The sequence below is a fragment of the Gossypium hirsutum genome, chromosome D12 (assembly GCF_007990345.1).
Source record: "Gossypium hirsutum isolate 1008001.06 chromosome D12, Gossypium_hirsutum_v2.1, whole genome shotgun sequence".
Lineage (NCBI taxonomy): Eukaryota > Viridiplantae > Streptophyta > Magnoliopsida > Malvales > Malvaceae > Gossypium > Gossypium hirsutum.
Window position 1 is genome coordinate 60,472,619 of NC_053448.1, and position 288,358 is coordinate 60,760,976.

At 31.2% G+C, this 288,358-nt stretch overlaps 25 protein-coding genes, 1 long non-coding RNA gene and 2 pseudogenes across 57 annotated transcripts in view; 14 read left to right on the forward strand and 14 right to left on the reverse strand.

Moving 5' to 3' along the window:
- Window positions 1–17,006: 17,006 nt before the first annotated feature.
- On the forward strand, window positions 17,007–20,204 carry LOC107947678 (outer envelope pore protein 37, chloroplastic). The gene is made up of 6 exons (XM_016882255.2): window positions 17,007–17,629; window positions 18,482–18,571; window positions 19,237–19,407; window positions 19,524–19,618; window positions 19,730–19,850; window positions 19,941–20,204. The coding sequence occupies exons 1-6, from the start codon at window positions 17,207–17,209 to the stop codon at window positions 20,073–20,075; spliced, it is 1,035 nt and encodes a 344-aa protein (XP_016737744.2). The 5' UTR covers window positions 17,007–17,206; the 3' UTR covers window positions 20,076–20,204.
- Window positions 20,205–34,381: 14,177 nt separating this feature from the next.
- Window positions 34,382–36,979, reverse strand: LOC107947224 (pentatricopeptide repeat-containing protein At2g13600). The gene has a single exon (XM_016881800.2). It carries the CDS (start codon window positions 36,892–36,894, stop codon window positions 34,414–34,416), a length of 2,481 nt encoding a protein of 826 aa, XP_016737289.2. The 5' UTR covers window positions 36,895–36,979; the 3' UTR covers window positions 34,382–34,413.
- Window positions 36,980–38,826: 1,847 nt separating this feature from the next.
- LOC107947225 (dof zinc finger protein DOF3.7) lies at window positions 38,827–40,093 on the reverse strand. The gene is made up of 2 exons (XM_016881801.2): window positions 39,885–40,093; window positions 38,827–39,622 (listed from the first exon to the last, which is right to left on the reverse strand). The coding sequence occupies exons 1-2, from the start codon at window positions 39,906–39,908 to the stop codon at window positions 38,993–38,995; spliced, it is 654 nt and encodes a 217-aa protein (XP_016737290.1). The 5' UTR covers window positions 39,909–40,093; the 3' UTR covers window positions 38,827–38,992.
- Window positions 40,094–51,281: 11,188 nt separating this feature from the next.
- Window positions 51,282–55,681, forward strand: LOC107947226 (WD repeat-containing protein YMR102C). 2 transcript variants are annotated; one of them, XR_001697074.2, is made up of 8 exons: window positions 51,282–53,130; window positions 53,222–53,312; window positions 53,404–53,561; window positions 53,651–53,702; window positions 54,007–54,086; window positions 54,183–54,276; window positions 54,370–54,990; window positions 55,126–55,681. XR_001697074.2 is itself a non-coding variant. In XM_016881802.2 (7 exons), the coding sequence occupies exons 1-7, from the start codon at window positions 51,979–51,981 to the stop codon at window positions 54,903–54,905; spliced, it is 2,163 nt and encodes a 720-aa protein (XP_016737291.1). In that variant the 5' UTR covers window positions 51,282–51,978; the 3' UTR covers window positions 54,906–55,681. The 2 variants fall into 2 exon arrangements, 1 of the variants encoding a protein (XP_016737291.1); XM_016881802.2 differs by having other exon boundaries at window positions 54,370–55,681.
- A 3,231-nt stretch (window positions 55,682–58,912) lies between these two features.
- LOC107947679 (uncharacterized) lies at window positions 58,913–60,667 on the reverse strand. The gene is made up of 3 exons (XR_001697216.2): window positions 60,591–60,667; window positions 60,030–60,112; window positions 58,913–58,972 (listed from the first exon to the last, which is right to left on the reverse strand). It is a non-coding gene; the product is annotated as an uncharacterized lncRNA (long non-coding RNA).
- Window positions 60,668–66,339: 5,672 nt separating this feature from the next.
- On the forward strand, window positions 66,340–70,568 carry LOC107944769 (importin subunit beta-1). 4 transcript variants are annotated; one of them, XM_041107569.1, is made up of 4 exons: window positions 66,388–66,584; window positions 66,681–66,782; window positions 66,962–69,388; window positions 69,495–70,568. In XM_041107569.1, exons 3-4 carry the CDS (start codon window positions 66,981–66,983, stop codon window positions 69,691–69,693), a joined length of 2,607 nt encoding a protein of 868 aa, XP_040963503.1. In that variant the 5' UTR covers window positions 66,388–66,584; window positions 66,681–66,782; window positions 66,962–66,980; the 3' UTR covers window positions 69,694–70,568. The 4 variants fall into 4 exon arrangements, with proteins under 4 accessions (XP_040963500.1, XP_040963501.1, XP_040963503.1 ...); XM_041107568.1 differs by having other exon boundaries at window positions 66,969–69,388; XM_041107566.1 differs by lacking the exon at window positions 66,681–66,782 and having other exon boundaries at window positions 66,340–66,584; window positions 66,969–69,388.
- A 1,136-nt stretch (window positions 70,569–71,704) lies between these two features.
- On the forward strand, window positions 71,705–78,179 carry LOC107947228 (importin subunit beta-1). 3 transcript variants are annotated; one of them, XM_041107570.1, is made up of 6 exons: window positions 71,709–72,017; window positions 72,612–75,032; window positions 75,115–75,847; window positions 77,355–77,426; window positions 77,522–77,583; window positions 77,734–78,179. In XM_041107570.1, exons 2-3 carry the CDS (start codon window positions 72,619–72,621, stop codon window positions 75,311–75,313), a joined length of 2,613 nt encoding a protein of 870 aa, XP_040963504.1. In that variant the 5' UTR covers window positions 71,709–72,017; window positions 72,612–72,618; the 3' UTR covers window positions 75,314–75,847; window positions 77,355–77,426; window positions 77,522–77,583; window positions 77,734–78,179. The 3 variants fall into 3 exon arrangements, with proteins under 3 accessions (XP_040963506.1, XP_040963504.1, XP_040963505.1); XM_041107571.1 differs by having other exon boundaries at window positions 77,367–77,426; XM_041107572.1 differs by having other exon boundaries at window positions 71,705–72,017; window positions 75,115–77,426.
- Window positions 78,180–79,824: 1,645 nt separating this feature from the next.
- Window positions 79,825–83,449, reverse strand: LOC107947229 (protein phosphatase 2C 57). Its single transcript, XM_016881805.2, has 11 exons — window positions 82,913–83,449; window positions 82,686–82,814; window positions 82,441–82,546; window positions 81,888–81,998; window positions 81,591–81,670; window positions 81,422–81,475; window positions 81,093–81,209; window positions 80,915–80,969; window positions 80,747–80,779; window positions 80,594–80,640; window positions 79,825–80,100 (listed from the first exon to the last, which is right to left on the reverse strand). Exons 1-11 carry the CDS (start codon window positions 83,239–83,241, stop codon window positions 79,977–79,979), a joined length of 1,185 nt encoding a protein of 394 aa, XP_016737294.1. The 5' UTR covers window positions 83,242–83,449; the 3' UTR covers window positions 79,825–79,976.
- A 3,070-nt stretch (window positions 83,450–86,519) lies between these two features.
- On the reverse strand, window positions 86,520–88,724 carry LOC107929503 (protein PLASTID TRANSCRIPTIONALLY ACTIVE 7-like; annotated as a pseudogene).
- A 717-nt stretch (window positions 88,725–89,441) lies between these two features.
- LOC107947231 (RNA-binding KH domain-containing protein RCF3) lies at window positions 89,442–94,272 on the reverse strand. 2 transcript variants are annotated; one of them, XM_016881807.2, is made up of 8 exons: window positions 93,150–94,272; window positions 91,602–92,075; window positions 91,078–91,326; window positions 90,714–90,947; window positions 90,388–90,473; window positions 90,101–90,209; window positions 89,871–89,997; window positions 89,442–89,788 (listed from the first exon to the last, which is right to left on the reverse strand). In XM_016881807.2, the coding sequence occupies exons 1-8, from the start codon at window positions 93,876–93,878 to the stop codon at window positions 89,769–89,771; spliced, it is 2,028 nt and encodes a 675-aa protein (XP_016737296.1). In that variant the 5' UTR covers window positions 93,879–94,272; the 3' UTR covers window positions 89,442–89,768. The 2 variants fall into 2 exon arrangements, with proteins under 2 accessions (XP_016737296.1, XP_040963508.1); XM_041107574.1 differs by lacking the exons at window positions 89,442–89,788; window positions 89,871–89,997; window positions 90,101–90,209; ... (2 more) ...; window positions 91,078–91,326; window positions 91,602–92,075 and adding an exon at window positions 92,100–92,351.
- Window positions 94,273–98,343: 4,071 nt separating this feature from the next.
- On the forward strand, window positions 98,344–103,876 carry LOC107947232 (putative aminoacrylate hydrolase RutD). Its single transcript, XM_016881808.2, has 11 exons — window positions 98,344–98,606; window positions 98,702–98,900; window positions 99,182–99,264; window positions 99,421–99,521; window positions 100,069–100,164; window positions 100,630–100,683; window positions 101,292–101,440; window positions 102,322–102,439; window positions 102,786–102,873; window positions 103,226–103,409; window positions 103,491–103,876. The coding sequence occupies exons 1-10, from the start codon at window positions 98,489–98,491 to the stop codon at window positions 103,390–103,392; spliced, it is 1,173 nt and encodes a 390-aa protein (XP_016737297.2). The 5' UTR covers window positions 98,344–98,488; the 3' UTR covers window positions 103,393–103,409; window positions 103,491–103,876.
- An 857-nt stretch (window positions 103,877–104,733) lies between these two features.
- Window positions 104,734–108,478, reverse strand: LOC107947233 (protein ABIL2). Of its 2 annotated transcripts, none has more exons than XM_016881809.2 (10): window positions 108,026–108,478; window positions 107,500–107,630; window positions 106,960–107,042; window positions 106,727–106,877; window positions 106,390–106,489; window positions 106,212–106,304; window positions 106,051–106,117; window positions 105,508–105,602; window positions 105,301–105,419; window positions 104,734–105,210 (listed from the first exon to the last, which is right to left on the reverse strand). In XM_016881809.2, the coding sequence occupies exons 2-10, from the start codon at window positions 107,593–107,595 to the stop codon at window positions 105,052–105,054; spliced, it is 963 nt and encodes a 320-aa protein (XP_016737298.1). In that variant the 5' UTR covers window positions 107,596–107,630; window positions 108,026–108,478; the 3' UTR covers window positions 104,734–105,051. The 2 variants fall into 2 exon arrangements, with proteins under 2 accessions (XP_016737298.1, XP_016737299.1); XM_016881810.2 differs by lacking the exon at window positions 108,026–108,478 and adding an exon at window positions 107,941–108,017.
- Window positions 108,479–118,630: 10,152 nt separating this feature from the next.
- LOC107947234 (uncharacterized protein At4g00950) lies at window positions 118,631–120,579 on the reverse strand. The gene is made up of 2 exons (XM_016881811.2): window positions 119,835–120,579; window positions 118,631–118,956 (listed from the first exon to the last, which is right to left on the reverse strand). The coding sequence occupies exons 1-2, from the start codon at window positions 120,417–120,419 to the stop codon at window positions 118,879–118,881; spliced, it is 663 nt and encodes a 220-aa protein (XP_016737300.1). The 5' UTR covers window positions 120,420–120,579; the 3' UTR covers window positions 118,631–118,878.
- A 4,980-nt stretch (window positions 120,580–125,559) lies between these two features.
- Window positions 125,560–129,915, reverse strand: LOC107947235 (interaptin). 12 transcript variants are annotated; one of them, XM_041107576.1, is made up of 6 exons: window positions 129,683–129,915; window positions 128,741–128,849; window positions 128,520–128,617; window positions 127,085–128,327; window positions 126,102–126,970; window positions 125,560–126,016 (listed from the first exon to the last, which is right to left on the reverse strand). In XM_041107576.1, exons 4-6 carry the CDS (start codon window positions 128,322–128,324, stop codon window positions 125,675–125,677), a joined length of 2,451 nt encoding a protein of 816 aa, XP_040963510.1. In that variant the 5' UTR covers window positions 128,325–128,327; window positions 128,520–128,617; window positions 128,741–128,849; window positions 129,683–129,915; the 3' UTR covers window positions 125,560–125,674. The 12 variants fall into 12 exon arrangements, with proteins under 12 accessions (XP_040963510.1, XP_040963514.1, XP_016737306.1 ...); XM_041107580.1 differs by lacking the exon at window positions 129,683–129,915 and having other exon boundaries at window positions 127,085–128,308; window positions 128,741–129,022; XM_016881817.2 differs by lacking the exon at window positions 129,683–129,915 and having other exon boundaries at window positions 126,102–126,973; window positions 127,085–128,308; window positions 128,741–129,022.
- Window positions 129,916–130,445: 530 nt separating this feature from the next.
- LOC107947236 (PP2A regulatory subunit TAP46-like) lies at window positions 130,446–134,458 on the forward strand (annotated as a pseudogene).
- A 5,413-nt stretch (window positions 134,459–139,871) lies between these two features.
- On the reverse strand, window positions 139,872–141,175 carry LOC107947238 (phytolongin Phyl2.2). The gene has a single exon (XM_016881818.2). The coding sequence runs from the start codon at window positions 140,953–140,955 to the stop codon at window positions 140,173–140,175; it is 783 nt and encodes a 260-aa protein (XP_016737307.1). The 5' UTR covers window positions 140,956–141,175; the 3' UTR covers window positions 139,872–140,172.
- Window positions 141,176–144,921: 3,746 nt separating this feature from the next.
- LOC107947239 (protein IQ-DOMAIN 1) lies at window positions 144,922–148,106 on the reverse strand. 5 transcript variants are annotated; one of them, XM_041107584.1, is made up of 5 exons: window positions 147,802–148,106; window positions 147,517–147,620; window positions 146,303–146,596; window positions 145,822–146,190; window positions 144,922–145,727 (listed from the first exon to the last, which is right to left on the reverse strand). In XM_041107584.1, exons 2-5 carry the CDS (start codon window positions 147,595–147,597, stop codon window positions 145,119–145,121), a joined length of 1,353 nt encoding a protein of 450 aa, XP_040963518.1. In that variant the 5' UTR covers window positions 147,598–147,620; window positions 147,802–148,106; the 3' UTR covers window positions 144,922–145,118. The 5 variants fall into 5 exon arrangements, with proteins under 5 accessions (XP_040963518.1, XP_040963517.1, XP_016737309.2 ...); XM_041107583.1 differs by having other exon boundaries at window positions 144,922–145,730; XM_016881820.2 differs by having other exon boundaries at window positions 147,840–148,102.
- An 8,596-nt stretch (window positions 148,107–156,702) lies between these two features.
- On the forward strand, window positions 156,703–161,093 carry LOC107947241 (protein DEFECTIVE IN MERISTEM SILENCING 3). 2 transcript variants are annotated; one of them, XM_016881821.2, is made up of 8 exons: window positions 156,703–157,053; window positions 157,796–157,942; window positions 158,108–158,222; window positions 158,990–159,224; window positions 159,583–159,774; window positions 159,870–160,190; window positions 160,541–160,766; window positions 160,850–161,093. In XM_016881821.2, exons 1-8 carry the CDS (start codon window positions 157,033–157,035, stop codon window positions 160,874–160,876), a joined length of 1,284 nt encoding a protein of 427 aa, XP_016737310.1. In that variant the 5' UTR covers window positions 156,703–157,032; the 3' UTR covers window positions 160,877–161,093. The 2 variants fall into 2 exon arrangements, with proteins under 2 accessions (XP_016737310.1, XP_016737311.1); XM_016881822.2 differs by having other exon boundaries at window positions 156,825–157,053; window positions 160,856–161,093.
- Window positions 161,094–166,356: 5,263 nt separating this feature from the next.
- Window positions 166,357–175,578, forward strand: LOC107947242 (uncharacterized). Of its 5 annotated transcripts, none has more exons than XM_041107587.1 (13): window positions 166,363–168,817; window positions 169,368–169,510; window positions 169,700–169,799; window positions 170,148–170,280; window positions 170,378–170,441; window positions 170,958–171,663; window positions 171,781–172,107; window positions 172,959–173,420; window positions 173,508–173,580; window positions 173,659–173,744; window positions 173,971–174,090; window positions 174,514–174,584; window positions 175,444–175,567. In XM_041107587.1, the coding sequence occupies exons 1-13, from the start codon at window positions 166,814–166,816 to the stop codon at window positions 175,550–175,552; spliced, it is 4,398 nt and encodes a 1,465-aa protein (XP_040963521.1). In that variant the 5' UTR covers window positions 166,363–166,813; the 3' UTR covers window positions 175,553–175,567. The 5 variants fall into 5 exon arrangements, with proteins under 5 accessions (XP_040963524.1, XP_040963521.1, XP_040963522.1 ...); XM_041107586.1 differs by having other exon boundaries at window positions 166,766–168,817; window positions 170,378–170,492; window positions 175,444–175,578; XM_041107588.1 differs by lacking the exon at window positions 175,444–175,567 and having other exon boundaries at window positions 166,365–168,817; window positions 170,378–170,492; window positions 174,514–174,881.
- An 888-nt stretch (window positions 175,579–176,466) lies between these two features.
- Window positions 176,467–182,580, forward strand: LOC107947243 (CLP protease regulatory subunit CLPX1, mitochondrial). The gene is made up of 15 exons (XM_041107593.1): window positions 176,467–177,284; window positions 177,665–177,726; window positions 178,221–178,321; window positions 178,682–178,761; window positions 179,278–179,328; window positions 179,643–179,717; window positions 179,792–179,869; window positions 180,085–180,141; window positions 180,368–180,438; window positions 180,521–180,620; window positions 180,701–180,805; window positions 180,988–181,050; window positions 181,165–181,287; window positions 182,038–182,193; window positions 182,290–182,580. Exons 1-15 carry the CDS (start codon window positions 176,703–176,705, stop codon window positions 182,347–182,349), a joined length of 1,764 nt encoding a protein of 587 aa, XP_040963527.1. The 5' UTR covers window positions 176,467–176,702; the 3' UTR covers window positions 182,350–182,580.
- Window positions 182,581–183,748: 1,168 nt separating this feature from the next.
- On the reverse strand, window positions 183,749–186,795 carry LOC107944787 (probable pectinesterase/pectinesterase inhibitor 34). The gene is made up of 3 exons (XM_041107591.1): window positions 185,493–186,795; window positions 185,132–185,268; window positions 183,749–184,636 (listed from the first exon to the last, which is right to left on the reverse strand). Exons 1-3 carry the CDS (start codon window positions 186,458–186,460, stop codon window positions 183,939–183,941), a joined length of 1,803 nt encoding a protein of 600 aa, XP_040963525.1. The 5' UTR covers window positions 186,461–186,795; the 3' UTR covers window positions 183,749–183,938.
- A 20,379-nt stretch (window positions 186,796–207,174) lies between these two features.
- LOC107944794 (F-box protein CPR1) lies at window positions 207,175–208,682 on the reverse strand. The gene has a single exon (XM_016878621.2). It carries the CDS (start codon window positions 208,557–208,559, stop codon window positions 207,384–207,386), a length of 1,176 nt encoding a protein of 391 aa, XP_016734110.2. The 5' UTR covers window positions 208,560–208,682; the 3' UTR covers window positions 207,175–207,383.
- Window positions 208,683–209,830: 1,148 nt separating this feature from the next.
- Window positions 209,831–212,194, reverse strand: LOC107947244 (GDSL esterase/lipase At4g10955). Its single transcript, XM_016881824.2, has 3 exons — window positions 211,996–212,194; window positions 211,618–211,715; window positions 209,831–210,920 (listed from the first exon to the last, which is right to left on the reverse strand). Exons 2-3 carry the CDS (start codon window positions 211,689–211,691, stop codon window positions 209,927–209,929), a joined length of 1,068 nt encoding a protein of 355 aa, XP_016737313.2. The 5' UTR covers window positions 211,692–211,715; window positions 211,996–212,194; the 3' UTR covers window positions 209,831–209,926.
- A 13,901-nt stretch (window positions 212,195–226,095) lies between these two features.
- On the forward strand, window positions 226,096–230,804 carry LOC107947245 (protein BOBBER 1). Its single transcript, XM_016881826.2, has 6 exons — window positions 226,096–226,681; window positions 228,329–228,501; window positions 228,580–228,628; window positions 228,972–229,138; window positions 230,378–230,461; window positions 230,591–230,804. The coding sequence occupies exons 1-6, from the start codon at window positions 226,318–226,320 to the stop codon at window positions 230,627–230,629; spliced, it is 876 nt and encodes a 291-aa protein (XP_016737315.1). The 5' UTR covers window positions 226,096–226,317; the 3' UTR covers window positions 230,630–230,804.
- Window positions 230,805–240,424: 9,620 nt separating this feature from the next.
- On the forward strand, window positions 240,425–243,405 carry LOC107947246 (zinc finger protein CONSTANS-LIKE 9). The gene is made up of 4 exons (XM_016881827.2): window positions 240,425–240,751; window positions 241,793–242,278; window positions 242,696–242,842; window positions 242,981–243,405. The coding sequence occupies exons 1-4, from the start codon at window positions 240,647–240,649 to the stop codon at window positions 243,086–243,088; spliced, it is 846 nt and encodes a 281-aa protein (XP_016737316.2). The 5' UTR covers window positions 240,425–240,646; the 3' UTR covers window positions 243,089–243,405.
- Window positions 243,406–248,406: 5,001 nt separating this feature from the next.
- LOC107947247 (histone-lysine N-methyltransferase ATX4) lies at window positions 248,407–257,132 on the forward strand. 2 transcript variants are annotated; one of them, XM_016881829.2, is made up of 24 exons: window positions 248,407–248,721; window positions 249,129–250,122; window positions 250,230–250,285; window positions 250,367–250,580; window positions 250,954–251,082; window positions 251,178–251,246; window positions 251,348–251,416; window positions 251,524–251,615; window positions 251,780–251,872; window positions 252,236–252,371; window positions 252,706–252,811; window positions 252,920–253,019; window positions 253,138–253,262; window positions 253,428–253,573; window positions 254,225–254,329; window positions 255,054–255,118; window positions 255,215–255,428; window positions 255,540–255,626; window positions 255,716–255,772; window positions 255,849–255,938; window positions 256,176–256,262; window positions 256,463–256,537; window positions 256,610–256,710; window positions 256,793–257,132. In XM_016881829.2, the coding sequence occupies exons 2-24, from the start codon at window positions 249,154–249,156 to the stop codon at window positions 256,881–256,883; spliced, it is 3,276 nt and encodes a 1,091-aa protein (XP_016737318.2). In that variant the 5' UTR covers window positions 248,407–248,721; window positions 249,129–249,153; the 3' UTR covers window positions 256,884–257,132. The 2 variants fall into 2 exon arrangements, with proteins under 2 accessions (XP_016737318.2, XP_016737319.2); XM_016881830.2 differs by having other exon boundaries at window positions 249,149–250,122.
- Window positions 257,133–258,435: 1,303 nt separating this feature from the next.
- LOC107947248 (probable plastid-lipid-associated protein 14, chloroplastic) lies at window positions 258,436–263,019 on the forward strand. The gene is made up of 14 exons (XM_016881831.2): window positions 258,436–258,646; window positions 258,723–259,067; window positions 259,171–259,214; window positions 259,296–259,374; window positions 259,481–259,597; window positions 259,717–259,899; window positions 260,022–260,108; window positions 260,261–260,367; window positions 260,445–260,532; window positions 261,070–261,150; window positions 261,227–261,303; window positions 261,467–261,602; window positions 261,733–261,795; window positions 262,288–263,019. Exons 2-14 carry the CDS (start codon window positions 258,741–258,743, stop codon window positions 262,930–262,932), a joined length of 2,034 nt encoding a protein of 677 aa, XP_016737320.2. The 5' UTR covers window positions 258,436–258,646; window positions 258,723–258,740; the 3' UTR covers window positions 262,933–263,019.
- Window positions 263,020–285,272: 22,253 nt separating this feature from the next.
- Window positions 285,273–288,358, forward strand: part of LOC107947250 (glutamate synthase [NADH], amyloplastic) — an 11,889-nt gene continuing 8,803 nt past the window's right edge. Inside the window, exons 1-6 of one of the 3 annotated variants that reach the window (XM_016881832.2) lie at window positions 285,273–286,158; window positions 286,271–286,390; window positions 286,691–286,804; window positions 287,397–287,549; window positions 287,756–287,856; window positions 287,952–288,048. In XM_016881832.2, coding sequence (XP_016737321.2) covers window positions 285,769–286,158; window positions 286,271–286,390; window positions 286,691–286,804; window positions 287,397–287,549; window positions 287,756–287,856; window positions 287,952–288,048 — 975 coding nt within the window. In that variant the 5' untranslated portion in view covers window positions 285,273–285,768. Of the gene's footprint in view, window positions 286,159–286,270; window positions 286,391–286,690; window positions 286,805–287,396; window positions 287,550–287,755; window positions 287,857–287,951; window positions 288,049–288,108; window positions 288,251–288,358 lie in introns of those variants that run through there. The other 2 variants (XM_016881833.2, XM_016881834.2) reach the window with 2 other exon arrangements.

The window sequence follows — 288,358 nt, forward strand, 5'->3', positions numbered from 1 at the left end:
ACTAATTTTGTTGAATTTATATATATTATAATTATGAGCTTTTATTTTATTTTTTATTTTTATAATTTTTCAATTATTTATTGATGTGGCCTATATGACAAATAGTATTATGTCAAAATAAAGTACACGTGGACTATTGCGCATACATTGTTAAAAGATTAGTGTTTCAGTCAATATTTTCGTTAAAAAAAAACAATTCGACTCTTTATTAAAGATTAATGGTCAAATTTAACTCAAAAATTAATAAAGATCAAATTGACAAAATATATAAATATTGAGACTTAAATTTATCTTATACCAAAAAAAATTACTTGTACTAAAAATTCCTTATAATTATAAATTTAGTAGTTACACTTGTTTACAACTACTTGATAAAAATATGATTGAAGCCCCGATATTAGGTGTCTAATTATATTTTATTTCCTCTATTTAAAAAATGGACAAATCAATCAATGTACATTAGATAAAAAAGCAAATTGATCTCCTTTTTTAATAAATTTAATCCATTTTTGTTGTTAGAAACTAATATGACTGATAGAATAACAAAACAATGACGTGTGATGTGTTATATGTACCTCATGCTAATATATAGAAACTATTTTTTAATAATAAAAATAAATAAAAATTTTAACAAAAAAAGACTAATTTACTATTTAATCTAATATGAATAGAATATATTCATTTTTTATATAAAAAACAAAATACAATTTATCTATTAATACAAGTATATCGATAATACTTTTACCCAACCACTCCATAATATCCAAATATAATCTAATAATCGTAGTATTGAAACACTTAAAAAATTTAGGGACCACTTCTCATTCACCTTTTTTTTATTTATTTTAACCCAGATTATTTACACGAATTAGCACTAACCTCGCACTGATACAGCCCACTATTAGTTCCCATACATACATGCCTGACTGAACTTTACCTGACTTTTTTTTTATCTATAATCGAATCTATTCTAAGCCCTACGATTTTATGAATCCACCTTTACCAAACAAATCAGCTATACAATCTTTACATTTTCAATTCCGGGTGTGGTTGACGGCCGCAGCCGGCGGCGACCTCAACTTTCCCTATTGACTTCGTAAGGAGCTATATATAATGGTGATATCAGTATTCAAGATTGTATTATATCATATTATGTTTTATTTATATACACATACTGTTAATGGGAAATTTAAAATATGTGTAAAAAAATTACATGATAAATTTATAATAAAATAATTGACATATAAATCAAGTACTATGGAGGTATTTATATTAAGTATTAAATTACATTTTGTCTCTTCTATTAAAAAATAAGCAGATTAATCATTGTACGTTAAATTAAAGTGCATTTTGATCTTTCTATTAAAAATGTCATCCATAGATGCTGTTAAAAATTAGTCTCTATATATTAGCATAAGGTACACGTGACACACCATATATAATTGCCTGGTTATTCTGTCAACCACGTCATTTTTTTTACATGTTTATTACAAGGCTATTCTTTTATTTACCTGGTTACAAAATAAGTATTTTTTTAAATTTCAAAATGTTCCATAAAAAATTTAACAAAAAAAAGTGGCTATGTTAACAACTGGACTTAAATTTTGAAATATAAAAAGTAAAGGGACTAAATTTCTGAAAATAAAAATAGAGGAATTAAATTTTAAATTTATGAATAATAAAATTTAAGTTAACATATGATAAAATTACACTTTAACTCCTCTAAAATGAAAAAATATTACGTTTAGTCCCTTTAGAATAATAAAATTATATTTTGAGTACTTAAAAAAATGTACCTATTTTGGAATGTAACCCTTAGAAACACCTGTAGTCTGAATTGACTGCTATATATTCTTGATATCTCTTCATTTTTCACTGTCTAATAACATGACCGGAAAAGAAATAATAATTTTTTATTAGATCAATGCTTCTTCTTTTATCAAGAACCTCTCGCATGACACACAAATTGTCTTTGTTCTTTCGTTAATGTGACACCTTTGCTCGATTAAGAAAGCCAACTAATCAGAGTAAGAGGAACCTTTGGATTTCTCAAAAAAAGCTGTGGAAGGAGATGAGGATTCTCGTCTGTTAACAAAAGGATTACTTGGTTTAGATTTCCTTCCATTTCTTGTATCGTCTAAAACTGATTTTTCTTCTCCTTTTTTAAAGAAAGGTGCCATCCAATATAAGAAAACTTATACAAATGTTTGCTAACAACGCTTTGACATTAACATTTTAGGTTCGACTTTTATATTGCTTAAATTATGTATGAGTTTTCTTCACTTTTATTATGGTATGATTTAAGTTCTATTCAATTTTTTTTAAAATTCAAACAGATTAAATTATCCAAGAGGTCTTTGTATTATAGAGGCTGAATCAATTAATTTAATCATTATACTATTAAATAGAATTATATAAATTTAAATTGTAATAGAGTTAATATTTATTGTATAAAAAATATATTGAAAGTTATTCTTTTCAATTATAGTTCAGTTCCAAATAAAAGATTTCATTTACAAAACAATAAAAACTTCAAAAATATTAACTCTATAAATGATATTTTTTATGGGTAATTATTTGATATATCGCTAGTCAAGTTTCTTAAACTCCACAAATGGGTTAAGGGTGTGACAAATGTCACATTTATTTATGTAAATACTTTTTTTATTCTTTTACTACATCCTATAATACACTTGTCAAGCCCTTAACCCACTTGTAGAGTGTATAAAATAATTTTCCATTTTTTAAACAATAAATGTTAACTCTATTAACCTTATTTTATTCTCTTTAATAGTATAAAAACTAATTTATTCTATTTAATAATAAAATAAATAATTTGATTAAATTTTTATAATAGCGAGACTCTTCGTATTAATCCTACCTGATTTTGATTTAAATGTATATTCCTTCTACCTATACTTGTAAATCTTAAAAGTTCTTTTATTCTTATTTAGTATTTTTTTTATTAAATAACGATATTGGATTCCATAAATTTGAAATTTAAATTAAATTCTGAATTATTTTAGGTACTTAAAAAGAAAATATACACAAAAGAAAATTCAAGCACGTGAGAGGCTATAGTGGAATGTGTGTTTTAATTATAAACACAGCTGTTCATGAATTTATATCTACCTAATTCTCTTCTCTGTATATATAATATAATACTCGAGGCTCAACCCTAGACAGGGGAAGTACGGTGTTTCCAAGACAAGCAGCTGTTCATAAAAAAAACATTAACATATTTTATCCTATCCATGTAACTTTATGTCTTTTCCGTTCAATGACACCCAATGAACGTTCGAACCAAATTGGAACGCTACAAAGTGGGGGGACCTTCTTCATCTCTTTTTGTATATATAAAATTCTAATTATTCAACCAACTTTCCGACTTTGAGAATCAACCGTGCTATATTATTATGTGCATATATTAGTAGATAATTTAATTTGATTGGATTGGTTCTCGAATAAAAAGAATATACTATTATTATATTAATTGGTAACATTTTAAAAATATTAAATAATTAAATTTTTAATTATTATTACGAGCGGATAAGATTTTTATATTAAAAATTATATTATATTTGAATAAATTAATTTTTATACGTTAGATTAAAATAATAAATTAATTTTTTATTAAAAAATTATTAATTTTTTACTATTAAAAAACTAATCATTGTATGTAAGTAAGAGACCCGTGCATTTTTTCCGATAAAAATAGATAAAAATTTCTGTTATATAATCTAACAAGCAGTAAAAAATCTCAATAATATTTTTAACGATGGATGGCGCATGCTTTTTTCACTGTTGGTGATGATCGGCTCGATGATCGGTAGGTCCGCCATGACACGTGCATTCGTGTTTACACTATTCCTACACATGTACGTGCGAATCAATGACTAAATAATATAAGTGTAGAACCATACTGGAAAATGGAAAGCATCATTTTGCACAAATTTGTTGTTGCCCATTCTTTTTTATAGTCATTTACTTTTTAAACGAATACATGGATTTATTTACGTTAGAAAAATAACTATTTTTATTATAATTGAAAAACTATTATTTTTATAAGATAAAGTTAATTATATAAAATTTTACTTAAACATTATTTTTAAATTGTAAAATGAATGAGAAATGACATGATAATTTTTAAATGACATAAAAAAAGTTCTCATAAAATAAATATACATTTATTTTTTATATTTGTACAAAAATACTATAATATATATTTTGGTACAAAATGACCATTCGATTCCTTTTTTTCTACCTATAAAGATTAAAATTAACTCTGCCTTAGTATATAGTGATGTGTACAATATTAATTACACCTCATTTTACATTCTATTCTATTTTTAAGGAATTAATTATGATGATAAAAAATATGAGTTAATATTTGATTCAATGATAGTATATATTTATTTTAAAAATAATATATTAAAAAAATTATTATGAATTTTTTTTTCATATTTTATTTTATTTATATAGGACACTTGTGAACCTTGAACTAATATTATTTATAGAGTCTAAAAACTCTACTTATAATATACTAAATATTTTTCTAAAGAATATTATCCTAACTTATAAAAAAAATATATAAAGCGTGGATGGTAAGATATGCTAATAATAGGATTCAACAATATTCAACAATATCGAATGGTAATGGGAATACCTAAATCTTAAATCATGATAAAAGTTCCCAAAGGAGGCATGCATCAACAGTGAAGGGACTGAAAAACCCTTCAGCTCTGCTCCTATTTATAGGAGGGGAAGGCGGTTGAGTTCAAGTCGTGGAATTGAAAACTGAAAAACTCTGAATATATATTTGTGGGAGGAGTAGACATGACGTGATATTGTTTCGGCTCATCTTAGTGTGATTAAAAATTTCAAGGCGAGCCGAATCAATATCACTCATGTGTACTTTTTCTTTATTATTATTGATTTTTAAAAATAAAATTTTAGAAAATTTATTGTACCAATATCATACATGTTATTATTTTTATCAGATTAAAAAAAAAGAATTTCAGGAAATTTACTGTATTTGCTGCAAAATCATGGTACGTGATAACCATCCATTTCTTTGATCTGTTTCGTGAATATTATCTTCTAGGTTAGAATCAACTTCTTCATACATCCAGTCCCCATTCAATCTTTGGATCTCTTCCACTTCATCATGCTTCAATTTTTATATATATATACATATACATATATATATCAGCCTCGTCCCAAGAGACCAAAGTCAGTTATTAGTCAAGGACTAGCTTGCCAGCCTAACTCGCCTAGCATAGCTCTTGCTGCTCAACTCCTGCACACTCAAACATGTGGAACTCATCTCTCCAGTCTTGCCGAATCAAAAGGTCATGTCCCTCCTACATGGTCGATACGTGAAGCCCATCAAGTCTTTTCCACATCATGTCTCCAAATCCATCAAGTCCAATTGCTGCCTAGCTAGAAGGTTATCTCTACTCCCCAACCACTTACCAGGACAAACCCCCCTCTTGCAGGAAATGGGTACACACCAAAACTCTACCAAAATTTCTCGCAACACCATTCAACCTCTCCTCTTACGACTCTCTGCACGACCTCAAATGCCGCCATTCTCACCCTTCAACTTTTCATTATATCAATATATATATATGATCACTTTAAACATGTTTGTAGCTTAAATTATATATGTGATGGAATAGAAATTAAATTAGGGTTTGATCTTTAACTCAGCGTATAAAAATTAAGATCGATCATATCTCCTTTTACAAATGAAACTTGTCTTTTAAGCACTGTGTTGTGATTAACTTAATGCACATTAGAAGTGGTGGCAAAAATCTGTGCATAATTTTTACTTCACTGAATAACTAAAATCTTATCCATGCATATCAATCCCTTATAAGACATCCAAAAATATCATGATCTAACTTCAAAATCCTTTGCACTTTTAATGTATGTCTCAAGTCTGACTAGATCAATGACATTTTTTCTCCCTATGAAACTACTGTTACAAGTTAAAAGACAAAACATACCAAGTGTTAAAACATGTCAAAATTAATCAATATGAAACTTTAGCCTGCCATAAACATTTCTTTTTTTGGCATTTTCGTTAGACTAATTTTTGGAGAAAATACATTATATAATGCAATAAAGGTTAGGCTATCGTTATACCAGTTGACAAAACATGTCACAGATGAAGAACATCTGTGACAAAACATCTGGTACAAAATGTAGCTCTTAAGGATTGACAATTTCGCTAAGAAAGACTTGACATAGCCGAGGATGCAGGGCCAACAAAATCATTACCTTACATGCTTGCCTAGTTTGGACAAAAGGGGCAACCAATCATTATGCATTTCCATGCTATGGGTAGCCTGTTAAGCGGTCTAAAATCAGGTATAAATACTCACTCCCACGCTATAGATTTTTTAGTGTTTTATTATCATAAGCTCTTATTTTCCTCTTCACAATAACTCACGCTTCATAAATTTAGAATTTTATCTTCATAAATTTAGTTTTAAGAATTTAGTAAATTAGTTGGTGTAATGTTTAAAAAAAAAACTCACTTCATATCAAATATAATTAACAAAATGACTAGATTAATGAATTTGAATTTACAAAATAATTATAATAGTGTTAACGGTTGGATTTGAATTTTAAAATATAAAAAGTAAATAGACTAAATTACTAAAAATAAAAATAAAAAGACTAAATTTCACATTTATAAATAATATAAAGACTTCTGACATATTTTAACTCCGTAATCCAAAGTTTAGTTCAACCGTTCATAAATCCAACCACTAACCTAATTTATGACGGGGAGTACATAAATAGTTATATTGTCTACTAAACGATTAGTAAAATAACAAAAGATTTATATTAAACTTTTTTACACCAATTCTTGATTGGATCTTTAATAATCTCTATACTTTACCTCTGATTTACATATATTGATGGTACAATTTAAGGTGACACTACACCAAAACAGGTCTTTAGCGGCGTATTTTGTGGCGTTTGGACAACAAACGCCGCTAAAAATTGAACATTAGCGGCGCATTAACGAAAACGCCGCTAATAATAAGCAATAGCGGCGATTCACAAAAAGCGCCGCAAAAAAATAAGGCCAACGACGTCGTTTATTGAGTTTTTGGGCCATTAGCGGCGTTTTTACAAAAGCGCCCTAATGCTCCTGTCTTTAGCGGCGTTTTCTGAGAAGCGCCGCAAAAAACCTAAGGGCAACGACGCCGTTTTCTTTGTTTTTTGGGCCTTTAGCGGCGTTTTCTTAAAAGTGCCGCTAATGATTTGTTTTTTAGCGGCGTTTTTCTGTAAGCGCCGCTAATAGTAATAAAAAACCATTCCAATTATCTCATGATTTGATATATTTTTTATTATAAGATGAATATTTCGTTGTATTTATTATATATTGGTCAAATTTACATTTAAATGATAACAAATAATATTAATGTTTAATACAAAATGTTTTTATTAATTAAAGAGAAGTCCTAATTAATTCCTAACTATTTATTATTATTTTTCAATCACAGTTTATTTAAATTACTTTAGTAGAAATATATATATATAATTATGAGTAAAATAAAATATAATACAACTTAAATTGTTGTGTTGTAAAGAATAAAAAATAGAAAAAAATTTGATATATAGTTCGACTAAATTAATATATAAATCATAGTTCGACTAAATTAATATATAAATCAAACAAAGTAATATAAAACACCAAATTAATATCGTGATTAATAATATTATATATTATTTAATTAGTCGGGTTAGTACGGATAATGATGAATAATTATGATAATATGCATGGGACATGGCATATAGCTTCCTAAAACGATGTGGAGTGGGCACCAAACTCTAATTAATAATATTTTTGTAGTCCATGCCCCAGTAGAATGGGTTGAAACATCGATCTTTTTCTCTGGATAATGATATGCAAATTAAGTGAGATGCTTAGGGGTTAGGGGTGTAGAGGTTAGACGTTAGGCTTTAAGACTTAGGGTTTAGGGGTTTAGGGTTATAGGGGTCGTGTTAGGGTTTAGGGTCTAGATTAATTTTTTTAATTTATATTTTAAATATATGTTCTTTATGTACGTAATTGTAAATGAGATAATAATAAATTTAATAAACTGAAATTATGAGTATATATATAGTTGAAATTATGGCTTAAGAGATATATATTAATATATGTTATATTTAATTACTGAGATTCATACCATTTGATATTATAAGTATCTAAAATATTTATTTTGTACTACAATAATATTACGATTTGGGATTCTTGGTTTTTGAGTTTGGGGTTTAGGATTCGAATGTAAGGGTTTGTGGTTTGGAGTTTGGGGTTTGTGTTTTTGAGTTTAGAGTTTAATGTTTGGGGTTTGGGGTTAGGGGTTTGGAAATTTAAGGGCCAGTTTGGGGTTTAGGGTTTAAAGATAAGTTATGATATAATATTTGATTTTAGGGTTTGTTTATGGTTGTTTCTAGTTTTTGGGTTCAGGTACGGTGTTCCGGCTAACGGGTCACGGGTCATGAGTTTTATGGTTTAAATGTGGATATTTTACAATATAATTCGAATTAAATTAAATTTAAATTATCAATTTAATAAATATATATATGAAAAAGGATTAAATCCCAGAAGCTTACAAAAATTAGATGGTTTTAGGGTTTAAATTGTATTCATTGAAAACGATGCCGTTTCTAGTGGATTTGCATTAGAATTAGCGGCGCTAAACATGAAACGCCGCAATAGATGAAATAATACCAGCGTTTATTATAAAAGCGCCGTAAAATCTTGTAAGTTGTGAAGAAAACGGCGCCGTTTTCTTATTACATTTAGTGGCGTTTTATACAAAACGCCGCAACTATGTTTTCTTTGTTACGGGAACGGCGTCGTTTTCCATTGTTATTAGTGGCGTTACACCCAAAACGCCGCAAATATATTTTAAAGATTACACGAGTTTGCGTTAAACGACTGCGTTTGACCTTATATTTAGTGGCATTTATATATAAACGTCGCAAACTCGAAATGGTGTTACGAAAAATGACGCCGTTTTCTTATTACATTTAGTGGCGTTTTAGATAAAACGCCGCAAGTATGTTTTCTTTGTTACAGAAACGGCATCGTTTTCAAGGATATTTGTGGCGTTACACCCAAAACGCCGCAAATATATTTTAAAGATTACAGGAGTTTGCTTTAAACGACTGCGTTTGACCTTATATTTAGTGGCGCTTATATATAAACGCCGCAAAATCGAAATGGTGTTACGGAAAACGACGCCGTTTACTTAGTTGGTTTTAGTGGCGCTTTTATTAAACGCCGCAAATTTGCATTATAACTTAAGAAAACTGCGTCGTTTTCCATTGTTAGTAGTGGCACTTTGCTTAAAACGCCGCAATGTTGTTTTAATTTTAATAGAAACGATGCCGTTTTCTATATATTATTCGTGGCGTTTTTTCTAAAACGCCAAGAGGTTTAGTTACTTGATGGGGAAACGACTGCGTTTGGCGATATAGTTAGTGGCGTTTGTTTATAAACGCCGCAAAGGGGTTAAATATGTTGACGTAAACGACGTCGTTTGTTTTCCACCATTTTCACCGAAACAAAACTAACATAAGGTCCCCGATTCTCCACCCCCCCAAAACAGACATCTCCCCCAAATCCCTAAAATTTCCCCTAATCCCTAACAGTTCCCCAACGTAGTCCAGAACGGCGCCGATTTCTTTGCTGCATCACAGCCTCCGTGCGTATCCGGTACCGCAACCATCGGTAAGTTCGTCAACTTCCTTTTTCTTTTTCATGCGTGAACATTTTCTGGAGACTGGAATGCCGATTTAAATTCAAACTGCATGCTTCTTATCCGTGCATATCCGTACTTGTTGCTTGTGTTTTGGGGGGATTTGGTTCAGCTTGCAGTCCCCATGTGCTAGTCTTTTGCTTTGACGTCAAACTGCATGCCTCCTTCTGTTATCTCTTTTAGGGTTCAACAACCAGTAGAACCCCTTCAGTGGATATTAGCAGGAAAAAAATTTAACTTATTAAAGCACTTAGCCAAATTTCAATAATTTAGTTACAACCGCCCCTTAGTTTAGATTGCTCGCTAATTACAATAGAATCTTCCAAACTGTTTACGTGACAACCTATTTTTGAAAGAACTAATTTTCTCTTAATAATCTCTTTGGAAGTATCAATTCATCCTTGAGAAATATGATCTCACTCTGTCATGTGGATCTCTCTAACAATCAATTCAATAGCACTTTTCCTTCATTGCTAATTATATAATATTAACGCAGACCAGTCACTTTTTCTATCAAGCAATGAGTTTCAAGGCATGATTTGTTTTCTGTGTTTTTGTCAATTTGTCAAGGCTAAATGAACTTGATATTTCTTTCAATCACTTGGAAGTGGAAGCAGAGATGATGTTACCAAGTTGTCAAAAACAATGATTTGTTGTCATTTTGATTTTTGATATGCTTGATGTGGGGTTATTTAATTGTTAACTTGTTAGCTTGTTCAGTACTGCTAATTTATTTATTCGTTATTACTTTTTCAATGTTAAAAGTTGACAGCACACATATATGCAGTAAAGGTTTAGTGTTTTAATATTTTCTAAGTCTTTGAATTTTTTTAAAATCGTTTGTGCATAGATGGCATTCTTTTTTTTAACATATTTGGTTCTCATATTGATAAAGTTTTACAAACTGAAAAAATATTTGCTGCTAACTGATCATGGTTCATCTACTGTAGGCAGAATTAATATTTGGTGCAATTATTTTCATATCTGACCATTGACATCTGGTTTGCTGCCTGTGTTTTGGCCAAACTATTGTTTGGGCAGGTACAGGATAATTCATATACATTTTCCCTTATTTATATGCATTTTCCCAAATTACTTAACCAAATTCATGTTTCTGACTGCAGTCTGTCTTTGTTGGTGTGAGTGAAGTAGACAAAGTTGAGTGAAATATTAAGGTATGTTTTAGTTCATAACTTAAATCAGATCTAGTTTTATCATGATGATTTTTGAAAAATGTTTCTTTTGCGGCACTGGTTTTGTATACATGCAATTGGTTTTGGTTGTTTTCCTTTAGCTTATGTTTCATTTTACTTATTTTACAACTGCCATGTACTTTTCTGACTTATGTTTTCTTGTATTATCCATCAACGATTGTTATATATGTTGAGCAAAATAGAAGCAATTGTTTAAATTGTACCGGGAATTACATTAAAATATTTTATTTTAAAATTATTCGAAATTTCGGAACTATACGTTACATTCAATAACAAATTAGTCCACTTTCTTTTCACATTTCAGTTTCATTGATATCAAATATGCTTAATTGTTGTATACATATTATTCTATATCGCAAGTAAATTATTTCGAAAATGAAGGTTATTTATTTCTAAATAATATAAACATTTGGTTAAAAGCTTGTATAGTTTTAAAATAATTATATGTTTTCGTCCAAATTTTTTGTTTTTCCTTTAGTTGCTATTTTAATCACGGAAATTTAGTTTGTTTTGTTTTCTTTTATTTAATTTGAATCTTGGAAAAAAAATTTCAAACTTTGACCGATTTTTAAGTTTAATTTTAGATAACTTACAAAAATTTTGTTAAAACTAACATAACATACATAATTTAATTCAAAGTTACTGACTATTTATTTTAAAGTTAAATTTCACATAACATACATAAATTCAAGTTACAATTTCTTAACTTATATAATATTAAGATAACTTATATAATATTACATAACTTATATCATGTTAAGATAAAAAATCGAATTACATAACTTATATAATATTAATATTACTTTTATAATATTAAGATCAAATTTCGAATTACATAACTTATACAATAATAAGGTAAAATTTCTAATTACATAACTTATACAATATTAAGATAAAATTCCGAATTACATAACTTATATAATATTAAGATTACTTTTATAATATTAAGATCAAATTTCGAATTACATAACTTATATAATATTACATAACTTACGTACAATATTAAGATAAAATTTCGAATTACATAAGTTATATAATATTAAGATTACTTTTATAATATTAAGATCAAATTTCGAATTACATAACTTATATAATTTTCCGTAACTTATATAATATTAAGATAAAATTTCGAATTACATAACTTATATAATATTACATAACTTATACAATATTAAGGTAAGATTTCGAATTACATAACTCATACAATATTAAGATTACTTATATAATATTAAGATTACTTTTATAATATTAAGATCAAATTTTGAATTACATAACTTATATAATTTTCCGTAACTTATATAATATTAAGATTACTTATATAATATTAAGATAAAATTTCTAATTACATAACTTACATAAATTACATAACTTATACAATATTAAGGTAAGATTTCAAATTACATAACTCATACAATATTAAGATTACTTATATAATATTAAGATAAAATTTCTAATTACATAACTTACATAAATTACATAACTTATACAATATTAAGGTAAGATTTCGAATTACATAACTCATACAATATTAAGATTACTTATATAATATTAAGATAAAATTTCTAATTACATAACTTACATAAATTACATAACTTACATAAATTAAATAACTTGCATAACTTAAATAACTTACATAACACATAACCTTCCTAGCTTACATTATTTAGATAATACATAGCCTACATAACTTACATAACTTACATAAATTAAATAACTTACATAACTTACATAAATTAAATAACTTACATAACTTACATAACTCACATAATACACAACTTACATAACTTACATAATACATAACATTCCTATCATATCATAACTTACATAACTCATTTATAGTAATATCTGGCGTTTTAACTTTCCCGTGCAAATTATTGTCAACATCAGACTTCAATAATTAAGAAATGGACCGGTCTTGGATGAATTTGTCAAGGGTAAGCAACGGCTATCGAAATGGAGTACAGACGTTTCTAAATTTTGCATTTCAATATGCAAGCCAAGAGAACATGATTCTTTGCCCCTGTAAGAAATGTGTCAACATAAACTGGCATTATCGTGAGGTTGTATATGAGCATCTAATTGTTGATGGGTTTGTTCGGGGTTATAAACAATGGTTATTTCATGGAGAATGCCCGTCTAGTACTTCCTCTTCAAGGATGGATGTAACTTACACTGATACTGCTTACCATCAGTCTGATAGAGGGGATGACATGGAAGGTATATTGCGGGATGCATTTAATATGCACAATCATTGTTCAAAATGATCCAAACTCGACAGAAACAAATAGTACTGAGCAACAGACAGCAATTGGATCTTCGAATGTTCCGATTACAGCTGAGGATCCTACAGAAGTTCAAAGTAATTTTACATTTAATTTACATGCGTGTTGACTTATAATTGATTTATTTTTTAAATTCTTATATTATAATATACCATTTGTAGCTAAAAATGGTGGGACACGCAGAGGTCGAGGACGTACGCTACTTAGAGAGTTATATGAGTTAGATCCAGTCGAGCGTGTCAAAGTTGGACGAAATAGTTTTGGTCAGCCTGTTGGATCAGAAGCTCGACTTTTATCAGGATACATGGGCATTTTAGCACGAAATCCGAACATGTTGCCTATCAACTACGAGTCATGGCATCAAATGCCCGATAGCAACAAAAACCAAGCCATCGATAATATTAAGGTAACAAAATGTTAATGTCATATGTAATGCTTGAGACATAGTTTCATTTATATTTACTTTATTAACTTGTGTTTTTTGTAGGCGAGATTTGCTTTAGAGGTCTCGGATGCTTATGTAAAGAAGGCATTGGGAAAAAGATGGAGAGATAATAAAAGTACTTTGAAGAAAAATTATTATAAGACAAAAACAACCCTCGATGAGAAATTGCAAAATGTCCCGCAGGGTATGTTGAGGTACCAATGGGAAGATGCGGTTAGATTTTGGCATTTGAAGAAATGCGAGGTATGACGTTCTTCCAAACTATTGTAATTATTTCGGTTTATAGTATTTACTATTTACGAACTAAAAATTTCATAACGTAGGATCGTGAACAAGTTGGAAAAAGTAGCAGGCAGAAACAAAAATTCACTCACACAGCCGGATCGAGAAGTTTTGCATGTGTAGCTGAGGCAGAGGTATTTTGAATTTTTTAATATTCTCAAATATGTATAACTTTCCATTAAATAACATTTTTACACATATATTGTAGGAACTGTCGTCCGGTCAAAAAGTTGGACGCCTTCAACTTTTTGAAATTACACATAGGAAGAAAGATGGATCTCCCACGACTCCTGAAGCTGGTGAAATGATGGTACGTTTACTTAATACGATTTGACTTGTTTTAGTTATTTATAGTGTTTATTTTCTAATGGTTTAATTCATAGCTTCTAATGCGACTATTGTTATGTTGCATATGTTTTTTAATATATATTGCGTTCCTAACTATGTGATTTATTTATTAGGAAAAACTAAAAGATAAAAAGGCGGAGTACGAAGCGATTGCTTCTAGTGATAGTTCTGTTCATCTTGAAGACATTGATAACCGGATTATTACTGAAGTTTTGGGTCCTGAAAGGTATGGTCGGGTTCGATTTCAAGGATCTTTTGTTAGCCCAACCCAATATTTTGGATCCAGCTCGCACCAATACATGGCTTCGGGGAGTCAGGCTCAAGCTGAAGTTCAGAGGTTAAAAGACCAGATGGCTCAGATGCAAGCGACCACAGTTGAGGTTCAAAGGAAATATGAAGAACTCCAGCTACAACTTAAAGCAGAGGCGGCGGCGAGGGAAGCAGCGGCTGTAGCGAGGGAAGCAGAGGCTGCAGCGAGAGAAGCAGAGCAGAGCAAAAAGTACGACGAACTCCAGCAGCAGCTTCAGATTATGATGAAGATGTTTCAGTCGCAACTTCCGCCGTCATAGTGTATTACATAAATATTTTAACATTTAACATTTTTGCAAAAATAATATGAATTCACTTTTATTTATTGATATTAATATTATTTTTATTCGTTTAATTTGGAATATTATATAAATTTATTGCCTTTGGCTGGTTTAAATCTGTTTGCTTTTGATTTGTTGCTACAGGTGGGCTGAAAAAATGAAAAATTTAATATTAAAAAAATCATAAAAATAGTGGCGTTTTTGTGAAAAAGCGCCACTAAAGACCAGTTCTTTAGCGGCGCTTAGAAAAAAACGCTGCTAAAGACAATGCTCTTTAGTGGCGTTTCTTTCAAAGCGCCGCTAAAGAACATGGTTTTTAGCGGTGTTTTTTCTAAGCGCCGCTAAAGAACATGGTCTTTAGCGGCATTTTTTTTATAAGCGCCGCTAAAGAACATGGTCTTTAGCGGCGTTTTTTTCTAAGCGCCGCTAAAGAACATGGTCTTTAGTGGCGTTTTTGTTTGTAAACGCCACAAACTTTTGCGTCGTTTTCGTTAGCGGCCTTTTTTGCGGCGTTTTGGAAGCGCCGCAAATACCTTTAGTGGCGTTAAAAAGCGCCGCTAAAGGCCTAAAAAAACGCCGCTAAAGACCTGTTTTGGTGTAGTGTGATCATTAGTTGGGTGTGGATTGTAGAATTTGAGCTTAAAACACCGATAGTTTCTCCCAAGATGAAAGGCAGAGGCTCAACGCTAAGTTCAGTGGAGTTGTCAAACTTTAAACCTTTGACATTTTATCTATTATAGGGATTGAACTAAATTAATTTTACTATTAAATAGGTTAATGTGCAAATTTATCACTATACTTTATTTTGATTAATATTTGCCATTGTACTTTTGAGTTAAAAATTAATATACCACTATGTTTTAACTTTATCTTGAATTTTGCAGTTTTAATTTTTATTGATTTTTGCCGCTTTAATTTTTTTTATTGAATTTTATCACTAAATTTTAATTTTTATTAAAATTTACTATTTAATTTTAATTTAAAATAAATTGACGAAAAAAATTAATAAAAATAATATTTTAATATAATACGTAAATTATTAAATTAATATTATATTGACAATTAATAAAAAATTATTTATATATAAAAAGTAAACTTAATATTTTTAAAATTTTTATTTTCAAGTATTTCTTTTAATAAATAAAATTCTAAATAAAATTTACTATTTTGAATATTTATAAAATGAATTAATATTAATTATTAAAATAAAAACTTTCTTGTTAAAATTTATTTTTAAATCATCAAAATCAATATTAAGAAGTAAAAGCTAATTAAAAATTAAAATTAATGAAAGAAATGAATAAAATTAAAAGTTTAGTGATAAAATTCAATCACATAACCGTTGTGAGAAAAATTTAACCATATTTATAAAATATAATGACAAATATTAATCAAAATAAAATACAATGATAAATTTTAATATTCACCAATAGTATGGTGACAAATTTACATTTTAACTCAAATTTAATTTTTGTATCATCAATTGGAATAGAATTAACATTTATTATTAAAAAAAATTTTAAAATTATTTTTTATATTTATAGTTGAACTTTAAACAAAAAATTTTATTGTAAATTTATAAAAAGCTTTAAAAATATAACTCCGTTAGACATTAAATTACATTTTTTAAACAATAAATATTAGATCTATTGAAATTTAACCCTTTTTCTGTTTCTTTTCAATATTTTATGGGTTAAATTAAATTAATTAATTTAATAATAAAACAATTAATTTAATTCTATCTCTATAATAAAAGACTTATCGAGTACATTTCATATTAATTTTGAAGATTCAATTAAAATGTTTAAAAGTATTAAATAAATTTAAATGATTTTAATATAATAAAAATATATTAATTTTAAGTTTTTATATAAAAGAAAAACATCAGCAAAAAGCTCATAAATGTTAGGTTGACTTTGTATATTAGACACTTAACTATTGCAAGCAACATGCAATGTAAAATTTTCATTTTATTTCGGAGATAGGAATAGGGATGAGCGGAATTCTGTTTAAAATAAAAACCAGTAATTTCCAAAAATTTTCGCATCAAATTTTCCGCCAAATAACAGCAATGGCCCCATTTCCACAAATAACAATGGCTTCCTTTTTTTTTTTCTTTCAAACAAAGCAAAAGCGTATAGCTTCAATGGATAACTCCTCGGGACTCTGTTAGAAGTGCTGTAATCAAAGAGACCAAAGCTTCAAACTTTTAAAGCCCTTTGAAGACACACATTTTGCTTTGATTTATCGACCAGCGATGTTGGAGCCATCTTCTCAAAAACCCAATTTCTTAATCCCACAGGTGTCGCCAACTCCGGCGGCTCCACCGCCACCAATGAAACAACCACCTCCACCACCACCGCCACCTTCTCTAGTACGCACCTACTCCGGCAAGTTACTGTCTCTTCTATCCGAAAGACCTTCCCTTAGGGCGACTTCGGAGTTCGACAGTGACAGCCGTGTGTTCTTTCACAAGGTGTCGTGTAAGCTGTTCGACAACCTGGCCAGTCTCAAATTGTCGTTCATCAACGATAGAAAACGCGAGATCTCGGAACCGCAGTTGATGTTAACGTCAAAGTACTTGTCTATCCATTACGATCCTGATGAACAAAATGCCCTCATTAGGACCTCTTTTGATGTGGGTCCTATGTTGAATTTCAATGTTGCCCATGATCTCAAGGTTTGCCCCCTTTTTTTTCGTTTAAAAACATGTATATATTTACTTAGTGGTGTTGAGTTAGTTGGTTGGCATTGTCAATGAAAATTATATAGTTATTGTTTACTCTTTTATTGAGATGCATGGGAGGTTTGAGAGATTGTTTTTTTTGGTAATATTTAATAAGATGCAGCCCGATTTGTGCATTGGAGGTGCAAGTTTTCATGAAATTGATGAGGGGATTTTACTGAAATTTTCTCTCATATTGATTCTTGAAGACCATTTTGTTCATCCTTTTGCATTTGGATTTTCATCTTAAAAACCTCCATTTTCTTTTAGATGATGTACTTTTTGGAATCTGAAAATTGTTATTGCTTCTGGAGTCAATGCTATCAATAGGGGTGTTAAAAGTGGCATTGGTGCTCTCAAGCTATTTGAGAGTTATTGGCTTGAACTTGAGCTATTAATCAAATCAAATTCGAGCAGTTTATAAGTCTAATCGAACATTTTGTTTTAATATGGTTTTATATTATAAAATTACATTTTTACTCTTGTTATATAGAAAGAGCTTAAGTACAAACGAGCTCCAGCTTGACTACGAATGAGCTTAATTGAGCTTGAGTTCGATCTTAAGTACGAAAATTTATAAGCAAGCTTAATCCAGTTTGATTAAGCCTTGACCCAAGCTCTAGCTTAAAAATTAATGTTTATTCAAGCTCAAGCCGAGTATTGAGCTTTGAGTTTCAAGTTGAACTCGTGCTTGTCACTATTCAGGTTTGGTTCGGCTCAATTACACCCCTAGCTATCTCGGTTGTTATTTTGAATATTTACTTCAAGCGACATATGTTGTCCCGTTAATATTTGTATTTTTCTCAGGCACAACAAGGTGAGGTGTCTATGTATGCAAGCCTTCCCAGTCCCGGCTTTGGTGTCCAAGTATCATCTTCTTTTCCATATTCTGGTTTGGTGAGTACTATTTTTGTCCTAAGTATCTTCCTGTAATAATCAACCATTTATAGCATTAAGTTCTAGACAATTGGAGACTTAAATACCTTAATGTTCTTATACTGATAGCATGACAGCACTTATTCATATTAGTCCCATCAAATATTTATCTGACCATAGAGTTTGAAAAAGTATCCGGTAATTCCCGTTCAGCCGGTTTTCGTGGTTCTGACTATAGTTTTCAAAGGTGCAACCTGTGCTTTAGGCATTAGAATCCTTGTGTTTCTTGAGGCATAAGGCACAAAAGAAAAAAGCTTACTTAAGTGAAGTAAGACACAATATGTAATAATGTGTGATTTGTTACTTTTGTATATGTATTTGTGTGTGTATGTGTTTTGCCTACGGTCTTACAAAAAAAATGAGTCCGAGTCCAACAGACATATGTCCGATCAAATGTATGCTGCTTGAAAGGGTATAAGATGCTTTTGTTGTTTGACACTTAGATACAGTGCTTAGGTGCATGCCTTAACATGTGTCTGATTACTGGTATTGCTGTTGTGTTTTCGTGCCTATGCATTATCACCCGTCCACCGCGCTTCTTTTCCGCTTTAATATATTTAAACAAGGTTATAGCCTCTCTCTTTTTTGCCCTCTAATTACCTTCTGTTACTTTCCTCTCGCTGCAGCCTAGAGCAACGATTAGATTCCCGATGGGTGAAGTTACATTGGAGGAGAGAGAAGAGGCGGATGTACTGAGAACATTGTCGTTAAAGGGAATTCTTAGAGGTCAAATTTTAAACGGGGTCTGTTCCGCTCATTACGTTGATGAAGAACTGAAATTAAGATACATATATAAGGTGGTTATTCCTCATTGTTATAAAAGCTCTGCTTCTGTTCCTGTTTATGTGCAAAATTTTGAGTTTGTGGGTGTTTTCTTTTACTAGATGGTTTCGATGTTTTTGTTGAATTTCAGGATCAAGCAATGTCATTTATCCCTAGCATTTCGATACCGTCGAATGCTGTATCATTTGCATTCAAGCGACGTCTCAGTCCATCTGATAAATTGAGGTTAGAACGCTGCAATTTCTTTTATTTTGCTCAGGACATAACGAGCTCTTTTCGCAGTGGTGTCTGTTCTATCGAAGTGTTTTTATGATCGGTTTTCGAACTTATCCGCAGCTACTGGTACAAGCTTTATTCGAACAATTGGAATGCTGTGTACAAGCACACATACAAGAAAAGCTTCAAGCTCAAAGCTGGATATGATTCAGAAGTCCGTCTCGGTTGGGCTTCTATATGGGTAAGCTCTTTCTATTTGCCGAACTTTGTCATCCTCGAAAGCAAGGCTCTCGTTGTTTACTCGAAATAACTCATAATATCCTCGTTTCAGGTTGGAGACAAAAACGGCAGGGCAAGGACAGCCCCGATGAAGATGAAAGTCCAGTTTATGTTACAGGTACCGCAGGATGACATTAAGTCATCGACGCTAATGTTCCGAGTTAAAAAGAGATGGGATATATTGTAGTGTAGTCCCGTGCCTGCGACATCCTCGTCTCGTTTCTCTCTTTATATTTGCATAGTTTCTTTTTACCTTTTACGACGCTTCGTAATGATGCTAACTGTTATATAATCACATCATTATATATTTTGATCATATCTGCTGTTTTTGAGACAATTTCTAAAAGTATTCATAGCTCCTCTTCAACCTATAAATAGAAGGACAATATGTTTCAAAGCACTCGAATACACAATCTCCTGCATTAGCAGCAATGCTTATGCTAATCAAGTTAAGACTCAATCGACAATTAAATATTAGTTAAATATTCATTATATACTTATTACATGAATGGTTTAAATTTGATGTATTAAAAAAATTCTTATAATTAAATTTGTGATTCATTATATACTTGCAAAAGAATAGTGCAAGTGCACATGACTTAAATATTCATTTAGTCCTTAAATTTGTTATTCACCCTCAAGTTGGTACTTATGATTCTAAGTTGCCATTCGAATTTTTATTTTGTGAAGTCTTTTAGTACTTCATTGTAATGATGTTAAGTTTGGTATATGTGACATTTTTAGACAGTGATACGTGGTAATGTTGACATTATTATGATATCATAATTTATTTTTTGAAAAAAATAAAAATCTATTATTTAAAAAAAATTATAAACTTTTTAAAATCATAATTTTTTAAAATAATTAGAAAAGTTAGAAAACTCTAAAAATATATAAAAATATATACAAATTTAAAATGTTTTGTTAATAACATGAATAAAATTATTAAAATATTATTAAATAATTAGAAAGGGATATAGAAGATTAAGATGCTTTTTTTTTATTTATATTCCATACACTATCCAGAAAAGAAGAAGAAGAAGAATTTGTATTTAATTTATTGGTACCTTTCTTTTTTATATTCCCATTCAAATCTATAGGATAGATTAGGATCTATATCTATTATCATATATAAATCGAATTGATGAAATAAACAAAATGAAAAAAAAATCTTTCTTTTTCTATCTCGCCCAGTTTTTTGTTGTCTTACATTTATAATTTATACATCTCCATTTATACATGAAAACTACATTAAAATAAAAAATGTAAAACCCATTTTATCTACCTATGCAAACTTGAATTTGATTTTTTTTCCATAAATTGGTAATTGGTCAATCTCGAAGAGAGGGTATGCCCAATTTTCATTTTCAACCAAATTCGAATGAGACTCGTAGTTAATCTGTTGAAGGATACATAATTTTGAAAAAAAAAAGAGAATATTTTATTACATTAATAGTCATTTTTCTTTTAATTATATGTAAATATAAAGAAAATATCGGATAGTCTTTCCTACAAGAAAATGTTCATTTATTGTAGTGGAAGAAAATCAATTAGTTCCGTGATGAAAATGAACTAGTTAATAAGTTCAAATAAACAAACTCAAATAATTCGTTTTTCTTTTAAATTCTAGGACATCTTATAATTTATATCATACTTTTTTGGGGAAATTCTTTGTATTTTTTATCGATGTATCTAACTTATTGTAAATAGAAATTACTGTAATATGTATTAATAATAAATAATAATTGATACTTTCAGAAAAATATTACTATAATAAAAAAAAGAATTCTTTTATTTTTCATTATAGTAACTCGGTGAGATCATTTGATTACTTCTAATTTCGAAATTTGAATATTTTTGAAATAGTTGCGAAAGATTAAAAAATTAAGAATAGAAAATTTCAATTAACTTTATAATCTCTCGATTTTTTTATTGCTCCTTTTCAATCAAAAGAGATAAGAGCCGGTGAATCAGAAACGATTAATTAAGAAAGAATAACAAAAATTTTTTTATGGACCATGCATATTAGTATTCATGGATCGTACCTTTTGTTCCACTTACAATTCCTATTTTAATAGGAATGAGACTCTTACTGTAACAACCTCTTTTTTTGTGATATTGAAAATAGTGGTTTCGGGGCTACCAAATTCGACGAGTAAGTTCGTAAATATTATTATTTAATATTTACGAGTCAAATGTGATTTTTAAAAAGGTTTTTGATTTGATAATTTATGCTATATAAGTGATTTATTAAGTTCAAGTGGTTTTAGAAAATAAGGTATCGGGATCTTGTTTTTATAAACTGAGCTGTAAATATTTTTATAAATATTTATGGAGCGTCATTAAGGTGGTATTAAAGTTTCATTAAGAAATTCTAACGTTTCAATGGTTAATTAATTAAAAAAGATCAAATTAAAAAAAAGTACATTCCCGGGACTCCGTTCCTGTAAATCGGACTCGTTTGTGTAGTTAATTAGGTTTCAATTAAATGAATTTGCTTGAATTAAAAGTAATTATATATAAGAACTAAATTGCATATAATATAGAGTGAAAATTGAATTATAGATTAAAGAAAAATTAAAGGGACTAAAGAAGCAATTATGTCATTATTCTTTAACAAGGTGGCATAAGTTAAGATATTTATAAATTTAATATATATTATAATAAAATATGTTTTACTTAATTATTAAGAGTATATATATTATATTATATTAAAACAAAACAAAAAAAATAAAAAATAAATAAAAAGAAAGAAAGAAAAGAAAAGAAAAAGGAAAGAAAGGAAGGAGAAAGCCACGGTTTTAGTGGCTTTAATTGTTCAAAGTTTATTTGGTTAGTCAATTTAGTTCATTTTTCTTTTAATTTTTATGTTTTTGGAATCCCGATATTAAATATTACCCAACCCATGTCAAAATTTTAGAAATTATTGAGTTTTTAAATGTTGTTAATGTTGAATAATTTTAGTATTAGAGATTAAATTAATAGATTTTTAAGTTAGAAGTGAAAAAGGATTGAATTGTAGAAAAAATTGTAAATTTTGAGTAATAGGGACTAAAATGTGAAAAATTTAAAATTTAGAGATTTAAGTGAAATTAGAGAGTTAAATCTAGTTTACAGTGGAAATTGAATGAAAATATAGAATTGCTTGTGAAGAAATAAAATTAGTCTCGTTTAGGGACTAAATTGGAATTTAGACAAATGTTGAGTAAAAATTGAAATATGCAATTGAATTGTATTGTATTGTATTGTATTGTATTGATGAATTTTAATTTCTTAGCTAACGTCATACCGGAATCCTCGACTAAAAAGGGGAAAGATAAAGTCGACGAGGAATAGCTTGGAATTTTTGGTTTGTATTTTTATAATCCGAATTTAATTGTTAATTGTTATAATTCAATTTAATGTATATAGTAAGTGTTGAGGTGAGAATTATTATGTTTTGCAATTGAAATGGATTGATTTAGTAATGTGATGAATTTATTGAATTTATATTGATTGAATTGGTATATATATTGAATATATTGATTATTTGAATTGAAATGAATATTGGTTGTATTTGAAAAGTGAATTGAAACCCTATTAACTGTATCGGGTTGAGTCGGATATAGATGGCATGCCATAAGATTGGAAAAGTTCAAGGATTTCTTCGACTTCGAGTCGATGAGACATTGGGTGTCCATTTACTACTTCGGATTAATTTGATGACGCATTGGGTGCCAATTTACTTCGGTTTAACTGATGAGGCACTAAGTGTCAAATTATTACTTTGAATTATCCGATGAGGCACTGGTGCCAAACTGGTGTGTTTTGGTTGGATCTGTGTATCCGTCCGAGTCCGAGTCGTGTAATAGGGGTAAATGAATAATAAAGTTTTATAATTGATATTGAAATGGTATGGTATGAGAAATGGAAGTGAAATAGTGAATTGAAAATAGAATATGAAAAATGTTGCAAATATATGGAATATATGAGTTAAATACTCATGAAATGACTATGGAATGAATATTGCAATTGTATAATGAAATGTGAAATAAATTGTGAAAATCTATTTATATAGCAAGTATGAGAATTGAGATATTTGTGAAACAAATGAAATATGATATAGTTGTTGTAATAATTAAATATTAATATGTGTTTATATTTCAATTATATATTTGTAATTTCTTATCTTTAAATATTCGGATTATAGAAATACCATTGAGTTTATACTCAGCGTACGGTTTTGTTTCCCCTGCGCAAATTAGGCACTTAACTTTTGATCGCTGATTTAGCATCCAACAACAATCCCGAACTTAAATGTAGTGATGTTTATCCTTTGTGTCGGCATATACCTAGGGTGTCTAAATCATAATTATTTTGTGGTTTGATTGTAAATGAGGTTATAAGTTTAATTTTGGTTGCTTTTATACATATAAATATGTGTTTGTTTTTGAAGTCATATTATGACATGATAAATTGAACTAAATCTAGATAGGTGCATGTGATTTTAATTCTATGTTTAAGTGCTCGTGAACTAGGCAAATTGATTTGGATTTAGTATGTTTATAATTTGGATTAAAATGATGCTTTGATGACTTAGGGTGGGTTTGGATGGGCGATTGGGTACGGTGCGGTGCATTTAGATTACTTTTTGTCTCACGCTACAGTATCGCTACACTATCTAATCTCACCGCCACCGCTGTTTTTACACTAACCACAGGTAAACGCACCGCCCATCCGAACTCACCCTTATTTTGATGATATAAAATGTTTAAAATTTCTGTCTATTTGATCTGTAAACTCCGGTAATGCTCCGTAACCCGGTTCCGACGAGAGATACAGGTTGGAGGTGTTACACTTACTTTTTTCGAATGCAACAAAAACTCTTCGTCGTATGTGGGCTTTTCCCAATATTTTATTGTTAAGTATAGTTATAATTTTTTTCGCTCGATCTGTCTATTCAGTAAATAAATGGAAGTTCTATCTATCAATATGTATGGTCTTGGACCATCAATAATGATTTTTCTTTCGAGTTTGGCTACTTTATTGATTCACTTACCGATCTATTATGTCAATATTAATCACTACTGTTGGATTTTTTGTTCTTATTTATAGTGACAATTACATGTCTCATGATGAAGGATATTTGAAATTTTTTGCTTACATGAGTTTGTTCAATGCTTCAATGTTGGGATTAGTTACTTGTTCAAATTTATTACAAATTTATATTTTTGGGGAATTAGTTGGAATGTGCTCTTATCTATTAATAGGTTTTTGGTTCACACGACCCGCTGCGGCAAATGCTTGTCAAAAAGCGTTTGTAACTAATGGGATAGGCGATTTTGGTTTATTATTAGGAATCTTAGGTTTTTATTGGATAACGGGAAGTTTCGAATTTCAAGATTTGTTCGAAATATTTAATAACTTGATTTATAATAATAAGGTTCATTTTTTATTTGTTACTTTATGTGCCTCTTTATTATTTGCGCCAGCATCATTGAATTGAATTAATAAATATTCAAATAGATAGAATAGATAGAATTTGAATATCGAGCGGGTAGCGGGAATCGAACCCGCATCGTTAGCTTGGAAGGCTAGGGGTTATAGTCGACGTTGATTCATTATTTTTAGCGTCTCTAATTCAAAACCGAATATGAAATTTTGGTTTCATTTGGCTCCTTTATGGAAGATGGATAAAAAATATAATATAAATAAGATAAAGGTAAGGCAGTAACGAAATGAAATAAGAATTCGGCCCATAACATCTATGTTAGCTTTTCTATCTGAATGCATTCAAAACAATTTGATTTTTAGATGATCCTTCTAGAAGAGTGCGACTAGAATAGAACAATTTTTCTAGTTACTTCGTTCTCTATTTCTATTTGAGAAAATCTTTAGGAAAAACATTTTGTTTCCGCCGAGCTAAAACAAGATGTAAATGTCTCTAGTAGACCAAAGTTATCGTTTAATAGCTATTTTGCTTCAATTTATCCCATCAAAAAAAATTGAAGATTTTGTTACAAATAGAAATACACTTGTCTATCTTTATCCATGGATCTTTTCCTCATACTTATTCAATTGGAAGTATTGATCCAATTGAAAAAAAAATATGTTTCGTAATTTCATAATCCAATTTTTCAATTTTTAGTTAGAATATAATTAAAAAATTATATATAATTTAATTGACCCTTGGATCCAAATCACGAGAATATATATTCTTCCTCAAATCTTTCGTTGAGAGGTAAAGGATTAAATCCTTTTAAGAAAAAATTTTTTTGCTCGGAATATGAATCAAACTGAGGGACCCCTTAACTCTTAGGGGGATTAATAGAACGAGTCACACTTTTAGCACTAAACTATACCCACTACAATGCGATTATTGTATTTATTGTATATTTATTGTATATAAAGGGACCCTTTGTCGAATAGGGGAATTGGGCGTAATCAAGATAGGAGCCACCTTTTGTCAGAAGACTTGTGTTAATAGGAGTTTTGATAGACAGATTTAACAGAAGGACTTTGTAACAGCCTGATTTTGGGTCTAGTCGGAACAGTGGTTTCGGGACCACAAATTCGACAAGAAAAAAATTATTTTAAAATTTTGACATGGGTTGCATTATGATAGGAAGGTTGCATGAAAATACTGATATGAAAATTTTATCGATTTAGTGATTAATTAAAGAAAGGACCTATTTGTATAAAATGTAGAAATTGAATTCTAGAAGCTAGAAGGGTTAAATAGCTATGAAATTCAAAACTAGAGGTCCTTATATGGTAAATATACTATCAATCAAAAGATGATAGATTTTTATGGATGAATCATCCATGGAATTTGAGAAAAAGAAAAGGACTAAATTGGAATTTTTGAAAATTAAAAGATGATAATTAATTACATGAACATATCATCTTTTTCTATCATCTTCTTCCTCAAAATTTACATGGAAACCCTAGGAGAGAGAAAAGAGACTTTCTTGGCATAAATTGGTAAGTAATCATGTCCCGTTTTTAATATTTTTTATATTTTTGAGATCGAGATAACATGTTCTCTCTATTTTGAGGATTTATTTGAAAAGTTATCCAGGTATGGAAATTGTGCCATGGATGAACATGCTGAAAATTGAAAATTTGTGGTAGAAAATGAAAGGTTGTTAGTAAATAAACAACTTTTACCAAGTGATTTTGGGTGAAACTGAGATTTAGGGACTAAATGGTAAACTTGTGAAATTTAAAGGAAAATTTTGATTTTTTTGTGAAATCTATGGACTGTTATAGATATACATGAATTTCCTTTAGGCTTGAAAAGGGGATTGAATTGCATGAATTTCATTTTTCGAGCCTAGGGGCGAAATAAGAATTAATGAAAAGTTTAAGGGCAAAAATGTAATCTTTTTCCAAAGAGTGATTTTTGAACTAAATTGAATAATGTGAGTGTTAAATAAGTTAAATGTGTTGTTATAAATCAAGAAAGACGAGAAATTGACCTTGATCGATAAAAAGAAAAGTGAGAAAATGTGAAAAATTATGAAAGAGTACATTTAGCAATAAAACAGTTTAGACAACAACAGTTGTGTGACTTTGAAAAATCACCAAAAATTATGAAAATTGAATTAGATGCTGAATAATATATGAAATTAAATCTGAATGAGTCTATTTTCACATAAAATAAATTTTGTATACGAAAGAATTTTATATTATGAGATATTTGAATTTGGGTGAGAAAGGGGTCAGAATGATTTCAGAATTCCCTGTTCTGACTTGGAAAAATTGTACAAAAATAATTATGGGTTATAATTTATATTTTTAAAATATTTATTGAGTCTATTTTCAAGAGAAATAAACGAGGACATCATTAGAATTTTGTACAATGAGATAATTAATTTTTAGTAAAGAGAGGTCGGAACTGTCGAACAATGATACAGGGAAAACTTTAAAGAATAAACTGTACTTATTAGATGAACCAAAAATTCTTAAAATTTTATGGTAAGAAGATATGTGAGTCTAGTTTCAGGGAAAATTAACAGATCTTAATTTGGAGCTCTTTAACTTGAGATATAAATAAATTAGTGACTCTGACTCAGGCAAACAACTTGAATTTACATACAGGAAAATAGTGATAGTATGGATAATGTTGTTTAAATGTGTTATACACATTAAGGATGTGGAATGGAGAGGAGGAGGAGAAAAATTATATATGAATATTTAGCTAATATGAGTTTATTTTAAAATAGCTAATTTACATGTTATAGGTTCAGGGACTAAATTTAATAAAAGTAAATTTTTAGGGTAATTTTGTAAAAATTTCAAAAATGACCAAATTGCATGAAATGAATTATTTTATTATTTAAGTTAATAAATTGAATGAAATATTAATTTAGATCAAGATCGGGCAGAAAATTGAGGGAAATAAAAAATTTCTAAAATGCCCCTGTATCTTGGTATTTCTGCAAATTAACCTGGTAAGTTCGTATGAACTATATTCTATACAATTTTGATTAAAGTGAATGTTATTTGGTGATGAATAATATATATGTATATGTGTTAGTATTGAACTGAATTTAGAGAACTGAATTGAATAAGAAATATGTGTTTGTATCACTACAATTCAAACTTTATCATTATTATGTGTTTCATTTACTAATTATGCGTGGTAAGTATTTTAAGGTAAGTGTTTAGTAAAATGAAAATTTATGATTGGATATTGAAATTGAGACTGATACTGAACTGAATTATGGAATACTGAATATTGTTTTGAGTACTGAATTGAATTGTGAAGTTACTAAATATTGTTATGTGTACTGCATTGAACTGTGAGATTACTGCAGTAATGAATTACTGCGATACTGTGAAACTGATTGAAATAAGGAATTATAATTGATACTAAACTAAGATGGAAATTGTACTGAACAGTGAATTAAATGCCCTATTAACTAGTCGGGCTAGTCAGATATAGTTGGCATGCCATAGGATTTGAGAGAGTACGGGTTTTGCCGTCTTACTGATTAGGCACTTATGTGCCGACTACTGTTACTGTTACTCTTACCGATTCGGCACATTGTGTGTCGAATAATATTACTATTACTGTTACCGATTCGACACTTTGTGTGTCAAATACTGTTACCGTATTGTTACAGATTCGGCACTTTGTGTGTTGAATATTATTACGGTTACTGTTACTGCTACCTTTACTGATTACTGTTTAGGTACTGTGTACCGTTAAGGTACAATGTGCCATACTGGTGTGTTTGGTTAGAATCCACGTATCCGCCAAAGCCCGAGACTGTTAATAGGGGTAATTAAATGAAAAGTTAAATCGAATGAAATAAAACAGTTGAGCTATTGAAAGAAACATGATTGTGGAATATAATTTGAAAATGTGAATTGAATATGAAAATATGAAATGAAAACATGAACTAAATATTCATTAGATAAATAATGACTCAATGTGATAGTATATGTTATTGACTAATGAAAGCCAAATTGAATTGTTATTGAAAATATATTATCGAATTTAATACTCAATTTAGATTGAACGCGGGATTGAATACAATCGTTCTGTGGCAAAGGATGAATTGTCGGATAAGACCATAGTTGGACTATGGTACAAAAAGAATGATATACTCATATTCGTAAGCCGTTCTTTGATTCAGTAAGAAATGGTAAGAGACTTATGTGTTTGAATTGAAAGAATTATAGGTTATTATTGATATCGATCTGAAGGAAGTGTGTTTGTTAATTATATTGTATTTGACAAAAAAAATTATGAAGTATTAGAGTTATTTAAAATCCTACTCAGAATTCATTGCTTGCGTATTTGTTTTTATTTATCCTACATGATACGAGTCACAAAGGCCTTAAGATGCGTACACGAAAGAAAGAGAAAATCAAGATTCACTTTCTTGTTTTCAAGAAAATCAAGAAACCGTATCTTGGCCCAATCTTGCTGTTTGGAGCGATTTCAAGAAGCAAGAAAATCAAGATTTCAAATCTTGGAAATCTTGGTCCAAGAAACCAAATCTTGCAGCCAAAGCGCATTGGATCTCCGTTACGAGCATCAACGAACCAATTTCGGTAGAAAATGGAATACAAGCCCAAGTTCTTGAAGGTAAGGCCCAATAAGAATTTTCCAAGCCCAAGCAAGAAACCCACCCATATTTAGGTGAAAATCAGGCCAAATGGTCAAAGGGCCCAATTTGTAAACATTTTAATTGTTAATTTAAATTTTAGGCTTTAGGAAGGTTACATGTTAAAATTCGGCCCAAAACAATCCATTTAAGTGCATGGCCGAATTTACCTATTATTTTTATTAATTAGGTTTAATTTTTAAGTTTTCTAATAAGATTAGGATTAGTCTAAGGCCTATTTAAAGGCATGGCCGGCCACCCTTGTATTCACTACTTAGAATTTTATTGAAATTTCAGATTTGTTAAGTGCAGAATTTTCTTTGAGGTTTTTCTCCAAGAATTCTCTCTTGAGTTTTCTTTAGAAGCTGTTTTAACAATCTTTTGATTGTGGGAGCCATCTTCAACCTTCTTCTTGCCATTGATATTCTTTGGAGGGGAGATTAGAGCCGTTTGAAGGGAGTTGTGAAGTCTTTCGGGATTTCAAGGCTTCTTAGGACTTTAATTTAGTTTCTTGCTGTTCAATTTCTTTTCTTAGATTCTGCTTGTGCCGATTCTTTTATCTAACTTATTTAATCTTCTTGTTGAATTTCTAGCCTCTTTAATATTCAAGAAGACTGATCGGCACTCTTTCTTGGCAGCCAAATTCAATTAAATCCATCTTTTCCCAATTAATCTTGCCGAATTCTTCTTGTCAAATCTGATTGAATTCGGTTGCTGGAATTTTGGGGGAATTGAGTTGCTGTTTCAATTTGGGCAAATCGACATCTCCTTGGGTTTCAAGAACCGTTTTAGTCCATCAATTTCTTTCTTTTCTTCTTGTCGCACCAAACCCTAAATTCTATTAAAATTTGATCGTTTTAATTTTGTTTGCTGTTTTGGTGTTCTTGACAGATTCAGTTGATTGGAAATCAATCTTGGAGTTCGAATTCGTGTTCTTGCATTCCGAAAACACCTCATTCATAAGTGTTTTGATTCTTGGCTGTTCTTTATTGTTTTGGGGATTTTTATCTTTAGATCTGATTAGTTTTAATCTTATTCTCTGCTTTGTTTTCAGATCTGTTCGTTAGAGCCTCGTAGGAGTTTTCTCGTGACTTGGCAACTCGATCTTGGTCCGCGCGCTACCTTCTATCACTACAGATTATCGAAAACTCGATTGGGTTGGAAACTTGTCGAAGATATAGCACACTATCCATTGGTTATATTGGTATGTTCGAATGATTGGATTTTGGATATAGTGACATGTATAGGTATTTAGTTTAATAATGACCTATTTCCATTCACACGAGCAGAGGCACGGGCATGTGTCCCCTACTTCTAAGAAAAAAATTTTGAAAAGTTGAGAAATGACCGTATTTAATTTGTAAACTCCGGTAAGCTTTGTAACCCTATTCCGGCGACGGATTCGAGTTAGGGGTATTACAGACTTAGTCATAACATAAATAACATAAAAATGGATTGTGCAAAAATCCATAGTTATTTTTATTATTTATTCAAACAGACGAAAAGTACTTTCCCTCGTATGGAGAACAAATCCTATCTCTTATCTCTCTAGTTCCGGAACTCTTGGTAAGCTAAGTTTTTTTGAATATACCTTTCAAGAAAAGACCTTTCTTTTATGCCTTATTTATTATGAAAGTGGAACCCGCTCGGAAACCAACTAACTTGATCGATTTAGTGCTTGGATTAGGTCCGGGTAGAGAACAGGTAGGGGCGGTAGGCTTTTCGCTTTAGCCGTTGTTATTCAAGGCCTTACTTTACTCGTTTAAATCTTTTTTGATCCCCTCATTCTTTCTAGTTAGGGAGGCCGTAGATGAAATGATACGTTATAAGTCTAGATAATTAGAATGAAACTCTTTTTAGACTCAAAAATTTGAATTATCTTTGAATTTGGAATAGAAATGACTTGATCGATTTAGTGCTTGGATTAGGTCCGGGTAGAGAACAGGTAGGGGCGGTAGGCTTTTCACTTTAGCCGTTGTTATTCAAGGCCTTACTTTACTCGTTTAAATTTTTTTTGATCCCCTTATTCTTTCTAGTTAGGGAGGCCGTAGATGAAATGATACGTTATAAGTCTAGATAATTAGAATGAAACTCTTTTTAGACTCAAAAATTTGAATTATCTTTGAATTCGGAATAGAAATGAATGGAATAATTAGTTCTAATTATTAAATAGAAATAATTAGTTCTAGCTATTATATTATAAAAAAATAATTATTTTCATTTTCATTTTTAATAATGAATAAATTCAATTTTCATTTTTATTTTTTTAGTTATCTTATTCTTATTATGGTTATATAGGATAGTCTAATAAAAGGATAAGAATAAAAATGAAATTAAGGAAAAAAAGATGCAACCATAGAAATGAAATCCAGATCATAATGAGAGACTCCTTTCTTTTGTTTTCATTCATAAAGACAGAAACTAAGACGAAAAAAAGAGTCGACCCTTCGAGTATTTCACTAAATTGCCTGAGAAAACTGAGATTAAGAGGGACATATATATGTTATGGAATACCCATCTATATTGAATTGCGAATATAGAAATGATAAAATATTTTCTAATTGAACCAAATAAAAATTAATATGGGTCTCCGATAGAGACGAAAGACGATAAATAAACAAGAAAATAAGTAAAGACCCTTTGATATAAGAATCTGTATCTATATCTACTAAATTCAACGGTTTTGCATAAAAAGAAAGTAAATAAATAAACTAAAAAAAACAAACAAATGAAAGAAGGGGGAAAGGGGGGGAAATGAGGGACATCTTAATGAGATCTTAATCTTAAGACACAAAAGGGGATATGGTAAAATTGGTAGACGCTATGGACTTAATTAGATTGAGCCTTGGTATGGAAACCTACTAAGGGTGGGTTTGGATGGGCGGTGCATTTACCTGCGGTTAGTGTAAAAACAGCGGTGGCGGTGAGATTAGATACTGTAGCGATACTGTAACGTGAGACAAAAAGTAAGTTAAACACACCGCACCGCACCCAATCGCCCATCCAAACCCACCCTAAGTGATAACTTTCAAATCCTAAGCCAAATCCTATTATTTTATTATTTTACGAAAATAAACATGAATAAAGGTTCAACAAGCGAGAATAATAAAAAAAGAAAAGGATAGGTGGAGAGACTCAATGGAAGTTATTCTAACAAATGGGATTGACTGTTGGTAAAGGAATTCTTAAATCAAATTTCAAAACTCTAGAAAGGATGCAAGATATACCTATTTTTTGTAGGTATACTAATGAAAAACTATCTCAAAAAAGACGAACCGAACCCGTATTTTTTTATTTCTATTATATGCAAAATCAATTTATATTTATATGAAAATATGAAAAATAAAAAGAATTGTTGTGAATCGATTCCAAGTTGAAGAAAGAATCGAATAGAATAGTCATTAATCAAATCATTCACTCCATAGTTTGATAAATCTTTTGAAAAACTGATTAATCGGACAAGAATAAAGATACAGTCCCATTCTACATGTCAATATTAATACCGACAACAATAAAATTTATAGTAAGAGAAAAATCTGTCGACTTTAAAAATCGTGAGGGTTCAAGTCCCTCTATCCCTAACCCTAAAAAACCTGTTTGCTGTCTATTTATTTTATTTTACGCTCTTTGTTAGTGGTTCAAAGTTTCTTATGTTTCTCATTCATCCTAAAAAAATTTGTATTAACATCAATCTGATAAAAAATAGATAAATAGATAAATTCCTATTCTTGGCTAAAGTTAAATTCACAAAGAAACATCCTGAAAATTGGGAAGAAAGCTACAATTAGAGGCAATCCACTAAACGATAACAGGCTAAAGTTTGTTTACCACCATAACTGCTGCTATCAAAACTTTGCTGCAAATGCCTTAGCATATCATACGCCCTAGATGAAACCCATCGCAGATAATTGCCGGAAGTAGATGGAATCGTACTGTCCAAATGAAGCGCCCTTTCAACCTCCTCTTTCTCACCATCATCAACATCATCATCATTACTGCCACAACCATCTTCTTCTTCTCTTCTCTCATCCCCACCGTTGAATTCACATTTACAATCAACAACTCGACTCAATCTCTCTTTAGGCATCACATTGAAGAAAGACGACAAGCGAGAAAGATGCGCATTGGTGGCAATGGAAAACTTTTATGTATTTTTATATATTTAAATTTGTATATATTTTTATAACTTTTTTTAAAAATAATTTGAAATATCAAATTATGACATCAGCATTACCACATGTCACTAATTAAAAAAACATGTACTTAGCTTAACACCGTTACAAAAAAGTATCAAAAGTCTTGACCGAATGAAAATTCGGTACCAATTTGAGACAAAAAAAAAAACTATAAGTACCAACTTAGAGAAAAGTGACAAATCCAGGGGCTAAATGAGTATTTAAGCCAGTGCAAAAAAGTTCCATTAATTTACAATGCCATTGTTTTCATGTGGAGGGTTAGTTTATCCAATGTAGCATAGATTTCCTCTGTTCTCTTATGAGACTTATCGTATGCAAGAAATACGTGAACATCATCCCTGTCTTCTATCCAACTACATCCTGGGATCTTATACATCCCAATGTCTTTAATTTTTTGTCTTGTTCTTGCTAGATCAGACCATTTTCCAGCATAAGCATATAAGTTTGCCAAAAGTACATAGTTCGCGGTATTATTCGTTTCCAACGCTACAAGTCTCTCGGCTGCGACTTCTCCCAACTCGATGTTGTCATGAATAACACAGCCGCTAAGCAAGGCACCCCACATCACTGAATCAACTTCCACCGGAACGCTCTTGATTAGTTCATAAGCTTCATTAAGCTGACCAGCTCGACTAAGCAGATCAATCATGCATGTATAGTGTTTTATAGTGGGTTTGACATCATAGTGCTGCATCAGATTGAATAATTCCCGGCCCATCTCGACTGACCCAACGTGAACACATGAAAGAGCTGAAAGGAAAGTGACATGATCAGGCCTACAGCCATTTGTTATCATTCTTCTAAACAGAGCAATTCCATCCTCCCCGTGTCCATGCATGGCATATGCTGTTAGCATAGCATTGTGGGACACCAAATTTGGGTCTAAGATTCTATTATATGCTAGTACTGCATGATGTATACTCCCACATTTGGCATACATATCCACAAGTGCTGCCCCTATGTAGACGTCAGCATCATAACCACATCGAACTGAATGTGCATGAACCTGCTTTCCCCGCTCGATGGTGGCTGACCTTGAACAAGCAGGTAAAACTATTCCAATAGTGTAAATGTCAGGCTTTATATTTGAAATCTGCATTTCAGAGAACAATTGCATGGCTTTATCATGGTGGTCATTTTCCACATGACCTGCAATGATACCGTTCCACGTATAAACATTGGGCTCGAAACCATCTTCTTTCATTTTTGTAAGCAGATGCTGAAGGTCTTCGATCTGATTGCAGCGGGAATAGCCAGATATCAGAGCATTCCACGTTGATGTATCACGCTCGCTCACTTCATTGAAAGCAATTTGTGCAGCCATTATGTCTTGACATTTACAGTACATTTCTACCAAAGCTCCCCCAACAAAGGTATTATATTGCAGGCCTCTAATAATGGCTTGAGAGTGTATCTCTTTCCCGAGTCTCAAAGAAGACGTATCCGTACAAGCAGTAAGAACACTCCCTAGAGTGAAAGAATTGGGTTCGATCCCATCTTCTGTAAGAACATGTTTAAATAAGTTCAAAGCTTCATCAAACAGGGAATTATTTACATATCCAGATATCATCGAGTTCCACGAAATTATATCTTTCTTGATAGCCATTGTCCTCATCTGATCGAATAGCTCCTTGGCCTTGGAGACATTACCATTTTCACAATACCCAACAATCATTGTATTACAAGAGACCACATTTTTCAGTGAGAACTTCGAAAACAATTGGAAAGCACTCATCATATCACCACACTTCCTATACACATCAATTAACCCATTGACAACAATGGGGTTAGACATTAACCTATGCCTCGTGATATATCCATGAAATTCTTTGCCAAGGTTCAGCTTCTGTAATCTAGCAAAAGCTGGAAGAACACTTGCTAGAGTTTGTGCGTTTGGTTCAATGCCTTCTCTGACCATTCTAAACAACATCTCAATGGCTTCTTCATCATATCCATTTTGCGAGAAACCCCCAATGATTGCACTCCAAGAAACAAGATTTGGTCTAGAATTTTCGCACAAAGACATTGTTTCGAAAAAACCCAATGCTTCGAACACCTTTCCATTGATAGCACAAGCGGTAACAATAGCATTCCATGACACACGATCTTTTTCAGGCATTGTCTCCAACACCTTCTTAGCATCGTCCAAGCTTCCACATTTACCATACATATCAATCAAAGCATTACCTACATAAATATTAGAAACAAACCGATATTTAATCAAAATCCCATGCAATTGTCTTCCTAATTCCACGTTACCAAGGCCACTACAAATTTGTAACACAACGGGAAACACGAAAAAGTCCAATAAAATATCGTCGAACTGTAGTTTATCGAACAGACAAAAAGCTTCTTCAAAAAGCCCGTTGTCAACATACAAGCTAATCACAGCTGTCCAAGAATACAAGTTTCTCTTCGTCATTTTATCGAACAACAAATCCGCATCACCCAAACAACCAAACCTTCCATACATTTGGAGCAACTTGGTGTCCACAAACTCCTGCCCGGAAAACCCAGTTTTAAAAGTATGAGCATGGACCTGTTTCCCAAGTCTGGGGTTATTGCAAGATTCGAGAATTGAAGCATAGGTGCTTGAACTTACTGGTTTATCAAACAAGGAAAGGGTGTTGGGCATGTGAGAGTGAGGTTTGGGAAGGTTTTGGTTCAGTGGTGGTGGGATGGCGATGGGTTCCAACACTTGAGAAATCATAGTATTATTTTGGGTGTGGGCGGCAGGCCAGTAGCCAGCTCAAGTACCAGAAACGGAAAACAAGGGAAATTGCTAACATGTGCAGTAATAGTAACAAATGACAAGGTGCCCCCAATAATAACGCTGTCACTGTCAGGTGTGAATTCATCGGGTAAATTACTAAAAAAAGCTCTCTCTTTTTTAAATTTATTTGAAATGGGCCCTTTATGTAATTCTTTACCGGAATGGTCCGTTTTTCGCGAAATCGCGTCTACGTCAGCGCGATGTCAGGGTACGCGCCAGGAAATCGCGTTCACGTTAGCGCGATTTGCTGACATGGACACAAATCGCGCCCCCTAGGACGCGATTTGCTGACGTGACATGAACAGTTTATGTTTTTTAGCTTGGAAAACTTTGAAAGGCCATAACTTTTCGCTCGGTTTGTCAGCGCGTAGATCTCGAAAATTTATTCGAAATCAAAAAAAAATCGTCTCAATCGGACAATCGAGCGAAAAGTTATGGCATTTCAAAGTTTTCCAAGCTAAAAAACATAAACTGTTCATGCCACGTCAGCAAATCGCGTCCTAGGGGGCGCGATTTGTGTCCATGTCAGCAAATCGCGCTGATGTGGACGCGATTTCCTGGCGCGTACCCTGACATCGCGCTAACGTGGACGCGATTTCGCGGAAAACAGACCATTCCGATAAATAATTACATAAAGGGCCCATTTCAGTAAATTTAAAAAAAAAAAAGGATTTTTTGGTAAATTGCCAGAATTCATCTTAGAAAGGATAATTTCTGGGTCAGTTTGGTTACAGGGACGCCATGCCCTAAATTATGCTTTAATAATTTTAATTTCTATATTTTTTATATTCTTAAATTTTAGTATCACTTTAAATGGTAGCAATTAAATCCGTTTTTATTAATTTTTTTATTAATCACGTATTATATATAAGTTGTAAATTTAATTATTTTTAATTTTTATACTTTTTTTTTTAATTTTAAATTTCAATTCTATTTCAAACCGCAATTATTAAACCCATTAACTAAAGAAAAATATCGGGGATGGTTGAAAATGTTGCCCATCTCTTTCCCAATTACATGACATTGAAACAAAGCCAATCGACCCCAATGAATTAAAAAAAGAAAAGAAACACACTGTATTACACACCATGAGAGAAAAGTTATGTAATAAGTTTATAATATAAAATTAAATATTGTTTTGATTAAATTGGTAATGTTAAAAAATAGTGAATATAAAGATATTTTTGGTTTAAATTTTTTTTTTATTTTCATAGATGTTATATAAAAAATAAAAATATTCTCATAAAAATATTTATTATTTTATATAAATAATAAAATTTGATAAATTCATAATTAAATTGAAATTTAATTCATACATGACATCAATCTATTCGAAATTTTAAAGAATAAAATACATATAAAAGATAAAATATCATAAATATAATTTTATCTTTTAATACCTAAGGTCTACAAATATTCTCAGTGTACACAATATTATTCTATAATATATAGGAATGATAGAATCTTTAGAACAATCTTTGAAAGATATTGCTTGGGTGGAGATTATATTATTATTATTATTATTATTATTATTTATTCAGCACAGTTTCCAAGCAGAATGTTTTTGCAAAGGTCCAATTTCAAATAAAATATTTATATAATGAAATATGAGAATCAAAATTAATAATAATATATATTATAATCATATTTATTTTTTTGACATAATATTTAAAATTACCTATAATTTTTCCTCGTTTCTAACGTATACATAAAAAATTAATCCGTTTTAAAACACTCAAGTGTTATTAAATGTTTTTAAATGAAAAAATATGGACTAACAATGCAACCGCCCAAAAAAATTCAACCAAATACTAATCTGTTCATAAAACACATATGATCGAATAACCAAAAATCAAAATGCAGCAAAAGTGGTTCAAATTTGAGAGTTATTATTGAGAGATTATCTGAATACAAGTCCGGGCCCTAACTCAAACATCAAACTAGGTTGTCATTAGTGTCACTGATCTTGTAAGAAAAAGAAAACCCTACTTCTTCCTCTTTAACCATGTTAATATTAACGTAGGCTGTTTTCATTTCAACAATGTCCAGTAGATTCTCCCTGTTCTTTGTCCTCATCCAATTCGTTCATAGTGTTCATTGGAACCTGCTTCGATTCCTCCTTTACAGGAAACAAAAGCCTTTCACCATTTTCTTCTACCCCTTGATGATTCTCATCATAACCAGTTCCAAATCCATCACTAGAAAATTTTAGACCGGGGTCTAGAACTGGGAACCCACTTGAGTATATTCCGGTGTTGGCACCACCAATCTCCGGCATAAAGGGCAACCTTTGCGAGCTATTGTAAGCCTGAGCTGGTACTACTGGTGGATATGCTAGGTTAATGACTTGATGATGATCACCTTCATGGATCTTAGGGTTTTGATGAGTCAAATGATCATCATCAAGCTTCTTTGATGATGATGTCTTGTTCTTCCTTGAACCACCACCAACGGGAACATTCCTTAAGGAACCACCATGGGTCCAATACCTTCTACAAGTCTTACAGAAGTATCTTGGCTGAGAAAGGCTGTAGTTGTTATAATAACAAAACTTGGTGTTTGTTGAATTGCACCTTGGACAGTTCAAATTAGCTTCACCTTTTTGAACCCTAGCTGAAGATCTTGAGTATTCTCCTATGGCCATGGGCTTAGTTACCCCAATTCCCTGGAAATACATGAGTACTTCATCATCATCATCATCATCATCATCATCATCATAATAATAGTAACTTTTATCATTTCAACTATTAGTGGGACTGAACTGAACTCAAACAAGAATCATCTCAAGGCTAAAAAAAGGTGAAACTTTAAAGCTAGTTATCCATGAGAAAAGGGGAAAAAGAAAAGAACTCAAGACCCAAAGCCATATATATAATGATGAATTCATATGAAAAACAACAAAAATTAAAGAAGACCCTTCACTTTACCTGTTCCCATTGAGTGGCCTCCATGGATTAAGAACTGAGAAATAAAAAGGTGATTAGCCTTTGGCAATCCCCTGCTGATCTTAAAAGCCAAAAGAAAAAACTATATAAATAAAAGGACGAAAAAGACTATATGGCTACTATAAAATGAAAGAAAGGGGGCATTTGAAACAGGGACTATTTCGTCTTTGTGTTGTTATTTCATTATCATAAGAAATAACAATGGCTACAGTCTTAAAGTCTAAAAATATGGAAACTTCGAATATATACCTGATTTTTGAAGGTCTTCTTTTAAATTGTGAAAGAGGAAAAGGACAAGTTTAGGTACAAGTGATGATCGGTTTGTTCCAAATTTTATAGATAAAAAAATCATTGACATTGAACCCAGCAAAAGTTATAGGACCGACTTACCTCATTGAAATCGACATTAATTCAATTCAATCATCTATTAATGAATTATTCTTTCCAAAAAAAAAAAACTTTCAAAAAGTTATTACAATATTTATATGTTTTTAAATATGGATAAATTATATTCGGTGTCACTAAACTATTAGTAAGTTTACGTTTTAGTCACTTAATTTTAAAAAGTTATAAAATGGTCTGAACTACTCGAAAGTTTTCATTTAAGTAATTGGGCTGTGAAAATCGTTGTTGTATCGCTTTCTCTCTTCGCACCGCCTACACCAACCAAAAGTTTTTCCAATTATCTTCTAAAGTTCAAACAACTTTTAACGTCACAAATATGTGAATCAAAATCCAAACAACTTTCTTTTTTGATTTCCTACACTGACAATCGAATCGGCTTGGATCTAATGTATATTCTTTTACTAGTCAATGTGTACTAATCCACCGTACCGGTCATCAAATCGTCAATTGAAGTTCGCTAACGAAACCTTTTTTAAGAAAAGAAAACTTAACACCTGATAACTTTTAAATAGTTTAGTGACTTAAATGAAATTTTTAAAAAAATTTAGTAACCATTTTATAACTTTTTAAAATTAAGAAACTAAAACATAAATTTATTAACAGTTCGGTGATCTTAGATTTAGTTTATTCTATATATATATTAATATTTATTCAAATCCAATTATTAAATTATTATCCAATTAAACTCATATCTTCAATAAATTGCATATATTAAACTTACAGCAGATTTGTTTTCCCAGGAACCGGTGGATTTCACATTCACTTGCATTGAAGCTTTAATCCAGTCCGAGCCCAGATAGTGTGATGAGATTAGCATTGTAAATTGGGTGGGTTAGATTGTTTTAGATTTGAATAAATTTAGATACTATCCATCTGGGTTTTCTCAAATAAATTTTAGGTTTAAATTACTTTCAAGTTTTGATTTTTATAAGTTTGAAATTTTAGAGTTATTATTATTTTAGGGTTGAATCAGTTTGAGTTTGGATCATCGACTTGTTAAATGTATACTAAATGTCAGAGTACATTTTGTCCCCTTAAAAAAGAGTTAGTCTCTGTACATTAGATTGAAGAGAAAATTGATCCTCATGTTGAAATACAGAGATTATTTTTTAACAGTAGAAATGGATGAAATTTTTAATAGAAAGATCAAATTACTCTTTCATCTTTGAGCAAAAGGAACAAAATATTATTCAACTTCTAGTATAAAGGCTTGCCTGAATTTAAACAAATTAAAATTCGATAAATTAAAACGAGACCGCGAGAGAAGTCCAAATTCAAATACCCTCACTAGTCCAAGTTCAAAGCCCATTTTATGTGCCCTCTGTGACTGTCGTGGGCTTAAAGGGAAAGTTGAAGAGTTCATGTAGAAATGGGCCATAATTGATAAGTGTATTATCTCATAATATGTTGATTTCAATGAAACTTGGGTATTAATGGTAGATGTGGAAGTATTTTCATTACGCACAATATTAATCTTTAAATCTCGTCAAATATGAAATTTCTATACATTTCGAGAAAGTTTCAAATGATGACAGTACTGTGTATCTCCCTCTCAACCAACACAGATTTCAAAACATTATGAGTTTTGATTAAACCACTTATGGACCACCCTATTGGTTCAGATTTCAAAAACACAAGGAAAAAAAGGGTTTGTGTTTATTCTAGTAGGGTGGTCCAAAATGTAAGCCTTTTGTAATAAATTGTACAGCGAAAGCACAAAATAAGCATTAGGAGTGTGAGTGGAGAGGTGTCTGTCGTCAGATTAGAATCAGATGAACAGCCACAAGAGAGGTGGTCCGATTTTCATCACCGTTGTTAAGCTGCCATCGGATGAAACCCCACAATAAAAGGCGGTGGTCCCTCCTTCACTGTTTCATTGTTTTAATATGCTGTGAACCGGGAAATTTTTACCTGCTTCTAGGTAACGTCTTAGGTATGTTTTATTGTTTTAATTGCTTGTAATTATTGGGTGTAATTTTGAGTAATAACGTAATTAATTATATTGAAATTTAAATTTTTTATACATAATTTTTTATAAGTTATAAAAATTATATTATAAACATAAATACATATATCATAGAAAAAGATTTCTTATATTCTAAATCCAAAAAATATTATAAAAATATTTTATATATTTTTAAAATTATATTATTTAAATCTTAAAAAAATTAACATTATAGTCAACATATTATAAAAGAGTTATTATCTATTTATTTATAAAAAGCTGCGATCAAGTATGAACATAACTTATTTATGTATCCATACTATATATTATATTCATAAAAAATATTATAATTTTGTTCCATAACTTATTTATAAAAAACAATTTTCTAAAGTTGTAGAAATTTTATACTATCTATATGAAAGTTTTGAAAATTTATAATTTTTTTTAAAGATTATATGTTATGAATTTTATATTATTTTTATAAAAAATGAATTTGACCTAGCATAAGTTTTTCTCCGAATTAAGTTTATATAAGTTTTTATAATTAAAGTTACAAACTATTTGGACTATGAACTTAAATATTATAAGGTTGATGTTAATTATATAAATAGAAAATTTTTTTGCACTATATTGTAGGGTATGATACCATTCTCTCAAATGGTGCCAGACACAAGCACCATAGACAACTCGCGAACTCTTTAATTTCAAACATATGAGGCTTCGAAATGTGGTTGATAAGACAATTGTTGTTTTTAAAAAAAAATTATCATATTAACAATGTCACCTTAGTATATCATAAAAATCAAGGTTGGATCTTATTAACATGATGTATATTTCATAACTTCAATCACAAGGGGAATTCAAGACAACTCATACTTCGTAGAGTACATGAGAGAATGAGATAATAATAATTTTAATGATGTGGATTCAAATTCAGATGATGATGAACTTAGTTAATGATCGACATACAATGATAAGAAGTATATGTTAAATATTAAAAAGGGAATAACCTAACCAATATGCAATAGAAAAAATAGATAAAATTGCATATGATGTTTACTTTTCTTGCTATTCTTATTAGTAAACGTATTATCGACTACTTTTTTAGACTAACATAACATATATGATGATTTGATTTTAATTTTTACTTGGTTAGAAATTATTTTTATCATACTATTTTTTTATAGTAATTAATATTTTAAAAAATATAAATTTTATAAATGTGTAATTATAACTTGTATTACTAAACATGACATAAAGATTTAAGAATTAATTACATTTTGTTAACCTTTATAATTATAATAAAAAATAATTACTATCTTAATAATTAGACTTTCATTCAATTACTCTATTTTGTCCAAAAAAACCTTAGTTTTTCTTTCGGTGTTGTAAGATCTAGACAAAGGCGAGCATATATTCGAAATTCGTACTATTTTTTGTAAAGTACAAAATATAATGTTGTTGCATTACAACTAGGAATCGAAGGAAAAGAAGAGCTTAAATATGAAATTATATATATCACAAGAAGATTTTGTTTTTTAAGAACAAATTTTGTAGCATTTTTTTTATTTCAGAGATAAATATAAAAAATAAAGATAAACTTTAGTTTGATGCAAGTACGTATATTAAGATTTGGTTGTGATTTAAATGTACATATTAAAATTTGATTTTAATTCAATTATACATATTGAAAGAAATAAATATATCTATTTATTTTCATATTGGATTAAAATAGTTGCTTGTGTATGCAATACATTGTTGAGGGGGTCGTCTTTTTGTTAGAAGTTTTAGAAGTGTCGTTCGTCAGGCAATTGACCAATCTCCCAACAACCGAATGGATTGTCCCTTAGGGGTGTCATCCCTCGTACTTTGTCGAGAGCTAGTGTGTCGTATGGCTATCCTAAAGGCCTGGTTCATAGAGTTGAGAGCATTTTAACCATACGTGAGCATCTCATCATTGGTGGGGTTCGACCCCCTAATCTATGGTATATAGGTCACTTGTTGAGGAAGTTGGTACCACTTAATCTACAAGATAAGAGTCAAAATTAACATATTTTAGCCCCATTCTTAGTGCATTTTTGGGTGGTTATGTGGTGCTACTTGTTAATTACATACTCCTAATCCTTTATATTCATGTTTTGATACTTAATAAAGCACTTGAGAGCAATAGAGTGAAAAACGGGTGAAAATTAGAACATTGGAGCAGTCCAGAAGCTAAACAAGTGCAATAGAGATTTACACGTGCAAACCACACGGCCGTGTGACTCAAACAGGTGTGTGGATTTCACAAACCGTGTGCGTTCACAACTAGAAGTGACGATTTTTAGGGTTTTTTTTTGTTTGCACTTGGAGAAGGTATAAAAATGGGAATACAATAGGAGGAAAGTAGCCGTAATAGGATAGCAAAAAGTTACCCAAAGAACACCATTGAAGCCGATTTCCAAGCAATTTGCCATCAATATTCGAGAGTCCAAGCTGATTTTTGAGGGAGTTATCATGAATTTCTTTTATTTTAATGGTTATATTGTATTTTTGGTGTTCATTCTTGCAATTATGGACTAATTCTCTTAATACTTAGGGGAGATGAACCCTAGGATGGATTCTATTTTTTTATTTCTAGTTTTATGCAATAAAATCTTAGTTTATTTGTTTTCAATTTTCAATAGATTCAATTGAATGGAGTTGCATACAATCATAAAAATAGAACGACATAAACTCTCTAGGGGACAATACCTTCAATTATTGAGAGATCAATCGATTACCTGATAAACGATACTTCAAAGATTTCTCTATTAATTAAATGGTATAATTACCATCATTTCTTTTATAGGGATTAACCAAGCGCTTTCACTCCATAAATCATTGAACAAAGGGAAAGGTAAAAAATCCCCTCATGATCAATAGTCGCATACCCTAAACTTAAATTAAAAAAAAAACCCCACCATCCATGCAGAGAGAGAAGTGGATTCAGCGGCCTACCCCACCACCAGCAACTTGTTTGGTGGGAACTGTCTGAAGCCATGACATAACATTCAAATGGACAGCTTTTTCTTCTTTAATTTCTTTCTATGGTATTTGGTGCCATAGATTTTAGTTTTCCAAGATTTATGAATATGCATCCGTAGTACTATACACTGGGTGATGAGCCCCATCATCACATTTATCTAAATTTCTATATCACTATCACAAATCACTCATCCTTACCTGCCCTTCTTCATTTTCTTTTTCCTTTTTTCAGTTTGAATTTTAAGTTTTTTCTGCCCTAAATGGCTCTGTTAGTTAGTTGCAGTAATTTATTTCTTCATTTTATACCAAGCGCTTCTCTCAATATTGATCTTGGATGGACTCTATTTAAACATACATATCAACACTGTAAATTATAATTTCTGGACAAAATAACATTTAGTAATTGAAATTGGTAATATTTTTATTTTAGTCCTTAATTTTTTATCTATTTAATTTTAAAGTTTGACAGGTTTTCTCACTTTGATCATTAAACTTGAGTTCTATTAAGGCATAATGACGTGACACAATATTAAAGTATCACATCATCATTTGAAATTTTTTTTAAAAATCAAGAAAAAAATTATGATCTCTTAATTTTGTCTTTTTAGATTTTATAAAAAAAATTTAAATTTATAAGTGATAACATGGCACAATCTAAAAATGCCATACCATCACTATTTTAATAGAAATTAAGTTCATAAGCTAAATTGAAAACAAAAAAAAGTTGTTAAGCGTCAAGATTAAGTGGACCTCCAAAAAAATCAAGAATCAAATAAAGAAAATTTATCAATTTTTATTGATTAAATGTTATTTTATCCCTTTAAAAAATAAATACTGTAACATATCAACAATTACCATGACAATATATAAAATATTATTTTAAACTTAAACAAATCATTTAAAATATATTACTAAAAAATATTATTAGGATTTGTTAATTCATCTAAACTAGAATTATTCATGGTCAGCCCTGATTTAGGTTAAGCACTAACATAACTTTAGATTCGATCGTTAGGTTTGAGCCTGACTTAAAAAATAAACATAAATTTTATTTAAGTTTGGGTTGAATAAAAATATTAAAATTCAAGTTCGGCTCAGTCTGTCAGTATTATTTAAAAAAATATTTTTAAATATATAATATATAAAATATACTAAAAATATTAAAATAAATATTTCTCAAAAAATTAAAAATAAAATTTTTTAAAAAATATTTATACTTAAATAACACAAGTGCAACTTAACAAACAAATACCTCTAAAATAATAGCAAAATTAACAATAAAATAAAGTGTTATACAATATTTAATATAGCAACAACATAATAATGAAATGGTAACAAAACAGTGAGAAAACAACATCAAAACAACAAAGTTTCTTTTATTGCAAATTCAAGCCGGACTGATTCCGGGCCAAAAAACCTTACCCGATACCTGGCCCATTTTTTAATCTGACCTTATTTTTTTTATCAAAATTCATTTTTCTAGTAATATTTCTACCTAAACTCTCTCATTTTTTGAACAAACCTTCAAACCGAACCACATGGCTTGACCATGGAGAACTCTAATCTTAACTTAAAGGGAATATACGAAATTACAAATAATGAATGGAATTTTTTTTAGAATCATGAATATGAATTATTATAACCTAATCGTGAAATATCTATATTTTAATTATTGAGGTAAGAAAATTTATAATAATTAATACATGCATATATTAAGAAGGGAATATCAAATATCTATAATATACAAATATATATTATTCACCTTTAACCTAAGAGCTTTTTTAATGTCTATAATTATTGTAAGAGGAACTTTCCAGCAGCCCAAAGAAAAAAAAAATATTCGTACGTGGAAAGGAAAAAAGAAAATTATATTCTTATGGAAACAGCATCGAAATTATTGAGAAATTATATTTAGCCAACTCCCTGCTTAATAATATATTCCTTAATAATATTATAAGATGAAACTTCCACAGCCCAATGTTTTTCCATGCTTTCGTATAAATTAAATATGGTTGCAATAATTATTTTACTTAACTTTGATTAATATTAAAAATATATAATTACTTATTTAAAGTTTATTAATAAAAAAATATACATAGGCAATCCTTTCACTTCATCTCCAATCCGTTTTAACGCACTTGAACTTATGTCCTCATATATTGATAATAATGTTTATGCCAATCAAACTAATACTCATTCGACAAAATTAAAACATATTTTAACTTAAGAAAAGTTAATAACAAATTTAACCACAACCCCAAATGGTGCATGCATGGATCACATAGGTGGTTTTCAAATAAATTTCTTGCTTAAGAAGCAAGTAACCTATCAGTTGGTTTTTTTATGCAAAATTTTTTATAAAAACTTGAGAAACATAATTTCTGCTTGGACTTTTTTTTTTCGAGAACACAAGTGTACATATATAATAAATAAGAAATATATACAATTTTATTTTTTTTTTAATAAAAATATTTTAAAAAAAACCTATTTTGATTTTCAAAGTCATGCAATGCATGTATATATGTGGGATGGTGCACCAACTTTTGGAAAAGATTTATGATTTAACAACCACCGCCCCCCCTCCCCATAAATGTGCACAACCCATGCCACCTATGGCAACCATGTGCACCAAAGCAACGATCCCAACTCAATGACTTTGCCTACAAATATTCTAAATTCCAATACTTTTAGCAAAAATCTTGGCTAATTAACCATTTCTTAACAAAAAAAAACAAATATTTCTTAATGAAAGGGGAATTTTGTTCATGCATGACGTTGTTTAAGGAACAAAAGGGGTGAGGACATTGAAATCCTCTTTTTTTAACTAGTATTATTTAAAAAATTCGATGCTTTTAAAATTATGTATTTTTATACCATCATGATATTGGTTTAGTGGAAACTTATACGCGAGTTCAAGTAAAGGCGAAGTTAAGAATTATTTCTGAGGTTGGAATTAAGTTATATATAGTTTTAGAGTTAAAATGTAATTTCATCATTGTATTAGTTTATATCATTATAAATTTTAAAAAAATAAATTAAAAATTAATCATTTTTAAGAGGTCAAAGCTCAATTTAATCATTTATAATTTTATAAAATATGAAGAACCAATGTGATATTTTTTTCATTTTAGGGCACTTTGGAACACTTTAACCCTTTCCTTAAACATAATGCAACTTTTTTGTATAGAAAAAATGCTAGTAAAATTTGGGTTTTATTTAAGCATTTATCAAAATAATATATGTTTTAAATTATTTATTGAAATAATATAAAATAAATAGTAAAAGTTTAAAAATAAAAGTAAAATCATCATGGAGGATGGCTATTTCCTAATATTTTTTCTAGTAAGTTAATATAACAAAAAAATCATTGTCACATTAAAATCCCAAATCATCACCGTGAATAATGATTTTAGTCATTCGCTATGATATTGCTGAAAACATTTTAAATTGATAAATAATTTTCAAGATAAGTTGTTTTAATAATTAAACTTCATTTATATGTAAAAAAAAAATTGATAGGTTTATATTAAATTTTGTTAAGTTAATTCCTAATTATTGACGCTTGAAATAACACATTAATAATATATTGACTTAAATGATTAATCAAATCATTGAAACGAAGAGGTTTTTTCAAGCATTTAAATTTATATTGATACTACAATAAATAAATATATAGACAGTGGCTTAGCTTAGTAGAGACCTAGAGGTTATAGCTCTTCTTAAAATGATAAATTTTTAATTTAAAAATTTTATAATTTATAAAATTTTAAATTAATAATAAAATTACATTTTGTCCTTTTAAAATAATAAAATTTTGATTGAACTCTTTAAAAATTATAAAGATATATATTACTAAAATAATAAAATTACATTTTTACTATTATAAATATATACCATTTAATTTTTATCTCTCAACAAACTTTTCGGACTCCGCGAATGCATATAGAGATTTAGATCTAATTCTTTTAAAAGGATATGTATCAATTTGTTGAGCAAAATAAGTGCTACACATTTTCAACGACTAGATACCGTAGATAATGACTTGTCTGTGGCCCATGGTGATATGGTGAAACAAAAATGTTTTTTTTTTTAAATAAAAGAAAATACAAGTTCTAAACAATAAAGATTTGATACAAGTACCTGAAAGTTGAAACCTGTGACTGAACCATTTATATAGTATCATTGTTTTCTTGTCTTGGAACTGGCTGGCTTGTCCTTTGATTCCCCCAACTTTTTTCATTTTTAAACCACTGATAATCAACTATTTCGAATAGATTAGACTGAGAATTAGTTAGTGTATTCATTCAAAGAAAAGATTTGAGATTGATTAAATATGATTAAAAATTTACTTGAATTTTGAAAACTTTTGAGAAAAGATAATTGTAGAATTATGAGCCAATTTCTCATTAAATATAAAAAGTGTTTTTGGAAAAGTAGTTCTAAAAGGTTTATTTAGACATGAGGTGGTTTTGAAGTATAAAAAAATATTTAAATTTGTTAATAGTATAGTATATGAAATATGTAAATTTACATTATAATAAAAAATATTTATTACATGATTAATAAAAAATATATTTTTTAAGATTCAAATAATAATCTTATATAGAATTTCAACACTAATCGAATCCAACTTGAGTGAAATGTTTTATTGATTAAAAATTAAGTTGTCGATTGATATGGGTTGTTGTCAATGCAGGAAGATATGGAGTCAAATGTGCTGAAACGCATTATCTTCATACTTTCCAGTTTAGCAAACCCTATTAAAATTGCCCTAATATATTTTGCTAATTAAAAAAATAATAGAATAACCAAATTGATTGAATTAACTTCTAATCTTATAATTTAATCAATTTCATTTATATTATATGTCCTGCTAACAACACACAATAATCAGAAAAAATCAATACTTTCAATTGTTATATTATTTTTTTTTCTTGTAAATTCAATTATTGAGAATACAGCACATGATTTTTCAAAATGGGATCCAATAAGAAAATATACAGCACAAGCACAAGCAATGGCTATGCATAATGCATGATTATGTGTTGGGCCACTATACAGATTTTTAGCAAAATTATTTTAACTCAATCTCAATTCTAAAATTGTTTATGTAAACAAATATTATTTTTTAAATAATTTTAATTAATTTTTGATGGCCTCAAATATTAAGAAAATATTTTTAAATTTATTTAATAATACTCAAATTTAAAATATAGAAATTAAAAAAAATAATCAAGAGGTTATTGACAGAAAGATTAAATGTTAAGATTATTATAATATAAAAAATTATGAATATTGCATTAAAAAGATTAATATGAACACGAATTTGTAGTCCAACTAAGCTACATCTCATTCCTTTTCAAACTTTTTAAATGCTTTTGCATGTTCTCCATTAATGTATATGAATTTATCGAAATAATTGATTTAGGAAATATATTTGATTTAAAAATAATTGAAATGAATTTCTATTTTAAGCAATACATTACATATAAAAATTTATATTTTTTTAAACATTACATAAAATATTTAAATGAGAATTTCCGACTTAAAAAAAGTTAAAATATGCAATAAGTCTCTATAATATTTATAAAATTGGAATTTAATCATTATATTTTAATTTTTAAAAATTTATTTTTTTTACATCTTAAAATTTAAAATTCAGTTGCGAATTTTGAAATTAGAAAAAGAAATAACTTAATAATCATGTAACTGAAAAATAATATTATAATAAACCTAAATTTAATAAACTAATTTTAATGTTATCTGATTGAACTTAAATTTTAAAATAAAAAAATAAAATTCTAAATTTATAAAAAATAAAAATTTTATATCATATTTTAACTAAAAATATAATAAGTTTAAATGTCTCATTCAAATTAAGATTTAGTATGTAAAATTTGATTTTTTTTTCCAAAAATTGAATTGATATCGTTTAATTAATGATATTAAGTTCAATCACATACTTTATTATTTAGTTTTTTTTTTTAAAAAAAGTATATATTATTTTATTTTTTTATATCATATACCTTCTTTTCCCCTAGTGTTTCCCTTCGCTTCCCCAGAGAAAGTGAGTTCAAGAAGCTCCAAAAATCGTTGATAATGGATGCTTCCATCTATGCCACCTTCAGTTCCAAAAATATCTCATAGAAAACGAACCCAATCCCCATTGTAGCCCAGTTCTATAAACCAAAATCTCCCCATTGCTTAATTAATCACTTTGTAACTATAGTTTCTTTATATATTTTTTTCTTCACCCGTTTATTAGATTTCTTCAATTTCCTGTTACTGGGTTTCGATCTCTCAGTGCAGAAAAACTGTTTGACCCCTTATTTTTTGTTTTTTTTTTGCAAGAAATTGAGTTAATTTTTGTTACAATAAAAACTTATTTCTATATTAAAAATTTGGGTTACTTTTTGATTCAATGGAAAAGACCAGGTGCAATGGGTATGGATTGGGATCCAGGTTGGATCTCTTGGGTTTCGTTAATTGTTATTAATTGTTTTGTTTGTTTAATTTAGTCTTTGTTTTTGTTAAACTTGTTCTTTGTGTTTTGTGTTTCTTGTTTTCCGAGCTTTATTTTCAGCCTTTTATTTTCATTTTTTGTTTTCTGGGTTTGTTCGTTTGGTAGGAACTTAGAATGAGGTACAATGGTTAAGGGTTTACAACAAATATTTTCATTAGTACCTGAGGGTTTTCATGGGTTGAACTCAACAGAATAATATGGATAGTTTGAGGGAAGACGAGGAATGTTCATTTTTTGATGCTAATGAACACATTGGAGCAATGTCTGGTTTACATTCTGATTCAAATTCTGGTTTTGATAATTGGTCTGAGAGTTGTTTCGATGTATGGATTCGTAGCCCTCAAAGTGTTAACGAACGCCGCATTAAGTTTTTCGATTGGATGGGAGATAGTTTAGACCGAATTTCGTTCAAGAATTCAGTAGATGAACCTAGTTTGGAAGGAGAATTTAGCAGGGTTATGGAAACTAGTGATGCTGTTTTGAGAACACGAGGCTCCGAAGAGTTCTCTTCGAGCCGGTCTTCAATGTCTTGTTGGTCTAATGATAATCTTGATTTGTCTGAGGAGTCGAGTTCGTGTGATAAGTTTGTATGTAGGGAAGGAAATGAGGATTGGGGAGAACAGTGTGGTGTTGATGAAAAGCTTCAAGATGGGGAGGGAATTGAAGGTTGCGAAACAAAGGTGGATCAGTTGGTAAATGGTGAAAACAGCTCCACGTCTGAGATCCCTTGTGTGTCAATGACCTCATTGCAACAAGTTACGGAGAGGGAAATGGAGAAGCAGAATAAAACCGAGAGAATGCCGAAGAAAGCTAAGAACCGGTGGTTAAGTAAATTGATTACACGTTTCCTGGATAAACAGGTTGAAGATGATTCATTGAGTGGTAATAGAGATAATTCAGTTCGGGGGAATAAGGTTCAGAGAGTTAAGGTTCATCAATGCAGGAAAAGAACAAAGGAACTTTCTGCACTTTTAAAGGGACAAGTTATCCAGGCTCATGAAGGTTCAATTTTGACGATGAAATTCAGTCCTGATGGACGGTACCTAGCTAGTGCCGGTGAAGATGGCGTTGTACGAGTATTGCAAGTGGTGGAGGATCAAATGAGCATTGACCTTGATATCCCAGAGATGGATCCTTCCTGTTTATACTTTACGGTGAATCATCTTTCTGAAGTGAAACCCCTCGTTGTAGATAAGGTAAAAGAAGGCAATATAAGAATCCCGAGGAAGACATCTGATTCTGCGTGTGTGATCTTCCCTTCCAAAGCTTTCCGGCTAGTCGAGAAACCATTACACGAGTTCCATGGACACACTGGTGAGATCTTGGATCTCTCATGGTCCGACAAAAATGTGAGTGGGAACAGATTTACGTACATGTTTCTAGAAAGGGAAAACATAAATTTTCATCTTATATGTCTCTGTTTCGTGTTCCGTGTTTCAGGTCCTGTTATCTTCCTCGGTTGATAAAACCGTTCGTATGTGGCAAGTTGGATGTGATGGTTGCCTCAAAGTATTTTCTCATAGTAATTACGGTGAGCTTCTATCATTAAACTTATGTTGTATTTTGGTGCATGATCTTGTTCTGATTTCTGATAAAGAATTACCTCTTATATTATGATGCAGTAACCTGTGTTCAGTTTAACCCTGTGGATGACAATTTCTTCATTAGTGGTTCAATAGACGGAAAAGTGCGCATTTGGTCAATTTCTGGCTGCCAGGTTGTTGACTGGATTGATGTAAGAGATATAGTTACTGCAGTGTGTTATCGCCCGGATGGACAGGTTTGTGTGATTTTCTTCTAGTGGTTTAGAATCACACAGTTGAGCACTTTGAACTTCGAGATAAACAATCTCTTTTTCTATTTATGCAGGGAGGAATTGTTGGCTCAATGACTGGCAGTTGCCGCTTTTACGATATGTTAGGTATGCTTCCTTTGATAGGGATTCATATTTGTTCATGGATTGACCTATATTCATCAGTTTTATGAATCATATACATCAATCTATAGGCATATGCATTTTTGGTCTGTTTCTCAAAATCCTTATGCTTGGGTTTGTTCGTTTGTGCCTACCTGGGGTTGGATATAAATTGCTTCAGTTTAAGTGATCTAGAAGTAGTATCTGAAAGTTTTTCTAGGCATAGGCTTTAGAAATATGTTTCTTTCATTAAGCAGCTTTTACGGTTGGACTGATTCTTAAGAAAACCGATTTTGTGTTGCTTTTTCAGACAATCAATTGCAACTGGGTGCTCAGATATGGGTAAATGGGAAAAAGAAGTCGCCCTGCAGAAGGATAACTGGCTTGCAGGTAGTTCTTCTCATCCTCGGTTTTGAATTTTGATCACCATAGGCTTATCATAAAAACCAAGATGTGCAGTTGTCAATAATGTATTATTCATTCCAGTTTTTGTCTCAAGATCCGAGCAAAGTAATGGTAACTTGTGCGGATTCACAAGTCAGAATTCTTCAAGGACCAAACGTGATTGGCAAATACAAGGGTATGTTCCCACTGTTCTCTAAAATCATGACCGTGCAATTTGATGCCTTACTCGTATTTTTCCCCAACTTAAGCTGTCTCTTTTTTTTTTCAGGTGCACATAACAACGGGAACCAGACATTTACGTCAATAACAGCAGGCGGGAAGCACATTGTTTCAGCTTGTGATGATGCTAATGTATATTTATGGAATTGCGTTCATCAGGATAAGAATAGTATCTCTCAGTCTAAAGATATAAGATCTTATGAACACTTCTCTGCTAATGCATCCATCGCGATCCCTTGGTGTGGCCTGAAATATGGGAACACAGAAAATAGGCAGTTTGAAGTACCACACGAGGATTTACCTCATGACCTTCTTCCATTTTCGTTACCTTCTTATTTCTCTATGGGCCATGAATATTCTTCAGAGTCTTTACCTAAGGGATCTGCAACATGGCCGGAGGAAACACTTCCTCCATCCAGTCCATTGTCAATGCCGTCTTCAATCCATAAATCCCAGTACAAGTTTCTGAAAACTTCCTGCCAGAGTACATTTGATTCTCACGTTTGGGGTCTCGTTATAGTGACAGCAGGATCAGACGGTAGAATCAGATCATTCCTCAATTACGGTTTACCAGTACCCGTGTGAAAATACCAGTAGAATTTGGTCCCAACAAGTGGCTGCTTTTATACGGTTGCAACAAAATCCTTCTTGGAACGAGTGTGTGACTGAGGTTAGCTTATCTGAATATCCAGGTTAACTTCATAATTGATTTGTTACTCGAGAAATCTTTTGTCTGCTCGCCTGGAAAAGATTACGCATGTCATGTGTTGAAAGGCAATTGAGATATATTATATGCATAATGCAGGCATCTGTAGCCTGTAGGACCATGTAAACCAACCTCTTCCTTTTGTTGATCTTAAATTGGATTAGAAATCAGAGCTGGTGGCTGCGGTTCGTTCCGGGGATAAAAAATGGTGGGGGTGCTACTTTGAATGATTGATTTGTTTGTCTGCCATTTTAGGTCTGCCTCATGGTAGGGGCCATTCAAACCTGTTCATGGATTCGGGAATTTGCCAGGCTTTATTTTTCACCGAACCGGCTTCCGTGCTTCCTTGTAATGCTTGAATGCCTACCGGTTTGGTCACTGTTGCGGTTATGGTTAATAATTCTTTGCTAACACATTCATAGTAACATCTTGTAGAGTTACTTCATTTTTTCCCCCTTTTCTCTTTTGTTGAAGACTGGCCTGGATTTAGGCGCACATGTATTTTAATCAACAGTTGTAAATTAATTCAGTATATATGTTGTAGCATTCATTTGACAAAGAATCAAGAAGCTTTACTTTAGTTTTGAATGTCCATGTTATGTTTATTATTTATTTATGATTTTCAGCTAATGCTGAAGATTAAATTTTTCGAAAATTTTTATTTAAGTCATTGAACAGTTATAATCATTATTGTATGGCTGTTTGTACTGCCTACACCAATTGAAAAATTTTTCTTCCCCTTCTCTTCTATGGTTTAGTTTTTTTTCATGAAACAGCTATGAATGTCATGAATATATAAATCTAAATCCAAATAGCTTTCTTTTCCAATCTCTGGCATTGATCATTAGATCGGTTCGGATCTAATGTATGTTCTTACTTGTTGATGGATATTAATCTACCGTACCGATAATTAAATCATCGTTTGGAGCTCGCTAGTTGGACTTAAAAAAAATTCTTTAACAACTCAATGACTTAAATAAAAACTTTCTAATAGTCCAATTACTTAAATAAAAACTTTCAAACAATTCAATTACCATTTCATAATTTTTTGAAATCAATACTCTATACATTCATATGTATATATGTTACAAAGATTGATTACAAAATCAACTGACAAAATTTGAGATGTATGTATGTAAAAGGTGTAGCCTTCTATCACTGAATTGTGGTAGATATGGTTGTTGATGAATGTAAAAAGGAAGAAGCATATGGTCTTATTACAAAAGAACCAAAGTGTGTTATTACAAAAAAACAGCCAAGGATCATATAATAATATCAATTAATTTCAAAGTTGAAGCATATGCCGCTAATGTTAGATCGAAGCCATCACATCATGATGCAAGTGATGTTTTCCTATACCGATTAAATCAAATATTTAATGTAATTTTATCGTCATTTTTAATTAAATATATAGTTTAATAATTTACTCAATTTGTAATTATTGAAATTATTATTTTATATCCATTTTTAATAAACCCCAGCCCAAATGAATGCATTGCATTGGATCAGCCAATCATCTCCCTAATAGCTCATAAGAACAAAGCCCAAAACAGAAAAAGCCCAGAGCTTTTCCTTCAGAGTATGAATTTTGATTGCGTCAATTAATCCACCATATGAACAAAGCCAATATCGATATTAAAACCCAGAATTGCAAAGCTTTCGAATGAATTTCAGTTAAGATTTACCAATCTTAGCGAACAACATACCGGAGATTCACATTCCTCCGATAAAATTATTTAGCGGTGAGAATTTCATAGACATCCAAACTAAGAAAAAAAAGAGTCAAACAACCAGAAAAAAGCTTACATCAAAATTCAAAGTACTAAAAAGAACTAAAGACAAAAAATTCGAAACCCTAGAAACAATACGCGATCCATGACCTAAACAGGGAGATTAACGACGTCGTTTGAAGGAGTGTTGTTGTTGTTGTTAGGGATAGAGGTGACTGATGATGAAGAGATGGAGGAACAATTAGTGAACATGAGAGGGAGATCATGAGCCTCGGAATCATCGGCATCATCGGAGGTGGAAAGGTTAATGCAAGAGCAACGCTCGAGAGACGCGAAGAAAGCTTGGGCCACGCTGCTTCCCAACCACGCCGCCATGTAAGACAAACAGCTGCCTTCACTGTTCTGCATTCTAAGGATTATCTGATTGATTTGGGGGGGGGGAGTGAAGTGAGGATCTGAAAGAAGCTGTTTTGATTTTGAATTGAACTTTGTTGATAATAATCCCCAAAATCAAAATCTGGGGGTATTTTTTGAATTTCAAAACCCTAAACTTGAAGATGAAGCGATCGGTCAATTGACTCTATAAAGGTAAAAGCGACGGACTTTGTCTCCTGCAAGTTACTTCTTTCTTTTCCTGTTTTTAATTATAATTTTTCCCTTAAATTGTAGTGTTCTTTTTTTAAGGGGGTTAATTAGTAATTACGTTAACTAATGGGTCAAGGCTTGTTGGCTTGGTCGGGGTTGTTTGGTCCATAGATTTTTTATATTTTAGATAATTTATTTTTTTCCCACAAGATCATTTAATTTATTGATAACTTTTAGTTTTATCAATTTATTTTACGGTGAGTATCTGTTATATTTTTTTATTTCACTAGCAATTTTAAAAATTTGAAATACATTTTTTAGTTATAAGATGCTAGTCAACCTTTTAACTCTGCCTATAATTTAAAAACTCCACTAATAATATATTAAATAATTTTCATTTATTTTATTAAACTTTTATTATTAACAAATTAAGCCACTTTTTAAAAGTAAAGTAGGCAAATTTTTATTATTGGCAAATTAAGTCACTTTCTGAAGATAAAGTATCTATCTTTTATCTCTATATTGAGAACAAAGATAAAAAAAATTTTGAAGCTCATATAAAAACGGTCATAGATTAGATCGAGGCTTGGTTTCAAAAATGTTTCAAGCCTGGGCTTAAGCAATGACTCATTTTATTGTTTATAAATAATAATGTTTTAAAATGTATGTAACACTCCTTACCCGAGACCGTTGTCAGAGTCGAGCACGAGGCATTACCTAACTTAACTTACTAGTTCGGAGCATAAAAATTTTCTTTTAAAATTAATTCACTCACGTTCATTCAATATGTCCATAAAAAGGAATCTCGAGACCCTAAATCATGCAATAGAAACAGTTCGGGTCTAAACCGGGAACATTAATAATTTTTCGAATACTAAAACAAATCAAAACAATTCATTTTACTATTTATAATAAAATTGTCCACCTGCGCAACAGTCACTAATTTAATTATAACTCAAGTTACGAAACTCGAAATTTAGATCCGTATATTTTTTCTGAAACTAGACTCATATATCTTATTACCATAAAATCTTCATAATTTTTGGTTTAGCCAATTAGTACAGTTTATTCTTTAAAGTCTCCCCTGTTTCATTATTCGACAGCTCTGACCCCTCTTCACTAAAAATTAATTATCTCATTGTACAGAATTTGGATAACATTGTAGTTTGTTTCTATTGAAAATAGACTCACTAAGGAATATGGACATATAAATTATAACTTCCAATTCTTTCTGTAAAATTTTTAATGATTTTCTAAAGTCAGAATAGTGGATTTCAAAAACTATTCTGACCCTGTCTCACTAAAATTCAAATATCTAAAAATATACAACTATTTTTCTTACTCTATTTCTTTCATGTGAAAATAGACTCATTCAGCTTTAATTTCATATCTCACTCAGCTTCTAATTCAATTTCTACCATTTTTGGTGATTTTTCAAAACCATATCAATGCTGCTGTCCAAAAACTGTTTTAGTGAAAAATGTTGATAACTAAGTTTATAACACCTTCACTTTCTTTCAATTAAACCCTATACATGCCATATAAACCTTAAGATGCACAATAAAATTTACCGAAGTAATCTGGATAGTGTGCCTTGATGTGTTGATCCGATCCACCGATTTCACATCAATCTACAAAGAACATTAATCACACAGGAGTAAGCTTATGTAAGCTTAGTAAGTTCATAGGCATAGAAAATAATTCTTACCGAACATCTTATAACAATTATACAATATATAATTTCACTAATTCTTCCTTTTCTTAATCAACTTAGGAAACAGTTATGGAATTGAGTACTTCGTTTTTTAAAATGCCATAGTATAACTATGATCTTGCACATAATCAGTCACATATCACACACCGAAGCCATGGCCCAGCCATGGTCTTACATGGAAGCATATATCACACCGATGTCATATCTCGGATATGGTCTTATACAGAAATCACATATCACATATTGCCATGGTCCAACCATGGTCTTTTCCGTCAATGCGTATGAGTCACTGAACGAAAGTACTCAATCCAATGTTCCACTAAATTAGAACTTTTATTCAAACATTTATATTTTCACAATTATCTCAGTTTAATAACATTCATATAAAATAACATACCATAGCATTCATGAAATTTCAAAGTATAATACAACATTTCCTGCCAACCACAATCTCAAACAATGAATTTACTCAATTGAGCTCAATATCAAATATCAACTTATATTCCAACATTTAGCTTCAATTGCACTTACAAATACTTGTTAAATTAAGGATCGTCTTACGGATTTGAGTACATCGTTTGCCCGGTGCCACAATTTGCTTGAATATTTTACAATGCTATAACTCAGTATGGTTTCCTTCACTGAAATACCATACCTACTTTTCACAACACAGTATGATTTTCTTCACTGAAACACTATACCTACTTTTCACAACTCAGTATGGCTTTCTTCACTGAAACACCATACCTACTTTTCACAAATTTCCATGAATTCACCATGGGCTTATTAGTCAATTCATCACTGATTACAGAACGTATGTACTCAATCCTGCGTATCCCTTAATTTAAACTAACAATCTCATTTTTTTTTCTCATTTTTACCATAATCATAATTCAAGAACAATATACAAATTGATACAATATATCATTCCCACATTAACAATTAATCATAAAAATTTAGCCATATGAACTTACCTGGGCCAATTTGTAGGATTTGTAAAAGTTCAAAGACTATTTTGATACTTTCTCTTTTCCGCATTTATCTTCAGATTCCCGATCTATAATATAAAATTTTTCATTAATTAGCATCTAACTCAATACTAATTCACTTCACAATTTATGCCCTTCAATTTTTGAAATTACACTTTTACCCTAAACTTATAATTTTTACAATCTAGTCCCTACTCAATTAACACTTTAATTGAACTAATTTTTTCCTCAAATAACACTTTATCTAATAATTTTAGGCTATTATACAGCCTTTGATATTCAGAATTTCAGTACAAAACCCCAGTCCCTAGCTTTTTAATAATTAAGTCCTAAAAATCATTTCCTACTAAAATCACTTAATAAAATCATAATATAATAAAATTAAAGCTTCAAATATATGATATTCATCATAAATTCCAGTACTCACTCATGGTAACTTTAAAAATTATTCATAGAATCAAAAACAAATGAATTCAATAGTTGGACTTATTTGTAAAAGTCACAAAATATGAAAAATTACAAAGGAAAAGCAAGAATTGAACTTACATGATGAAAAATATAAAAAAACAGCTTGAAAAATCTCTCCTATGGCGTTTTGGCTGAAGAAAAATGATGATATCTCTAAATTTTTCAATTTTGTCTTTATTTTATATGTTTAATTTGCAAAATTTCCAATTTTGCCCTTATTTCTCCTTATTTCTTGTTGATTTTCTTGCCCAAACCGTCCAGCCCATATACTTTAGGCCTAATTGCCTTTTAAATCCCTTCTTATTAGTCACTTAAACTATTTAATCACAATTTAACAAATTTTGCACTATTTTCAATTTAGTTCTTTTTAATTAATTGACTATCCAAACATTAAAATTTTCTAACGAAACTTTTATTCTAACTCAATGACACTCCATAAATATTTATAAATCGACTTATGAATTCGAGGTCTCTATACCTCGTTTTAGACCCAATTTACCAATTAAATTCTTTTTAAATCACAAAATTCACTAAATCACAGAATTCACTAATTCAAAAATTCTTCTAAATTCACATTTGACCCATAATTATTAACTTATTAAATCTTCAAGCTTACTTGTCGGATTTAGTGATCCCAAATTACTGTTTTCGATACCACTAAAAATTGGGCTGTTACATTGTAATTATACGAATATATAAAATAATAATATTTTTTTATATTTTTTATTATAACGACTTAAACAAGCATCATCAAGTCACATCAAATGTCTACTGATCACATACTCTAGACCTTACGGTCCCATAAGTATTAGACTATCCCATATAAAAACACAAGAAATCAGGAGAGAGAGGAAGAAAGCTTCTTCTCCTCTTCATCTTTCTCTAACCGGGAACTCACTTTTCTCCATACTTTGACAATTAAATCTGTCGGCCCTCTACCCTGTCCTAAATGAAGTGAATCGATCAACTTCTTCACCACTCAAACATAATATTAACACATTCGTTGAGTATTCTCATAAAAAAATTACGTCATATTAATATCTCAAATTTAATTTATTTTAAAAATAATTCGCTAGGATAACATTCGCTTTATAATTATTTACCAAAATTAGCATAAATGCTCTATTTTGTTGATAATAAAAGTTTGGATTATGGCCAATAATAATAAAGTTGATGATAAAGCTTGATTAAATTAAAGAATTATTACTTTTATATTAATTTCAGTAACTTAAAAAGTAAATTACCCAACATTGATTATCATAAATGGAATTCATGATTTGGGTCCATGAACCTAATCTATAAAGGGGACCTATTAATTAGATCCCTAAATCAAACTTATGAATTCGACTGTAAATTGGATCCATGAACCGAACCCACCAAATTTTATACATCTCATTATATCATATATATATATATATACACAATAACCTAAATACATTATAATTGTGACAAGTAGTGCAATCATATTTTATTTATTTATTTTTAATTTTTAGTTATTCATTAATTAAATTAAAACAATTTTAACATGATTTAGAAGCAAATAGAGTAAAAATAAATAAATAATAAAAATTATTAATAAATTTTTAAAATTTAAAACGTATGAAACGAAATGATTATGTTTAAAAAAATTAAAATTGAAACCTACGTGGATGATTATGTTTTAAATATGAAATTTTTTAAACGCAATAATTTTGTATCAACTTCAATTAATTTAATTTAATCATTTTAATTACATTCAATTTGATCACTGTTATTTTGATTCTTTATGCAGATTTAAATTTAAATGTTTATTCTACGTAGTATTAATTTTTAATGTTATTATATGTAAATTTATTTATAATATTATTTATTCGATAAAATTATAAAGTAAATACGTAATACATGTAGATATATTTGTAAATTATATAAAAGATGGCCTTTATACGAGGTTTATAACTACTTATATTAAATATTTTCCAAATTTTAATTATTTTTATTTCCTTCACATATATTTAATAATTAATTTAATTTAGTCTCTCATTTGATTATTTTATTTAGTCCTTTCCTTTAAATTCTAAATTATAGCTCCCATGGTTAATTAATTATTATTTAATTATTTCAACAATTTCAAATTATTTTAAATAAAAATAGACAAATATTGGTTGGTTTTAAAAGGACTTTTATTTAGATCAATTGAAAAACCTCCTTTTGTAAACATATTATATTAAATTTTAATTTGTTTTTTAGTTTTTTAATAGTAGCTTAGTTTATACTATTACAAATAAGCATAAAATAGTATTAAATATTTTTAAAATATTTTAATTTAAGCAAACTTTTAATAAACGTTATTTGATTTATTCTTCCATATTTAATTTTAAAACGAAGTACTTAAAATTTGTAATTATTTTAAAATTACTTTTAATGACCATATATCGAAACTCATCTTTAAAAAGTGTATAAAAAGGAGACTTAAAAAATTGTGGCAATATTAATTAATAATTATTTAAAAATATTTAATTTTAAAATCATTTTTAAAATGACTTAAAAATACAAATGAAAAGTTAAATAAAAAATATTTTTAGAATATTTTATTTTAATTTTATAAAATTTATTCTAATATCAAATATTATGTTTTATATTATTATATTATAATTTTGTAATCATTTTATTAATGGAATGTTATAAAATTAAAAAAATGAAAAAAATAAACATTTATTTTATTTTCATTTTCTCAATCATACAAATTTTGAAACATTACAAATTTTATATCAAAGTTTTTAAAAACATATAATATATTTTAATTAATGCATACAATCAAATTCATGCACACGAGTAAAAAAATTAGTTATCAAAATATATCAAGGTAGATATTTGAATAGTTACACGAATACAACCTCAAAATTTCAGGTTTTTATAAGGTTAAAATATGGTATAAGTCCTTTTACTCTTCACAAATTTAAAAGTTAGCCCTTGTACTTTTATTGCTAGATATTTAGTTATTGTACTTTTCAAATTTTAAAATTCAAGTCATATTTTTTTTGGTTAAATTCGTCTCCGTTGCATTTGAAAAAAAAACTCAATTGGTAGTTATGTAATTAAGAAAATAACGTTATAATGAACTTGAATTTAAAATAATAATTTTAATAACAACATATAAAATTAAATTTTAAAATATAAAAAATAAAAGACTAAAGACGAAATTATAAATATAAAATCCCGAAAAAGTTAAGTAAGTTAGGATGCTGACATTCACAAGTGAATACACTATTTGTTATGGAAAATGATGCACAACACTGCTCTTAACACATTAAAGAACAAGACATGTGAATCTGAGCGTTTTGTTTTTGTTTCCCCTCTTGTATGATGGGGGGCTTGTTTTTGGTTGTTGGGCTTGTACAATAAATAATAATCTTGAGCTGCCATTCTTTCAGCAACTACGGTTCCTTTCTATTTTAGACCCTTTCAAACTGACTGTCAAACCCCCAACCATATTTCCCCAACTGTCCTTTGAACATGCAGCTTAGCAATAAGGACAGCAAAGGCATTTTGGGAATCCAACAAACATTGTTTTCCCTTCATACTGGAATTTTCTATTTATAACGATGGGAATACTAGGTTTCATGGGGGTGTCTTAAGCTTAAAGCAAAGCACTTTATTCCTCTTTGTAATGTTTCTTGCTCAAATGAGTATTCCAATCACATTTGCATTTGCATATACATATATATATTCACACTCATAAAACCAAAAAACAAAACACAACATGGGTCTGTAAATGTCCCATGTTTTACCATATGTTTGGTTTTATGATGCATTTGCTTCTGTTTTTCTGAGATGCTCATTTAAGCAAGCAATGTTAAAAAAGTGGAACTTTCTCTACCTTTATATGATCAGGTGAAATTCTTACAATCTTTAACTGTGTTTATTATGAGCTTTGTTCAGATCTTGTTTGTTAACTTTCACATTGAAGTTCTGCTAACCATTTGTGGGTGTGTGTGTTTTGAGTTATGGAGTGACTTTGGTAATTGAATTGCTTGATGTTGGTGATTGCCCCATTTCTTTAGTTCATCTTCCCTTTGCCTCGACAATTAATCTATGAGAATCCGAAGGGTAGCTTCGGGTTTGGCCGGTAAAATGGAATTCGATTGCGAATGCTATGGTATGGAATAACCTATTGAAAAGGGTCTGTGAAGCGTTAATAATTGGTTCTCAGGTGAAGTGTACACCACTCTGTTACCATGTATGATGTGAATGCATCAGTACCATACAAAGTTTTTTTCGAGGTTGTCGACGAGTCGACGGTATCGGATTCCAATTTCAAGGGCTTCACTGAGTTTTTGATAGACGGAATAGTACTTGCCAACTTTCTTATCTTTGTCGTTGATCTGGTTCTTCATTTTGTAAACATAGTTCTCCAAGTTGTTCATGAACTTCAACATGTATTTATCGCAATTAATTTCAGTATTGTCCATTAAATCAGCCATTGCAATAATTCAATGCCATAAAATTTACTATTTGTTACAACCGACACTAAACTTTTGAAAATTTTAATTAGATTCTCAAAGCATAAATCATTTTGACATTAAGAAAGTCACCTTATTAATTTAGGCTTGTCTAGATATGAGTTGAGTTTTTATTTTTAAACACGTGATTAAAATTTTACCTATTATATAAATAGTTCGAAAATGACATATTAAAAAAATATTTTTTAACACATTAAATTTAAATCGTTCATGCGATAAATACACATATTTATAATTTGATCTATACATTTTAAATATTCTTTACTCTATATTTAAACCGATTTTTAATGTTTATATTAATAATAACCCTAAAAAATTATAATTAATATAATATCGATATTTTAGAAATTCAACCACAACCATTTATAGTTTGATATCATTTTAAATTTTCATCATTGATGCAATTTACTTATATATAACATCAATTCAAATTTTCATTATTATCATTTAAAAATTATAACTATTTACCGGCCTAAATTGATTCATTTGGTTAGCAGCATTTAGAACCTTCACAATGGTTCAATGGAACACCTTCAAAGTTTCATTATCAATACCATTTAGCTCCTAAAAAATATTTTTCATTATCTAATGGGATTATTATTTGACACTAATGAATTTTTTAAATTTTAGTAGTGGGATTAAAAAGTCTATCATATGTATCTACAAGTGATTGAAAGAAATAAAACTAAAATATTATTCTTAAATATTTGGACTAAATTTAATTCCTAAATTAATCATTATTGAAAAGATTTTATTTGAATAAAACCTTCTATTCAAACAAGTCATTTCATATAGTAAAACAAAACGAAAAACTGTCATACATTTCATTTATTTTTCTTTATTTTTTATTAATTAAGAACATGTAACATATTAGTTCTATTTATGAGATAAATTATTTTATGGATCATTCCCACCACATCATTCATAGTCTCTTTCTAATTATTTAATGATATTTTAATATTTTTTTTCATGTCATTGATATATATTTTAGTAATTCTTTTACCATGAACCCCAAGCCTTTCTTGAATCTTGAAGTTGGGTTAATGTGTAGGATTTAGTGTTTTAAATTCTAGGATTCAAAATAATTTTTTTCAAAATTATGTGTCAATGTCATAAAAAAGTTACTAAATATCATTAAATAATTAAAAAAGTCACTAATAATAAAATAAAAAGCGTCCATAAAATAATTTATCCATTTATGGCATTAAAATATATCAAATAATTATCTTTTTTTTTTTAGAAAGCAATCTTAAGGGTTAAGTAGGTTGACTATTTTACTAAAGCAAGTCTTAATAATCAAATTGTCCGGTCCCTATAGAAAACAGTCGTTCAACTTTATAACTGGGCCCAGTTATACAACCAATTGATATTAACACAATGTTAAATCGGATTGGATAAATCTTTTTACGGACTTGAATCAGGATTCAAATCCGCTTCTGCCTCTATTCCTCTTTTTGTTCTTCATTTCCTTTGTTTTCCCTCTCCAAATTACTAGGGTTTTGTTAAGCGCAGCTGCGTTTGACCTGCCTGATCGGTGAAAGTTAAATTCAGCATCAACTTTCGTGATTTTAAGGTGATTTCATTGAACTCCGCTGTGAAGTGTGTGTATGTGCGTTTTTTTTTTGTAATTAGGGTTTTAGATACTGATTTTGCGTATTGGATGTTGAAGGACTTGACGGGTTTCTTTTTTTACGTCATACGGTACTGTTTGATTACCTACTTCAGTATTAGCTTTTCTTTGGAAAGATTTGAATGATCGAACTTCTCGGCGGTATTTTATTTAATTTAAATATGACTTGATTTGTGATCTTGCTTTGATTTTACTTGTCTAAATTCGAAATAAGTTTTTACCGTTGAATTAGCTCAATTGATTAAGTGTTCCCGACTGTTGCTAGGTTTGTAAGTAGACATGATAAAAGGGTTTATTTAATTTTGTGTAAATTGTTAAAGCTTTCAGATATATTAGGGGATGGAAGTTACACAGGTGCTTTTCAATGCACAATCGATTGATGGGACTGTTCGGAAGAATGCTGAAGAAAGCCTGAAACAGTTCCAGGAGCAGAACCTTCCTGGTTTCTTGCTTTCACTTTCTGGAGAGTTGGCAAATGAGGAAAAACCTAGTGAAACACGTAAATTAGCTGGTTTGATACTTAAAAATGCATTGGATGCTAAGGAGCAGCACAGAAAATTTGAGCTTGTTCAAAGATGGTTGTCGTTGGATGCTACTGCAAAGAGCCAGATTAAGGCATGCTTATTACAGACTTTGTCTTCTCCAGTATTCGATGCTCATTCAACTACATCTCAAGTCATTGCAAAGGTTGCTGGCATTGAGCTGCCCCAAAAACAGTGGCCCGAATTGATAGGTTCCCTTTTATCCAATGTTCATCAGATCCCAGCTTATGCTAAGCAAGCCACTTTGGAGACGCTTGGCTATTTGTGCGAGGAGGTCTCCCCTGATGTTATTGATCAAGATCAAGTAAATAAAATACTTACGGCTGTAGTTCAAGGTATGAGTGCATCTGAAGGAAATATTGATGTGAGGCTTGCAGCTACCAGAGCACTTTACAATGCACTCGGATTTGCTCAAGCGAATTTCAGCAATGACATGGAGCGTGATTATATCATGAGAGTTGTCTGTGAAGCAACTTTGTCCCCCGAAGTGAGGATAAGGCAGGCTGCTTTTGAGTGTTTGGTCTCCATTTCTTCAACTTACTATGAGAAATTAACTCCTTACATCCAAGATATTTTTAACATCACATCAAAGGCTGTTAGGGAAGATGAAGAACCTGTTGCCCTTCAAGCCATTGAGTTCTGGAGTTCAATATGTGACGAGGAGATAGATATTTTGGAAGAATATGGAGGTGAATTCACTGGGGATTCTGATGTACCTTGCTTTTACTTTATCAAGAAGGCACTCCCGGCCCTTGTTCCTATGCTGTTGGAGACACTGTTAAAGCAGGAAGAAGATCAAGATCAGGATGAAGGGGCTTGGAATATTGCAATGGCTGGGGGAACATGTCTTGGTTTGGTTGCGCAGACTGTAGGAGATGATATAGTCCCTCTTGTTGTGCCGTTTGTTGAGGAGAATATAACGAAACCAGATTGGAGGCAGCGGGAGGCAGCAACTTATGCTTTTGGTTCAATCTTGGATGGCCCTTCTCCTGAAAATTTAATACCTCTTGTGAATGTAGCTCTTACCTTCATGCTCAGTGCTTTGACAAAGGACCCCAATAGCCACGTCAAAGACACTACTGCCTGGGCCCTTGGACGTATCTTCGAATTCCTTCTTGGTTTGGCTGTAGATTTGCCTATTATCACTCAGGCAAATTGCCAACAGATAGTCACAGTTCTGCTGCAGAGTATGAAGGACACTCCAAATGTTGCTGAGAAGGCCTGTGGTGCTCTCTATTTTCTTGCTCAAGGTTACGAGGGTGAAGGTGAACCATCTCCTCTAACTCCTTTTTTCCAGGAAATTGTCCAGTCCCTCCTCACTGTCACTCACCGAGAAGATGTTGGGGACTCCCGGCTGAGGACTGCTGCCTATGAAACTTTGAATGAGGTGGTGAGATGCTCAACCGTTGAGACAGCTCCATTGGTATTGCAATTGGTGGCTGTCATCATGATGGAACTTCATAACACCCTTGAGAGCCAGAAACTCTCATCTGAAGAAAGAGAAAAGCAGAGTGAACTGCAAGGCCTTCTTTGTGGTTGTTTACAAGTCATTATTCAGAAGCTTGGTTCATCAGAGACAACCAAGTACGCATTCATGCAGTATGCAGATCAGATCATGGGACTTTTCCTTAGGGTTTTTGCTTGTAGGAGTGCTACCGTACATGAGGAAGCCATGCTTGCTATTGGAGCTCTTGCTTATGCAACAGGAGCAGATTTTGCAAAATACATGCCGGAGTTTTATAGGTACTTGGAGATGGGTCTTCAGAATTTTGAGGAGTACCAGGTCTGTGCTGTGACAGTTGGTGTTGTGGGTGATATTTCCAGGGCACTGGAGGAAAAAATTGTGCCTTACTGTGATGGGATTATGACACAACTTCTCAAGAATTTGTCGAGCAACCAGTTGCATCGCTCCGTGAAGCCTCCCATATTTTCATGCTTTGGTGACATTGCATTGGCAGTGGGAGAGTATTTCGAAAAATACCTAATGTGGGCCATGTCTGCACTTCAGAGCGCAGCAGATTTGTCCACCCATATAGCAGGTGATGATGAACTGGTAGAGTACACAAATTCCCTGAGAAACGGAATCCTGGAGGCATATTCTGGGATTTTCCAAGGATTTAAGAACTCTCCCAAAACCCAGCTGTTGATTCCCTATGCACCTCACATCCTCCAGTTCTTGGATGGCATATACATGGAGAAAGACATGTGAGTTCTATTAAATAAAAGTCTACTGTTTTAAGCTTTTTCTCTAACTAATGACTATGTCTTCTAACGAGTGGTTATTAACTTAAATGTTTTTTATTTCCTATAGGGATGATATGGTCATGAAGACTGCCATTGGAGTCCTTGGTGATCTAGCTGATACATTAGGAAATCATGCTAGTTCTATGATACAGCAATCTGTATCAAGCAAAGACTTTTTGAATGAATGCTTGTCTTCAGAAGACCTTCTGGTTAAAGAATCTGCTCAATGGGCCAAGTTGGCCATTAGTCGTGCCATTTCTGTTTGAGGGTGTTGCCATTCGGCATTTTTTATTTTCTTTCGGAAATCCATGCAACCTGGTGTGTTTAAGTCGAGGTCTGAGATTGCATGTGTCAAGTCATCGCCATTGTCAAGGCAACTGAAAGTTTCTAGTCTTCACGTTGTCACTAACTCTTGCATCATCGTCATGGGGTCGGATTCTTATGTCATTCATGAAGTGGATTGGGATGGTTTCAGAGAATCAAACTTTTTATCTCCTTGGTCAAGTCATCCCGATTGTCAAGACAAATAAAGTCACTAGTCTTCACGTTGTCATTAACTCTTGCATCATCATGGAGTCGGGTTCCAATTTCATTCATGAAATAGGGGGAATCTTTCAAACTCGAACGGTTCAAAGGGGGAGGAATCAGCAACCGTAACATGTCTGATTCAATAACTAGTCAGGTACCTCGGCCACTTGCTGTATTACCGCTCTGCTTGTGATTTGTCAATTTAAGGTCCATTGGGATGAATGGCTGAGGATGTGGTTCAAGTGCGGCAATACTTCAAAGACATATCTCATGTACTGTATTTCACCATTGTCTCACCCAGTTTTGGTTCCCTAGTGTTCTGCCACATATTTTGTCAAGTACACATCAGTTGGGTTTCATTTAACCATCGCCGCTTCTTTTTTTATATTAATGGGGTTCGGTCCTTTTGGTACATATAAATGGAGTTTGGTGGTTATCCACATGCTGCATTTTTCTTTGTGGGGGAGGGGGGAGCATTCCATCCTGCATCCCATCATTGTTCTTTTGGTTTGCGTTTCTTTTTGGGTTCTTTGATTTGAATTTTACCAAATTCTGGAGTCAGTTTGTTCAAGTATCATGCATTCATTCATAAATTTCCTTTATTTTCCCTTTATATGCAATATAAATTATATTATATTATTTTTTATAGATTAAGGGATAAATATCAGAATTATAATGAGTTTTAGTCCGAAATGTAATTTGATGCATGGTCTTTAATTTAGTGCAATTTTACGTATAAAATTTTAATTGTGATTCAAATGTATACCTTTAAAAATCTAAATACATTAAATTATTTATATATTGAATTAATATAGTTATATGTATATACAATATGTTAACATAAAATGATGTTATATCGATAATTATGATAGTGATTTCTGAAAATTAAATCATATCAATACTTAATGTAAATTATACAAAATTAAAGTTTATGTATAATATTACACATTGATAGTTTACATGTAATTTTAAATTTTATTCCTGAATTTTGTAGATAAAATTACCAACTGCATTACCTAAATCAAATCTTTGATTCGATTAATATTTTTATAATAATATATATAATTGAGGTTAAATAAGACATTCTATAAAATAACTATTTAAATGGGATAGGATCAATTTGAAGTTTATGAAAATATGTTCTAAGAGGACAAGATTGGATAACTTTGAATAAAATAATCGTACAGATTTTGTAAAGAACTTTTCCTTTTATAGTTATTAAAATCTGTCTTAATAATGGTATTACAACGAATTATTAACCAAAGTTTACGCCAACCACAAAATATAAATGAAAAAAGATAAGAGCTGAACCAGAAAGGGTTATTAACCATCTATTTAAATATATTATATTCTTTATTTTTGCAAATCTTTTCTTGGATATTATCAAGTGGGTCCATGGTAATATATATATATATATCCATGCTTATTCACCTATAGTTTTATTTTTGTTTTTCTATACCATAATTAAAAGATGCCTAATTCTTTTTAGCTGTCAAGTGGAGGATGGTTCAAATGTATGTTTTTCAATTTATTATAATAGTAATGATATCATTTGTACTAAACAAGGTATAATTTTATTTATAAACCCTTCTAACTTTTAAATCCAATAAAAGGGTATACTTATAAACACTCAAATTTTGAATACGAATAATAAAATAAATATGAAGAATATCAAAAAAAATAAATAAATTCTTTATTAAAAAATCTCTTACATTATTTTTAAGAAAATATCGGAGTTACAATTCAAGCCGCTGGTTTTATTAAATGATATTATCTAGATTATTAAATATAAGTTAGAGGTTTGGAAATTAAGATAATCCTAAATTCAAATTATCATTTTAATAAAATAGTTAGGGAAGTAAAATACATTATCGTAATACATTTGAAATAAAATAAATTCAAAAACTAATTCCTTTTCAAAAAGTAATTTAAAAATTATATTGTTTGTATAAATTATTGAGTCCAGCTCCAAATCCGCGTCTCCTTCTCGTTCTTCCTTTTTTGCGTTTTCTCTCTCCAATTATTACGTCTTATTCAGCCGCTCTTCTCCGATCGGTGAAAGGTAAAGCTTGCATCTGAATTTTAAGCTTATTTTGTTAAATTCCCCTCTACAAATTTCATGTTAATTTGAAATTAGGGTTTCTAATTGTGATTTTGGATATTTGATATTGAATGCATTGATTCGCTTTCTGTTTATTTGTAATACTAATTCAAGTGTTATATTCATTTCCTTCCCAAGATTTGAATGATCGAATTTTTAAGTGTTGACTTTATTTAATTTAAATCTACTTCGATCTAGGTTTATCTTTGGTTTTATCTGTTACATTTCAGATTTTAAGTTTTTAATATCCAATTGGCACAATTGATCTTTAATATTCAAGTGTTCATTTCAGCTGCTAGGTAAGTAGAAATGACAATAGGGTTTTCTTGGACCGATTTGATTTTTTCATTTATTTTTTTAACTACATATTGGTTTTATTCTTGTTATTGTCATTTACTCTTTTCGATGAATTGTAAGGTAACAGTATGCGTTTCCTTTTTATTTATTTTATTTTTGGTACCTTTTATGTTTTTCTGGAATGGGGTTTTAGAATATCTACCTTATTTACCTCTGACTTACTGTTTATCTCATTTATTGAATCATTGATGCTTTCAGAAATATTATGGCTATGGAGGTTACGCAGGTGCTTCTGAATGCACAATCAATAGATGGAGCTGTGCGAAAAAATGCAGAAGATAGCTTGAAACAGTTTCAGGAGCAAAACCTTCCTGTTTTTTTGGTCTCGCTTTCTGGGGAGTTGGCAAACGAGGAGAAGCCTGTTGAAACACGTAAATTAGCTGGTTTGGTACTTAAGAATGCATTGGATGCCAAGGAACAACACAGGAAGTTTGAGCTTGTTCAAAGATGGTTGTCATTGGATGGCAATGCAAAAAGCCAGATTAAGGCATGCTTGCTGACGACTTTGACATCTCCGGTATCGGATGCTCGTTCAACTGCATCTCAAGTCATTGCAAAGGTTGCTGGCATTGAGTTGCCACATAAACAGTGGCCTGAGTTAATAGGTTCACTTTTATCAAATGTTCATCAGCTACCAGCTCAAGCTAAGCAAGCCACTCTGGAGACGCTTGGATATTTGTGTGAGGAGGTGTCCCCTGATGTTATCGATCAAGATCAAGTAAATAAAATTCTTACAGCTGTAGTTCAAGGCATGAGTTCATCGGAGGGAAACACTGATGTGAGGCTTGCTGCAACCAGAGCACTTTACAATGCATTGGGCTTTGCGCAAGCAAATTTCAGCAATGACATGGAGCGTGATTATATCATGAGAGTTGTCTGTGAGGCAACGCTGTCCCCAGAAGTGAGGATAAGACAAGCTGCTTTCGAATGTTTGGTATCCATTTCATCAACTTATTATGAAAAATTAGCTCCATATATTCAAGATATTTTCAACATTACAGCAAAGGCTGTGAGGGAAGATGAGGAACCTGTTGCTCTTCAAGCCATTGAGTTTTGGAGCTCAATATGTGATGAGGAGATAGATATTTTGGAAGAATATGGAGGTGATTTCACTGGTGACTCAGATATTCCTTGCTTTTATTTTATCAAGCAGGCGCTCCCTGCCCTCGTTCCTATGCTGTTGGAGACACTATTGAAGCAGGAGGAGGATCAGGATCAGGATGAAGGGGCTTGGAATATTGCAATGGCTGGTGGAACATGTCTTGGTTTGGTTGCACGGACTGTTGGAGATGATATAGTACCTCTTGTTGTGCCATTTATTGAGGAAAATATTTCAAAACCGGATTGGAGGCAGCGGGAGGCAGCAACTTATGCCTTTGGTTCAATCTTGGAGGGCCCTTCTCCAGAAAAGTTAATACCCCTTGTGAATGTTGCCCTTACTTTTATGCTCAGTGCTTTGACAAAGGACCCCAATAGCCATGTCAAAGACACAACAGCCTGGACCCTGGGACGTATCTTTGAATTTCTTCATGGTTCAGTTGTTGATTCTCCCATCATCAGTCAAGCAAATTGCCAACAGATTATTACAGTTCTGCTACAGAGCATGAAGGACACTCCAAATGTTGCTGAGAAGGCCTGTGGTGCTCTCTATTTTCTTGCTCAAGGTTATGAGGAGATGGGTCCATCATCTCCTTTAACTCCCTTTTTCCAGGAAATTGTCCAGTCCCTTCTCACTGTCACTCACAGAGAAGATGCCGGTGAATCTCGGCTGAGGACTGCTGCTTATGAGACACTGAATGAAGTGGTGAGGTGTTCAACTGATGAGACTGCTCCATTGGTGTTGCAATTGGTTCCTGTCATCATGATGGAGCTTCACAACACACTTGAGGGCCAGAAACTCTCATCCGATGAAAAGGAAAAGCAGAGTGAATTGCAAGGCCTTCTTTGTGGGTGTTTGCAAGTCATTATTCAAAAGCTTGGTGCATCAGAACCAACGAAATATGTGTTCATGCAGTATGCAGATCAGATTATGGGACTTTTCCTTCGGGTTTTTGCTTGTAGGAGTGCTACCGTACATGAGGAGGCCATGCTTGCTATTGGAGCTCTTGCTTATGCAACAGGAGCAGATTTTGCAAAATACATGCCGGAGTTTTATAGGTATTTGGAAATGGGTCTTCAGAATTTTGAAGAGTACCAGGTCTGCGCTGTGACAGTCGGTGTTGTGGGTGATATTTCCAGGGCACTGGAGGAAAAAATTGTGCCTTACTGTGATGGTATTATGACACAACTTCTCAAGAATTTGTCGAGCAACCAGTTGCATCGCTCTGTGAAGCCTCCCATATTTTCATGCTTTGGTGACATTGCATTGGCAGTGGGAGAGTATTTTGAAAAGTATCTAATGTGGGCCATGTCTGCACTTCAGAGCGCTGCAGAGTTGTCTACCCATATAGCAGGTGATGATGAATTGGTAGAGTACACAAACTCCCTTAGAAACGGAATCCTGGAGGCATATTCCGGGATTTTTCAAGGGTTTAAGAACTCTCCCAAAACCCAGCTGTTGATTCCTTATGCACCTCACATCCTCCAGTTTTTGGATGGCATATACATGGAGAAAGACATGTGAGTTCTATTCAAATTTACAGTACTATGCCTTTCTAACCTGTGGTTATCAACTTATTTTAATGTATCTTATTTCCTACAGGGATGATGTGGTGATGAAGACTGCCATTGGAGTCCTTGGTGATCTGGCTGATACATTAGGAAGTCATGCTGGTTCTATGATACAGCAATCTGTCTCGAGCAAAGACTTTTTGAATGAATGCTTGTCTTCAGAAGACCTTATGATTAAAGAATCTGCTGAATGGGCCAAGTTGGCCATTAGTCGTGCCATTTCTGTTTGAGGGTGTTGCCATTCAGCATGTTTATTTCTTTTCGAAGTCCATGCATTTGGGAATGTCTAGGGTCTTGGGTTGCATGTGTCGTGTCATCACCATTGTCAGACAACAGAAGTTACCAGTCTTTATGTTGTCACTAACATTTGCATCAGCATCATGGGGTCAGATTCCATTTTTTTTAATCATGAACGAACTGGATACAGACAATTTCAGAGAAGTCAACGAACGCCTGCATAAAGAGAATATCTTTTGGTCTTGAATGAGCGGAGTAGGGGGAGGGAATCATGAATTTGGACATGCATAAGGAGTGGAGTCAGGTAGCTCGATCACACTTACATGTCAACACGAGCATCAGTTTTGCCTTTATCGTGGTTTTCTCCCAGTAAATCTAGTTTGATGGAATGGATGATCAATCATCTGGTTCAAACAACGCTGCAGCACTTTAAAGAAATCTCAACTGCTGCAAATCAACCATTGTCAGTCCTTATTCCATCACCTATCACAACTTATTTTTGAAGCTCAAATCTGCATATTTATGAAGTAAGTACTTCCGGCTGGCTTGTATTTAACTCTCCTCTGCTTCATTTATACATTTTGGTTCGGGGTCGGGTCGAGGATTAACCACATTCAGCATTGCATTCATTAGAATTCATTTCAATCGTTAGTTTTACTTAGTTTGGGAGTCAAAATTGTTCCATCTCATGCATTCATAGAATTTTTCTGTCTTTTGCGTTTCTTTGGGGTATACAACTGTTTTTCCTTTTGCTGTTCTTTTTTTTATAAATGTATTTTTGGTTAGCACTGCTTAGAGAAAAGTGATACTATTATAATCACAATTTGGGCATATGACATTAAACACAGTTTACTGAGGCAACTTATTTCTGTGTTGCCTTATTATTATAATATTATTATTATTGGTTTTAATGAAATTGAGGCTATAATGCATGTAGAAGATAAAATACACCCTGAAGGTGGTGCTCCCGTTAATGGAGAAAAATGAAGTGGCCAAATTTCAACTCTCTCTCTCTCTCTGTCCCAAATTTTTTTTTTTCATTTGATTTCATCTGATCTTTAGGCCACTAATTTCCCCTTTGAATTTAAGCCTTTTTGCATTGAAAGCGATATTGAAAACCTTTTTCTTTTTAAATTGTTTTTTATTTCAAGCATGAGGATCTAAAGCCACTATACTCAATAAAATTGATGTTTGGTACCACGGATATAAAGAAGGGAATTTTCATTTTTAGAGCCACTATTCTCCACTGCTTATTAATGATACACAGGTGGAATGAAATTGGAATTTGCAGGTCTCCACTTTCCAAAATAAAAATTAAATGCAAAATTAACCGTACCGCATTTTTTTTAATTAAATTTGATATTTAAATTATTAGTTTCATCTTATTTGATTTAAAAAATGGAGTAATTATTAATTGGTAGTTTAATTATCATTTTTAATCAAAAGAAGTTTTAAATACCTAAATAGAAAATGCTATATAATTTGAAGGTTATTTTTATGCCTCTAAAAGACGATGAACAATTTTTTAAAAAAATTTATACAATATAATGATTTCTTTACAAGAGATTTAACTATTGTTTTTTTCTAGGGGTTATATAAATACATATCCAAAAAGATTCATTTAACCCTAAAATTGGAAAGGGTAGGGGTACATTGAGCCATGCAAAGGAAAAGGGGGGTAACCAGTGTGCTTGTGGTGTTTTGTATAAAATGATACAAAATGGTTTTGCCATTTTATGATGTAGACAATATATAGAAACAGTGTAGTTGACTTTGAAGGAATTGTGTGGGGGGAATGAATGCACACCATCATTCTTCTGTTGCTATTGGGTGGGGTCTGAGAGGACTGTGGATATGCAGTGCACCCAGCCCACCACCTTCACAACTGCATACAATAACCTTAAGTTTAGCTTGCTGTCCTGTCTAATATTCTCACCATGGACATAGATATATGCATATTGAACCTCAGCTACCAATATAAAAGCACAGCTTCCCTTGCCCATTATTCCACATATTCATTTAATAAAATATCAGCCATGGCAGCAGCTCCTTGGTTCAAGACTTTTCTTCTGGTGTCTCTGCTCCTCCTCATGCCTTTCTCTCAAGGTATTTATTTATTTATTTAATACTCCAAGCTTACAAATATGTACTAACCAAATCAGTGACGAGAGAGTACCACTTGTTTTTGTTGTTGTGGTCAGGCATGGTTGAAGAAGGGCTTCATGGTGGCATGAAGCAAGCTGCAGATTACTCAGTTGAACAGGTATTCCTCATTCCTTCCACAATTAATCTTTGAGCTTTGCTTGTATATATGCATTGCAAATTAACGCAGATAATGTAGGTATAAATTCAATTATATATATACATATATATATTTGGGGAAATGGTGTTGATGATTTTAATTATAATAAAGGGTGGGAAGGAGATGATGATGATCCAAATGAGGACAGTGAGGAAGCTGATGATGCTGGGTGGAATGCAAGATTATGATGATACTGGGGCTAACCAAAAGCACGAGCACGACCCTAGGAAGAAACCTGGCAAGCCTTGATATTTATAACATATATGTATTATTATATGAAATAATCAAATCAACTAATTACTACTCTATATACTTGCGAAATAAGTAGAAATAATTGTATTACTCCTTTTTAAGAGGTTGGGACTATCTTATCTGAGTAATAATTAGAAAGGCATGATATATAAATTATTTATGGTGATATTAAATAGTTGTTTTTTTTAGGGAGTAAATAAAACTACTCATTTGTGGGTAATGGGTAATTGAGATGTAATATAGTTCAGTAATAATTAAATATGTTGTTAAACTCTCTATTAATGTTGAAATTTATGTTTGTATAAGTACTTTTTTGTTGCCTATTTCCTTTTACTTCCTTGGTGTTGAGAATGTATATATAAATCTATAGCTATATATACTGTATTGTTTTTTTTACCACATCTTATTTTCTCCAAGAAAGATGGATTAAGGACAATGGCAGCATGAATATAATAATTTATAGATATGCCAAGGTTTTTTTACAGGTTATAGGTAAAATTATATATAATTATAAATAATACATTTGAATAAATTTAGTTAGTAATAATAATTACAAAATATAATTAAATTGATAATTAAAATATATCCGAACTTAAATTAAAATAAAATTTAACTATACAAAATTAAAAATAAAAAAAATTTAAAAAATCACTTATAATCTACATAAAATACCTCAAACTTATGATCTCAAAATTGCTATAGCTTCAACCTTACCTTTTAAGTTAACGTCCAAAAGGGTTTGTAGCTATTATTTTATAAGTTATAGTACTCAAAGATATAAATTGAAACATCAAATTTTATTGTTCATCCATTGCTATTATTATGAGATAATTTTATGTTGGATTATTTTTAAAATATAAGTATTTCAATTGTTATAAATAAAATATTGTAAATAATCAAAAGTTATAATGTTTAGTGACTGATCAAAGTTTTTACTATTCAAAAGTGATAAGTTGTCGATTGTTACTAAAATTTAGGTTAGTTGATTATTAACAAAAATTTATAATTATTCAAGTAATACCTAATGAATACTTGTGTTCATTGTTAATAAATATGATTATCCAAATAGGCAATTACCGAATAATTATGTTGCTATGAGGATACACGAGAACTCCCATAGATTAAGAAACAAATTCAATTTGCAAGAGATGCCAAAACATATCCAAAAACTCATGATGTTCCTTCTACTCTCCCTTTATCTACTATTCTTTTATTGTTCCATAAAAAATTATTGCAAAAATTCTTTATAAAAATTTATATTCTTGTTATACATGTGGTCACTAAAATTTATTATATTCTTAAGATTCATTTGCCATTAACTCTTTTGCACATGAAAAATATAAATAAAAATAAATAAAACTTTTAAAAGATAACATGATTATATGTCTTAAAATTAATGTTAATTTCTCATAAATTTATTTTAACCAAGCATTTTATCAACTAATCCAATCCTAAAAATATTATTATACAAAGTACAAACAAATCAAGGTATTGATCACGCAAGAACAATGGCCAATTATGATTATTATATGGGGAAAAAATGCTAAATCATCAATATCCTTACGACAGCACCGTATCTACAGTTTCTTTCCAGTATATCTAAACTTTATTTTAAGTAATTTATATCAAGAACTGGATTTAGGATCTTGCAAGTCGACCATCAAATAATCAAGTTTGAATTTTCTTTTAAAAAGAACACTTTTGAAATTTGGATCTTGTTACATGCTTGCTGGAAAAATCTATTGGTAACAAATGCAAAAGATGTCGATAGCTTTATCTAATGTAGCATGTGGTTTCATTACTCGGGTTTGAAGTGAGTGGTACTGGTAGATATGTATACTAAATTTAAAAAAAAAATAATAATTCATGAAGGATCATATTTTCTCATACGAATACGTTACGCTATGTGCTATTTTCAATAGTAAATTTCAAAAACAAATGCAGAGAAAAGAAAAGAAAACAATAACACTCTGAATCATTAAAAGTTGCCAACATCAAGTTATCCAAAAGTGCTAGCTAATCATATACAGTTTCCATTATGCATACTACTGTGAAATCTACGTGTTCATATATATATATATACACAACTGATTAAGTAAAATTCAAAAAGAAACCTGAGATGACAACCATATTCCAAGTGACACAACCCCTACTGTAGCTATAGCTTGGCCAAATTCAAACAGAAAATTTTGTTGCTCAACTGGCAATTTCTGCCATTCAGTATGCCTGTGCAAAGGTCAAATCAAGGGAACACAAAACTTAACAGGGGCAGTATGATCTCATATACATATACATATATACACGAGAATATTATGTAAATCCCAAACTAGCAAGACCAACAGCATTTTTCACTTAATAGTAATTTCTTTGTAGTTCCTATTTTGCTTTCCCTCAAGCTACCATCTAATGTTGCAATAAAGGACCAGACTGTTCTTTCTAGTTTTGAAGATTATATAGGATTTTGATTCATAGTAACTGCTCATGTAATTTAGCTGGTGGCTGACTGGCTGCAATAAAGACTTTAAGGAGGGAAAGTATTGGTAATGGTTAGTTTAAAGACTAATATCATAACTACGCATTAATTATTCAATAAGGAGGGAAAAAAGAAAACTAATCGTTGGTTTTCTAGTAGAGGTTGATCCAAATATTATCCTGTCAGCTCAGCTTAAACTCTACAAAAGCATAGCAGCAATTATTACTGGTAGGGAAAGCTGCATACCCGAAATCAGCTATGATAATGCTGACATTGTCTTCTGAGCCTTTATCCTGCATGGTAAGATACGATTTCTATGGTTACTGAAACTGGTGCAGCACAAACGTATGTATAAGTAAAATGAATTCAAAGATACAGATAACTCTTGCAATTGATTACCAGAGCGGCTTGTGCAAGTGCATCACATGCTACCTGAATCAGGAATAAGGAGAAAATTAGAACTAAACCGAGGTAAGAATATCATCTGCAAGCTTATAAACATCTGATAAGAACTAGAGGATATGATATAGTTAGTAGTGGTGATGTTCGGTATAATGTAAAAGTCACCTGAACATCTCCATGTTCTCGTAATTGATTTCGAACAAAAGCAACTGCGTCCGAACTGAAAGAAGAAAATCATAGGTTTCTCAGAGTCGCATCCTTTCCAAACTGAATTTACAGCATACTAATAATACAACTTCATACGCAAGAGCAAGAGTTAAAAAGCAAATATAGATAAGAAAACCTGTTTATGTAATCCCATAAACCATCAGATGCCAACAGGACAAATTCTGCATCTGATCCAAGAGCTACTTTAAAAGTGTCTGGAGATGCTATGACCAAGTCATCATTGAACACTACACTGAAATAAAATAAACATTGATAAACAAACAATCTTGTAAGTTTCAAACACGTTTGAAATAAATCAAATGGTCATCTCACTTATGCTAATTAAGAAAAACCACTTCAGCTAGATGTTACTGTAATAAATCTGACTTGTAAAGCATAAACAAAGGCTAAATGAACCTATATCAAAAGAGGGAAGAGGAAACAAAGGATCCGTCGAAGACATACCGTGAAATAAATTTTTCAGACCATCTCTTTTCTTCAACTCCCTTCTTCAGCATTCTGAGCAAATGATCCCAAACCATTGGCATTATTATATATGCTTGAAATGTACAGAAAATATACAGAAACTACTATGAAAGAAGACTTTAAATTGAGAGAAAGGAAAGAACCGAACTCATTCTTCTTCGTTTTAAATCGAGTGTCGCCAAAAGCACGGGATACAGCTATGTCACCACAAATCCTACCATTGCTAATCTATATATGGACATTACAGAAGAAAATAGTTTATGATCAGAGCAGTGTGAGTAAGACAAATTTGTTTGAGGCACTAGAGTTTCTGATAAAGTTTTAATATAACTTAAGATGTGATAATTCTCATTTGAGCTAGAAGGATCAATGATATAACTACTTCAGAAAAGAAAATCATCAAGAACAGAAAAAGAAAAAAAAACATAATTTAAAAAAAACACACCCATCCACCTGCTTCTCTGATTCTTCTAATTTCTTGCAAAGAGGCCTTGTTGCTGCCATAGGGTCGATGAGAATCAGTCAAGACTTGTACTTTTCCAGCACAAGACAAAACCTGCATCAATGTATCAGCTGAAAAAAGAATGAAAAAGTGATATAATCCCCTTAAAGAGTAAAGGGTTTATTGAAGAAGAGTCGGAGCAGTTTATTGAAGGTTATCCTCAGCACAGTAGCAAAAGTAAGGGAAAAACAAAAAGTTTCTGAAAACAAGGCAAAAGCCTTAGCTGGTTCTCAAAATGGTTTCAAAATCTTGAGTTGAGTTGTACAGGAGCACGGACAGAGTAGTACTGATGCGCAAAGTGATGTCGAGCGAAAGGCGAAACAAGAAATAATTCCTATTTCATACTTATCCAAAAATAAATAAAAATAAAGGATTTTTCTGTCTAATTCCCAAAGTGCTACTATTTTTTTGGAAACTCAGAAGTATTAGCGTTAAGGATTCTAATGTGAAAAAACAGCTTTAATTCAAACACTGAAATAGGAATAGGCATCCATACCACACAAGAATCACCAACATGAGAAATGAAGAGCACTTCATTTCCAATTAACATGACTGTGGCGGTTGAACCGGATTCATCGTCGCCGTCTCCAATCTTTTCAAGCCTTCAACAAAATGAAACACCAGCTAATCCTTCAACCAATAATATACAAAAATCTAAAATCATATTAAGACTACAAAATTAAACTAAAATCCATTTTCAATATCTGTAAGTTCCAAAGCATATTTCAATCTTTTACTCACCAGTTGAGCAACTTTTTATCAGCATTTTGAAAAGCTTCCGCTAACCCCTTCTTAATAGCGTTGAAATCTCCTTCGTTCAACAAAATTCCACCTTGTAAAGCTGTAACACACTCTTTGTACAGTTCATCCCTGTTTTAATCAAAACCATCTCAAATCAATCAGTATTTCCTAATAAAATCACAATAGAAACCAATAATACTAATAATTCGCATATGTAATTACCATACCTGAGATACTTGACGGAAGCTACGCCGCCATGGCCATCAAAGACGGCAGCGAACGAGAATCCATCAAGACCATCCGATCGTATAACTAAATCATCCTCCATCTCTTCGCGCCTGCCCTGCACACTCGTCGACCCCCAACGGATCCCGGAAACATCCGTTAGCGAAGAAGGAGCGTTGATTGCAATCGCGGAGCAACGGCAGGGGCTTCTTGGACTAGATCTTATCGCCGTTGTTGCGGTTAGTTGGTTCCTGTAAGCGATTTTGGGATTGGAGATGAAATTGAACTCGATTGCAAGGAATCTCTGTAACTGATGAGTCGGTAACGCCATAACTTTTAGTTGACTCAGTGAGGTGAACCGCTGAGTCAAAGTGGATGATGAGTTGAAATTCCCGAGTTTCGGTTTTGAGAGGATGATGAGAGAAACTCTCTCCTCTGTCAACTGTTTGGCGAAGATAAGAGAGTGAAATTAAGCCTCTAACTGATTTTACGGATTGTATTCCACGTGGGCTGAAATCTTCTACGGATTTTCTCACTGCACTTTAAGATAGTATTCTATATTCTATATTCTATATTCTATATTAAGCCACGTCAGATAATAAAATAATTTTTCATTTTCTTCGGCCTTTTCATTGGCTGGATTACTTCCTTTAATGCATAGAGAAAAATGCCCGACTCCTTGCTTTCCAAACCCATTTCCAGTCAGTAGACGTTTTGATCCGGATTTGGAGGATCCAATCCCATCACATGGTAACAGACCCAACTCCAAGTATCAACCGCATAGGGATACTAGCAAACTATCCCTATTATGGTAAAAGCCACCTGGAATCAGTGGAACATTTGTTCCATCACCGTCTTGTGAGTAATAGGCTCTGGGAAGCTTTGGCTAGTGACAGTCAACATGAACCCGGCCCGGCCCGGCCCGGCCCGGCCCAGAATAACTCTACCTCTTCCTATATTCCTTCAAGTCTCCTGGAAACCGCCTGCTGTCAGAACCATCAAAATCAACACCGATAGCTCCTCAATCAGAAATTTGGGCAAAGGAGGAGAAAGGGTTATTTTAAGGAATCATAAGGGAGAATGAATCAGTGGGTCATGTAAACATATTCCTTGAATCACAAGCATTGAAGCGGAGCTATGGGCAATTAAGGATGGATTGCAATCAGCATTAAAAATATTAATGTTGAGAGTGATTCTGAAATTTCTATTAAACTGATTGAGATTGATAATGCAAATATTATTGCGCTTTCCATTCTTGTTAATGATTGCAGGTCTTTCTTGCTTAAGTTTACCAAAGGTTAACTCAAGTAGAGAGGAATCAATGTGCGGATAAGTTGGCTCGATTAGGGAGCGGCTTTCGACAGGATTATTCAAACACCTTTTGTGTATTTGTCGGGTTTCCCTTATTTATATTAAGGCATTGTTGAAATCTGATGCCTATTGTTGTTATTTGTATCGATCCTTTTTTTTTTATTTTTAAAATGAGGATGTTGGAAGAATATTGGAGAGAAGAGGCGAGAGTTTGGAAATTTAAGGTGGGTTTGGATGGGCGATTGGGTGCGGTGCGGTGCGTTTAGCTTACTTTTTGTCTCACGCTACAGTATCGCTACAGTATCTAATCTCACCGCCACCGCTGTTTTTAAACTAACCGCAGGTAAACTCACCGTCCATCCAAACTCACCCTTAGCTAGGCAAGAGGGTATCTTGACCCCTTTTAGGCACGCCCAAAGTTTTTATGGGGATTTTCTTTTATAATTCCTAACATATTATATATTGCTCACATATTAGTTTCAAACTCTTTCTAGGTTGATTTGGATTTGGAGAATATATATACATGATATGTAAATGGTAAACAATTTTAATGATTTGATCTAGTCAGATCTTGGACTCGCAAGTGTCTCAACTCACAAATTGCTCATTCTTAATCAAAAGCTTAGATACATGAAAGCACATAAAGTGGGCTCGCTAATATATAACACTTCTATTTTTCTAATTAACAAATAGAAGTTTAACCCTCTCAAAAAATGACGTGTATATCATATTTAAATTTTGACTTAATTGAATAATAAACTTTTAAATTTTACTCTTTTTTTTGTATTATTCATGTTTATTTTATAGTGTATGTTCAGGTTCGTGGTTGTCTCTCCTAATAATGTCATCTCCACGATTAAAATTTGCTTTCTTCTTTAGAAATACAATGTATCTTACAACTACACCCAACACTTGTTGATAACTACGCCTTTTTTTCTAATTAAGTACTAAACATTTTTATTGGTTAAACCAAGTACCTAAATTATAATTTCATAACTATTATGACCTCAACTGTTATCTCTGTATTAGAAAAATTCCCTTCAACCAATCAGAAATTGACATGATATTTTTAATTATATACAAAATCTAATTTCGATTGACTTTGATTTTCTTTAATGGAGGATAATAGTTTAACCTATAATTTAATACGTGACCAAAAAACTTTAGATATTTAAATAAATTAAAAAGGTATAGTTTAAGCGCTTATTATATAATTAAAGCTTACACCTTTTATTTTGGACTGCACAAAAGTGAAATGTCAACAAAAGATATATTTAAAATAAGTCATATAAATATGAAAATAATAAATTTATCCAGTCCAGATCGAATTATTTAATTCATCAGACCATAACTTATTTCATATTACTTTCTTATTTTATTTTAAATTATTTAATCATACCATAACTTTAGTCACAAAATCTAATATTCTTTTAATTTATTTACCTTAAATTACAAATTATCTTAAAACAAGATAAATTTCACACCATGTACAATACTCTGTCTAGTATCAATATTATATCAATCAAATTATTCATTTGATGTGAAATATATTAATAATATTTACGTCAAATTTTAAACACGTACGTAGAATAATTCGAATTTCAAGTTGGTCCCCAAACTTCGAAACGTTCTAATTAATTTATCAAAATATCAATATAATATCAATCAAGTCATTCTATCAACCAAATCGATGTAAAATATATTAAAAACACTTGTATTAAATTTTAAACACGCCAGCACGTTCTAACCAATTCATCAAAATACTAGATATCATATCAATCATGTCTTTCTATCAACTTAACTAATGTGGAACATATTAAAAACATTTGCATCTAATTTTAAACACACGTGCACTGAATAATTCGAATTTTAAATTGATCCCAAACTTCACTCATTCCTCAAAATACCAATAACATATCAATCAAGTCCTTCTATCAACCTAATTAATGTGGAATATATTAAAAATACTTGCATCAAATTTTAAACACGAATTTTAAATTATACCAAACTTCAAAACATTTTAACTCATTCCTCAAAATATCAATAATATATCAATCTACTACTATCAAACCTAGCTGATGTAGAATATATTCAAATTTCATCACATGCGCACCGAATAATTCAAATTTTATATTGATCCAAACTTCAAAATATTCTAATTAAATCCCCAAAACATCAACATCATATCAATCAAATCCTTCTATCAAACTAACTAGAGTGGAACATTCTGAAAACACATGAATCAACAGGTGCACTGTATGAACAGCTTAAATTTGACATATTAGAAAACAGACAATATCGTTAAAACTTGGGAGTTAATTCTTTTAAAAAATATGTTAAATCTGAACTGTCCATGTGATGATTTCAAGTTTAAAATTTGATACATAGCCAATTAAACCATTTAGACTTGAAATGTTTCAAAGGAAGAAAATCTTGATCATCATGTACACTAGCATTCAACCTATTACAGTCTTAAAACACATATGTTACCTTTAAAACCTTTTATGTAAATTCTTCCTTCAAATAAGTAGGTCCAGGCTTGAAAGGGTCAGATTCGGCATAAGCATCCGGCCGGTAAAACCCGGAATCATTGACACGGTTACTGAGCACATGAAGTATAGCTTTCTTCGAACCTCCGTATTCATCCCGGTTATTCTCAACATATTCTTTGGCCTCAGCCGCTACATCATTCACAAAATCAAAACGATTGTCCTCAGATAGCAACAGTCTCAATGTCCATCGTCAACAGTTTCCCTCCTTCTCTTATCTTCCGAACTTGCTCCTCTAAGAACGGCATCCTCTCCAACTTGTACTGCAACATTTCATCCTTCTTCGCCTGCATAAAAACACAAAGGTAGATCAAAAACGTCAAAAACATTGCAACAAAAATGCCCTCAAGCATAATATTTTTCATCACAATGGCAAAAGACCAAAGACAAAGCTTGAAATTCATTTCGATGTGATCAAGATCCTTAATGCAGGAAGATTTCCACCGAATATGAGAATGTGAAACTTGAACTAACACTTATTACATAACAGCATTCATCCCAATTTCACTGAAATGCAATCATTATGGATTTAATAGATGAAAATGAAATAAAATAACCCTTCATCCCACAGATACAATACCGAAAATTTCCTGGAAATCAGGAACCAAAAGGAAAACAATAAGAAAAACGACGGTAAATATACCTAGCAGGTCCCTTTATTATTAAATGGATCAATTTAGTCCCTATACTATTAAAAAAATCAAATAAGCCCAAATTTCAACTAAGTTAACATTTACTATTTAAAAATCTCCATTTATTGTTAACAGAATTAATATTTTGAAAGCTTTTTATGGTTTTGCAAATGAAATCTTTTTGTTTGGTGTTGAACTGCAAATGAAAAAAATGATTTTCATGTCATTTTTTAACAGTAAATGTTAACTATGTTACAATTTGACTTTATTTAGTTCTTTTTAATAGTACAGGGATTAAATTGATAAATTTAATAGTTGAGGGACTAGTTTGATCCTGTCCCTATAATAGAGGGACTTAGCAGTTAGCAGGTACTTTGACAAAAAAAAATTCATTCATATATTTGCTACTGAAAAAAAAGGACGAATGCTCAAACAGTATCAGTCTCCAGCATAAAAAATTGATAAGATTGAATTTTATCTTATAAATTCACATAAAAAAAAACAGTATCCTCACTCAGCTAATCCAAATTTTAAGCCAATTAGACATTTCTTTAAATAATCTTCAACTGTTCATTTATTTATTTATTTTGAAAAAGAAATCAATTTACCGACAAATTGGTACTAGAAATTATCAAATTTATCATATATACAAGAAAAGAAAGAAGTTGGAAATAAAAAAATATATACCAATTTTCTCCGGCGCCAAACCCGACGACCACCGCCCTCACTTTTTAACCGGGAAACAACCTGAAAAAATATATATTTATCATAAAATAAAATAAAAATATTTTTCGGGTAATTTAACAGTACAAGTAAAATACGGGTTTGGAAATACAAAACCTGTGAGTTTAAATGGTGGGTGTTGAGACGAAATGAATTAGTCCCTGCTCTCGCTTGGGTCTGCTAAAAAATCCCCAAAAAAAATTAATTTAAATTTACAAAGAAAATGATGAGACCAAATTCGGAAAAGAAAAAATGGGTGAACCTGTTACCGATTTAAGTAGCGATGGTGACACTGAAGAAGCAATGGAAGTTGGATTGGAAATAGCAAAGGCCATGGCCTTACACTGCACTCTCTGGAACGCTTGAAGCTCGAGCTATGATGGTTTAGGATTAGGACAGCTCAATTCTTTGTTTAGACTACAGTTGTGGATAAATAGGTGAGAGCCTAGTGTTCTAAACGGCAAATATACATGCCGTTTCATTTGGTACTCCAATGATATCTCAAAAAAAAAAAACGCAGACTCCAGAGTTTAGCTCTAGCATTTTGTATGAGTTCTCCTTTGGATCAATTATTTAATTCGATATTTCCAATAAATTAAAATTTATAACTTAAAAAAAACAACTACTTTTAATGTCAACAAATTTTAAATTTTAAATTTTAAAATATTAGAATTCAGATTTTGTCCTTATCATTTCTTCTCAATCCTGTATAAAAGAAAAAATATTGTAGTAATATTCATTATTTTTAAAGATTTTTTCTAACTGAAACATATTATCTATCCAATTAGAGATTTTATAGTAGTATAGGTAAATATAAATATAGATGATTAACCCTTATTCTTGAGGATTTTAACTGTACCCTCTTTATTAATTTAACCATTCTCTCATTCTACTCGCTCACATTCTTTAAGAGGTTGAAAATTGAACTAGTCAAAAGCAATTAGCCATAATGACTTTAAAAAAATTGTTTTCTGTTAAATTATATAATTTGATAATTACAATTTATAATATTAAAGAAATTTAAAAAACGAAAGAATTAAAAGGAAAATTCAGACTTTTACATTAATATAAGAAGCTATTGGTAAATAGAGACTTTCAGACATTGCCAAAGGTTTTTTTCAGCTTCTACATGTGATGAAGTCAAAACAATGTCAATACATCGATTGCCTTGTCTGCCACGTCAAACTTCATACGACAGTCTAAACAGTGTTCATTTAATAACCGAACTAAACTACTATTAATCGAGTTAACCGAAATTATATGTATATAAGAGAAACTTACTGGTAGATGATGCAGTGGGCAAGTTCCTGTAAAAGTTTTGAGCAACGAAAATAACTGCAGTCTTTCTTCTTCATTCAGGAAAAAATTGAAGCATTGCAGGGAAAAGACCAAGACAGAGAGAATCCCTCATGTTCTAATTTACAATGGAGCACTCTCACCCTTCTCACAGTTCTTAATCTAAAACACCGATTTTAAAGACAAGACATATTCGTTCGTTTTTTATGCCCTACATGACACTGAACAAATCCTCATTATAACTCCAGAACCATACATCTGGAGATAATCGGATAATGTACGAGAAAACTTTTTTAACATGCCATCCCCCATACAGACAAGACAGCTCCGAGTTCCAGCATTTATCTTTACGGTCCATCTTCTTGTGCTGAATCAAATATGGAAAGAGCCAAATGAGACATCAGTTTACAAGGAGGAAATGGGAGACATTGATATGAAGAGAGACTTACAGCTTAAAATGAAGCCTTGAAGCAGGCTTTTGGCTCTCTCAGACTGTTCCATAGTACCTGATATTTGAATGATCTTTTGTGTCTCGTTTGGTCTGTCTTCGACCAGAGTCACATTGGCACCAGACAACTATACCGCAAAGTCATAAACCGAGAGATAAATATTACTTGAGAACTAGATTGAACCAAAGAGAACATAAATGAAATAGGTAGTAGACAGCTGTGTTGGTTACCTCACTGATCTGGACCAGTTTGGTTTTCGATTTTGCTATGAGCTTGGGAACGGCGTAGTCCGGTATGGCAACTTCAAGTGTACTCCTAGTAACAAGTGGTACGGCGATTCTAATAGAAAATTACAAGCAAGAGAGGTATTATTCATTAGAAAGAAGAGCCTTCATTCTTTATATGGAAATATTACTTAACAGCAAAAAGATAGAGAGATTGTGATGCAACCTTCCTTTTATACATAAATATATTAAAAAGGACCAAATAAGAGTAAGATTACACAAAACTTAGTCACCTGCTAATTGCAATTGCACTTGGTACATCTTCTCGGCGTTCAGATTCAGTCTGCTTCACTGTTTCAGCACCAGATTTCACAACTTCCTATAAAAAATAATTCACTTTTATTATAATCATATTCTTAGAATGCAGTAGAGGACCGCATATATCACATTCAAGATGTTCACCCTGTGCAGTACATATAACAGTTAAAGAAGAAAATTTTGATGTTTTGGAGAACCATTTTCTCTTACAACTACATACGCAACACAGAAGAAAACAAATGCCCACAAAGAAGCAGTGAAAGGAAAGTCAAAATTAAAAGAAAAGCAGCATAAGTACAACCTTTGATGATGATGGTGTTGCTGGCGTTGGCATATTTTGATAGGTTCCGGGACTGGCAGTTTGACCATCACGAGATGGAGTTAAGTTTGGAGAAACATTCCCCATGGACGCTGTTGCAGTGATAGATGGTGCTGAAGGTGGAGGGTCCAGAGAGAAGTCCCTATACAAGTAACTGCGTAATCGTGATGTGATCTCAACAAGAGCATCTCGAGCTGCCTTTATCTCCCCCACAATCTGCAGAGTAAATCAATGTACTATTCAGAATATACAAGGTAAATCCATCCTATCATCTCACCCCTCATTCAGAATATACAAGAAGCTAAGCTCTCAATGCTTGGTAAGAATAGGAATCTAAGTAGCAAACCTGCACAATCTCATTGGGCCGTGATACACAAGACGGAAGTTCTTCCCCTGACAATATCTGTATGTTTGCACCAGTTAATCTTTTCAGTTCAGATAACGATCCATCTCTTCCCTCTAAACATCCAATTTCGGTAGATGGAACAAGTAGCCTAGTAGTTACTATGTTATCTTTATCAGGAACAAGGTCGACAATCTGAGTTTGGATATGCAACAAAGCCTCTTGAGCTGGAAACAACTCATCATCAGGACCCTAAGGACAAATGAAAACCAAAGATATGTTAGAAACCTCTGAATATGTAGAAATGAAAATTCAAAAGGAGGAGCGATTTTTATTTTTATTTTTTAAATGTCTTTCAAGTTTTAAATATAGTTAATGAAAATATCTCATCCGAAAAGCTGAAGTCAGATGGAATTTATCACCCGAAAAAAGCTGACAAACAAGATAAAAAAAGAGTGTAGGCTAAAGAAACAACTATACACCCAAGTGATGGGATATCATTAAATAAACGGAGAGATGGTAAGTACCTCCTCGGAAGAAATGGTAATTATCTGCTCATCTGACCCGGCCATGGGATCAGCAACCTTGACATCCACACCAATTTCATTTTGAAGTAAATCTACTATGCCATCTGGCTCTCCAAAAACACTATCCACCTTGTCAATAGGGCAAAGTATTCTAAACACAAGCTCCTCACCATAAAGAGGCTGTCCACTGTCAGACATAGGAGCAGCCCCAGCTTCAATGAAGCCAGATGGACGTGAGGAATAATTGTTGCCTCTGTAATTCATAGTAGACATCCGAGAACCAAAAGAACCTTCCATAGATGATCTACGTGAAGCATTGTTTATGTTTGGAACATAATCATCATCAGGGAAAAACCGCTCTGGTGAATGCATTCGTCCGTGGAAATGACCACTGCGGTCACGATGCTGGCTCTCCCTTAAGCGTGATGAAATAATTGCTATAGCATTTTTTACAGCATTTACATCACCTACAACCTGCACGATAAACAACATTAGACAAATATCATAAAACCATTTCAACATTAGACAAATATCATAAAACCAGTTCAAACTTAATATGCATAAATAGATGTAAACCAATAAAGCTTTCCAGAATAGCCATGTATGGTAGGCAAACCACCCCTAATAGATAGCACCATGGAAGCATTATTCTTTGCACTGCAGTATTGACAGTGGGACACTATTCAAGATGCATGGATCTGAACTATCCAACTATTTTGACCCACTTGCAGCCTCAGCTGCATAGAATACCTAGATTCAGACTGCTTTGTCAGCAACCATTAAAATATGGTTGATACTCAAAAATATTCAAATAACAGAGAAGCATGATGTTGAGAAGGTCAAGATGGAGCATTATAGCATTCGAATACATATCACTGAGCTATTTTAGAGAAAAAAAACTACATTGCACACATTTTCAATGCCCAAGAATCCAAGTATCAACAAAAACAGAAAGAAGATAAAATTGAACCATGAATGAAGCAACAACTTGAAGACAATTGAAAGCACAACAGATGACCAAAATAACAGGAATGCGATTGAAGCAGGGCAAAGAGTCTGAAATTTTGAAAAAATATACCAGCAAAAAACTCCATAATAAAACCTTCTGAAACCTTAAGCCTCTTTAGTTTAACAGCAGAGGATAAGCTATTAGTTTCAGCAAAGAGTAAATTGTTTAAAATGATCGAAAAATCAGAGCAGCAGTCCGGCAATGCCAATGGCATCTACTAGTATTAGATTCTTAATAGAGGTTTCACTAAGGGGAAAAGCAATGAAAGGAAACCACATTAGTAACTCCTATAATCCAGGGGTAGCATTCATTCAGATCAAGATTTTGGGCTCCATAATCCCAAATCCAAGACCTAAAAATCCTTTAATCAGTACATAAACATTCAACCGCCCAAATCATTCCATTAAGCCATTGCGTTTAAACATATTATCATCAATCAAATATTGAAAACCCCAAGCATTAGTATTAGTATTTTGTAACTAATCCCCTTTTTAGTGTGTGTGCATTAAATGCAAATCCAAATGCAATCGGTCGCAGACCTGAACAATCTCCTCAGACATGGAAACGCAACGGGGCAAAGTATGGTCTCTAGGCAGAATCCTAATCTGGGTCTTTGTTTCGATTCTCATTTGCTCAATAATCTTTCCTCCTTTCCCCAATAAAGAACCCACATGCATCCTCGAAACAACCAACCTCGTCGCTACCCTGTTCCCTCCTCCTCTCGCCACCGCTCCGTATTCCTCCTCCTCCTCTCCTCCGCCACCACCAAACCCAAACTGTGAATCACTCTCCAGAATCCTCTCATGTACAAGTAACAACGCCTCCTGAGCAGGCGAGAACGACGGCATTCTCCCTTCAGGGTCACGGCGACGCGTGTCAGATATCTCGATGATGCGTTCTTCATCACCGGGAATCAGCTCGTGTACGTTGATCCACGCGCCGGTATGTTGTCTTATAGACTTGATAATACTACCCGACTTACCGATTACACCCCCAGCTTTCATATCGTGACAAAGAATGCGGTAGCTAGTAGTGACCATAAGGGAAGAGTCTTGTCCCCCTCCGCCGGCGCCGCTACCACCACCGCTCTTATTCGGAGGTCGACCGTTGTTGCCTCCGTTGTTGTTGTTGTTCGGATTGTTTCCACGGTGACGATGACTATTAGGTAGGTAGTGATGGTTGTTGTACCGAGGTTTTGTCCTACCCATGGTCTCCCCATCATAGTCTTGGTCATAGTAATAGTTCCTCTTGGATCTAGATCTGTCCATCTAAAACACACACACACTACTAAACTTTTCTTTTTTCCCCTTTTTTTTAAGGTTCTCAAACTTTCGAATCAAAAAGATTTCAGTTCTTTCCTTTCGTCAATGTTTTCTCTTGGGACGATTGATGGCTCAGCTCCTTGTCAAGGATCGGGTCTAGGGTTTTCAAAAGAAGCAAAGCTTTGCTCTTTACGCTGATGTCTTCGTCCCTCTGACTGTGCCTTCTTCAGTTACCTTCCGTTTGCTTCTCGAGAAAATGCAAGTCTTGGTGAGAAACCTGGCAAGAGACAGAATCTGAAAATGAGCACAGAGAGCTTCTTATGTTAGCAGTCATACGGAATTTGAGCTGCAAAGGTTTTTATGCACTTCGTCCAGTTAAGATACTTTACTTATGGACAAATCACTAATTTGGCTTCAACGGCACCGTTTTCTTAATTTTCACTTATTTTATATTTTGGGAAGGCTTAATTTCACAAAACATCTCTAAACTATCGCCTAGATTCTAAATTAGTCCCTATATTGCTGCATATTATAATCGAGTCCTCAAGGCAGTATTGCATCAAACACGTTTTTCGATTAACCCAACCATCAATCTAGGTGTTAATTAAATATAATATAAAACATATTTACAAACATGCAAGGGCGAAAGCAAAAAAAAGAAGAAGAGGGCACAAAATTAAATTATAAATTCTTGAAAGGTCAAAAGATAATTTTACCATTGTACTAATTTATAATTTTATAGATTTTCAGGAGACCTGAAAAACAATTTTAGCATTTAGGGCTAAGGCCATATCCATATTCCATCCCTTTCGATGTGAATAATATTAATAAATTTTAAGAAAAACCATTTCTATTTTTAGTACGTAAAATTAATGTTGTTGGAAATAAATAAAATCAATCGATAAAATCGATTAAATTGAAAATCAAATAATATATTAATGTGGATAAAAATATTTAACTTCCATTCAACCAACAGACCAAAAATCTGCAAACGACAATTGAATCATTTAAACTGAATTATAATTTTCTAATAAATAAATAAATGTTATTTGATAGGCAGTCAAATCACGTCCCGATTTAATTAAAATACTGATTGGACCATTTGTCTGAATTCTAAAAATATTACTGAAGATCTAAATTGTTATACAATAATTTACCATTTTTGAGGTAATGAATGACTAACCAATGTAAAGTAATGATGGAAGTCCATAGCGGAATTAATTTACTACAGTCATAACGTCAGTCTCTCAGGTCACTTGGTTGGAAACTAGGGCCACCCGTTAATTAAAAACTTGACTACATTTTCTTTTTTATGTTTTGTGGTCCCTTATAAATATTATTTTTTTTAAAACTATAAAATTAAATGTTTAATCTGGTTATTACTTTTTTTAAATTTTAATCTCATAAAAACTATTTTTTAATAATTTAAAATATTAATTAATAAAAGGGGAACGAGTCTTAAAAGAAATAGTTATTGACGTCATCAACATTTCACGTAAGTTTACATGTTTGTTTTTTTAATTAATCAATTAATACTAATTTTATTTCATGAAGTTAATATAAAATAATACTATTCAAGTATAAAAAATATTTTGATAATTAAAATATTGTCAGTTTTAAAAACAAATCATAACTAAAGTATAAATGAAAACAGTAAGCGTTGCATGTTGCTTATTGAGTTTTAGTTTAATTGGTATAGGTATTATTATCAATGTAAGATAAGGTAGGTTCAAGTGCAGTGAAGTGCATTATCCTCTCGTTTATAAGTTAGGGAGGAATTACGGATAGTTGATATGACGATGTGAGTAGCATTAGAGTGTAGAGACGAGTGTCAAGTGTGACACATGACAAGTTAAAAAAATACACTATCAATATATCAAATACTAACTTTACTATAAATTTTGATAAATTTAACTTTTAATATTTACATATTTTGTAAATTGTCTTTGTTTTATATTTTGACCAAATTTGACTAATAACATTTCAACAAAAGGTTAAATAATGTTAACTAAAATATTAAATTTTCAACAATGTTGATATGACCACGTGTGTGCTAAAGTGTACTTCATGCTAACTTTACACCATTTATCTTATATGCCACATAATAAATAAATTAAAAATTATAAAAATATTTAGAAAAATAAAAAAGAAGCATGAAATTCACATGGATTGTCATGTTTAAATTCTAGTGTTTTAGTCAATAATTTCCTTAAAATATAATAATTAAACTATTTTTGAAAGGTCAATGATCAAATTCGATTCTTTTTAAAAGTGTTAATGGTCAAATTTAGCTCTGAAAGAGAATAACAGCCCAATTGGCAAAAAATATAAACTTTAAAGACTAAATTTATCAATATGCCTCTATTAATTATAGAAAACATAAAATGCATTGTTTTATTTATGGGTAACCTACACCATTAATCACTAAACTATGAGTAAGTTTTCGTTTTGGTTATTTAACTAAAAAAATTACAATTTGGTTTTTGAACTATTCGAATGTTTTCATTTAAGTAATTGAACTATTCAAATTTTTTTATTTAAGTCACTAGGCTGTTAAGTTTCTTTTTAAAGTTCAGCCAACGAGCTCCAAGTGACAATTCGATAATCGGTACAGTGGATCAATTCCCATCAACAAGTAGAAGAATATACTTTAGATCCAAGTCGATCTGAAGATTAGTGTTAGAGATCGAAGAAAAAAGCTGTTTGAATTTTGGTTCACAGATTCGTGACATACAAAGTTGTTTCATGAAAAAGAAAATCGAACTGCAAAAGAGAATGGGAAAGAGAACTTTCAATTGATGCAAGCAATGAGAACAGAGAAAGCCATATAATATCGAATTTAACAGCCCAATGATTGGGCTTAAATGAAAACATTTGAATAATTCAATGACCAAATTATAATTCTTTTAGTTAAATAACCAAAATGAAAACTTACCTATAGTTTAGTGACTAATGATGTAGTTTACCTTTTTTTTTTAACATAAATTTCATTTCATGAAGAAAACAATACAGAAAGAAAAACAGCTCCGATACATCAAAGAGACAAAGACCATAATGGATTAAACCAAATATACAGAATACACATAACCGATCCAACAAAAGACACCCATTTTCATCATCTCCATTATCGTTAAGATAAGGGAAGAGATCTATTCCAAAGAGTGCAAACAACCATAAGGAAACCTATGCATAGCTTCTGTTTTCTCGAAAGACCCCAACCTTCACCGACGAAAATCTGGTTCATTACTTAAAAAGAAAAAGAAAATCTGGTTCGACATCCTTGATCAAGTCAAACAAAACATCCAAGGCAGCAACCGAGTCCCAAACAACGAACTATACATGGTTGGTTCAAGCTTGATTGTTACTTACTAATTCTACTATGAATATAATTTTTTTTTCTTGAGTTTTTGCTGCATTCATTAAATTTGGACTCGAATTTAGGTTATATTTTAAACCGAATTAGATTGTTTATGTTTGAATCTAGCAGGTAGAGATGATAATAAAAGCTACGCAATTCACTTTATTGATACAAGACAGAGAGCCAGCATAAAAGTTAGAGAGAGAGAAAGAGAACCTTTTTATTGAAGTCGAAGATTTTTATACCTTTCACTACAATCTTGAAATGCCCTACGTTTAGTCTGTATTAGTGGATTAGGGACAAGTGGCTAAGTGGTCTGCCACCGTAGATTTGAGTAGGATAACGACTAAACATGCTTTTAATCACTTCAAATGGAACGCGATAATTAAGATCAGAAGTGATGATTAATAAGTTGAATATACATGAACATTAAGTGAAAAAATATTTCTCAAAAGAAAAAAAAATTCTGGCAATGAGTAAATCTAAAGAGTTTACTCAAAAACTTATCTCCAAAAACAAGTATTAATGTTGTATCTAAACTCAACCAATTTAAAAGATTAAACATAGTATGAATTGAACTTTAATAGTTCGAAACATTATTCAATCACATTATTCAAACGTATAGATTTTAAAATCATCAATAGGCCAAAACAGAAAGGGTTGTAGAGGTATAATTTGAATATTATTATCAACAACTTAAAATAATAAATGATTAAAAATTTTGTGTTAACGTATCAAGACCCAAATATTGAGCCATAGTATTAAGATCCCAATAAAAATTCTTATCCTGCAGTGTTGGATAAAAATATATATATTGCCCCAAAGCATGTGTAATTCGTGGACAAATTCATACATACTGATTTGATGAAACTGCGCAATAAAAAAATCCCTATTCAAAAGCCTCCCACGTGTACGGCTCGATGAGCTTTAGCTCATGATGCCCGCGGTCGGTTCGTTGCAATTGTAATTAGGAAGGGATCTAAAATATGACCTTTGACCGATTTCGCGCCAATCAACTATCCAACGTGGCAACAACCAATAGACACTAACCACGTGGTGCAATCCAACCGCCAATACCCGTATAAGTATTCATCGTCCTTTTGCTCGTCTTCCCTCTTTATCTTCTTTTCATATTCTGGAACAGCAGAAATCTGAATAATCTCAGATTATACTTAAAAAAAAAAACTGAAAATTATAATCTTTATCAATTATTTTTTTAATCCTCAGAGCATAAATTGTGAATCCAATCTACGAAACGATGCCGTATTGCGAGGTGGGAAAAACGCAGAACGCTGTCGACGCTGCTCTAAACAATGGGATCCAGATTTATTATCGGACTTACGGTCACGGCCCTATCAAAGTGCTCTTAATCACAGGTGATTTTTAATTTTTTTTATTTTACTTTCAAATGTTTGTTGAATGTATCCTTCTTTTTGGGCGGTAGCTGATAATTTGGTGAATGAATGGTCAGGATTGGCGGGTACACACGACTCGTGGGGCCCACAAATCAGGGGACTGGCCGGAACCGATAGGGCCAACGACGATGAAACTATGGCGGTTGATCGGGAATCCGACGGAGCTAACAATGAGGTCGGCGGCATCGAGGTTTGTTCCCTCGATAATCGTGGGATGGGCCGGAGTTCCGTTCCCAACAAAAAATCAGACTATTCGTGAGTCTCTTTTGTTTTTAGCGGTTTATTAGCATTCAATTTTTATTATGCTTTGACTTTCTTTTTCCTGTTTTCGATGTTAATAGTTATTTAATAAAGGCGCTTTTTCCTGCTTTTTACAGTGAACTGTAGCTTGTTATTTGTTAAAAATAAATAAATTCAATCAAATTTTTGTAATGTGTTTAATACTGTAAGTGACTTAAAAATTACTAACACCGCCGGTTGAAGAAGAAGAGCGAGGAAAGTGATTTTTCTTTCTTATTTCTGGATGTTAAGTGCAGGACGAGAATTATGGCAAAAGATGCAATTGCCTTATTGGATCATCTGGGCTGGAAGAAAGCCCATGTTTTTGGGCATTCAATGGGTGAGTGAATTCATTGGAATTTTCATTGCAAGAATGAAATAAATCCAGAAAAAAAACTTTAAAAAAAAAAACTTTAACCTTCTTAGTTTGTATTAATGAGGAAATGGTAATCTTGTTTTTAATATAAAGTTTGCTTGAATTTGTTATCCGAAACAGGGGCTATGATTGCTTGTAAGATGGCGGCATTGGTGCCTGATAGAATTCTTTCTTTAGCATTACTTAATGTAACAGGTGGAGGTTTTGAATGTTGCCCGAAGGTAATTCTTTATCTTCTATTTGTGTTTCTGGGCATTTGGTTGCCTTGAATTGAGTTCTCTTCATTTTTTCATAAATTTGATGAGTTTTATGCATATCCATTATTACCGCAGCTTAAGAAACTTTAATGATAACTGTAGAGATTATGTCACAATTTGGAATCATTAGCTAAACTGTAGAACACAGAGGACAGATTTTACTAATTTACAGTGGATTTCAGTTTCCGAAAAGTTAAAGTTTATCATAGCCTGCCATTCTGCCAAGCACTTTATCTCTCAGTTTAGAAAGACTCCTTGATCTGCTAAGTCTCCCCAGATATCACTTCTCACTGTTGTATCTTTGTTGCTGAGAAAGAAGAATGACAGTTAATTTCCTGGTCATCATCCAATATGATGTCAGTAGTAGTACTGTTTATAGTTATGAAGTTCTCATATTGATATAAAGTTAATTCGTTCTCATCAGCTGAAAACCAGATTCACTTTCATACTTTTGGAACTTATATTAGGATTTAGGAGCAGCTAGTAAGTAACTTGTTTTACTATGTTGCAGCTTGACCGGAAAACATTATCCATTGCAATTCGATTTTTAAAGGCAAAGACTCCTGAGCAAAGAGCAGCGGTTGACTTAGACACGCACTACTCAGAGGTAATGTTGTTCTTTGTTAACAAAATCCTTTTCCTTTTTATTTGGTGATTGTGAACTATGTTGTTTCAACTTTTTATTTTTTCATGAAATACCAATGTCTTATATTCAGATATGGTTATGACAATATGACTTTTCAGAAAAAAAGAAACCCTACTAATATAGCAGTATCCAGTAATCACCCCATTATTTATATAGCTTAGAATGTGGAACTGAGGAAAGAGGATGATTAAATTGGCTTATGACAATGAGGTTTAATTTAGCATATATTTCATAACCCTCAAAACTAATGGCCTGCCATTCTGAATTAAGAGTTTCCTGAGTTCAACAAGGTCAAATTCAGCATCCAATTGAAGTAATATCAAAGATACACCTTGGTTCTTTTTCTAAAACAAATGAGTAAATATAACCCTTCTTTTTCCATGCACAAAGGCAACTCATAGAGTTTCATGTTACATATGATTGCAGGAATACCTTGAGGAGTTTGTCGGTTCCAACACTAGAAGAGTAATTTTGTATCAAGTAAGTTACACTGAATCTGATCGTTACTGGATTTGAATGACAACCATATTAATCACTTAGGCCCTGATAAAAGTTACTCCTTGTTCACTATTAGTCCATAACCTAACAATAAGAAGTTCCTAATACTTGTTCGAGTGGATGTTCTGATTTTCTTGGTGATGGATACATCATTCTGCACCATACCATTAGATGGGCAGCGTATTGAAGAGTAGCAAATTTTTTCGGCACACTGAAGCTGCAATTATCTGTTTGCTTTTGATTGATTTTGTTTTTTGAGCAAGTTTGCTTTTGATTGAATACTCTTTGAAATATACTTCATTTAAATTATATAGTTCCTGGAAACCATAATGGTTTTTCCAATAGGAAATGCCTCTGGTGAAATGTACTCATCCGGTTTATCTCAAGGATGATACCATGCCTCTGAAAATCGTTGTCAAATGTTTACATAGTTGACGATCTGTCATCATTGTTTGTCAGAAGCATTGATGTGAGCTTTTCGGCTCATAAGAAGATAACCCTATGAAGTTTTTGCAACAATATTACTGTTTATATAAACCGTAGATTAACTCTAAGATGCTAACTGCGAGATGCTTGCTTGTCCTTGGCAGGAATATGTAAAAGGCATAACAGCAAGTGGCATGCAATCCAATCATGGGTTTGAAGGGCAAATCAATGCATGCTGGAGACATAAAATGACCCGAGCAGAACTTGATTTAATCCGTTCAGGTGGATTTCTTGTATCAGTCATTCATGGCAGGTACTACATTTCATGACCCTGAAAATAGTTTTTATTATGCAAATACTTTCAAACTCCCATAGGATGTATCTATGGTTTTAGCCAAATATAATAATTTCTAGTTAATTGAGTTTTTAGATTTAGTTACACTTAACATATTCTAGAATGTTCTCTTTTTCTTTTCCCAATGTAAGCATGTGGTGAGAGAGAAACTAGAGCCATCTTCTTGATAACCTTTTTATCCTCTATCAATATGGCAGATTATTTGTGGTTATGTTAATACATTGCCAGTGCTGCTTGTTCATGCAGAAATCAACTTCTTGGCGTTTCAACTGGTTGCTACTGATATGAGAATTAGATAATGTAATTACTAGGCCTAGTAACGATTCTCTTTTTTTAAAATGGGGTATAAACCAAGCTAGTTAATCTCTAGGCATTCCCCTTTTTTGGATTTTCATGTAATGGGCTTGTTTAGATTTTTCATAACAAAAAGTCATTGGAACTTCCTCTTAAAATTTTATTCTCAGTGTGCTGTATGGTTGTTCTGCTGTGCATGCTAGTGCAAGTTAAATAAACGAGCTTAAATATAATGTGCTATTTAGAAAGCTCACTTCTGATCTTAACAGCTCCAACTTCCAAGTTGAAGTTTGAAATAATTTCTCTCTTTTTCAGTTTTTATTTAAATAATAATACATAAAAGAAGAACAAGAAGCTACAAGAAGTTAGCAGATTTGGTATTTGTTGCATACTACTAGTATAAGAATATCTAGTTGCTATAGTTTGATAAGGATTATAGTGTGTTTTATGTATCATAAACAGCAACATACTAATGTCTTTTATGTATCATAATAATTATCTCTTGAGATGAAACTCAACTAATTTAACATTTTTGCAATGTGTAGGCAAGATGTCATTGCTCAAATAAATCATGCAAGGAGGCTAGCAGAGAAGCTACAACCTGTTGCAAGAATGGTAGAGTTTCATGGGGGGCATCTAGTAACTCATGAGAGAACAGAAGAGGTAATTTTTCTTCATCCATTTGGGATAGGCATCGGGGGTTTTCACCCCGAGAATCTTTCTATGATGCAAGGGCACTAAAATGGCACTTACGAAGGTTGAAAATGTTTGTAAGAATGAATTTTATTGGAAAAACGGTAACAAAACATGTCAAGCTTGTAGAATTGTGTAGAGAAGAATATTCTGCCTTGTGAAGTAATGGTTACTTGATGCATAAGAATCGAATACAAACTTGACAAAGTTGGTGCTCTTCCATCATTAGTAGATATTTAAAAGTGAATAGGTTTTATTTTATTGTATTTGCCTGTGGAAAGAACCTTACAAGATTGAATTATTCACTAATTTTCAGGTTAATCAAGCTCTTCTTGAGTTGATAAAGGCTTCCGAAATGAAGATGAGCCCACATGACTGGAACAATTTCCCCAAGAAAAGATCAGGTGTGTACTTATCTATAGTTAAAAGCCTTTTCTCCTGCATTGTATCATCAAAATGACTCTTTTTTTTGGTACAATGATTATTCAAACCCAGACTCCACAACTTGGGGTTCATCATCAAAATGACTTTAATGCAGTAAATATTTATTATTTCTATCTAATCTATCAACTAAATGCTTGGATATAAGAATGGTGCATATTCACTACGACTAGAGATAAATCTTCTAGGTGTCATTACAGATAAATAGATTATCTGATCAAACAGATATAGAACTGCTAGAATTCACTTGAAACCTGTAGAATTCTACTTCTGTTTTTAATGTATAATTTTGCTCACTTCATTGAGGTGTAACAGAAGCGTCAAACAGAACAACCGTAGAAAGAGAAACCAACATAATCATCGCAAAGATCCACGTGTTCCTAGTATATCTAATCAGTCTATTTATGACGGCATTTAAGTATGGAAGAAGTTCTCTACAGAGACTAAAACCAGTTAGAGTTGGAGCCTCTTCCCCAAAATAGTCTCCATTTTTAAACTGGTAAATACTGCGTATATATTTCCTTGTATTTAAACCAGGTCCGGTTAATTTGCTCAAATCATCTTCTTTTTTTCTTTGCAGGTTTTATAAATTTGTCACCATTGTGACACGACCCCATTTGGCTTTTTAACTGATTTTCATGTTATATCATGCAAAACCTACTGTAAGTGGAAGGACATCAATATAGCCAAAACCAACAGGCCAGATAACACAGTGGAGCTGGAAGAGAAAGCTAAAAACTTTCCTTTGATTTTGTATACCAAGATAAAGCTAAGGAGATACATTTTTATCAAACAACACGAAGTATAAATAAATAAATATGGCCATAAAAATATTAAAGTTGTCTCATGCATGCAAATATGCTTCCATGATTTCCATTGATAATTTTTCCTGTTTTCTCTAGATTTAGTGCTCTTGTTTTTTGTTTTTTTTTTACAGTAATACGCAACTAGAAAGGTTTTAATACAGTAATACTGACTATACAAAGAAATTATGAATATAACATAAAAAGAGAGAGAGAACATGCCTGGCTGTTGTTTTCAGGTTGCCATGCAAAAGAACCTGAAGCATTTTAATTAGCTTTTGTTCTTAAATTGCTATTTGCGTTCGCAGTTCTTCTTTTCTTCTCTTATCTTCAAATAGTGATTTCTTTTACAAAAAAAAGGTTATGTATAAATATCATTACAATCACAAAGCCAATATGGGGGGATGCAAAATGAAGGAAAGATGGGATCATAATATTATGCCAAAAAAATATACCTTATACCCCTGGAATATCCTTATAATATATGCTTGGAACGCTTTATTATTTTATTTATTTTATAAAAGTTCTCGGTCTGCGTTGAGGGTCAAACTAAAAATTGTGCCAAAAGATGTGGGCCTATGTAGTTCTCTCACCACTCGTAGCAGCCCAAAACCAATGTATTCTGTTTTTGGTTAAAATTTGCTTCAGTTCCCTGTACTTTTTGCACATTTGAAATTTAGTCTCTTTATTTTTTATTTTAAGAAATTCAGATTTGTTGATACACTTAAATTCAGGTTTATTTATTTTCTTTTTCAACTTATTACACTAATAATTTGAACTTTAATTATAAAATTTAAAAAGTAAAAAATCATCCTTTGTTTTTCTTTCCTTTGCTTCTTTGCAAACTTCACGGCTTAACTAACATTTGTTGATTGATATATCATTTTACTTTATTATAATCTTTTTATATATAAAAAAAAAAAAAGTGTTTCACTTACGGCCCTTGGGGAACATCGGATAAAATTAGAACAATACACATAAACTACGATAGAAACTGTAAATTTATAACGCACGATGAAATAATTGTAAAAAAGTTACATCATCCCTTTCATACAAACTTCAAATAGATGCTCCACCAATGTCAACAAACAACATACATCATTGCATTTTGCAGGAAAACTGTGAAATAAAAAAAATTATACATAGCTCGTAGGCTGAAATATGATAGTAACATCGATACATTGTGGAATACATTTATAGGAAAAAAAAACCCAAAAATAAAAATGAAAAATAGAAAAACGTAAATGAAAACTGAAAGAAAAAAGAAAAACCTCTTATCATTTGGCCATTTTTTTGGCGACCTATCATCCATATGTGGTTTGTTTGTTCGTTTGTTTCTCAGTATTCATCTAAATAAGTATATAACATCTCATCTTTCTTCGATTTCCGACGACTAAGCAATGCTTTCAGCAGTCTTTTACTTTTGCTCGGAACTTGTTCGATGTCTTTCTCTGTTTGAAGTCTCATCGAAGCTGATTTCCGGGGCTCCGAGGGATACTGCCAATGATAAAACAACAGCAAATTATATCAGCATCATTAACATCATATGAATCATTTCCGGCATTAACAAAACTATTTTATGCTCACCCGCCGCCTTGCACCAGCTGAATTTGGAGTAGTCGGGCGGCTCTTATTTGGGGTCGTAGGCCTGCTCATTGATCCCGTACGTAAAAGTGGGAATCGATGCGGTGATACCGTTCGCTTCTCTGATTATGTATATAAACATCATTAGTGATTATAAACATGCATAGGATTGCAGTTCAAAAATATAATTTAATAAAACATGCATCTGACCTAGTTCTTTTTTCGGGACTGTGGAAGTAAAAGAAAAGGTTGAAGATCGTTGCGGAGGCCATGGAGAAGGTGGCAGAGATCGCCCTTTTCTGAAACTGTCATTACAAGGATAAATATCAGTGTCTTCTAATTACACAATTAATTACACAATTAAGTACATATGGTTTATTTATGGTTAAAATATGCCTATAGTCCCTATACTTTTCAAAAGCTAGGAATTTTGTCCTATTACTTTTCAAATTTCAAAATTCACGTCCAAATGTTAATACTGTTGAAGTTTTTTTTGGTTAACTTCAAGTTATTACATCATCTTTTTTAAATTACATAGCTACTAAGTAAGTTTTTTTTTTCAAAATACCACAAAAATAAATTTAAACAAAAAAAAATGCAGTGTTAATAGCTGGACTTGAATTTGAAATCTGAAAATTAGAGGACTAAACTCCTAGAAATACAAGTTCAGGAACTAAATTCCTAATTTTCGAAAAGTACAAGGACTATAGGCACATTTTAACCTTTATTTGTTAACGCAAATTTAAGCCTTACCTGGCCGATGATGTCGGAGTTTCCCGGACTGAAGATGTTGGTGTTTCTCGAATCGTAGCTTGAACGGCTTAGAGGAGTCATTACAAGTACGATCAAGTTAGATTATGATCTTCTCCAACATATTAAAAAAATCGATAAACAAGGATCGATAGAGCAAGTACCATTCTTGAACTGATGCCAGTCATCTTCGTCGTCTAGGCTACATCCTACGTATTTCGACTTTGTAAGGTTTGCACCATGCATGGTCTCCCCGACTGAAAATTAATCAAAGACGTTGAAAACATTACCGCATATCATTGTCTCCGTAATTGCTAAAAGGAACAGAGAAGGGTACATTACCTGGCAAGATGTATCGTTTATTGTACTTTGGCGTATTAATCACCGATGACTGTTGTGAAATCCCTTCATGATCAATATACTCGTGGCATGTTCGTAGTCTCTACAATACGGTACGTAAAATTTCAGTACTTCATGAACCATCGCTTGATGAAGCAAAGCAAAGGTTGGTGTTTTTTACTCAATTTTGGGATCATACATGCATGATACCCCATGCTTCAGGGATAATTTCCCTCTACAAGCAAACTTTCAACAGCAACCAACAAGAAAGGGTCGTAAAATAGACTTGTAGTTATCGTAGTTATCTCACTATTCAATGAAAATAATCCGAGCTGCTAACCTGTTCAATACAAGAGACTCGGAGCTCAGTTCCTGAAACCTCTTCGACTTTTTCATCTAAAAGATCGTTAACCTTGTATGTCACAGAACCCAAATGGTCTATAGTATTCACAAGTGCTTTGATGGTATAATCTTTCAATGTTTCTACCACTCTGCATATACATGAGGATCTTATACTTTTTAGACAACAATGGCAACAATTTAAGGTATAAAAGAGGAATTAAAGCAACTCACATCTGTTTTTGGTCATCATTGGTGTAGGAAAGTTCAAAATACTCAGCTGCTGTGTAGAGCTGTGATCTCAGATTTTTCAAATCCTGAAACAAAGAAAGTGTCATGAAAACCACGGCATACAAAGCTAACAGTAATCGGACTCGCGCATGAATGTTGGAAACCAGTATATATTCCCACCAGTATGTTCATTTTTTTTCTAATGTTTTCCATAAATTTCGAGGCCCTTGTCTGAAAGTGTCAGACACGAGTACTTTCACACTTGACTGACACAGATAGGGACTTAGCAACCTTGAGAAACAAGAAACATCCACCACTTGAAATATTAAAGACAAAAAAGAAATCACCCAAATTAGGCAATGTTTCAGCAATTTTACAGTAAAGGAGTAAAATTTCAAACATGATTATATGTAATCATGAGATAATTAAAGCTTGAAAGAATTGTAATCAGCTTATAGCACAAAGCTAGTGAACCTTTAAGATGCTAAACTTTGGCTAAGGGCTAAACACATAAACAAAAATACAAGCACTGTAACTAGGTACCTTAAGACTATCAGAGAACAACAAGCTCTGCTGCATAGAAATCTCATCATAATTCGATGGTTGTCGAGACATGGGAATCGCAGCAGCTGCAGCCATTAAACCGAGATCGGACCGACCGAGTACGCCTTAACCTGCATCATTTGAAATAATCAGAACATTAAAATCTCTTGAGCATTTTAAGCTCAAGACACTTATTCCAACCAAACATTACTAAGTTGGGGAAATTAAAAGACAAAAATAACAAAACCAGACAGAACTTCAGGTACTAAAACAAGAAAACCCCATTTTTGTCTGAATCTTCAACAATACTAGAACACTATATTAAACATTTTAAGAACCCCCCAAAAAACTTGAAATTTTCCATAACCTTTAGCTTAATTAACTAAGCCAAATAGACAAATGGGTCTAGATCAAAACTCAGATGATTAAAACAAGCAATACCCTTGTTTTTTTGGTACAAAAACTTGAAGCTAAACCGGAAAAAGAAAAAGAGTGGGTTTTATGAGTAGAAATTGCAGAGACTAACCTCGTCTACAAACAAGCTTGTTCTTTTGCTTTCCCACTTGTAGTACAACTGAACTTAAAAGAAGCAAATAGCTTTAGACCCACTTCGCTTTTAACCTTAAAAATCACCAGAAATTAAAAAAACCAAAGGCATAATGGGGACACAAACAGGGACTAAATGATTGAAGGAGACTAATAATATATGTAAAATAAAAAATAAAATTTACTAAACATTAGAAAACGACAACGTCAACAGGCGTCTACAGGCTTAAAAAGAGAGAGAATGAACGGGGTTTGTTCTTTTTTCTTTTTTTGCTTTTTGGTCCTTGTTTGAACTTTGAGGGACTATAGAGGGAAACAAACAGGCAGGAAACAGAGTTAGCACGCCTTTATATATAGTTAATTTTTATAGAGTAAAACCTGGGAAATTTTAAAGTGTTCAAACCCCATTTTAGTGGGGACAAGACTTGCTTTTTTGCAGCAGTAATCAAGTTCTTATCTGGTCTTAAGTATTTTCTGAACCATCACTACAATGACCGAACATGGTTTCATTACTTGTTTAAGAAAGGTCAAATTCTGCTATTGATCCCTGTACTGTGTATAAATTATAGATTTAATCTCTGTACTTTACTTTGGTCAAGTTTAGTCATTGCAATTTTCAAATATGTCAATTTTAGTCATTAGACTTCTCAAATTTTGAAATCTGAGTCTTGACCCAACAGTAGCAGTTAAATCTATTAGGTTAAATTTTACTATTAATTTTGTACTATGCCTAAAGTTATAGATTTAGTCTCCATATTCTCCAATTAGATCATTATTAGTCCCTACAATTTTCAAATTTCAAAAATTCAATTTTGACGCAAAAAAAAAACAATATTTAAATCCATAACTGACTTTTGTGTAATACGCGGAAATAGCAAGTTATCAAGTCATTTTATATGTGTTACCACATTAGAATTTAGAAATAACAGAACTTAATAAATTTAACAATTATTGTTTAGTTATGTCTGAAATTTTAAAATTCATAAAATATAGGGACTAAATTCATAACTTACATATAGTACAAGTAGTAATGTCAAATTTTAACCTTTAATAAAAAAATCTTTAAACCAGCCTTTTATATTTGGTTATGCTTGGACTTTTTTGAGTGTTATGACAGCTTCAAGCAGTAGGAAACACATGCATTTATTTGCAACAGGTCCCTGCCTGATATATATATATATAAAAATTATTATTTACTGACCTAAAATTCCATTGTTGACGTCCTTTGGTTGTGGAGATTATTTTAAATAATCAAATTTGTATGCTAATATTTGATTTGAAAGGGCGCTTCCAAGGACTTAAAAACAAAGTTTGCAGCTTTCAAAGGAGCTGGTAAACCACGTTGACTTGCTCCAATCATATCAGGGATTGCACTCCTAGTCTAGCTAGTCCTACATGTATGATGATTTTGGTTTGGGTTATTTTAGTTTTTGGTACTGAATTTAGTAATTATATTCATTTTGGTCCATGTATGTTTTTAAGCCACTTTGATATTTGAATTTGATAACTAAATCCAATTTGAATCTTGAACTTGGATTTTGTCAATGTGTGATGATGCGGTACAACTGAAAAATAAAAAAGGTTAAAACATAACATAAGTCTTTGTACTCTTTGAAAGTTTAGAATTTAGTCATTGTACTTTTATTTCAAGGAATTTAGTTCCTATGCTTTTCAAATTTCAAAATTATATTGTTAAATTCAGATTCATTATAATGCTATTTTTTTTTAATTACATGACTACTAAATGAGTAATTTTTTCATTTCAAAATTTCAAATCAACAGTTTTTTTTTTAAAGTGTTAGCTGTTGAATCTAAATTTTGAAATCTAAAAATAGAGAGACAAAATTCCTAAATAAAAGTATAGGAACTCAATTCTAAAATTTGTAAAGAGTACAGGAACTTATAGCATGTTTTAACCAAATATATATATGGTTTTTTAAAATTTCAAGCGATAATTTTTATGAAATCCAAAATCAAGTACCAATATGAACCTAGTTAGCAAGTTAAAGTACCAAATTAAACTTAATTAAAAAAATTGGGGGCCAAATTTTACATTTGCCCTTTTGAGTTTTACCCCGCCCCCTTAATTTCCTTTGTTTAGTTGTTGAAATTGAAACAGAATGTGTTTGGTTTGGGCCATTAATTGGGGGACCCCATCTCACCTTCTTCTTTTCATTTTTTCCAAAGATATCAGTCTTTTTCTCCCCTTGTTGCGCAGGAACTGATGGTTTAATTTCCATTGCCCTGATCTAAACATATTATCACCTACCAATATTTATCTCATTTTAAAGGTCTATTTCTCTGCCCTTAGACCTTCAAAAAAAATTATGCACTGGCCTCTATACTTTTATTTATCTAATTTAAAAATTAAAGTCTAATTGACTTTTTTTTATTAAATATGAATATAGGTTATCAATTAAACTTAAAATTTTAAATCAAAGCTTTTAGGTTAATAAATCATATTTCAAATTTAATTTTTTTAGACCAGTACAATGTTGAATCAAATCAGTACAAAGCACAATCGATAAAAAAATTAGTCAAAACTCACACATGGTGAGACAAAAACCCATAAATCGCAATTGTGCATAATAGAACTCGAATCTAAGTATAAAAAAGACCTAAGGCCCCTGCTTTTATATATATATATATAAATCAAATTTACCCTTAAATTATAATAATCAGTATGTTTTAATAACAAAATATTTTTTTATCACTCTCATCAAAAGAAAAGTCATAAGTAACTTGTTGTTCTAAAAATAAAATTAATTTACTAAAAAACTACATTATTTTATGAATATAATAAAATATTATAAAATTAAACTATTGCCTAATGCGTGATAAAATATATTTTCAAATAATCTTATATTACATCAACCAAAACTTTATATTTTAACCGTATCAACCAAACCAGATAATATAACATAGCATTCCAATAACCCTTAAAAAACAAATCTCAGAATGGGTATTCATACTGCACCTCTCAATGAATCATGAAAATGGATTCCATCTCAGCCTATTCTAAATTCCAACGAACAATCATTTGGTTCCCCATATGAATAATGGAAGCTGCAGTCTAAAACCAAAGAGAGAGAGAGAAAAAAAGAAATTACAACTTCAAACTTATTGTGATGTTTAAATGGTGGATTCAAAAATAAATTAAAATTTGGAACTTTATGATTTGCAAAAGATAGTGATGTTTATTTTTTAAATAGAAATTAGTGACATTCATGGTTTGGTCGTGCATTTCAGCAACAGCTAAACCAAGCTTATCATGACGATGCCATTTTTTATATTAATTTTGGGTATCTTATATTATAATTTTATTGTCATTATTTTATTAATATTACGAACTTGAAAAGTAAGTTAAAAATCATCTATTCGAAATATTTTTTTTATAATTATGTGTATTTTCATGTAAAAGTTTAAATTTATCCGTAACCCTTCCTAATTTATAAATAGTAATAATATGTTTCAACACACTTGAACTCGTATCCTCCTGTATTGACAATAATGTTTATATCAATTGATCGTGGTATTATGATACTGTTATAGGCAGTTTAACAAAGTTTATTCTAAAACTTTTTGGTTTTGCAATATTAACAAATTGTCTTTTTATTTTATTGGATTATTTGTAAAGATAAAGATATTTTTTTGAACATTAATTTCATTATACGTTCTTATCATATCGACTATTTTTTATGTAATATTTAGAACAACTCATAATCTCTCTCCAACATTTAAATAAGAAGATAATGTATTTCAACATACTCAAATTTACGTGTGTGATTTTGACTGTGTGGTAGGTATGTATCTTTTATTAAAGGAATATTTCCTTCTTATAATGTGGAAATAGACTTGGTATTTTATAGTGGCCATAAGAATACATAATACTTTTAAAGTGTATTTATCGAGTCGTGCATTAGTGAACCCATCGGTGGCGTGATTGGTGGGAAAGGGAAATTGTATGTGTCCCCCCTCCCACTATGGCTGGAAAATGATTGTTTATTTATTTATTTCTTTTAATTTTCCCGCTTCTCAATTTCTTTATCTTATCTTCTTTCCAGAAAAGTCATTTTCCAGCCCCTAAGCCTAGCTTCAGTTTTATATATTTATCTATTTTCACTAGTTTAAAATTTAAATAATTTTATATTTTTCTGTAATTTTTTATATTATTAATATTTTAATAATTCAACTGTTATATTTCATGCTCAATTAATGTAGACCGTCTATATCAAGTTTGACATAAATTTAAAACTTCTGACTATTTAAAAATATTTCAAACGTTAAGTATATATTAATATAGACAATATTTTAGATTAATATGATATTATATTAACTAAAAATTTTGCATGCATGATTAATACTAATATATTAATAAGTTCAACGGTTAAATTATTGAAATATTTATTATATAAAAAATTATTAAAATTATATAAAACAACTTAAATTTTGGACCATATATTATATTATTCATCGTGTATTTATATTCGAAGAACAAGTCTAGTTCATCATTGTACAATATTTAGTGGGCTGAACCGAATTGTTAGTCCCAAATCTCTTATGGACTTCCTTCAGCGGCCCGGTGAATTTTCACATTTAAGCTTTACACTATGATAGAAAAAAAAATTATATATTAATTTCAACTGATTTAAGCCTTGTTATTTTTCTCTCTTCTCAATATTGCAATGAATAATCACTTAAAAAAACAAAAAAGTTATAAGTTGCGGTTGCAAAAGAATATTTTGTCCACGTTTAATTGAATCGAGTGAATTATTTAAATTGGTCTAGTTGGTAAGTTTTATTTTAGCATATTAACTCATACATGATAGCAGGAGAATATCAGTATGGGATGTTAGAGGTGATTGTTCGTTTGAATTGAGTGGTTGATGAGATTTATTTTATAATCTTAACTTAATTTGAAAGTTTTACAAAATAAGTTGAGTCGAGACAAGTAAATTTGTTCAAGTTAAATTTAAAATATTAAATAAGTTAAAATTAAAATCTTGCCGACATGACTAATTTTCAAGTCAGAGCAAATGAATTTGGTATTTGTACATATTTGAAAACTCTTTCAAGCAAATACAAGAGAAAATTAAGTTAATTTAGTATGGTAAACTTGATTTCATGATTTACTCATTTTAAGGACTCAAATTAATCTTTTTAAAAATAATTATATATTATTTTTTATAAAATTCATTTTGAATTTTTTTGAATTATTTCGAGTTGTTTATAAATTTTTAATAAAAATTTGGATTTTGAATTTTTATTTTATTTTTTGAAGGTTGTTTTAATTTTTTTGAGTTAAATCACTATTTGGGTCCTGAACTTGACAACTATCCTACGTTGAGAGTTGTGCTTTTTTTTTGTCCAAGTTAAATCTTGAACTTGGCAATTGTTCACACATTATGACTTGAACTTGACAATTTTTCTCAGGTTGAAGCCTGAACTTTTTTTTTATTGACATTAGGTCTTGAATTTGGCAATTGCTCCGACACTGGGGCTCAAACTTAGCAATTGTTCCCAAATTGGAGTCTAAACTTTAGGGTTTTTTAGGACTAACTTAGACAACAAAAAAATTCAAGTCCTAATGTTGGAACGTTTGCCAAGTTCAGGGCCTAACTTGGACTCAAAAAAAGTTCAAGCCCTAATATGAGAACAATTGTCAAGTTCAAGACCTAATTTAAACAAAAAAAAAAGTTCAAGTCCTAATGTGAGAAAAGTTACCAAATTTAAGCCAAAATATGATTTAATCCATTCTTTTTAGATGAATCAATTTTTTTTTATTTTCAAAATTGATAGGAATGCAATGGATATTTATACTAATTTGTTTTTCGATCTATTTAAAATTTTCATATTGTAAAAATTATACTCCATTTAAACTTGAAAATCTATTTAAATAAATTTAGAAAACTGACTCGGAATTATGGATTGAGATGATATTTGTTTTATCTTTCTTATCTTCTTTGGACCCAATGTGTCTTGAGTTATTACAAGTGGCCTTAAGGCCTTACTTACAATTGGCCCATTTATCTGAAATTAAAAAATAAAAATAAAAAAAGGCAATAGAATTGGTAAAAGATTTTAATCTTTTTCGTTAAGATTAAAGTAATTCACGTGTGAATCCTTAAAAAAATGGAGCATAATGCAGATAAAATAAGATGGACAAGCAAAATCATTGGTATAATGCACAACCAATGAATGCTTCATTATATGTAATAATTCTTAATCAAGGAAGAGAATGAGGAGAATTCACCATACAGTCGAAAAATATTTTGATTATTATATAGGATTGGATTGTATCTATTACTAATTATTTAATATTATTTTGATATCCTTTTTCATGTTATTAACACATCATTTAAGTAATTTTTTTAACCTGAATCTTGGGTCATAGGTTCAGAGTCTAATATTCAATATTTCAAGGTCCCGGCCCAGGTTGAAAAAAAGTATCAAAATGATGTACTAATGACATGGAAAAAGATGTTGAAATGATATTAAATAATTGATAACGATTCTCTTACATGTGTAGTAATTAAATCACACCAAAATCCACGTGGTGACTTCATATCAGGACTAAATCTTTTAATGATACATATATTGTCCTTAAACTGATTGGAGAAAAAAAACTTATTATCGATTGAGTCTTAACTCGGTTTGCATTGACATCATTAACAGAGTAAGAGGATGTAGGTTTAAGCATGTTGAAACGAGTTTATTCTCCTACTTAAGGGTTGAAATGAGTTATGGGTAGTTCTAAATATTGTGTCAATTTAGAAACTTTCAAAAATTTCATTATTATATTTATTTATTGTTCTAATTACATCCCAATATACCATAAATTATTTCTATTTTATCTCTCACTTTCATGATAAATATAATAATTTATTTCAATTATTATAACCATTTATATTATCTGAATTCAAGCTACTTCTTTTGCACATAACATTTTAAACCAAAATCTAAAATTTATAAAGTCTATGTTTGGAATATCAAATCAATAAAGTTAAATAAAAAAATATACCATCTTTTCAAATTCCCATATCCTTACGACCTTATCATGGATGATAATGAATATCCTACGCATCTTTATTTTTTCCTAAAGTTAGGAGAAAAGGCAGCTGAATTTGACTGCTTTTTACGTTGAACAAAACCCCAATATTGCAAAGTTCTTAAGATGCTTCAATTTATGTTATCTTCATAAAATTCCGGCTATATAATACTATTATTATACTTTATACAATATATACTGCTATTTCTTTTGAACATTCAGGTTTCCATTCAATTCTTTTAACTTTGCAGTGCTTTTAAAAAGAATGGATAAAAGCCGATTGAGTTTTAGCGTTGTTATCAGTATAAGAGGATGTGGATTTATGTGTATTGAAATGCATTATCCTCTTATTTAAGGGTTGAGGATGGATTATGGGTAGTTTTATACATTATATAAAAAACAAAAATTAAAAATTGTTGATGCGACTTTGCAGATCAGATTTTTGAGGAAGAAATATTGGCTAATGAAAAGTAGCAAAAGTTGATTTGGAGGGGTGAAATTGAAAATAAGGTTTAATATATCATTTGGTATTTGAGTTTGACATTTTTTTAATGTGTTACTTGTGTTATTTTTTATTCAATCTGTCACTTATGTTTGACAAAAATTATATATTTTGATACTAAAATGTAACAATATTAACTTTTTAGCGTTTAATTTGATTTTAGGGTTAATCAGGTGAAAGTTAATTATTAATATTATTAGGCTTGATTTTTTTCATTATTTGTTAATAGAATAAAATTAGTCTCAATTGTGAATTTGTTTAAATTTACATTTAATTTGTCAAATACGATTAATTAACGTGATTTAATTCGAGTTTTAGAGTTTATTTAATAACTAATTATGAATTTTCATCAAACTGACTCTAAAATCTGAATTAAACACTACAAAATTAATATTATTACCTTCAAGTACTAAAATATGTATAACTTTTGTTAAATCCAAGGACCACATTGAAAAAAAAATAAAAGTACCATATTAAAATTATGTGCATTAAGAAGCTTAAAATTAACAATAGGGTGAAATAAACTATTGTATCAGTTAAATTTAATATGGAAAAACGAGACTAATAATTTATGTATATATATAATTCCATTGGAGCAGTGTGAATTTTATTATCATATAATTTATCATTATATAATTTTATATATGATTGATAACATAATCAATCAAGTGTTGTCATTATTGGTTTGTTCCTTCTTTTTTTCACATTAATCTAATTATAAATTTTTATCATATTTGTTTTTTCAATACAATGCATAGAATTATCCATAATCCCTCCTCAACCTTTAAATAGGAAGATAATGTGTTTTAGCGTATTCAAACCCATGTTCTCCAGCACAAATAATAATACTGATATCCATTAAATTAAAACTTAATCGGCTTCATTTATTTTTTTAACATTAATATCAAATGATTTTTTGCATATTGCGACGTTCAAGGGTTTCCATTATTGCATGAAGAAATAGACAATATATATAAGTATAAGAAGACTGCTCCAATGTAATAAATATGCATGGGATAATTAAGAAAATAAAGAGATTAGTCAAAATTCAAGGGGATAAAGAGACAATGGTTGGTTCGTTGTGCATGCTCCAATATACGCACATGGCATGAAGTATTGGTAGCCATTATATGTATAGGTATATATGTTTTTGCGTGTATACTTCATGAAATTATTCATGTCTTTGTACTTTATCATAGAGCTTGCTTTTAACTAATAAAAGATAGTGATGAAGGTGGAAGAGAAGGAGAGGAGTTGAACTGCTTCTACTTCCGGATTTGACTGAGATGTCCACCAAAGCTAAAGGCTGCCTTTGAGTGTCAAAGTCGATTACTAAGAAATTTTATTTTTGTGTCATTATTCTACTCACCATAGCTACCTTTCCCTCTATGTATACGTCGAGTCCCAACCATTGTTGAAAAATTGTTTTCCTTGAAAGTGTTCTGTAAGAGTGACGATAATAAAAATGCGAGTTTTTAACTTTAAGGGTGTGCTTGTTTGGATAAAAAAGTGGAGGGATGAGAGGAGGAAGTGAAGACGTACAAAGAAAATAAATTTCGAGTGCCATTGGTTAGAAAGAAAAGTGAGAAGAAAGAAAATATGAGAGAAAATCATTTTCCATCCTAACGCATAAAATTCAATCCTTCCAAATTGAAATGATGAGAGGTGAGGAATGTGAGTGAAGTGTATGTTAGTTCAAAATTATGTAATTTTCAAATGTTTTATTTTCTTTCATTTCATTTTTCATCTCTACAAAGCAATTAATGGAAAGAAAATTTATGTTTTCATCCTTCTAATTTTTTTTTCTTCTATTTTTCCATCTTTACTTCCAAACATACCTATAAAAAGAAAATTTATGTTTTTCATTCTTCTAATTTTCTACCCTTCAATTTTGTATCATTCCAATTTTTTTTATTCTGCCAAACAAAACTTAAATGAATTGATTTTGATTCAAATCCATATAAATGTATAATTATTTTATTTTATTTTATTTTATTTCTCATGTTTTTATTATATAAAAAATTAACCAAACATGTTTTCATTATTAAAAATAAAATTTTATTGCTATTTGACAAATGTATTCTTCAATTTTAAAAAAATAGTAAAAAATGAAATAAAATATTTTCAAAAATCAAACGAAGTAATTCTTGGACTTTGGGAATAGTCAAGGTGCTAAGTTCAAAGTCTCATATTAATTACGAGTTTAGATTATTCTTTTATATAGATTATTTTCTAAAATTATTTCTCAATTAAGTTAATTTCTGATTAAGTCGTGACATCCACTAAATCAGATTACTAGCCTAAATCATCAATGCTCTCAAACGAAGGCAGGGGCAGGGGCTTGACCTTGCTTAGCCTTAATGGATAAATTTGTTTTTTAGCTCCTCTCAAATATTAAAATATTTAATTTATTTATTTTCAACTTTGATTAAATGAAAAGAAATGTATTTTTAATCCCTTTAAAAAATTAATATAATTTAATTTAGAAATAATGTTAAATTTAACTTTTTGATATTTACATTTTTTTGTTAATTTGTTCATTATTCTTTTATGAGTTAAATTTGGCTTTCAACTTTTTAAAAAGGACTAAAATCGCTTTTTTAAACTAAAATACGAACTAAAATACGCATGATAGTCCACGTGTACTTTATATTGACATGATATTTATCTTATATACCACGCCAACCAAAAACTTAAAATTTTTAAAAATAAAAAAAATTAGCTTGAAATATATGTCATTTGCTATGCGGATTGTCATATTAATGATTCAACTTTTTGAAAAGTTGAGGTCAAATATGACTTTTTCTTAAAGGTTGAAGGTCAAATTTAGTTAAAAAAAGAATTAAATTGACAAAAAAATAAATATTAATGGCTAACTTTGAAAATTATGCCTTTAATTTTAAATTTTTTAACACATTTTTATCTTTACCCTTAAAATTTTTATAATTTTTATGTTGATACCTAAACAAAATTCTCAACTAGTACCGGCTCTCAAAATTTCATATATATATATACGCACACCAAAACCTTAAATATTTGTCGTAACAAATTGTTTCCATTAATGCTTTATATCAAATGGTTTAATGAACCTCACACTGTACTGTGTGAAGAAGGCTTAGGGTTCTAAACTATTCATTATTACATGAAATTTGGCCAAACAGAAAATATTGTAAAATACCCTGAAATATAATATAATATAATATAACGTATATGTTGTTTTTTTTTTCCCTATACAAGAGTTAGACTGATCTAATCTCACAAGATCAAACGGTGGGTAATGAGTTCAGGAGCCCTTCTTCTTCATTTTCCCTTCTCCACGTCTCCATGGGACCACTTGCTTAAAGCTTTCATAAATGCTTGCCTGCAGTTATTACATAACAGTGTCTTGCACAATTAGAGAACGTGTAATAATAAACATCATGTATGTAGTATGGAAGATAAGAAGTCAATATATAATAAAAAGTATACCTATTAGCATAATTTTCTACTTGCATATTTTCAAAACTCATGTGGGAATATTGTTTTTAATAGTTTTTTTTTTTTGCTAGACAGATTTTAGCCACTAATTTTTTAGAGGTAATCGATGAAGGATTTTATTACGGGTTTGATAATAATATTAAAAATTTTAAATTTAACTCATGCATCCAAATTGATATATCAGTCGATTCTCGATTCAACTACTAATCTGGTTCAATAATATTAAAATTTTAATTTTTAAACAATTTTTATTACTAATTATTACCCCAAATCTTTAAATTGAAAATAATTTTATCGAGAAAAGTTTTAACCCTAATATAAGAGTAATAACTAATCTTGTCGGAAGGACATTCCTTTGAATTACCTTGGGGTTGAAAATGGCTTCTTAAATAATTAATTTGGTAGGTAATGGCAATAAGTAGTACTATTGTGAATAGCATGATCAAATTATCAGTTTCAACAGTAACAGGTAATTATCTAAATGCATTATATGATAAGTTTATCTATGGATTTCTTAGGTTTTTTTTAGACAATATTTAATGTATTTAAATATTCACAATCATTGCAATTTCAATTTCTCACTTTTTAAACGTGAATATAAAATATGAAATGATCTAAAATTATATAAAAAATCGATTTGGTTTAGTTATATTTTATGTTTAATTTAATGTCAATTTTTTAAATATTAAAATATTGCATAAAACGTAATTTTATTTCAAGGATCATCAATCAGTGAATGAAGTACTGGTTTCGGGTACTTACCAATACGTGTGACCTAGCTTGAGTAAGGCTCAACAGGCGCCCTTTCCGCCTAACTCTCGTGATCTTCACCTGCGTACCGCCGCCACTTCCGCCACCATCTCGGCCGTCAACCACCGGAGGATCTGAAGACCCAAAACTACTTCCCTGAACAACTCGTCCAGCTTTTCTAAAACTCCCCCACCGACTCGACCCGAACAGAACTTTCTCCTTACTCAACCTCTTGTTATCAGGGCTCCTAAAAGACCCGCCTTTCCGAAACGACAAGGTACGAGACACAACCCGACCCGAATCAGGCCCGTCCAAGACAGTCGTTGGAGACGGCATGTTAGCAACCTTAGCCTCGGCTAACAACCTCGGAGGCAGTTCCAAGCATCTTGCAGTATGTGGCTTTGGTTGACTTTCAGCGGCGGGACAAGACCTAGGCTTGCCTGGCGCTTCCTCCCACTGGAATGGAATCGAAGCTGAGGTATGGATCGGCGGCGTCGCGATACCTGGCGGCTCTTCCGCCGCCTTACTTGGAAACAAATATAGTGAAAGCTTTGGTGTATGGGTTGTTTCACTTTCGAACTCTACCACTGACCCCATTTTTTTCTCTAAAAACTGATCAAATCAAAAAACGTTTTCAAACACAGTAAAATAATAACAAGTTCTTTAGATTTATAAAATGGGTTTCAAAGTTTATAGAGAGAAAAAAAAAAAGAGTGGGTAAAGTAGGTGCCGATGAATGTGAGCTAACGCTCCTGGCGCTTCATATACACGAGAAAATGCCAAGGTTTTATTTTTACCGGTTTGGATGTTGTGAAAATAGGTTTAATTCTGCCCTTAGCCTCTGTAGTTTTTGGACATTTGAAATTTAGTCCCTACTTTTTCTTCCTCGAATTTAGTAACATGTTTGATTTAAAAATTAATATTCAATTTAATGACAGGATGTGTCACTAAGTTTTGGGGCACCTCGTTAAATTTTCGAAAAAAATTAGAGAGTCTAACAAAAATTATTTGACTTATTGAAATATTAAAAACAAATTGTGGGTTTTAATTATTATTTTTTAATTTGAGAGGATTAAAGAGGATTTTTAATTTTCTTGGATGATCTAATTAAAAATTCTAAAAATTTTGAAAGACTTAATTAAAATATTCAAAATATTGAAGAGCACAATGAAAATTTTCCATAATGTTCTGGCTTCAATGAGGCTGATAATAATGATAATCTATTTTCATTAAATTTTAATAATTCTATCAATCTTTAGTTTTTAAATAACACCTTTAAATATTAAATAGATGTTATTAATTCAACTTTGATTAAATAAAAGAAAAGGAAAAAAATTGAAATTAGAAAAGATTGATTAAATTTCAAAATTTTGAAAAGTAAAGAAATCAAAAGTATAATTTAACCAAGAAAATATAACGAAAATCCCTTTGGTTCCACAAATAGAAAAATCATGGGGGGCTTTGATTGATGGAAAGGGTAAAATCATTAGTCATTGATTAGTTTAAGGAATTGAGATCGATATCTTTGGAAAAGTCACCTTAGCTTAAGCTAGTTGTTAAAGTAAGTTTAAGGCATAAGGTCAAGTTATAATACACGTCATTCAAATCACAAAACGGTCCAAAAACTCCCCCTTTATTGCTTTATATAAATATAATAAATATAAGTAATAATGTCATTAAAAGAATAAATATAAATTAATAAAATAAATTAAAAGCAAAATGTTTGGGGGGGGTCAAAAGGTGTGTAAAAACTATAAAGAGCCGGATATTTTGAATATTCCGAATTATTTTCATTCCTAAAGAAGAAGACAAAAAAGATTTAAAAAATAATAATTTAAGGCATGTAGTTGATACGATGGCGACTTTACTGCGTCAGAGAATAAATTTTCACGACTCATCTTTACCTAACCACGACAGTATTTTGTTCATAAAAAAAACACTATTATGCGAAGATGTGTCAGGTCGTGTCTCGATATAATTTTAAGTTTGGATTCGGTTTGGGTTTAATTGGGATAGAAGTGTTGAAATTTGTGTTTGGTTTGATCTGTTTGAATTAATTTTTTATATAAAAATAAATTTTAAAAAATATAATAGATTAAATATACTAAAAATATTAAAATAAATATTTTTCTATAAATTAATAAAATTATTTATACTTGAATAACACTAAGATAGATGCAACTTAATAAGTAAATATCTCTAAAATAGTAACAAAATTAACAATAAAACAATAGTTATATAATATCCAAAATAACTACAACAAAATAGTATCAATATAATAGTGAAACAAAACAACAGCAAAACAGGGAAAACAATAGGAAAAAGCAATAGTTTTTTTGTAAATTCGGGTCGGGCTGTGGCTGGGCCAAAAAAAACTTACATGAGACCCGACTCGTTTAGAAAACGAGTTTCATTTTTTAGCTAAGTCCATTTTCTAAGCCTCTATTTTTGCTCAAACCCTCTCACTTTTCAGATGGGCTGGGATACCCGATCGGAATGTAAATTATTTTTCATTTAAAAAAAAGTGATTATTAAATTACTAACGTGATCTTTACCCTACATGAAAGCAATTTTTTTGGGGGGTGGGGGGTTTATTGTGAGTCAGCAGACTTTAGGGCCTTCTTTTAGAATTTTGCAAATTGGTAGTTCAAGGTGGCTTGGCAAATTTAGACTTTTGATAATCATGTACTTAATGGATACAATATCTTAAGAAATAATTAAAAATTTGATATGAAAAATGACATTACATGAAAAACAAATATGAATATTGGTAGAAATATTCGAATGTCTAATGACATAAATAAAATAATGGTTAAGCTCGTTGTAAGCATCTAAAAAATCAAGGTATGATATATCTTTTTTCACATTAGTACTTGATCTTGATAACCTTTAGCGGTTTTGACTCATGTAATAATATCGTCATCTAAAAAATATTAAATTTATATAACAAAAAAAAAATGGTTGATGATGTGATATGATCTTAGAGTGTCACGTTATCGTATGAATTAAAATTTGAAAAAGTTGTCAAATGCTCGAACTAATATGGATAAAAAATACTTTAGGGACCCAAGTTAGGAAATGTTGCCAAGTTCAGGTGCCAAAAACTTGAACGTTTAAAAACTATTAGGTCTTATTATTTTTCAAGTCCCTAAACTTTTCAAATATTTAAAATCTAGTAATTTTATTTTTCAATCCTAGTAATTTAATTCCTTTACTCTTTTAATTTAATAATTGAAATCCAATGGATAATATTGTAAAAGAGATCCATTAAATTCCTGAAATTATTTAAAATACAAACACTAAATTTCAGAAGTGCGATGAGTGAAGGGACTGAGAGAACAAATAGACCAAATTTCTATTAACACCAATACGTACGTGGTACTGGTATTTATCTTGAAATGCGAATGAGACGCATGCAAAAGCGTTTTTCCAACGATGACATTGATCTCACCATGAGAGGCTCAAACAGCTACAGTTATGATCTTTTTGGTATATCACATCTTATAGTATCTGCCTTTTAGTCCATGCCAATCATGCATGGGTTTATAATTTTTGGGGTCCAATATTTATATATATTTCTTTTTCGCCCATACCTTTCTACAGATGACCATATTTATTCTTATTCTCTTATAAATATATCCCTCTCATATCAACATTGAATTAGGTTGGCATGTTGGTCCCCCCTACATTAACCTCTAGCGGTGCTATCACCCATCAAATCTAATTTGATTTTTAGGGAGTTTACAAGTATAAATATAAATATAAATATTAATATATGTATTAAGAATCAGAACAATTCAAATTAATCTCATACATGACATGACAACGATACATAGGGGATTGACGACCCACACAAGGCAACAATTGCAGAATGTGCCATTAAATTTTGAGAGGGCTTATCTAAAATTTTCAAAAAAAATTAGGAGTCTAATTTAAAATTCCAAAAATTTTAGGGTCACTTTTCAAAATATTTGGAAGGTTTAATTAAATTTTTTGAAAGTTGTAAGAGGATTAATGAGAATATTTGAAAATTTTGGAAGGAATAGTTTAAAATTTTTAATTAAAAATCTTAAATAATAAGATAGGCATAATTAAAATTTTCCAAAATTTTGCCAATCACATACCGTCCATGCGTGGCAATCATGCATATTAAAATTTAAATTTGAATACTCGAAGACTCAAAATATGAAAATTTGTCAATAATGTTGAGATTTTATTAACAAATTTAATTTAAATTCAAATACTTGAATAATTAATTAAATTAAACTCAACTTAATTTGATTTTATCGATTAAATTTTAACTCGATTAATTTTAAAGGAAACCATCGGTGATGGAACATAATTAACAAGTAACGACTTTTTAAGTGGGAATTAGTTAAAGCCTTGTGGTTGAAGCATTGGGAGATTTAGTGAAATTAATGTGAGCTTGATGGAATAACTAAAAATGAGATTTTATTTGATTTTATGTTAAAAGTCTGGATTGGAACTCAAAACTTGTGATATTGGCAATAATCAAATATGGCAAAGATTTATTTTATTTTATGAAGATGGTCCAAATGTTAACTATCTAATCGTACCAGTTAATTGAATTTTAGTTCAATTGGTATAGACATTGTTACCAATGTAAGAAGACGTGAGTTTGAGTATGCTGAAACACATTATTCGCATTTTTATGGGTTAGGGAGGAGCCATGGATAGTTGCAAGCATTGTGTCAAAAAAAACAAATATGACCAAAACTTATAATTAGATTGTTTATATATATATATATATGGAATCACACTATAATTTTTTTTATTCCCTTTTCCAGTTATAAATTTATTTTGGGATTCAAATTTTAATGTCACTGAATGATATTTCAATACTTATTAGATTAAGATATATATATTTTTCAACCGTTTCAATAAAATTAATCATTATAAGCAAATTTTGGAAGAGAATTTATGTATATAGGAGGTTTAAAAACATAAATTTGATAATAAAAACATGTATTAGATTTTATTATTCAATACAAATCTATAAATCTATAAAATTTTGTAATATTATGGTCAAAATCTTAAACTTTCTAACAACAAAGTAAATTTTATTAAGTATCCTTAAATCGTTTTAAAACGTTTAACAAAGTAATTTTAATTTTAAATATTTTATTTAATTAAAAATGACACATGTCATAATTTGATAAATTCGGAGGTTTTTAGAAAAAAAAAACCTAAATAGAAAAAATTGCATAATTTGAATACCTATTTTTCATATAAGCACTTTTAAATTATTAAAAATGATTTATTTAATATAATAACCTTAAAATTTTTAAGTTTCCTTTTATATGCATGTGTTGAGGGCTGAGCCCATATTTGTTGTTTTATGATTGTCCAACAGTTGAGTGGGCTTTTTGCATATTTCTTTGTGAAGAGCTTTTAGCTTTACAAAGATTTTGTTAACTTAATAATTAAATTTATAAAGTAAAATTATATATTTTAATCATTAAATTAATAATGTTTTTCTTCTTTAAAATTTTCCATCATTCTATCAAACCAAGCCTAAAACTTTAACTCCAACACAAGCAAAGAAAATGGACACAAGAGATTCATTTATCTGATTTCTTCAGAAAAACAACTACATATATTATACAGCGTTTTCTTTTGGTAAAATCATAAACTTCTAGAATTGAACTATTAAACTAATGCCATTTTGAAGGATACTAACATATTTTTTATCATTTGGGAGGTCGAGAAAATTAAGTAAAATTCAAAATTATTCATGTTGCAGTAAATTGTATTGACTAACTTGTATATGTTGGAATACAGAGTTCAAGGAAGAACTTGGTATTATAGCTCCTACATGATATGATATGATATTACCTTCTAAAACGTATCATTCCGTCACAAGCCAATGTCCCTTCAAGATCTCCGATGATTCGAGCTATACGAACCTCGAGACCTCTTTGAACTTCCTGAAACAAAGATCTTACATTATCGGAGAACCGTTTCATGTCAATGGTATGTACCTTATCTAGCTCCACCCCGAGGAACCCAGAGACTATTTTGGGTTGAATTTCCATTAACTTTTGGCCTGTTGCAACCATGTATCTCTGCAGTTGGAATGTCTCCTCAAGGTAATGTTCTAGTTTTCTAGTATCTCCTTTGCTTTTTTTAGTAGTACTACAATCTCCTTGGTTCATGTCTATGTCATTGTCGTGCTGAAAATTGAAATCGATAAAAATGATAAGAAAACAGGAATTACCATTGTATTGGATATAAGCAGAAAAGTATAAGCTTGCTTACCATCCGTTTACAGAGATCGTCGGTCTTCCCTTGAAGGCACTGATAGCGGCTGACTTGTTTGTTTAGTAAAGATAGAGACAGTAGAAAGCCTTTCATCCCGTTGTCGCTGCTTCCTTCCGTGTCCTCTCCAGTTTCTTGCTTTCCGGTTAACCTCTCGAGCAAGAGAAGTTGTTGCTTCAGCCTTTTGATCTTGTAGGAAACTCCAAGAGCTTGAAGATCCATCCTCCATAGGGTACTTTTGGTTTTACTCAATGACTGCCTAGGTAATTCAACTGAACCTGCTAGTGCCGAACTATTCGTTTCTTTCTCGACTGGATCTGGTTTGGGATTTTCTTTCTGTTCTTCGAATTCCTTTTCGGGTACTTGGACTATCAATCTGATGTTTTTGGTCTCCTTGTTTGATGGGATTTCTTGAGACTCATCAAGCAATGTTGTGTTTGTTTCTTGCTCCTTGTCCGTTGATTTTTTCTTTATAATCTTCACATTGGGCCAAACTGTATCATGTGTTAATAATGCTGGATCATGCAGAGTTAAGTTTATTAGGTTGTTCTTGTGACAACTCAAAGGCTGTTCCTTCAAGGAATCCAATTCTTCTTCTTTTTCCAGTAGCAAGGCTTCTAATTTCATATTGTCCTGTCTGAGCTGTGACATGTCCTGGTTCAATCCTTCGGCATGGGACTGCAGCCGCTTCGATTCTAGTTCCATGCTCAGTAGCCGCCAACGAAAAGCCTCTAACTTCTCATCTTTCAGTCTCATTTGTTCTGCAAAGGCATCCAGTTCCAAATGATGCCTCTTCTCAATGACAGCTGCATACTTTTCCGCTTCGGTTTGAACCCAATGTTCCAACCTTTTGACATCAGTTGTCATCACTGCTTCAATGCAAGAACAGAAAAACAAAAAAGGGGAATAAAAACACAGAACAAACAAAGAAAATTATTTTAAGTTCATGACAAGGTAAGCATTTGACTGGATCTTGTTCTTACCCCAATCCTCACTCATTTCTGGGGAGTTACAATCTGTAAGAGGAGAACAGATCGCTGGGTCTGTTTTTAACTCTGAAAGGTCATATTCGAAACCAGCATCAGTCGGCAGTGATCTGGTTTTGGCAGAGTTAGAAACCTCTTTGGCACCAAAGGAAGCATCTAATTTTGCACTGGCTTGGTTAGCAAACATGGCCTTCAATGAATGTCTCTCATGTTTAGACTCAGATACTGCCCTCCACCTTTCTGTTTCTAGTTCAGCTTGTTTCTTCTTTGTCTTTGATACTTTAACCTCCTTCAAAAGCAATTGCTTCTCTGCGGTATCCAACTTAGTTTTCCTCAGCATTGCAGACAAGACCTTATCTTTCTGTTCCAAGTCCTTCCGCATTTTCGCGATTTCCATGGACAAATTTTGAGCCAACAAAACTGACTCCTCTTTTTGCTCTAGGACTGCATCAAGCTCCAGCTTTGTAGCTTCAACTTCTCTAAAGGCTCGGCCCATCTCTGCTTCAAGTCGCCTTTGGTTTGAAACGATCTCGATAAAGGCAGTTTTGTGCTTCCAAAGCTCATTAGAATGCTCTTGAGCTTCCCATTTTGCAGCTTCCTTCAACTCTTCCGCAATACTTTCAAATTCCATTACCTTTTCTTCTAATTCCTTCCCCTTTTGCTCCATTTCTTCAATTACCTTATCCTTAGACTCCACCACCATCTCCATTTCATTCAACTTTTTGTTCAAGTCATCGATGTCTTGGTCTTTCTTTTTCTCAAGGACTCTTAATCCATTTAAAAGAGCTCCGATTTGCTGCCTAAGTGACTTTCTTTCCATTAACCATCCTTGCTCTTGAGATGCAAAGATGCTCACAACCTTCTCATTTGCCTTTGCATCTTCATGTCTCCTTTTCTTTAACTCCTTGATCTCTATCTTAGCAATCTCGAGCTTTCGGAGAAGCTCGCACTGTGCTTCATTGGCTTCTTCTCTCTGGATTCTCCATATAAGCAATCCCAAGAGTTGAGCACTTCCATGAAGCATTTTATCTCGGGATTCAGACCATTTCTCGTCTTCCTTTTCGGGTCCTGCAAGGAGTCTGAGAGCAAAAAAGGCACAAGAAACACCAAAATACATTGGGTACAAGCTATCCCTTTTGTCTTCGGAGAAAATTGGATATGAACTAGAGATTCCCTTCTCATCCATAGCTGAGGAACTTGTTTCTTTCTTTACCTCTGGAACTGAAATTCCAGGCATTCACTGTTTTGATTCAGACCCATAAAAGAAAACATATGATATATTCATGGCAATATAGTCACTCAAAAAGGACAAATAATTGAGCACAAAAAGGCATAACAATAATGGAGCAACAATAATATCCTAAACAGTAAGCAGCACAAGGACACCTTATAAAAACAGGACAATCCATGACAAGAATAATGTAAAACTTACAAGAACAAAAGGTGGAAAGATGTCTTCAATTCAAAACTAGACAAAATGCTAGAAAGTAGAGCCCCCAATGCTGGTTTTCCATGGAAATCATGTAAGGGCTAGCCAAAGAAAAAAATCCAAAGTCGCAATTTATCCTTTTTATAAAATGATCAGGGAATACCAAAAGCATGAGCTTTTACATGTGAAAAACTCTGCGAAATCTGTTAAACAAAAGGGCAAACCTTTTACAGAATGGAAGGGCTTGTTCCCTGGTTTTCAGTGACCTGATAACCCCACATGCTATCCCATCAACTTTTTTTCAATAATTCTTCTGATGGTTTGTCACCAATACTAACAAGGAAAAAAGTTTGAAGACTTTAAATAAATTTTTCCTTGAACAATGCTGGAAATATTTTATTGTTTCCAAAGTGTCTTTCAGTTTTAAATGCATGAACTTATTAGTTGAAAATTAAAACTGTAATAATAATCTGGAAAATGAAAAAATTGAAAATTTATTATGAAAGTACTTTTCAGTTAACTTATAAATGTGTAATTTAATTCCATTTATAATGATTTAGGACCATATGGAAATTTATTTTGTAGACTTTTAGAGTACAACTCTTACCAAACCTACAAATCAAGCCAATACCCAAAGATTATATTGAAAATATCAACCACATAAGTATTAAGCTTGGACCACATTATTCACAACTACTGTTATTGGAATTGGACTAGATAGATAAGTTGGAATGAGAATCATTGGTTCGAACAAAAAAATTGAATTAATTTATAAGCAAATTATTCAAAACCGGATAAAAAATCAGCAGTTAAACCGGTTTATAATTTTTTAAAATTTAATTATTATTGAATCGACGAATAAACCAACTAAACCGAAAAATGACCGGATTGAACCCAAGTTTAGTTTTTAAAACATTAACTATAACCGTTAAGCAAAAAAAAAAAAACTTCACCAATGCATTTATCATTTATCGGATAATCAAAACTCATGAAAAGTTAAAGTAAAAAAAACAAAACCAATTCTACGTGGTTCAATTGCATCCCTAAAAACCTAACAAATATCCCAATTCCCAACAATTAATACTCAAATCGAACCCTAATGCTTGACAATGTTAATGAAGACTCAATTTACTTAACCAGGATGGCAATTTGATAGAATTTATTACCTGCGAAAGCTCCTTGGTTGACCAAAAATGGTGGCGAAGAGCATTATCTGTAAACAAAGAGAGGAAATCTTCAATGGGTCCAGAACTATTAGGGTGTTTCGATTTGCTTCTTTGGTTGAGGAAATGATATGCAAATCAATGGTATTAAGTCAGTTTTGTTTTGTTTACAAATGGAAAAGAGAAGAGCACTCACAGTTCCATGATTGTAATTTATATATGTATATTCCGAGATCTGCTCTTGGAATTTGGATTAACCCAGCACTTGATTATACTCAAAGCAATCAATAAAAAATAAATTATTTTTAAAAAATGTGAAGAATATGAGCTAAGGGTGACCCTACTGTGGATGTTGCATTGAATAATAATTAAAAGGCTTCCATTTCCATCAAAAGATTCTTCCTCTTGCATTTCTTATATGTATTCTTTTGTATATTCTTCGATCTAAATGATAATAAAGAAAATGTGAATTGACTTTTAAAATATCCATCAAACATGGCGAAATGTTTTTGAATGATTATAATATTTGGTGGAGTGACGTGGCATTCCGGTGAAGTCGCGGGGATTCCAGAAATTTTTTTCCATGAAAGGTTTGAGAACAAGGAACACTAGTGCAGAGAAAAATGATAGGTAAAATTACTCTAAAGCCCTTGTATTAATAGTTGGATTACATTTTATCCATTTACTTAAACAATTAGTTTGATTAATCTTTTTAGGTTAGATCAACTTTGATCCTTCTCTTAAAAATTTAATTTATTTTTACTATTAAAAGCTACTCCATATACATCATAATAGCCTACATATGACATATGTACACATGGTACATTCAAATCAAAATCATCACAAATTGTTCAATTCAAGATTTATAACTTTGTCTCAGAAGATGAATTGGTGAAATTTCTAGGTTTTTGGATAGAGATCCATGTGTGAGAGCAAAATGGATGACGTGCCATTGCCTTCTCTCTTCGAACAAGCTAGTAAGATCCATCGGACGGCCACGGAGTCCGGTGCTGATCAGGTATGATCCCTTCTCATGCTTGATTCGATGTCCCTTTACTACTTTCTTATCTGATAAAATTTGCACTCCGTGGATTCATAGGATCTGGTAAAGAAAGGATGCGAGGCACTGGGTAAGTGCGAGGACATGATAAGCAAGCTAGGACTTTTTTCATCAAATGAGACCAAAGATGACATTAGCACCACCAATCTCAAGTATATTCTGGTCATCTTCAATATTATAATTCCCTTTCCTTTTTTGATAAACCAGTTGTCCGTAGTATCTACATTAAGTTTCAAAAAGGAAAAAGCTCCATTTGAAATTTGGATTTCTAATTATTTCATAATGTTTCTGGAATTACTTATTTTTGTATTATGCTGTAATTATGTCATAGCGTCAAGGTTTTAACGTTTTTTTTTTCATTTCAGGTGCCATTTTATCTTGCAGAGCTGACTGAAAAGATTGTGCAGGACAATAGGATACAGATTCTCAAAACTTCACAGGCAAAATTGAAAGTAAGTTTAGTTCACAACATGAAGTGTAGTTGAAAGATTAGTCATAATACTGAATAGTGTTGCTTGGTAGCTGTTTACCTTTTAATCTGTTTCAACTTGTAGTCTATAGTCCATCTAGTATGTAAATTGGAACTTATAGAAAGTGTGGTGTCTTCTAGGAGTTCATGTCTTTTTGCGAGGCAATGAAGCTTGAACCACAGGAAGAGTTGGAAGTCGCTGTACAAGGAGCATCAAATTCTTTTGCTGACCGAAGGGCCTTAAAGGTAGTTATATATACTCCTGCTAACAGCATGATTTGTATTTTTTGGGGGAGGAATACATAGATTTGAATGGAAATTCTGTTGTGGTGTACGTGCTTTTTTGTGCCTGCAATCAGATTGCTCGGTTCAAACGCCAAAGAGCAGCAGAAGCAAAGCTGACAGAAATAAAGGAACGGAAGGAACGACGCGAGCGTTCAACAAAAGCTGCTGCCATATCCACTCCTGTTGAGCATGGAGAGGAGGATGTGCTGGATGACGACGGGGAGGAAGAATGAGAGGTTAGTTCTATTCGTACAATGGTTTTTAAACTCTTCTCTTGATGTGACATTACTGTTAAGACTTTCCTGTTTATGTTGTTATCATCTGAAAATCTGCAAAATCATGGAACTTATAGAAGCTATTGCATGAAATGTTGCACAAGAACCTCTAGCAACTCTTTTATATCAACTATATCATAAAACCAGGATTTAGGGAGGCTTTAGTTAAGGTACTATAAAGATTTCTTTTGAATTTGTTTGTCGTTTGAATTACTTTTTGTGCTTCTTCTCGTGAAACCAGAGAACAGGGATAGTTTAGTTAGGGCTACTACAGAATAAGATCCCCCCTGAACTGTTTCTCTGTTTGTTTCTTATTCTTGTACGATTTTCATAAGCAATTTCTAGCAAGAATTGTAATTGTATTCTGGTTGACTATGGTGCCTAGCAGTTTGAAATGTCATGTGAGGTAATACATTGCTAAGTTATAATTTGAGGCTTTGTGACTTGAGTTTTACTTTATATGATGTAAGTGTTAGCATTTTTTTCCTTCCTTTTATCTGATCTACTATTACTAGGACTGAATTGGGAACTATGACTACAATAGATGGCCCTTCTTATTTCATGAAGTCTCTAGCTGATGCTAAAAATTATTTTGGTTATTTAGTTGTCAGAATAAATCTATTATGCGTTGAAGTTGGAACTGAAATATTATACCTAATGCTTATTGTTGAAAATATTATTTGTGCTTGTTTTGGTTCCACAAAACTTTCTGCTTTCTCTAAAAGAATGATATTCCCCTTGCGCAGGCTTGGCTTACTACCATCTCATTGGCTATTTGTAAGGTTAGTCTAATATGTCACTACAATCTTCTATGTAAAAACTTTAAAGGTGTTTTCACCATATAGTGATATCTTTGTTCCACAAATTGTAGGCTTTTGATCTGCTTGAAATGCTAAAGAAGGAAGAAGAGATGCTTGCTGCCATTAGGGAAAAACACCTAAAGGTATTAATCTTCTTAAATTAGCCTCTCCTTTTTTCCTGAAAATTTTTGTTTCTTTACCTTGTTAACATTTTTGTGACGAGTTGTGCTGAAAATTTGACACCACAAGAAGACTCGAAGCTTTTAAGCTAAGCACTACCTAAGATCGACACCATACTTTCCATTTAGGAGGCGTACGGCATCACTGGAGTTAAACATTTTATTCTGTTAGGCATTAGAAAGGGAAACATAAATGTACAATGCCGAGGCTGACACTGTTCACCCCACTGAAGAGTTTGGTTACTTGATATTTCTGATAAATAGAAAGGGAACCATAAATGTGCATTGCCTTCATTCTTGATACTTGCTACAAGTCCAACTGATCATTGATTTTGTAGAAAATTTGAGATTTTGCAATAAATTACTCGATCTGCTAAAACATTGTACTGTTATTTAAATGATAAATTACTCGATCTGCTACAATCTTTCATTTATTATCGGACCAACCTTGACTGTTACAATTTCTGACTGATAATATAACCAATTTCTTGTGAATTGCTTAGACCAGTGATGTTGGCCAGCTTCAGTCGGTATCTTGTGCTGAAAAAGATTCATAGTTTTTCTTTTCAGGGTTTTAGAAAAGTAAATGTTTGAAGCAATCATCATATTCATTTCTTACTTTTTTTGCTCCAATTTTGAAAGTTAAAGCCTAATGAACTACTTTCTAATGTGAATATGCATTGGTACATTTATATTTTTCCTTGTATACCAGGAAGGGGAAAAGGAGTTTTCTCAGGCTATCCTAGATGATCGCACCAAGAAAGCTGAGGCATGGCATCGTGATGCTGCAACTCGGGCTCGATATACTAAACCTGCACCACCTATCACGTGTGCTACATTTGCTCAAGATGTTATAGAAGGAAGGGCAAATGTTTCACAGGCACATGACCACAAACACCAGCCAATGATCTTTGGACCAAAAAGCCTTACAGGTGGAAGCTTGACAAGTGAGAGGGAAAGGATGGCAGCCCAAGCTTTCCAACCTTTTCATAGGTAAATCCCTGTCCTGTAACACAACTTTTATGTATATTCTGTATATTCTGTTCTGTTCTCTGGGATGATGCAGAGCTTTGAGCATCAAATTCTCTTGTTAAACACCTTGCACCATATCATGCCAAATTAACATGTGATGTTGAGCAGATACTGATTGCGGTCATACATAACAAATTATCTTGTAGGATGCCAACGATAAGCATCGAGGAAGCTGGTCTGAAAGAGATGGAAATGATGAACAAATGGAAGGAGAGGAATGCAAAAATGTTCGAAGAAGCTAACTCGGCATGGTATAAGGACCGCCCGAAGTTGAGACCGAGTGAAGATGATGATTATGCACAAGAGAAGGCGAGGGCATGGGATGACTGGAAAGATGATAATCCTCGAGGTGCTGGCAATAAAAAGCTCACACCCTGCGGGTGAAAGCTGACAAGTAAGTTCTTATACTTTTCTTATAACGTATTCTTTCAGACCTAATTAATGGTGGTTTTAGGAACATTCTCCGAAATCTATATTTATTATAGATTTTCACTTAACGAAATTTTAGCAGTTTGCTTTGAGTAATGTATAAAATTCACACGTCAATTAGAACAAAATTGATCCTTGCACAAGTCTACGTGATTCGAATTTTGTGTAACATTATTTATATTTGTATATTTTTAACTAAGCCTATTTTAGACTTATCTATATTGAATCTTTATTACATTTTTGCAAAAAATTATGCCACTCCTAATAATATTAGATATTATCATAGATCTGACTTTTATGATAGAAATTATATAATATATAAAATTAATATAAATAAAATATTACATAATTAAAAAATAGGTCAGATTAACTTGGGCTTAAGCTTGACTCGCATTTTAAATGGGCTTAATTTTTAGTTCAAGATTATGTTTTGGGTTTAATATTTTTATCCAAACCCATTCAAATATCGATTCTGATTTTGGATTTGGGCGAGTGATTGCAACAATACGAATTATTAAATGTGCTAAATTTTTTGTTTAAGATTTAAAGAAAATATTTAATACACTAATAGTGGAATTTAAAATTTTCACAAATAGAGTTGGATTGTTGATAGCGTATATAGAGTATGGTAAAAAAATATTTAAAAATAAATCTATAATTGAAATGAAACATATGATAAATTTATAATTTTGCTTGTGGAGTCAAATGAGTGTATTATTAGAATATCAAATATTTGCCTTAAGATTTAAGTGTTGGTATTGTTGTCTAAAAGTGCTCTAAAAAAATAAAATATCTATTTTAAACATATGTTTTAAAGTAAAAAAAATATTTAAATGATGTTCAAATTCATCAATACAATAACATTTTAATAAAAATATAAAAAATAACTTATTATTAATTATTATTAATATTTGATATATATTGCATAAACAATTAATGTCAATTATTTGTAAATTTTAATTTAAATACATAAATAATGGTGTATACCATATAAATATTATACAAAATACATTTGATTTTAAAAGTGTTTTTTAATTAAAAGTTAAATTTCAGCTTTAGAAACCATAATATTTTAATTTAATTTAATTTTATATAAAATATAAAAAAACACCATCATAATAATATTTATTATTTTAAAACGAAAATTTTTAATAATTTTGAATTAAATATATAAATAAAGGTATTATGCGACAATTTAAAAGACAAACATTTCAATTATATTAATTAATAATTTATAAACATATTAGAGATAAATAAATGATAATTTTTGCATATATGCTGGAAAAAAATTTATTTGATAAATTATGCTTTTTTTAATTTATCGATTTACGTTGTTTTTGGATAGAAAAAGGAAAATGATCTTACAGGACGTGTTTTAACTGAATATTGACAACTCAGCTCTTTTGATCAGATAGTTAAATATTCGAGCTTTTGTCCTTGAGCCCTGAATTTGATTCCTCTCCTACTCATATTTATATTTTTTATTTCATGTTATTTTAAACTTTTATTATTTTTAATTAATATTTTAATACATTAGCTCTTTCTCCTAGATGGTTAGATAATTGTGATTTCATCTTTGAGTACTAAGTTCAATTTCCCTCATAAGCATTTAAATATGTATTTTTCATTTCATGTTGTTTCAAGCTTTTTTATTATTTTTAATTTATGTTTATAATTAAAAAATATATTGTTTAATTAATAAAATCTTTTATTTATAAAATAAAATATTTATTGTAAAATATTATTATTAGTAAATACAAATTTTATATGTGTAATATTTATCTTTCAATACATATCATGAGTGTAGTAAATTGACATATTATATATTTTTGTATGTGTATTTGAAATATTTCCCATTAAAAAATATTTGAAATATCATACCCACAATGTAGATGAAAGAACAATAATATTTAAAATATTTTACATATTTGAAATGATTATTTGATTTTATAATACTAGAAATCACTATACTCCACAATATAGGTGGAGAAAACAAATATTTGACATATAAATATTGTATATAAAGAAATATATATCTAAAGAATTAGTTAATGTTTTTAAAAAATAATTAAATATCTATTATTTGATTTTATAAATAAAAGAGAGATGAATTTAAAAAAACTTGAAAACAATATATTTATTAGTTATAAACATTAATTAAAAATAATAAAAAGGCTTGAAACAATATAAAATAAAAAAATGCATAAAAAATGCTTATAAGAGGAATCAAACTTAGGATTCAAGGGTAACGTTACAATTATCTAACCATCTAACCAAAAAAACTAATGTGTCAAAAATATTAATTAAAACTAATAAAAACTTAAACAACATAAAATAAAAAATACAAATATGAATAAAAAAATCGAACTCGAGACTTAAAAGACAAAAATATTGACATTTAATCATCTAACAAAAAATTAATTTAGCAATATTTAATAAAGATGTGTTTTATTTTCTCATCTAAAAATAATATAAATCGATAAATTTCAAAAATTTCAACAAACTTTCTCAATTTTTTTTAGCATATATATGAATCACCCGATAAATAAATATACATAACAATTGTTTAAAAAAAATTGGTTAAACGGAATTTTAGTACGGAATTGTGACTTTGGTCTAGAGGTGCTCATGGGCCGGGCGGCCCGGCCCGGCACGACGGTTCACCCGAAATATAGGAGGGTTTGGGTAAAAATATAAGCTCGAAATATGGGCTTGGGCAAAAAAAGGGGCCCGTTTAGAAAACGGGACGGGCACCACTTTTTTGCCCGGGCCCGTCCCGATATAATAAATATATTTATTTTTTAATTTTTTTTAATTTTAAAATATTTTAAAATATTTTTAAAATACTTTTTAAAATTTTTAAAATAAATTTTTGGTATTTATTAAAAAAATAGGCCGGGCCCGGGCTTATCATTTTTTTCCCGGACCGGACCCGGGCCTAAGACTCGGGACAAAAATTTTTTATGGGCCCAGCCCGAACCCGGCCCATGAGCACCTCTAGTTTGGTCGGTTAATGGTGTTTATTAAGTATTCAAAAGTAGGGGGGTGCTGGCACACAGTTTTTTTGGTCCACCTCTTATTTATTATTCCTTAATTATGGGTTTAATAATAATTAAGTTGCTTATTTATTTATCCAGAGATGCCACACAATGCCAGCCTGTGACAGACAGGTAATAACAAACTTCTTTGTTTTCAGTTATATTACTAAGAAAAACTACATGCAAATTCCAAAGTGAAGTTACAAGCCTGTCCCTTGTCCGGTAGGATTTAGGACAGCTCCTGTTTAAACCACGTGGATGTTTTATACCTAGTTTTTGCTGACTAATAATGTCTCTCTTCAATTTTCTTTACATATCATGAAAGCTGTTATGAGTATTATATTTTGGGTCTTTTATTTATTTTTATACGAATTGATATTTTATTAAAATTTTATTTATTTGTATTATTAAAAATTGGTATAAATAAAATAAACAAATAATTATATGTACCTCGTACTAATATATATGTATAGGGATCAATTTTTAATAATAGAAAAAAAAATTTTAATAAAAAATTTTATTTACTCTTAAATCTAACGTACAAAAATTAATTTATTTAATTTTTTAATAAATAAAATAAAATAAAATCTGATTTTTAATATAAAAATTGTTTCTATGATACTTTTACCTTTTATTTAATAAATATCTTCAAAAAAAAGTTAGGGAATACACCTGCTACAAGACAAATGGGCAAGGAACATGACAGGCAAAATGAATTCACACCATCTTTAGCAAAATGTAGGAGAGAAATTGTATGTGCTTGATTTGGATGACTTTTAGTTTTAGATTCAAAAGACAGGCTTATAAATCGTAGACTCACTCAGGTGACAAGCAATATTTTTTAAATCGAATGAGATTGGTCAATTGAATTAATTGGACAAAAAATTAATTAAGATATCAAAATGAGAACTGCTTGAAGTCGATTAAACCAATTTTTTATATTTTAAATTTTTAATAATTTATTTAATTAAATTGAAAGAACCGGTGAATAAATATTTTGACCGGTTGTCGGTTCAGAAAATGTTGGTGCTTAGTTCCCAACATAGCTTTTTAAACACATACAAAAAGTCACATGTATAGAACAATTGAGGTGGATTGACTCTTTTTTCAAGAGAAGTTTTCAACCGACTCTTTCAAGAGAAGTTCTCAAAACAATCAAATGTATTCCGTGTTGAGATTTTGTTCCTGCTAGTTCATATAGTTCAAGTGGTATCATGGTTGCACAGGTAAGGGTCATATTAGAGGTGTCCATGGGCTGGGCGGCCCGGCTCGGCTCGACGGCCCGCCCGAAATATGGAAAGGTTCGGGTAAAAATATAGGCCCGAAATATGAGCTTGGACAAAAAATGAGGCCCGTTTAGAAAACAGGCTGGGCCTCGAGCAAATTTTTTTTGGCCTAGCCCAGCCCGGAAATATATTAAATAAATATTTTTTATTTTTAAAATATACTAGTTTTAGTTTTATTTTAAGTTTTAAGTTACAAAATGTTAGATTTTGTTACAACAATTAATACAATTAACAATTAATAATTTGATATAATTTGATAATTTTAGTAACAATTAATACAATTAACAATTAATAATTTTACTAACAAAATATTAGATTTTACAAAATGTTGACTAGTACAAAAAAATATAATTTGATACAATTTTAATAACAATTAATTTTGATAACAATTAGTTTTAATTTTAATAAAAATATAATTTTAATTTTAATTAAAAAACTGGCCGAGCCGGGCCAAGCTAGGGTTCCATATTTTTTCTCTGGGCTGGGCCTGGACAAAATCTCAGGCCCATATTTCGGGCCAGGCCAAGCCCGGGCCTAGGAAGCAAGCTAACAAAATTTTGGACCCGGCCCAGCCCATGGACACCTCTAGGGCATATAAATCTCAAGTTGATGATTTGAGTCATCTATGCTCAATTAACTCAATTATTATTCACATGTCCTATACTAACACCCTCTCTTCAGTTGCTGGGTCATATCTCCTTCATGAGGACAATACGGTTGTTAGGAGTCCGATCGGCTGCCCAACTGACACTTTGAAGACTTTTCCCGGAAAAACCAATCCACCCTCAACAAAAGCCTAATGCTACTAAAGAAAAACCAGTTCTGTCAGCAATAGCCATTCAACATAACAACAAGATGAAGCCATTTTTTATTTCTTCCTTGAAAGAATGCATTCCTGGTGGAAAATTATGAAAGATAACAGCAGATTAAACAAGGTACCTATGTTACTTGGAATCGAGAGTATATCGGATATGAATAATATCTACTCCAATACGAGCATGTTTAACTTTTTTCGAGCTTTTCCTTGTATATTCTCATACTTGTGTTTGGATTCGAGTTTACCTCACACATACGAAGTAAATCCATTGACAGAAAAGGAACTTTTCATGTTTCTAATCAGTATTGAAATATGACCTTAAGATGTAGGCTAGTCTTTTATGAACTTTTTTCCCACAACATAATAATGATATACAACATAAAATTACAATAAATTTTTTTATTGAAATGAAGAAAATCTTAAATTATTCTAAAGAGAAAAATTAAAACTGTTACATTGAAAAAAAAATGGGAACCAAAGCTCAAAAAAGCAATAACAAGATGATCCACAGCAACAATGCTATAGCAGAGGGATTTTTTTTTTTAACTTTGTATGCTGTAGGGTATAAACAGTTTGTGGTGCAAATTACATATAATTTTGCAAACCAAGAACTGAAAAAAAAGAAGAGAAGAAAATGTTCTGAAAATCAACAACAAAAAGACTTAATCAAGCCCAGAATTGAAAAATCCAGAAAAGATTCAAACACTTACAATTACAATATTTTAACAATGCCCTTTTCCATTGCATTGTTCTTTGTTCACCAGCTAGATACTGCTCTTGTCAATGGAATTCATCACTTTTGACCATCAAAGTATACGTATTTTTAGCCATCAATGCATTGTAAGCCTCTGCAAACCCATAACCAAACCCCAAATAAAGTAGCACAAACAAGCAAATCCAATATTAAAACTACCCAAACATGTTTCCTCCATGTTTGTTTAGCCTTTTGTTTATCGCCGCCACCACCACCACATAAACCACCACTTTTTTGCATTGAAACTGGGTAATCTCTAAAATTGTCGCTTAAATCAACTGTATTCTCCATCCCAACAATCCCACCGCCGCCGCCGCCAACTCCACCGCAACCATCTTTGGTTTCAACGCCGTTTACTTCCAAACCACCACCGGATCTTTTCTTCTTTTTCAAACCCCCTAACAAAGGAGCCACCACGGTTGGGTTTCTACTATCTTTTACTACTGGGGATGGAACAAAATCCAAACCCAAACCCAAACCCAAAGCCTCTGAAAAAACCGGATCGAAATGAGATTGAAGACAATTTGGGGTCAAATTATCAGTACCCATAACTAAACCAGTGAGTAGAAAATCGTCCAAAGCACCTTTCAAGCGATTCAAGAACCAAAACGACTCAGATTTGTCGAGATCTTCATGGGATATGATGAAATAAACAAAAGGGTCATCGATTAAGAAGGTATAGGACCTTTGGGAAACTGTATGAGAGAACATTGAATGGTAAGGAGGGGCTTTCTCGATGCATTCCCTTGCTAATGGCTCGATCCCCACGGCTTCTTTGCGAGTGAATTCAGCCACAACTGTGGGTCCTTTTGCAATGCAAGCATATAGTATCAGCTTAGGATCGGAAATCATTTGATGGGGGTTCTTTAGAACTGTGGGTTAATTTCTTATTTGATGCTTATTTTTTCAGTTTCTGTTCATAGATCGTATAGTGTTTTTTGCTAGGGTTTTTTTGGGGGGAAGAGGAAGAAGAATAACGACAATTCTTCCATTCCCATTGCAATTAAGCATTAACCAATTTTTTTTTTCATGGAATTATAATAATAATACCCTTGTTTAAGGATTCAAATTACGGGCAATGACCTTGAAGAATTTTATAATGGTTTTTATCGGGCTTTGTGTCGACATCACCAACCTCCAATAATACAGTGTACTGTAGCAGATCTGCAGTTTAATTATTGGTAAACTTCGACGGTGGGTTTCTCAGTGATGAAATTCCCCGCTAAGTCCCTCTATTATAGCGATAGAATCAAATTAGTCCCTTTATTATTATGAAATAGATCAATTTAATCCTGTATTATTAAAAGGAAGAGTAAATTCCATTAAATCGTCCCTAAAATATGACTCATATTCTAAATTAGTCCTCAAACTTTAAAATGTGAGTTCTTAAAATCTCGGTATGTGGTTTCCCAATTTTTTTTCTTCCTCATACGTTTTAGGGTTTTATTTTTTAACTTTTTTTCTATTTTGCAGACAAAATCATCTTCATTTCTTGAAAAATTACATCTTAAGAGATTAACACTCTCGTATTTTATTTTGGGTTCTTTCTCCTCCTCCTCTTTTTATTATTATTCATCTGTTTGTTTCTAATAAATGATTATTAAATTTAATTATTAATTTACTCATATTTTGGTCTTTTTAAGTCATTAAGTATTGATTCTAAAAATAGAACGAGACCCTTAAATATTAAATTTAAATATTAGTTGACTCATTTTTTTATCATCGAAAGTTATGTTTTATCAAAGCATTTTTAGAGTTCGAGAGACAAATTGATAACCAAATTGAAAATAGATAGATAAACAAGAACTAAATCTATGGTATGCCCATCCATTTTTAGCAAACATTTTTATGCCTGCAGTTGAATTATTGGATTGAAATTTACGGTGCACCGATCATTTATTGCATCATGATTCTTTAAACGCGTGGTGAGTTTACGGGCAAAGTTAATATTTTGTGTATAGTAATACTTATATTTTAGTTTACTTGTTTAACACTTTAACCAAACAAAATAATATATGTTTATTACATTATTAATCATTTACCTATTAAGCAATGGGTTATTTATTCATCATGTTAGTACATTACTTTTTTTTCTGTTAAAGCATATGTATTAAGATTTTTTTCTTAAATAATTTAAATTATTATTAATTTAAACATGTTTTTTTTTTTTTTTGGTGAATTATAAAAAGAGGGTAAAGCCTTAACAATAACGTAATTAGCGTAACTCAGACCAAAACTACACTTTGGTAGTTATTGATATTTTTGGAGCCCTAGGCGAAAGAATAAATCAGGCTCCTTTTAAAAAATTATAAAATATAATACCCAATAAATAAAGCATTTATGGTGAAAAATTGAAAATCCTAAACATTTAATTAATTTATTTTAGTCTGAAACTTTTTTTTTCACATTAAAAATTAAAAAAAAAATTGTCTTTTTTGAACCTCTTCCAACCTTAGACCCTGATGAATATCTTAGAACCGGACCAAGTGATGAATATCTTCATCTTCAGGCCAAGGCACTGCTTTAAATATGGAAATTCGTTCTTTTCTTTGACAACACGTTAGTCATCATGCAGATCCTGCTACAAGCACAAGAAAAGCATATTGGAATAATTTGGTATCGCACATGCACTATTTTACAGTTTCTATGATAATTGAAGGAAATAGCTTTAGCTTCGTGTATGTTATGGGTGGCATTTGATAAGTCATGCCCTACTGTCTTTGATAATCATTACACGTATCTTCATTCCGGATTAAATTGAATCAATGTGTAGAAGTTTTTTTTATTTTAAATCAGAGTTAATTTAATATAATATATAAATATTAACAGTTAAATTTGTTATTTTTATAATTTTAAAAATGTCACATTATTTTTTTCATCGTGAATTGAACTGCATTTAAAGGAATTGGATGAAAAAAGACAAACATAATTAATTGAGTGATCGTTTTGAAATTTTTATAATTAGGTGACAGAAAAAAAAACTTGAATATAATTGGGTGACCTGTAGTGTAGTTTACCCTTATAATAATAATAATAATTTTGAGTTCGCAAGGGAAACCCTGTAGCAATATATGTTGAGTTGAGTGATAAAAAGCTCGACATCCCTTAAATAAAATTTTTGTGCTTGAATGTTATAAATAAAAGAAATAGAATCAATATAATTATAAGACAAGACTATGAATTTAGAAAGAAAAAAAAACGGACCAATTTGAGAAATCGAGTTGAACTAACAAATTTTGATTTAATTTTGTTTGGGTTTTTTATATAGTTTAGTTCAATTTTAGTTAGATGATGTCATTGAACCACATCAATTCTGTTTAATTTCAATGGACATCGAAAAGTCCAAAAAAGCTGTTAAAATTTGTTTTTTAAAGTTAATATTTTTTTAACATATAAACCCAATATATAAACTCATTTAAAATCCAAAACGAAATTCATTGCTTTCAAGTTCTAAAAATAACTTTTATTATACTTTTACGTATTCTATAATTAAATAAAAAAATAAACTCTAAATCTAATTTCAATGTTAGTCTCTTACAAATTCATTGTTTATTTATTATTGTTGTTAAAACTCCCAATAATTCAAGTGTTCATCTCTTTTTTGTTTAATGTGTTCTTTTTCTCTATTATTGTTGTTGTTAAAACTTTTAAAAATGTGGTTACCATTTGGTGTTTTTTTGTTGTCGTTACACGTTAATTTGCCTCGTTTGGTTACTAGTATAATAATATGAGGAAAAAAATGTATTTATCATGCATGTATTACAATAGTTAGACATAAAATAAATACCACTTAGTACAATTTTAAACTTGAAATTAGAAAGATCAGTAATAATTCTTGCAAAAAAAAGACATCTTCAAAAAAAGAAAAAAAATTTAAAAAATTTCCTTCTCATTGCTAAAATAAGTCATGAGAGTAACTAAATATTACTAATTGAATTAGTTTATTACTAACTTATATGCTAAAACATGTGTCAAAATAATATGAGAGTTATAAAATACAAATAATTTAATATTTGATTATGTTCGGTAAAGATTAAGAGTGATTACATCAATATTTAATTAAAATTTTAATAAACATTTATAATTATAAATGTTATAAATTATTATTTAATAAATATATTACTTGAAATTTTAGCATAATTGAAAAAAATAAAATTGTCAAATGAGAAAAGAAAATCACAGTTAATTTCTTGGTTGACAGAATTTTGCCACGTCATTGATGGAACGGAAAATTCGTGTTGACGTGGCAATTGCGGACGTGACTGTTATAAAGGTCAAAAGTCAAAAGTAAACAGAGTTACTATATTTTTTAAGGGGCCAAACGACGCCGTTTAATTTCATTCGTCTTTCCCCAGTAGATCCACGTGAACTCTGTGCCTGCCGTAGATGATTACTTACTTACCGGTGAGTTCTAAGACCCGACCCGGTTCATTGTTTTAACCCACAACAATCAGGATTACAAGTCTTTCCATTCGGATCCAACAAATATGTTTTTTACATTTTGTTTTTCTTTATGATTGTGTAGGTTTAGGGTCCAAAATATCATATTGTTTTTATATTTTAAAACAAATTTATTGCAATCCATATAGAAATATCGAATCAAATAAATTGGAGGATTTTTTACAAATTTTATTTTGATTTAAATTATATTTAATTTTGTCCAAAATTATTTTTATTTAAATTATGTTTGATTTATGTTTTTTAGTGATTATTTTCACAAACAGAGGTAAGTGAAGTTTAAATAAATTGGTTCTTGTTGAATTTTTGTTAAAAAAAAAACAATTCACTCCCTCATGAACAAGGTGGCAATAGTTAATATAGAACTGAACAAACAATTATCATGTGATAGATAAAGCTTCAAATACTGGAGAGTTTGCAGTTTTTATATTATTACATCACTAACATGAATGCGAGAGCAAATAAATACAGAGAGCAACATATGAAGAAACAAACCTTCATTTCACACTTCATAGTGGCATTTTCTGAAACACAACATATAAAAACCAAAATCATTTTCACCAGCCATGACTGCCAATAGGCAACCTCCAATCTTCTCCACCGTGGCCACCAGCGGTATCCGGGCTACATCCACCTAGACGCCTAGACGGTATGCGAGCACCGTTACTCTTTTGGCCAGGGCTCCTTGGTGCCTGGTAGACTGTTGTTCCTCCACCTGAACTTGATGAATCACAACCTGGGGATTTTTTTGTTGATGGGTTCCATTGGGGTGCATGTGGTACACGTTGCTGCTTCATAATCATAGGTCCTTGGCTTCGAACCTTGGCTTTGGCAGATTGGGTTGGGGCCATGTAGCTAGGTACATTACTTGACCCTGATTGAGCCTGCTGCAGGGTTGAGTATGAGCCTGAATCCATTGCTGTCACAACATCCATTTCAACAGTTTTCTCAGACATGTTATCGGTAACGGTAGTGGTTGCGGTGGTGGTCAGCAGTGTCATGTAAGAACCTTCTTGATGGCCTAGTTGACGAGCGTCGTACGGTTGCGATGACATCCAATGCTCGAGCCAGTTCCAACCCCATTGTGCCTTCTCGCGATCATTAAGGTGGACTCCAACATCTTTGCCATTGGGGTGCGGTTGCATGAGTTGTTGCTGTGGCTGTTGCTGCTGATTCAAGAAAGTGAATTAGATGACCATTTAATCACTAAACAAAGTATTTTTTCGAGTTCTTACGAGTTACGATTTACCATGAACCAACCTGATAGCTATAGGCATAAGCAAGGGCTCGTTCTCGTCTCATCGCAGCATCATGTTTCTTCGAAACACTTTCCTTAACCTTCTCCGAGCTTTGCTGTCCACCATCCCAACTGTCATATCTCTTCAACAGGCTCCTTGGCTTTCGTTCTACTTCTCCCGTTCCTTTTTTTTCTTCATAGTCCTCGTCTGATCTCTTGGGGATCTTATCATGATCAGTTAGCTGCAGCCTACGAGCTTGAACTCTTGCCTGCACCCGGACTAATGCTTGCATGCACCGCATTGTCATTTGCGCTTGTTTGCGCACGTTATAACCTCTCACTAGTGCCTGCAACCTCACCAGTCCCTTCAAAGCACGCAAAGCTCTCCGAGCCTACAAAACCATCAGCAACATTAAGAACCACCTTAGAGAACAATGTTCCATAATACGATTGTATAAGATGCATATAGACATGGTGACAGATTGAGACTGGGTTTGTTTTTACCAGATAGCCTCTATAATACGACTGTATAAGCGTTGCAGCTCTTTCTTCCTTAGACTGTCGTCCATAACCCGCCAACCGGACGACTTTAGCGGCAGCTTGAGCTGCCGCAACAGCTGCTTCTGCAGCAGCAGCAGTTGCCATGGCGACAGCAATGGCATGGTTCCTATCTTCATTCAGAGGAGTCGACATTGCACTCTCATTATTCGTGATGTCCGGTGAACTCTCCGCTGGAAAATGTTCAAACGACACTGCATCCGGGGCCTCATTTGGCCATTTCTCCACATTATTCTCTCTCTGAAAATCACATCAGATTGGTCAGTTTCATTAACATTTGCCTTGAACTATGTCAACCAATGAACAAACAAAAATTTTACAGAGCAGATTATCATTGATATGGAATGATGGAGATCTAACATTTTCAAGCACATGAAGAACAAGTTGAATGATGTGATGGCTTAGGTGGCATGAAAATTATGTGTCAAGGTAGCAACCACGTTGATAGGGGACCAGTGCCCCTTGCTTGGGTTCATGGTCCTTCAAAACAGTGAAAAAGGGGAAGCCATCAATTAGCATTTAGCCCCCTTTGAAAGAAAAAGCAACCCTCTTACCATTTTCTTTTCTGATAAATTCTTTTCACCAAATTAATTTACATATATATACACGGTTATACTGCAAAAGTAAATACTGACAGCAGAAATGATTATATATCTAAATATTTCTTTTTTCAAAAATGAGAATTATTTGTTATTTTTATTTTGTCATTTTCTGTTTCATATATATCAAAACTAAATTATCCTTTCTTGTTGTTGGTATCATAAATTTTATAACCTATAAAATAAAGCTCGAATAATAATTCAAGAAAAATGAAGCTCGGGTGTAACAGCTTCCTAGTATTATGACCACAAATGAGTAAGATCAAAGAGAATTTGTAATGTACTTGCAAACGTGGGCACTATATAGTTAACCAAGTTCTAACAACAAAAAGATAAGAACCCAAATAAATACAAGCAAAAATCCAGATGTTTGTGATGTAGATGTTTGCTTTCTCTTTTTTTTTCCCTGCATTTATTAAAAATTTGCCTTAAAATGAAAAAAAAATTTTGAAAGGTGCCATTGATTTTGCTTGAAAATATGGCAATCAAATCAACCTGCTAAACAAACATCAAAAGGCCAAAAAAAAAAAAACCTAAAAACCGATGAAAAAATTACGTTACTTTTTTGTCAGGCAAGTCTTTGTGAGATGATTTGAACACTTTCTTCACCGTCGAGAACCATCCACTCCCTTTCTTTCCCATCGCCGGTCAAAAAACAGGAGTTTCTAAAACAGATACAAAAAATGGCAGATCGTAAAACACCGGATTTTTTAAACTAATGAAACATATTACACTCGTTAAAATGTTAGAAAGAACGATACATAGAGACAAAGCAACAAACACTTATATGCCATTTTACAAATTCATGTTAAATGAAAACAGAGAATTCATGGCAGTGGATCAAACCTGAAACGGAGAAGAACAGGTAGGTGATGAAATGTTACCGATTGGCTTGAATTCTCTTCATGTTTTCTCTGTATCATATTCCATAAGGTATAAATTACTTGAATTTTTTTCTTTATTAGTTAAAGCTGAGAAAAAATGAAGTGAAAAGAAAAAAGAAAAGAGAAAAAATTGGTGATGTTATTATGGAAATAAAAAAGAGACTGAAACAGAGGAGAGCTAAGAGAGTGGTAGTAAATTTGAGAGAGAAAAAAAGGAAGTAACAGAAGAAAACCCGTGCGAAGCGATCGGCCGATTGCTTTTTAATCAAATTCACGGAACGTAGAACATATATTACGGTTGGATTGGGCCCAATGATATTTTGCCACGTCATCTTAACTCTTCTCCACGTAATTACAAGCCTGCCCCCACCCAGCAATACTTTTATTTATTTATTTCTGTTTTTGTTAATTGCACTAGACATCCCAAATTATGATACTCATTTTAAATTGGACCCTAAACTTTAATAAATTCTAATTTTATCCTTAAACAATTGATATTATATCAATTAGACCCTTCAAGTATTGAAAATTAAAAAATTAAAAATAGAGTAAAATTGAAAAGAGAGACCGATAAAGCTTTTGTAAAAGCTTTAAAAACCTCAAAACTAATATTTCTTATGATATCCTTTTTTACAATATTTATTTTCTTTAAATTTTTCATGTTAAACTGTGTTACATAAGATTTAACATCTCATTTAATGATTAAATTAATGGTTTTAGTAATGGAAAAAACTTAAAATTAATGATTTTAGTAATAAAATTACCTTATTGATATAACATCAATAGTTTAGAGATGTAAATAGAATATTTTAAAGTTTGAGGACCAATTTAAAATAAATGATATAATTTGAGAATGTTTGATGCAATTAATTGTTTTTTCAATTGAAAAAATTATAAATTAAAAAATTTGATTTTCTCTTGACTGTACTTTTTAAGATTTTATATTAGTTTAAGTCAATATTTTTGAAACCGAATCAATGTTGAACCAATCAGACCACTAGTTTTAATTAAATAAATTATTTAGAATTCATAAAAATTATTAAAAATGTTTTTAAAAAATAAAATTCAGTTCAATTGTTAGTTCAATCGATTTTTAATTTAACTTAATCGGTTCATACTACAATTTAGCCAATTCTTTCCCTTGCTCCGAACTAGTGTACCAATTAATTTTCAATCTGATCCAATTTCAATAATTTTGGTTTAAATTCTTATAAATCTAATTGAAATTTGTTTTAGTTTAAGTTTAGATACATATCAGTTTTTCAATGCAAAATGTGGGAATGGAAGCAAACATGGGAATTATTCCCACGAACCATAAAGCTCGTCCAACACTTAATTTATATTTGTTCTTTTGGATGAACTTTTATGTTCTTCTAAGAGGAGTTGTTAAATAAAAAAATGTTATGCGTGTGATATATTATATAAAACTAAGGTGGGTTTTGGATGAACGGTTAGGTGCGATGTATTTAGTTTATTTTTTGTCTCATATTACAATATCGTTACAGTATTTAATTTTATCGTCACCGTTATTTTTATACTAACAGTAAGTAAATACACCGTCTATCCAAACTAAACCTAAATATGAAATATAATAAAATTGGTATATGAAATATAAAAGAAAATATTAATCTAGTATTTGTTACTTAGAACAATGTATATAAAATAATAATGAAAAATGTGTTTTTTTTTAATGCTACTTTTTTATTTTATTTATTACTTACTAGAAATGGGTTGGCATTTTATATGTTACAAATGGTAAAATTTTATCCAAAATTTATTTATGGGGAAGAGGGGGGTTTAATGCGTCGCTGTTTTAGGGGGAGTTGGGGTGTTAGTAAATGCAAAAATAAAAGTAATGATAAATGTCTGCATCACATCTAGAGAACCCTAACACAAAGGGAAACTTTGATCCGTCCACCAGAAAGGAAAAAAAAAACCTTCATTGCTGGCTTAGCTGTGAATTATTGTAATATACAAAATATAAATAAACAAATAAATACATCAACATATTATAATATAATAGAATAGAATAAATTATATGAGGATGATCCTAAAAAGATAAGAGTATTATTATACATTCATCTATATCTAATATATTTTCTAACTTAATTTTAGTTTAATTTTTTAAATAATTAATTTTTTAAAATACAAACAAACGTCTCTTATTCTTTTACAAATTTTAATTATTTTGTTTTTTTTCATAAGTTAATATTTTTATTTCCGTGCAACCAATTTAAAAAAATTAATAATTTTTGGGCAACTTTTTTTATGTCATTGACACGTAATTTTGAAAATTATTTTACTCTAAATCTAGAATCCTCAACCTCGAATCCTAAACCTTAAATCTTGAATCTCATGCCTCGAGGTTTAGGGTTTAGATTTCAAATTTAAAGTTTGGGGTTTGGGGCTCAATGTTTAGGTTTAAGGTTTAATGGTTTGAGGTTTAGTGTTCGGGTTTAAGGTTCAAGGGCTCGCTGTTACATGTTACAAGTTTGAGGTTCAGGTTCAAGGGTTCGCCTTAGGGTTTGGTTTCTATATTTTGGGTTCATTGTTCAAAATTTTAGATTAAGGGTTTAGGGTTTGGACTTAGGGTAAAAAAATATCAAAATCATGTGTCAATGACATGGAAAAATTGTTGAATTGCCATCAAATAATTGGAAATGGATCACGAATAATGTGACGGGAATGATCTATAAAATAATTTATTTATGAATGAGTGTATAATAATAATTTAATGTCTTTAAATTTTGATGATGTGGCAAAAAATTTTTGATGTCTAAAAACCTTAGTTTTTAGAATCATCGTTGTATAAATTATTCCCATAAAATAGTACATAAAAATATATAAATATGACATATATGTATAAAAATTAGGCATAATATCAAATTTAGCCCTCAATGTTTATATAAATTTTAAATTTGGTCATTATTATTTTTGTTTGAATTAAATTTGATTGTTGATCTTTTAAAAATAGTCGAATTTGATAATCAATCTTTCAAACATGGTTGAATTGATTTTTTTAGTGGATATTAACTAAAACATTAAATTTTCAAACATTACAATCCGTATAGCAACCAATATGTGTACTCCATTCTAATTTTTATGATTTTTTATTTTTTATATTATTTGTTGAAGTGACATATAAAACAAATAGTGTCATATCAACATGAATTATAGGTGGACTGTCATGCTAACATGATTAAAATTGTAATGTTTTAAGTAGTATTTTCCGTTAAGAAAAAGAAATTTGACTCTTTTTAAAAGGTTAATAGCCAAAATTAGTTTCCAAAAAAGTGTCAAATTGGTAAATGATGTAAACATTAAGGACTGAATTTGATATTATGCCTAAATATTATCACTACGATGAACAATAATGCTTATACTTTAAGAATTTTGAGATTTCATATTCGATTATCACCTTTTGTAAACATGTAGAATATCTTTCAAATTTATTTTGTTTAGTTTATTAAGTATTTAATTCGACGATGATTGTAATGATTGATTCTTATTAAAACTATAGATATAGTTGATATAAATGCTAAAATCTAATCCATGTCTTTATATTATTTATAAATTTAAAATTTAGTCCTTTTATTTTTATTTTTAAGAATGTAGTCTTATACTTTTCATGTTTCAAAATTCAGGTCTAATTGTTATAGTTGCATTAAAATTATTTTACCAAATTTTCTGGTGTGATATCTTGACGTTTAAAAAAAGAAAAATACTCATTTTATAGCTATGTAACAAAAAAAGTAACGTTGTAATGAACTTGAACTTTATTGGAAAAAAAAATAACAATTTTAACAATTGAACTTGCATTTTTAAAACTAAAAAAAAAAACTTAAATTTCTTAAAATAAAAATAAAAACTAAATTCTAAATATACGAAAAATATGTATCTCGTTACAAAATTAAACCCAATAAAAAAATTGAAAAATCTATCATTCCTACCCCTAAATAGACGGGGATTAAAGTGTAACTGTGTTAGATGCCACCCATTTGCTTGCATTAGAAGAAAAAAAAGTTAATACATATTGAAGAAGGGGGGAATTTGTGCTTTGCAGTTGGGAAGGAAGGAATCCAGTCATCTTTGTGTTGTACCCTCTCTCCATAAAGGTAAATTCAAGTTAGATGACAGGTAACAAGTGCCTTTCAATTTTATTTTTATTTAATTTTGTTTTTATAAATTATTAATGCATTTGTACATTTATAATTATTTGCAATTAAAGTAAGTTGCTATAATTAGTTGTTGAATATTAAAAAAATAAGTGTTTTATTATTTACATGTTTATGGGGTATTATATTTGTCTTAAATTCAAATTTGGTTTCTATAAAGTATAATAAATGAAAAATTAGAAAGAATCGATTCAAATAAAGAAAAACGGGATAAAACGCATGTGATGGAACGAGAGATCCACACATTGTAATTATATATAGCGAGAATAAGTCAATACCTCATTAACAGGGGTGTAACTAAGGGGTTGGTAAGGCCCGGAAAAGTTTTTATTTAGGCCCTTTAAATTTTTTAAAATTTCAAATTAATAAAAGTAAAATTATACTTTGCCCTCCTAAAAATGATAAAAATAATATATATGGTATAAAATTTTTCGACTTCACCTCTGCTCATTACCGACTTAATAATATTGTTAATGACTACATTTAAGGTGATACTAATGTTATCAATACCGACCTATCAGTATAAATACAATAAATAAATGAATAAATACGTGAGTTTGAGCAAAGTAAAAATTATGAAAATAAAGGAAATTAATAAAGATATGATGGTAGCTATATGAGATGAAGCAGAGACATCGTTGTGAAATGAAAGCAACATGGGTTTGATCATAATGTTAACCTATTAGGAAATTGAGTTTTGAAGGAGAAGGCACCAACAGCAGCACCACCAATGACTTAAAAAGACGAATTAAATTCAATAAATGTGACCAACCACTAACATCAATCATGACTCAAATACATTTCTTTACATCTCATTAACGTTTGGTGCAACATTTCCATTTTACTCATTTCATACTTCTTCTTTTTTATTTCTTCATTTTTTTTCCAATTTGGAATCATTAGTATTGATTTTTAGAAAATTCAAACTTATAGTTAATAAACTAGAAATAAAAATAACAGGGTAAAGTATAAGAATAATCACCCAACAATGCAATTTATTCTATTTTGGTCACCTAACTATTAAATTTTTCGATTTAATCACTTTACTTTTCGAAATCAAATATTTTTGTCACTCTCTTACCGGACATGCCAGCTTTATGTATCCCCTTTGATATCTTCGTATCCGAGAATCAACAAATTCAACTCCGCATTGTTCACAAAATTTAGGGCCCTTTGTAAAAAATAACATCGATAATGATGGCAATAGAATAAAATAAGAACACACACAGATTTTATGTGAAAATAGAACAAAACCACGGGCAGAGGAGAAAAAGTTCACTAATGTTGAAAAACGAATGAAACAAGAGAAATTTCGACTACATATATTTAAAGGTTGAAAAATCTTATTCTAATTAATGTCAAATAGAACCACTTGTTTTACCACTGTGTTTTGTTTCTTTAACAATGATTCGGGTTACACAACTCTAACACCCTCATTTTCATTTTCAGTTACTCAATAATTTCCACAAACGCAAATTCCACTTTTTACAGGTCCAAAAATTCCTTCACAAAATAATCCATCTTTTTCCGGTTTATTGATTTTGGAATGGAAAGTATAGGATTTTGTTACCTCTCTAACAATTTCTCCATTAGGTAGGATTTTCTTGGCTCAATTACTTATTTATTGGGGAGAAACTGATCCATTTTGGAGTTGTTGGTGTTATATAGATTGATTATAAAAGAAAAATTCAAATTGTTACTTAAGGGATGGAATGCTAATGTAGGTTTTTTTATATTGGTTTAATAATAAATTCAGTCATTCAACGTTTACATATTATATCTATTTGGTTGCAATTTAAAAAAAAATCAACAAATTCTATCAAGAATTGGAACCTCTTTCGTTCTCGACAATACACCCCCGAACCTTTCGTATGGTGAGGGTGAGTTGAAGATGGTGGTGCATTGTGTATGGTGGTTGACGAGGATATTGTGGTGTGTACTGCAGAGAGTGAGAGAGGGTTAAGATGTTTCTTGATAGAATTTATTAAATTTTTCAGATTTGGGATCTAATTGATAGAATATGAAAATATTGGAAGGTTAAATTTGTCATTAGCTCAATTATAGAAATAACCCACATTAACTTTCCCTCCCTCAACTAATGAAAACTAATGGAAAAGCGATAAAAATATTTAATTTTAAAAAGATGAGTGACTAAATCAAAAAAATTAATAGTTGGATGACCAAAATAAAATAAACTGTATAGTTGGTTGGCTATTCTTATACTTTACCCAAATATTTCGTGCAGAGAAAAAAGAGAGAAAATTTAAAAATTGGATCAGGCTAGACCCAAAAAAATCAATTCTTACGCCTCAGCCCAAAACGGTGCGCAGCCCGTTATCAGCAAAAAACGATCCCATCCCTGCCGATCGGGCTAGCCGGCCAGCTCAGCATTTAACTAAAATAACGGGTTCAGTTTTTTTGGACTAATCAAATCCAGCCACGTGTTAAAAGAAATAGGATTCCACTCAAATCTAAGGTTTAATCTTGGTTTTAGTCCCTTTACTATATTAAAATTAATAATTTAATCCTATACTTTAATTGGACAATTTAACATCTAATTTTATAATGTTATTAGCAATTTAAAATTGATAATATCGAAAATTAAAAAATTAAGTTATTACTTTAATGATATGATTTTATAAATTCAAATATTGTATTATAAAAATAAAAAATTAAAATTATATCAAATTAAAATAAAGGATTACACCTGGCTTCACGAGATTGGTTTCTCTCATGCTCCGACTTGGTCAACTCAAGGAAAAATTCAAAATCAAAAGGGTTAATGCAATTTTTTATCCCTAAACTTGATAGCTAAATACACTTTGGTACATGTGCTTTTTTGTTCATTTTAATACTTGAACATAGTATCTAGATCCACTTTAGTATCGAATTTTGTCAAAGTATGATGATGTAGCAGTCTAAGAGTGTGCCGTGTCATCACCTAAAACTTAAAAAAATATTTTTAAAGAATTAAATCAAATTTTTATCATTTTTAGGGCTAAAATATAATTTTATCATTATTAATTAAAATTTTTATAAATTATAGAAGACCTAAATGGATTTTTTTTTAATTTTAGAGGGATCGGGACCCTGCCAGTCTCCTGGCTTCGCCATTGAAAATAATGAAGTTCAAGTACCAAAATTCACACGTACAAAAAAAGATAAAAGTATCAAAATGGACTTAGGGAGATAAATAAACTGATAAATATATATTTTTAATGTTATGGTTTTAAGAGAAATGATTAAATTTCGAATATATATGGAAATGAAATAATTAATTGAAATTGCCAATTACTTGCCAGATATAACTTACTCCTTATTCCCTTTTCATTGCTTTTTAAATTGAAGTTGGTCCAATTAATTTTAAATGATTTATAGAAAGTAGCAGTTATGAATCATTAATACACTTATTAATTATTAATATTTATTATAAATATATATTTTTTAATTTTAAATAGTTATGGAAATACTCTTTCTTTCTTACATTAATTTCCGTTTTCTAAATCATTTTCTTTTAAAAATTGAGTTAATATATCACTTCGTACACGAGTTAGGTTTCAATATTTAATTAGGTATGTAAGTATTTTTGCCAAACTGATACTTAAGTTTGGTTTTAATGTTTAGTTTGGTGTCCAGATTAAATGACTTCATGTGACCTAATGAATATTTGATACATGTGTTCAAGTAAAAAAAAACATAGGTACTTAATTTGAAAAAAAAACTCATGTTCCAAATTGATCATTAAAGCTAAACTCAAGTGCTTAATTTGAAAAAAAAAACATAGGTACTTAATTTGAAAAAAAAAACTCATGTACCAAATTGATCATTAAAGCTAAACTCAAGTGCTTAATTGGGACAAATGGAAACTCAAGTATCAAATTAAAAAAAAACCTAGGTATAAATTTGAATATTGAAACCAAATTCAAGTACTAGATTGAATTTTGAAGCCAAAACTCAAGTACTAAATAAAAATATTAACCCCAAAATTTAACTCTTTATTAAGGATGGCAAACAAAAAACCCAAATCCGATGGGTTACAACCGACTCGATCCATTAGGATCGGCTTCTTTTTTAAAAAAAAAATGGGTTCAAGTGGGTCGAGGCGGGTGATTATAAAAAAAATGTCAGATTAAATCAAGTTTGAGGTAAATCCATCCCGCCCCATGATATTTATAAAAAAACGCCAATATAAAGGGGTTTTGCTTTTAATAAATAAATTTATATTAAGTCTAAATTCAAAAAAAAATCTTATTTAGATAATTAAAAAAATATAATTTTATTTGCTTCAAATTAAAAAATAAAAATAATTTTCGATTGAGTCATGTCAGAATCGAGTCTCTTACTAAATTTTGGGTTTAGGTTTAGAAGGAATTTTTTTTCTTTAAGAAACGGGGTGGTGTTGGATCGTGCCTAGGGGCAGGGCAGGCAAAAGTACGACTTGTCTCATCCCCATCCTTATTCCTTAATCATTTAGATTTCTTTTGAATGCAACACATTAGAGTGGTATAACTTGTTTGGATTTGGACTTTAAATTGAACTTGGGCTTCTCACGATCGTACAAAAAGAGAATTAATTATGAAAGCATCAAAATTAATATCGTAAATATTCTCTGATAGAGATATATTGATCCAGATAAAACATAACCTAATTTTAAAAAGAAATTTGAGTCCAATTCAATTGAATGGTGTGTTTTATTTTTTTAAAAATTAACAAAATATTAAAAGTATAACACATTTGTTTAAAATAGGACTTATTTTTAAAAAATGTATTTTTTTCCCGAATACTTTTCTGTTTTTTCCACAAAAGTAGGGTTTTGGGAGTGTAAGAGAAAATTTCCATTCTTTTAGGGGAAATATGATATTTCATGCTATTTGGAGAGGTTGTTGATATTTTTTCTGAAACAACAAAACCCGATTCCGAGGTCCAAAATTCCAAATTAAAGTGTCACTGCTTTCAATTTTCCCAAAAGAAAAAGGAAAAAAGAAAATCCAGGAAGTGAGTCAAAGCTAAACTCAGCAATGTTTCCGTCCAACCACCAGGTGAGTTCACGCAGTCTCGATTCTGTCTCAATCACTCAACACTCTGTTTGGTTACTCGGAAAATCTCTTCCGAAGGGGAAAGCACGAAAATTTAAATTCTATTTTTTCTTTTTTGAATTTCACGCACTGGTTTTCGGCTTCTCGCATTTATGCTACTTTAAAAGAAAATGCAGTTCTTTTATGCGTCCTTTGTTCCCGATAATTTATCTTGTATCAAATGGGTGTTTAATAGGGAATTATTTTCATGCATGCATGTGTTCCCCCCCCCCCCCTGTTTATACTTATTTACTGCTTTAATTTCAGAGTTAGGCACTTCAAGAACATAAAAAGGAAAAAAAATTAGCAGCTTTTTAACTTTCGAGGACAATTTTGAAAGAAAAAAGATTTTTACTTTTCTTGGTAGCAGGCTTTCTTTTCTTGGGAAGATTTGCTGATTTCATGTCTTGGGTTAATAGTATTTATTGTTGGAAATTGGAATACCCATTTGCATTCACTTTGATTCTGTTACAATACTCTTAATAACGTTATTCCTGTATTATTATTTTTAATTGAGAAAAGTTTTGGGATCAACATAATTTATTATCAGTTGGTGCATTGCAATATGTTTCCATATTGAAGACAATTTTTTAGCTGTTTTTCTCTTCAAAATGTTAAAAGATTTAAGTTGTTTTTGAGTTTCTAGTGTATAAGCCTTGAAAAAAGATATCTTTAGATACAAGTTAATTACTCTCACTCTTTGCAGTTTTCGGGTCAACCGAGGGCGTTAGCTGTTGTTGAAACCACCACAACTTCGATTCAAGTGGATCTGAACGAAGCCTCTTTGGTTTCCAGGGATGAAGTGCAAAATGGAGGATTTTCAGAAGCCAAATCCATCATGGAGAGCTCTGAGGTTGTTTTAGTTTTGAATTTTCTTTTTACAGTGTTTCGGTAGAGGTTAACTGTGTCTATTCCCGTATGGGTCTTTGAGACAGTAGAAGTCATAAAATGGTTAACAGTATCTATTCTTGTATGGTTCTTTTTTAAAGTAAAGTTTGATATAACATGATCTATGCAGAAACTTCAAGATGATCTTCGAATGTTGGGAATGAAAATCAAGCAGCATGAGGATAGCTTAAAACTTCTGAGGAATCAGAAGAACAAATTAGATGATACCATACTTGATATGCAAGGTATACTTTTCTTATTCTAAAACGCATGCATGACATAAAATTCACTTGCCATTCAAGAATGGAAGTAAAGATATTGTGATGTTTGCACCGATTGCTATGGGTGACAATCAGAATGAGTTAATATACAGTTCATAGATGACAAGAAGCTAATGACTTTTTGTTTAGATTTTGAGTATCAGGGAGTAACAGCCAGCTACACTATGGTGTACTATATTGTGTTTAATTGCCTAGATGCTCTGTAGATACTCCACCCATAGCTGCATGTTATCAATAATCTGATATTGCTATAATTTGGATGTTCCTCATTAAGTTTGAAGGATGTTATCAGTGCAAATAAAGGTATTCTGTTAGTATTAATTATTTTTTAGTGGGATGATTTCGAGTTTATCAACACATGTTACATGGACTTAGCACTCTAGGGTCCACACTCCACCCAATACAACACGGTATTGGGTGTGGAATACACGAATGATAGTGCACTGGTTTTTCATGCTTGGCTGCTTCTTGTAAGTAGAGATTGGAAAAAATCAATCCAAATCGACCAAGAAAAAAATAGTAGCATTATTATATTTCCTACCATTATTGGAAGGATTCATACATCCATATGTTATCTTTGGATGTTTTTTAGCTGAATCCTCAAATCTAGCACACAGTCACATACCCATATCAGATACTCATACCTAGATCAGAGTCCATGTATCTTAATAAACGTATATTGTTGCATATCTATTTTCCATTTCTCTGGCTTCAAGTTGATTTTTTCTCAGTTACGCTTGGCAAGTATCATTCTTCTAGTTCACCTGGTGTGAACAAGGACGAGTCCCACCTTCAAAGTGAGCATGAAACAACTGAACAGATTCTTCGGCACGAAAAGTCAGCAGCAGGAATTCTGTGTCAGCTGAAAGCTCATCATGGCTCCCAAGCTTCTCATCTGAGTTTGACAAAGGATGTACTGGGTGTTGTTGCTACACTTGGAAAAGTAGATGATGAAAATCTTAGTAGGTCTGTTTGAATGTCTTTGTTTGTTTGTTTTTCTTCATCATGCCTAGCAGCATTTAATTTATCATTCGTCTATAGTTTCTAACATTTTGGATGTTTTTGCATGAGAAAGTTATACCTTTCTCCTTGCCCTCTGCTGGATACCTTATGTACACGGGTGGGTTAGTTTCATGGCGTCTTGTGTTTTTGAATGGTGATGGTTGAGGGTGATGTGCTGCATTATAATTTTTGGAATTTCTAGGGAGTAGCTCAGCTGTTCATTAAATTGATTACAATTGGGTCTTGATTGAAGGTTTTATGACAACTATCGCTGCTTATATGTAGTTGTGGTGTGGCTTTATGTTTCTTTATTCAAATGTAGGATTTTCTCGGAATACCTAGGAGTGCAAACTATGTTGGCGGTTGTTTGTAATACTTTTGAAGGTGTTAAAGCTTTGGAAACATTCAACCAGGATGGTTGCATAGATAAAACTTCTGGTCTGCACGGGCTTGCAGCTTCTATTGGGAGGTCTCTAGATGGCCGATTTCTTGTAATTTGTCTTGAAAATTTAAGGTATCAATCTCTTGTATTTGTTTCTGATTAAAATCTGGTTTATTAATGATTATTGCAAAAACCATTTCCTTTTTGATCGCCTCCTTCTCTTGCAGACCTTATGCTGGTGATTTTGTAGCTGAGGACCGCCAGAGGAGACTTGATCTGTTAAAGCCAAGATTACCAAATGGGGAGTGTCCTCCAGGATTTCTTGGCTTTGCAGTGAATATGATTAATGTGGACAGCTCAAACTTATCTTTTGTCACTGCCAGTGGGGAAGGCCTTAGAGAGACCTTATTTTATAATCTGTTCTCCCATCTTCAAGTATACCAAACCAGGGCCGAGATGGTTCGTGCTCTCCCTTGTATAAGTGAAGGAGCAGTCTCTCTGGATGGTGGGATGATCAGAAGTAATGGTGTATTTTCCCTAGGCAGTCGGTAAGAAGCTTTGTCTGGGAAGTTCTGAATTTCACTTTTATGCGCAGTTTGCTTATGTGTTAGGATATCATAAGAATGTTGAAATATATATGTATATGTATATGTATGCTCATACTGCATTAATGATACTATTCTATTTCTAATAATATTAAACTACTTTATGGTATAACAAATCATATATTCTCCATTTTTGTCAAGCATGTTCAAAAGCAAAGTTGAACCGTAGAAGGCATTTGACTAGTTTAGGAAAATTTTACCACCAGTGGAGTTTTTAGATTCCATAAGCAGGGTTACTAGGGTCGCACACAAAAATAAAAAAACATCATTGTTTTGACTCTGTTTGATATCAGGGAAGAGGTAGATGTGAGATTCCCGAAGACCTCTACAATGTTAGAAGAGCTAGAAAGCTACAGTGAAACCGAGAAGCAGATGATAGAGATGAGATGGCAAAAAGAAAAGTTGGAAGAGGACATCAAGAGGGAACTCGCGTTGCTGAATACTGCCAAGTTCAATTTCGAAAGAAAGAAGCAAGACTTTGTCAAGTTTCTTGCTCAAAACTCAACATATGCAACTCAGGTAAATCCGAATCATACTCTCAACTGAAATTGCAGTATCAGTCACATGTTTTTCTTATCCATAACATCACTTTTTTATGACAGCATCAGTTTCAGGCAGGAAGAAGATAGGGTTGACTCCAAGATGACAATAAGAACTTTTTAAGTAGGGGTGCGGAATCAATGAATAACTTGAGAAAAGGCAAAACATGTATGTGCTTTTATTGGGGCTTTTTTTTTTTATACATGCTCTTCTCATGTTGCAAATGGTGCTAGTAGTTGTTTCTCAAAATGTAGACCCAGACACCAGATTTGCATGTTTATATAGTAAATTCATTTATTTTCTCTATGTTTGCATCTTTTTTAACACCATAATTGGTAAACATTTAGTGGAAAAAGAATCTTCTCACCTGAAATCAAAGGCTTAAACTGAAAAAGCCAATTTCATAGTGTCCGTTCCTGAGATAAAGTACCATGGAGGCTCTTATACTAAAAGCTGGAATGTATTTTGCCCATTGTACTTTTAAAAAAATAGGTAAATTAATTTATGTATGTTAAATTAAAGAGTAAAATGGTCATTATGTTAAAATTTTCGTTTATTTTTATGGTTAAGTTAGTATGAGGTACACGCTGCACGTACATGGCATTGTTTGATTATTTCATGAACCACATTAGTATAGGTGAATGAATTTTTTAACAAAAAAAAGTCAATTTGTTCTTTTATCAAATTTTAAAGAGGTAAAATATAATATGATTTTTAGTATAGTGATTTCTATACTTTTACTAGATTTTTTAATAATCTGGAACAGACAAAAAAAAATAGTCTTCCACTTCATTTTTAGTATGAAAATAAAAATTCTAAGAATCAATTAGGTTTTGGATGGGATTTTTACTAAAATATTACTAAAAAAATAAAAAAATACCAGAATATTACTAACTTTTTATTATTTATGAAAATAATGCAAAAAAAAATAGAACAGTGGAAAATCGGATGCCACAGGCGGCACCAAAGGTGCCTTTGCCAGATGCGGCACAAGACTAAAATGTAATGATCTAAAGTTTCAAGGACTTGATATGTAAATTTACCATTTTGAATTTTGAAAGTGAATTGGTGCCGCCTGGGTGTGGTGGCACTAAAGTTGAAACGTGACTAATTGCCTTCTAAGCCCTTCTTATTTATTATTTTTTTTATTCTTCTTCAACTCACTCTTTTATTTAATAAACAAGCCCTCAACCTATTTTTGTAGTTAAATAAGCTCTTAATCTATGATTTTTACTCATAAAAGCCCTTTATTTTATTATTAAAGTAAATATAGTTTACCTAAAATAAAGCTATTTAAAAAAGTATAAATTAATTCGCATTTTATGTTTATGTGAATTTGATGAGAATAGTTTATTAAATAAAAAAATTTATGTTTATCAAAGGCTTATAGCTATAATAGTCCCTTAAGAAAAAACCAAAAAAAGTTACTAAGCCCCTTGACTTAATTTGAACCCAGTTGAGCCCTTATCATTAACCTGAAAAATTAATTAAGCTCTTACATTAATAATTTTCACATTTCGTTACATTGACCATTAAAATCAATTAACGGACCAATTAGATGACGAAATATGACAGGCTGTGATTTAATCTTTCATACCTCCGATAAAAATCATAAAAATATCTATCTATAATATATATAAAAGCACGAGTCTTGAAAAAATTTTTGAACTGACAAAAATATCATTTATTGTTAATTATATTACTAAACTACATTAGAATAATAATTTATTAATATTATTATATAATAATAAAAAGTAAGATTAATTAAAATAATATATTAATGTGAAATTAACTAATTTGGTCATATATTATAAAGGCTCTACTTAAAAAAAACATAATATATTATTAATTAATAAAACTATAAATCTATAAAATCATTGAATATAATTGGATGAATTTAAAATAATAAGAATTCAAAATTTTTAATTAAATAAAAATATTTTTATATATAAATACTCTTTATAAATTTAAAAATAATTATAATTTAATAGAAGTTGTGAGAATTATATATTTCAAAATAATTATAATTTAAACTGCAATTATTATTAAAAATATTGTGTTAATTTTAAAATAGAATTGTTATTTAAATAGAACTCTAAGCATAAAATATAGGAAAAAGACAAAAAAATTGTGATAATTATAATTATAATTTATTGTTATTAGTTAAAAAATTTGACGATGCTACTTTTATTAAAGTAGAGTAGAGTTATTACTTAATTAGAATTCTAAATATCTTAATTATCACTTAACTAATATTAGATTTAATTAAAAAAATTAATAGAAATACTAGCCATGCTTTATTGAAAAACCAAAAGTAATAATAAAATTGATTACCCATAAATGTAACCCAAATAGAAAAAATAAATTATAATTATAAACTATTCTCATCAAATTTAGTAAATTTTTTTATTTAATAAATTATTCTCATCAAATTCACATAAACATAAAATGTGAATTAGTTTATACTTTTTTAAATAGCTTTACTTTAGGTAAAATATATTTACTTTAATAATAAAATAAAAGACTTTTATGAGTAAAAATTATAGATTAAGAGCTTATTTAACTACAAAAATAGGTTGAGGGCTTGTTTATTAAATAAAAAAGTGAGTTGAAGGAGAATAAAAAGAAAATAACAAATAAGGAGGGCTTAGAAGGCAATTAGCCACGTTTCAACTTTAGTGCCGCCACACTCACAGGCGGCACCAATTCATTTTCAAAATTCAAAATGATAAATTTCATATCAGGTCATTGAAACTTTAGATCATTACATTTTAGTCCTGTGCCGCCTTTGGCAAAGGCATCTTTGGTGCCACCTATGGCATCCGATTTTTCACTGTTCTGTTTTTTTGTATTATTTTGGTAAATAATAAAAAGTTAGTAATATTTTAGTATTTTTTATTTTTTTAGTAATATTTTAGTAAAAATCCCGTTTTGGATCCTTCAGCCCCCTTTTCTTTTTTATGGTTTCATTTTGTATAAATTTGGATTTTTAGTTCAAAATTTATTTCGGTTTAAAAGTTAGTTAGGTTCTTCTGCTTGTGATTTAGCCATTGGTTTCTACATTATATAGGATAAGGATGTTTTAATTATAGTTTTAATTATAGTTGTACTTTTTTAAATAATTAATGGTAATTTTTAATTTCTTTTATAGATTTAATAGGCATCCAATCCAAATTGGTCCATCAGTGAGAGAGCTCTTAAATTAATACTCCCCCAAACCCAATAATGTTTGAATAAGATGGATCGGTTGCATTGATTCGATTAAAATTTTGATTGAATCAATGGTTCAAATGATTGAATTATTTTTTTTTTGTAAATTTTTTAATAATTTTTAATTAAACCAATCGAATTGATAAACCAGTAATTTAATTTATTCAATTATTAATCTAGTTTTAAAAACATTGCTTATTTAAGTAAAAAAAATAGTTAATATGTAGTTTATCTCCTAAACTTATCTAAAAGTACCTAATTGGTATTTAAATTTTATTAAATTGCAGAATAATTTGAAAGAACTATATAAGCAACAAAATATGATAAATTTATCTAATTTTCGTTATGATTGGATACACATGAAGTTGTAATAAATTAAAACGACAATTGAATATAATTAAATAGTATTGAGTTCTCAATTAAAATTAAAATTATGTGGGAAGGATATTATTGATGAGGACTTGTTAGAGAACAAAAACTCAACTTCTCATACTTTGAATGTGCATTAAATACGATAAATTTAAAAATAAACTTTATATTAGCCCTAAAAAAAATTATATTTTTCGAGATGCATGGATCCGTTTTCTGTTTTCTGTAAGGCTTAAAAAATCTCTAATTTCAAATTTCAAAATTTTTCGTTTTACATCAATCAATCAATTTCAAAAAAAAAAAGGTTCATGAAACCCTAATCAGATGCTTTGATCTCTGCCCCCAACCATGCGGCAACTACCAACAATTTGAAATGAGCCGCAAAGTAGATGCCACTGGAATATATCCCATCCAATCCAATCAAAGCATTTAAATGTTGTCCCTCAAAAAAAAAATTTTAAATGCTAAATTAAACTTTTTTATTTTTCATGTTGGGTTGGTAATTATTTTTCTCAATATTCAAAATTGTGTAACTTATAAATATTAAGTTAAATAATTGTAAATAATATTAATTAAATTATAGATAGATACATAAAGTACCCCTAAAGTTAAAGGTTTTGAGGCTTTAGATATATTACATGTGAGTTTTTTCATAAATTATTGTTGTTTGAATATATTTCAGTTTATAACCGGTTAAATATATATTAGTTTATAATTTAAAGTAAAATTATCATTCGGGGAAAGTAAACATTCGATCAATACGTCATAATTTAGATTTATTCGTTACATTTTACATTGAATTGTTTTTAGTTATGATTAATACTTATGATTATACTTACAAACTCATTCAAAAAAAAAAAAGAGATAATGTAACATTTAATTATTGAATTTGATAAATTTTCCTAAATTGGTCTCTAAAATTATTTTCTATATTAATTTCGGAACTTGATATTTTTTATAATTTGACCCTTGAATTTAAATTCCTTTAAAGTGTGACCACTTGAAATTTTCAATTCAAATAATGTGGCCGTAAAATTCAAATATTGAATATTACTTTATAAAAAATACAATAATTTTTTTTTCAATTCACATGGATTTCAATTTTCATTTTTTGAATAATTTTTTTTTAAAAAAAAGTTAGAAATCTCAACACATGAGTATATATGTGGAACTTATGGATTTACAACACATATGTGTGTGTTTAAAAGTAACATTCAATAAATAACGAAATATATAATTTGAAACTAATTAATTATAATAACACATAAAAATATGTACGATATAAAAATAAAAAATTAGATTAAATTGAGAGTAATTTAAACATATAAATACATCAGAAAAATAATACTAAATGCATTGTAATGGTTTATCATGGTGTTGTCACCAATCGTTAGTGTTGAGTTAACTTATGACACAAACTCAATTAATAATATTATTAAAAATGTATAAAATATATTAGAATGAGATTTTAGATAAATTTAAAATTTTACTAAATCAATTGGCACGGGTTTAAATATTTAATTATGTATATATTTTTTATTAAAATACTCTTGAATAATATAAAATATTTTAATTAAATTTTTTTTTCATAACTTTTCTAATCGAATTGGTGCTCAATTTATTCGTGATGCCAACTCAATAAAAGATTTTATTAATAGTATATTTATTAACAACAACTAATAATAAATTGTATATATTAAATAATCTATTCCAAACCTAGCCAAAAAAACAAGCACATCTTTCACCCTTTAATTTCTTCACGTAAGGCCTTCATGATTCTTTATTTCCGACCCACACTCTCTAAAGAAAACTCTTCTTCTTCCTCTCTCTACAGACACGCAAAAGAAAAAAAAGGCATGAAACCACCACTTGTAGGTTATGGTCATTGTAAACCCAATTCTATGGGCTAAGAGAGCGAGGTGGTGGAATAAAATATCAGCAGCTAACGGTACGTATACACCATCAGCAAAAGCACAAATGGCTTAGGAATTGTAACCAACAAAAACAAGTACTATAATTGTCTTTAATGGTGAGTCGTGGGCACATCCCTTACCAGAACATAAATAACATGTGTTGGGTTGGATTCCCTTTTTTCTTTCCCAAATTCAAATAAAACAAACCCACTTCAAGTCTGTATTTTTGATGTCACCGTGTCACTCTCTCCATGTCTCTCGATAGCTGCAAACATTTGCGGACCACTGACACAGTAATGCTCCTTAGTCCTTCTCCTGTTGTGTCTATTATTGTGTATATAGGAATCGCCTTTCTTTTTTTGCATTTAAAGCTGTTGCCTTTAATTTCATAGGGTGTACGTTAGCCGTCAGATTTCAATTTCTTTTATTTGCGTGAAAAAGGGAATAGTTTTGAGTTAATTGAAGTAACAGGTTTTTTTTTAAAAGATCTTCATTGGAATATGATTTGAATGGATAGTTGCTGGAGGTGTAAAGATGAGTGAAAGTGGAACTAGTCAAAGGAAGAAGCGAAAGCGTTTAATTCCAGTGGTGGAGGAAGTAGGTAAAGATGGGGATCAGCAAATTAAAGCTGGTGATGGAAATAGTGGTGACCAAGGAGATCAAAGTTGGCTCGGTGTAGGTGGTGGTGGTGGGGGTGTTGAGAGTGTTTTGCAGTGGTTTGGCGAAGATGGTGTGAATGGAGGAGGTGAAGGTTTTAAGCTTTGGGGTGTCGGAAATGAAGGTGGGTTTGGGCTTGGGATGGATGGGTCTGGTGAAGGTGGTGCTGGATTTGGTGATGATGGTGTGTTTGGGGGTGTGGGTGGGTCTGGTGGGGTTGCATTTGGTGGAATGGGTCTCGCAGATGGTCTAATGGAAGGCTTATTTGGTGGAGTTTGTGAACCAAACAAGGGTTTCATCAATGTTGGTGGTGAAGTAAGCCAGTTGTTTGCCGGTGAAGCTGAGTGTAGCAATGTGGGTGGTAATGGTATTCAGGGGTTTCTTGATGAAACCCTTGTTGCTGGTCTGGGAAATGAAGGCAAGCAGGCTAAGGGTAAGCGTGGTAGGCCAAAGGGTTCAAAGAAAAACAACAACAACAAGAAGAAAACTATTGGTGGTGAACATATTATTGAAGGGTTAAGTGATAACAAGGTTGAAATGGAAGATCCCCTTAAGCCTAAACGTGGTCGGCCAAAGGGTGCAATGAACAAGAAGAAGAGAACTGTTGGTGGTGAACAGATTATTGAAGGGTTAAGTGATAACAAGGTTGAAATGGAAGATCCCCTTAAGCCTAAACGTGGTCGGCCAAAGGGTACAACGAAGAAGAAGAAGAAGAAGAAGAAGAAGAAAACTATTGGTAGTGAACATTGTATTGAAGGGTTAAGTGATAGCAGGGTTGAAATGGAAAATCCCCTTAAGCCTAAACGTGGTCGGCCAAAGGGTTCAACGAAGAAGAAGAAGAAGAAAACTATTGGTGGTGAACAAAGTATTGAAGGGTTAAGTGATAGCAAGGTTGAAATGGAAGATCCCCTTAAGCCTAAACGTGGTCGGCCAAAGGGTACAATGAACAAGAAGAAGAAGAAAACTATTGGTGGTGAGCAGAGTATTGAAGTGTTTAGTAATAGCAAGGTTGAAATGGAAGATCCCCTTAAAGCCAATCCTAAACGTGGTCGGCCAAAGGGTTCAAAGAATAAACAGAAAAAGCTTGCTAGTGGAGTTGGTGCTGATGACAAGGTTGGAAATGAGATTGTTTGTGTGATGGAGAAGCAAGGTCTTGCAATGGGTACTAGTGGTGACAATGTGCAGTTGAACAGTAGGAATGGTAAGCCAAAGGTTTCTAAAAATGAGAAGGAAATCATTGTTGAAGAAAACCAAGATATGTCTGGTGAAATTGGGGGTGGTGAAGGTGCAGATGGCATTCATAAGAGAGATAATGTTGTTCAACCAAAGAGAAAAGTGGGCCGGGGCCGGCCAAAGGGTTCAAAGAATAAGCCGAAAAGTAGTGATGAGAAACTTGGACTGTCAAGTGAACAGCAGACCTTTCCGGTTGACATTGTAGGGGGTTATTTTGTTGATAGAGGATTTGGTTTAGTGAGGACTCCCCTTGTAAGGGACGAAGATATGGTAATGCCTGTTGAAGCTGTTACTTGTGGGGATGCTATTGGCAAGAAGATTGATGGTCGAAGGTGGAATCGTGGCCGACCCAAAGGTTCAAAGAATAAGAGAAAACGTCCATATTTCTTGATGAAAAAGAGTTGTAGCATTAAGTCTCAGGCTGAGAGAAAACGGTTTGTAGGAAATACTTTGAAGATGAACAAGGGTATTTCAAGTAAGCATCTTCGAGACAATTTAGGCATGCGGAAGAAAGTGTTAACAGCTGGTGTTCGAGGCCATTTAAACAAGAGAAGAAATGTATTAACAGCTAATTTTGGCAATGCTCAAAGGAAGAGTAGAACGAGGAAAAAGAATTCTAGCAGTCAATCAGAAAGTTCAGATTCAACAGTGAGTTTTACTTGAACTATTTTTTCAGATTACTGATGAGATTTGTAACTGGGAAAACTAAACCACTAAGCATTACGCACAATATGCTAATTCATTAACTTATAAATTAGACCATGCTTTGTTGTTAAAAGGAAAGCTCTAAACTTCAAAGAACTGAATTGAAGATTTTGTCTGACTTTATGAACTGGTAGCAGTTGTAGCAGTTATAGTTTCTTTACTTTGCTAAATGTTTCTTGTATAGTGTAGAACTGGGTAAAGAAATAAACAGCTATTGTATGGTGGAGAATTGCATTATTTCTTAGAGAGTATCTTTTTTTTTTTGTTCTTGGAAGGAAATTGAGTTCTGAGAGTAGTATGAGATGGGAATAGATATCATAAGCTGTTTGGTTATGGAACCATCAGGAAGGGGCCACATTTTATCTATAAAATGAATGGAAAAGTTGTATGCACTTTGAAAGTTTCTATTCAATTGTCTAGGCTAAATTTCATGGTAAGATCACACTGTTTGAATGTCTTGATTCCAATTCCTGGTGACAATTTATTATTACAGCTTGATTATGCAAGCCAGAAGAGAGTGAAGAGGGCTTTCAAGAGGGGTTTTATGTGCCACCAGTGCTGGAAGAGTGACAAGAGTGTTGTCAATTGTTCCAGTTGCAACAGAAAACGATATTGCGTTGAGTGCCTTGCAAAATGGTTATTACATCTTGAAAAACTCATTTTCCTGTTGTATATAAGAACTTTCTTCATCTGCGTATTGATATTTCATCAGACCATTGTTTTATGACCAGCTGAACTCTGATTTTCTTTTTGCCGATCAATTCTGTAAATATGGATTGGGTTTTATCTCCTGTTTCTAATGCCACTACAAATGATTGATTACAGGTATCCGGAGAAAACAAGAGAGGATGTAGAAGTTTCTTGTCCATTTTGTCGAGGCAATTGTAATTGCAGATTATGCCTCAGAGAGAAGTTAGCTATCATGGTATGTGCCTTCCATTAATTTTCTTCTTTCTGTTCCATTTTCTAAACTAAAGGAACTTTACATGCTGATGCCAACAACAATGAAGCCTTGTACTACTACTTGGCTCAAACTCGAAGCATAGTGCTCTACTTAGGACCATTTTTTAGTAAGAGCAATACAAGCAAGGGCTTTCTGAATAGTTCTATCTCATGTTTGACATCAGCATAACCATCTTTGACATCAGCATCATCCATAAAATCATATCTCCTAGCATGAGCATTAGTTAGGTCTTTGTTTCATGTTCAAGCTACTTTAAATTTGTCTCCTAGTATATATTCTGATGTCAAATGAACCATGCTAATTTGACAGGATGAGCATGAGGTAGCAGATACAAATATTAAACTGCAGAAGTTGCTTTATTTGCTACATGAAATTCTGCCTCTGCTTCGACATATACAACAGGAGCAACATGCTGAACTAGAGGTGGAAGCCAGTATACATGGTACTGTAATGTGATATGTCTGGTTTTTGTAAGTTTTGGTTTTTATACTAGATGATGCTTCGAAATGCTAAGTGATGTATGCCTTCCTTTGCCATAGGTGTGCAATTGACAGAACAGGACATAATGGTATCAGTGATAGATGATGATGATCGAGTGTATTGGTATCACCTCATGCTCTTTGATACCAAGGAGAAACTTGTGGTTTTTGTTATGTTATGTTACGTTTTTGCCCCTAAATTGAAAATCTCATGTCATATTAGTTACTTGGAAACAGCTTACATTCTTTACCATATTAATCTGTGTGCTTATCTTATATTTAAACTAGTAGGAAGATGTGAAAAAGGGTTATCCTAGGATAGTGCCGATTTGATGAGACTGATTCATAAAGCTTACCTTATATTTTGTTGTGAAAATCAAAACCAATTCACACCATTAAGAAACTTAACTCTTATTAGTTGATCTTTTCTTTGTAGTACTTAGTAATGGGTTGTATATTGTTAATGATATGCATCAACCGTGATGGATCTTGTTGTCTTCTACTATCGTGTATATTATCATGTGGTTATGAAATTGCATCTAAAGATATGCAAAAGGGATTTTTATTGTTATTAATAATTTGCAGACATGGCTATTGTTTTTCCTACTATAATGACTATGAATGTTTCCTTCCTTGACAGTGACAATTGCAATACATCCATTGTCAATTTCCATAGAAGCTGCCCTGATTGTTTATATGATCTATGTATATCATGCTGTCATGAACTTAGAAAAGGGTCTCAGCCTGGAGGGAATGAAGCAAAATCTTCTCACCAGCTGTCTGCTAAAAGAGTAAATAGTCGAGCTATGGGTTCAGATGACCAGATTCCTGCAGTGGCAGCAAGAAATGATTGGAGAGCTGAGGAAGATGGTAGGATTCCTTGTCCTCCAAATGGAAAGGGTGGTTGTGGTCGTGAGACACTTTCACTGAGACGCTTATTTGAAACTAATTCAGTTGAGCAACTGATTCAGAGTGCTGAGGAGCTCACCATTAATTTTCAGTTACCTGATATCGAGTTTTCTCAAGGCTGTTCTTTGTGTCAAACCACCTGCTCTGCAGGAAATGAAGCAAAAAACTTTGAAGTAAGGCAGGCAGCTCATAGAGAGAAAAGTCATGACAATTTTGTGTACTGCCCGAATGTAATGCAGTTGGAAGACAATAGCATTCAGCATTTTCAAACTCATTGGATGCGAGGTGAACCTGTTATTGTTAGAAATGTCCTTGAAAAAAGTTCTGGTCTTAGTTGGGAACCATTGGTTATGTGGAGAGCTTTTATAGGTGCAAAAAAGATATTAAAAGAGGAGGCTAAGAGGGTTAAAGCAATTGATTGCTTGGACTGGTGTGAGGTACTTTTTTCATCTTTAGTATGTTTAAAGGCATCTTTGTGATTCCAGGGTTTCTTTTTACTGGTCCTCTAATTTCACTTCTTTCCTCTTTTTTGTCTTTTGTTCTTAATGCTTCAGGTTGAAGTAAATATTCTTCGGTTCTTCAAAGGCTACATGGAGGGTCGGTGGTACAAGAATGGATGGCCGGAGATGTTGAAGTTGAAGGATTGGCCTGCTACAAATTCATTTGAAGAGTGTTTGCCAAGGCATGCTGCTGAATTTATTGCTATGCTTCCTTTTAAAGATTATACTCATCCAAATTCCGGAATCCTGAATCTTGCTACCAAACTTCCTGCTGTGTTGAAGCCGGATTTGGGACCAAAAACGTACATTGCTTATGGATCTTTGAAAGAACTTGGCCGAGGTGATTCGGTGACAAAACTACATTGTGACATTTCTGATGCGGTATGGAATACTCTTTAGAATAACGGTAAAAGCACCATAGAGGCCCCTGTATAAGAGTCAAATTGCATTTTGCCCCCTCTACTAAAAAATGGGCAAATTAGTCCCTATACATTAGATCAAAGTGCAATTTAGTCCTTTTTGTTAAAAATTTCATCTATTTGTACGGTTAAAAATTGGCGTCTAATGGAATAATCAGGAAGTGAGACTTGGCGTGCTACTTGTACTTCATACTGACGTACAGAGACTAATTTTTAATTGTTGAAATGGATGGAATTTTTAATAGGACCAGTTTGCTCTTAGATCTATGTACAACGACTAATTTGCCCACTTTTTTAGTAGAGGGAGCAAAATGCAATCTGACTCTTATTAAGGGGCCTCAATGACACTTTTACCTTAGAATAACTCTTGTTAAAGTTTATATACAAGGCATTGTTGCTTCACCAAGGTTTTTAATTTTTCTCATTGCTATTCTTTTGTTCATTTACTTTTGACAGGATTAACTTGTTGATTTGAGATTCACATATAAGAAAATCCTTTTCTTAAATTGTCCTTAAGTTTTGATCGAACTTTCATGTCCCAAAGCACACACATTTGGATTTTTAAAACTACAAATGTTCAAACTAATCCTCATTCCTCGATTTAATCTTTGACTTGCTAAAGTTACAACTTTGTCCCGGGATGATTTTATTTCACTATAAAAGTTTGAGCAGCTTTTCTGCTTCCACTCCCTTTTTTAAGATCTTGATAATCATGTAAGTTGACTTTTCACATTAATGTTATTGTCATATTTCTCTTCTTTTCTTTGCCACTTTGGATCAGTAATGCCCAACTTTTCTCACTTTCCTATGTAGGTTAATGTGCTAACTCACACAACCAATGTGAATCTGCCATGGCAGAGCAAAATCATAGATGAATTGCAGAAGGCATATGATGCTGAAAACTTGCATACACGCTGTTGTGGTCAGAGACGGAAGGTGCCACAGATATTTGGAAGAAAGCGGAAAAAGAGACGTCATAAAGATGAAAGAAAGAATCCTGAAATGATGTGTAATCAAGAACATAATGACAACATCGTGGGAAAAACGCGTAATTCCGATGAGGAAAGTTCTCTTAATGGAATTGATGATTTAGGGTCTGTAAGACCTGATACAAATATGATTAGAGAGTCTGTTACAGAAAACCTGTCTTCAGAGAATGAACTCGGTGGTGCTGTTTGGGATATTTTCCGGAGGGAGGATGTACCCAAGTTAATTGAGTACTTACAGAAGCATCACAAAGAATTCTATCACATTAGTAATCTTCCCGTGAATTTTGTGCGCATCATGCCTTCTTATGTCGTTGTCCATTAGGATTTATATTTTTAGAAATTATTCTAAATTGATGTGCAACATGTGCTTTAGGTTATTCATCCTATTCATGATCAGACCCTTTATCTCACTGAAAGACATAAAAGGCAGCTGAAGGAGGAGTTCAGTAAGAAAAATTTTTATTTGAAAGTTATTTTCATTACATTAAATCAACTGTTATCTTTAATGGCAAGTTGGTGAACAGATGTTGAACCTTGGACATTTGAGCAACATGTTGGTGAAGCTGTTTTCATTCCCGCGGGATGCCCTCATCAAGTAAGAAATAGACAGGTGAGGTTCCTCTGGTTTTCACTAGGCCTCGAAAAACCTATCTTTCTTACACGAACTGGTTGTAGCTTTTTGTTTCTCTGAGGTAGTTTCGAGTGTCTGAGCTCAAACACTGACCTCTATTTAAATGTTAAGATCCATTTGATTATATAATCAGTATCCGTAATTCTGCATAAATCTGGTTCACCTTTTGATGTTGACTTTACGTGTTACTTCTCTTTTTTTCCAGTCATGCATTAAAGTAGCCCTTGATTTTGTGTCCCCTGAAAATGTGCAAGAGTGTATAAGATTGACGGAGGAGTTTCGCTTGCTTCCAAAAAGCCATAGAGCTAAGGAAGATAAACTGGAGGTACATGTAAAATTTACACTACATATTAAACTCTCTGAACAGAAAACATAATGTGTACAGGCAGATGAAGGTAAAAATATCATGGAGGTCCTTGTACTAGGAGTCGGATTGCATTTTGTCCCTTTTATTTAGAAAATGGGCAAATTAGTTCCTTAAAAGTAGAAGAGGATAAATTTTTAACAGAAAGGACCAATTTGTTCTTTGATCTAACTTGTAGGACTAATTTGCCCATTTTTTGAGTAAAGGGGGCAAAATGCAATCCTAATACAAGGGCCTCCAGAGTACTTTTACTCATTATTGTTCATTAGACAATTACATATGTTTGTCAACTGAATATGAAATCTGACATTCTTTTTCGGTGTTCGATTCCATGCAAAGTTGACTGCTTTAATCGACTCACTATAAAGATGTTTTTTTGTATAGGTAAAGAAGATGGCGGTATATGCAGCAACCCTTGCAGTAAGTGAGGCCAAAGATCTGAGTACAAAACTCAAGTAAGGTCATGTTTGCTCTTCATTCACCTCTTATATCCTACCGTGATTGTGTAGTTTTTGTAAAGAATGTGCTTTGCGATAGTTGTTAGATGACCTGTTTAAGTAGTAGCAGCTACGCTGAAGTAGCTAGCCAGCTCAAATGAATGTGTTTTTGACTCGAGTAAGTTCACCATATCTTTACTTAGCACTTAGCATGGAAGCTTCACCATCTGCAAAAATACGCAGATTCCTTAGAGAGCTTCCTTTTAACTACTAGAGGGAATTTTCAGTATCTGATAAAATTTAAGATTCCTTGAAGCTTTGCTGTTACTACAATTTGATGGTAACCAATTATAACATAAATGCATAGAACTGATTTCATGCACAAAGGCAAAAATGACCATAAATCCGACATATTTTGATACCAGAAAGCCAACATGGCAATCGATACGCTCCAATTTACAAATACCATTATGTTTGAGTTATATTCAAGTGCTTTGTCGTGTTATGTTCTGCTTCGAATCATTTACAGACGAACTCTGTGTGCATAGGGACTTTATTGAAATGTTGAATAGTATACAAGCCAAATGGTACTATTTGTTTGCCAACAAAAATGTCTTCATGCATCCATGTTGTCTTGTAAAGAGCATCCTGGTCTGTTTTGTAATGGATGTGGATCAAAATTGTAAAATTGAAACTTGACTTGATGGAATCAATGCTTTACATACATGGAAAAATAAGGGATTTACTACTTTTATTATAGATTCCTACACTTTATTTGCTGTTGTCTGCAATTCCCATCTTTGGTTAGTGTGTTAATTAAGACGAGAAAATCATTGAATTGGCTTGATGGGTTTTGTTTTCTTTTTATCCATTCTAGTCACCATCCGAAAATGAAAGGGGTAAGCTATGAAAATCCTACCGACATGAACAAGATCCATTACCAGAATCCTAATCTTTTTGTATGTAAAGCTTGGACCAAAATGTAAGGCTGCCAAATCCCATGACGATTCAAAAGATTAGGAATATATCCCTCTTGTTAGGCAGACTTTTTGGCCATTCGATTATAAAAATGCAAATTAGACCTTAAAGAAACCATTTTACAAAGCAATGCTCAAATTATATCCGATGAAAATGTGGTTATTTTGGGTAGAAGTATCAAATTGATTGTATTTTGTCTTTTTACACTTAAAAAATGAGTAAATTAGTTCTTGCATGTTAAATCAAAGAGCAAATCAGTCTTTCCTTTTAAAAATTTTATCTATTTGTACTGTAAGAAATTGGCATGACTAATGGAATAATTAGATAGTGGCATATGACACACCATGTGTATCTTATATTGATATACAAGAACTAACTTTTGATAGTAGAAATAGACGAAATTTTTAATGGGATTAGTGTTTTTTCATTTAACATATAAGAATTAATTTATCTTTTTTTTTTGAGTAAATGAGTAAAATACAATCCCACTTTTAATATACAAATCTTGATGAGTATTTTTTTTAAACACGACTTAGTCAATAGTAAATTAATTGTATTTGGTTATTTTTAATTATTCACATTATTTGTTTTAAATTAAAAAAATTAGAGTTTTACTCATTTTTTAAATTTAAATTCAAATTTATTCTAATTAAATTTTTATGTTATTAACTTATTACAAACTATTTTAAAATTTTAATTCTTATATAATAATTAAATTTATCCTAAATTCCTAATATGTAGGCTACGTTATGAGGCATAAATGCTCTTTACAGTTACCAAATTCAGACAATGTTATCCATTTGGGAAAATTAAAAAATACAAAAGTTTTAATAAATCCCAATATTTTATTGTTTGAATACGACGTCGTCATGTAAGCAGATTACCCTTTTACCCCTGGATATCTGGGCAGAAAATCCAAATTCATCTTGTTCACTTCAATGTCTTCTTCCCAACTTATCTACTTCGAACAAAAAGTCCCATTCAAGTACATGATAATTCCAGAATTTAAGCAAAACCCAATTCAATTCAGCCCTCAAATTCTCAAATCCCTCTAAAAAAGATTCATCTTAAGGAACCTTTCTTATGAACCCTAAACTCTTTACCATTTGACCCCCCAATTTCTCAAACCCTCTAAAAAGGATTATCTTTTTTTTTTCCATGGCTGCATTCAGATGCAAACCTTCGGCCGAAACAGCCTCTTTAACGGTCTCTCAGTTCAGGCATTTTCTATCTAATTACATGCACTATGGTCGCATGGCTAGTTCCTCTCACTGTACCACCATCCGCAACAAATGGGATGACCACTTTGTCAACACTCCTTATCATTTCACTTCTTTCAAGCCCGTCTCGCTTCGTGGCGAACTCGTCGAAAAGGGTTCTCGGTTTTTGGATATTAGGAGGAACTCCCACGATTTAAGCAAGGATGTCGATAGAGAATTGAGAGAGAAACTGGGTTGTAATAGTTTTAGGGTATTGAGTTCTTATGGGGACCCACCGGAGGTTTGGCAGCCACCTGGTGATGGGATTGCGATCCGGGTTAGTGGGGTTAATTTGGGCCGTGGTGGCGGCGGCGGCGGAGCTGGAGGAGGAGGGCCGACTGCTGGTTCTGGAGGCGGTTTTGGGTCGGATTCAAAGGATGGCTGTTGGGGAGGATCTAATTTGGGGCATAATTTTCCTACACCCAAAGAGATTTGTAAAGGATTGGATAAGTTTGTGATTGGGCAAGAGAAGGCAAAGAAGGTGATTGTTAATAAATTGTGTTATTGGCATTGGGGTTATTGTTTTTATTACTACTACAGTTCAACAGAAAATGGGTTATTGAAAACTATGAAAGTAATTGGGAATTAGAAACTGTATTGACTGATAAGTTCCTTAATAATATTTGATTGGTTTGAAGTTATATACATATCATTATCTTAATTTGTAGTGATATTCTAACACCAAGTTATGTTATGCATTTCTCTTAGGGTTTGATATTGCCTTTGTTGGGTATGGTTTTAAACTTATAATCATTGATTAGGTGGTAAATGTTGAATAATAACAATGTTCTTAGAGCTACATAGGATGTAAACATTCTTCTACATTTTGTTTTCTGGTCTAATGTTATGCCATTAATGCAGGTTCTATCAGTGGCAGTGTACAACCACTATATGAGAATCTACCATGAGTCATCGCAAAAACGGTTAGTTTGGCAACTTCAAGATATGCGGTTCTTGTTTTAATCTGCTTCCTTCTTTTCATTGCTGCAATTGTAAATTCATAATATAGATTGTTAAGGAAGTTAATTGTTAAACATGCGGCTCTGCATATGTCCAAAAACAATTCTAGTTCTCATTATAAGATGAAACTGTGAGAATGTTTAAAACTTAGAGGAAAAAAGAAAAGAGAAGGAAAGGAAAATGACATAGCAATACACATTAACATTTAGCATATCCAAGGTCTTTAGATATGGTTTATTCTAAATAGTTGTGATTAGTCAAGTTGCTATACCAGTATTGTCTAGTGAGTTTCGAGCATGGTATGGATACCTCTGAACTACCAAGTTACCTTACAAAAGTTGGTAGCTGTGTTTTCTTCTAGTGTGCACATCCTTTGTCTCTGTCTCTGCATGTGCTTCTTGTTTACTGTGTTTCTTAAGGGAATATCAGTTATTAACATGTTTCCTTGGTAAGCTAGGTCTGCAGGAGATTCAGGTAGCGATATTGCATATGTTCTAGATGATGATATAGTGGAACTGGAGAAAAGTAACATTCTTTTAATGGGGCCAACGGGGTCAGGTAATTTTTTGTTATACTTGGTGTTGAAGTTGAAATTCTACTTCTAAATTTGCACTTTGTGATTGTTAACTGTTTGTCCTAGGTTCTTTTCAAGAGAGAGATTCTTTTTTGCGTTGCATTTTTCTTTATATATCACAATGTCTTTCTCTTTATTTTATCAAAACATTTAAATTGAGGTGTGAGAATTCATTGACCTCCCACTTTTGCTTTATTATGTTTTACTACAATTTTTATGTTTTTACTTGTTTTCTAGCTAATTCTACAATATCTTGGGTAGATTCAGTATTTATTTGACCATAAACATCTCTATATTCTGTTACTATTCTTACATGCTCCCTTTTGACGTTTTCTCAAGGACAGGGAAAACATTACTTGCCAAAACCTTGGCCCGCTTTGTGAATGTTCCTTTTGTTATTGCAGATGCTACTACCTTGACGCAGGCAAGCTGCTGATTCTTGATTGTTGTTAATAAATGTTCTTGTACTTACCTGCTTAAATGAATTTATTTCCTCTAAATGTGCTTTTCACTTTCATTTTATTAGCTGTGAAATAAGCAACTTTCGTCCTTAATTTAGTGTAAAAGCCTTCACAAGTCACGGAATATATATATATATGTATTGTGTGTATTTAATGTGCTTCTAGGAATAGGATTCGTTATTTGTTTTCTCAGTGTACAAGCCTAACGATCTTTGTTTAGTATTATTTAATACCAGATTTTGATGCTCTTTTGTCAGTGCCCTGTGCCCCCCCTCCATGGGGTTTATCTTTTTGCCACACATCAACTATAGACAAGTCATGATAAATTTGAACTTCATCAGCCTTTTTTATTTGATAAATACACATGTTTTTATATGTCGTAAAAATATTTCATCACTGATTATTCCTCGTTTTTGAAATTTGGTTATTTATATTTATGTTGCATGGAACTGAGTTATGTTTTCATATGCTATATGCAGGCAGGGTATGTAGGCGAAGATGTTGAATCTATATTATACAAGCTCCTTGTGGTAAATTCAAGAGCCTTATGTACACTAAATGAATTAAAAGCTTTGAAGTGCAAGTACTTTTTCCATTTTACAGTGCTTTAATGGCATGTTTTTGCTATCTTCGATGGGGTTAGCTTTCATATCTATGGAAGAAAATAAGCTTTGGCATTAGATAGGACTTCATACAATCAACTTTAAAGTTGCATTAGTAAAAGTGAAAATTATTAAATTCAATTGTAGTGAGGCCAGTGTAATATAAATGGGGTTTTGTTTGCTCTTATGCCTGTTCTTGATTCATAACCCCTTTATGAATTTCCTTTTATATGCCTTTTCAGGTTGCTGACTATAATGTTGCAGCTGCACAGCAGGGCATTGTTTACATTGACGAAGTTGATAAGATCACCAAAAAGGTTCTTTTCCTCCTCCTCTAATTTCTATCAGTTTTTTGCTGCTCTTTATTCATCTCTTACGTCTTGCTATGCAGGCCGAGAGCCTTAACATTAGCAGGGATGTGTCTGGGGAGGGTGTTCAGCAGGCATTACTAAAGATGCTAGAAGGAACAGTAAGTGCATAATTTCCTAACTGCAAAAATATTATATTGTAAATAATTTAGAAGTTGCAACAGCATGGTGTAGGATCCGTGTCTCTGGCATAGACCAGTTTGGTATCAGTTTCATAAGCCAAGCTAATAATCACCAATTCTAATTAGTTTTTACTCAGGTTGGTTTAATAAGTGATTCACTATCCTGACCCTGGTTGCTTTATTTGTTGGTCCAGATTGTTAATGTTCCTGAGAAGGGAGCTAGAAAGCATCCTAGAGGTGAAAATATTCAGGTATACACTCAGAGTTGCAAGTTTTGATGGGTGTTTACTTTTTTACATTATGCACTATTTTGAGCTCATGGATATGATATTTGTGTTTTTTTTTAAACATCTGATTGGGACTCCATAATGGCAAAATCTTCATGACTGATTTTGCTAGGCTCTGCATTTTTATGTTCTTTTCCCTCTCTATAGGAACACGGTGTTATTGTTGATTCTTTTTTGTATTTCTTTGCAGATTGACACAAAGGACATACTCTTCATATGTGGGGGTGCTTTTATTGACATAGAGAAAACAATTTCAGAAAGGTTATACCAATATAGAAATTACTGTATTTGTCTCCAGTACTTTTTAACATGTACAATTTAAAGTTTCTTGAATGGATTTCAGACTTCAAGATTCTTCAATTGGTTTTGGAGCTCCAGTGCGTGCAAACATGAGAGCTGGCGGTGTTACAAATGCTGCCTTGACATCATCTTTAATGGAGACCGTAAGTTCTCTATATAGTATTTGGGATGACATACCATTTTAGATTCTCACATTTCTATGTGAAACATTTTTATTTGGCAGGTTGAAAGTACTGATCTTGTTGCATATGGTTTGATACCGGAATTTGTTGGGCGATTCCCTGTTCTTGTCAGTTTATTGGCTCTGACTGAAGAACAACTTGTTCAGGTGAATGTTTGTCTTTAGAAAATGTAATGGAAGATTACTGTTGTATGCAAGTTATTCAGTTAATTATGGTCTTTGAAAGTGCAAGTTGCAACTGTTGTTATATTAAAGATTCCTTTCTTGCACAAGTGATGTGATTGTTTAATTCAGCTTCTTATATGGTGCAACTGTTGCGACTATTTTAGGTGCTAACAGAGCCAAAAAATGCCCTATGCAAGCAATACAAAAAGATGTTCCAAATGAATGGAGTAAGTTCTTTACATAACCCTACTTTAAATGCTAATTATATTTGTATTCAGTACATTTAATTTGCCTGCAGTTCTATACACCAATTGATTTCACTTTATCTTCTTTCTCCTTAGGTCAATTTGCATATCACAGAAGGTGCTTTGAAATCAATTGCCAGAAAAGCAATAACTAAAAATACTGGGGCCAGAGGTTTACGAGCCATCTTGGAGAATATCTTGATGGATGCCATGTATGAGGTAGCTATGCCGTGCTATTCTGACTTTTTTTCTCACCTGCTATTGACTATAGAGTGATATCTGTGGTGAAAAAAGTTATCCAATGTTGATTTATGCATGATGTGGCCTGTTTATTACATGTTTATATGCTATTCAAGAAGTTTCGAACACACAAACTGTTATACTTTCCCCAAAAGCAATGCCGCAGATTAAAGTAGGAAATCTTTATCAGTGCTAAAAGGACTACTTCGATACTTACATTGGCTTGCATTTGGAAACCTTGCAAAATATAGTAGAAAACCTTAAGAGTCTAGACTTTCAGTTTAGTGGATTAAACAAAGGATTAATATAATATTTGGCCCTGAACTTGGCAATGAGTACCTAAAACTGTTTTGGTCCACATTTGTCTCGCAACTTGGTAGCTTTTTCCCAATTTAATTCCTGAACTTGGATTCTGTTAAGGTGTCATGACGTAGCACAATCTCAGTGTCAATCACTAATGAAATCCAAGTTCAGGGTGGACCTCGTTAATGTGGACCGAAAGAAAGTTCAGTATCAAAGTGGACCTCGTTGCCAAGTTCAAAGGTCAACAATTACATTAACCCTAAAAGAAAGACAAAATTATGACTAGACCGGATTTAGAACAAGGTGTCACTAAGATTTCATCTTTTGTGCTTTCCAGTTTCTCTTCAATTATTTGTTTTGGACCAATTGGTTTTAGATACCATGCAACACAAACTTCATGGATTTTCTTACATTTCTGCTTTGCAGATACCGGATGTTAGGAGTGGCGATGACATAATAGATGCGGTAGTAGTTGATGAGGAAGCCGTTGAACTTAAAGGCCGTGGAAGCGGTGCAAAGATTCTTTACGGTAAAGGTGCATTGGACAGTTACCTTTCACAACCAAAATTGAAGGACTTGGAGGTATGTGTATATAACTTGGACCATTATTTCATTATATGAACGGATTATTTTCCGAAAATGTGAGTAGTATTATATTAAAAAATATTGTGTTTGCAGACAAGTGGGGAACCCGAGGTGGAAACAGAGCTTCTTCCTTCAGTTGTTGCCAGTATGTAAGGATTTGGATGTAAACTTAGTTGTACATAATAAGCTGACATTATCAATTTAATAGATGATTATTATTTATTATTATACACATAAATACTTGGTCAACTATCATTTTATGGGGGAAAAAGAAATGACATGGAGAGATTTAGTTTCACTGGGCATGTATCATGTATCATGTATCAAGTAGTAATCGACCCCATCCACTCCCAAATCATCAAATAATAGTGTCATTGAAATTCAGTGTTGTATGAGTTTTATATGCTGATATATCTGTGCTGTTTACATGTTATAAAATGTGGCGCTACTTTAGATGGAGATTCCATATTAAAATCATTTGCAGGTTGGAATTTATTCCGTTTTTGAAACTGGGCTGGTTGGTTTTTTTTTTTATGAATTTAATTACTGATTAAAATTGGCCTCCCTACCCAATCTTAGTATAGTTATTATACTATTAATTTAACATAATCTAATTCTCTTGTAATTAGACTAAATTATTGAAAATTCTGTAAGCCCATCGATGTGAGATCTTTTATATATCTAAAGAATTCTAAAATTTCAATCTCTACTAATGACATATTATTAATTTTCCTTTTAGACTTTCTTTACCTCCAAGGCTTGGTAGAAAGGAACAATACAACAGCACTGTACAATGTACACCTACTTTTATACTAGTTGAATGCTGTACTTTTGAGATCCAAGTGAGAGATGGACAAAAATTATTCTACCCAAAACAAGAAGAAGAAAAAAAAAGTATGTACCATGAAATTATCTGATGCGCTAGATATATTATTTTCACATAATACTTTTGAAGTATTCAATTAATGAGAATAAATAATTGTCATTTACATCGAAACTTAAATTTTAAAATTCAAAAAATAAAGAACTAAAATAATCCAATTAGACCATATAAACTAAATTTATAATTGTATGCGTAATAAAAGATTAATAATCAGGTTTAACCAAACAAATTTGATTAAAATTTTAAATTTTAAAATATATAAAAACTCAATTTCCATAAAATACGACAACTAATAGCAGAATTTTAGAAAAATCATCTTTAAGCCATTGCCCCAACATAGCTTTACTTTACACTGCTAAAAGCTAAAAGACCCCAAAAAAACGAACTTCTCTTTTAAAATTCGAAAATCCACATCCACAAAACTATTTCATCATAACAGTTGTCACTCGTTTATTCTGCTGTTACCATATGGACCCAGCACGTACACTGCTCCATATAGTTTTAAACCGCCGTTGGCCTTGCTTTGATGACCAATACAAACACATCAACATTGCACTGGCCAAGGGTTTCTCAGCACCGACACCATTATTTTTTTAAGGTAAACAGCAGTCTCACACGTACCCTAAGAATATTGCTACGCCAACAACCCACCAAGCAAAAACATTATAATTAACACTTGTAATTTTATGTGTTTATATTGCTGACAATTTAAAAAAATACGAAAATACAATACACAATTTTTTATATTCTATATTCTAGTTCTAACCTTCTAGAACATGTCGGGAGTTAAATTTTTAACGATAATAACGACCTTTATTACAATATCATGGGTAAAAAAAATTAGGACGTAAAAAAAAAATTAAACTTGTAGGCCAGCTAAGAAAGCAACTCCGGTTGATGGTAACCATGAAGTTCCATAGATGAATTTTGCAACGGTGAATTTACTTGCTTCAACTTCTGAAGTGATGACTCGATACCCAGGCCATCTTACTCGTTGTCCGACCGCCGCACCCGGGCCGGAATTCATGTATTCGCCGTAGTATAATGTATCTAAAGCGAATGTACCGCTCCATTCTAACCATCCCCTTGAGTGAACGTGGTTGCCCATGTATGATAACATGTATACGGTCCTTGAATATAGCTTCCACGGACGGCCTAGGTATGTTGGGAAGCTTGATTTGGCGGCGGCGAGGTCCTGTGTGGGTATGATTCGACATGCATGGATTGAAATACCGGTGTTTTGGTTCGGGTCTTTCCGGTTTTGGGCTGTGATGGTGTTTTTTTGTTGGGGCATGGGTTTCCGGGCGTAAAGGCTACAGTTTTGGAGTACTACAGCGGCGTTACCGAAAATGAAATCAACTGTTCCGTAAACATCGCATTCGCGGTAGAATTGACGGTTGGAGTGGACGTATAAAGTGTCTTGGTAACCGATGATGTTGCACCTGTATACGACGGTGTGGTCAGCTCCGACTCTAAGAGCCACTGCTTGGTGCTTGGCGGGTCCGGCGTAGTTCTCGAATGTCATGTCCCTTGCAATAAAACCAGCCCCAGTTGCCGCTGAAAGTGAAAACAAACCAATGAATGATACAGCTTTCTTTGAAAATGAAGCAAATTAGACCGAGATTAGCTACGAAATTTGTGGGATTTTTTTTTTCGCTTTGATAATAATAATGATAACATGACAATTAATTATGATACGAATAATAGATACAAAAAGAACAAATTAAATATTGCATAATATATGACCACTTTATAAACGAAAAAACCAATTTGGACAATCCCTACCTCGATTTTTATTAAAATAAAATAACACAAGGTTTGTAATTTCCAATTGTATGGACAAGAAGTAGATAAGGTAAAGTGGCTGCAAGAATCTAGGGCTTTGTCTGTCTAATAACATCCCACGTGCGAATTCTAACATCATGCACCATGGACAAGCTTAATGGTTTCGGTCCAATAGTTTACTATTTTATTTGATAATTTAATTATTTTAATTATAGTAGAATATTGTATATTTTGTGGAGGAAATAAAATAAGAAGGGTGAAACTGACCAAAGGCAGCAGTGTGGAAAGTAGTCATGTGCTCAGCTACACTTTTTCCTCCTGTAATCACTGTTTTACCTTTTCCGTCACCTATAAACATCAAGTTTATTTTCTTCCTCCCCACCTTCAAATTATCCTCTTCGTACCTGTAAAGATTATATTTATCATAAAAATTAAAAAAAATATTTAATTATCCAAAAACCAATTAATATTGATTAAGATTATCCAAAAAGAATATTACATGACACGTAATTAGATATTTTTAATCTGTAAATATCAATAACAGTAACGTAAAGGTGATGTCAGAAAAGCCAAAAGGGAAAAAGTTTGTAATAAAATTTAACTTTTTTATCATAACGGAAAATTTTACCTTCCTGCCTTCACGTAGATGATGATCCGACGAGTACTATGCTCCGGCGCCTTTTTAATCGCCTCAGCAATCGTTTTAACGGTGCCGCTTCCATCTTTCGAGACGGTTATATCGGCCTGGATCCCCGACACGGGCTTGTTCAGCAGCTCCCTCTCTTTTCTCCCCAGCCATTTCGGGAAATTCTCCTCGTCGACATTCCCTCCCGATAAATCGTCATCCGCCGATAGAAGCCTCCGGTTCTGAATAGGAACTCCGGCGAAATCGTCTCCGCCGCTCGCAGCGAAGATCGACAGGCAGTTACTTACCAGCTCCGACAAGTCCTTCAGTTTGTCAGTCACTTGATCCTTCACCGTCCCGCTCACTCCATCGAATCCCTCCGTACACGTGTCATGGTTCGTCAGCGCGGCGCTGAGCCACGTCATCACGTCCTGGGGTGATCCTCCGCCATTGTTTCCGCCGTCCTGGGAGGGAATGATGGACGACAGGGAACGGGAGAGCGCGTCGACGGAATCATCCAGAAGCTCGAGGCAATCGTCGTACGCCGACCGTACACGTGGATCCATCTGGACGAATGAGATCGAGTTGGCCATATAAAGCGCCTTACTAAAGTGCTGCAGCGTCATATTGAATGAAATGTGAACCAGGTCTTGCTCATTAGCAGTGAGCGAGCCAGGGAACTCGAGGAGTGAGTTGACACAGAGGTTCGGGAACCGAGTCCTACTACAAGTTTTAGAAATAGCTTGTGTCGGCTTACGTCGGACTTGGGTACCGACGGGATCAGCACCGGCTTCACGGAGACCAATCACGAGTCCGGCACAAACAGCCGAGGCAACGATCATCGTCAATGCAATAACCGAAAGAATAACGATCTTTCTCTTGTTGTTTTTGGCTTTGGGTTCTTCATGATTTTGTTGCTGAGTAACTCCAGAGCTGCCGGGTTCAGATGGTCGTAGCCTGTCGTACGCCATTGCTGTTCCTTTTTCAGGCGGTGGCTGCAAAAATCAGTAACAAAATGTAGATAGCAACAGAAAAAAGGCTACTAATATCACTACAACAATATAATAAGAGTTAAATGAGAGAGATGGATTATATAAAAGAAAAAAAAAAGGTGGAAGTGAGTGAGTGTGTGTGAGAGAGAGTAATAGAGAAGGTTGGTGTTAGGTCCATGTCGTAAAGCATGAGCTGTCTTCTACTTTCAGCTCTTTTGCCCATTGGAGGGGATGAGCTTTAAAAACTCGTATTTTTTTAAATTTATATGGATTTATATTTTTTATACAATAGTTCATAAATTTTAACAAATACTCACTGTTTCGAGTCTAGCGGTGATTTATCAGACTTTATATTATATTTAAATAGGTAAATGTGTCATGAAAGTTCTTGTATTAGAAATTAAATTATATTTTGTCTCTCTATTTAAAAAATATGTAAATTGGTTATTGTATGTTAGTTGAAAAAATAAATTAATCCTTTTTATTAAAAAAATTATTTATTTGTATTGCTAAAAATTAGTGTGGTAGATGAAATAAGTACCTCATATTAAGACCAATTTTTAACAATACAAATGGATAAAATTTTTAATTAGATTACCAGTTTACTCTTTAATCTAACATGTAGGGACTATTTTATCTATTTTTTGAATAAAAAGATAAAATATAATCCGACTTTTAGTACATGATCCTCTACAATATTTTTACCTATTTAAATTCATTCTTTTTATTTTTATGATCATCTTTTGGATATTAAATAATAAAAAAAGGTGGATGTGGAAAATAATATATATATATATATATCCATATATCTGATTCATTATATGAATGATTTTATTTTGAAAGGATATATGAATAATTTAAGAGAAGAAAGTTAACGAGAACTTTTTGCATGCTTTTAAAAGCAATTAAGTAAATGACTTAATTAACAAGTTTGATAAATGCGTGGATTTGTTCCATAAAATGTCAGTTAGTTATGAACATCATTCGACTTAAAAGATGTTTTTAATATGATTTCACCTTTTCGTTTTCTGATATATCTTTCCGACAGTAGTTGGGTTTTTCTGATGGCATAAAAGTGTTTGTGCTTTCTTGTAATGACAAAATCTGATGTCAATCGTATTCTACAGGTATACATACATATTTTGTTTAATACTGTACGGGAATTGTAATATAATTAATAAGGTGTACTATATAATATATTTAGAAAACCATAAATATATACCACACGTATTTTTCAAAGGGTTTATATAAATTTGATTTTTAAACTTTGTAATTAGGTCCATTTTAGTATTTTTATTTTATATTCATTTTTGTACTTAAACTTGATAACTAGATTTATTTTGGTCTTTGAACTTCAAAAATATAATAAAAAAACTTGTTGTGTGGCACTATGAGATTGTGTCATGTGCGGTATTCGAATAACCGGACCGATGATTAAATCGGTTAGACCACTGGTTTTCGATTCAATCGATTTGATCAGTTCAACTGCTAGACCAATAATAAATAAATTATCTTTTTATTTAATTAGTTCAACCTATTCAACTATTGGCTTTTTGTCCCAATTTTCATTTTTCCCCGCTTTCGAGCAATTCCCAATTCAACCCTTTTGCTTGGACAAATATAGTGGTTGATTCCTAGTCCAATCAATTCGACGACCAATCTAGTCTTGTTCGAAGAACACCAATTACATCACCAAATCTTGACAAAATATAAGTTGAGGGACTAAAATGGGTATGATTACCAAATTCAGAGACCAAAATGAACAAAAAAAAATTACAAATACTAAAATTGGACTTAATCGACTCCCTTTTAAAACAATGAAAACTTACTTATATATATACATTTTTAATTTCTATAAATTCATATTTTTATTTTCTTAATTGACTCCGCTTTTAAAAAAAATGTTATAAATTGTATAGAATTATAAAAATATGTCATTTCATACTAATACATATATAAATAAAGACTTTATTTAAAAAAGTGCTTGGTAGTGTTCTTTTTTGCTTTATGCCCTTCTTGGGAAGGGAAATAAAGTAATTAAGCAAATAATATAATTTAGTGGTTCATCAAGATTATTATCCAAACATGTTCTAAGAATAAGAATAAGACTTTTTTTTTTTTAAGAATCTCAATTTATTTAATTAAATAAAAGAATATTTTAAAGTTCAATTGGATAGTTCTTCAAAAAATATTCAATTGGATAATATAAAAATAAACCTAATGAGTCGTTTACATATTTTAACTATATAACATTTTAGGTTATTATCTTTATGGGTATGATATAAAATAAAATGTATAAAGTGAAATATTGATAGTTAAATTTTTTTAATATATTTTTAATTAATAAAATATATATGTACCAATTATCAAATCTAACCAAAAGTGTTATGGATCTATAAATGTCATGTAATAATCATATATTTTTGTAAGAATAAAAAGAAAAAAGAGAATTTCTTTTTTTTTTCTTTGGCCAACATAAAATGAATTCCTTTTCGAAAAGAAGAGCAAAAGGGAAGAAAAATATTTGGGAAAGAGAAGAGAATGTTCCATTAACGAATATTTGATTAAACTTATTCGAAAAAAATGAATGCGAAAAGGGCGAAAGTAAAATAAAAGGAAACTTTCATAGTGAATGTTATACATCCTTAATTGATGTTGAATTTCGAGTTTAAATTTATTTTTATTTGAATTTAATTCGGTAAGCTTATGACCCTAGCAGTTAATCTTATATATAAATAAGATATTTTTTTGGGACAAGGTTAAAATATATTTTTTGTTACTTTTATTTAAAAATGAATAAATTAGTTTCTGTATATTAGATCAAAGAGTAAATCCATCATTTCTGTTAAAAATTCATCCATTTTTACTGTTAAAAACTGGTGTAATTGACGAAATAACCAGAAAGTTAGACATGGCATGATACATATATAATATACCTCATGTTGACGTACATGGATTAATTTTAAGAAATTGATGAAATATTTAATAAAAGGCCATGCCTGCTCCTTGATCTTACATATAATGACTAATTTGTCTATTTTCTGAGTAGAGTGAGCAAAATGCAATTTGAATCCTAATACAATCTTATTTTTATGAGCACTGAAATACAATTTCATCGTTGTATTGATACACATTTTTATAGTTTTTAAAAATTAAACCAAAAATTTATGATTTGGGAGGGAAGCAAACTATAATTTACCGTATATTATATTAAAATAAGTCCTTGAAGATCATTTACATCAAAAGAAAAAAAGAAAAAGAGAGAGTAGAACTTAGTTAATTCATATCATATTTAGTAAATTTGAACCCAATTTCAGACTGTCTACCTTGTTAAAAAGAAAAATTCCTTGAAAATATAAAACAACAATTTAGTTATTAGTCCTTGAAAATCTCTTAACTTTTCATTCTGGTCAACCTTTTCTTTCCCCTTCTACTGAAAATTCCTTTGTAAATAAAGTTAAATTAATACAAGCAGTAAGACTGTAAGAGCTAATATGAAAAGAAAAAAAAGAGAAGGGGACCCATTGATAAAGTGAGAAAACGAGCATCCCACCGACAGTTTTTTAGTGGATAAATCACAGAAACTGAATTATTTATAAAATAATAATTAAATAACCTTTAATCAAATGTTTATATTAGTACTTACGGGTATCTGGTAGCAGTAACAGACTTGATAATATCGTATTTATATATTTTTACATATAATATTCAATTTTATTTTTATTGATATTCATTTTGATAAATCAATATTTATATATTCATTTATATATTTTTTAAGATAATTATTTAGTACACTATCATGATTTTTTTTTTATTTCTCATTGTATCTACAGGAGCGAGTTTAATAACTAATGCTCCGCATTTTTTAGGCCCATTAAGAGTAGATGTTGGTCATAAGTTTTAAAGCTGCTCCATACTTAGGGTGAGGATCAAACCCTCGACCACTGGTTAACATAGGAGAGACAATTGCAATCTCACCTAACTCTCATGGTTACTTTCATGAAAATTTTTAACTCTAAATGTAAGTCGGGATTTTTCTCTATGTCCTTACGTTGTACTTAAAATATTAAGACATGATAAAATCCCAATCTTATTTATGCAGTTAAAATTATCAATTGTCGGTGTGCCAAATAATTAGCTTTTTTATATTATATATAACCATATATATTATGATTTTTTGCACTTTAATTAGTCTGTCTATCTTTTCTCAGTTAAAGTATTATAAAGGTCCTTATAGTATGAATTAGACTACATTTTGTCTCCTTTTACTCAAAAAATAAGTAAATTAATCATTATACGTTAGATCAAATAATAAACCGATCTTTTTTTATTAAAAAATTCATTCATTTTTATTGTTAAAAAATTGAAATGATTGACAAAATAATCAGACAGTTACACATGGCGTGTCAAGTTTACCACATGCTAACATGTACGGACCAATTTTTAATTGTAAAAATTGACGAAATTTTTAACCGTATAACTAATTTATTATTTAATTTAACCTACATAAATTAATTTATCGATTTTTTAAATTAAAAAAATACAAACTAACTCTTATTAACTTTTATTTGCCCTTTAACTAGTGTACTCTTTTGCACATCAAAAACATTGAATTTACAAATACAAAGTATTTCTAGAAAAGAAAAACACACACACAGCAAAGTTGTCAGAAACTAAGATGATGTCGTGTCAACGACATGCTTAGTATGTAAGAAACAAATATTACATTGGGTACATTGTACAACATTCAGTCTTTTTGTAAATACATGGTATGGTTCCAAACTTTTACTTTTGTTGGCTCTTTTTTTTTTTAATTTTGTTACGTTTTTTCTTTAATATTAATTTTTCATGAAATGTTTAATAGTATCTTAAATCGATTGATATTTTATTATTTTTATAAATAAGTTTGGGATTTAATTTTGCAGCCTCAATTTAATTTAGATTTGCTGCACATGAAGAAAATCATCTTTTACATAAAAATTATAAGTTTTTATAGCATTTGTTATGACATTATTATAGCAGTGTAAATATAGTCAATATTGACTAATCAATTGGTTTGAAAACCATTAATCATTTTATTTAAACATTAATTATTTGTTTTTGTTAATTTTGTCCTGCATACTGTCCAAAGGTAATTTTGAAGTCTTTATTACTAATTTAAATTACTTGGTGATAAGTAGGAATGAAATTAGGATAAAATATTTTGAGGCCCGAATATAAATAGTAATAAAATGTGATAACACTTGTTGGCAAAAAAATTTTAAAATATCGGGAAAGTCATTTATAAGTGAATTGGTAGGGCTCAATTGGGAAACAGAGCTCAATTTTGAAATTGAAATGGACTTAAAAGAGGCATTTAGACAAAAACAATTGGGAAATATGCTCAATTTATCTAATTTTAGCTTTGACAGGGACCTAAAAGGCATTTAAACTAAAAAAAAATGAGGGAGTCAAGGCTCAATTTGTCCAGTTTCAAAACTAGGAGGGATCTAAAGGCGTTTAACTCCCAAAATTGATGGAAGGCATGGCTCAGTTTGTCGAGTTTCGAAATTAGGAGGGACCTAAATTTAACCCCAAAAAGTAGGGGGGCAAGGGCCACCACTGTCCATGTAGTTTCGTCGCTAAAAACTCTTCTCTTTTAAAAATATAACACAATATTCTTTTCATATTTTTTATATAAAATTTACAAAAGATAATTTATATCCAAAATAAATTTACAAATAATGAGACTTCAACCTATAATATTAAATTGCCTAAAAAATTAATTTTATTATTTTAACTAAAATTTCATTTATTTTATAATTTAAGTATTGCTTTTGTTAAATTTTAAAACGTGAACTAAAAGTAACATTATTTATATATATTATAGACGTAAAATCATTCTAGTCATCATTGAAAAGACACTGAAAACGAAGAAGATTCCCGCTACCCTTCCTCTTTCTTTAAGTCAAATCACTTTTAACTCTCTGATACGTCGGAAATGTATTCTTGTAATACGTTAATATATAATGTGGTACTTATATTTGGCTCTGATATTTAAATATAATTTTTATATTTAATTTAGCACCTAAATTAAAAAATATCATGTGGTTCAATAAATATTGACACGTGTGCTTTAGTAATAAAAATTATAGGTATTTAATTGGGACAAAATAGAAACTTAGGTACTAATTTGAACAGTGAAGTTAAATTTAGGTATTGTATAGGACAAAGAAAAACTCAAACACCAAAATGAATATTAAAATTAAGGTAATAAATTGGGACAAAAAAATTTAAGTACCAAATAATATATTAATTATTTTTATATAACAAAATTATGAGAATTTAAATGCTATCACCTTGATTGTAAGAGCCAAATTAATATTGTACGTACATGTAAAAAGATGCTTTATTTTTTCTTTATGATTACACCTTTGTCATTTTTCAATCCTCAAGACTCATCTTTTCTTTTCACTTTTCTCTCTCTTTCTATGCGATTTCAAATTCCGAATCTTTCTCTCTAAAATCTGTTTTTTTATTTATTCTTTATTTAGGAAATTGAATACTTTTCATTAGAACTATATATATTATGCATAGCAAGTTGTACATGGTGAGGCTAAACAAAAATAGGAACTCCTTCATCTTCAACAAACTTATTGACTTTTTTAATGAAAACAAGAATATTAATTGTTACTTTTTCAACGTGTCAGTAATTCTATAGTAAAAGTGTCACAGAAATCCTTGTATGTTGCTATAAACATCCTTCACAACGATGAGAAAGGGATCTACCTCCCCACTAGTAACCTTGAGCACTTACTTTCTATACTTAGGTTTATCAACCTTCACAACAATCTTCCTCCTCCTCTTGTCCCTCTCCAACTCTCCATCTGTTTAAGTGAATCGTCCCCCTTTGCACCACTACCTTCTCCTCATTGTTTCGTCTTTTGTTGATACCCCTCATCAATAATAAATTTTTTTTTGAAAACTAAATAATATCTAAAAGCCATAAAATAAAATTAGTTTTACCTAATAAGTCTAAAAACCCAAAAACTAAAACTAGCACCGAATTTTCATAGACTTCTTGAAATTTCTAAAAAATTCGATTAAACTAAACTGAATTCACCCCTAATGTTAGACCCTTTTGATTAAACGGAATAATAACAACTTTGATCCCTCTCAATTCACAATAGTTTAATTTAAATCCTTTTAAAATATTGAAATTTCTACCTTTGACCCTCGCACTTTTGTAATTTTATTTTAACCTCTAATACCAACTTCCTAAATTCCCCCTCAATATCAAATTATATATATTATTACATATATAATGCCTTTTTCTTTCACAAAAACTCTTGCAGAATGTTTGTTTGTATTTGAAGGAGGACTTAAATGTTAAAATTCATCTATTACAGACCAGCCGAAAATGTACTTGGGGCGACAAGTTCTTTTATTTCTCCAACTTTGAATGACTCACAAAATTTGTCTTCTCTCTTCCTTTTTTGTCCATGACTGGTTGAAGAGTGTTTATTTTCAATGCATGTATAGTTTAGGAAAATACACTTTCTATATTTGTTTTCAAACTTTTCAATGCATATGTAGATTCATTATATACGTGAGGATAATTTCAACATTTCCTAAATGTGAAAAAAATATACATATCTCACACTTCTAAAAAAAATGCCCTTGACTTGTTCCAATTCACGATTAGACATTTAACTAAGGGTTCCTTTGCATCCACGTTTAGCATAGTACAATGCATTTTCTATTGATTTCTGTGCAATCGTAGCACAAAACTTCCTTTATATGACAAGGCTTCAGTGCGGTCGAATGGAATAGATTGGACCACACCCCAAAATTTTCATTGCTCCAGTTGAATATTCAAAGCTGTAAACGCAACTTACATACTTTTATCTTGTCCATTTTCATTTATTTATAAATCGAATAAAGAGAAGTAAAAAAGCACGTCGAAAGAAAATCTAATATTTTATTATAAATTTACATTCTAATATTTTATTAAATGAAGTTATAAATTCACATATATTTAATAATTTTGTAAAAGTAAAATAATTTAAAAAATTCTATTATATATAATTTTTAATCTAATGTCTTTAATAGTCACCTCACAGCTATAGTTGTGTTTGAATCCAAACTCATATCTGAATCCAAACCCATATCTCACCGATGTTTCTAATCTCATTACTACAGTATCCAATCTCATCGCTACAATAACTAATCTCACCGCCACCACTATTTTTTATAACCTTACTAGAGGTAAACGCATCTCCCATCCAAACTAATCCTAATTGTACCATTAATTAGGAGGAAAAAGGTAGGTAAAAACACCTTTTTGGTTCCTCTCAATTTCAATATTGAACAATTTGGTCCCTTTGTAATACCCCGAAAATTCCTACGTAATACCCCGAAAATTCCTACAATAAGGAAAGTAAGATAATATCTCTGATATAGTAAAATAAGGAAATAAAGTGCTAAAAAGGGGTAAATTTGAGTTATGGCAATATTGGGAAGTATATTATAACATATTAATTCAAGAAAGGATTAAATCGCAAAAGTGAGAAAAGTTTTGTTACCCAAGAGTAAATACTCAAAAGTTGAGGGGTTAAAGTGTAAATATGAAAAATTTGAAGGACCAATGGTGTAAATATTTTAAGGGTGGAATAATCTAGAAACTAAGAAAAATGGATGGATTGGGACCAAATTGAAAAAGGTGAAGAAGTTTGAGGGACTAAATCACAATTTTACCAAATTAAGTGATGGCTCAAGGATGAAATTTTAAAACATCATGAAGGGCAAAATGGTCAATTAGAAGAGAGAGAAATCTAGAAGATAATGATGATGCTGGAGATATTTTAGATTAATAAATAAATAAATATTAGTTTATTAATATTTTAATTTGATTTTTTTTAAATGATATTATTATTAATTTATTTAGTATATATATGTGGAAAGAAGGATGAAAAGCATCCATCCCGACCATTTTTGCATGCATTAACGTGAGAAGAAGAGGAGAAGAAAGAAAACTTTGTTTTCTTTACAATTTGATCCTTTCACCAAAAATCCACCGTTTTCACTTAGAAATCAAAGAAATTTCCATAGCCACCAAGAGAGAAATTTGACAAGGAGACTTTGGGAAGCTAGAATATCAAGTTAGATTCAAGAAATAGAGGCTGGAGGAGAGAGAATATCAAGTTAAAGATTGAAATCAATAGTTCAAGGTAAGAACATCAATACTTCAATATATTTTTAAGTTTGATATTATTGAAAAAGCATGGAATTAATGTTATAGTAGAATTTTCTTATATAAGGTCTTATGTTATTGATATATTAGTGAAGAGAAATAAGTGAAAGTGATGAGAAATATTATAGAGAAAGGGAATAAGGAAGTTATAAACTTAGTCATTAACATTTTGCACTAAAACAGTTTTGGACAGCAGCAGTAGGTTAATTTTGAAAAATCACCATAAATTGTGGAAATGAAATTAGAGGATTAAAAAAATATGTAATTAAATATTACTGAGTCTAGTTTCTCATAGAATAAACGGTGTAAGTAATGGAATTGTAAATCATGAGATATAATAGATTTTGTGAGACAAGGTCAGAGTGATTTCGGGTTCCCCTGTTCTGACTTTGGAAAATCATCAAAAATTGGAGAAAAATAATTAGTGGTTAAAATTTACATTATTAAAATATTTAATGGGTATATTTTTAATATAAACAAATGGGAACATCATCCGAATTCCGTACGATGAGATAATTAATTTTTAGTGAAGATGGGTCGAAACTGTCAGACAGCAGAACAGGGATGACTTTAAAGAATAAGCTGTACTTGTTAGCTAAACTAAAAAATTTTGAAAATTTTATGGTAAGAATATATGTGAGTCTAGTTTCAAATAAAATTAACGTATCTCAATTTGGAGTTCTGTAGCTCAAAATATAAATAATTTAGTGACTATGACTCAAGTGGACAGCTTTGAATGAATATAAATAAATGTGAAATTATAGATAATGTTACAGATAAGCATGTTATATATATTAAGGATGTGAAATGGAGAGGAGGAGGAGGAAAATATATTATTATTCAACTAGCATGAGTTTTTATTAAAAATGACCAATTTATATGTTTCAGGGACTAAATTGAACAAATGTAAAAATTTAAGGGTAAATTTGTAAAAATGTCAAAAAGTGATCAAATTGCATGAAATGAATTGTTTTATTATTTAAATTAGTAAATTGAAGGAAATATTAATTTAGATCAAGATTGGATGGAAATTCGAGAAAAATAGAAAATTTCTAAAATGTCCCTGGATTTTGGTATTTCTGTAATTTTGCCTGGTAAGTTCGTATGAACTATATTCTGTATAATTTTAATTAAAGTGAATGTTATTTGATGATGAATATTATATAGATATGTGTTTTATTATTGAAATTGAATTATATTTGGTAATATGTACAATTATTAGATGTAGTGAGATGATTATCGGAAGCTCGATTGTGGTTGGTAGGAAATGTTGTATTATTTATATTATGAAGAATTATAAAAGCATGTTAATAATTTGAAAGTTTTAATCATTAATGGAATTTTATAACTCGGTTTAATACGTTTACAAGTGCATGTATTCTGGTAATGCCTCGTACTCTATTCCGATGTCGAATATAGGTAAGGGGTGTTACACCCTTTCAAAAAAAACTAGAACAATATAATTTCTAACAGTTTTGAAAGTGAGCAACTAAGGATAATTAATTATAATGTTGATATTTTCCGTCACTTGTACATTATTTTGGTTAGTATAATAACAAATTTAGCCATCAATGCTTATATATTTTGTGTAAATATTGCATGATAAATTTGTTGAATTAGAACCAATTTGATAGCATGTGTAAATGTTGCGAGCTAAATTTGTTAAATCAAGACCAATTTGACAGAAAATATAAACTTTGAAGGCGAAATTTGTTATTATACCAGTAAAATTGACGAAAAAAATACTAACGCTGTGATTAATTATCATTAGTTGCTCACTTTCGAGATTAGCAGAAATTAAATTACTCTATTTTTTTAAAAGGGATCAATTTGTTTAATATAAAAACCGAGAAAGACCAAAGAAATCTTTTTACCTAAAGAGTATTATGTTGCAAAATATGTGGTTATTTGAACTAAAGCACAAACAGAACAAAAGGGGAAGGGGTGGGGATACAAATTATCCAAATGGAAAAAGAAAAGGGGAAAATGTGGTGCAAAATTTAAGGTCCACACGCGTTAGAAAAGGGGCAGAAAAACAAAAGTCCAAAATGAGAAGGCAAATGAAGTAATGAAGCAAGTGGGTACTTCCATGGTGGTAGGAGACAAAGGACCTTATTTTCCCTAACACTTATCACATTATTTGTACTACCAATAGGCTGCTTAGCTATTTTGCATTCCAACCATCACTTTCTCCTTAATTTTTTTTTTCAATTCGATTCTATTAATACATTTAAAATACTTATCTTTCCGAAATTTACTACTATTTTTAGGGTTTAACATAGATTGATTATATCGGTATATTTTTTTATAATAATAATTAAATGAATATCTAAGTGGAGCCAATATTAAATGTGGGATCCAAAGGGTATGAAATTTCAATCACCAATTAAATGTTGAACCCCATCCAAATTAGTACTCTCAAACTCCAAATCTCATGCACCATAAAGGGTTTTCATGGAAAAACTTCTCCAATAACATCTAATCTAATCTGTGTGCCAACTACCAATCACCCATGTTGAACATGCCACTATAATTTGTTTGTTAACCATCATCAATGACACACATGTAATGTTCTTATTTACAACTTTTTTTCATATTAAGATAAATTGAGACGAAAATAATAATCGTAATACCGAATTAAAATAAAAACAATTCACATACTAAATTGAAAAAATATATAATTCAAGACTAAATTGATAAATATTTTTTTATAGCAATGATTTGACTCTTATTTCCCCTTTAATGTTCTAAATTACTATAAAAAATCTAGTTAATATTGTCTACCAAATATGATGAGAATTGATGTAGAGTACAAACATTGAGAAAGTTGACTAGATAGCCCCCACCGGTCAACCCTATGAGCCTTGAGGCGGGCGAATTTAGGTGGTGGTCCTCCAAAATCGTTAAATTCCTTCCTAAGTCGTTTAAAGATATTAATTTTTTTTCAAAAAATTTAGTAGTAAAAATTGAATTATAAATTTTAAAAACTTATATAAAAAAGGTTAAAATATTATATAAGTTTTTATACTTTCGAATATTTAAAATTTAGTTCTTATATTTTTATTTTTAAAAATTTAATCCTTTTAATTTTTAGATTTAAAAATTTAGATCTAATTGTTAATACTTTTTTTATTAAATTTTTTGTGTGACATTTTGAAATTAAAAAAAAAACTTTATTTAAGAGTTGTATAATTAAAAAATAATGTTGTAATTAACCTGAATTTAACACACACAAAAAAACCTAACAAGATTAAGATTTGAACTTAAATTTTAAATTTCAAAAAATAAAATAAAATAAAATTCTTGAAAGTAAAAGTATAAAGTTTAAGTTTTAAAATTTTGAGGAGTAGAAATACTTGTAGGATATTTTAACTAAAAAACCTTTAATAGCATGCCACATGCATAAAAACAGGTGAAGACGAGCCATGTAAGCCCAACCCAAGGCATTATTATTCTCCACCGCATGAATAACGTCACTATTGACGTGTTTTAGCTATGTATATATTTTGCTATTAATCCCTGTACAATACATAACTTGTCAATTTAATCCTTATCTATTTTTTATCAATTTTAATTTTTATATATTTCAAATATGTCGATTTTAGTTCTTATACTTCTAAAATATAAAATTTTAGTCTTGATTCAAACAGAAGCAGTTAAATCCATTTGGATAAATGTTGCTATTATTTCATATTCTCTAATTTTATCATTCTTAGTCATTATATATATATATTGAATTTTAAAATTTCAATCTTAACGCAAATGCCAGCTGTTAAATTCTTTAATTGACTTTTTTGTGAGTAATATATGAAAATAGTAAGTTGACTTGGCATTACATATGTGATGATATATTTGTTGCATAACATTTTGGAAATAACAAAACTTTAAATTGTTACGAAATGGTCACTAACATTATTGATTTGTAACATTTTAATCACGGAGCTTAAAATTTTTCAAAAAAATATATAGGGACTATCTGTGCAATTTGACTTACAATTTTCACTTGAAATGATGATTTAACATGCCACGTTAACTTTCCATTACACCATTAACAACTTAGTGATCAAAATGTAAAAAATTAATAATGTTCATAGATATTTTGTAACAAATTAAAGTTTAGTGACCAAAAAGTAATTTAAATCATACATAAGTGACTATTTTGTAGTTTACCCTTTTTGAAAACTTGTAATTAATAGATTAATGTTCGAACTTATACAATTAAAAATTGTCGTTACATGCATTAAGGAGTGCATTAGTTGCTCCCCAACAAACAACAAGAAGGTTAATTACCACTAACGGTGGGGAGCTTAATTAACCAAAACCATCATAATCATGGTGTTTGCCTAATTAATTACTTAATCAATGAAGACTGCAAAAATTAGAAGTTAATCAAATTTGTATTTGACTTTGTGAACTATTCAATTAGTTTCTGGTTAAATTACACCCAAGGTCACTAAATTATTAGTAAGTTTATGTTTAAGTCACTGGGCTGTTAAAATCGTTGTTGTATGACATTCTCTGTTCACACTGGTTGCACCAATCGAAAACTCTCCTTCCCTCTGTCTTCTACCGTTTATTTTATTTTATGAAACAACTTTAAATGTCACGAATTGCACTGAATCTAAAGTTTATTCATCTACTCATCGATGGGTACCGATCTACCATACCGATCTCAAATCGTTGCTCGGAACTCACAATTTTATAAATTAATAGAACTCAGTGATTAAATCAAGCAGAGTTTACCTTAATTTTTAACTTTTTTATAACCAGTCATGTATCTTTTGCTCTCTATGCGAATAGAGTCTGTCCTCTCACTCTACCAAATTACCAATCCACATTTATAATTCATAATAATTTCGTATTAAATGCAATAATTATCAATAACTCATTTCCGTATGAAACATTGAAGGCTTATGAGCATGAGAAAATAAAAAACCTGTACCAATCAAATTAAACAAATTGTTAAATTATTACATCAACTGGAAGGAAAATGTCTCACCGACCAGACCTTTTTTCAATTTTTTGTTTAAAAAATTATTATTATGTTTGTCTACAATTGCTGTATAAGACAAACGTAGATGAATTTTCTATTCCTTCTTCCTCTTTAGTCAAAACCCTTGCTAAGAGAAGAAGTGAGAAATTATATAATGTTTTGTGTATATTCATAAATTATTATGTGTTGTTGCCAACATCAACCCTATCACCAACCAATTTCTTCGTCTTTTTATTTTTATTTTTAATATTCAATTGAAAAACAGCATTGCAAATTATTTAGAGTGTTTACATTTTGAAAGAACTCATCATCTGCCTCTTTTTAACACTATGTACACGTGCCATACAAGTTCCCATGTGACATGTTTCTATTTTTAATTGGGCTGTTTTTTGGATTGAGAAAATTTGACTTTGAATTATTATTGGTTTTAAATGTTTTGTGTTTGAATATCGTGTTATTTCAGGTAATTAAAATTTGAATTTGGGTTGTTGAATTACAAGTTTGAATTCAGATTGTTGTTATGTTAACATGTTTACATATAAATTAGATATCCCAAAAAAGTGCAGAGAAAAAAGATTATAATTGATGAAATTCCAATGCACGATGTATCCCATAATTTAAAGACGAGTATTGGGTTTCATATTTTACCATTGGGTTAAAATATTTTATAGGGCTTTATATTATTTACAGATTTAGAATTTAAGTTTTATATTTTTATTTTTAGAAATTTGGTTCACATTTTAGATTTTACAATTCAAGTTTAATTGTTAATTTTTTTTGTTAAATTAATTAGTATGATATTTTGAAATTAAAAAAAAATTATTTGGTAGCAATGCGATCAAAAAATGGCTTTGTAATGAATCTGAATTTAATAAAATAATTTTAATAGTGTTAACAGTTGAACTTGAAATTTGAAAAAAGACTAAATTCTAAGTTTATAAAAAAGTGTAAGGACTTAAAACATATTTTAACCTTTGCCACTGTTTTTGAGCTCTAAAATCCAAGTCACATAAAGGGATGGGGCCAGGGGGAATTGGTTGGGTAGTCACATACACTTCAATTTAGTGAAAGCAATGGTGTTATCTTTTAGCTTAAAAGGTCAAATTTCTCTAAGAGGATTCTCAAAATGAAAAAAAAGGCCCAAAAGTTCATTACCCCCCACACAAAGCTTCTAATTACTTCACAATGGGGGAAAGATAAGCCTCCATTATGACAAAAATTGGGTAATATTTTAATCCCTACTAGCTAGCTAGCTAAGTCACCTAGTCTTGAATTTTGCTGGTATGTATGTACTTATCATATTTATGTCAAATAATCTTTAGGTGGATTAATTACAGTATTATTATCAGACTGAAAGGTCCACTATTTGGGTTCTTCAAATCATAATTAAATTGCATTGGAAATTGTTTTCAACTATTATCGTTACTATTAATTATTTTATTCAACCAGTTCACCACCACAACTAAATTTACACGTAAATATATTAGTAAAAATATTATGGTTGTTTTTATTAAAACTGAGATTTATATTTTTGTTCAAAATGAGAAATTTAGCTTTTATACGTTAGATTTCTGTTAAATTTTTTATCCATTTTTACGGTTAAAAATTGGTGTGATTAACAAAATAATGCAGATAGTTATACGTGGTGTGCCATGTGTACCTCATGCCGACGTATAAGGACCAAATTTTAACAATTGAGATAGATAGTTACTCTTTAATCTAATGTATAATGATTAAATTACATATTTTTTTGAATAAAAAAAGTAAAACACAATCAAACACCTAATATAATAATTTCCATAGTACTTTTACCAAATTAATATATCATATATTTGCATTATTAGGGTAAGGTGTTCTAAATCATAAAAAAAATGAAAAAAGAAGCTTGTGCATAACAAAGAGAAATTTAAAGTTTTCTTTTGGTCAATTTATGGTTTTGATACCTTTATTATACTCAAATTTAATATTTAATATTTATATTTTAATTTTAGCATAACTTAGACTTATATTTTTATAATATCATTAGTTCATCCAAAAAAAAAATAACATCATTAACTATTCTAGTTAGAACGACGACGTGATTTTTTCTTAAAAATAACTTCTCTAATATAAAAAAGACTATCAGCTTAATGAGAAGCAATAGATATCTTTAACAAAAAAAAAATCGATACCAACATTTTAATCGAAACAGTTAACTGTATTGGCAAAGACAATCCTAAAGGACAATCAAGTGCCCATCAATATAGTTTAATCCTTTTAAAATTTGTAAAATTTAAAGTTAATATATTAGTAAAATTATATTTTGGTCCATTCAAAAATTTAACAATTCAATTTTAACTCTCCAGAGTACATGTGTGCATGCAGAAACTCCCTAGTGCTATTCACCCTTTAGTCTAGTCGTTGTGGGCTAAGGTAAAATAATTCCCCATTAATTGACCTCTATGATTCGTATAAATGACTTTTTGAACATTAATTTCATTATAAATTCGTATCATATTTGCTCTTTTTGATATAATACCTAGAACTATCCATAGCCCCTCCCCAACCCTTAAATAGGAGGATAATGCGTTTTAGCACACTCAAACTCACGTCTTTCTGCATCGATAATAATACTAATACCAATTGAACTAAGACTCAATCGATACTAAACTATAAATTTAAATGTAATAAAAAACCAAAATCATAACTTGAGATTATCTTATAATGCATGTGCGCATGCAAAACTCCCTAGTGCTACTCACCCTTTAGGCCAGTTGTTGTGGGGTAAGATAAAAATATTCCATGTCACTTGACCTATATAAATATACATATCATATGGTCCATATACGGAGCAAGCCAATGAATGTCAGCGTATGTGACATTAGGCTATAAACATAAGGTCAGCGTTAAAAGCCATATATGGTCCTTTCCTTTGTTGTCTTAGTGATTGGTATCACCCTAACTTAACTAATATTTTCAAGCTCAAAGCTAGGGAGATGGCGGCGATGGCAAAAGCCTATTACTGGTTTTTTTAGTAGCCATGTTCATTGAGTCCTAAATGAGTTGAAAAAGGTATTTAAAAAAAAAGAAAGGGTAAAGTAGTCGTTCAATTGTGGGGTTTTTTTGGCCACTCAACTTTGGAAAGTTATAAAATGGTCATCTAATTATTTTAATTTTGTCTTTTTCGGTCATTGCTTAATTAATGTAAAAATGGAAGCACCAAAAAATTCAAGATAGTTGAGTGACCAAAAAAGACAAAATTAAATTGTTGAGTGATCATTTTGTATTTTTTCATAGTTGGGTGAATAAAAAAAGAAATTTACTAGTTGAGTGACCATTTTGTAACTTTTCATAGTTGAGTGACTAAAAAAGAAAAAAAAACTATAATTGGATGACTACTAATATAGTTTATCCTTAAAAAACACAAAAGGTATAATAACAAATTTAGTCCCTCACGTGTTTGTTTCTTTGATCAATTTGGTCCTTAATATTTTTTTAGCTAAATTTGACTTTAAACATACCAAAAATAGTCGAATTATTATTATTTTTAATGGAAATACTGACTAAAATATTAAATTTTTAAACATGACAGCTTGTATGACAATCCAAATGTACTTTATTTTTCTTTTTAGAATTTTGAGTATATATTTTTTATTTTTAAACTATTTATTGACATGACATATAAAATAAAAATATCATCTCACAATGAAATGCGCATGAAATGATAAACAAATAGTCATGCTAAAAAATTAATATTTTAGTAAGATTTTTTTAATTTAAATTTAAAAATATTAAAGCTCTAAAAACCTAAGAGAATTACTCTACGTAATATATACTATATGATTGGTGCAAATCATTATCCTAAAGTCACTGTTTAATACTGCTGCATATAGTATAAGGTAGTTCAACTTATTTATTTCAATAATTTTCCTCTTTTAAGTCAGTCACTAAATGATCTGCCACTTGTGCCAGCTGCAAATGGTTCAATGGGAAATCGCCATCTCTTGACCATTATCATGTTCCATCTAATGGGTAGTGGCGGAGCTTACTAGAAATCAGGCATCTGGCAATTTTTTAATTTAAAATTTTTTATAATTTATAAAATTTTAAACTAATCCTTTAATTTCTCTAAAAATGATCATTTAAAAATTATAAATATATAGACTATTAAAATGATAAAATTTTATTTTTATTATCGTAAAAATATTTCCTGACTGCAAATAAGATTGGAACTTATCATCGCCTCAGTTGCAATCGTTATTATCCACGATTTAATTTTAATAATGTTTCATAAGAAAATGAAAGGAAATAGTGTTTTTGTTTGCATTGATGTAAATTAATCATGTTATAATAAAAAGACACCTTGGAGATTAAGACAGGCATATCACGACATTAACATACTGCTTTTTCAATTGTCCATCTTTAACAACGACCTGTTTCACTGCTTCTTAATGCAAGAAGATGATTTAATTACTATTTCCATTTTCCATTTAATGTAAGAAAGGGCGTGAGTGAGATCATATCAGCATTATTCATATACATGTGTGTGAGAGAAATTATATCTTATCAATGGATGATTCAAAAAGAAGACAGTTTATTGTTTATGGACTTTAGAGCCCATATGTTGATGGGAATGCCCGTCATCTCTTATGGGGGGAACTATGTCCCACACTTGGCCATCGTTGAAGCTTCTAAGTCTTCATAGATGTGATAACAATGGTTTCTAAATAATCTTCCCAAAAACTTGAAACACATTCTTATAACAATGATTGCTTCGAGGAATGTAAGATTACGTTTTATAATATAATTACGAGAATGTAAATCTCAAAAAATGTAAATATTACAATACATTGTTTAGCTCATTTAATGCTACCTCCACCAGATCAATAGAGGTTGTAAAAAGTTAAAAGTATTATAGAAGTTAAATTTTACAATTTATGAAAAATGTGAATTTGATCCATGTACTTTAATCTGATTAATTTTAATCATTTTACTTTTTGAATTAATCAATTTTAATCAGATCAATAGCAACAATTAAATATATTTGGTTAAATTCGATCATTAATCTTATATTATAAGTAAAATTGTAAGTTTGATCAATATTCTCCAATTAGATCGTTCCAAGTCTTTATACGTTTTGAATTTGAAATTTCAATATTGACACAAACAACAATAGTAAATCCATTAACTTGTTTTTTAGTGAATAATATGTGAAATTAACAAGCTAATATGACATTATACATGATAATATGTTTGACACATCATAATTTAAAAATAGCATAACTTGATAAATTTAATGATTATTGTTTGATGATGGCTATAGTTTTAAAATTTAGAAAGTATTGGGACTAAATCTACAACTTTCTTTCACAAAATACAAAGACTAATATTAGGATTTAACCTTATTATAAAAGTCATTATATATCTTATACTTAGGGTCAATGAAGAAACTTTAGAGATTGTCCGGCATAGTGAACTGCTAGCTTCCAGAGAAAAAGAGGTCCGGGATGGGATATTCTCTCTTACTATTTCTACTGGACACCAAGGTTTTGGACTTGAGGTCGAACCGATCAAACCACCAGTTTGTCAGTCTAACTGATTTACTCGGTCCACTCAGTTTGATTAAATCCAATATTAAAAATTAAAAAAATCCAATGCAACCGCCATGTTCAACCAGTCTTTTGCCCGATTCAAACATCATTGCAAGACCCTTTTCACGGTATTCAATGAAAAAAACGTTTGCTTGAAACTAAAATCAAAAGTCAACTATAAACTGACAGATTTAGCAACAGGGAAGATTAGCAAGAAAAAGGTTAACTACAAGGGATCCCAAATAGCAGACACAGAGAGAGAAACACACACACAGCAATGATGTCATGAGAGAAAGTGAAATCAATTATGCTTGAAGAGTTTTCATTACACAAAATAATTCAATCATCTTATGAATTAGTTTTGATTGGTTTATGCTTCCCCTTTCAAGGTTCGAACTTGCGTGTTCACAATAGAGACAAGTCAGAAATTTCGCAAGGAAACCACAATTATATTAATCATCCATACTTTATAATAACATACTAACTAATCATTTCCAAAACAGAAAATAAGTCTATATGAACAAGGCGTTCATACATTGTAGGAGAAAAGACAAGTTGATGATTTCCCCTTAACAAAATTTGCTTAGAATAAGGGTCCCAAACCTTCAACTCCGAGCTATCGACGAGCTTTTTAGGCTACTCTTTCCTATTGCCTGTAAAAAGTCACCAATTTATTGGGATAGATAATCATTCTCTAATAAGCCTTGGTCATTTCTATATATACCCATGAAAATGCTAAGTTTTTTCTCTACATATATATATCATTTCCATACCCTACAACCAATATGCTCCGAAGATCTGAAATCCGGTTTCCTCTACGTAAAGGCTCTATATACGTCAAGAGGCACATGAAGCAAGTAAAGCTAACAATGTAGGGTCTCTCATCAGAAAACATATATAATTGCAATGTTCACCATGTACCATACTGAAACTTGAAGTCAGAAAAGGCATGATTATCTACTCAATATCCATCCATATTCATTTATAAAGCGAAAAAAAGACACTTGAATATAAAGTCTTTACCAATTTATAAAACTAAAAGCCTATGCAAGTTGAAAAACGACCAAGCCCGACCTAAATTCTTGAAAGCTTTGCTTCAACAGCATCTTAGTTTCTTCCATCGACTGATACCAAGCTCTCCGCATGACTGTAACATTGTAAATATAAATCAACACAATCGATCGGAAGCCTTTTAGTTCGTTCGTCGATTGGATCATACAAGAAAAGCTTCGGGTGATTGTCTCGATCACCCATTTGTTTAATCATCAGTTCACGATCTCTCCAAGTCCCCATTGGAACCAAAGACTTTGAGAAATTCTCGGCCAAAACAACATTAGTCCAATGTTTCCTCCCATCCTCGCAATCACTCAATACTGAGAATTCGAAACGGTTCATATTATTACCATTGGCTGCAAAAACTAAAGGGTATACGGCAATAGCTAATAATCCCATGTAAGACATCACTTTAACATTGCCAATTCGAGTCAGTGCTGGCAATGGTATTGTCTTAAACACTTCCCTTCTCATATCAAAAGAAATCACGACCTTTCTATCGGCATATCGTTGTAATCCAATGGCTACCCAATTCAAACTACCATCAACAACAACAACACCATCTTGTCCTCCACATATTATAGCTGAATCAAAACATACAGTATCTTCTAATTCCTTCCAAACCCCTTCTTTCCATGAATAAACTTCAGCTCTCACAAAGGGTAAACCATCATTTCTTTTAAAAGAAACGATCCTAACTAGCTTATAATCATTATTGAATGAATCAAACCCAAAACCAACAAAGACTAACCAAATAGGGTTACTTCTAGTTGAAGCAATCAAAGGGACAGGTAAGTGTTTGAATTGTTTAGTCCCAGGGTTCCATAAAACAAAATCAGAAGCATAACAAGGGGAAACATCGAGACAAACCAAACCACCGATTGAACCCACGATTTTCGGGAACAGAGGAAGCGGTTCATCCAAAGGAACAGCCAAATGCCGGCAAGCGAAATTCTGGGTCGGGTCAGTGATCAGCAAGATCACAGAGTCGAAACCGGATTGGGTGTTGTAACAGCGGACGATTAGAGACGGGTCGGAAGAAGAACGGCGGAGATGGTCGGAGACGAAAGCTGGGGTGGAAGTGAGGTAAGCCCAGTCCTTGGAAACGGATTTGAATCGGGTCAAGGACTTAACGGGTAATCTAGAAAGAATATCGGAAATGGTAGTTTGGGGTAATGACAATGAGGAAGCCATAGTTCTCAGCCTTCTTCCTGAACAAGAAGAATTCATTCGAGGGTTTTTATTTGCTCTTCTTTTGTGGGTGTTTGGGTCAGTTTTAAGTCTTCTCCCCCCCAACGGAGTTGATTTTGTGGGGTAAAGAGAGCAGGATTTTTCTCTGTTTTCTTTAGGCTGTTTAGGGATATATTGATAATAAAATGATTCTTATTAGGGTTTAAGGAGTTTTTAATAATTGGATAATTATTGTTTTATTCTTCTAATTTGTGATTATCTTTTTTTTAATTATTTGATTAAATCATTTGACGAATTTTCTAAGCTTGACTTAATAAAATAAAAATCTGAAATCAAATATTATAGTAATCAAATTATAATTTTGAAAATATAGCGAATGTCAACACCATTCATTATCTCTAACAAAGATTTCCTAAATGTTAATGTTAATCATTCAATTATTAAAATATATTCTAATCCCTCAATTATGAAAAGTAATAAAATGATTAGTCGATTAAAATTTTACTTTTTGGTCACCTAATTATAAAAAGTTACAAAATAGTTACAAAATTATTTAATTTTATTTTTCTTTTATCATCATAACTAAAATTGACATAATAACAATTTAACTCTTAATATTTAAATAAAAAAATAAAATAGTATATTAATATATATAAGTAATAAAATTATAAAATAATATAATAATAAATTATATAATATAAATAGTTTAATTTTTTAATAAGAGTAGAGACTAGAGAGGACTTATCTATTTTTTACAGATAAATTTACTAAAAATGCCAGAAGAAGAAGAAGAAAATAGGGAAATGGGTCACTTTGTTGTATATCTAGAGAAGTAGGTCAATTTTGAAGGGAGAAAATGCATTTTTAATATATAATTTCATTTGATTAGATGGTTTTATCTTTTAAGAGTCTTGTATTTAATTCTTAGATAGTTAAACAATAATAATTTTATAATATTAAAAATCACTGTATCCACAATATAAATGGAGAAGATAAATATTTGACATATAAATATTATATATGAAAAAAATATATTAAAAAGATTAGTTGATGTTTATATTATATATAAAGGAATTAATAATTTCAAATATTTTTAACATAATGATATATAATATATATTTTTATTATATAATTACATATTTATTAGTTGATTTTATAAATAAAAAATTTATTAATTAAAAAATTTTGAAACAACATGCTTAACCAACTAATAAACTTAATTAATCAAGGTTTATTAATTAAAAAATTAATTTGTTTATCTTGTTTAAAAATAAGATGGATTTGAATTCCTAGATGAATATTTACAAGTATTCAAGAAGAAAATTCGAAGTTTGTTACTAGAAATACAGACAAATATATGAAGAGAAAAAAGAAATTAATTTTGTTATAAATCAGTGATCTTTCTCCTATGCAATGTCAGGAAAGAACTTGCAGTAGCTATACTCATGCAGTTCAGACTGGCCGTAGAAATTCGAATCCCACCACTGGTGAATCCCGTGAGCTCGTTTAAAATCCGGAGACTTGCTCAAATTTACAGTCAGATAGGCAGAAGGAAGCAGATGCAGAGGTTCCGGATTGTTTTCCGCTGAAGTTGACAATGAACTCCCTATGGAATTCCATGTTGCAATCCTCTCGATTTTCCCGGCTCCGATCTCCTTCAACTTCTTCCTGTGTTCAAAATAGGCGATATAACCAGAGCATATTTTATCTGCAGGATTCACAAACAGGAATGGTATCCATTTAGAGAGTAAAATATATGGATCTTCTTGTTGAGGCTTTTGATGTCGACCCTTTGTGGCAACGGCAACTCCAGCTTTAACTAAGCTGCTTGTAATGCGAATCCCGCGCTTCAGCTTTTCGTTCTTGATTATTTCTATCGGGGTAGAGAACGGTGGATTGAAGAAGTAAGCTTCGATGCTGTAACCTGTCTTAATCACATTCTTCCCTATAAGCAATGAAATAGCAGATCCGAGCGAATGACCAGCCAACCAAATGTGTGAAGTACCGGCAACACCAATTATACTTTGCACAGCCTGCATTGCTAGCTGAAAACGATAGCTTTCATGAAGTTTATTTCGAACGCACATGAGATCCAACTTGAGATCAAGAGATATGGTGGCGGGTTTACTTATAGTGCCCCGAATTGCAATAACATATCTCGGAGCATTTTGAGCTGAATGGCTGGAATTGGAAGTAAAAGACTTGTTTTCATAAATGGCACCAAAAATGGAGTTATCAACATCATCTACGAGAGGACGGATCAGTTGGAAATTGAAGAAATCCCACCAAGGTGACGCATGAGCTTGGGCACCTCGGCGATTCTCCTGGCGATCGCGTTCTTGAATGTACACTCCTTGGACCAAGCTTGCAGCAACCGATCTTCGATGATGAAAGTTATTCCTATCAAAGTAGTACAACAAATAACATCTCAAACATAGGTAAAAATACCATGAAAGTCTTCATACTAGGAGTTGGATTGCATTTTACCCCTTTTATTAAAAAATTAGGCAAATTAATTTCCGTATATTAGATTAAAAATCAAACTAATCCTTCTGATAAAAGTTTCATCTATTAAAAACTTATCTATGTATATCATGAAGTATATATAACACACCATGTGTAATTGTTTGATTATTTTATCAAATATGCTAATTTTTATCAGTAGAAATGGTTGAAAATTTTAACATAAAAGACCAATTTGCTCTTTAATTTAAAGTACCGGGACTAATTTACTCATTCTTTTAAGTAGGAGGACAATTGCAATCTAATTTCTAGTACATGGAGCTCCATCATATTTTTACCCTCAAATATACTATCAAAACCCTTGAATTTAACAAGGAATCCATCCAAAAACATGCCAGCTGAGTATCATACAGGTTAAATTGCTACATACAAGTTTCACCGGTGATCCCAATTAATAAAAAAAGCCAATTGGGGTTTACATTTTGAGGCATTATTGAGAAATCTTATGAATTAAAATGTCAATTGCTTGACAAATTTCCACGAATTTGATAAATTCCCACGTTACCAAGTTTATCAATTACCCAATTGCCTTTGTATCTTGCAATGAATGTGAAAAAAAAAAGATGGTATTTACCAGTCAATTGAAGTGAGATGTAAAGGTCCTGAGAGGTTGAAAATTTGTCTTTCAGATGCTGCTTTCCCTTCCATATATATCAAGAAGAGAATAAATTGCTACATACAATTAAAAAAACGAAGATTCCCACGGTTAATTTAGTAATGGAGACATTTAATTTAAGTACCCCAAAAAGATTCTCTTGGAAAAAGAAAGAAGATCAAATCAAATCACAAATACCCAATCCTTTTTGTTTCTTTTTCTGGGAAAGATAATCCAAGAAAGAACCCAAAAAAGAAAAGGAACAAGAAAACCCGTACTTGGAAAAAGAAAATGGAAATCATTGAATTACCAAGATTTAATATTGAAATTCAAGAAATTGAAGGGAAATCAATTTACCTTAAAATCAAATCAGCGAAGAACGATTCCAAATTCACCTTTTTTCACTTTTCTTTTTGCCAATCTTTCTATATTTTCCGTCGAGAAAATACAGAGTTGACGTGGGGGGAGCACTATTTTTAACAGTATATATGAATACAGCTATACAAGTTGCCAAAGTTTCCCTTTATTCCTTTTTTATTATTATTATTGTTAAAAACAAAAAAACAAAAAATATAAGTCATGTTAAATTGTTTGTATTAGTTATTTAATAGGATCAATTACACTAAAATTTATTAAACTATTAGTAAATTTTCGTTTTAGTTACTCAACTTTAAAAAGGTTAGAAAATGATCATTGAAAGTTTTCATTTAAGTCACTAATATATTTAAAAAAAAAATTATTTATACCACTAGGCTATTTTCTTTTAAGTTCGGCTAGCGAGTTCTAAATGACGATTTAATGATCAGTACCGATTGACAAGTAGAAGAACAAATCTTAAGCCTAATTTGGTCTGACGACCAGTATCGAAGATTGGAGAAGAAAATTGTTTGAATTTTAGTTCGTAGATTCGTGATGTTTAAAACTATTTAATGAAGAAAAAAAACTAAACAATAGAAAAGGAAGGGAAGGAGAGCTTCTAATTAGTGTAAGAGAAGCGAACAGTAGGTTATACAACAATGATTTGAATAGTTTAGTGGTCATTTTGTAACTTTCTGAAGTTAAGTGACCAAAACATAAACTTACTAATAGTTTACTGATATTAGTTAGTTTACCCAAAAATATGAAAAGTTCAAAAGAAGGACGTTCCAGCAAATATCCTAAAAAGAAACTTAGAAATAAAGATTCTACCCCGCCCTTTTTGTTACAAAACTTCAGTTATTAACCGAACAAAGAAACAACAGCTACGCCGCAGTAAGTTTCATAGTTATAATGGCAATGATCCTCGAGTTCCGGTCGAGAAAGCCGTCAGCTTCTTCGTCGCCTCCTAAACCGGTCAACTTTAGCGCCAACTTGGATCTGTCGAACCTTGTTGAATTTTTGGAGAAGGTTTTCGATTTTATTGCAAAAGAGATTGATTTTCTAGGAAGAAAAAACACTGATAAGGAGATCACGGCCATTGTTAGAGTTGCTAAGGAAAAGAACAAGAAGAAGACTGAAGAGGAAGTTAAGGTTTTTGTTTTCTTTTTCAATTTCAATACCTTTATTGCTAATTTATTTATCATAAGGCTTAGCTAGAGTCCCTCGAAAGTATCATACCGTCTGCTGGACTAAACACATTAGCGAATATGTAAACCAATAACAACCGTAACAATAAGTTGAAAACGAAAGGAAGAATAGAGATTTACTAATTGTTGAGACCTATTTAACACAGTTTCCTCAAAATAGTAGCACTTTGTTGTTGAAAACGACAGGAAGAATAGAGATTTACTAAACGTTGAGACCTATTTAACATAGTTTCCTCAAAATAGTAGCACTATGTGTAACACCCCCAACCCTTATCCTTCACCTAAACAGGGTTACGGAGCATTACTAGACGTTTCAGATCAAATATGAACATTATATTGTAATGGCCCAAATTCAAGGTTATCGGAATAGTGGTTTCGTAACCACAAATCCGATTTAAAGAGAAATTTATTTTAATATTTTTGCATGAATATTGATATGATAGGAAAATCGTATGAAAATATCAATAGAAAAATTTTACCGATTTAGTGGTTAGTTAAAAAAAGAAATTATTGAAGAAATTGGGTAAAAACAAGGTATCGAGACCTCGATCTCATAAAATCGAGTCAAAAATATTTTTATAAATATTTATGAAGTGTTAGTAATATGGTATTAAAATTTCGTAAGAAAATTTTAATGTTTGGGTAGTTAATTAAGTGAAAAGGACTAAATTGAAAAAGGTGTAAAAGTTACTAAAAGGATTAAATAGCTCAATTGTTAAATAAAGAGGGACATAAATTGAAAATAAGCCCAAAAGAAGATATTTTGGGCGGCATACGCTGAGAAAATCAGGAGAATTGAAGAATTAAGGGTAAAATTGGAATATTGCAAAATTTACTTTAAAAGTTAGGACTAAAGTGGAATATCTAGAATTCTCTTTATTTTTCTGCATTCTCATCAGCCAAAAAACGTCCTAAGGGTTTATTCAAGCTGGTTTTTCATAATTTTTGCACCAAGTGAGTTAATCCTTACCTTTTTCTTGTAATTTTTGTGTTTCTAAGACTTTTACAACTAGGTCCTATTACTAAATTTATTAGTTTTTGATTTTATGAATGAAATTGAAAGTTGCTATGAATATGTGCTGGAATTTTATGATGAAATAGCGTGAAATTGAAGTTTTAATTTGTTTATGAGATGATTTTATTAGGTAATTTTAATAGAAATTGATTTGTAGGACTTAATTGTGAAACAGTTTGGAATTAAAGTCTAGTGTTAAAATTCTGATTTCCAAAGGTTAAAAAGTAGTTTAAAGTGATAGAATAAAGTGTTGATTGAGAAAAATCAGTTCAATTGAGAGGTTAATTGAGCAGGGATGAAATTATAATTTATTGAAAGTTTAGGGAAAAATGGTAATTAACATCATACACTAAAACAGTTTTGGACAGCAGCAGTATTATAACTTTGAAAAATCACCAAAAATTGTAGAGATCTAATTATGGGATTAATAAAATATAAAATTAAAGCTTATTGAGTCTAGTTTCTTATAAAGGAAAATGTGTAAGTAATGGAATTGTAAAACATGAGATATAATAGATTTTGTGAGACAATGTCAGAATGAATTCGGGTTCCCCTGTTTTGACTTTGGAAAATCATTAAAAATTGTAAAAAAATGATTATGAGTTATAATTTATATGGTTAGAATTCTTAATGAGTCTATTTTTAGAAGAAATAAATGTAAACATCGTCCGAATTCTGTACAATGAGATAATTAATTTTTAGTGAAGAGAGGTCGGAACTGTCGAACAGTGAAACAAGGGAAACTTTAAAGAATAAACTGTACTTATTGGATAAACCAAAAATTTTAAAAATTTTATGGTAATAATATATGTGAGCCTAGTTTTGGGGAAAATTAGAGGATCTTAATTTGGAGTTCCGTAGCTCAAGATATAAATAATTTAGTGACTGTGACTCAGTGAGACAGCTTTGAATGCACTATAAATAATAATGGAATTATAGAGAATGTTACATACGAACATGAAAAGTATTAGATTAATGATTAAATTTATTTATTTAGATCCAGAAAATTCAAATACGAAGCAAGATCGAGGAAAATAAAAAGTTCGGGATTAGTAATTTTTTGTTTACGAACAAGTGTCGAGGTAAGTTCGTGTAACTTGAATTATATTCTTAAATGCTTGAAATGTTTGTTATTGATGTGAATATGATTTGGATGTTTATTGTATGATAATTGATGAAGTATTGATATTCTTGATGATAAGAGAAAATAAATCCCGGTTGAATGGAAGGAACATTCGATGGATCTTTGAAAATGAATTGACGGTAAAAAGGATCTAGCCCGGACGGGTGATCCTATTCTGATATAGCCCTCCCGAAAAAAATGTGGAAAATGGATTTAGCTTGGACGGCTAATCCGAATTAGGGTCTGAATTTAGCCTGGACTGGTAATTCAGATCCAAGCTCATTAGAGTAATTGCCGTTGTAGGGGATTTAGCCTGGACTGGTAATCCTGACAATACTCTATGAGTTTATATTACAGGGGATTTAGCCTGGACTGGTAATCCCGCTGTAAGGATGAGGTTTGTGGGAGTGTGCTCTCTGAAATGGAAATGTGCGCACATGAATATGTATTGATGGACTCGGATTTGTACACTAAAGTTTACCCCTGAAAATCCATCGAAATTCTGAGAAATTTAACGGGATAAATATGGAAAAATAACAAGGAAATGGAAATCATGTAATTGATGAGCTCATCAATCATTTGTCTTTGTAATGAATTTATATGATGTTTACTTAACTAATGCAAAAGTTGAGTTTGTATGTGATAGGTATATGTTTATGTGAATTGGATGTGTGCTTGTGTTATTAAATGATAGGTGTATAATATGGTAAGTATAATTCTTGTTGCATGAACTTACTAAGCACAATGTGCTTACCCCGTTCTCTTTTTCCCTATTTTGTAGTGCTCGGGAGCTCGAAGGTTGGAGATTAGTCGGAGCTTTATCACACTATCAACCCATATCTTTTGGTATTTGAAAATGACTTATTTTGAAAGAATGGCATGTATAGACTAAATACCAATATTACATAGAAATGAATGTTTGTAACTTAGCTGTTGGTATGGCTAGAGTAAGTATAACTTTGAGATTTTGCGAAAAATTTCTTATGGCTTCGATTTAATATCAGTTTAGTCCCGATGTATGTTTTGGGCTTCGGAGGCCCATTCAAGGGACGTCATGACATGATTCAATAAATGAATAGTAATTAAACTCGAAATAACAGAAAAAATTAATTCAGTAAAATCTAGTAATGCCTCGTATCCTATTCCGGAAACGGAAACGGGTATGGGGTATTACATATATAATCATCTAGCATACACATCATAATTTATTCATATTGTCCCTGTAACACCCCAAACCCGGCCTAAACGTTATGGCCGAATTTGGCGATGTCATATTGTAACACCTCTTCCTCGTAATTGACGCCGGAATAGGGTACGAGGCATTACCAAAACACATACATTTATAAACATATTAAACTGAGTTATAAAATTTCATACAGATTAAAACTTTCAAATTATTATCTTCGAATCGCTAATTAGGGCTTACAAGGCCCAATATATATACTCATTCGATCCAAGCCTTATAGCTATCACCATTTGTTCATTTCCTAGCCATATATGAGCTTATAATCCTTCACTTTCTCGTCATATGAATTTATCAATTATTACTTGCTTCTCGTGAGTACCTGAATTGATCCGTATCATTTTATATTCTCGTATCGTCATATTTTTCTTATTAAACCATTGTAATATATTAAATATTCAATATCTTGTAAAGATTCGCTAATCTATCCCATATACTTTCACACAGATTAATTCACAATTCACAAGCCTTATCATTTCAAAGCTTATAAGACACATGTACATATCTATACTAACTCGTATGAGTCTCAGACTCATTCATATGCTCAATAAATCCGTTGAATCATTTCAACATCGAAGAAATCCACATTATGTCAGAAACAATACTAATAATAATCATAAATCTTTTCATATTAAATCTTAAAATATCATTTCATAAATATGTAATTCACTAACACATCTTGCCATATACAATATCCAATTGGTGAAATCACTTAATTGAATTCAACTTCAACAATCACAATAAATCTATCACTTGAGTGTGAATCCATGTAACACTTACCAATTTTGTCAAATTAGTGAACGTCTTACGGAATTGAGTACTTTATTTTCTCGATGCCATAGTCCAACTATGGTCTTACACGTAATCACATAACATATACCGATGCCATAGCCTAGCTATGGTCTTACACGGAATTACATATCACTTATTGCCATGGTCCATCCATGGTATTTTCCGTCAATTCGTCTTTATCACTGAAAGAAAGTATTCAACCCTGCGTTTTACTCAATTTGAACTTTCTTTCCAATTTATCTATCTTTCTCAACAATCATAATTCAACCATGAATATATATATATAGAATAATACATTATGTCATGCATAATACTAACAAATAATTGCTTGGTTTCATCCATATGAATTTACAATTCAATTCATAATAACTAATTGAAATGAAACATTATGTCATTTCTAATTCAACGTTTATCAAATATAATCGGCATATGACCAATTTATATACAAATCATTCATATATTTTATTTTTCCTCCTCCTCCTCTCCATTTCACATCCTTAATGTACATAACACTCTTTTTACAATTTTTAACAATTTTCCAAAGTCAGAACAGGGGATTCCAAACTCATTCTGACACTGTCTCACTAAACTTAAAATATCTCAAAATATATAAGTCTTTTGCTTGCTCTGTTTCTTTTATGTAAAAATATACTCATTAAGCTTTCATTTAATATCTTATTTACTCTCTAATTCAATTTCCAACATTTTTGGTGATTTTTCAAAGTCACACAACTGTTTCTGTCCAAAACTATTTTGTTGCTAATTCTACTATTTCATAATTTCACTTTTTCACTTTCGATCACTATTCAATTCAATTCCACACATATATTCATCATTCAATTACACTTAATTGTTACATGATCTCATGTATTTTCACTTAGTCAATTTCCTGTTGAACACTCGGAATATACACGGATACGTAGAGAATTAGCACATAACTGCCACGCTGATATGTAGCCGAAGCTACCAGTGATACATAGCCGTAGCTACCACTGAAATGTAGCCAAATCTACCACTGATACGTAGCCATAGCTAGCACTGAAATGTAGCCGGAGCTACCACTGATATGTAGCCGTAGCTACCACTGAAATATAGCCGAAGCTACCACTAATCAATAACACTGGAAATGCCCACGGCCTGTTCACACAAGCTATCAGGTGTCTGCAACACATGCTAGATCACCCAGCACCCGGGACTCACTGTAACACTGTATCACTGGTCTCTAGTGACATGTCACTTGTATCCACTTCTATTCCTAAGTTCAACCGGGAATTTACACTTAACACTTTATTTTAAACGCTTTATCACTTGAATAATTCATGAACAATTTTCCTTCCACATTCAATATTAATTCACATATCAAATATAATTCACAATTTATAAAAATATATTGCTATTATTTACACAAAACTTACTTTAGTGCAACAATATAAAAAATTAACAATTTAGTCTTTAATCTTTTCTTTTCTCCGATCAAGATCAATTCCACTTCTTTCTTGATCTATAATAACACATTTGACTTATTTAATACTCAAATTTATCAAAACAGTCCTTGAATCAAACTTTTGAAAAATTACAATTTTACCCCTAAACTTTTGCATATTTATACTTTTCCCCAAAGCTCGTAAATTAAACTTCATCCCTTATTATTATGTATTATGACATGCTGAACATTTTTCCCTTCTATGGAAACATCGAATTCTCACTCTAACACTTATGAACATTAAGTATTTTTACTGTTTATATCGTTTTACTCGTTTTCACTTAAAATCGCTTAGCAAATGTTGTTTAACATAATTTCAAGCTTCATATTCTACCATAAAACATCAAAATAAACACATTTCACCTATGGGTATTTTTCCAAATATAAACCATTGGTTAAATTATTGTTAGAATAAGCTAAATCAAGTTATCGGGACTCCAAAAACGTAAAAAAAACATTAAAAACGGGGCTTGGATGCACTTACTATGAGGCTTGGAAGCTTGAAAAACCCTAGCCATGTAAAATTCGATGATAGCTTGAAGATGGACAAGAATTTGGCTTGTTTTCTCTTTTTAATTCATTTTAATTACCAAATTACCAAAAAGCCTTTCATTAAAAAAATATCCTATTTCACTTATCTCATGTCCATTTTTTCCTAAAAATTTAACCAATGGTCTAATTGTCATTTAAGGACCTCCAATTTAAAATTTCATAACAATTGGACACCCCTAACATGTAGAACTCAACTTTTACACTTTTTACAATTTAGTCCTTTTGACTAAATTGAGTGCCCAAACGTCGAAATTTTCAAACAAAATTTTCACCAAATCATTTTGTAAAATTGTAGACCATAAAAATATAATAAAATAATTTTTTCCTCATCAAATTTGTGGTCCCAAAATCACTGTTTCGACTAGGTCCAAAATCGGGTTGTTACAGTCCCTTTTATGAGCTCTCGAGGCCCAAAATATGTGTTAGAAACAAATCAGGACTAAATCGGTACTCCAAGAATTTTTTGCAAAATTCCAAAAATTTTCCTAGGTGCAGGGGACACACGCCCATGTGTTAGCTGTGTGTCTCACACGGTCCAATCACACGCCTGTGTATCTGGTTGTGTGGACTCAAAATGAACCTTAAACATCAAGTTTATTCTTCCCTGCAACCTTGAACACCAAGAAACTCAAAAACCAATCGTTCAATCACTTTAAAACACGATTTAATACCTTTAAAACATGTCAAAACAATCATCCTAGTTTCCTAACCAATGTACCCTCATAAGTACTTCACATATATTATCAAAACAATCAAATAAAACACCATTTAAGCCAATTCTAAATTCATACCAATTTCAACCCAAATTTGCCTATATCATTCTCATTTATGCATCAACTTAAACATTCCATATTAAACCTCAACTTAACATGTATAATCATGTATATAAGTAACCAATATCATCTTATAACATCATTTACATTCACTTCCCAAAATGACAAGCATAAGACATCCTAGGTACATGCCGACAAAAAAATATATATATCACCACGTTTTGAGTTCGAGATTGTTAATGGATGCTGAATCGGCAATCTGACTTTAACCTAACCTGCGCACGGAAAACAAACCGTACACTAAGTATAAACTCAGTGGTATTTCTATAATCCGAATGCTTAAAAGTAAAATAATATAACATACAATAACTATAGTCATACAATTATTCAATTCATAAATAAGGTATTTATAACACATTCAATTTTTATCATTTGCTATCCCAGATATCTTTTCACAATATGAACACAAATAATTTGAACAACAATTTGTTCATTCATATTCAATTCATAAATACACAAATCATGTGTCTCTAACCATATTTCAAATCACCACTCAATATCAATCATAACACTATTTTATCCAATAACCCCTATTAACCTGACGCAGACTCGAACGGATACACGGATCCAACCAAAACGTACCAGTTTGGCACCTAGTGCCTCATCGGATAATTCGAAGCAATAAGTTGACACCCAGTGTCTCATCGACCATGCCGAAGTAAATTGGTACCCAGTACCTCATCGAATTTATCCGAAGTAATAAATTGACACCCAGTGTCTCATCGACTCAAAGTCAATGTATCCCTGAACTCTTCCAATCTTATGGCATGCCATATATATCCGACTCAGTCTGATACAGTTAATAGGGTTTCAATTCACTTTTCTAATGCCACAATTATTCAATACTCAATTATCACTTAAATCACAATTTCACATACATTAAATTCAATATAAAAAAATGCTAACACTTACCTTATTTACTTACCATAAACATTTAAATCGAAATACAACAATTAATAATTAAATTCGGATTATAGAAATACAAATCAGAATTTTTGAGGTACTCCTCGTCAACTTTATCTTTTCCTTTCTTAGTCGAAGTTTCCGGTACAGCGTTAGCTACGGAAATTAAAACAATTAAAATTCATCAATACAATACAATTTCACATTGAATATTTCAATTTTTATTCAACCTTTGTCTAAATTTCAATGTAGTCCCTAAACCGATACTAACTTTATTTTTTCAAAACTAATTCCATATTTTCATTCAATTTCCACTTTAGACTAAATTCAACTCTCTAATTTCACTCAAATCCCTGAATTTCAAAATTTTTACAATTTAGTCCATAATACTCAAAACTTATAATTTATTTTACAAGTCAATCCCTTTTTCATTTCTAACTTAAAATTCTATCAATTTAATCTCAAATACTTAAATTATTCAACATGAACATCTAAAAATTCTATATTTTCTAAAATTTCAACATAGGTTAAGTAATATTTAATACTAGGATTCTAAAAACATAAAAATTACAAGAAGAAAGACTAAATTGACTTACCAATTAAGCTTTGAATCCTTGAAAACCCTAATTTTTTCTCATTTTCTTTCTCTCTTTTTCTTCACTGTTTCATTCTACTTTGTTCTTCTTTCTCTATTATTTTTCTTTCATTTATTTTATGTTTTAATTATTATGACAATATAATATAATAATATAATAATATTTACTTAAATAATAAGTAAGAAATAATTGTTATAAATGTATGTATTTAAATGTTACACATGTCATTACCAATACCACACACTTGTTAATTTGAAGTTTAATTGTTTATTTAGTCCCTTCAATTTTCTCTAATCTATAATTTAACTTTCTCCTTATATACAATTTAGTCCTTACACCTAATTACTCTTAAATTAAGCAAATTCACCTAATCAAAATCTCTAATTATCCACACAACTAACTTCGTAAAGATTTAATATTATTAAATATTTACGAATCCGTTTTCCAAAACCAGAGACCCGAAAATACACTTTTCGATATTGATGACTATCGGGTCGTTACACTATGTCTACTGAGGAAAAATAATTTTGTATTGGGCTAAAATATCTACAGGCCCATTTTGTGCCCAATCGGTCCAAACATTTCGCATCGCCTACGTTATAGAGGTACACCCTAACCCCGACGAGTTTGGACCTACACCCCCTACACGCAAAGCAAGATTCCAAGCTTAGTCATTCAATAATCTTTTAAGAGGGTTCCCATATATAAACACATTTCATACTTGGTATTTAACCAACGTGGAATCTAAGTTTTTATTTTCCTCAACAATATTTCCAAGTAGCTTACTTTGAACATCAATTTTTCATTTATCACTCAACCATTTTGAGCATATGATATACCGTTGTAAAGGTCTCATGGAGTAGAATATGAAACCATGTAATACCCCGAAAATTACTACAGTAAAAAAGTAAGATAATATTCCTGATATAGTAAAATAAGGAAATAAAGTGATAAAAAGGGTAATTTTGAGTAATTTTGAGTTTTGTCAACATTTGGAAGTATATTGTGACATATTAATTCAAGAAAGGATTAAATCGCAAAAGTAAAAGAGTTTTGTTGTCTAAGAGTAAATACTCAAAATATGATGGGCTAAAGTGTAAATATGAAAAATTTGAAGGACCAATAGTGTAAATATTTTAAGGGTAGAATAATCTAGAAACTAAGGAAAATGGATGAGTTAGGACCAAATTGAAAAGGTGAAGAATTTTGAGGGATTAAATTGTAATTTTACCAAATTGAGTGATGACTCAAGGATGGAATTTTAAAAGATCATAAAGGGAAAAATGATCAATTAGAAGGAGAGACAAATGTATAAGGTAATTATGATGTTGGTGATATTTTTTAATTAATTAATTAGATAAATGTTATTTAATTAAGATTTTATTAAGATTTTTAGTATTATTTTATTATTAAATGATTAATATAAAAGGGAGGAAAGATGAAGAGAATTCATCATCTTTCCATGCATTTCACGTTAGAAGAGAAGAGAAGAGAAGAAAGTTTTGCTTTCTTTACAATTTGGTCCTCCCACCAAAAATTCACCATTTTCACTTAGAATTCAAATAAATTTTCGTAGCCACCAAGAAAGAAAATTGATAAGGAGACTATGGGGAGCTAGAATATAAAGTTAGATTCAAGAAGTAGAACCTGGAGGAGAGAGAAAATCAAGTTAAAGATTGAAATCAATAGCACAAGGTAAGAACATCAAGATTTCAACATTTTTTAAGTGTGATATTATTGAAAAAGCATGGAAATAATGTTATAGCAGAGTTTTCTTATATAAGGTCTTATATTTTTTATATATTAGTGAAGGAAAATAAAAGAAAGTGATAGGAAATATTATAGAGAAAGGGAATAAGGGTGTTATAAATTTAGTAATCAACATTTTGCACTAAAATAGTTTTGGACAGCAGCAGTAGGTTAACTTTGAAAAATCACCATAATTCATGGAAATCTAAATAGAGTATGAATAAAATATGGAATTAAATCTTATTGAGTATAGTTTCTCATAAAAGAAACGGTGTAAGTAATGGAATTGTAAATCATGAGATATAATAAGTTTTGTGAGACAAGGTCAGAATGAATTCGGGTTCCCCTGTTCTGACTTGAAAAAATCATTAAAAATTGTAAAAAAAAATAATTATGGGTTATAATTTACATGTTTAAAATACTTAATGAGTCTACTTTCAATAGAAACAAACAAGGACATCATCCGAATTCTGTACAAATAGATAATTAAATTTTAGTAAAGAGGGGTGAGAACTGTCAAATAGTGAAACAGGGGAAATTTAAAAAATAAATTGTACTCATTGGCTAAACTAAAAATTTTGAAATTTTTATGGTAAGAATATGTGTGAGTCTAGTTTCAGAGAAAATTTACAGATCTCAATTCAGAGTTCTTTAGCTTAAGATATAATTAATTTAGTGGCTATGACTCAAGTGAACAACTTGTTATGAGTAAATAAGTAAATAGTTGTATTATGCATATATTAAGCATGTGGAATGGAGTGGAGGAGGAGGAAAAATATATGTGAATATTCAGCTAATATGAGTTTATTTTAAAATACCTAATTTACATGTTTTAGGTTCCGAGACTAAATTGAATAAAAGTAAAATTTTAAAGGTAATTTTGTAAAAATGTCAAAAATGACCAAATTGCATGAAATGAATTATTTTATTATTTAAATTAATAAATTGAATGAAATATTATTTTAGATCAAGATTGGGTGAAATTCGAGAAAAATGAAAATTACCAAAATGTCCCTAAATTTTGGTATTTCTGCAATTTAGCCCGGTAAGTTCGTGTAACTTGAATTATATTCTTAAATGCTTGAAATATTTTTTATGTGAATATCATTTGGATGTTTATTGTATGATAATTGATGAAGTATTGATATTCTTGATAAAAAGAGAAAATAAATCCCGGTTGAATGAAAGGAAAATTCGATGGATCTTTGAAAAGGAATTGACGGTAAAAAGGATCTAGCCCGGACGGGTGATCCTATCCTGATATAGCCCTCCCGAAGAATATGTGGAAAATGGATTTAGCCCAGACGGGTAATCCGAATTAGGGTCTGAATTTAGCGTGGATTGGTAATTCAGATCCAAGCTCATTAGAGTAATTGTCATTGCAGGGGATTTAGCCTAGACTGGTAATGCCGCTGTAAGGATGAGGTTCGCGAGAATGTGCTCTCTGAAATGGAAATGTGCGCACACATGAAAATGAATTGATGGACCAAGATTTGTACACTAAAGTGTACCCCTAAAAAATCCATCGAAATTTCGAGAAATCCAACAAGATAAATATGAAAAAATAACAAGAGAATGAAAATCATGGTATTGATGAGCTCATCAATCATGGTATATATTATTAATACATGGAAATTATTGAACTAACTTGAATGTTGAGTTTGTGCATGTTAGGGGAATAATACATTGAATGACATGTATAAGTTAAATTGGCCAACGTTAGCTCGTTAATGTTTTGATTTTGATTGGTTTTAAATATGAATGTTTGATGAAATGAAATGTCTGTAAATTAATTTGTAAACTCTGGTAATGCTCTATAACCCTATTCTGACAATAGATACGGGTTAGGGGTGTTACAAACCATAATTTTATAATTCAACTCTCCACCTTTACCTATTGAGAATATGCCTCAAAGTTTTCATAAAATGCAATTTTTCCAACACCATATTGAGATGTGTTTCAAAGAGATGGAGAGACTTGGTCATTAGTCAAGATTGGCATGCTTATAGTCGAGACAATTTTTTCCGAATGTGTTGTTATGTATTGGATCCCGATTCTTCAACAAGGTATTGGAAACGATTGCAGTGTATATACCACATTATATCTTAAGCAGATTTGAGTTGGGTTTAGAAGTGTTGGTGAGGAAACTCTACTGGATGGGTGGCCGTGCTTAGGACCGTACATGGTGTAACGATACTATTGTTCCTCAAAAACACCTATTGTTATGATGCTTCCACCAACACTTGTACAAGACATAGGCATACTAACTACTAAGACCACAAATCAGTACAAGACATAGACACTTAATTTTCTTTTATTAAAATTCATAATCTTTTGAAGTTTTCCACAACTTATTTGTTGTGAATGCAGTGATATACATCTCATCTAAAATCTGAACAACAAATATTCACCTTAAGAAATAAAAGAAAACACTATAACCTAGAGATGTTTGATGGGTGATTTATATATATATATATTTATCTACAATTGATCATTTATATGTTTAAAAATAATAAAAATATTTTATTTAAATATATAAAATTATATTTTTGTTATCTATAAACAATAAAGGACGTTTTAGTAAATAAAGATAAAAAAGAAGGACGATCTAGCAAATGTCACGATTAAGAAACTTGAAAAGAAAGATTCTGGAAGAAAGATTCTGGAAGTCTCGCTCGAATACTCCTGGATTCTGGAACATCTACCCCGCCCTTTCCGTATAAAGTAATTAAACCCTGACGAAACTTCAAGACCCGACCAACGATTCAACTCTACGCCGCACTTTTGCCTGAGCCAGAGTAAGGTTTTTTCTTTTTTGTTATTGAATGGCAATAATCTCCGAGTTCCAAGAAGACGAGGCTAAAAAGCCCTCGCCTTCTTCGTCGCCGGCTTCTAAACCGCTGCTGTTTAGCGCCACTTTGGATCCGTCGAACCCTGTTTTGTTTTTGGAGAAAGTTTTCGATTTCATTGGGAAAGAGAGTGATTTTCTAGTGAAAGAGAACGCCGATAAGGAGATCGCGGCCATCGTGAGAGCGGCCAAGGAGAAGAGCAAGAAGAAGGCTGAAGAGGTGGCTCGGAAGGTGGAGACCAAGAATAGGAAAGTGAAGGAAGAGAAGGACATAAAGAAAGAAGTTAAGAAGGAAGCAATGGAGGTCAATAAAAAGGAAGAGACTAGCTCTTGTTCGAGAGGTATATATATATTCCATTTTTTTCTGTTATTATTATCGTTTGTATTTTTTTTATTTGCATGCAAGGTTAATTGATGATGAAATTCGGGGAAAAGGAAAATTGGGGTTTGCTTTAGATTATGGCAAATGCTAAGGAAGATCTATTTGTTTAGGGATTTAAATTGTGTTTTTAGCATAGGTTGCTTGTGTTTGTGAACCGTAGAGTGAAAAATAGGCAACATACTTCTGTTCTGAATCAGAAGCTTTTGTGTATAGTACTAGTAAGTATGCTTGATTAAGTTTCTACAATTGAGCTAAATAGTCAGCTTGAGCTTTATACTTAGCTTCATCATGTTCCTAATGATGATTATTATGTAATGCTGATAAATGAAGTTAATTTGTTGTCCTTGCTGGGAGGGGTTTTTTAGCTGTTTGTTTTTTAGGGAATAAATGGAAATATGTATTAGGTGGATTTCTTTTGTTGACACATGTTTTGGATTATGGTGTATGCTGGTTAGGGGTGTAATCGAGCCGAGCCTGAATATTGCCAAGCTTGAGCTCAACTCAAAATTCAGAGTTATATACTCGGCTTGAGCTCAATTGAATATCTATTTTAAGCTTGATTTCAGCTTGAGATATAATGCGACTTGAGTTTGAGCTTGGTTAAGCTTGTTTACCAATTTTTTGTACTCAAGCTTGGCTCGATGATTAAGCTTAGGGTTAACCAGTGTCTCATGTACACCCCTAATGCTGATAGCTTGGGTTGAGTAAGCTCAATGCTATTTTGTTGTAAAGCAGGGCTTGGTTTACTTGTCCCTGAGCATGGGATCATCTTGAAACTTTTTGAAAACTTTCGGAAATGTGGTAGTAAAAGATTTCAGTTAAAAGGCAATGTTTTGAAATTGAATGGGTTGAAGATCAGGTGTTGTACTTGGTTGAATGGCACACTGAACTAGTGTTAAATTCTTCTGATTTTGGTTGTTTTAGATTATTCTATAGCTACTTCACATGTTGATTGCATTTGGTAGATGTTTTGGGCCATTTACATGTGCATTCTCCGAATTGGGGCTAATGGCAAGTGTAATGGTATTATTTGATTGTACGTTATTGTGTATATTAATTTTAGGGTAAACTACATTAGTAGTCACTCAACTATTAGTAAATTTCTTTTTCTGGTTCTCTAACTATGAAAAGTTACAAAATGGTCACTCGAGTATTCAATTGTCTTTTTTGGTAACCCAACTATCTTGGATTTTTAGGTGTTTTCATTTTTATGTTAGCTCGATGGTGACCAAGAAAGACAAAATTGAATAGTTGGGTGACCATTTTGTAACTTTTCATTGTTGGATGACCAAAAACGAAATTTACATAGTTGGGTGACGACTAGTGTTGTTAACCCTTAATTTTATATCAGTTGACTAGGAAAGGATATGTATTGTGTTGGAATGCTGGCTAAAAAGCTACTCATTGTTATGTGCATTTGTTCTTTTTCATTGGTTAGTGGGGATGGGGGTTTTGTAGTTGTGTCATAATGCCTGTTGGGGTTAACACGTGATTAAGTATTGCATGGCAGATTTTTTAATTTGATACTGCTAGATGCATTTGATCGTGAAACTCAAAGAGTAGTTAGACTACTAACTTTAATTCATCTTTCTAAATGCTTGGATAGTTCCAAACAAGGGCAATGGTCTTGATCTGGAGAATTACTCTTGGACACAGTCCTTGCATGAGGTTACTGTTAACGTTCCAGTTCCAAGTGGAACAAGATCAAAGTTGGTTGCGTGTGAGATAAAGAAAAACCATCTAAAAGTGGGACTCAAGGGCCAGCCTCCTATTATTGATGTAAGTTAATTCATATGATGTTCAAACAATTCCCAGTTGGTTTACATTGGAGTAACTTATATTTCTTTATATTTTTAGGGGGAGCTTTTCCAAGCTGTCAAACCTGATGATTGTTACTGGAGCATCGGTATGTTAACTCAAATGTAATGACACAAATACTGATATTTGTTCCTAGTTGAATTTGATATTGCATTTCAGTCTTTTTAGATGTAAATTTCACCTGGTGTTTCCTTTGTTTCTTGGACTCTTGTAGTATCTCTGCATTGTTGATCAATTATTTATGCATGATCTAGTTATTTTAGAATATGGATGACTATAATTGATAAGATTGTTCTAGTTCTTTGGACAATTTGCTGTGATTGTGATCTCCGATTTCCATTTGAGTCTATCAATTTTATGGAAATTAACTTCGTTTGATGCTAAAACATATGCTTTTGTTGGTAATCTAAAATCTCCCCATGCTTTTGTAGAGGATAACCGATCAATCTCAATCCTTTTGACTAAGCACAACCAAATGGAGTGGTGGAAATCATTGGTAAAAGGAGACCCTGAAATTGACACTCAGAAAGTTGAACCAGAGAACAGCAAACTATCTGACTTGGATCCAGAAACACGACAAACTGTAGAGAAGATGATGGTAAGCAGTTCTAACCTTATTATATTTTTGCTTCTAGCTAGTTTCTATCTGCCACAATATCTCTTTTTCTAGTCTTATTTTTAGTACGGGGTGAAGTTCAAAACCATATATTAATTTTAGTCCACCGTGCTATGTTATAAGTAAACTTTAATTCTGTGCAATTTTATACTTGAAGTGTTGATTTAATTCAATTTTGACAAACCATTAACAACATTAATGATATAACATTGTTATTATTATATGTCTACAAATTGCATACATAAATAATAATACTTATCCAATATAAAAATAAATTGAATTAAAATCAAAGTTTGTATATATATTTAAATCACAATTGAATTTTGGGTAAACTGCACCTATGGTCACTTTTGTTTACCTTAGGTTACATTTCAGTCACTTATGTTTGAAATGTTACGTTTTAGTCACTTACGTTATTGTGTTGTAACATTTTAATCACTGAGCTGTTAATTGTCGTTAATGGTGTAATGGTAAGCTGACGTGGCACGTTAAATTATCATTTCAAACAAAAACTTTAGGTTAAATTATACAATTGGTCCCCATAATTTTTCATTTTGAGCAATTTAATTCTTTTATGTTCTTTTAACTTTTATTCTTTATTTTCCATTTTCTTCTGCTTCTCCCTCTGTTTTCCTACCTTTTTATTTCTTTTAACATACCAGGAAGTCGAATTGGTAGTGAAGAAAGAAGCATGGTATGAGTTTATGAGTTTTGGTTATAGGCAAATGATGATAGTCGACTTCCTACTTCTTTTTCCACTGTCAATTTGACTTCCTAATATGTTAAAAGAAATGGGAAATATATGAAAACAGAAGGAGAAACAAAAGAGAATGAAAAAAAAAGAGAAAAGTTTAAAGAACATAAAATAAAAAAAAATTAAATTACTTAAAACAAAAAAAATATGGGAATCAATTGTATAATTTAACCTAAAATTTTGTTTGAAATGATGATTTAACGTGTCACATCAGCTTACCGTTTCACCATTAACGACGATTAATGGCTCAATGACTAAAATGTTACAACATGATAATGTAAATGACTAAAACGTAACATTTCAAATATAAGTGATCAAAACGTAACCTAAGATAAACAAAAGTGACCATGGGTGTAGTTTACCCTTGAATTTTCATGTGTAGAATTGCATCATTTTGATATTTATCTCTATTGGCACTACTAGGTTTATGCATTTATCATAATTGGGGTACTTGTTCTCCCATGCAGTTTGACCAAAGACAGAAGGCCATGGGCCTTCCAACCAGTGATGAACTTCAGAAACAAGAAATCCTAAAGAAATTCATGTCTGAGGTAACTATTCACTGACTTAACTGCATGCGTGCATACATATTGCCTTCCCCCCCTTGTCTATCATTTCCCGATCTCTGTTGCAGTTTCAGCTGGTGAATTTTGTCAATTCTTTTTACTGGTTTGTTGCAGCATCCTGAGATGGATTTTTCAAAAGCAAAGCTGATGTAAATGGCAGTGAACCATACAAACCCCATATCTTTCTACTTTCACGGATTGTACAAGTCTTCCTGCATTTTTCCTATGAACATGTTTAAGGAATGGTTTTGAGTTGGTAAGGAATATATTTGCAATATCAACATTTGTAAGACTATTGTATATTAATTTAAGCTTTTATCTTCTTCAATTCTTCAAATATTACCTCCCCTCAGTGCATTAACAACTGAAGGTAACACTGATTGCATTGTCTCTCACTAAATAAACTATTGGTGGCTTAATGCTTTTGAATTTTCTGCTGTTCTAAAGAGAAATTTAATTATTTAATGGGATTTTTTGTTTGTACATGATGAACAGCCTAGGAAAAAACAATGAAACAAATGTGGAATTCACCTTAACCGCTTATTTAAATTAAATTAATGATGGTTTTGGCCTAATTGGACCTTTTTTTCCCCTGCATCACAATCAATCAACTTTTACTGTGTCCTAACAAGGTATAGGTTAAAACCTTAAATTATAAGAAAATCCAGCACTGAGATGTTGACTGTGACTTGATGGTTTACAGTGAAGCCCTTTACTAGAACATTTTTTGTCTTGTCTCCCTTGGTGGGTTTTTTTTGCAAAGGAAGCCCAACAGTTCTCAAAAAAAAAAAAGCTTAATTGCAAACCATAGAACAACACGCCCCCGCTAAAAAGCAATGCCAGTCATCTTCATATTGCCCTATTTTTCTTTTCTGTCGTAAAATGTTGGCGTCACTCTATGGTCTCAGCCACTTACCGCCAACTTGTCACATTCCAAAGGTTTTCTTTCAGCTTCAGCCATTTTTCTATGTTATTATCATTAATCTGCCTTTCACCCTGCACTACTTGCTCCATTCCCAAACATTTCCAATAATTGATCCCTCATTTCCATTACTTATTGGATTCTTTTTCTGAATAATTAGTCTTTGAATTTATTAATGTAAAGTATTTATTAAGCATGTAATTTTATTAATTGATATGATATTGGTATTATATTAATTTAAAAAAATTATTAGTAAAGTAGAGTAACATAGGTTTTCTTTTTAACTTAAATCTCAGCTCAACGTAGTTTATACATTAAAACCAATTTAATCTTAACTTTAGTATTATTTTATTCGTTCAAATATGACTCCAAAAATAAACGATACACGCCATCACAATCCGATTGTCTGGCAATCAAATCAAATCAAAAGAAAGGATATGATAGATCTATGAAGAAAGAAGAGGTGAAAATCTAAAAATATCACTAGAAAAATAAAATTTTAGGGGATATAAAGGAGGTGCGAGCTTAAGAGCTTATCGTAACTATCACAAAGCTTTGTATAAAAAGGCTCCATTTCAAAACAAATTAAAAAATTCATTTTTCCGTATGGACATATGAGTGAATATTTATGCAAATTTTAAGAAGAAAATAATAAGATCCATAATTTTAGAGTGATCTCAAATGTGCTTCAAACAAAGCCAAGTTTTCGTGCTCCAAATCAATGAATACATAAAGAAAAACGTCATGGTATAAAAAAAGAAGCAAACCAAAAGGAAGTTAGAGAAAGAAAAGAACAGAAAAGAGAAAAGCATAAATGGACACCAACATGATGATTCAGAGATTAATCGATGATATGATAACTTAATGAAATTTGTTAGCGTTGAGTTGCTTCTAGACCTGATCATAAGTTGGGTTTAGGTCAGGTCAATGTAAATTTTTTAGGTCTATTTTTTAGGTTCGAGTTTGACTCAAAAAATAGACTTTAAAACTCGATTTGAATAAAAAAATGTTAAATTTGAGCTTGACTTGGTCCATCCGTATTAAATTTTTTAGTTTATTTTTTATATAAAAATAAATTTAAAAATATTATATATAAAATACACTAAAAATATTAAAATAAATGTTTTCTAATAAATTGAAAATAAATTTAAAAAAGTCATTATATTAAAATAACATTAAAATAATTCCAATTTAGCAAGCAAATGCCTCTAAAATAGTTGCATCAATAAAAACAATATTTATACAATATCCAAATAATAACAACAAAATAATAACAATATAATAGCGAAATGACAACAAAACAACAACGGAATTAGAGCAAAAAATAAAGTTTAGGCTGGTTCAAGTCAAGCCAAGCCCAAGTCGAAAAAATTTTACTTGAGATTCGACCCGTTTAAAAGACAGACTCTAGTTTTTGTCAAAATCGATTTTTCAAGCCTATTTTTTTATTGTATCTTATAATTCATTATATGATTTTATTTTATCAATAGTTTATTACAAATTATGGGTTGTCTTTTACGATTATTAATATTTATGTTACAAAATTTATTATCAATATTTATTCCTACTTTTTTTTCTGTTAATTATAAAAACATTTGAATTAACAAATTTATTCTAAAAACGTTTGCAATATTAGACATGCAATTTAATTATCTATATTTGTGAAATTATTAAAAATTGAAAATTATAAAAGAAATTAAAAAGGAAAGTCCTAATTTTAATTAATATTTCATAATATTATTTTAAAAGAATTTAGAACAATAATTAAATGTTTTTTGAAGGATAAAAACATTTTTAATTAATATTTTATAATCGTACTTACAAATTGGCAAACATTCAAAGGATTTATCAGTACACGTGTTACACTCAAACTTTGACAGGTGGCATTTAAGGAAATTGACATTTTATCAATCTTGAAAGAAAATTCCAAATGGCTTTCACAAGCCACAGTTATTCAACAATATGATGAACCTTGTTTTCTGGGTAAAGTACAATAACAGTTATTCAACAATAGATTTTGTTTTATTTTAGTCATTTAATTATTAATTTTTTCGATTTAATCATTTAATTTTTGAAATTAAAATTTGTAGTTATTCTCCCTTTAGTTGTTGTTAGTATAGAGACGAGAAATTTATGTGAACTTTTTTATTGGCCTAATAATAAACATAGCCCTCTATCATTTACGCATTCTATTAATTTTATTTTAAATCTGAAAAAATTAACAAATAGTAACTAACGAGAAAGTGAATAAACTATTTAATTTAAAAAATTGAAGAGCTAAATCGAAATAATTAATACTTAAGTGGCTGGAATAAAATAAAATGCATAATTAAATGACTATTCTCATACTTTACCTTTTTTCTTCTGCCAGGAGCATTATTCTGTGGTACGATGAGGGTTGGACCATGACATTTAACAAATTTAATTTAGAAAACAATAACTATATAAATTATGTACCACCAACCAAACAAAGCTTTGGGGGATATTTTTTCTACATTAAATTTAGTGTTTTAACGTTTAGTTTTTTTTATCATTTAGGTTCTAATATTCTACATTATTTTGATATTCAACCTTTAAATTTTATTATTATTTTAGATGAAAAAAAGTTAATTAGAGAGTAACAATGATGTGATATCTCATGTGACCCACATCATAAAAAATTATAAAAAATTATAAAATTATTAAAATATATACATAGGTTGTAATGCCAATCAGTAGCAGAGCGTAGTGGAAATCCGTGGGATCATCACCACTTTAAAATGGTAAATTTTTATTTTTGGCCATTTATAATATATAAAATTTTAAATTATTAATGGTAAAATTATATTTTTGCCCATGAAAATAATAAAAATTTGATTTAACCCTTTAAAATTTATAAAGATATAAGCTATTAAAATGATGAAATTTTATTTTTACTATTGTAAAAACATACAATTTAATTTTGCCCAAAAAAAAATTTCAAGCTCCACCGCTGATGCCAATGCCATTAAAATTTTAATGGTTCAGGTAACTTTTTCATCTAAAGAAAGATAAATTACCAAAGGTTGAGGCCTAAAGTAATAAAAAAAATAATTAAGGTCAATATGATAAAAAAGGTAAATGTTAAGGGTTAAATTTGTTATTTTATCATTTTTATCATAAAAGTTCAGGCAATAAAAGACTATTTCAATCCAAGGTGAGGATTTAGAATGTTAAAATTAGTGTTTACAAATTGGTAACGTAGGTGGGAATAATAAGTTGGCAATAGAACAAATGTAAATTCAATTGGATGTCTAATTATATAAGGTGGCGGGAATATCACATTATATCTGTCGGTTGAGTTTTAAATTGATTGACATCGATATTGTTGTCATTGTAGGAAGACGTGGAGTCAAGCGCACTAAAGCGTATTTATCTTCTTATTTAAGAGTTAGATAATGACTACAAGTACTTTTAAGCATTGTATAAAAAAAATCACAGCATATCTTTCGCATATTTGAAACATAAAATAAAAGATTTCACTAAACATTCTTAAATTACCATCCGAATTTCAAATTAGTGAGCAAACTTCAAAATGTTCTAATTAAATCACTGAGATGTTGGTATTATGGCAACTAAGTTATTCTACCAATCTAATTGTTAATTTAGGGTTAAATGTCACTTTAAATCTATCTTGGAGTGTATGAAAAATACATTAATCAATTTGTAAACGCGTGTGTACCTATTGTATAGACAACTTAGTAAACGTGTTAAAAAAACATTTTTAATAAATTTACAAGTGTTAGTTTTTTAACACGTTAGATCAAACTAATCATGTAGTTGGTGGTACGTACATATTTACAATTTGATCCACATATTGTAAATATGATCCATGTCGCTAATTGAGTTTTAGCTTGATTGACATCAATATTTTTGCGAATGCAAGAGGATGTGAGTTTGAGCTAGACCTAATCATGGACAGAGCCACCCGTTTAAGTTCGAATGCCCGCCCAAAAAGTGGGAGGGTTTGCACAAAAATATAGGCTCTAGAAATGGGCATAGACAAAAAAACAATGCCTATTTTTCAAACAGGTTGAGCTCCGGGTAAGTTTTTTGGCCCAGTTTGAATTTATCTATAAAAAAATTCACTATTGTTTTGCTGTCATTTTTCTGGTATATTGATACTATTTCGTTGTTATTGTTCGAGTATTGTATAGCTCTTATTTTATTATTAATTTTGCTACTATTTAGAGGTATTTACTTGCTAAGTTGCAACTATCTTAGTATTATTTAATTATAGACTTTTTTTAATGGATTTTCAATTTGTTGGAAAATATTTATTTTATTTTTTAGTGTATTTGATGTATTATATTTTTCAAATTTAATTTTATATAAAAAATAATATAAAATTTTAATGCGGGTGGATCAGGCTCAAGTTTAGCTTTTTTTTATCTAAGTTGGGCTTGGGCAAAAATGTAGGCCCATTATGGGCCTACATTTTTGTGTTGGCTTCTAGTTTGAGCGTGCTTAAACATGTTTTGTCCTCTTATTTAATGATCGGGGAGGGATTAAGAAAATAAATTGTTTGAAAATCAATTAAAATTTAATTGATGGTGGAATCCAACCCTAAAATAAATTGTTTTTTAAGCAATAAATTGTTCCCGAATGATAGTGTGTTATGGGGACGAATCTCAAAATTATATATGAACTTTGATTTAATGTGTAAATTGATACATGAACTTTGATTCGGTGCAATTATATATACATGAAACTTTGATTGTGGTTCAAAATGTATACATGAAACTTTCATTTTAGTTCAATTATACACATGTAAAGAAATAAATACATCAAATTATTTTTATATTTAACAAATATAATTATTTTTGTATACAATATATAAACACAAAATAATGTTATATTGATAATTATATTAATAATTCGTGAGAACTGAATCAAATCCAATTTTTATGTGTAAAATTAGACATTAGAGAAAATTTCACTTATAATTTTGAAATTTACCTCATATCTTATGCCAAGAATAACTATTTCATGACACGTGTTTTGGAACCAAAATTGATTTGATATTTTAATAAACCATAATTAAAAAAAAAAACTAAAATCTAAATATCAAACAGATCAATTTTTTTAATTTAAAATTAAATTTCGAATCAAATACATCACCTCAACCAACAATCCTTACAGTGAAAATTTAATCTTTTAATCTATTGCATAAAAATAAGTAAAATTTTTTTAACAGTCCTATTATAAGTTTTTATTATATATCGATTTTTTTTATATAGTGCCTAAAATTATTTATAGTCCCTCCTCAACTCATAAATAAATAGAAGGACAATATGCTTTAGCGCATTCGAACCAATATTCTCCTGCATTGACAATAATACCTATACCAATTAAGTTAAGACTCAATCGACCAAATCAGCAATATTTTGAAGTTATCAATTTCAACTTGCATAAACTTACATTCAAGAAAGAAAAAAAAAAGGGGAGAAAAATCAGAATTTTTAAGGTACGGCATTAAAATTGAGGTGTCGAGTTTTTAAAATGTTGAGTCACTATAAAGGATTCAAAAGTGTTGTTGGCGTTTATCTTTATTGGTTTCCAACACTATTTTACTTTAGGAAAAGAGAAACATTAAATTTTAAAGCTACATTCCAAAGTTTTGAAATAATCATAAGGGATATCCACACATGTTATGTCGTACGATAAAAATTCAATACTTCTTAACTAATTAGATTCGAGTCTTGTAAATGAAAAAAATAGTATAAGAAGAGTGTTTTGTTTTTCTAAAGGGAAAATTATATTAATAATCATTCAAATTAATTATTGTTTTTGTGTCACTTAATTATAAAAAAGTTATAATTCGATTTTGTTTTTTTGGTCACTTGATGTTAAATGGTTTACTAAAAAAATGATATATCAATTTTTAAAATTGGCATAATAGCAAATTTAACCATCAATCATTTATACATTGCGTCAATTTAGTCTTGATTCTAAAAAATTAACAACCAACGCTATCATATTGTGTAATTTAGTCTTTTTTGTACATTTGCTTTCCTTTGTGATCGTTTTACCTAAAAAATCGAATAATTAAGTAATCATTTTATAATATTTTTATAATTAAGTAGCTAAAAAAGAGTGCGACTTTCAATATAATTTCGAATTTAATGAGAGCAAGATGTAAGTATCAAATACCGGAAATTTTGGTACAACTGGTAAAAAGAAGAAGATAAGAAGTGATTTTTCGAGCACATGGGATCTATTATTTACTGAACAATGAAAACAAGTTTTCATATACAAAGGCCCCTACACAGAACTGAAAAATTGGGGGTGGGACACCCCATTTTTGCCTTTTTAAGTCAATGTATACCAAACATATATTGTCACAAAAGCTTGTTTTACTTAAATGTTATTTTGGTTTCTACCGTTTTTTTTTAAATTAAGATATTTTATATTTAGGTTAAAATATGTTATAGGTGTATGTACTTTTTATAAATTTAAAATTTTGTCTCTTTAGTTTTTAGTTTTTAAAATGCCACACGAACCAATTTAACAAAATAATTTTAACAGTGTTAATAGTTGGATTTGAATTTTGAAATCTTAAAAATAGAGGGACTAAATTCTTAAAAAAATAAAAGTATAACGATTAAATTTCAAATTTACGAAGAGTGCAAGAAATTATAACACATTTTAACGGTTATATTTATTTAATTTTAAACCATGCAATCATTTGTATTGGTTAGATTTTTAAACATTTTTAATTATTTTCTATCATATATTCTTAAGTATAATATATTCATTTTTCTTCAAAAAGTGCCTCACAAATTTAATCATCACCATTTAATATTCAATTAATAATTCTAAATTAAACATTATCATTATTTTTAAATATAAATTTAATAATACGATGGAAAATAAAATATATACTTCTTAATTCAAAAAGTTTTTCAAACTCATACTTATATATATATTATTATAGATATGTACAATTCATAAGTAAATTCCGGGTTGATTATGATGTTATCCATTTATTTTACAAAAATTAAGAAGTCAATTCCTGTACTTCAATTTATCACAATTTAATTCTCCTACTTTATAAAAATTAATAAATTAATCCGATTAAATAACATTATTATATTTTCTTGTTCAATTGTTAGCAAAAAAAAGCAACAATTTATATGTAATTAATGATTATTAGTGTACTAAAAGTAATTAATAAAGAACTATTCAACATGATTAAAACTCATAAAAGTTGGGTTATGGAAGAGGGGTCCAATATACCTAAAACAATCTTGGTGTTCCCATCTTTTCAGACACCAAAGACATGAGAAAGAACAGTAATTTTCAGACAAGACCAATCCTTTCCAGGTGCTTATAAATCTCCGTTTCACATTTCTCAAGTTTAATTTGCTTCTTGGATTAAATTTAAATTTATACGTTAATTTTAATTAAATTTATGAAGTTGGATGCTTGAAACTTTTATAATTTTTATTATAGTAAAAATATAGTTTTATTATTTTAATAGCTTATACTTTTATAGTTTTTAAAATTATTTTTTTGAAATCAAAATATAATTTTATTATTGTTAATTTAAAATTTTATAAACTATTAAAAGACTTAAATAATAACTTTTCCATTTTAAATGGAGTCGACCCTGATTCGCCACTAACTTTAGGATAAGTATTTTATAATCTACGAGTTTAGAGTTTTTTTTTATATTTAAGTAATTAACTATTTTCACGTAAATTTCCAAATTAGCGAACAAATAATCCATATCTATAAATATTTTGTCTGAATTATTTATATTTAATCTGCACTAATTATATTCTTCCACAATGGACACCTATCCATTGTTTCTCTCTCTCTTTCTCTTGAAATGGGGATATAACGAGTCAATTTCAATTTTTCTATTTTTACAAATTCTAAGAATGGTTAAAATTTAATTAGATGATTATATTTTCGCTCGGATTTGAGATTTAATTTATAAATATTTTCATTTTTATATGATATATCGATTTTTGTAGTGTCATTAGTCAATTTAAATACTCTATTTTAATTAAAATGATGATGTAGATTTTTAAGACTTTTTTAGCACCATTAATTTTTTTTACATGGATACCTAGTGAGTTTTTGTTTGTTTGTTTCAAAATGACACACAAACAAAATTAATAAAATAATTTTAACAGTGTTCCTAAATTTTTAATTTTGAAAAGTAGAGGGACTAAATTTTTAGAAATAAAAGTACGAAGATAAACTTCAAAATATACAAAAAGAAGATATACAAAATAGAGGGACTAAATTCTTAAATACATGCCAATAATCAATGTGCCACCCATGTGTATTTCACATTGATATAGTACTATTTATCTTATATGCTAGGGATACATACTAAAATTATACATGAAGTATGGTTTAAAGTGCAATTGTATACATAAAATTCGGTTTTGTGCAATTCTGTACATGAATTTTTTATTTGATCCAATTCTTGTAAATTATTAACACGATTATTGATATAACATCATTTTATGTTTATATATTGCATACATAAATAATTATATTAATTTAATATAAAAATAAATTGATGTATTTATTTAACTGTGCATGATTAAATCAAAATTAAAGTTTCAAGTATAAATTTGAACCACAATTAGAGTTTCACGTGTATAATTAAATCAAAATTCATGTATAATTTTGAGATTTATCCCTATATGCTATGCTAACAAATAATTTAAAAATTCAAAAAAATATATACAAAGTTCATAAAATTAAAAGAAAAACATTAAAATGTTATGCGCGTTCACATGTTTAAAAATTTATTATTATTATTTAAAAAATAATAATTCAACTCTTTTTTAAGAATGATGGTATAATATAACTTTTTTTTAATTGAGGGTTAAATTTAATTAAAAAATTAAAATTAAATTAACAAGAGATATAAATATTAAAAATTAAATTTAACATTATTTCTTTAATATTTTATAGTAATTGTTTTTTAACCTATGAGATGATCTAGTTTACTATATAATTTTAGATGTCAATAATAATGCATTATTGTTAGTTTTTTTAATTTTAAGCTCACATTTTAACTTCTTCCCTAACGAGGCAATATTTACTATCAATTTATCAAATATATTAACCAATAATTTAATAGTACCCTCTATGATGATTATAAGTAAGCAAATTCTATCTTCCAAAATCCTACTACAACAAAGCCAAAACCAAAATCTCTGAAGAATCAGAGGAAAGAGAGTGTGATTTTCGTGGGGTTAGAAATGTATGCAGAGACGGGGCTATTTATCCCTTACATGCAGAACTTTGCTCAAGATTTTCAGCAGTTTGAAGATTACTACAAAACCCAGAAACCCAATGCTTCAATGGTATTTTCAATATCTCAATCTCAATCTTTCTCTTTGATTTGCTTGGGGTCATCTGCATTTGTTTGATTTATTCTAGTTTAAAAGTGGGTTTTTAGCTTATGATTTGCCTGTATTTGCGGAATCAGCCTCTTTGATCTCTGCTTCAGTGTTGTTCTCCAGTTAAAATTTCAAGTTTTTGAGTGATTTTCATGTTGGGTTTCTATTTCCCCGTATTAAAATTTAAACTTTTAGGGAGCTTTTTTTGTTTGATGTTCCTTTCTAAGGACAAAAATGAATTGTTTGAAAAAGAAAAGGAAGTATTTTGGAAAGCTTCAGCTTTCATGTTTATGCTTTTTGGATTCTCACATAAAAAAGGGGGATTCTAATTAATTTATTATCTTTAATCACTTTCCCCGCAACTAGACAAGTCTGAAAATGGAAGAAAAAAAGAGTTTAAAAATAATCTGTACATGCAGGACCACCAAAAAAAAGAAACCAAACAAAGAAATTTTTAGAATATAATTGGAAATTGATTTTCAATGTCACCAGTTCCGTGTTCTTGAAGATTTCTTCCATTTTCTTCAACTTCTTGGTGTGAAACTAGTAAAAGTTTGGGAATCATACTATAAGAAGTTCATATTGAGTTTTATTTTAGTTGTGTTAATGGCTTCTTTGAAGGAGACCGAACCGGAGGGGTCGTATCTTTAGATTTAGAGGCTTCGAGTGACCTGCAAGACGAAGGGTAAACTACAGGGTAGGAATAGAGAATGAAGGTAACGAAAACCAGAAATAGATTTCAATGGAGTAATGGTAAGAATAGAGATAAGGATTGGTGATGAACGAGCGCATACTTGGGTGTTTATACAATGCTCGCATGTAACCGGTTATAGCAGGTTGTATAACAATTTTGTCAATGGCACATGATGGACCTAGCTGTTAGGACCCCCTATATAGTTTCGAGTGTGTTTCTTTTTGCATTTAGATTCTTTTTATAATATCATATTCAACGGTTAATGGTGTGATTGTTTCTAAGCTTTCCTTTATCTATTATTGCTTACGTAGAACGACCTCGCTGAAACCTCCACGATTTCTGAATATAACCTGGAAGGAGAAGGTGATCTGTTCAGAGCTTTAGAGCCCATCATCGAGGAACCGATTGTGGGCCTTGATTTCATGACTGCAGCCATCTCGTTAATCTCGTGCGGTGAAGATGTCATTACTTCACAAGAACTTAAGGCTGCAGATATCGAATCATTTCAAAACGAGCAGCTTCTCGAGGTTCTATATGAGTGTGAGAAGGATCTCATGGCACGAGGAGCGATAGGAACAGCACCGGCTGCAGTCCTGGATATTGATACTCCCGTTGTGAAGACGAATGAAAGCCAAAATCGTGATGCATCATTTGAGGAATGCGCGAGCTCGGATTGTTTAAGCTCAATGGAATGCATGCAAGGAGCTGCAGTCGAGCCTAATTTTCTGGATTTCACTGGAATGGATTTTGGTTCTGTTTACGGAATGAGGAGAGCATTTAGTGAAGGCGATATAAAGGTCAGCCTTAAAATTTTTTCGTTGTTTTTTGACATTTTTACTTCTGTGATTGACGTGGAAGCATTTTTAGGCATTTATGTGGTATATCATTTCATTTTAATCCAATTCTAGACTTGTTTTGATATAGCTGATGCACCAGATTAGAGAATGTTAAGAGCCTCTTCGTTGATTACCCGGACCTTGTCTAATCAACGGAGGTACTTTCCGTCTCTGATTCTCCCGCTATTCGACTAACCATTCTCCCCCTTTACATAGACTTGAGTAAATGTTTTGTAGAGGCCTCCTATGAACACAAGACTGTTTATCCCTTTTCAGAATCTCACCACAAAGTGATGTGGATCCTGCTTTGCAATTAAATTCTACTAATAAGTGAAATTGCTAAAGTGACAGACACTTGATACTGAGTTTATATGACAGACACTTGGCAACGGTGATGTGAGCGTCATCCATTCTTCCGTCAAGTGGCCGTTAATTGTCAGAAGCTGTTCTTCTGAAGATCGAAGGGAAAAGCTTTCTAGATACAGGAACAAGAAGACTAAGAGGAATTTTGGTCGGAAAATCAAGGTAAAACTGTAAAAGTTGTTCCCATTCCACTCGATATCAATTGCGTTAACTTGTTGCTTATGCTTAGCTTTTGACATGTATACGGCCCTTTGTCACACTTCCATACAGAAGCTCAATGACACGATTTTCTCTGTTCAGTATGCTTGCAGGAAGGCACTTGCCGATAGTCAACCGAGGATCCACGGAAGGTTTGCAAAGACCGAAGTTTCCGACAACTCCAAGAGGCAATTATGGTCTACAAATTAAACACAATCACCAACTTTAACCCGAACGAAGCTAGTAAGTCCAACGAGGTAACAGAAAACTGGTAGCAGTATCAACTTCGCTGAAATCTTAAGACGGGTAGGGTAGTGCCGAATAAGCCATAAACTAGCTCGTAAGTCTTAATCTTGTTCACTGTAATGAAACTCCACTGTATGGATGTATATAGTGTTTTGTTCAAATAAAATGGCACAAAACTTGTACTTTGTTCATATATGTACTGTAAAATCATGCTTTGCGAAATATTTCTTATTGGACTGCAGTATTTATATCATGAGCGGTGAAAGAGATTTGGAAGTTCATGTGATGGTACACAAAAGTATATTATATTACTCTATCAAGGATGTCATTTTCTTGTTGATAAGGCCTTGAAATATCTGGTGCCAGAGATTTATAGTGATTTTTGTCAAAAAATTTTTAATTATTACATTAGTTTAATCATTAATGTACACAGTGACTTGGCTATCATAATTCAAGTTGATGGTAAGTTTGAGGAAACGGTTCGAGTTAGGTAGGCTTAGTTTCCATGCTTTATATACAGCACGACGGTGACATGTCATGGAAGTTATAGTGACAGTTTTGAAACACGTGTTGTAAGCTTGTAAGCTAAAAGTTTTAATGACGGCTTTTTGCGGTATAAAAATAATTGAATTTAGCCATAATTAATTTCTATGATCATGGGTCGGGTTTGGGTTGGAACTCAATAGAATTTTAAGTCCGCCTTAGAAATGCGTTTAAAATTTTGTCCAAATTCAGTCAAGATAAAAATGCTAAAACCCAACGTGCCTTTATTAAATTTTTATATTATTATTTTTATATAAAAGTAAATTTAAAAAATATAATACATTAAATACACTAAAAATATTAAAATAAATATTTCCTAACAAATTGAAAATAAATTAAAAAATTATTTATACTTAAATAGCACTGAGATAGGTGCAACTTAGAAAACAAATACCTCTAAAATAATAGCAAATTTAACAATAAAGCAAGAGTTAAACAAATCCAAACAATAACAACAAATAATAGTAATATAATAGCGAAACAACACCAAAACAGTAACAAAAAAGCAGCAAAAAACAACAGGTCCTTTTTTGCAAATTTAGGTCAAGCTTACCTGAGGCCCGACCCATTTAGAAAACGGGTTTCGGTTTTTTGTCCAAACTCTTTTTTTGAATTTATATTTTTACCCAAAACCTCCCACTTTTCCACCTATGATCAGGTCTAACGTGAAGTATATATATTCTCTATACGGATAATTACAACTAATTACATATAAATTTATTACGGTATGCCTTTTCCAATTAATTTAAGTTGATATTGTTTTTATACAATAATAATATTTTATTTTTTAAAACATATAATTATATGTAATTTTATTAATATCATTTTAATAATTTGAAAATTTTATTAATTAGAAATAATTTTTAATCTATTTTTACATGCCAAATATTTAATAAATTACATGCTTGGTTAAATATTCCGAGGATGAGTATATGTTTAATGTTAGAGAAAGAATAACCCAATAAATATAAAATGCTAGAGTAATTAGATAAATTTGTATAGGGTGTTTATGTATTTATTTCCTTGGAATAATATATTATATATGATGATTTGATTTTAGGTTTTGTTATTTGTTTAGAGAATTTTTCTTTCAATTATTGTTTATTTTTTTTACAATAATTAATATTTTTTAGAATTTAAAATTATGTAATTGTGTAATTAATTTATACTATAGAACATGACATGAAAAATTACAACTTATTTTAATTACAAAAGAATGTAATTACTATGGTAATTATATTTTTATCCAGTTACTTGATAATGTCCAAACAAATCTAAATAAAAATATGTTGCTATAATACAAATGTGATTTTTAATAATGCAAATAAAGTTCACTTAATTAATATAAAAATAATATATTAGCCTTTGAACTGGAAAGGTTTTTTCACTTTCATCGTAATTTTTTTTTGGTTCACGCTATTCTTGAAATCTGGTAGCTTTTCTCAATTTGAATTCTAGATTTAAATTTCATTCAGGTATGATGAGATAACATTACGAGATTATGTCACGTCATCACTTAAAAATTAAAAAAAATATTTTTGTTATTGTTAGATGATGACGTGACATAATCTCAAAGTGTATTGTTAAATTCTAAAATTAGTGTAAAAAAAATTCAAGGATTAATTTTTTAAAAATTGTCAAATTCGAGAACTAAAAGTTAATTTACCCATTTTTAGAAACATAAAATATAAGAAACTTTTTGTATCTTTAGATTTCTACCATCAAAATTCAAAATCCATCTAATGGTAATGAGGCCCAAAGGGGGTAACGTTTTTTCATACACTTGCAGTTCTTATAGGACTGGATAACAAGGAATCAGCCTAACAAGCATGCTCAAAAATTATATTTATATAATAACCTCACGTTATACTTTTAAAAAGAAAATTTAGATTCGAATCATTAAAGAGCGAGATAATCATGAACTTTGAAAAAAATAAATATTATAGATACTTTGGTCATAAATTGAAAAAACAAATATGATAGATACTAGACTTGTTCGTAGGTTAAGCTATTCACCCAAAATCAAAGGTTTTCCTAAAATTTTAGAGAGTTGGAGAACAAATATTAGATCTAGAAATTTTAATTGGACAAAAAATAAGATTTATTTAAAATATAGGCCAAACACAAACTCGAGCATTCAAGAACCAAATTTGGCCCAGGTTAACCCTTTTTCTATGTTTATAATGTAATATATTAAGTTATTTATACATAATATTTAACTCACAACGAATAAAAGCTAAATCTATAATAATATATAATACCAAATGAAAAAATATATAAAACTATTAAATATTAAATTAGAAATAATGTAAATATTCTATTTAAAAAAAATATAGATAGACTTAAAATGAACTTGAGTTAATCATTTATAAATATTGGTGGGTTTGAGCAAAATTTTGAACATATATCTCAAGCCGGGTTGAGCTAAGCAAACATAAAGTATATAAATATTATTTTTAAACTCGGCTTGGCCCAAATCATGAATACTTGTAATGAATACTTTGATAATTAAAAGAAATTGAGAATATTTGATACATTGTCGATGCATAAGCCCCGTGCATTATCAATGAATAATAAAATGACACTTCATCATTAAATAAAATAAAAGATAGCAAAAAACTTATAAATAAATATTAATAACTTTATTTAAATATAATTAAATAAGAGTTAATTATAAATAAATGTTAAAATCCTAAACCTAAGACCCCTTAAATCCAAAAGTTATTAATTTTTATTGATAATGATTAATATTAATATTTAATTATGTTGAAATAAAATTATTAATATTTATTTACAGGTTATCTATATATATATTAATTTAACAATGATTTAGGTGTTGTTATTGCATAAATATTATTCCTAAAAGAAAACATGTCCCGTGCCTATGCCTGGAACTCGATGGTTTTGGCCATTTTATTACTGACGATGGAAAGGGATTTTCAGACATAATAATACAAGGCATTGCTGCGAATATTATAAGAAACTCAAATCTTAAAACTTAGTCATGCTGTAAGAAATCATACAATAGCCCTTAGGTTCAGTTTCGACTATGAAACCGGAAGAAATTATTTTATGGACTCTTCTCATTACATCTTTTTAATTATTTAATGATATTTTAATAAATTTTTTCATATCATTAATATATAATTTTGGTAAATTTTACCCTTAATCTTAAATTTTAAACCCTGAATATTAAATCCTGAATCTTAAACCTTGAACAAGAAAAAATTTTAAATTATTATTAAATAATTCAAAAAAATTATGACTGATGTGGTGAGAAATTGATAAAATAATTTATGATAAAAATAGATCAAAAACTAACCAAATAGGAGTATGGTCTTTCCTTTTAAAACTTTTTTGTGCTGTAATAATTAATAAACTAGGGAATAGGGATATACTTGTCTTGCTATTTTTGGCCATGGATGCAACTACGAATATATACTACCAATCTTTCTATTTTAGGCAATTAATTTAAAATCAGTGACAAAGAAGTCAAAACTGTGTACTCCAAAAAAGGAAAGCCCTAGATACCTTAGATCTTTCCATGTTTAATTACTTCAAGAAGCTTTTAATGCATTTTGAACTCATCGTTTGACCTTTCACCATTAAGTAAATTTAAGCCGTAAATGAGAATTAAGCATGAAATCTAGAATGGCCTGTTTTGCTTCAAATAGCATCTTATTCTTACATGACATTGATACTGTTTGTGAATAAGCTGTGTGATTTAGCTCCCTACTGCTGGTTGTCATCTTCTTCAAGTTGGGATTTGAAGATACAGCCCCCACAATAGGTCATCTTTCGAATAAATCCAATACGCAGATTTGTACGTAGACCTTCATTTAGGTTAATCATCTTGAATCCCCCAACCCCACCATGAAAAATCAACAACTTTTTCAAACAAACCATGCAATCAATTCATCCACATCCTCCACGTTTATTAGCTTTGTTTACAATCAAAGTAAACGGAACTTTCATGCATGAAGCCATCACCCACAGCCTCAAATCGTCGACCCATGCCGGTCTCGTCGAACTGAACTGGGTTTGTCTTCGTATCATTTTCAGACAACCATTTTTCAAGCAAAACATGGATTGAGCCATCGGAATCCTCCATGGTTATTGACTCTCGTCTACGACTAAACAATATTTTAATTTATAAAACCAGATCATCCACCGACTATTGAATAGGTCATCGCATCAAATTATTCACACTCTACTTCAAATTTAAATCATAATTATTAAACAAAATCCCGGAGTTGACTTGCCGGTGTTATCGATCAGAGACCCGAAATCCAAATTCATTAAACGAAAAAAGAAAGAACAAATTTTTAAGTCTTGAATCTAGGTGTTTTTTTTTTTATAGATTCAGTTACGAGAAAATATCACAGAGGTGGGTTCATGCAGCATATTAAAAAAACAGAGTGAAGTAGAAATTACTTAATAAGCTCCCCATCCTAATACAAAAAAATTGCAGACTTTTAATCAAGGAACTAATTTTCAGGGAACTACAAATTCGATGCTAACTAAAACTCAACTCCAAAATTATAAAATTGAACAAAAACTAAAACCCAATTCCCGAAATTAATTTTCCAAGTTTCTTGGAAAATCCCACGTTGCTGAGAAAATCAAAGGCAAAAAAAAGATTCTAACTTTAGTGTTACTTCTTGTTATAGCCATAACCAGATTGAGTGAGTGAGTCACGAATACGAAGGAAGAAGAAAATCCGTACCCACCAAACATTACGCCAAGGCACGCGCAAGTTAGCTATTTTCACCATTACCCACCACATTGTATACACAAATTTCACCACGTATATTTCGTTCACCTTCGCTCATAGCACAAAAACATATTGCCGCTCTCTCTCTCTTTTTTTTTTCTCTCTTTGGGCCTTCTGCTTTTGCAAGTTTATATATAAATCTGACCCCGCTTTCTTTTTCTTTCTCTTTCAATTCTTCCAAACAAAGAAATTCCCACGAACAATTGAAAAAAAAAAGAAAAGAGTACGCCAATCTCGTCACTATAGCCAATGAAATATACAAAGATTTTAAGCTTTTAAGGTATTTGACTTTTTTTTTAGTTAATGCTTATAGAAATTTTAATAATTGAATGTTTTATGTCTTATCTTTCTTTTCTATAAGCTCTGAGACAGTTTACGAGAAAGCTTAATTGGAACGAATCTCTGTTCCATTCCTTTCAATTCAACCCACACCCTGTATTTCTCGTTTCGATTTCTTCTTCATTATCTTTTCGATTCCTTTTGTTTGTTTCTCGAGAAAGAAAAACAGAGAGGGATAAAGTGTGGGTGTTGGTCCAATTTTGTTTTATTTGTTGGTGGAAAATTGGGTTAGTAATTAGGGTTTATGGGTGTTTTGGGGATTGGGTTTCTATGTCAAGATCGATGTTGATTTAAGTGTTCCCGAATTGGAAATTTTACTTAAGAGGTTTCCCTCTTTATGTTGATTAGGAGGGATTGATTAATTGCAGACAACATGATAATCAAGCGCAATCTCAAATCCCAAATGCCGAGTCTGAAACGGTGTAAACTCGGCAGCTCAGTAGGTGAATACGAAGATAACTCAGGTAGAGCTCGCAAGAAGCGAAAAATCAATGGCTATTATCCCCTGGCTCTCCTCGGGGAGGTTGCTGCCGGCACAATTCCGTTCAACCTCCATCATATTATCACTTCTGCTGAGGCCGATAAGGGTTTCTCAGCTTCATGGTGCACCGAAGTCTCGTGCTCCCCTGATGAAGTTGAGTCCAAATCCAATGGCTTAGATTCGTCCAAGGCCAAGAACCAAACTGTGGAGATTACTCGGCCACCACTTGTGAGGACCTCCAGAGGGCGAGTTCAGGTACTTCCTTCGCGGTTCAATGATTCTGTAATTGAGAATTGGAAGAAAGAAGGTAAAACTAGCTTGCCTGATGATAGTTTAGATGATGGTGATGATGACGACGATTATGATTTTGAATGTAAAAACGATAAATTTAGCTTTAAGAAACCTAAAGTTTGTAAGCAGAACATGAAAAATCGGCGAGCTGAAGAGAAGAATGGTTATAAAGGGAGAAAGTATACTACATTGTGTGAGGAAGATGGAAGAGAAGCAGAGTATGCTAGGACTTTTGATATTAGAAAGTACTCAAGTTCCCGGAGTACTTTAACTAAAGTACATGAGCGATTCGTCAAGGAGGAGAAGTATGTCAGCGGGGTTGACACTTTTGATTTAACAACAGGGAAGCAGGCTTCATTGGAGAATGGTGAGAGGAAAGATGGGTTGTATGGGCCGCAGGATTTTTATTCAGGGGATATAGTATGGGCAAGACCAGGGAAGAGGGAGCCATTTTGGCCAGCTATTGTTATTGACCCAATGACGCAAGCGCCTGAGCTGGTTTTGAGGTCTTGTATACCTGAGGCAGCTTGTGTGATGTTCTTTGGACATTCTGGGACTGAAAGCGAAAGGGTATCTGTTACTTTCTGTATCAAGCTTATATTTTTGAATTTGTTTAGTTATGTGATGGAACTTGTGATTTAGTCATTACGTATGTTACTTTAAATGATTATGGACAGGATTATGGCTGGGTTAGGAGGGGCATGATTTTCCCATTCATAGACTTTCTGGACAGGTCTGTAGTTTGTTTTATTCAACAGTTAATTGAACTTTCATTCTGTAAATGCTATGTGCTTAGGTAGTCTTCTTAATGTAGGTTCCATGACCAGCCTGAATTGCGTAGGTGCAAGCCTAGCGATTTCCAGTTGGCAGTGGAAGAGGCTTTTCTGGCAGAACAGGGTTTTACAGAGAAGTTGATACATGATATAGACATGGCAGCTGGAAATACAAATTATGAAGAATCTGTTTTTAGATGGGTTCAGGGGGCTACTGGTCCAAACAGGGATCATGATTATCGCCTTTCTAATCAGGTAAGTTGCTGTAGAAAATACCGTCTTGTCCACTTCCTCTCTTGTTTTGTAGGGTATATATTTATTGAAATTTCAAAAGCCTTCTCTTACCTCCACTTTTGGAATTCAATCCACTAGCAGGGAAGTAGGTGACTTTACTTTTTGGGTTTGGGGCATCCATTTGTTTTTTTCCTTTAGTGTAATCTGAGTTCTCTCTCTTTTTCCTTTTTTTTGGGGGGGGGATTATAAAGAATTTGAGTTTGGATGCTTTAGAAAGATTTTCCATGTCCTTTTTACATGTTTATCTAAAACAATTGGGACATAAAGGTTAATGTTCCCAGTTTATGTTGTTCCTTCTTGTCTTTGGAGTTTTTAAATGTAAATAAACGTGCAGGGCTTCTTTGGGAAACATACAGACTCAAGACTTTGTGAAGGCTGTGGCATGAACCTCCCATTTAAAATGGGAAAGAAAATGAAAGCATCTGCTCCTGCAGGCCAATTCTTGTGTAAAACATGTGCTAGGGTCTGTAGCCATGTCTTTTCTGGATCTTAAATTATGTTTCCACTGTTTTATGTTGTTGTTACTTTTTACAACCACATGCTTTTTTTTTGTTGCAGTTAACTAAATCAAAACACTATTGTGGCATTTGCAAGAAGGTTTGGAATCATTCAGACAGTGGAAGTTGGGTAAGGCAACCTAGGAGCTTGAACATTGATTTGTTTTATTTCTGCCGTGGAGCAGCTTTATTTTTTACTAATTTATTGCTTCCTTATCTACACTGAGTTAGGTGCGGTGTGATGGTTGTAAAGTTTGGGTGCATGCAGAGTGCGGCAAAATTTCCAGCCATCATTTTAAGGTCTGTGGCATGCTGTCTATCTCGAATCATTATTTTGTTCCATCTTCTAGTGAAACTAAGGATTCAAATTTTTTATTTCCCCAATCAAATCATATTTGCTTCTCCAGGTTCTGGGGGCCACTGATTATTACTGCCCTACTTGCAAAGTGAAATTTAACTTTGAATTATCAGATTCAGAGAAGTGGCAGCCAAAAACTAAGTAAGTCTGTTCTATTTTAGAATCAGTAGTTGTCTATGTCAGTGTGTATGATTTACTTGTTTTATAAAATATATCTATGTGTATTTGAAAATTATTTAAGGATTCTGGCTGATTCTTTATTCTTCACCTCAATGTTTCTAATGATTGTAAAACCTTTGATGCAGATTAAAAACTAACAACAGTCAACTAGTTTTGCCTAACAAGGTTACTGTTCTCTGCTGTGGTGTTGAAGGCATATATTACCCAAGCCTCCACTCGTAAGGAAAAATTTTCTATTAGTGAATAAGTTGCTTTTCTTGTTTCCATTTTGGAATGATACTTCGGAATACCATTAACGACACTATTACCATTTAATAGTCTAATATTCCTTTCAAGAAAATCTTAGGCTGTTACTTCATGTAAATTTTACATTTGCTGCACAAGTAACTTTACAGTCCTCATGTGGGGATATCTAAACCAATTTGAAATAACTTTAGTTTCTTTCTCTAACATACAAATAATGTTAAAGTCCCCTAGGTGAATTATATTTTGAGTGACATAACTTGTCCCATCTGGGACAAAGAATTTAGCTTTCTGGATTTTGACTGGGAGTTTATTCATTGTGATATCATCTATTCCAGAGTTGTTTGCAAGTGTGGGTCCTGTGGGTTGGAGAAGCAAGCACTTAGCGAGTGGGAAAGACACACTGGTTCCCAGGAAAGAAATTGGAGGATTAGCGTGAAGGTGAAAGGTTCCTTGTTGCCATTAGAACAATGGGTTTGTACAACTTTTGGACCTTGCTTTTTCCTTTTCAGTTCTATATTTCTTATCTGTGCTCATAGTCATGTCTTTGAATGTAGAAGATAGAATTCTGTTATGAAAATTGGATTCCACTTAGATCAATAACTAAAATCATTTAGAAGATGATATTCTATTCCATATCAATGTTTCCCATCTTCCTCTTCCTTCTATCTTTTTTCCTGTTCTTGGATTAATAAAGGAGCCTACTTATCAGAAAATACGTCATTACATCCTTTTATTACCCCTTTTGGCATTGTTTTACATCTTTCTGAGGATTTATTTTTCAATTGGTTCGTTTCTAACCTTGCAGATGCTTCAACTAGCAGAGTACCATGCAAATGCTGCCACCTCTACCAAACCTCCTAAACGACCACCAATACGAGAAAGAAAGCAGAAGCTGCTTGCTTTTTTGAAAGGTATTCTTCTAGGCATCAAATTAGCAATCTCATGATTGTCCCCCCCCCCCCTTTTTCTCTCCTTTCATTACCTTTGAGTTTTGCTAACTATTACATCTGTTGTGACAGAAAAATATGAACCAGTTCATGTCAAGTGGACAACTGAACGCTGTGCTGTATGTAGATGGGTCGAAGATTGGGACTACAACAAAATTATTATCTGCAATAGGTAATTTATGCAGTGTTTTCTATACAAGACTAGATGTTTTTATGGATCCATCATTGGATGCACTTTCATCCTGTGTTCTACCTGAGCTTTTATGATGCTGTTTTTTTTTCTTGATCAGATGTCAAATTGCTGTGCATCAAGAATGCTATGGAGCAAGAAACATTCGGGATTTCACTTCATGGGTTTGTAAAGCTTGTGAAACACCTGAAGTTGCACGAGAATGTTGCCTCTGTCCAGTCAAAGGTATGAACATCTCTATTTCTCTTGTTTAGTTAAAGGTTGTTCTTTAATTATCTTACTATGGATCGTTTAATTGCATTCTGGAAATTAGTTTCCACATCTGTAATTACTCAATTCTGTTTGTTGTGTGATAGTTACTTACATGGTTTCCCCCCCCCCCAACTTCAGGAGGTGCTTTGAAGCCGACTGATGTTGAGACATTATGGGTTCATGTTACTTGTGCTTGGTTTCGACCTGAAGTATCTTTTGCAAGTGATGAAAAAATGGAGCCTGCACTTGGAATCTTGAGTATTCCATCAAATTCCTTTGTGAAGGTAGAGTTGCTCTTCTAGTCTCATTTAATCGTGGCTCTTGCTCACTCCTTGTATCATCAAAATTTTATGATATATCATTTCTTTAACTAAGATTCTAAGTAACATTTGATCCTCGGATTCATTTTATTTTTGAGTGATATGATGCCACTCATCTGCACATCATTTAACACTTCATGCTGTGGGCCATGGCTGCTGCATCATGAGGGACTCAAGTATTTCTTGTCATGCAGAAATTTTAGGATGTTAAATTAAATAGTCACAAGCCTGGAACTTTGGGTTTTCTTTTTGGCACAGAGATTTAAGCAATCAAGTCAATAATAATAGTAGCATGCTGTTTATGACATCTTTTTGCTGTTTTATATGCCAGTTCTTTTTATAAATTTGGTAGAAGAAACAATGATTTACGTGCATACATACGTGCTTGTCTGAGAAGTGGGTCCTTTGAACATAATAGAATTTTCTTTGTATAAAATTGACTAGATCTTACTATATGTCTTTGGGATAATGAATCTGCTAGAATATCCTGATTTGTATGGGTTTTTTTTCTTCTTTTTTGTGGTTTTGTTTGAATTTTATTCATGAAGATGGCTTTATAGCTGGTTCCTATTGGTTACAATGTTTTTAAATCTGCCTTGTTTACCTGAACTGCAGATTTGTGTTATTTGCAAGCAAATTCATGGTTCTTGCACACAATGCTGTAAGTGTTCAACGTATTACCATGCCATGTGTGCATCAAGAGCTGGTTACCGGATGGAGGTGAGTTACTTTTAACTGATCTTTCTACGTAATACTTGCACTGCCATTTTCTATAAACCAACATAATAGGCTCCCTCTTTGGCATCTACCTTGAATTTCTTTTTTATAATATGATATCATTCAGTTGGATAAATCTGTACTTATTGGGATTAACATCCCTCTGTGGTAAAGGGCATACTTCTAGTCTATCAATATTTTATGAATGATTAATCTCTAGTAGAGCTAACCCATTTCTATTGTCCTGCAGAGAAAAATAATCTCAACTAACCTGTATTAATGACTGTGTGGTATCTCATCCATTCATATAAAAAGAAAATATATCTTATTTTTACAGATCAAGATTTAATCCCATTTTGGTGCCAAATCAATAAACTGTACCCAAGTCCGTTATTAGATCAGACCTTAATTCTTATCTCATTGCTCTTAGGAACTTGATCTTTCCTAATACTTCCAAGTTCATATCAGAATTTAGAATATCATTCCATGGAAAAGGAAAAAAGAAAATAAAAGAAGAAAAACTGATAAACTAGACAATAGGGAGAGAGACTTGGAAATGCTCTTAAATACTTTGTGATTTTCATGAATAGGAATGTCAAATACTGCAGAAGTATATTAAGGCTGATCGTGTCTTATTCTGATTTACTTTGGATTTTATTTGCCAAGGATCATCGAGTTGATCTCTTGCTATCACTTCATTGCCTTATCTGTTCTTTCTACATTGCAGTTGCATTGCTTGGAGAAAAATGGCAGACAAATAACAAAAATGGTGTCATATTGTGCTTATCACCGGTATGCTTTAAGCATGTCTGCTGACTTTCTCTTTTTGAGCTATTTCATCTGTGCTGATCTTTAGTTCCTGTTTTTATCCCCTGTTTATTTGTGCAGCGCTCCAAATCCTGACACAGTTTTAGTCATACAGACCCCTCTAGGGGTCTTCTCTGCCAAGAGCCTTGTTCAGAAGAAGAAGAAGAACGGGTCAAGACTAATTTCATCAAACAGACTGAAAATTGAAGAGGTTCCAACTGAGGAAACTATTGAGATTGAGCCATTCTCTGCTGCTAGGTGTAGGATGTTCAAAAGATCAAACAATAATAGAAAGGTAAATTTACATGGAAGTTTTATCTCAGTGACAATTTTCTGAATTACAAGGAAAATGATTCTTGCTCTGTCGACGTTATGTTGATCTCAATAATATCTTTTCTTTACCTAGCGAACTGAAGAGGAAGCAGTTGCCCACCGATTAATGAGACCTTGCCATCATCTGTTAAGAACTATACAGAGTTTGAATGCATTCAGAGTATGTTTCTCTCCTTTCTACAATCTCTGAGTTTGTTTGGAGCCAATCTTTTTGTTTATATCCATGATCGGTTTTGTTCAATTGGACAGACAGTAGAGGAGCCTAAAGGTTTTTCATCTTTCAAAGAACGACTCCACCACTTACAGGCAATTCTATATCCCTTTTCCCTTTGAAAACTTAATATTCTGACCAGTTGCTAAACGATATGTATATGGAATGCAGAGAACCGAACATGATCGAGTTTGCTTTGGTAGATCTGGAATACATGGGTGGGGTCTCTTTGCCCGCAGAAACATTCAAGAAGGAGAAATGGTATTTTCATGAACACCCTTTTTTTTGCTTAACTTATTTTTTAAGTTCTTAGGGTTCAGAAAACTAATTCCGGGATTTTCTCCTGACAAATGATTATAAAAATATCCATAGACATTGACCAGTTTGTATCGATAATGGACATTCTAATTAGTAAGGCCAGACAGAGTATACACCAGGGAGGAACTAAATTATTCTAACAGTTTTTACATGGAGTGAGAAGCTTTTGTTTGTCTTCAGGTTCTTGAATACCGTGGGGAACAAGTGAGGCGAAGTATTGCCGATCTAAGAGAAGCACACTACAGAAAAGAAGGAAAAGACTGCTATGTAAGATGATGATTTATTTTCCTTTTACTCCTACAAATTTACAAAGATTGATCTGAAATGTTCTAGACTGTATTTTGAAGCCTTTGAAAGTGTCACTTCTTTTGGTTCTTGCATGTTTGATCTCTCTTGCTCTTTAGCTTTTCACATATACATGATATTATTGAATTGAGACTGAAATGCGGGTTTGACATACGTTGCAGCTGTTCAAGATCAGTGAAGAAGTCGTGGTGGACGCCACTGACAAAGGGAACATAGCGCGCTTAATCAATCATTCGGTAAGTGAGCATTATAGTTTGATTGTATGAGGTTCTTGTATTCTTTAATTGATGGCTCTTGGTCTTATGCAGTGCATGCCCAACTGTTATGCAAGGATAATGAGTGTGGCGGATGATGAGAGTCGGATTGTTCTTATTGCCAAGACTAATGTGTCTGCCGGGGATGAGCTAACGTATCTATCTCTCTCTCGCTTGCTTTTTTTGTAGTGATTGTTGGTTAAATTTCGTTAACGCATTGTTTGATTCGGGTGGCAGGTACGATTACTTGTTTGATCCTGATGAGCCAGAGGAGTTTAAAGTTCCTTGTTTATGTAAAGCTCCAAATTGTAGACAATTCATGAATTAGGATACATACACACAGAGCATAGGCTATTGTTTCTCCGCAAGGACGTTAACTAACCCCAATTCCCCTATGTAAAGGGGGGATCTCAGAGTCAAATTTATACACCCTGATGTGTACTTGTATTTTTTTTCCAGGGAAAGAAAAAGTATCCTTCTTTCTTTTTCTTCTTCTCTTTTCCCGTTTTTCTTTAGACAAATTTGATGGCTAATAAAACTATAGGATTTCCCAGTTGCTCTTTGAGCATTTTGTGTATATTTGTTAACAATCAACCTCCACAATCATAGTTGAATACTAACCCCAATTTTTTGTCTAAACCATTATTTTTACAATTGTGAGATCGCCATGAACCAATGTTGATGATTGACAATAATTAAATAAATTATAAATCGGTTTAATCAGTTCACTTAGAAGCTGGTTTAGTCTCTCGTTTAGTTTGGTTCGGTTCGATTTTAGATCTTGAGCTTCAAATTCATCATATGACAGGAAATTAAAAAATTGAATTTGGAGGCTAAACAAAGCTCGGATAAGAGATGTTGACAATTCAGAGCACGACTCTGTAGCAGTCACGAAAATCAAGTTTCACGTTAAAGATAAAAGAAGGTTAATTTTATAAAATGTCCTCAAATTATTGCTAAAATTTTGAATTAGTCTCTTAACTTTAAAATGTTTTAGTCAAGTTTTTAAATTATTAATACTATTAGCCTAATTGTTAATTTAAGCATTAAATGTAAATTCAAATTTAACATATGTGCATCAAATTTTGAACACCGTGTAATGTACCCACCATATAATAACTTAGATTTGACGTATTAAAAAAATTAGTGTAAAAAAATGGAGCTTTTTTTTTTTTTCAAGTTAGGTCTAATTTGTCTATGAAATAGATCCACAAGTGTTTACAATTTAATTTATGTATTTTAAATAATAATTTAAAGAAAAAGGGGGATGATTTCATGAAAAATCCTCAAATCATCACCTAAAATTTAAATTTATCCTTAAACTATAAAACGTGTGTCAATCAGATCATCCTATTTGTCCAATAATCAATTTAAACGTTAAATGCAAACTCAAATTTGATGTGGAGCATATTCAAAACACGTGTATCGATTTGTAGATATGTATGTAACATACTTATCATGTGGGCAACTTAGGTCTAACATATTAAAAACCAATTTAGGAGGGTTGTTTTTTTAACACATCATATCTATGTTGTTTATGTAATACATGCACACATGTTTACAATTTGATCCATTTATTTTGAGTATGATTGGTATTAGATTTGAGTTGAAAATTTTAATCCTCAAGCTAATAACTAAGCTGATGAAAGGACCTGACCAATACAATATTAATAATTAAATAAGTCGACTTGAACATTTTAAAAAGTTTGAGACCAATTTAAAACTTGGGTCAAAGTTTGAGAGCACATAGTGAAATTAACCCAGGGAAAAAATGGATAAGGGATATACTATTATTTCAATAAAAACACGTGGCAAGAGGAGAGAGGATGAACCGGAAGATACTGTGAAAAATCAACCGGATAAAAAAACAAAAAAGGGAGTACGAAGAGAACGAGGAAAAGAGAGGAAAGCGTAAGATATTTGCAGTGTTACAGATGGAGACATGATAAAAACTCATGGCTGAACGTTTTCAGCGTACTCTCTCACGCAACCGTCACGCGCTCATTTCTCCATTTATCGACCTCATCATCTCTCTTTCTTCCCAATTTTAAAAATTCCACAATTCCCCTTTTTTCACTCACTTTCTCTCTGGTAAGTTGGATTTGATTCATTAATTAAACCAAACATTTCATCAATCTGTTGAATATTGCTTCTTCTTCTTTTTAAGATTTTGGAGGTTTGATCGATGGCGTTATATGGATTCTCAATGAATCCATGTTTAGAAAGTGTTGAAGTACGTCACTCCAATGCCAATTTGTCGACAACACTGATTAAACCTAGGTGGTCTTGGTTCAATCGGAAGTCAACTTGCTCTTTTAGGAAATTGACGAAACAATTAAAGGAAGTAAGATGTTCGTCGTTGAGGAAAACTGTTTCGCCGATGGAATCAGAAAGGAATGATTTGATTGTTGATACACCAGTTTCCGGTGAAGAGGAAACGGGGCATGTTACTAGGTTCAAGATGTCTGATTTTATGATTCTTGATCGTGTTAGCGTTGGGCTTGCAGGCCGGGTAAATGAAAAGCACATGTGTTTTTTTTTGTTTATTTCTTTTTAGGTTCAACTTGTTATAGTTTTAAAATTCTTAAATTTATTGTATTTATACCTTGTTGTAGGCAGATGAGGTTATTTCTGAAGCTATAGTGAAGGATTCAACCAGGTTTGTCTTCTTTATTTAGTAATGATTTTACTACGGTGATATTGTTTTTAGCTTAATATTTGGTGTTTAATGAAATTGCAGCCCTTTGTATAACTCGAGAGTCGTGCTTCGACGACTTACTAGTGCTCGAGCTCAACGTAGGGGAAGGCGAGCGATAGAGGTCTGTGAACTGTGTTCATCAAGCTGTATACTCTTTTTTTTTTTTTTTCAAAAGCTCGTCGGGTCTCTCATTATGTGTTGATTTCTTATGTTTGAATATATTACAGGTATTGAAAAAGCTTGTTGGTCGTAGAATTCTCTACCATTCATATTCCATGCAAGTTTATGGTTATGTTTCATCACGTAAAGGTGGTAGTCATAGCTCATTCACTCTGGTCCATGGGGTATGCTCCTCCCTGATTCTGTTGTTTTGCCTTTGAGGCTTGTGTTCCAATTCCAGCCGACTTCCTTATGTACTTCTTCCAAGTGGATTAAAACTTATTTGTGTTTTTTTTTTTGGCAGTATCATGGTAGCTTTTCGTTAAGACATTGGCTTCAGCAACCCGACTGGCTTCCAACTTTGGAAGCAACTCTTGCATTGGATGAAGAATCTGTTAGGAGAGTAGGAGATGACTCGGTTGGGGGACCTGCAGTTTCTCGTCAGTTGAGGCTTACTAGAATATTGCTGCGGGACCTCTTAATTGGAGTATGTTTCTTTCTTCTTTAGTCATAAATTCTTGTATCTGACATTTCTCAATGGTTATCATAAATTTGTCATCCCATGTTTCTCAAAGTGTAGATGTTGCTTTTGATGTTTACCTTTTACAGGTTAATTACTTGCACTGTCATGGGATTGCGCATACAGAGTTAAGGCTGGAAAATGTACATATAAGCCCGGTTGATAGACATATAAAGGTATTTACCAATTTTCTTTATGATCATTGAGGAGGTTTGTGTAAATGGATATATGTGATTCTAGTTTTGCTTGGCACAATAGCACAGCTTGATTCCTTTCTCTATTTTCATTCTTCTCTCAATTGCATAATTTTTTAAACCGGTGTTATCAGGTAGGAATACTAGGAAATGCTGCTGATTTCTATGAGGATGGTTCCAATAGAAGTGCATCGGATAGCAACATGGATAGGAGACAAATGATGATTGCATTTGACATGAGGTATGGTGCAAATAAAAGACAACGTTGAACATGTGAAACATCGTCTTGAAGCTCACTTAACTTCATGTCTTACAAAGGTGTGTTGGATTTATGATGGCAAAGATGGTGCTAAGAGAACTCATGGATCCCGTAATCTTTACAAAGTTCAAAACCTTCCTTATGAAGGTATAGCACGCGACTCTTGCTATGTAACTATTTTTTTTTTCACATAATTCAAGAAGTGCATCTTAGAATATGAATTGGGTCACTGAACCTAGGATATCTATATTAGCCTGCTAGAAATCACAAATTGGCTGCCGTTTTTGACAATTTTTAGGCACCAAGACTGTCATTTTCTATATCTCTGCAATCATTACTTGTGTACCTTTTAAAAGGCTATTTTACATATCTCCTTTGTTGCTCCTACTCTTCATTTTCCTTGAAGTACTCATAATTGACATGGTCAAATACACATCTAGACATAGGTATGGGAGTATGATCCTCCTAATATATGGGAAAAGAAAACTTAGAAAAATTGAACATAATCATGTCTTAGACATCCCCGAGGGCCGAGACTCACCCCCAAGTCTGTAATGTTGCATATCTTGACTTTAAAGTTACTCTAATTCTTCTGATAAAATGGAGTCGTTCCCTCTTTAACATTTAAATTCTGTTGAATGAATGTTATCTCATATCATCTTGTATTTCCATATGCAATTACAGGGAAATGACCCCTCATGCTTGCGTGAATTTCTTCTGCCAATCCTCACTCGGAACTCTGCAACTGGAAATATTGGACTCCAGGTTAAGTCATTTTACTTGAACACAACTTGTCACTTACTGTCTGTAAGGATCTTTTAGCAAATTATCTTTTTTGCAGATACTTGATAGAAACTGGGGTGCAGGTTGGAACCTTCTATCATTGTTGCTTGCAGCCAAACGTTCTAAAAGAATAAGGTATGCAGTTTCTTTCTTTTTCTTTTTCATTAAAAGATTTATGTCAATGTACTCTGAATAGTAATTAGTTAGGGTTCTCCATCAAGGTTTGCGGCTTTCTGAGTTTCTTAATGCGCATTTACTATTTAGTAAGTTATATAGTGATTTGCTTTATTCATTGCAGTTGCATAGATGCTCTTAGGCATCCATTTTTATGTGGACCAAGATGGCGTGTGGTCCCATCTATGGATATTATTAGATGGGGTCTTGGGTCAACTGCAGTGAGAATCACAGAGGAATATATCTATCGCACAGCTCAGGTAATTATATACCTCTGTTATTTTATCATAGGTTAGATAATCTACTGTGTTCCTTATAACTTTTTACACTATTTTAATCCATGTTTTAAATTTGGATAGGTGAGCTAACTTGTTATTTTTCATATTACAGCGTGATAGGCTTGCCCACTTTATTGAATTAATGGAGATGTTGAATCCCCATTCAAGACCAAAGGTGATTCTTCTTCTTTGTCTCTCGTTTTTAGTTGCGTAGGCTTTATTCTTTTTCTGAATAATGTTTAGACTTAAGATTCTTATTCTTATTGTTAGAAGTCAAAAGTAATTTGTTATGTTGAACATTTTATTCAAGTCTCAAACTTCACTCGGTCATGGTCCAGTTGAACTTGAGCTGTTGGGGCAAGCTAAATTCGAGTATCCTAATGTTTGACTTGAGTAGCTCGCAAGTCTAATCAAAATTATTGTTGAACATTTTAATTCAAACTGGAGTATAGTAATCAAGTTGGAAGTCAAGTATGGGAATCAAGGTCATTTTTTACTAGGTAAATGAGCTTAATTGAGTGAGCTCAAGCTGTTCAGTTTTCATCTTTAGTTGAGCTCAAGCTTTAAAAGTGAGACTTGATAGAACTTGAGTTTTTTACAGCTTGATCTCAACTAGGCTTTAATTGTGCTAATATACTGTTGCATTCTATCTTTATTTGGACTGCAGAACTGGCTAGAGCTTTTGCCCGGGAAATGGCGTCTGCTATACTCTACAGGAAGGCACATAGGCTTAACTCTTCGCCAACCTCCTCTCCGTGTCCTCATTGGCGATGCATACCTAACAATTGCAAGACCTTCTAAGTCAAACACATGCCTTTCTGTAACATCTGAAATTGGATTCACGGCCATGATGGGACACGATTGGCCCCATAACAAAAGGGGAATCAAGGGGAAATTGCAAGTGAACTCTTCATCTAGTTTAAAAGCGGGGGAGCGACTATATCTTAACGATATGGCAATGGAAGGATTATCTTTGGGACAATCAAACTCCGAGAAGTCCATAATCGAGAAACTATCTAGCAGAAAATGGAGAAAAGTGATCCCCTTCACGGAGTTACCATCAAGTCTTCCTGTAGCTAAGCTCCTTCTGGACAACATCGAGGTGTCAATGACGCTTGATGAAACATTGAAACAGGGCGTTGATGTTGCAATAAACATTGTTCAGGAAATCCGAACACAGATCCCCCCTGAAATGTTTGAATTGACAAATATCGTGTGTGGTACATATGTCGACTCGAGGATGCTCATCCTCCGTGGTGTAAATGGCTCAGCACTAATATTTACAAGGTCATGTGTAAATGAAGAGTTGTAATTAACAACGATATTAAAATTTTTTAAACTGTTTCTCTTGATCTGATACAGTTTAGATAATGTAAGATAAAGAGAATCCCTTGTTCAATTATCATAGAGCTAACCATTCCATTAGATACACTTCAACATTACAGTGGTTGAACCGGTACGTCATTAAAAGGAAATGTAAGGGTTAAAAGAGACTAAATTCCCAAAAGGCCTTTTAGGATAGTTTTTTCCGACCTTTTAAGATCAAGCCCTAAAAAGTTAGGATAGTCTTCTTTTTTTTAGTTTGGGAATTTAGTCTCTTTTAAAATATAAAAATTAAATATTACTTTAAAAATATTAAATATAAAAATTTTCAAATATTATTATTTTATTTAAAATAAAACATGACAGTTGAATTAAATATTACTTTAAAAAATAATAATAAAAACATAATTTGAAACTTGATATATAATATTTGAAAATTTTTATATTTAATATTTTTATTAAAGTTAGACTATTATATGATCTCAACAATCACTAAAAGGCCTAATTTAAGCATTTAGTACAGTAGCTAAGAGCATAGGGGTGGAGTCTAGGGGGACATTCTCTTGTAAACCGTTCAAGTATTTGGGCCTTACATTCTCTTTTAATTTGGACTACCTACTCATATTTATAGGCTTGTGTTGGATGATGCCCTTTACAGTTAATTTCGATAAAACATTCTAACTGGTCTTTATATAGAAAAAAAGAAGAAAAAAAGCATTTACCTTTCTGCAAGGTGCAAACACATTGTGAGCATGGACCACGTTCCCACGACAATAATTGACAACACTTGGTCTATTAAATACTTTTCCAAAGGGAAAAAAAAAATGTAACTGACTGTAATCTGTGATTTGTCCGGTAAAGGTATGGCATTTGGTTCTTACTCCCATTATTTCATACATGTATTTTGTATTTTCTTTTCTTGTATCAACTATATTATATTTTTTAAAGAGAAGATTTGGATTTAAACATTGAAATCATAAATTGTAAAAGTATTAATTTCTACGGTAGTATATCAAATATAAACACGAAAAAGAAAAGAAGTACTATATTTGTTGTATTAAATACAATGTGTTGGTGTTATATTATTATAAGGGTACACAAGCATGATATTTTCTTTTTTGGTGTAAATTCCAAACGCAACTGTAGCAATGAGATGAGAATATACGATGACTATTAATGACACTATATTAGAAATGATATACAATAGACGTTTTACAATTATTGAAAATATGTGAATTTATAAATTCATTTAATAAAATATTAAAATGCATCTTTTTTTATATTATTATAAATATTTTAATTAATTATATAATCAATTTAAAGTATTAAATTATTTATTAGATAAAATGATAAGGGTAGATAAAAGTGTGAGCATTATTGTCGACTAAGAGAGGTTTGAGTGCGATACAAAAATTGGATTGAAACACGCCACACCTCCCCCAAATGGATGATTGCCATACATTTACACCAAAACTAGGAATAAACTCGTCTCCCAAAAAGGCCCCTGATCTCAAATAAACAGCTTTTTCAATGAAAGAAGAAGGATAAAAATTAAAAAGGGAGAAACCAAGATCATTTTATTTTCTTTTTATTGTTTAAATAAATAAACATAAGTGGGTTGGTGGAATGAACAGTAACAAGAGTTTATCTCACACTGACTATGAATTCCAACACTGAGTTCCTTTATTCAATAAGAAGAAAGTAAAAACCAGAGGCAAGCTTCCACAGCTTGTCCTTTTATGGTATTCACAGCCAACCAACAACTTCCACAGCCAATACATAAACCTACTCCATTTCACCTTCACAAAGCCACCATTCAACTCCCCCAGATCACATCACTTTCTCTTCCTATATCTAACTATCTCCTCCTCCTTTCTCCAAAATAATATTTACCGAATTTGTTAGAATCGAGTAATATATCAATTCTGAAATAGATGATGAATTGATTCACTCACAAATATTAAATTAGATTAAAAAGTTCATTGGAACCGAGACCAAATTAGTTGAATCTTTTTTTCTTTTTTTATTAATATTTTATTGTATATCATGATTGAATACTCATTTAATAAAAAATCTCTAACTACCCATTTTATTCAACCTTCAATGAAGTAATTAGTAGAAATCCTATTACTACTATACCAATCAAACAAATCCTAATTCAGCATTTTTTCCCCAAATGAGCCTAATTAAATTTTTTTTTTGTTTTTGAAATATAATTAACACGAAAAAAATTGATTTTTTGATGTAATTAAATGAGTGTCAAAATAAATAAGAAATTATATGGAAATATTAAAACTACCTAAGTATGCCAAGGTGGAAAATTTCATAACGTTAGTTACAAAGTTGAGAACTTTATAAATGAGTAATCAAAATGAAAATACAAATAATATAGTCACATGTCAATGTGATTTTGTGTGCGTGTGTGTGTGTATCGGGGTTGATTTTGAGATATTAATTTCTATAAGTTTTGGGTGAGTGAAAGTATCATAGAAGTTGTATACTATGAGCCAGATTGTATTTTACTCCATCCGTTAAAAAAATAGACAAATTGATCCCCTTTCATTTTAAAATTTTACCTATTTGTACTGTTAAAAACTATTGTGGCAGATGAAATAATCAGAAGCATGCCACATGTACATCATGATAACATGCCGAGATCAATTTTAATAGAAGAACCAACTTACCATCTGATCTAACATACAAAAACTAAATTACCTAAATTTGTAATAAAAAAAACTAAATTCAACCTAACTCTTAATATAAAATTTTTGTTGGCCAACTAAACAAGGGAGATAAATGAGGCTATAAAACCCTCATTATAAAAATAAGATTCCATCACAGGTTGTTTAAGATTGATGGTGAAGAAAACAATATATTCTGTTGGCAAATTGTTGATTTAAAGTAGTAATTGGGGTGGCTGTTAGTATATTAAATTAGTATATTGCTAATTTAATTAGTCGAAATAGTCAAAGTTTGTTAGAATTAACAAACTATAGTTTAGTTTGTTAATAGTCAGTTTAGTCAGTTTTCTTCTCTTGTAATTTGTATAAATACATTTATTGAACGAATGAAAATACAAGTAAAAATTTTACCAAATACACAATTTCCACATGGTATCAGACGTTTAAAGATTCTTCCGCATTTTCTCTGCTTTTCTGCATTTTCTTGGCATTTTCCTGGATTCTTTTTCCATTATGCCTGTTAATTCATCAACGATTGAGCTTTCTGATCCTACAATTCCTATTTCCAGTCCTTATTATTTGCATCCAAATGAAAATCCTTCGCTTATACTTGTTTCACCAGCTCTCAATAGTTCCAACTATCATTCTTGGTCTCGTGCAATGCGTCTTACACTTCTCTCGAAGAACAAGCTTCAGTTTGTTGATGGAAGCATTACAGTACCATTTGACACTGATTCTCTTTATCCTGCTTGGGAACGATGTAACACCATGGTAATTTCTTGGCTTAATCACTCTATCAGTTCCTTCATCTTTAGCAGTGTTATTTGGGTTAATACTGCATTTGATATCTGGAATGATCTTCGAGAACGATTTTCTCAAGGTGATGTTTATCGAATCTCTTTGCAAGATGAGATTTCATCTTTTAAGCAAGATGATCGGTCAGTTACAGACTATTTTACTGAACTCAAGATTTTCTGGGATGAGTTGTTACATTTTAGGCCTCGTCCTCGCTGTTCTTGCAATACACCTTGTTCTTGTGGTGTTTTGATTACTATCAAGCGTTATCATGATGATGACTATGTGATTCGCTTTCTTAAAGGTCTTAATGATAAATTTACTGGTGCGCGATCTCAGATTATGCTTTTAGATCCTTTGCCATCCATTAATAAGGCTTTTTCTATGGTGATTCAACAAGAAAGACAGTTCAATACTGGAAGTTCAAAGGTGTTTGTTAATAATCTGTCTTCCTCTGATAATACCTCTAGTGTGAATGCTGTTACTAAGCAATTTGATGCTTCTTCTTCAACTGTTGACAAAAGATGGTGTATTTTCTGTCAAAGGCCTCGTCATACAATTGAAACATGTTTTCGCAAAAATGGTTATAATAATGGATACAGGGCAAAGGGTCAGGCTCGTGTCAACAATGTTTATTCTGATGATGTTGCTGAGCCTCCACCTACTTCAACACTAAGTGATTCATCATCTAATAATTCTGGTTTTACTTTGACTCAAGAGCAATATTCTCAGCTTCTTGCTTTACTCAAACCATCACCCTCTCCATCCATTCCCTCTTCTACCTCTTTAACCAACAATGTTATCCGTGACTCTCACTTTACTCTTGCTACCACTGAAGGTATATCTTTAACTCCTTTTTGGATCATTGATACTGGTGCTACTGATCATATTACCTATTCTTTATCATCTTTTGCCTCATATAAACATATTAAACCCATCCTTGTTACTTTACCTAATGGTACCAAACTTGAAGCATGTATATCTGGTACTGTTATTTTTCATGAACATTTATGTTTACATGATGTTCTTCATATTCCAGCTTTTACCTTCCATTTGCTTTCTGTAACCAAACTTACTACTACTTTGCCATGTTGTTTTACCTTTCATTCTAATGTTTGCAAGATACAGGCTCTCCCATCCTGGAAGATGATTGGTACAGCTAGAGCATATCGAGGTCTTTATCTACTTGACTATCCATCTCAAACTTTTACCTTTTCTACTACAACCTTTACTGCTACTCCTACTACAGATGTATGGCATTCTCGTCTTGGTCATCTTTCAGACTCGAGAATAAAACTCCTTTTACCAGAAATACCTACTTTACAACTTTTTGATAATTCAGCTTGTAAAACGTGTCACTTGGCAAGGCACAAAAAGCTTTCTTTTCCTGTAAGCAATTCTGTTTCCATAAAGAGATTTGATCTTATACATGCTGATATTTGGGGCCCTAATCCTCTTGTTTCTATTAATGACCATAAATATTTCTTGACAATTGTTGATGATTACAGCCGTTATACCTGGCTTATTCTTTTAAAAACAAAGTCTGAAGTTCGAAAACATATTCAAAATTTTTTCCAAATGGTTGAGACCCAATTTTCAGCCAAAATTAAAGTGATTCGATCTGATAATGGTTCTGAATTTGCTATGCCTTCTTTTTATGCTTCTAAAGGAACCATACATCAAACATCTTGTGTGGAAACACCACAACAAAATGGCTTGGTGGAACGAAAACATCAACATATTTTAAATGTTGCTCGAGCCCTCTTGTTTCATTCTTATACACCTCAATATTTCTGGGGATATTCAGTCTTACATGCTGTCTATCTCATAAATAGAAAACCTACACCTCTCCTTTCCAACTTTACACCTTATGAAAAGTTTCACCAAACCAAACCAGATTACTCTATTCTAAAAGTTTTTGGTTGTTTGACTTATGCATCTACTTTAACAGCTCATAGGCATAAATTTGATTCTCGTTCTCGAACATGTATTTTTCTTGGCCTTTCACCTACAGTTAAAGGTTATGTACTTTTTGACTTAGATACCAAAATCATTTTCATCTCTCGAAATGTAACCTTTCATGAACATCATTTTCCATTTCTTCACAGTTCCTTGTCTCCTTCATCACCTTCATTACCAGTTTTAGCTTCCTCTCCTACCTATGATGAACCTATATCAGATTCATCTTCTTCTATTGAAACACCATCACCACCCACAAATACTGAACCACATATTGAACCACCACCCATAAATACTGAACCACATGATAAACCACATATTGAACCACCAACTCCAAATGTAACCCGTCCTACAAGAAACAGACAACCACCTCGTTATTTGAATGATTATCAATGCTCTTCTCTGCAGGCTGGTACCAATCTTCTCCCAGGTAATAATTACTCTCTTACTCAAACTTTTTCCTATTCAAACCTTTCAGCTACACATTTACACTATACTTTAGCCATTACTGCCACTACCGAACCAAAAACATACACACAAGCCGTAAAACATTTACATTGGCGAGAGGCAATGCAAGCTGAGATTACTGCTCTTGAACAAACTAAGACCTGGATTATTACTGAGTTACCACCTGGTAAGCAAGCAATTGGTTGCAAATGGGTTTTTCGAGTCAAACATAAGGCTGATGGCTCAATTGAGCGATACAAAGCTTGCTTGGTTGCTAAGGGATACACACAACGAGAAGGTGTTGATTGTTTTGACACTTTCTCTCCGGTTGCAAAGATTACTACTGTGCGACTTCTTCTTGCTTTAGCTGCATCTTAGAATTGGTTTCTCCAGCAGTTAGATATCAATAATGCGTTCTTACATGGTGAATTGAATGAGGAAGTTTACATGAAGTTGCCCCCTGGATTTGAAGGATCAGACAAGAGCAAAGTCTGCAAATTACAAAAATCTCTATATGGCTTAAAACAAGCTAGCAGACAATGGTTCTCCAAACTTACAGCTTCTCTTTTATCCCTTGGCTACAAACAATCCTCCTCTGATCATTCTTTCTTTGTCAAAAAGGAAAATGATTCTTTTACAGCCTTGCTTGTTTATGTTGATGATATGATATTGGCTGGTAATAATCAACATGAAATTTCTACAGTTAAGAGTTTTCTAGATCAGGCATTTAAAATCAAAGATCTTGGTGAGCTTAAGTATTTTCTTGGTCTCGAGATTGCAAGGTCAACTGCAGGAATTCATTTATCTCAAAGGAAGTATTGTCTTGAGATTTTGACTGATAGTGGCTTCATGGAATGTAAACCAGCAAAAACTCCAATGGCAACCAAATCAAGCTCAAAATTGCGAAGTGATGACAGTGAATTACTTGCTGATAATACACTCTATAGACAGCTGGTTGGTCGACTCATTTATCTTACATCAACACGACCAGACATTTCATTTGCAGTTCAGCAGCTAAGTCAATTCTTGGATAAACCAACTGTGTTGCATCTTCAGGCAGCTCATCATGTATTGCGCTACTTAAAGAACTCTCCTAGTTCTGGAATATTTTTCTCAGCAACTTCTTCTTTGCTACTTAGAGGCTTTAGTGATTCTGATTGGGCTGGTTGTCCAGAAACCAGACGATCTATAAGTGGTTTTTGTATTTTTCTTGGTGACTCCCTTATTAGTTGGAAAGCAAAGAAACAAACCACAGTGTCTCGCTCATCCTCTGAAGCTGAGTATCGAGCATTAGCAGCAGCAGCTTGTGAAATTCAATGGTTGCACTATCTACTTGATGATCTTCATCAACCAGTTTCTTCATCAACAAGATTGTATTGTGATAATAATTCTACTTTACAGATAGCTGCTAATCCAACATTCCATGAAAGAACAAAACACATCGAGATTGATTGTCATATTGTAAGGGAGAAAGTTTCAACTGGTGTGATACAATTGTTGCCTTGTTCTTCTAAAGATCAGTTGGCTGACATGTTTACCAAATCCTTGGCTACTGCTCCATTTCGAGAAAATTTGTTCAAGCTAGGCATGTTGAATATACATTCTCTAGCTTGAGGGGGGATGTTAGTATATTAAATTAGTATATTGCTAATTTAATTAGTCGAAATAGTCAAAGTTTGTTAGAATTAACAAACTATAGTTTAGTTTGTTAATAGTCAGTTTAGTCAGTTTTCTTCTCTTATAATTTGTATAAATACATTCATTGAACGAATGAAAATACAAGTAAAAATTTTACCAAATATACAATTTTCACAGTGGCCATGCATAGTCAAACAGAACATAATTATTGTTAATTCATCCAATCAAAGGTGAAGTTAGGGACACACCACCAACCCACAAAATTGATTACCAAAAGTCTCTTCATTCTTTTTCTTCAATAATAAATTAATGTTTTTGGAATCCTATCTCGATTCTTTACCTTTTATTTATTATTATTTTTTTCTAATAAATAAGAAGCCTTCATGTGAAAAGGGTGTTGCTAGGAAATGAAATGTCTTCTTCATGTTATTTATAAATAAATATTAGCTGATCACCTTGGTGGTTGTGAACTCTTTATAAATCAATACATATATTATGGGCAGAGATATTGAAAAACTATATAAATATATTTCCATTTAATTAAGTTTTTTTTTTAAAAAAAATATAATGAGATTGAATTTTAATTTTACTCTATATATTATGCTGAAATTCTTTAGCATATTTTGATTTTTTACATTTGTAATGCCATTTAAAAAAAGAATTTGTGTAATATTACCACCTCTAAAATGGAAAATTTTCTATTTAGATCTTTTAAATTTTTTTAATTTTAAATTAATAAAAAATTACGCTTTGGCCCCCTTAAAAATGATAAAAATTTTATTTAATCCTTTAAAACTTTTAAAGATATAAGCTATTTAAATGGTAAAATTGCAATTTTTTACTATCGTAAAAATTAAATTTTAATTTCAGCCCACCTAAAAAAAATTCTTCATTCGCCCCTGGTTATTATTAGTAAGTTGAAATTGATGTTAGAAATGAGGTGAAATCTTTTAAGGGTTAGTTTACTATTGAGGTTGAAAATTGTATTTCAAAAGTCTTATGTAAAAGAATTTTTAAAAAGTGGTTTTGGAAAATTTGATAGTATTTAAATTCGTTGTTAAATAATACTTTTGAGAAGTAAAATGACACCTTCAGACATAATGTTGTAAAGTAGAAAATTTAATGAAGAGATAAAAAGGTAACTTCATTGAAAAACACTTTCCTAAAATTAATGCTAAACAAAGTTTAAATAGCCTTAAACTTTTGGCTAAAATGTAAATTTGTTATTAATTGCATAAAACTAATTAAATTTTCATGTAATCTTGATATAGTAATATGTGATCAACTAAGGTAAAAGTATCATGAAGGCCCGTGTATTAAGAATCAAATTAAATTTTTAGTCCCTCTACTAAAAACGAGCAAATTAGTCAATATACATTAAATCAAAGGTAAATTGATCTTTTTTGTTAAAAAATTTATCCAATTTTACTATTGGGTATGGACGTGATTGATGAAAACAATTAGACAGTGACACTTGGTGCGCCATTTGTACCTCGTTTTGACACGGATAGATTAATTCAAGCAAAATGGATGGAATTTTAATAGAAGAAATAGATGAAAACTTTAATAAATAGCGAAATGAATGGAATCTTTTACATGAAGAGACTAATTCAAGTAATCAAACAGTAATATTTCACCATGTAACAATAGAAATACTAATTTATCTTTTCATTTAATACACAATATAAAAATTAATTTATCCGTTTTTAACTATCGAAAGCAACACTGTAGTAATAACACTATATAAAAGAAAATCTTCCTGGGTTTTCTTTTTCACATAAAACCAGATGACAGAACAACAATGATTGAAAAATCAGTTGGCTGCTTGGAACCTAAGAACGTGACCCAAGTGTTAGTGGGACATGCATTGGTCTTCGACCAATACCCCTATTACACACCCAACTGTCGAGTCACTCTCGGCTCTTAGAATCCTCAAAGGAGTATAAGTGCCGACTCACCACAGGAGGAGAGGTCTCTTTAACTAATCAAACGGCCAACTTCCTCTTCTTTTTTTTCTTTTAAATAACATTATGATTTTGACTATTTGGTTCGGTCATGTTCATGTATCTGTTCTTTCTCTTTCTTCAATTATTGAGACTAATGTATAAAAGAAATTTGTGATTATGTGTAAGAAGCCAGCCAGATTCTCTTGAATTATAATTCAATAATTTCATTGACCATAATATATATGTATGTATCTTCTTCTTTTTTAATTAAAAGATCTAAAATAGACCTTTACGATTAATTTAATTTTGCCCACAATCTATGGCAACCATGGTGGTGTATGCAGCAACTCGATGGAGAGGCTTGTGATCACCATGTTTAACCAACAAATCATGCACCATTTCCACTATGGATCTAACCTTGTTTCATTTTTTTATATATATATATAAAACAAGGTTCGCAATCTGCCCCGAGGAGCCGCATTTTTTGTGTTTACTGCCTCAAATTTTGATTACTATAAAATAAAAAACATAGGTTGACATTTGGACCGTTTCATGCATTCTATATATATTGTACTGCAATTATTCTTTTAAATAATATCGGTTTAAAAACTTAAATTTTTTTTTTCAAAAATTATTGCTTTTTTATAACACAATCATTCTTAACAAAAAAAAATTTCCTTGTATCATATTCTTGTCGTAATTATTGGAAAATGTTTGGTCTGACATGCAAATTTCTGTGCCAGTTTTTTTTTATGTGAAGCCCTTCCCCCATTGAGACGAGCAATCATTTGAAAGGTGGTTTCTCCACATGAAGTTGCCATTTCTAGGAAGTGCATGGGATGCCATTCACAAACATCCTTTCAGTACAGTTGCAGAAAGAAGGAATTTTCAGTTCCATTTAGAGGGATATATTATGTACTCAAGATTGTTTGGATGAAATTAAAAATAACTATATATGATGAGATAAATTATGATAATGGTGACCACCATCGAGAAATTTTGTGTTAGGGTGAGGTGGAATTTTTAAAAAAAATTGAAGTTATTTAAAATTTTGTATTAAATTAAACATGAGGAGAGGCTAAAATTATTATTTTTATTTAATTAAAATATTAGTTTATAGAAATGTTAAAAAATGATATTATACCATTTAATCAATGGGTCAAACCCTTTTACTTCACCCCTTGCAATGAGTCTATGACCCCTTTTTTTTATATACATATTGTTTTATTAAGTTAATTTCATCTTTATTTGGATCATTAACTTAATTATTAAATTATTAAAATATTTATTTTTAAAATAATTAATATTATTATAATAATATTTTTGTTTTTTTTCATATTTTTATATCATTTTTAAATAAAAGAATTACAAATTACAAATTCAAGAATAAATTTTAAATTTTGTTATATCGTAGGTGTAAAACAAAATCTAACATTCTCTTTTATATCGTGGGTATGATAAAATTTAATATTAATTTAAAATTATTTTATATAAAATCAATATTTCATTGAATTAAATAATAAAATGATGATGCCTAATATATATACGCACCAAAAACAAGGTCTCCCCATGCAATCTGCTCCGAGAAGCCGCACCTTTTGTTTTACTAGCAATGACATTTTTTATTACTATGAAAGTGTAAATTAGAAATTTTCAAGACATCAAAAAAAAATTTATTGTTTACTAGATTTTTTATGGCACGTGTATGTGTATGAAAATCACGTATTTAGAATATATAAATATATATTTATATATAGCATACAATAAATAATAATTTCTAAAATTTAAAATTAATAATAATAACACATATATAATATGTATAAAATTAAAAATAAAAAAAATATATTTTAAATGTAAGTAAAAGGAAGTTTAAATTGTGATGCTAACTCATTTGACATTATCAATGAAATTATGGCATACTCGCGACGTAGGTTAGAACAATTATAATAATATATTTATTAGAGGAATGTATGTTTGGTGTTTTGAGTAGTGGTGGAGCTAGTAAAATTTTTTTGGAATGGCCGGAATTAAATTATATATTTTTACGATAGTGAAAATGCAATTTCACTATTTTAATAGATTAGATCTTTATAATTTTTAAAGAATTAAATTAAATTTTTATTATTTTTGGGGGTCAAAGTATAATTTTACTATCGCTAATTTAAAATTTTATAAATTATAAAGGGCTCAAATAGAAAATTTTTCATTTTAGGGGTTGGGTTCAAATTTCAACAAAAATATGATTCGCTTTTCTAGATTTTAGATAAAAAGGAAAAAAAATACTCTTATATTAATATTTAATATTTGATTGTTAGAATAAGAGCATTCTGGTAATTTAATAACTAAATTAGAACTCGATTATGAGTGATAAATCATTATATATAATCAACGAAGATACTAAATTATGCATATGAAAATAAAAATGTGTAAATAAATCAAAATGAAGCATCAAATTAAAAGTTTGGTGCAGGTTGGATATAAATATTCTAGTTTTTTAATAAAGAAAACAAGTCAGCCCATATTAATGAATAATCACCACATAAATAAATAAATAACAATCTTGAGGCCTGAAGTTTGTTGTACGTATATACTTGTTTATGTGTATTAGTGCATATATAAAAGATACACTTGTCACTACCTTTTTGCTTTGTTAAATTAAGAACTGCCCACTAACCACAAATTGTAGATTCTTGAAGATTTTATTTTATTTTATTTGCTTCGTAAGGCAAGCAGGAGAAGGTAGTAAACGACGAACAATTAATTATTCTATGGAGGAGACATAGAACAATGTATTTTTTTTCATTTTTAATTCAACTTTAATAGCGGAGCTTCCTAAATTATATATAATATTCTTTTTCCTTTTATTTTATTAGGTCGATGAAAGTAATGTAACCAATCTCTTAATCAAGCTGTAGCCAAAGGGAACCATTTAGTTACGGCTTTTGGTTCGGATATATTTCCCTGCCTAAATTTTGTAGGTTCGGACAAGTGTAAAAATTCATGAATAACTTTTCTTTTTCTTTTACAATAATATAGTTACTATCATTATAATCAAACTCAATTAATAATTTATATAAAATTTTCAAACAATAAAAGGATTTCTCCGAAAACATCAAATTCATTGTGGATGTAGTATTAAGGTCTCTGTTCCTATACATTAGATCAATGAGTAAATTAGTTTTTTTTATAAAAAATATCATCAATTTTTTTTGTTAAATTTTAGTGTGATTAACAAAATAATTAGACAGTTATATATGACATGCCACGTGAACCTCATGTTGACATGTAAAGTTAAGCTTTTTCACAGTAAAAACGAATTTTTTTATAGAAACACTAAATTACTCTTTAATCTAATATATAATGACTAATTTATTCATTTATTAAGTAGAGAAAACAAAATATAATCTAACTCCTATTACAAGATGGTCATAACTATTGATTCTAAAATTTAATTGAATTTAAATAATAAAAAAATCAAAATTCTCGAATTGTGTTTGGGCCATCATAATCACTTCAAAAGATGCGGGCGTCCATTTGTTTTAGGTGGAAAAAATTGTTTGGCCCTCAAATTTTATTTAAAAAAAAAATCATTTTAGCTATCCATTTAGCTTTTCATTTTTTTAGCTTTTGAATTTACATTTTTTGTTAAACCATCTCAAGTTGGATGGAAAAGTTAAATTTGCTAACATTGTATACATGTTGATTGCCATGTAGATGACACGTCAATATTTAATTAATTTTTAAAAAAATTTTAATGATTTTTTATTTTGAAAAAATAGTTTTTATAATTTTTGAATTTTTTAAATTTTAAAAAAATTAATTAAATGCTAACGTGTATGCAACGTCAACTAAATTAAAAGAAAAATTTTCCATTCATTTTGGGGCGATTTGACAAAAAATACAAGTTTAATGGCTAAAAAATGCGAAAACTTAAATGGAGGACTAAAATAACCTTTTTTAAAGTTGATGGGCCAAATAAGTCAATATGCCAAAAAATTAACCCTATTGAAAATTATCCAATCATTATTAAAAATTATATATACACTAATACACACAAACAAGTATATTTTAGTCAAAATAGTCACTTTTGTTTGTCTCATATTACATTTTAGTCATTTATGTTTGAAATGTTACATTTTGGTCACTTAAGTTATCGTTTTATTACGAAGTGGTCACTCTACCATTAAGTTCCGTTACTTCCCTAACGGAGGTCCTAAGTGGCAGTTCAAATGAGTTTTAAAATGCCAACTTGGATGTCCTACGTGACACTCCAAATTAAAATTATTCAATTAAAAATCTATTTTCATCCCAATAACTGAACATCCAAGTTGGCATTTAAAACCCATTTGGACTACCGTTAGGGAGGTAACGGAGTTTAAAGGTAGAATGACCACTTTGTAACAAAATGATAACATAAGTGACTAAAATATAACATTTCAAACATAAGTGACTAAAATGTTATCTGAGACAAATAAAAATGATTATTTTGTAGTTTACCCTATTTTATAATTATATTTTTAATATTAAAAAATTCTTCCACCTATATCATAATTTTGTATTATTAATTTTTCTGGTGCACGTGTTTCCAACCACGACTAGAGCTAACCTGCAGCAGCCGGTGGCCACTGCATTACCTAACTCTTGATATTAAATTGGACAATCTTTTTAATCTTAAAATTATGATCTGACAAATCAAGAAAAATACATGTTTTATTGTGGATTTTACTGAATAAAACGATTTTAATCCTAACATTGAAATACAATTAAACAAAAATTATTCATAAGAGACTAAAAATCCATACATGACAATTCCGTTAACAAAATTCGAATCTTAATATTTAAGAATCCAAATTCTCCACTTTGCACCAAATTATCATAAAAAAATGTGGATAAAAGATGGGATATAAATATTATTTCCACTAAGTTGGAATGTCGTGTATGAGTACAACTTTGAGGAGCACGTTTTTTTCTACTTTGGAATCTCGAGTTTTTATTTATTATTTCTCTTTCTTAATGTCTCATTTTTCTTTTACATTTTACATTCAAAAGCTAAAATTGAAATTAGTAAAGGTACAAATTAAATATTAGGAGGAAAAAAAAAGCTAAAAGTTAAAAAAAAAAAGAAGAAGCTCAAATTCATGTTTTGATCTTTGAAGTATATCTATTTTCTCACTTTGGTCCTTAAACTTTTTTGTCCCAATTTGATACTTAAAGTATCAATCACTTCTCAATTTGGTACCTAAAGTATATCTCCATTATATTTTTTAGTATATCTTTTATAGGCATTAAAAAAATCTTATAGCCAATCACAAAGCACCACATGGCGGCTTTATGTAAAAAATAAATATATTCATCTATTAAATGTATATTACACATTAAAAATATATAAAAAATAAATATATATAATATAGAAAAAATATATAAATTATAAAAATTTATGAAAATAATTTTTTTAAATACGAAAATTGAAAAGAAACTAGTTGAAATTAATAATATTATTGCAAAAATTGTAAAAAAAAAGTTTAAAATATTTTTTTATAAAAATCTAAAAAAAGTATTAAAATTTCAAGGTTTTTCTACAATAATTTTAAATACTTTTTTAAAATTTTATAACAATTTTTAATTTTTATATATTATTTTAAACTTTTAAAATTTATAATTATGTATTTAATAATTTTATTAAAAATTAAAATATGTAAATATATATGTTTTTTTATATTTTAATCAACATAATATATAATATTAAAAAATTTAAAAAGGAAACGTGGCATATTCTAATAATGTCACGTGGTAGGTCAATAGTCAGTTAACAATCAATAATGTTTTTTAATATTTAAATATTAATTTAAATCTAATTGTTATGTATTTTTTTTCATTGGCCAAATACAAACTATGTGGCACTTTTCCATTGACTAAAGTGGCTTAACAAATATTTTTTAACAGCGGTCACAAAATGGATCAAAAATAAAAAAAATTGATACTTTAAATATACTTTAGAAGCTAAATCGTGAATTAAGAAAAAAATTAAAATGGAAATGCTTTTCTTTTTAACAAATAAAAATTTTGCATTTATTGTTTAAATTATTTTCTGATTAATTATAATTCGATAATATGAAAAATGAAAAATAATATTTGACCACTACAAATATAAAAGAAATGAATAATAATATGAGAATGAGATTCTTATATTCTCCCCATAAATAGATTGTTGATTCAACTATTATTGAAAATGGAAATACCCAGATTCCCTCAAAGAAGACGAATAAAGAATTTTCGAAATGTGAGCTATAATCTTGTTTGGAATTAATGGATATGCTTGTTTTCTAATACCGTGGGAAATTAGAAAATTTGTTTATGAAGTCGAAATTAAATTGTAATTTTTATGATTCAACGATTGGTACAATAAATTAATATCTATCGATGAGTAAAAAGATATATCTTCGATTCAAATCGATAAAACAGTTAACGTCAGATATTATAGAAGAAAATTATTTCAAGAAAAAAAATGGTATAAAAAATAGAAAAAAGGTCTTCAATTGGTGTGAACGGACAACGCCATGTAGCGGTGATTTAACATGGGAATAATTTATCCTAAAAAGAAATATAGACGTGTTGTAATGGAATTACATTCAGAAAATACAAGTAGGAGACAGTGCTTTTAACGTAGAACCAAATCAATAGCGCTGTTAAAGCACATCGGTGTGATGTCGTTTAGCGGTTTTGGGAAAGGGCGGTTGATTGATGACGTGGATGTCGTTGAAAATCTTTGTCTGCCCTTCCTCCCTTACACGCTGATGGACACCGTTTCGTTAATCGGATAGACATTAGACAAATACGGTAATGTTTGTCGACTTCCGGTAGCTATCTGTCATCGACACTCGATAGTGTTTATCCTAAGGCTTATAGTAAATACAAAAAGACTTAAGGCAAATGAAAATATCTAATATCTATATCTATATATATCTGTATTTGCTTGTATTTATATGAAAGATGGAAAAGGTAATGGTTAAATTCTTCTATTAGCCCATGTACTTTATGAAAGTTATGAATTTAGTTATTGTATTTTCATTTTGTTATTTTTAGTTCATTTGTTTTTTAAGTTTTAAAATTTTAGTCATTGCTAAACAATAATTGTTAAATTCATTAAGTTAATTTTTGCTATTCTTAAATCTGATTAGACAAACATGTTATTATATGTGGAGGATATGTCAGCTTGTTATTCTTACCTATTATTTACCAAAAATCCAGTTAATAGATTGATGATTTTCATTTGTGTCAATACTGTAATTTAAAATTTTGAAAAGTAAGAGACTTAGAACGATCCTATTGGAGAATAAGGAGTAAATCTACAATTGTATGTATAATACAATGCTAGTAATTGGATTTAATCAAACGAATTTAATTGTTATTGTTTGAGCTAGGGTTAAAATTTTAAAATTTTTAAAGTATAAAAATTAAATTTCATCAAATTAAAATATAATGACTAAATTCATAACTTAAAAAACTATAAAAACTAATAACATAATTTAACCAATAATATATTATTTGACATTAGCGTCATGTCTTTGAGTTCAAGTAGCTTAATTATCAACTAAGTAATCATGGATTTAATTAATACTTAATTTATACATTAACTAGATTACATCACCATTAAAGGTATAAGCAATCCTTGATTAAATGGATTAATAGTAATTTTAGATCCTTTTAATTATAAAATATTTAATTTTCACTTTTGCCCCCTAATTTTTTTAAATATTATTTTAACCCTTAAAATCAAAATTTTTACTTGACCCTTGATCACAAGATTAACATTAGAACAAAACATGTAAAGAAAATTAGAATACAAATATATACACAAAATTTAGAATAAAATAAAATCTGTTTGAATCGAACCGAACCTGTTGGGTACCAATCTAGACAATGATAAACGATTAAATTGGGAATCGATATAGATTAATTGAACTGATTAAAAAATGACTGAATCAATAGTTGAACTAATTTTTTTATGAATTTTTTATTAAACCATTTGAACTAATAACTTAACTGATTCGACTAGTTAACCGATTTTAAAAATGTGGAATGTGGAATAAATCGAATTAATTATAAAAAAGTTTTGTTTTAAAAATATCATATAATATCGGATTAGAGAGTGTGGAAATTAGGGGCAAATCCCATTGATGTTCACCCGCGCTTCGTAATTGAGACAAGGGGGGGATGGTGGGCGGCACGCGCCTGGCGCCGGGGGCCCTTTTAATTTGTGGCTCTACTTACTTATCAGTGTTTACAAATGTGGGCCACACATCTTTTGTTTCTTTCTATTTTTCTAACCATCTTCAAATAATTAATTAATTAAAATAAAACAAGGTTGTCATCATTTTGATTAATTTGTAGGTTGCGAGTCCTTAACGCAAAGTATGGGTTTTTTTTCTTCTAATAACTACTTTTATGTCGTTTAATTTTAAAATTTAATTAATATTCTAAGTATTTACATTTATAGTTATTCTTTAAAAAGTATAATTTTAAAACATTAATATCTTATGCTATTATTTAATAAAAATTACTTTTTTACAAAAAAATATATATATTTCTTTAATAGATATAGTCCTTTCTTAACTCATAAATTAGAGGATAACATGTTTTAATACAATTGATCGATCGAACTAAGACTAAATTGATATTGTAATATATACACTTAACACCAGTTAAGGTGATGGTTACTATCTAACCTATATAATTATAGAAAGGTGGCAAAAGTGAATGATCAAAATACCAAATTAAATGTAACCCCCAAAAAGAAAAGTAATACCAATTTTAATTGATTGGCTGTTCCCTGGAATGCAATTCTTTTGTAGTGATGAATTGACAGCAAAGGACCTCTTATTATTAAAGTCAACTTGTGAAAATCATTGATGAAATATAAGGACATAAAAGTCCATTCATCAACATATCAAAGACTTAAAAAAAAAAAAAATTCACCTAACCAACCTCCAAAATCCATCGTGCTAAAGGGGAAGGGTTGGTGGCAACCAATGCGGTCTTGTGTTGGTGAAAAGTGTGTATTACGACACGTGTCGGGAATTGGAGTGGTTAGTTGCCTCGCGGAGGGGAACCGAACAGTGAGGTTAGCCCGTCCTCCTCGTGAAGCGGACTTTCTCAAAACATGAAATGAAATTGGAACCTACTTTTTTTTTTAAATAAGGACAAATTAGGCATTTCCTTTTTCCCTCGCCGTACTTCTCGGCTCATTTTGATAATAAGGAGTCCTTATATACCTTTTTTTGCGGAAATTGCCCCTTACTTTTTTATGTTTTACTTTTGAGTCCCTGTAGGTGTTGGGAGTGGGTACAAGAGAAAACTATATTTCACCAAAAATAAAATACAATCTTAAGATTTCAAAAATAAAATCTTAGTGACGTTAGAATTAGTTGGAATTTAACTTATTATGAGAAATTTAATGAATTAATAAATGGAATTATATTATTATAATGATTGTTATATTTCATATATTATTTTAATTAATTGATTATTACGTTAATATAAATTAATAAAAATTTAAAAGTTAATAAAATAAATAATTAAAAAGACTTAGAGAAAATTGCTTCTTCTTTTTTTAAGTAGAGAGAGAGAGTAAATGAAAAAGAACCCTATCTTACTATGTGCTTAGTTGATTGAAAAGGTAAATCGACGGAAATCTGAAAAGTTAGTAAAAATGGATTTTGTTTCGCAATAAAGGAAATAAGAAAAATAATTATTTTTTTATTGTAATGATAAAGCAATACTTAGGGACTCCAACAATTTTATTGCAAGCGTTTTCCCTCATCTGACATTGTTTTGTTTTTACTTTTACTCTACTATTCAATGTGTATTCCAAGGTCTAAAGACCCTGCGAAGGAGTTTGTGGGCATTGGTCTTATAAATCAACATACTCGCTTCTTAAGTAGACACTATTGGACCTAAAATTATCACGACTACTAACACTAGAGTTGCCTTCAATTGGATACACGTTAAAGGATTCAGATTGTACTCATTACAATTCTAAATTCGTACATTTCTTTGTTTTGTGGCAAGCTTTGTTGCTTTTAGTAGGTTTATTGTACACTTCTTGTCTATGTATAAACAAATAAAAGAGAATAAAAAAGATATTGTTTAAAATATAACATCGATAATAGTAATATATCCCAAATAAAAGAAAGAAAAACAGAGCATATAGAAAAAATTCACTATGTTGAATTCGAATAATATAATAGGAGAGACGGCTATGTCTATTTATAGGTTTGTAAAACCATATTCTAATCAAAGTCAAATAGAAGTAATATAATAAGGTTAAAACACCTTATTCCAATCAACATCAAATAGAGGTAATATACTTCCATACATATTTTACTTATGCAGCTTGTAGCTTGACCTACGCCCTCATAGATCCCTTATCTTATCACTTGCACTTTATTTTAACAACAATTTAGGTCACATATCTTTAACAAATACAAATATGCGCATTTATAAAATTAGTCCATTAACAATATTATTTTTCCTATTTTTCATTTCCATCAAACAATTAGTAAAAGAAGAAAAACATTTTTTTTTCATTTTCCCCATTCTTTTTTTTCTATCAAGCCTCTAATAAAAAAGAAAAAAACATTTTCTCCATCTCTTTAAAATTTCCCCTTATTTAATTATTTAATCTTTTTTCAAAACTCTTTCCTCTGTTAACTTCTTACATTTTCAAAACAACCTCGAAACACCATAGAATTTCATCTTATGGAATAATAATAATAAAACCATGAAATTCATAATGTTCATAAGTTCTACACGAAGCCAATATCACATGATAAAAAGGGGAAGAATTTATGTTAAAAAGGAATATGGTAACATTAAAACCAGTGGCGTTATTTGTTTTCAGTTTTGTTACCTCAGGTGAAATTTGGTCCATAGATTTTGTCACAAACCAAAAAAAAAAAAAAACAGCCGTTATTATTATTTTAATTAATAAAAATCTTCGAATGCCAATAAGGGATTTAGTTGACAAAAAAAGTTTAATTTGTTTAGTTAATTAAAGTTAAAAGTCTGTTTTCTAACGGTCAGCAACAAAAATCACCTATACCATTGGCCGCGTCCTTTTTTCTTTTTCATTTTAATATTCCCTTTATTTTGTTATATAAATTCTTAAATTAAGTTAATTTTAGTTAATTGTTAATAGTATTTATGTTTATAAATGGATTATTAATCAGTATCATCACACTCCTTGACAATTTAATAAATACTTATTATTTGTCGATTGAGTTTTAGTTCGATTGGTATAAGTATTGTTGTCAATACAGAAAAAACGTAAATTTGAGTGTGTTGAAATGAATTATCTTCTTATTTATGGATCTGAGAGAGGTTATGAATGTTCTAAATATTATGCCAAAAAGAATAAATACGACCATAACCTTAATTTACTTTTTATGTAATTTTTCTAAGTTCAAACATTGAAAATGTTGAAAATCACATTATTAAAATAAACAATCATAAACCTTAAAAATAAGTAGTAAAATCAATGGTCGAGGGTTCAATCCTCGCCTTGAGTATGAATAGCTTTAAAATTAGTGGCCAGCATCTACCCCTTTAATGAGCCTACAGAATACAGAGGGTTAATTACTAGACTCGCTATAATAGATACATTGAGAAATAAAAAAAATTGTAAAATAAATAAATTTAAATCTTATCCTATCACTATCTTTTTATATTAAAAAAACTTCATAAAGTCAGTGAAATGACATGTCATCACATTAATTTTTTAAGATTTTCCCAATTACTTATTTACTAATTAAATGACGAAATTATGGCAATAAATCTAATAAGGAAAAAAAAGGTTTTAATTTGGTAAGTTAATTATATTATATTTGTTGGCTGTCAAATTACATAAACCATTGGCCGCGTCTTGGGTTTTATCGAAGCTTAAATATTATTATTAGTTACTTTTTATTTTTCGTCATTCCTCGCGTCACATTACGTGTCTAATTACCTACCTTGGATTTGATAAAACAATTTTTGACAAAATTACTCTCTAATTTTTTTTTTTAAAATTTAGGACTAATTCGTAACTTTCAAATGCTTAATATATAATTAGTTTTTGTCACGATTATAATTTAAACAAATGAAAATATTTTAGGCTTAGAAAATTCTGAATAATAAATATAGATAAAATGATAATAAATTTATATTTTAATATTATTAAACACGTATTTGATCTTTAAATTTATAATTTCTAATTCATTTATTTAAAAATAATATAAAAATATAAAAAGATAAGAATGTCAATATAACAATATTAAATATAATATTTAAAAAATATATTTCTATAAAAATTCTTAAATTTAAGTATTAAAAATTTTAATAATTTTTGAAGACAAATTTATAATTTTTTTCTTAACCTTTAATTTACTTTAAAAACAATCAAATAATTGCGAATCGCAATGGAAAGGAGTGAAACAATTTAATTTTCATTTAGAAAAAAACCAACGCCTAGGTTAAAATAAAAATAAATAAAGTATTTCATGGTAGTATTATTTTTTACGGTGACGTAACTAGCGGAGGCTCGGAGCCGAACCTAATCCCTAAGCTTCCTATACGACAAAAGCAGCCAACTTCCAGGGTGTCTAATAATATCTATTACCTCCGTCGCTGTGCCGCATAGGGGATTAAAACCTACACGTGTCGGTTTCTTAAGCTTATGATCTGTCACGTCTATGTTAGAAAGGGTGTGTTTGGATACCGGGTAAATTTTTAGAGCTTCCGATAAACAGTGGTCCCCACATACTGCCACTAAAAATAAATTCTTTTTTATTTTATTATTAATATTCTTTTTCTATATAAACTCAGTACTCATCTCTTCAAAGATCTATAAAAAAAGAGCAGGCTCTCTTTCAAGTCGGATCTGCTCAGTTAATTTTCTTTTTTCTCTGTTTTCTTTTTCCTGCTTGTTTGCCTCTCTTTCTAGGTTTCTCGCGCATTTTCTCGGTTTATTTCTTGAGGTTTGATCGGTGAGGGAATCGGGGGATTTCATTTTCCTAGTGTTTTCGAGTGGTTCGAAGATCGGTCTTTGGAGAATCCGCACGTGACGAAGAGATTTTTTTTTCTCTTTTTCATATATGTAAAAGAATTACTATTTGGAAGGATTTGGTTTCGTTTGAACTGGATTTTTGAAACTCAGGACTTCGTTTTTTTCCCGGGAAATAAATCGTTCGAAATATTTTCAGATCTTACTAGATCCGGTTGTCGGATCTGAATCTGAAGAGGAAAAAGTTTTTCAGAAAAGCTCTTTAAATTGAATTATAGTGTAAAGAATATCGGAGTTTGTAAAACCGTTTTTTTGAAAAAATGTCGTCGGCGCCGACGTCTAGCTCCCTAGTTCAACTTCGGAAAAGCTCTTGTTCACTCCCTTCAATCAACAAATCTTACCTTAATCCTCAACTGAATGTCACCCTTTCAAACCGCCGCAAAACGAGCAACGCTAGATGCTCCGTTACAAAAAAGTCCTCGGCGGCTTTGGAGAAGAAATTTCTAGGGACCCGATTGCGGGGATCGGAGAAGTTACACTTTTGGCAGTCGGAAGGCCCGGGTCGGGTTCCGAAACTCCGGGTTATGGTGAGGTCCGCATTATCCGGGGTGCCTGAAAAGCCTCTCGGTCTTTATGATCCGTCTTTTGATAAGGATTCGTGTGGGGTCGGATTTGTCGCTGAGCTATCTGGTGACAGCAGCCGTAAAACTGTACGTTTTGTATATGTGTGCTGTGTAATGTATTTTTGGTTTATATACGTATGTATGTGCGTATTTGGAGATGTTTTGAGTGTTCTGTTTCGTTTTTGATGGAATTTGTCAGGTAACGGATGCTTTGGAGATGTTGATACGGATGTCACATAGAGGGGCTTGTGGATGTGAGACAAATACTGGAGATGGAGCTGGTATTCTTGTGGCTCTTCCCCATGGTTTCTATAAGGAGGTTCGTTTGTGCTATCTACATTTTAAGACTGTCCCGTTTCCTTTCGTTTTTAAACAGAAAAATTAGAAATATTGTTTGGAATTTTATTCTGTGAAATAATGAAATTCTCTAACTTGAAATTTCCATTTCACATTTCATTAAAGTTTTGACCACTTTTTAGCCGCTTTTTCTGCGTCAGTGTGTGAAAGAATAATATGAAATGTGTCCCTTACCTCCCATATTTTTTTCGTATTTAACTATGCGAAGTAATTAAGGGAATAATTGCTGGCCTTTTTAACAATTTTTATCATCTGTTATTAGGTTGCAAAAGATGTTGGGTTTGAGTTGCCACCACCAGGAGAATACGCGGTGGGCATGTTCTTTTTGCCCACATCTGAGAGCCGAAGGGAAGAAAGCAAAAATGTATTCACTAAGGTAATTTCTAGACAGCAGGAGTTGTTCTTTAATATTAATAATCTTCACGATTGGCTAAACGTTATTTTAGTTGACCTAGTAAGTGTATTTTGAGTAATAGTCCTAGTATTTTGTGTGTATATTGAGTGATTTTTCTAGAGAGCACTTGCTTTCTCTACACACACTTAATTGTATATATAGATCAGCAAAGTCCACTTATAAAGCGTAAAATTGAATTAGTTTTACATGTTCTCATAACTATTTATACAATGGTTTTGATTAAAATCGAAATGGCTAATTGTTTGTTGCGACATAGAAACTTCTAACCATTATAGGTGTGGAAAAAACAACACAGTAAAGCCTGTCCATATATGTATATATAAAATTTTAAAATACATACACCCAACTGACTGCTGAGTATCCTTTCTCAGTATCTTGAAACTTGAAAGCAAGTTAATAGGATTTATCAAATTTTCTTGAGTAATTGGAAGTGGCAACCATACTATGGTGTTGTCTTATCTGGTAGCAATTCATATATTTACTTTATGGAGCTTAATATCAATAGAAATATTTTGACAACAATTTCTGATGAAAATTTTGTTGGCATTTACAGGTTGCTGAATCTCTTGGCCATAGAGTGCTTGGGTGGCGATCTGTACCAACAGATAACTCAGGACTTGGCAATGCTGCTTTGCAGACAGAGCCTGTTATAGAGCAAGTGTTTCTTACACCCACACCTAGATCAAAGGCTGACCTTGAACAACAGGTAGGTTTATCTTTGTGATATTGAAATGTTCCAACCACACCCTATCATCAATTTACTAGAAACAATTAAGCAAAGATCATTTCAGGGTTAGGATATAAGAATCTGAAATGGAGCTTTTACAGGAAAATAAGTAGTTAAGAGTAAGCGGCATTCCAAGCTGTTTCTGTATGCCAGATTAAATTGCTGACACGAAAACTACTTTACAGATGTACATATTAAGGAGGGTTTCAATGGTTGCCATCCGAGCTGCATTGAACCTCCAGCATGGTGGTGTTAGGGACTTCTATATATGTTCTCTTTCCTCAAGGTTTGTGCTCTGGGAACCTGGATTTATTATACCAATAAGTTTTCCTACCGTTCTGGGTGTGAAAAATGTTTACTCCTGTAATGTGGCTGGTGCAGGACTGTTGTATACAAGGGTCAGTTAAAGCCTGACCAACTGCAAAATTACTATTATGCAGATCTTGGCAATGAAAGGTTTACGAGCTACATGGCCCTGGTAAATATATTATCCCGTTCTTGTTCTTTCTTTCTCCACTAACTTAATACTTACAAACAGCATGGAACCACCGGTAACTGAAGAGATGCAAGGTTGAGGGATGACTTCTGAGGCATTGAAGTTTGAATGATCTCTTAAGTTCTTCCACTCCCTTGATAACTATATGAAATTGGATGCTGGATTGGATGGCTTGGGTGAGTTGGTAAGAAACCTCATTGCAAGTAAATCATGTTTGCAGAAACTTGCTGCAATGCTCTCTATCATCGATTGTGTGAGGATGAAACTTCTATTTATTGGTGGAAGGGAAATT

Bases quoted from the DNA above. Each gene is read 5' to 3' on its own strand.
- LOC107947238 (XM_016881818.2), bottom strand. From the start codon at position 140,955: ATGATTTCCGATCCTAAGCTGATACTATATGCTTGCATTGCAAAAGGA.
- LOC107947248 (XM_016881831.2), top strand. From the start codon at position 258,741: ATGGCGTTATATGGATTCTCAATGAATCCATGTTTAGAAAGTGTTGAA. The intron at 259,375-259,480 runs GTCTGTGAACTG...AATATATTACAG, and splicing joins GGGGAAGGCGAGCGATAGAG to GTATTGAAAAAGCTTGTTGG. The intron at 261,304-261,466 runs GTATGCAGTTTC...TATTCATTGCAG, and splicing joins AAACGTTCTAAAAGAATAAG to TTGCATAGATGCTCTTAGGC.
- LOC107947239 (XM_041107583.1), bottom strand. From the start codon at position 147,597: ATGGGAAAGAAAGGGAGTGGATGGTTCTCGACGGTGAAGAAAGTGTTC. The intron at 146,597-147,516 runs GTAACGTAATTT...TGTGATTTTCAG, and splicing joins AAGACTTGCCTGACAAAAAA to AGAGAGAATAATGTGGAGAA. The intron at 146,191-146,302 runs GTAAAAACAAAC...ATGGTTTTGTAG, and splicing joins CGTATTATAGAGGCTATCTG to GCTCGGAGAGCTTTGCGTGC.
- LOC107944787 (XM_041107591.1), bottom strand. From the start codon at position 186,460: ATGGCGTACGACAGGCTACGACCATCTGAACCCGGCAGCTCTGGAGTT. The intron at 185,269-185,492 runs GTAAAATTTTCC...TAATCTTTACAG, and splicing joins ATCTACGTGAAGGCAGGAAG to GTACGAAGAGGATAATTTGA. The intron at 184,637-185,131 runs GTCAGTTTCACC...TTTCACTTTCAG, and splicing joins TTTCCACACTGCTGCCTTTG to CGGCAACTGGGGCTGGTTTT.
- LOC107947246 (XM_016881827.2), top strand. From the start codon at position 240,647: ATGTATGCAGAGACGGGGCTATTTATCCCTTACATGCAGAACTTTGCT. The intron at 242,279-242,695 runs GTCAGCCTTAAA...TTTATATGACAG, and splicing joins TTAGTGAAGGCGATATAAAG to ACACTTGGCAACGGTGATGT. The intron at 242,843-242,980 runs GTAAAACTGTAA...TTCTCTGTTCAG, and splicing joins ATTTTGGTCGGAAAATCAAG to TATGCTTGCAGGAAGGCACT.
- LOC107947225 (XM_016881801.2), bottom strand. From the start codon at position 39,908: ATGGAGGCCACTCAATGGGAACAG. The intron at 39,623-39,884 runs GTAAAGTGAAGG...ATGTATTTCCAG, and splicing joins AGGCCACTCAATGGGAACAG to GGAATTGGGGTAACTAAGCC.
- LOC107947226 (XM_016881802.2), top strand. From the start codon at position 51,979: ATGGATAGTTTGAGGGAAGACGAGGAATGTTCATTTTTTGATGCTAAT. The intron at 53,131-53,221 runs GTGAGTGGGAAC...TCCGTGTTTCAG, and splicing joins TCTCATGGTCCGACAAAAAT to GTCCTGTTATCTTCCTCGGT. The intron at 53,562-53,650 runs GTTTGTGTGATT...CTATTTATGCAG, and splicing joins GTTATCGCCCGGATGGACAG to GGAGGAATTGTTGGCTCAAT.
- LOC107947231 (XM_016881807.2), bottom strand. From the start codon at position 93,878: ATGGACAGATCTAGATCCAAGAGGAACTATTACTATGACCAAGACTAT. The intron at 91,327-91,601 runs GTACTTACCATC...ATTTGTCCTTAG, and splicing joins TTACCATTTCTTCCGAGGAG to GGTCCTGATGATGAGTTGTT. The intron at 90,948-91,077 runs GTTTGCTACTTA...TTTACTCTGCAG, and splicing joins GGCCCAATGAGATTGTGCAG to ATTGTGGGGGAGATAAAGGC.
- LOC107947234 (XM_016881811.2), bottom strand. From the start codon at position 120,419: ATGGGGTCAGTGGTAGAGTTCGAAAGTGAAACAACCCATACACCAAAG. The intron at 118,957-119,834 runs GTAAGTACCCGA...TAATAACTGCAG, and splicing joins AAGCTAGGTCACACGTATTG to GCAAGCATTTATGAAAGCTT.
- LOC107947678 (XM_016882255.2), top strand. From the start codon at position 17,207: ATGTTGGAGCCATCTTCTCAAAAACCCAATTTCTTAATCCCACAGGTG. The intron at 19,619-19,729 runs GTTAGAACGCTG...ACTTATCCGCAG, and splicing joins AGTCCATCTGATAAATTGAG to CTACTGGTACAAGCTTTATT. The intron at 19,851-19,940 runs GTAAGCTCTTTC...TCCTCGTTTCAG, and splicing joins TCGGTTGGGCTTCTATATGG to GTTGGAGACAAAAACGGCAG.
- LOC107947247 (XM_016881829.2), top strand. From the start codon at position 249,154: ATGATAATCAAGCGCAATCTCAAATCCCAAATGCCGAGTCTGAAACGG. The intron at 250,123-250,229 runs GTATCTGTTACT...GATTATGGACAG, and splicing joins CTGGGACTGAAAGCGAAAGG to GATTATGGCTGGGTTAGGAG. The intron at 256,538-256,609 runs GTAAGTGAGCAT...GGTCTTATGCAG, and splicing joins CGCGCTTAATCAATCATTCG to TGCATGCCCAACTGTTATGC.
- LOC107947233 (XM_016881809.2), bottom strand. From the start codon at position 107,595: ATGGCTGCAGCTGCTGCGATTCCCATGTCTCGACAACCATCGAATTAT. The intron at 107,043-107,499 runs GTACCTAGTTAC...TCTTTGTTTCAG, and splicing joins TGTTCTCTGATAGTCTTAAG to GATTTGAAAAATCTGAGATC. The intron at 105,420-105,507 runs GTCAGATGCATG...ATACATAATCAG, and splicing joins AGTCCCGAAAAAAGAACTAG to AGAAGCGAACGGTATCACCG.
- LOC107944769 (XM_041107566.1), top strand. From the start codon at position 66,981: ATGGAAGTTACACAGGTGCTTTTCAATGCACAATCGATTGATGGGACT. The intron at 69,389-69,494 runs GTGAGTTCTATT...TATTTCCTATAG, and splicing joins ATATACATGGAGAAAGACAT to GGATGATATGGTCATGAAGA.
- LOC107947235 (XM_016881815.2), bottom strand. From the start codon at position 128,324: ATGCCTGGAATTTCAGTTCCAGAGGTAAAGAAAGAAACAAGTTCCTCA. The intron at 126,974-127,084 runs GTAAGAACAAGA...CTTGCATTGAAG, and splicing joins AGAAATGAGTGAGGATTGGG to CAGTGATGACAACTGATGTC. The intron at 126,017-126,101 runs GTAAGCAAGCTT...TTCAATTTTCAG, and splicing joins ACGATCTCTGTAAACGGATG to CACGACAATGACATAGACAT.
- LOC107947228 (XM_041107572.1), top strand. From the start codon at position 72,619: ATGGCTATGGAGGTTACGCAGGTGCTTCTGAATGCACAATCAATAGAT. The intron at 75,033-75,114 runs GTGAGTTCTATT...TATTTCCTACAG, and splicing joins ATATACATGGAGAAAGACAT to GGATGATGTGGTGATGAAGA.
- LOC107947232 (XM_016881808.2), top strand. From the start codon at position 98,489: ATGCCGTATTGCGAGGTGGGAAAAACGCAGAACGCTGTCGACGCTGCT. The intron at 98,607-98,701 runs GTGATTTTTAAT...ATGAATGGTCAG, and splicing joins CAAAGTGCTCTTAATCACAG to GATTGGCGGGTACACACGAC. The intron at 98,901-99,181 runs GTGAGTCTCTTT...TGTTAAGTGCAG, and splicing joins AACAAAAAATCAGACTATTC to GACGAGAATTATGGCAAAAG.
- LOC107944794 (XM_016878621.2), bottom strand. From the start codon at position 208,559: ATGAATTCTTCTTGTTCAGGAAGAAGGCTGAGAACTATGGCTTCCTCA.
- LOC107947229 (XM_016881805.2), bottom strand. From the start codon at position 83,241: ATGGCGTTACCGACTCATCAGTTACAGAGATTCCTTGCAATCGAGTTC. The intron at 82,547-82,685 runs GTGAGTAAAAGA...ATTTTGTTGAAG, and splicing joins GATAAAAAGTTGCTCAACTG to GCTTGAAAAGATTGGAGACG. The intron at 80,970-81,092 runs GTTTTCTTATCT...TTCTTCTTTCAG, and splicing joins TTATGGGATTACATAAACAG to TTCGGACGCAGTTGCTTTTG.
- LOC107947243 (XM_041107593.1), top strand. From the start codon at position 176,703: ATGGCTGCATTCAGATGCAAACCTTCGGCCGAAACAGCCTCTTTAACG. The intron at 179,870-180,084 runs GTAAGTGCATAA...TTGTTGGTCCAG, and splicing joins TAAAGATGCTAGAAGGAACA to ATTGTTAATGTTCCTGAGAA. The intron at 180,439-180,520 runs GTTATACCAATA...AATGGATTTCAG, and splicing joins GAGAAAACAATTTCAGAAAG to ACTTCAAGATTCTTCAATTG.
- LOC107947242 (XM_041107586.1), top strand. From the start codon at position 166,814: ATGAGTGAAAGTGGAACTAGTCAAAGGAAGAAGCGAAAGCGTTTAATT. The intron at 172,108-172,958 runs GTATGGAATACT...TTTCCTATGTAG, and splicing joins ATTGTGACATTTCTGATGCG to GTTAATGTGCTAACTCACAC. The intron at 174,091-174,513 runs GTACATGTAAAA...TTTTTTGTATAG, and splicing joins CTAAGGAAGATAAACTGGAG to GTAAAGAAGATGGCGGTATA.
- LOC107947224 (XM_016881800.2), bottom strand. From the start codon at position 36,894: ATGATTTCTCAAGTGTTGGAACCCATCGCCATCCCACCACCACTGAAC.
- LOC107947244 (XM_016881824.2), bottom strand. From the start codon at position 211,691: ATGGAAGGGAAAGCAGCATCTGAAAGACAAATTTTCAACCTCTCAGGA. The intron at 210,921-211,617 runs GTAAATACCATC...CTACTTTGATAG, and splicing joins CATCTCACTTCAATTGACTG to GAATAACTTTCATCATCGAA.
- LOC107947241 (XM_016881821.2), top strand. From the start codon at position 157,033: ATGTTTCCGTCCAACCACCAG. The intron at 157,054-157,795 runs GTGAGTTCACGC...CACTCTTTGCAG, and splicing joins TGTTTCCGTCCAACCACCAG to TTTTCGGGTCAACCGAGGGC. The intron at 160,191-160,540 runs GTAAGAAGCTTT...GTTTGATATCAG, and splicing joins GTATTTTCCCTAGGCAGTCG to GGAAGAGGTAGATGTGAGAT.
- LOC107947245 (XM_016881826.2), top strand. From the start codon at position 226,318: ATGGCAATAATCTCCGAGTTCCAAGAAGACGAGGCTAAAAAGCCCTCG. The intron at 228,502-228,579 runs GTAAGTTAATTC...TTATATTTTTAG, and splicing joins GCCAGCCTCCTATTATTGAT to GGGGAGCTTTTCCAAGCTGT. The intron at 229,139-230,377 runs GTAAGCAGTTCT...TCTCCCATGCAG, and splicing joins AAACTGTAGAGAAGATGATG to TTTGACCAAAGACAGAAGGC.